Source organism: Microplitis mediator, chromosome 6, assembly GCF_029852145.1.
Source record: "Microplitis mediator isolate UGA2020A chromosome 6, iyMicMedi2.1, whole genome shotgun sequence".
NCBI classification, from domain to species: domain Eukaryota; kingdom Metazoa; phylum Arthropoda; class Insecta; order Hymenoptera; family Braconidae; genus Microplitis; species Microplitis mediator.
Window position 1 is genome coordinate 24,300,044 of NC_079974.1, and position 225,753 is coordinate 24,525,796.

The 225,753-nt window shown below is 34.2% G+C and overlaps 13 protein-coding genes, 3 long non-coding RNA genes and 1 other non-coding gene across 25 annotated transcripts; 9 read left to right on the forward strand and 8 right to left on the reverse strand.

Moving 5' to 3' along the window:
- The first annotated feature begins 27,201 nt into the window (after positions 1-27,201).
- LOC130669877 (protein PFC0760c-like) lies at positions 27,202-30,837 on the forward strand. Of its 2 annotated transcripts, XM_057473017.1 has the most exons (4): positions 27,202-27,649; positions 27,712-27,822; positions 27,900-29,977; positions 30,050-30,837. In XM_057473017.1, the coding sequence occupies exons 1-4, from the start codon at positions 27,560-27,562 to the stop codon at positions 30,549-30,551; spliced, it is 2,781 nt and encodes a 926-aa protein (XP_057329000.1). In that variant the 5' UTR covers positions 27,202-27,559; the 3' UTR covers positions 30,552-30,837. The 2 variants fall into 2 exon arrangements, with proteins under 2 accessions (XP_057329000.1, XP_057328999.1); XM_057473016.1 differs by having other exon boundaries at positions 27,204-27,649; positions 27,900-30,837.
- Positions 30,838-30,980: 143 nt separating this feature from the next.
- Positions 30,981-36,138, reverse strand: LOC130669881 (transmembrane protein 184B). 2 transcript variants are annotated; one of them, XM_057473021.1, is made up of 6 exons: positions 35,395-36,138; positions 34,578-34,806; positions 33,906-34,500; positions 33,607-33,848; positions 33,439-33,523; positions 30,981-32,045 (listed from the first exon to the last, which is right to left on the reverse strand). In XM_057473021.1, the coding sequence occupies exons 2-6, from the start codon at positions 34,776-34,778 to the stop codon at positions 31,870-31,872; spliced, it is 1,299 nt and encodes a 432-aa protein (XP_057329004.1). In that variant the 5' UTR covers positions 34,779-34,806; positions 35,395-36,138; the 3' UTR covers positions 30,981-31,869. The 2 variants fall into 2 exon arrangements, with proteins under 2 accessions (XP_057329004.1, XP_057329005.1); XM_057473022.1 differs by lacking the exon at positions 30,981-32,045 and adding an exon at positions 32,507-32,805 and having other exon boundaries at positions 35,395-36,115.
- LOC130669879 (uncharacterized) lies at positions 35,395-40,407 on the reverse strand. The gene is made up of 3 exons (XM_057473019.1): positions 40,210-40,407; positions 39,979-40,142; positions 35,395-39,901 (listed from the first exon to the last, which is right to left on the reverse strand). Exons 1-3 carry the CDS (start codon positions 40,299-40,301, stop codon positions 37,950-37,952), a joined length of 2,208 nt encoding a protein of 735 aa, XP_057329002.1. The 5' UTR covers positions 40,302-40,407; the 3' UTR covers positions 35,395-37,949.
- LOC130669882 (syntaxin-8) lies at positions 36,274-37,650 on the forward strand. The gene is made up of 5 exons (XM_057473023.1): positions 36,274-36,667; positions 36,752-36,946; positions 37,031-37,275; positions 37,333-37,425; positions 37,490-37,650. The coding sequence occupies exons 1-5, from the start codon at positions 36,633-36,635 to the stop codon at positions 37,648-37,650; spliced, it is 729 nt and encodes a 242-aa protein (XP_057329006.1). The 5' UTR covers positions 36,274-36,632.
- Positions 40,408-40,483: 76 nt separating the features above from the next.
- LOC130669880 (probable glutamate--tRNA ligase, mitochondrial) lies at positions 40,484-43,051 on the forward strand. The gene is made up of 6 exons (XM_057473020.1): positions 40,484-40,893; positions 40,952-41,814; positions 41,880-42,040; positions 42,116-42,270; positions 42,338-42,495; positions 42,576-43,051. The coding sequence occupies exons 1-6, from the start codon at positions 40,806-40,808 to the stop codon at positions 42,660-42,662; spliced, it is 1,512 nt and encodes a 503-aa protein (XP_057329003.1). The 5' UTR covers positions 40,484-40,805; the 3' UTR covers positions 42,663-43,051.
- A 121-nt stretch (positions 43,052-43,172) lies between these two features.
- Positions 43,173-51,562, reverse strand: LOC130669876 (diacylglycerol kinase eta). 3 transcript variants are annotated; one of them, XM_057473012.1, is made up of 13 exons: positions 51,409-51,562; positions 51,113-51,341; positions 50,899-51,029; positions 50,638-50,806; positions 50,251-50,353; positions 49,510-49,835; positions 48,678-49,424; positions 48,226-48,599; positions 46,610-48,129; positions 46,220-46,540; positions 46,056-46,151; positions 45,851-45,982; positions 43,173-45,044 (listed from the first exon to the last, which is right to left on the reverse strand). In XM_057473012.1, the coding sequence occupies exons 1-13, from the start codon at positions 51,560-51,562 to the stop codon at positions 44,745-44,747; spliced, it is 4,602 nt and encodes a 1,533-aa protein (XP_057328995.1). In that variant the 3' UTR covers positions 43,173-44,744. The 3 variants fall into 3 exon arrangements, with proteins under 3 accessions (XP_057328995.1, XP_057328996.1, XP_057328994.1); XM_057473013.1 differs by having other exon boundaries at positions 43,173-45,002; positions 46,610-48,138; XM_057473011.1 differs by having other exon boundaries at positions 46,610-48,138.
- A 185-nt stretch (positions 51,563-51,747) lies between these two features.
- Positions 51,748-60,216, forward strand: LOC130669883 (uncharacterized). 2 transcript variants are annotated; one of them, XR_008990276.1, is made up of 7 exons: positions 51,748-51,874; positions 53,397-53,732; positions 58,592-58,890; positions 58,978-59,168; positions 59,248-59,545; positions 59,627-60,044; positions 60,148-60,216. It is a non-coding gene; the product is annotated as an uncharacterized LOC130669883 (long non-coding RNA). The 2 variants fall into 2 exon arrangements; XR_008990275.1 differs by lacking the exons at positions 58,592-58,890; positions 58,978-59,168; positions 59,248-59,545; positions 59,627-60,044; positions 60,148-60,216 and adding an exon at positions 54,037-54,929.
- Trnat-cgu (transfer RNA threonine (anticodon CGU)) lies at positions 52,574-52,645 on the forward strand. Its single transcript has one exon. It is a non-coding gene; the product is annotated as a tRNA-Thr (tRNA).
- On the reverse strand, positions 54,989-58,535 carry LOC130669878 (gamma-tubulin complex component 3 homolog). The gene is made up of 5 exons (XM_057473018.1): positions 58,326-58,535; positions 58,090-58,256; positions 57,897-58,023; positions 56,413-57,824; positions 54,989-56,338 (listed from the first exon to the last, which is right to left on the reverse strand). The coding sequence occupies exons 1-5, from the start codon at positions 58,405-58,407 to the stop codon at positions 55,547-55,549; spliced, it is 2,580 nt and encodes an 859-aa protein (XP_057329001.1). The 5' UTR covers positions 58,408-58,535; the 3' UTR covers positions 54,989-55,546.
- Positions 60,217-63,064: 2,848 nt separating the features above from the next.
- LOC130669423 (neurogenic locus protein delta) lies at positions 63,065-79,798 on the reverse strand. The gene is made up of 6 exons (XM_057472330.1): positions 78,398-79,798; positions 77,343-77,645; positions 74,397-74,460; positions 71,975-72,226; positions 69,734-69,794; positions 63,065-67,825 (listed from the first exon to the last, which is right to left on the reverse strand). The coding sequence occupies exons 1-6, from the start codon at positions 78,455-78,457 to the stop codon at positions 65,743-65,745; spliced, it is 2,823 nt and encodes a 940-aa protein (XP_057328313.1). The 5' UTR covers positions 78,458-79,798; the 3' UTR covers positions 63,065-65,742.
- A 5,424-nt stretch (positions 79,799-85,222) lies between these two features.
- On the forward strand, positions 85,223-90,260 carry LOC130669517 (uncharacterized). Its single transcript, XR_008990208.1, has 3 exons — positions 85,223-85,958; positions 86,080-86,153; positions 88,849-90,260. It is a non-coding gene; the product is annotated as an uncharacterized LOC130669517 (long non-coding RNA).
- Positions 86,976-88,469, forward strand: LOC130669515 (uncharacterized). The gene is made up of 3 exons (XR_008990207.1): positions 86,976-87,265; positions 87,386-87,546; positions 87,778-88,469. It is a non-coding gene; the product is annotated as an uncharacterized LOC130669515 (long non-coding RNA).
- Positions 90,261-92,514: 2,254 nt separating the features above from the next.
- LOC130670594 (chromatin-remodeling ATPase INO80) lies at positions 92,515-101,735 on the reverse strand. 2 transcript variants are annotated; one of them, XM_057474004.1, is made up of 14 exons: positions 101,422-101,735; positions 101,001-101,283; positions 100,771-100,916; positions 100,563-100,708; positions 96,900-100,493; positions 96,701-96,828; positions 96,535-96,629; positions 96,061-96,133; positions 95,800-95,958; positions 95,630-95,732; positions 95,418-95,530; positions 94,940-95,308; positions 94,530-94,866; positions 92,515-93,196 (listed from the first exon to the last, which is right to left on the reverse strand). In XM_057474004.1, the coding sequence occupies exons 3-14, from the start codon at positions 100,902-100,904 to the stop codon at positions 92,727-92,729; spliced, it is 5,721 nt and encodes a 1,906-aa protein (XP_057329987.1). In that variant the 5' UTR covers positions 100,905-100,916; positions 101,001-101,283; positions 101,422-101,735; the 3' UTR covers positions 92,515-92,726. The 2 variants fall into 2 exon arrangements, with proteins under 2 accessions (XP_057329987.1, XP_057329988.1); XM_057474005.1 differs by having other exon boundaries at positions 101,001-101,326.
- A 216-nt stretch (positions 101,736-101,951) lies between these two features.
- On the forward strand, positions 101,952-103,686 carry LOC130670597 (N(G),N(G)-dimethylarginine dimethylaminohydrolase 1). Its single transcript, XM_057474010.1, has 5 exons — positions 101,952-102,697; positions 102,766-102,868; positions 102,926-103,023; positions 103,091-103,186; positions 103,253-103,686. Exons 1-5 carry the CDS (start codon positions 102,440-102,442, stop codon positions 103,505-103,507), a joined length of 810 nt encoding a protein of 269 aa, XP_057329993.1. The 5' UTR covers positions 101,952-102,439; the 3' UTR covers positions 103,508-103,686.
- LOC130670596 (probable malonyl-CoA-acyl carrier protein transacylase, mitochondrial) lies at positions 103,250-105,095 on the reverse strand. The gene has a single exon (XM_057474009.1). The coding sequence runs from the start codon at positions 104,983-104,985 to the stop codon at positions 103,753-103,755; it is 1,233 nt and encodes a 410-aa protein (XP_057329992.1). The 5' UTR covers positions 104,986-105,095; the 3' UTR covers positions 103,250-103,752.
- A 452-nt stretch (positions 105,096-105,547) lies between these two features.
- On the forward strand, positions 105,548-110,058 carry LOC130670595 (integrin beta-PS-like). 2 transcript variants are annotated; one of them, XM_057474007.1, is made up of 14 exons: positions 105,548-105,870; positions 105,934-106,135; positions 106,191-106,419; positions 106,497-106,605; positions 106,683-106,853; positions 107,189-107,455; positions 107,531-107,707; positions 107,825-107,953; positions 108,014-108,367; positions 108,674-108,889; positions 108,968-109,108; positions 109,185-109,523; positions 109,628-109,688; positions 109,798-110,058. In XM_057474007.1, the coding sequence occupies exons 1-14, from the start codon at positions 105,640-105,642 to the stop codon at positions 109,842-109,844; spliced, it is 2,673 nt and encodes an 890-aa protein (XP_057329990.1). In that variant the 5' UTR covers positions 105,548-105,639; the 3' UTR covers positions 109,845-110,058. The 2 variants fall into 2 exon arrangements, with proteins under 2 accessions (XP_057329990.1, XP_057329991.1); XM_057474008.1 differs by lacking the exon at positions 109,798-110,058 and having other exon boundaries at positions 105,549-105,870; positions 109,628-109,745.
- A 6,490-nt stretch (positions 110,059-116,548) lies between these two features.
- Positions 116,549-134,716, reverse strand: LOC130669825 (homeobox protein aristaless-like). 2 transcript variants are annotated; one of them, XM_057472924.1, is made up of 4 exons: positions 134,367-134,716; positions 121,730-122,240; positions 119,769-119,814; positions 116,549-117,315 (listed from the first exon to the last, which is right to left on the reverse strand). In XM_057472924.1, the coding sequence occupies exons 1-4, from the start codon at positions 134,605-134,607 to the stop codon at positions 116,593-116,595; spliced, it is 1,521 nt and encodes a 506-aa protein (XP_057328907.1). In that variant the 5' UTR covers positions 134,608-134,716; the 3' UTR covers positions 116,549-116,592. The 2 variants fall into 2 exon arrangements, with proteins under 2 accessions (XP_057328907.1, XP_057328908.1); XM_057472925.1 differs by lacking the exon at positions 134,367-134,716 and adding an exon at positions 128,216-128,911.
- Positions 134,717-225,753: the final 91,037 nt, after the last annotated feature.

Below are 225,753 nucleotides of genomic sequence, written 5' to 3' on the forward strand. Positions count from 1 at the left end.
GTGAGTCACCCCGTGAGAATCACCTACTTTGTGGCATGAATATTATCTTAAACTCGACAACACATAAAACTCGAATTTCCATAGTGATTTCGCGATTTTATTCCAAAGTACCAAGATTTCAAAAATAATGGTAAAGTTAAAGGTCTCCCCCATTTAAAATTGACTAAAAAATACATTTCTGTGAGTCACCCCGTGAGAATCACCTACTTTGTGGCATGAATATTATCTTAAACTCGACAACACATAAAACTCGAATTTCCATAGTAATTTCGCGATTTTATTCCAAAGTACCAAGATTTCAAAATTAATAGTAAAGTTGTAGGTCTCCTACATTCGAAATTGACTAAAAAATACATTTCTGTAAGTCACCCCGTGAGAATCACCTACTTTGTGGCATGAATATTATCTTAAACTCGACAACACATAAAACTCGAATTTCCATAGTAATTTCGCGATTTTATTCCAAAGTTCCAAGATTTCAAAAATAATGGTAAAGTTGTAGGTCTCCCCCATTTAAAATTGACTAAAAAATACATTTCTGTGAGTCACCCCGTGAGAATCACCTACTTTGTGGCATGAATATTATCTTAAACTCGACAACACATAAAACTCGAATTTCCATAGTGATTTCGCGATTTTATTCCAAAGTACCAAGATTTCAAAAATAATGGTAAAGTTGTAGGTCTCCCCCATTTAAAATTGACTAAAAAATACATTTCTGTGAGTCACCCCGTGAGAATCACCTACTTTGTGGCATGAATATTATCTTAAACTCGACAACACATAAAACTCGAATTTCCATAGTAATTTCGCGATTTTATTCCAAAGTACCAAGATTTCAAAATTAATAGTAAAGTTGTAGGTCTCCTACATTCGAAATTGACTAAAAAATACATTTCTGTAAGTCACCCCGTGAGAATCACCTACTTTGTGGCATGAATATTATCTTAAACTCGACAACACATAAAACTCGAATTTCCATAGTAATTTCGCGATTTTATTCCAAAGTACCAAGATTTCAAAAATAATGGTAAAGTTGTAGGTCTCCCCCATTTAAAATTGACTAAAAAATACATTTCTGTGAGTCACCCCGTGAGAATCACCTACTTTGTGGCATGAATATTATCTTAAACTCGACAACACATAAAACTCGAATTTCCATAGTGATTTCGCGATTTTATTCCAAAGTACCAAGATTTCAAAAATAATGGTAAAGTTAAAGGTCTCCCCCATTTAAAATTGACTAAAAAATACATTTCTGTGAGTCACCCCGTGAGAATCACCTACTTTGTGGCATGAATATTATCTTAAACTCGACAACACATAAAACTCGAATTTCCATAGTAATTTCGCGATTTTATTCCAAAGTACCAAGATTTCAAAATTAATAGTAAAGTTGTAGGTCTCCTACATTCGAAATTGACTAAAAAATACATTTCTGTAAGTCACCCCGTGAGAATCACCTACTTTGTGGCATGAATATTATCTTAAACTCGACAACACATAAAACTCGAATTTCCATAGTAATTTCGCGATTTTATTCCAAAGTTCCAAGATTTCAAAAATAATGGTAAAGTTGTAGGTCTCCCCCATTTAAAATTGACTAAAAAATACATTTCTGTGAGTCACCCCGTGAGAATCACCTACTTTGTGGCATGAATATTATCTTAAACTCGACAACACATAAAACTCGAATTTCCATAGTGATTTCGCGATTTTATTCCAAAGTACCAAGATTTCAAAAATAATGGTAAAGTTAAAGGTCTCCCCCATTTAAAATTGACTAAAAAATACATTTCTGTGAGTCACCCCGTGAGAATCACCTACTTTGTGGCATGAATATTATCTTAAACTCGACAACACATAAAACTCGAATTTCCATAGTAATTTCGCGATTTTATTCCAAAGTACCAAGATTTCAAAATTAATAGTAAAGTTGTAGGTCTCCTACATTCGAAATTGACTAAAAAATACATTTCTGTAAGTCACCCCGTGAGAATCACCTACTTTGTGGCATGAATATTATCTTAAACTCGACAACACATAAAACTCGAATTTCCATAGTAATTTCGCGATTTTATTCCAAAGTACCAAGATTTCAAAAATAATAGTAAAGTTGTAGGTCTCCTACATTCGAAATTGACTAAAAAATACATTTCTGTAAGTCACCCCGTGAGAATCACCTACTTTGTGGCATGAATATTATCTTAAACTCGACAACACATAAAACTCGAATTTCCATAGTAATTTCGCGATTTTATTCCAAAGTTCCAAGATTTCAAAAATAATGGTAAAGTTGTAGGTCTCCTCCATTCGAAATTGACTAAAAAATACATTTCTGTAAGTCACCCCGTGAGAATCACCTACTTTGTGGCATGAATATTATCTTAAACTCGACAACACATAAAACTCGAATTTCCATAGTAATTTCGCGATTTTATTCCAAAGTACCAAGATTTCAAAAATAATGGTAAAGTTGTAGGTCTCCTACATTCGAAATTGACTAAAAAATACATTTCTGTAAGTCACCCCGTGAGAATCACCTACTTTGTGGCATGAATATTATCTTAAACTCGACAACACATAAAACTCGAATTTCCATAGTAATTTCGCGATTTTATTCCAAAGTACCAAGATTTCAAAAATAATAGTAAAGTTGTAGGTCTCCTACATTCGAAATTGACTAAAAAATACATTTCTGTAAGTCACCCCGTGAGAATCACCTACTTTGTGGCATGAATATTATCTTAAACTCGACAACACATAAAACTCGAATTTCCATAGTAATTTCGCGATTTTATTCCAAAGTACCAAGATTTCAAAATTAATAGTAAAGTTGTAGGTCTCCTACATTCGAAATTGACTAAAAATTACATTTCTGTAAGTCACCCCGTGAGAATCACCTACTTTGTGGCATGAATATTATCTTAAACTCGACAACACATAAAACTCGAATTTCCATAGTAATTTCGCGATTTTATTCCAAAGTTCCAAGATTTCAAAAATAATGGTAAAGTTGTAGGTCTCCCCCATTTAAAATTGACTAAAAAATACATTTCTGTGAGTCACCCCGTGAGAATCACCTACTTTGTGGCATGAATATTATCTTAAACTCGACAACACATAAAACTCGAATTTCCATAGTGATTTCGCGATTTTATTCCAAAGTACCAAGATTTCAAAAATAATGGTAAAGTTGTAGGTCTCCCCCATTTAAAATTGACTAAAAAATACATTTCTGTGAGTCACCCCGTGAGAATCACCTACTTTGTGGCATGAATATTATCTTAAACTCGACAACACATAAAACTCGAATTTCCATAGTAATTTCGCGATTTTATTCCAAAGTACCAAGATTTCAAAATTAATAGTAAAGTTGTAGGTCTCCTACATTCGAAATTGACTAAAAAATACATTTCTGTAAGTCACCCCGTGAGAATCACCTACTTTGTGGCATGAATATTATCTTAAACTCGACAACACATAAAACTCGAATTTCCATAGTAATTTCGCGATTTTATTCCAAAGTACCAAGATTTCAAAAATAATGGTAAAGTTGTAGGTCTCCCCCATTTAAAATTGACTAAAAAATACATTTCTGTGAGTCACCCCGTGAGAATCACCTACTTTGTGGCATGAATATTATCTTAAACTCGACAACACATAAAACTCGAATTTCCATAGTGATTTCGCGATTTTATTCCAAAGTACCAAGATTTCAAAAATAATGGTAAAGTTAAAGGTCTCCCCCATTTAAAATTGACTAAAAAATACATTTCTGTGAGTCACCCCGTGAGAATCACCTACTTTGTGGCATGAATATTATCTTAAACTCGACAACACATAAAACTCGAATTTCCATAGTAATTTCGCGATTTTATTCCAAAGTACCAAGATTTCAAAATTAATAGTAAAGTTGTAGGTCTCCTACATTCGAAATTGACTAAAAAATACATTTCTGTAAGTCACCCCGTGAGAATCACCTACTTTGTGGCATGAATATTATCTTAAACTCGACAACACATAAAACTCGAATTTCCATAGTAATTTCGCGATTTTATTCCAAAGTACCAAGATTTCAAAAATAATAGTAAAGTTGTAGGTCTCCTACATTCGAAATTGACTAAAAAATACATTTCTGTAAGTCACCCCGTGAGAATCACCTACTTTGTGGCATGAATATTATCTTAAACTCGACAACACATAAAACTCGAATTTCCATAGTAATTTCGCGATTTTATTCCAAAGTTCCAAGATTTCAAAAATAATGGTAAAGTTGTAGGTCTCCTCCATTCGAAATTGACTAAAAAATACATTTCTGTAAGTCACCCCGTGAGAATCACCTACTTTGTGGCATGAATATTATCTTAAACTCGACAACACATAAAACTCGAATTTCCATAGTAATTTCGCGATTTTATTCCAAAGTACCAAGATTTCAAAAATAATGGTAAAGTTGTAGGTCTCCTACATTCGAAATTGACTAAAAAATACATTTCTGTAAGTCACCCCGTGAGAATCACCTACTTTGTGGCATGAATATTATCTTAAACTCGACAACACATAAAACTCGAATTTCCATAGTAATTTCGCGATTTTATTCCAAAGTACCAAGATTTCAAAATTAATAGTAAAGTTGTAGGTCTCCTACATTCGAAATTGACTAAAAATTACATTTCTGTGAGTCACCCCGTGAGAATCACCTACTTTGTGGCATGAATATTATCTTAAACTCGACAACACATAAAACTCGAATTTCCATAGTAATTTCGCGATTTTATTCCAAAGTTCCAAGATTTCAAAAATAATGGTAAAGTTGTAGGTCTCCCCCATTTAAAATTGACTAAAAAATACATTTCTGTGAGTCACCCCGTGAGAATCACCTACTTTGTGGCATGAATATTATCTTAAACTCGACAACACATAAAACTCGAATTTCCATAGTGATTTCGCGATTTTATTCCAAAGTACCAAGATTTCAAAAATAATGGTAAAGTTAAAGGTCTCCCCCATTTAAAATTGACTAAAAAATACATTTCTGTGAGTCACCCCGTGAGAATCACCTACTTTGTGGCATGAATATTATCTTAAACTCGACAACACATAAAACTCGAATTTCCATGGTGATTTCGCGATTTTATTCCAAAGTACCAAGATTTCAAAAATAATGGTAAAGTTAAAGGTCTCCCCCATTTAAAATTGACTAAAAAATACATTTCTGTGAGTCACCCCGTGAGAATCACCTACTTTGTGGCATGAATATTATCTTAAACTCGACAACACATAAAACTCGAATTTCCATAGTGATTTCGCGATTTTATTCCAAAGTACCAAGATTTCAAAAATAATGGTAAAGTTAAAGGTCTCCCCCATTTAAAATTGACTAAAAAATACATTTCTGTGAGTCACCCCGTGAGAATCACCTACTTTGTGGCATGAATATTATCTTAAACTCGACAACACATAAAACTCGAATTTCCATGGTGATTTCGCGATTTTATTCCAAAGTACCAAGATTTCAAAAATAATGGTAAAGTTGTAGGTCTCCCCCATTTAAAATTGACTAAAAAATACATTTCTGTGAGTCACCCCGTGAGAATCACCTACTTTGTGGCATGAATATTATCTTAAACTCGACAACACATAAAACTCGAATTTCCATAGTAATTTCGCGATTTTATTCCAAAGTACCAAGATTTCAAAAATAATAGTAAAGTTGTAGGTCTCCTCCATTCGAAATTGACTAAAAAATACATTTCTGTAAGTCACCCCGTGAGAATCACCTACTTTGTGGCATGAATATTATCTTAAACTCGACAACACATAAAACTCGAATTTCCATAGTAATTTCGCGATTTTATTCCAAAGTACCAAGATTTCGAAAATAATGGTAAAGTTGTAGGTCTCCTCCATTCGAAATTGACTAAAAAATACATTTCTGTAAGTCACCCCGTGAGAATCACCTACTTTGTGGCATGAATATTATCTTAAACTCGACAACACATAAAACTCGAATTTCCATAGTAATTTCGCGATTTTATTCCAAAGTACCAAGATTTCAAAAATAATAGTAAAGTTGTAGGTCTCCTACATTCGAAATTGACTAAAAAATACATTTCTGTAAGTCACCCCGTGAGAATCACCTACTTTGTGGCATGAATATTATCTTAAACTCGACAACACATAAAACTCGAATTTCCATAGTAATTTCGCGATTTTATTCCAAAGTTCCAAGATTTCAAAAATAATGGTAAAGTTGTAGGTCTCCCCCATTTGAAATTGACTAAAAAATACATTTCTGTAAGTCACCCCGTGAGAATCACCTACTTTGTGGCATGAATATTATCTTAAACTCGACAACACATAAAACTCGAATTTCCATAGTAATTTCGCGATTTTATTCCAAAGTACCAAGATTTCAAAAATAATAGTAAAGTTGTAGGTCTCCTACATTCGAAATTGACTAAAAAATACATTTCTGTAAGTCACCCCGTGAGAATCACCTACTTTGTGGCATGAATATTATCTTAAACTCGACAACACATAAAACTCGAATTTCCATAGTAATTTCGCGATTTTATTCCAAAGTACCAAGATTTCAAAAATAATAGTAAAGTTGTAGGTCTCCTACATTCGAAATTGACTAAAAAATACATTTCTGTAAGTCACCCCGTGAGAATCACCTACTTTGTGGCATGAATATTATCTTAAACTCGACAACACATAAAACTCGAATTTCCATAGTAATTTCGCGATTTTATTCCAAAGTACCAAGATTTCGAAAATAATGGTAAAGTTGTAGGTCTCCCCCATTTAAAATTGACTAAAAAATACATTTCTGTGAGTCACCCCGTGAGAATCACCTACTTTGCGGTATAAATATTATCTTAAACTCGACAACACATAAAACTCGAATTTCCATAGTGATTTCGCGATTTTATTCCAAAGTTCCAAGATTTCAAAAATAATGGTAAAGTTGTAGGTCTCCCCCATTTGAAATTGACTAAAAAATACATTTCTGTAAGTCACCCCGTGAGAATCACCTACTTTGTGGCATGAATATTATCTTAAACTCGACAACACATAAAACTCGAATTTCCATAGTGATTTCGCGATTTTATTCCAAAGTTCCAAGATTTCAAAAATAATGGTAAAGTTGTAGGTCTCCCCCATTTGAAATTGACTAAAAAATACATTTCTGTGAGTCACCCCGTAAGAATCACCTACTTTGTGGCATGAATATTATCTTAAACTCGACAACACATAAAACTCGAATTTCCATAGTAATTTCGCGATTTTATTCCAAAGTACCAAGATTTCGAAAATAATGGTAAAGTTGTAGGTCTCCCCCATTTAAAATTGACTAAAAAATACATTTCTGTGAGTCACCCCGTGAGAATCACCTACTTTGCGGTATAAATATTATCTTAAACTCGACAACACATAAAACTCGAATTTCCATAGTAATTTCGCGATTTTATTCCAAAGTACCAAGATTTCAAAAATAATAGTAAAGTTGTAGGTCTCCTACATTCGAAATTGACTAAAAAATACATTTCTGTAAGTCACCCCGTGAGAATCACCTACTTTGTGGCATGAATATTATCTTAAACTCGACAACACATAAAACTCGAATTTCCATAGTAATTTCGCGATTTTATTCCAAAGTTCCAAGATTTCAAAAATAATGGTAAAGTTGTAGGTCTCCTCCATTCGAAATTGACTAAAAAATACATTTCTGTAAGTCACCCCGTGAGAATCACCTACTTTGTGGCATGAATATTATCTTAAACTCGACAACACATAAAACTCGAATTTCCATAGTAATTTCGCGATTTTATTCCAAAGTACCAAGATTTCAAAAATAATGGTAAAGTTGTAGGTCTCCTACATTCGAAATTGACTAAAAAATACATTTCTGTAAGTCACCCCGTGAGAATCACCTACTTTGTGGCATGAATATTATCTTAAACTCGACAACACATAAAACTCGAATTTCCATAGTAATTTCGCGATTTTATTCCAAAGTACCAAGATTTCAAAAATAATAGTAAAGTTGTAGGTCTCCTACATTCGAAATTGACTAAAAAATACATTTCTGTAAGTCACCCCGTGAGAATCACCTACTTTGTGGCATGAATATTATCTTAAACTCGACAACACATAAAACTCGAATTTCCATAGTAATTTCGCGATTTTATTCCAAAGTACCAAGATTTCAAAAATAATAGTAAAGTTGTAGGTCTCCTACATTCGAAATTGACTAAAAAATACATTTCTGTAAGTCACCCCGTGAGAATCACCTACTTTGTGGCATGAATATTATCTTAAACTCGACAACACATAAAACTCGAATTTCCATAGTAATTTCGCGATTTTATTCCAAAGTTCCAAGATTTCAAAAATAATGGTAAAGTTGTAGGTCTCCTCCATTCGAAATTGACTAAAAAATACATTTCTGTAAGTCACCCCGTGAGAATCACCTACTTTGTGGCATGAATATTATCTTAAACTCGACAACACATAAAACTCGAATTTCCATAGTAATTTCGCGATTTTATTCCAAAGTACCAAGATTTCAAAAATAATAGTAAAGTTGTAGGTCTCCTACATTCGAAATTGACTAAAAAATACATTTCTGTAAGTCACCCCGTGAGAATCACCTACTTTGTGGCATGAATATTATCTTAAACTCGACAACACATAAAACTCGAATTTCCATAGTAATTTCGCGATTTTATTCCAAAGTACCAAGATTTCAAAAATAATAGTAAAGTTGTAGGTCTCCTACATTCGAAATTGACTAAAAAATACATTTCTGTAAGTCACCCCGTGAGAATCACCTACTTTGTGGCATGAATATTATCTTAAACTCGACAACACATAAAACTCGAATTTCCATAGTAATTTCGCGATTTTATTCCAAAGTACCAAGATTTCAAAAATAATAGTAAAGTTGTAGGTCTCCTACATTCGAAATTGACTAAAAAATACATTTCTGTAAGTCACCCCGTGAGAATCACCTACTTTGTGGCATGAATATTATCTTAAACTCGACAACACATAAAACTCGAATTTCCATAGTAATTTCGCGATTTTATTCCAAAGTACCAAGATTTCAAAATTAATAGTAAAGTTGTAGGTCTCCTACATTCGAAATTGACTAAAAATTACATTTCTGTGAGTCACCCCGTGAGAATCACCTACTTTGTGGCATGAATATTATCTTAAACTCGACAACACATAAAACTCGAATTTCCATAGTAATTTCGCGATTTTATTCCAAAGTTCCAAGATTTCAAAAATAATGGTAAAGTTGTAGGTCTCCCCCATTTAAAATTGACTAAAAAATACATTTCTGTGAGTCACCCCGTGAGAATCACCTACTTTGTGGCATGAATATTATCTTAAACTCGACAACACATAAAACTCGAATTTCCATAGTGATTTCGCGATTTTATTCCAAAGTACCAAGATTTCAAAAATAATGGTAAAGTTAAAGGTCTCCCCCATTTAAAATTGACTAAAAAATACATTTCTGTGAGTCACCCCGTGAGAATCACCTACTTTGTGGCATGAATATTATCTTAAACTCGACAACACATAAAACTCGAATTTCCATGGTGATTTCGCGATTTTATTCCAAAGTACCAAGATTTCAAAAATAATGGTAAAGTTAAAGGTCTCCCCCATTTAAAATTGACTAAAAAATACATTTCTGTGAGTCACCCCGTGAGAATCACCTACTTTGTGGCATGAATATTATCTTAAACTCGACAACACATAAAACTCGAATTTCCATAGTGATTTCGCGATTTTATTCCAAAGTACCAAGATTTCAAAAATAATGGTAAAGTTAAAGGTCTCCCCCATTTAAAATTGACTAAAAAATACATTTCTGTGAGTCACCCCGTGAGAATCACCTACTTTGTGGCATGAATATTATCTTAAACTCGACAACACATAAAACTCGAATTTCCATGGTGATTTCGCGATTTTATTCCAAAGTACCAAGATTTCAAAAATAATGGTAAAGTTGTAGGTCTCCCCCATTTAAAATTGACTAAAAAATACATTTCTGTGAGTCACCCCGTGAGAATCACCTACTTTGTGGCATGAATATTATCTTAAACTCGACAACACATAAAACTCGAATTTCCATAGTAATTTCGCGATTTTATTCCAAAGTACCAAGATTTCAAAATTAATAGTAAAGTTGTAGGTCTCCTCCATTCGAAATTGACTAAAAAATACATTTCTGTAAGTCACCCCGTGAGAATCACCTACTTTGTGGCATGAATATTATCTTAAACTCGACAACACATAAAACTCGAATTTCCATAGTAATTTCGCGATTTTATTCCAAAGTACCAAGATTTCAAAAATAATGGTAAAGTTGTAGGTCTCCCCCATTTAAAATTGACTAAAAAATACATTTCTGTGAGTCACCCCGTGAGAATCACCTACTTTGTGGCATGAATATTATCTTAAACTCGACAACACATAAAACTCGAATTTCCATAGTGATTTCGCGATTTTATTCCAAAGTACCAAGATTTCAAAAATAATGGTAAAGTTAAAGGTCTCCCCCATTTAAAATTGACTAAAAAATACATTTCTGTGAGTCACCCCGTGAGAATCACCTACTTTGTGGCATGAATATTATCTTAAACTCGACAACACATAAAACTCGAATTTCCATAGTAATTTCGCGATTTTATTCCAAAGTACCAAGATTTCAAAATTAATAGTAAAGTTGTAGGTCTCCTACATTCGAAATTGACTAAAAAATACATTTCTGTAAGTCACCCCGTGAGAATCACCTACTTTGTGGCATGAATATTATCTTAAACTCGACAACACATAAAACTCGAATTTCCATAGTAATTTCGCGATTTTATTCCAAAGTTCCAAGATTTCAAAAATAATGGTAAAGTTGTAGGTCTCCCCCATTTAAAATTGACTAAAAAATACATTTCTGTGAGTCACCCCGTGAGAATCACCTACTTTGTGGCATGAATATTATCTTAAACTCGACAACACATAAAACTCGAATTTCCATAGTGATTTCGCGATTTTATTCCAAAGTACCAAGATTTCAAAAATAATGGTAAAGTTGTAGGTCTCCCCCATTTAAAATTGACTAAAAAATACATTTCTGTGAGTCACCCCGTGAGAATCACCTACTTTGTGGCATGAATATTATCTTAAACTCGACAACACATAAAACTCGAATTTCCATAGTAATTTCGCGATTTTATTCCAAAGTACCAAGATTTCAAAATTAATAGTAAAGTTGTAGGTCTCCTACATTCGAAATTGACTGAAAAATACATTTCTGTAAGTCACCCCGTGAGAATCACCTACTTTGTGGCATGAATATTATCTTAAACTCGACAACACATAAAACTCGAATTTCCATAGTAATTTCGCGATTTTATTCCAAAGTACCAAGATTTCAAAAATAATGGTAAAGTTGTAGGTCTCCCCCATTTAAAATTGACTAAAAAATACATTTCTGTGAGTCACCCCGTGAGAATCACCTACTTTGTGGCATGAATATTATCTTAAACTCGACAACACATAAAACTCGAATTTCCATAGTGATTTCGCGATTTTATTCCAAAGTACCAAGATTTCAAAAATAATGGTAAAGTTAAAGGTCTCCCCCATTTAAAATTGACTAAAAAATACATTTCTGTGAGTCACCCCGTGAGAATCACCTACTTTGTGGCATGAATATTATCTTAAACTCGACAACACATAAAACTCGAATTTCCATAGTAATTTCGCGATTTTATTCCAAAGTACCAAGATTTCAAAATTAATAGTAAAGTTGTAGGTCTCCTACATTCGAAATTGACTAAAAAATACATTTCTGTAAGTCACCCCGTGAGAATCACCTACTTTGTGGCATGAATATTATCTTAAACTCGACAACACATAAAACTCGAATTTCCATAGTAATTTCGCGATTTTATTCCAAAGTTCCAAGATTTCAAAAATAATGGTAAAGTTGTAGGTCTCCTCCATTCGAAATTGACTAAAAAATACATTTCTGTAAGTCACCCCGTGAGAATCACCTACTTTGTGGCATGAATATTATCTTAAACTCGACAACACATAAAACTCGAATTTCCATAGTAATTTCGCGATTTTATTCCAAAGTACCAAGATTTCAAAAATAATAGTAAAGTTGTAGGTCTCCTACATTCGAAATTGACTAAAAAATACATTTCTGTAAGTCACCCCGTGAGAATCACCTACTTTGTGGCATGAATATTATCTTAAACTCGACAACACATAAAACTCGAATTTCCATAGTAATTTCGCGATTTTATTCCAAAGTTCCAAGATTTCAAAAATAATGGTAAAGTTGTAGGTCTCCTCCATTCGAAATTGACTAAAAAATACATTTCTGTAAGTCACCCCGTGAGAATCACCTACTTTGTGGCATGAATATTATCTTAAACTCGACAACACATAAAACTCGAATTTCCATAGTAATTTCGCGATTTTATTCCAAAGTACCAAGATTTCAAAAATAATGGTAAAGTTGTAGGTCTCCTACATTCGAAATTGACTAAAAAATACATTTCTGTAAGTCACCCCGTGAGAATCACCTACTTTGTGGCATGAATATTATCTTAAACTCGACAACACATAAAACTCGAATTTCCATAGTAATTTCGCGATTTTATTCCAAAGTACCAAGATTTCAAAAATAATAGTAAAGTTGTAGGTCTCCTACATTCGAAATTGACTAAAAAATACATTTCTGTAAGTCACCCCGTGAGAATCACCTACTTTGTGGCATGAATATTATCTTAAACTCGACAACACATAAAACTCGAATTTCCATAGTAATTTCGCGATTTTATTCCAAAGTACCAAGATTTCAAAATTAATAGTAAAGTTGTAGGTCTCCTACATTCGAAATTGACTAAAAATTACATTTCTGTAAGTCACCCCGTGAGAATCACCTACTTTGTGGCATGAATATTATCTTAAACTCGACAACACATAAAACTCGAATTTCCATAGTAATTTCGCGATTTTATTCCAAAGTTCCAAGATTTCAAAAATAATGGTAAAGTTGTAGGTCTCCCCCATTTAAAATTGACTAAAAAATACATTTCTGTGAGTCACCCCGTGAGAATCACCTACTTTGTGGCATGAATATTATCTTAAACTCGACAACACATAAAACTCGAATTTCCATAGTGATTTCGCGATTTTATTCCAAAGTACCAAGATTTCAAAAATAATGGTAAAGTTGTAGGTCTCCCCCATTTAAAATTGACTAAAAAATACATTTCTGTGAGTCACCCCGTGAGAATCACCTACTTTGTGGCATGAATATTATCTTAAACTCGACAACACATAAAACTCGAATTTCCATAGTAATTTCGCGATTTTATTCCAAAGTACCAAGATTTCAAAATTAATAGTAAAGTTGTAGGTCTCCTACATTCGAAATTGACTAAAAAATACATTTCTGTAAGTCACCCCGTGAGAATCACCTACTTTGTGGCATGAATATTATCTTAAACTCGACAACACATAAAACTCGAATTTCCATAGTAATTTCGCGATTTTATTCCAAAGTACCAAGATTTCAAAAATAATGGTAAAGTTGTAGGTCTCCCCCATTTAAAATTGACTAAAAAATACATTTCTGTGAGTCACCCCGTGAGAATCACCTACTTTGTGGCATGAATATTATCTTAAACTCGACAACACATAAAACTCGAATTTCCATAGTGATTTCGCGATTTTATTCCAAAGTACCAAGATTTCAAAAATAATGGTAAAGTTAAAGGTCTCCCCCATTTAAAATTGACTAAAAAATACATTTCTGTGAGTCACCCCGTGAGAATCACCTACTTTGTGGCATGAATATTATCTTAAACTCGACAACACATAAAACTCGAATTTCCATAGTAATTTCGCGATTTTATTCCAAAGTACCAAGATTTCAAAATTAATAGTAAAGTTGTAGGTCTCCTACATTCGAAATTGACTAAAAAATACATTTCTGTAAGTCACCCCGTGAGAATCACCTACTTTGTGGCATGAATATTATCTTAAACTCGACAACACATAAAACTCGAATTTCCATAGTAATTTCGCGATTTTATTCCAAAGTACCAAGATTTCAAAAATAATAGTAAAGTTGTAGGTCTCCTACATTCGAAATTGACTAAAAAATACATTTCTGTAAGTCACCCCGTGAGAATCACCTACTTTGTGGCATGAATATTATCTTAAACTCGACAACACATAAAACTCGAATTTCCATAGTAATTTCGCGATTTTATTCCAAAGTTCCAAGATTTCAAAAATAATGGTAAAGTTGTAGGTCTCCTCCATTCGAAATTGACTAAAAAATACATTTCTGTAAGTCACCCCGTGAGAATCACCTACTTTGTGGCATGAATATTATCTTAAACTCGACAACACATAAAACTCGAATTTCCATAGTAATTTCGCGATTTTATTCCAAAGTACCAAGATTTCAAAAATAATGGTAAAGTTGTAGGTCTCCTACATTCGAAATTGACTAAAAAATACATTTCTGTAAGTCACCCCGTGAGAATCACCTACTTTGTGGCATGAATATTATCTTAAACTCGACAACACATAAAACTCGAATTTCCATAGTAATTTCGCGATTTTATTCCAAAGTACCAAGATTTCAAAATTAATAGTAAAGTTGTAGGTCTCCTACATTCGAAATTGACTAAAAATTACATTTCTGTGAGTCACCCCGTGAGAATCACCTACTTTGTGGCATGAATATTATCTTAAACTCGACAACACATAAAACTCGAATTTCCATAGTAATTTCGCGATTTTATTCCAAAGTTCCAAGATTTCAAAAATAATGGTAAAGTTGTAGGTCTCCCCCATTTAAAATTGACTAAAAAATACATTTCTGTGAGTCACCCCGTGAGAATCACCTACTTTGTGGCATGAATATTATCTTAAACTCGACAACACATAAAACTCGAATTTCCATAGTGATTTCGCGATTTTATTCCAAAGTACCAAGATTTCAAAAATAATGGTAAAGTTAAAGGTCTCCCCCATTTAAAATTGACTAAAAAATACATTTCTGTGAGTCACCCCGTGAGAATCACCTACTTTGTGGCATGAATATTATCTTAAACTCGACAACACATAAAACTCGAATTTCCATGGTGATTTCGCGATTTTATTCCAAAGTACCAAGATTTCAAAAATAATGGTAAAGTTAAAGGTCTCCCCCATTTAAAATTGACTAAAAAATACATTTCTGTGAGTCACCCCGTGAGAATCACCTACTTTGTGGCATGAATATTATCTTAAACTCGACAACACATAAAACTCGAATTTCCATAGTGATTTCGCGATTTTATTCCAAAGTACCAAGATTTCAAAAATAATGGTAAAGTTAAAGGTCTCCCCCATTTAAAATTGACTAAAAAATACATTTCTGTGAGTCACCCCGTGAGAATCACCTACTTTGTGGCATGAATATTATCTTAAACTCGACAACACATAAAACTCGAATTTCCATGGTGATTTCGCGATTTTATTCCAAAGTACCAAGATTTCAAAAATAATGGTAAAGTTGTAGGTCTCCCCCATTTAAAATTGACTAAAAAATACATTTCTGTGAGTCACCCCGTGAGAATCACCTACTTTGTGGCATGAATATTATCTTAAACTCGACAACACATAAAACTCGAATTTCCATAGTAATTTCGCGATTTTATTCCAAAGTACCAAGATTTCAAAAATAATAGTAAAGTTGTAGGTCTCCTCCATTCGAAATTGACTAAAAAATACATTTCTGTAAGTCACCCCGTGAGAATCACCTACTTTGTGGCATGAATATTATCTTAAACTCGACAACACATAAAACTCGAATTTCCATAGTAATTTCGCGATTTTATTCCAAAGTACCAAGATTTCGAAAATAATGGTAAAGTTGTAGGTCTCCTCCATTCGAAATTGACTAAAAAATACATTTCTGTAAGTCACCCCGTGAGAATCACCTACTTTGTGGCATGAATATTATCTTAAACTCGACAACACATAAAACTCGAATTTCCATAGTAATTTCGCGATTTTATTCCAAAGTACCAAGATTTCAAAAATAATAGTAAAGTTGTAGGTCTCCTACATTCGAAATTGACTAAAAAATACATTTCTGTAAGTCACCCCGTGAGAATCACCTACTTTGTGGCATGAATATTATCTTAAACTCGACAACACATAAAACTCGAATTTCCATAGTAATTTCGCGATTTTATTCCAAAGTTCCAAGATTTCAAAAATAATGGTAAAGTTGTAGGTCTCCCCCATTTGAAATTGACTAAAAAATACATTTCTGTAAGTCACCCCGTGAGAATCACCTACTTTGTGGCATGAATATTATCTTAAACTCGACAACACATAAAACTCGAATTTCCATAGTAATTTCGCGATTTTATTCCAAAGTACCAAGATTTCAAAAATAATAGTAAAGTTGTAGGTCTCCTACATTCGAAATTGACTAAAAAATACATTTCTGTAAGTCACCCCGTGAGAATCACCTACTTTGTGGCATGAATATTATCTTAAACTCGACAACACATAAAACTCGAATTTCCATAGTAATTTCGCGATTTTATTCCAAAGTACCAAGATTTCAAAAATAATAGTAAAGTTGTAGGTCTCCTACATTCGAAATTGACTAAAAAATACATTTCTGTAAGTCACCCCGTGAGAATCACCTACTTTGTGGCATGAATATTATCTTAAACTCGACAACACATAAAACTCGAATTTCCATAGTAATTTCGCGATTTTATTCCAAAGTACCAAGATTTCGAAAATAATGGTAAAGTTGTAGGTCTCCCCCATTTAAAATTGACTAAAAAATACATTTCTGTGAGTCACCCCGTGAGAATCACCTACTTTGCGGTATAAATATTATCTTAAACTCGACAACACATAAAACTCGAATTTCCATAGTGATTTCGCGATTTTATTCCAAAGTTCCAAGATTTCAAAAATAATGGTAAAGTTGTAGGTCTCCCCCATTTGAAATTGACTAAAAAATACATTTCTGTAAGTCACCCCGTGAGAATCACCTACTTTGTGGCATGAATATTATCTTAAACTCGACAACACATAAAACTCGAATTTCCATAGTGATTTCGCGATTTTATTCCAAAGTTCCAAGATTTCAAAAATAATGGTAAAGTTGTAGGTCTCCCCCATTTGAAATTGACTAAAAAATACATTTCTGTGAGTCACCCCGTAAGAATCACCTACTTTGTGGCATGAATATTATCTTAAACTCGACAACACATAAAACTCGAATTTCCATAGTAATTTCGCGATTTTATTCCAAAGTACCAAGATTTCGAAAATAATGGTAAAGTTGTAGGTCTCCCCCATTTAAAATTGACTAAAAAATACATTTCTGTGAGTCACCCCGTGAGAATCACCTACTTTGCGGTATAAATATTATCTTAAACTCGACAACACATAAAACTCGAATTTCCATAGTAATTTCGCGATTTTATTCCAAAGTACCAAGATTTCAAAAATAATAGTAAAGTTGTAGGTCTCCTCCATTCGAAATTGACTAAAAAATACATTTCTGTAAGTCACCCCGTGAGAATCACCTACTTTGTGGCATGAATATTATCTTAAACTCGACAACACATAAAACTCGAATTTCCATAGTAATTTCGCGATTTAATTCCAAAGTACCAAGATTTCAAAAATAATAGTAAAGTTGTAGGTCTCCTACATTCGAAATTGACTAAAAAATACATTTCTGTAAGTCACCCCGTGAGAATCACTTACTTTGTGGCATGAATATTATCTCAAACTCGACAACACATAAAACTCGAATTTCCATAGTAATTTCGCGATTTTATTCCAAAGTACCAAGATTTCAAAAATAATAGTAAAGTTGTAGGTCTCCTACATTCGAAATTGACTAAAAAATACATTTCTGTGAGTCACCCCGTGAGAATCACCTACTTTGTGGCATGAATATTATCTTAAACGCGACAACACATAAAACTCCAATTTCCATAGTGATTTCGCGATTTTATTCCAAAGTTCCAAGATTTCAAAAATAATAGTAAAGTTGTAGGTCTCCTACATTCGAAATTGACTAAAAAATACATTTCTGTAAGTCACCCCGTGAGAATCACTTACTTTGTGGCATGAATATTATCTCAAACTCGACAACACATAAAACTCGAATTTCCATAGTAATTTCGCGATTTTATTCCAAAGTACCAAGATTTCAAAAATAATAGTAAAGTTGTAGGTCTCCTCCATTCGAAATTGACTAAAAAATACATTTCTGTAAGTCACCCCGTGAGAATCACTTACTTTGTGGCATGAATATTATCTCAAACTCGACAACACATAAAACTCGAATTTCCATAGTGATTTCGCGATTTTATTCCAAAGTTCCAAGATTTCAAAAATAATGGTAAAGCTGTAGGTCTCCCCCATTTGAAATTGACTAAAAAATACATTTCTGTGAGTCACCCCGTGAGAATCACCTACTTTGTGGTATAAATATTATCTTAAACTCGACAACACATAAAACTCGAATTTCCATAGTGATTTCGCGATTTTATTCCAAAGTTCCAAGATTTCAAAAATAATGGTAAAGCTGTAGGTCTCCCCCATTTGAAATTGACTAAAAAATACATTTCTGTGAGTCACCCCGTGAGAATCACCTACTTTGTGGTATGAATATTATCTTAAACTCGACAACACATAAAACTCGAATTTCCATAGTAATTTCGCGATTTTATTCCAAAGTACCAAGATTTCAAAAATAATAGTAAAGTTGTAGGTCTCCTCCATTCGAAATTGACTAAAAAATACATTTCTGTAAGTCACCCCGTGAGAATCACCTACTTTGTGGCATGAATATTATCTTAAACTCGACAACACATAAAACACGAATTTCCATAGTGATTACGCGATTTTATTCCAAAGTACCAAGATTTCAAAAATAATGGTAAAGTTGTAGGTCTCCCCCATTTAAAATTGACTAAAAAATACATTTCTGTGAGTCACCCCGTGAGAATCACCTACTTTGTGGCATGAATATTATCTTAAACTCGACAACACATAAAACTCGAATTTCCATAGTAATTTCGCGATTTTATTCCAAAGTACCAAGATTTCAAAAATAATAGTAAAGTTGTAGGTCTCCTCCATTCGAAATTGACTAAAAAATACATTTCTGTGAGTCACCCCGTGAGAATCACCTACTTTGTGGCATGAATATTATTTTAAACTCGACAACACATAAAACTCGAATTTCCATAGCGATTTCGCGATTTTATTCCAAAGTTCCAAGATTTCAAAAATAATGGTAAAGCTGTAGGTCTCCCCCATTTGAAATTGACTAAAAAATACATTTCTGTGAGTCACCCCGTGAGAATCACCTACTTTGTGGCATGAATATTATTTTAAACTCGACAACACATAAAACTCGAATTTCCATAGCGATTTCGCGATTTTATTCCAAAGTTCCAAGATTTCAAAAATAATGGTAAAGCTGTAGGTCTCCCGCATTTGAAATTGACTAAAAAATACATTTCTGTGAGTCACCCCGTGAGAATCACCTACTTTGTGGCATGAATATTATTTTAAACTCGACAACACATAAAACTCGAATTTCCATAGCGATTTCGCGATTTTATTCCAAAGTTCCAAGATTTCAAAAATAATGGTAAAGCTGTAGGTCTCCCCCATTTGAAATTGACTAAAAAATACATTTCTGTGAGTCACCCCGTGAGAATCACCTACTTTGTGGCATGAATATTATTTTAAACTCGACAACACATAAAACTCGAATTTCCATAGCGATTTCGCGATTTTATTCCAAAGTTCCAAGATTTCAAAAATAATGGTAAAGCTGTAGGTCTCCCGCATTTGAAATTGACTAAAAAATACATTTCTGTGAGTCACCCCGTGAGAATCACCTACTTTGTGGTATAAATATTATCTTAAACTCGACAACACATAAAACTCGAATTTCCATAGTGATTTCGCGATTTTATTCCAAAGTTCCAAGATTTCAAAAATAATGGTAAAGTTGTAGGTCTCCCCCATTTGAAATTGACTAAAAAATACATTTCTGTGAGTCACCCCGTGAGAATCACCTACTTTGTGGTATGAATATTATCTTAAACTCGACAACACATAAAACTCGAATTTCCATAGTGATTTCGCGATTTTATTCCAAAGTTCCAAGATTTCAATAATAATGGTAAAGTTGTAGGTCTCCCCCATTTGAAATTGACTAAAAATACATTTCTCTGAGTCACCTCGTGAGAATCACCTACTTTGTGGTATGAATATTATCTTAAACTCGACAACACATAAAACTCGAATTTCCATAGTGATTTCGCGATTTTATTCCAAAGTTCCAAGATTTCAATAATAATGGTAAAGTTGTAGGTCTCCCCCATTTGAAATTGACTAAAAATACATTTCTCTGAGTCACCTCGTGAGAATCACCTACTTTGTGGTATGAATATTATCTTAAACTCGACAACACATAAAACTCGAATTTCCATAGTGATTTCGCGATTTTATTCCAAAGTTCCAAGATTTCAATAATAATGGTAAAGTTGTAGGTCTCCCCCATTTGAAATTGACTAAAAATACATTTCTCTGAGTCACCTCGTGAGAATCACCTACTTTGTGGTATGAATATTATCTTAAACTCGACAACACATAAAACTCGAATTTCCATAGTGATTTCGCGATTTTATTCCAAAGTTCCAAGATTTCAATAATAATGGTAAAGTTGTAGGTCTCCCCCATTTGAAATTGACTAAAAATACATTTCTCTGAGTCACCTCGTGAGAATCACCTACTTTGTGGTATGAATATTATCTTAAACTCGACAACACATAAAACTCGAATTTCCATAGTGATTTCGCGATTTTATTCCAAAGTTCCAAGATTTCAATAATAATGGTAAAGTTGTAGGTCTCCCCCATTTGAAATTGACTAAAAATACATTTCTCTGAGTCACCTCGTGAGAATCACCTACTTTGTGGTATGAATATTATCTTAAACTCGACAACACATAAAACTCGAATTTCCATAGTGATTTCGCGATTTTATTCCAAAGTTCCAAGATTTCAATAATAATGGTAAAGTTGTAGGTCTCCCCCATTTGAAATTGACTAAAAATACATTTCTCTGAGTCACCTCGTGAGAATCACCTACTTTGTGGTATGAATATTATCTTAAACTCGACAACACATAAAACTCGAATTTCCATAGTAATTTCGCGATTTTATTCCAAAGTACCAAGATTTCAAAAATAATAGTAAAGTTGTAGGTCTCCTCCATTCGAAATTGACTAAAAAATACATTTCTGTGAGTCACCCCGTGAGAATCACCTACTTTGTGGCATGAATATTATTTTAAACTCGACAACACATAAAACTCGAATTTCCATAGCGATTTCGCGATTTTATTCCAAAGTTCCAAGATTTCAAAAATAATGGTAAAGCTGTAGGTCTCCCGCATTTGAAATTGACTAAAAAATACATTTCTGTGAGTCACCCCGTGAGAATCACCTACTTTGTGGCATGAATATTATTTTAAACTCGACAACACATAAAACTCGAATTTCCATAGCGATTTCGCGATTTTATTCCAAAGTTCCAAGATTTCAAAAATAATGGTAAAGCTGTAGGTCTCCCCCATTTGAAATTGACTAAAAATACATTTCTCTGAGTCACCCCGTGAGAATCACCTACTTTGTGGCATGAATATTATTTTAAACTCGACAACACATAAAACTCGAATTTCCATAGCGATTTCGCGATTTTATTCCAAAGTTCCAAGATTTCAAAAATAATGGTAAAGCTGTAGGTCTCCCGCATTTGAAATTGACTAAAAAATACATTTCTGTGAGTCACCCCGTGAGAATCACCTACTTTGTGGCATGAATATTATTTTAAACTCGACAACACATAAAACTCGAATTTCCATAGCGATTTCGCGATTTTATTCCAAAGTTCCAAGATTTCAAAAATAATGGTAAAGCTGTAGGTCTCCCCCATTTGAAATTGACTAAAAAATACATTTCTGTGAGTCACCCCGTGAGAATCACCTACTTTGTGGCATGAATATTATTTTAAACTCGACAACACATAAAACTCGAATTTCCATAGCGATTTCGCGATTTTATTCCAAAGTTCCAAGATTTCAAAAATAATGGTAAAGCTGTAGGTCTCCCGCATTTGAAATTGACTAAAAAATACATTTCTGTGAGTCACCCCGTGAGAATCACCTACTTTGTGGTATAAATATTATCTTAAACTCGACAACACATAAAACTCGAATTTCCATAGTGATTTCGCGATTTTATTCCAAAGTTCCAAGATTTCAAAAATAATGGTAAAGTTGTAGGTCTCCCCCATTTGAAATTGACTAAAAAATACATTTCTGTGAGTCACCCCGTGAGAATCACCTACTTTGTGGTATGAATATTATCTTAAACTCGACAACACATAAAACTCGAATTTCCATAGTGATTTCGCGATTTTATTCCAAAGTTCCAAGATTTCAATAATAATGGTAAAGTTGTAGGTCTCCCCCATTTGAAATTGACTAAAAATACATTTCTCTGAGTCACCTCGTGAGAATCACCTACTTTGTGGTATGAATATTATCTTAAACTCGACAACACATAAAACTCGAATTTCCATAGTGATTTCGCGATTTTATTCCAAAGTTCCAAGATTTCAATAATAATGGTAAAGTTGTAGGTCTCCCCCATTTGAAATTGACTAAAAATACATTTCTCTGAGTCACCTCGTGAGAATCACCTACTTTGTGGTATGAATATTATCTTAAACTCGACAACACATAAAACTCGAATTTCCATAGTAATTTCGCGATTTTATTCCAAAGTACCAAGATTTCAAAAATAATAGTAAAGTTGTAGGTCTCCTCCATTCGAAATTGACTAAAAAATACATTTCTGTGAGTCACCCCGTGAGAATCACCTACTTTGTGGCATGAATATTATTTTAAACTCGACAACACATAAAACTCGAATTTCCATAGCGATTTCGCGATTTTATTCCAAAGTTCCAAGATTTTAAAAATAATGGTAAAGCTGTAGGTCTCCCGCATTTGAAATTGACTAAAAAATACATTTCTGTGAGTCACCCCGTGAGAATCACCTACTTTGTGGCATGAATATTATTTTAAACTCGACAACACATAAAACTCGAATTTCCATAGCGATTTCGCGATTTTATTCCAAAGTTCCAAGATTTCAAAAATAATGGTAAAGCTGTAGGTCTCCCCCATTTGAAATTGACTAAAAAATACATTTCTGTGAGTCACCCCGTGAGAATCACCTACTTTGTGGCATGAATATTATTTTAAACTCGACAACACATAAAACTCGAATTTCCATAGCGATTTCGCGATTTTATTCCAAAGTTCCAAGATTTCAAAAATAATGGTAAAGCTGTAGGTCTCCCGCATTTGAAATTGACTAAAAAATACATTTCTGTGAGTCACCCCGTGAGAATCACCTACTTTGTGGCATGAATATTATTTTAAACTCGACAACACATAAAACTCGAATTTCCATAGCGATTTCGCGATTTTATTCCAAAGTTCCAAGATTTCAAAAATAATGGTAAAGCTGTAGGTCTCCCCCATTTGAAATTGACTAAAAAATACATTTCTGTGAGTCACCCCGTGAGAATCACCTACTTTGTGGCATGAATATTATTTTAAACTCGACAACACATAAAACTCGAATTTCCATAGCGATTTCGCGATTTTATTCCAAAGTTCCAAGATTTCAAAAATAATGGTAAAGCTGTAGGTCTCCCGCATTTGAAATTGACTAAAAAATACATTTCTGTGAGTCACCCCGTGAGAATCACCTACTTTGTGGTATAAATATTATCTTAAACTCGACAACACATAAAACTCGAATTTCCATAGTGATTTCGCGATTTTATTCCAAAGTTCCAAGATTTCAAAAATAATGGTAAAGTTGTAGGTCTCCCCCATTTGAAATTGACTAAAAAATACATTTCTGTGAGTCACCCCGTGAGAATCACCTACTTTGTGGTATGAATATTATCTTAAACTCGACAACACATAAAACTCGAATTTCCATAGTGATTTCGCGATTTTATTCCAAAGTTCCAAGATTTCAATAATAATGGTAAAGTTGTAGGTCTCCCCCATTTGAAATTGACTAAAAATACATTTCTCTGAGTCACCTCGTTAGAATTGCCTACTTTGTGGTATGAATATTATCTTAAACTCGACAACACATAAAACTCGAATTTCCATAGTAATTTCGCGATTTTATTCCAAAGTACCAAGATTTCAAAAATAATAGTAAAGTTGTAGGTCTCCTCCATTCGAAATTGACTAAAAAATACATTTCTGTGAGTCACCCCGTGAGAATCACCTACTTTGTGGCATGAATATTATTTTAAACTCGACAACACATAAAACTCGAATTTCCATAGCGATTTCGCGATTTTATTCCAAAGTTCCAAGATTTCAAAAATAATGGTAAAGCTGTAGGTCTCCCCCATTTGAAATTGACTAAAAAATACATTTCTGTGAGTCACCCCGTGAGAATCACCTACTTTGTGGCATGAATATTATTTTAAACTCGACAACACATAAAACTCGAATTTCCATAGCGATTTCGCGATTTTATTCCAAAGTTCCAAGATTTCAAAAATAATGGTAAAGCTGTAGGTCTCCCGCATTTGAAATTGACTAAAAAATACATTTCTGTGAGTCACCCCGTGAGAATCACCTACTTTGTGGCATGAATATTATTTTAAACTCGACAACACATAAAACTCGAATTTCCATAGCGATTTCGCGATTTTATTCCAAAGTTCCAAGATTTCAAAAATAATGGTAAAGCTGTAGGTCTCCCCCATTTGAAATTGACTAAAAAATACATTTCTGTGAGTCACCCCGTGAGAATCACCTACTTTGTGGCATGAATATTATTTTAAACTCGACAACACATAAAACTCGAATTTCCATAGCGATTTCGCGATTTTATTCCAAAGTTCCAAGATTTCAAAAATAATGGTAAAGCTGTAGGTCTCCCGCATTTGAAATTGACTAAAAAATACATTTCTGTGAGTCACCCCGTGAGAATCACCTACTTTGTGGTATAAATATTATCTTAAACTCGACAACACATAAAACTCGAATTTCCATAGTGATTTCGCGATTTTATTCCAAAGTTCCAAGATTTCAAAAATAATGGTAAAGTTGTAGGTCTCCCCCATTTGAAATTGACTAAAAAATACATTTCTGTGAGTCACCCCGTGAGAATCACCTACTTTGTGGTATGAATATTATCTTAAACTCGACAACACATAAAACTCGAATTTCCATAGTGATTTCGCGATTTTATTCCAAAGTTCCAAGATTTCAATAATAATGGTAAAGTTGTAGGTCTCCCCCATTTGAAATTGACTAAAAATACATTTCTCTGAGTCACCTCGTGAGAATCACCTACTTTGTGGTATGAATATTATCTTAAACTCGACAACACATAAAACTCGAATTTCCATAGTGATTTCGCGATTTTATTCCAAAGTTCCAAGATTTCAATAATAATGGTAAAGTTGTAGGTCTCCCCCATTTGAAATTGACTAAAAATACATTTCTCTGAGTCACCTCGTTAGAATTGCCTACTTTATGGCTTGAATCTTATTTAAAAAACTATTGTTTTAAACTGATCTCCAAAGTATTTTCTTATAAATCCTTTGCATCTCATATATTTAATACATAAAAAACAAAAATTGTCAAAATTAACAATAAATACTAAACCAAATAAATTTATAACTTGAGACTTATAAGTCTCATAAATGGTTCCAAGTTACATGTGCGAGTAAATCTATACAATCCAATGAAAAATGTAATCAATAAAACTTGAAAAAAATAAAAATATTAAATAAAATACAAGAATTAAGAAAAGTTATCAAATATATAGTACAATTATGTTGTCAAAATTATTAATTAAACAACTGTTATATCTATTGTTGTAAGTCAAGTCCTTCTTCATTGTCACATATATATTTTTTTATAATTTTCCTCAATTAAGCAGCGACAACAAATAAATCTATTATTTTATAATTTAATAGTCACAATCATTTATTTGAATATTATTTTTCACACTTGGTTGCATTTATATGATTTCAATTTAAATATTCGTCAATCAATGAGTTTATAGTGCTTCATTTGTTGTTGATTATATACCCTGATTAAAAATATTGATTGAAAAGAATTGAGAAGCGGTCACTCCATGCAAACTGTATATGTATATATACAAACGAAAAAATTGAAATCAATTGAAATTATTGAAAAGAATTTGAATTTCATCACTTTTAATTCTTTTCAATCAATATTTTTAAACAGGGATACGTGTGATATTTCAGCTCAATTAATTTTTGATGTTTTTATGAAATATCACTAGTTAATGTTAAATACTACCCACTTGATATTGAATAAATTTTTAATTTAATGAATAACATTTTATTTATGAAATTGTTTTTTCTTTTAATAACTTTTTTTTTTCATTTATTTCAGACCAATACATCATGAGAAATTATAAATAACTTATTAATTATAATTAATTCAAAAGCTTAACAAAAACGCTCTTGTAAAATTTTTTTTAAATCGTTTTCAAAGTAAAAATGATAAAAACATTTTATTTTTATTTTAAAAATTAATTTTTCTTTATTTAATATGTAAATATTTTTTAATTTTCTTCGTTATCGACTTTCCGAATAGTCTTATCTATGAATTACTTTATTTCCGACAATCTTTTTTATCTGTGGATATTGAGTAAAGATGACTTTGAATATAAAGGACTTTGAGTAAACATAATATAGATGAGATGTTTATAAAAATTTAGTGGAGTACAGTTGTCATTGAATATAGTTGTCGCTGAGTATCGATGTCGTCTTTGTGCTTGAGTAAAGAAATTTTGAGTATAGATGAGTATTTGCCATCCTCACTGGTCTCTTTCATTTTTAATTTTGTAGTTAACATTTTATACACAAGTATGTTTGTTTGAAAACGATCACTTTAATTATAAAAACGCGCGCTTGGTGGCGCTCAAATTCAAATGTCACCGAGTGCGATACGGCCACAAATAATTATTATTGTTATTGTCATCACAAAGCATAGAATCATAATAATAATATTAAAATTTATATGATTTATTATTTTTTGTTAATTTTAATTTTGATTTATATATATATCTTGATTGGATATTTATTACATATATTAATTATTAAGCTGCATAACCAACCGCGTGTTTATCAGACTTTTTTTTCGATTTAGGATACATTCACATTAGACCTCAGATTGCATACGTATTTTTTTTTTCTTAGTTATCAAACACAGATTTACTATAAAAAACAAGTGTAGTGAGTGTATGAATGTATATAAATAGTTGTTATTAATAACAGAAATTAGGTACAATGTTAAAAAAATGGCGAAAAACGCACTAAATGTTAATTTTTATCCAAATACTGTAAAGGATAATGATGGGATTTTACGAAAACTCCGATCTCGCAGCAAGGTAATGTCTTAAAAATAATTAATAATTATTATAATTTGATAATGCTCAAATTTAAATTGTAGATTGATATTAAGACAGTTGATGAATGGAGTAAACTGTTTATTAAGCTCAACACTGAGTCTAGACGGCTGGGTAATAACAAAATAACAAGTGATGTAAGACTTAATCACATCGTAAGTATATATATATAAAATGATTTTAAATAAACAGCAATATGTGAGTATTTATATATTTTATTTAAAATTAATAGGGTAATGAAGCAGTGATTTATGGATCTATTGAAGGATTTCCCTCGGGTTCTTGGTGGGGAATCCGTATGGATTGTGCTAGAGACAAAGTTCACACTTGCTTCGATAAAGACATTGATGAAGGAATATTTGGAGTTGCTTCAATATGCACATCCCATGTTAATAATACTAATGACGTTGATTTAGGAACTTATTTGACATTTACTGGTGGTAAATATAATTATGACAAGCCGAGTGATTCATTATTAAACAATTTCAACAATCACATACCTTTGAGATTAATAAGAAGCTACAATTTGGCAAATGAATTTGCTCCAAAAACGGGTTATCGGTATGATGGTTTATATATTGTGGCGTCCTGTTGGATTGGAATTAATGATAAAGATTCAAGTAAATATTACAAGTATGCCTTGGCTAGATTAAATCATCAAGAGCCACCACCCTGGGTATCACAGACAACACGTATTGTCACGCGACAGTCTTTATCACAAAAAATGAATTCAAAATCAGATTGTGAATCTTACAAGTGTCAGATGTACGGTTGTCAGACCCAGGAAAAAACTAAAAAATTAAATAAAACTTGTGAAATGGATATCAGTACAAATAAAATAATTAGTGGAAACCATAATAAAGTTAAAAGAGTCAGCACAGAATCACCATTACTGTCAAATGCTGCCTCGTCTATATATACTGCTTTAAAACCTCCGGCATATAAACTTCAAAATACGAATATTGCAATTAGAACAGAATTATATGACTCGTCACCTTATCATCCACAGCAAGATATTAAAAAACAAACACCGATGACTTATTGTCGAGTTTATAATAATACTAATAGCAAAACTGATAGTAAAAAATCATTTGACACAAAAGAATTGGAAATGGAATCACAAGAATCAAATAAAATTTTAAACGATAAAAATTGTACGATAAATAATTTATATGATTTAGATTCGACATTGCTTATTAATTCTGATGAAATTTGTAATGTCTCTAGAGCGAGCACTAGAGCCTCTGTGGGTTCGGAATCTTCTGAATTGTCGGATAAAAAAGTAGACCTTCAGAAAGCTGTAGTAGAAATAGAAGCGATGACACCTGAACAAATGTTGAATTTAATTATTAAAAAACGTTACAATCCTACGGGTAAATTATTAATAGCAAGTATTATTGGTCTCCCAGAAAATGATATTTTAAAAAGTTTAAATAAAAATAAAATTCGTGATAATTCTGGCAAATTACAATTAAATAAAATTAAAAATAATATAAAAATTCGTGAAAAAAAAATAAATTGTAATAATAATTTTCATGAAACAAGATCAACTTCAATTAAAAACCAGAATAAAGATACTATAAGTAAATTAAATAATCGTAATAAAAATACAGTTAAACATTTTAAAAAATCAAATGTAACAAGAAAACGAAAAAATGAATTGGCTAATTTAAATATTGATGGTAATTTTCGGGGACCGTCAGTTCAAACAAGAACTATGAGAAATAGACGACTAAGATGTCCAGCAATTATATTGAGCAAAAGAAAAGATTTGTCTGATTATATAACAACAAATTATTCACGTGTTGATTTAAGGAGAAAAACTAAACAGTTGATTACAGGTGCTGTCAAAAAACCACAAATTTCTAAAAATCGTCATCCAATGGCTAAAACAGTTAAACCACAGGTTAAAATTGATAATACAAATAAACAAAAAATAAATATCAATAAAAATAGTAAAATAATAAATACTGAATCGTCATTATTGAAACCACAAATGATTGATGCGTCAACGCAGTGCGTTACAACTAAAGATGCAATGACATTTGTCAATATGGAGACTCAGTTAAATCAGCCGCGTAAAAAAAATTGTAATGCTTTTGTAAAAATTGAGTTTATCAATCTAGAAGATGAGGAAGAAAATGATAATAACGTTAAATCAGAATTGTATGAAAACAATTCAAACCAAGATAATAATGATGATGATGATGATGACGACGATGATGATGATGATAATGATGATGATGATGACGATGATGGTGATGATGATGATGATGAAGAGTTAATAGAAACAGCTTATCGTAGTCAACTGCAAGTATCTAAAAAACCACAAATGTATTATAATAATAATAATTCATACAATAAATTAAATTTGTACAGCAGTGGTAGCATGGAGTCATCAGCATTCGTACCTGTTAATTTGTCCGACAGAGACATGAGAGTAGCGCGACTAAGATCGATTGGCTTCAAACCCATCGAACCAGTTATTGTAACTGCTAATACTAATAATACTGCACAATATTACAATAATTGTTATGCAAGTACTAGTTCTATACATGGACCAGTGGCAAATCGACAGGTTGATGAGCAATACAATAAGTATACAAGTGATGAAAATAATGTCGTTCAGTATATGGATAATCAACTACATTTTCAAGACATTGAGGCAGAGGAAGAAATTATTACAAGAAAATTAAATAAATTATCAAAAAAAAAATACTCAAAAAAAATACCTGATATTATTAATAAACCTAAAGACACTGAATTACTCAGTGGCAATAATTTAAATTGCAAAAAACTCAAGTACAGCTCATCGTCCGTTCAAGATGTAGATAAAGATTTAGATGAGGATGAGCAAGTTCCTTGGCATGGATGGCACAGATAATTTTTTAAGTCTTTATTTTTTTAAATATCTATATATATATATTATTTTTCGTATTTTGAATGGCATTGAGATAAAAATATTTATTTTGATGCTTACAGACTTATCTAACAGCTTCTTGTTATTATTATTATTATTATTATTAACTTTTGAATAAAAAATGAATAACAAATGCTTACCAACATATAATTATAATCGATAGGCCACCACCATTTATTTATGTAGCGATAAACGATTATTTTTATACCTTTTTTTTTTTTTTTCTTACATAATTAGCAAAATAAAAAGTTGGACTTAAAGATTTAGTAATAAATTTTTAAAATATTGAGTATTATAATATATATTGGTATATTTTTTTTCTTCATCAAACTTGGGTGCAGGAGCAGAAATATTTTTATAATTTATAATCTACGTTAACGGTATATACATATATATTTTTTTAATTTTTTTTGTTATTGGACTTGGACGATACACAATCAGGTTTATTTTGTTTATCAGAATATCTTGTACCGTCGCAATTTAATTAAATGTTATCTTTGTTTGTTAAATGTATTTTCAGTTGAATTTAAATTTTATTTTTACGAGTCTTTGAGGAAGAATTGGCATCTTTGTGGCGGTCCAATCAAATTGTATTTAAATTTTAAAATTTATAGAAAGCAAATTAATAAATATTAAAACTTTAGTTAATTATATAAACCTAAGTACTGTCTATACAATTTTATAAAACGGAAAAAGAAAAACAAACTGTAATATAATTTAAATTGAATCTTATACCCTAATGTATATAATTAATATATATTAAAATATGATTTGGTAAATGCTGAATTAAGTTTCATTTAAATTAATCAACACTAATAAAATAAGTTCATTTTTACTGTAACATAATTAAGGTATTAACATTAAAAAATAACTATAATCATTTAATTATAAATACTATAACTTCTTCAGCCTCACATTTATTTTATCCTAAATCCAACCAGTTTTTTAAAATTTTATTTTCATTGCCAGTAAAATAATTTCGGCTAAATCTTGATTATTTTTCTCACTTTTTTTTAACATATAAGACAAAAGACCCAATTATTCACCACTTTATTTTATTTTATTATTAACTTGATTAAAATTTCATCTATTTAAATATAATCTTTGGAATACATAAGTACAAAAAAAGAAAAAAAAAAAAAATGCAAGTTGATGACATTTTAAAAAACTGATAATTTTTTATAATGAATTGTATCTATTGTTGATATTAAACATTTTTTAGTATCAATAATTGGGACTTTTACCATAATTAAAATTTATTCAATAATAATAATAATAATTTCTACTGGAATTCATCGTCGCTACTCAACAGCATTGTTTTCTCATTGTAATTTTGTGATATAGTAGCAACACGTTGATGAGAAGTATTGCGTCTTTGTGGTGGTGGAACTGGCATATTTTGAGGATCATCTGGATCGAAGCTCGATACCCTCATACCTCGTTGATTTTTAGTACCACCTATTTTATTTTATATTTTATTATAAAATTATCCTTACTTTAATTAAATAACAGTTGCAATTTAATGACAATTATTATAATTTCTGTTAATAAAATAATTTAAATTATATATTTATAATCATGCATAATTAATGGCGATAAATTTATATAAAGCTATTATAAATTCATGCAGTAACATTATAAATATAAATATAAATAATAATAACAATAATTTTCACTTACTCCTATTTTATTAAATTAAAAAAAAAAATGTTAAATCTTAAATTTTACACATTGCACATTTCAGTTAATGCATGCTTTTATTAATTTAATGAATGATAAATATGACATGAAAATTATAATTATCATCTATCTATTTATTTAAAAAAATTTTATGTATAGTTGTCATTACAATTGTACTTGATTGATTATTAAATGCTTAAATACTATTGTACATTATTTTTTATAATCAGGACAAAGGATTAAAAAAAAATATATATCAAATAAATCCCTGATTAATTTAATAGAGAGTATAAAGTTTGTTTGTATCAATAATTATTCATTTAGCAAAAGAAAACGAGTATTTATTTAGTGCTCTTTATGAAAATTTAATAATTGATCTTAAAAAATAAACGATTGTTTTAGTATTGTTTATTATTATTATCATTATTATTATTTTTTTATCTTGAAAGTTGATATTGTCAGTGTTGATATTGAATTTAAAAAATATGTTTGGTTGATAATTCTCACAGCTTTTCGTACGGCAAGTTGGTATTGACGTCTGAAAAAAAGATTAAAAAAACAAAGCACTTGTCAAAGTTTGTTTTCTTTACGCTAATTTCTCAATTCTCAATAATAATTAATAATAATTATTATTATATTATTTAAGTGTACTCTTTCCACACCGACTAAATAAACCTTCACCTGATATTTTAAAAATTAACACAACTTTGCTTATTTTATATGATTATAATAATAAGTGTACAATAAATTAAGTTAAGTTAAATAAAAACAAAATACAAAAATATAAAATATAAAAGTGATTGAGTGTTAAAAATTTTCTACAATATAAATTATAAATGCACAGGCACAGGTCAATAAAACATTACACACATGCAGTATTTTTACGTCATTAACAAAAATCAATAAATAATAAAATAAATTGATAAAATAAAAAAAATTTCAAGGCTTTTTTATTAACTTGCTTTACATGCTGTATATTAGTATTCATGCTGTTATAAATTTATATTATTATTATTGTTGTTAAATAAACTAGCATTAAGTGATTGAAAGTTACTTAAAAAATACAATTTAATGCATTACATAAAAACAAAAAACAAAAATATTTATATATATATATGTATATAAGTATTTATTTACTTATTTTTTTAAATAAACAATGATTTGGACATACCAGAACTGTATTGTGTGTACTGTTGATATTGAGGATGAAAATTATGGATGGCGTCGGTCATTATGTCCTTGGGGTTCATCGTTTCCTAAGTGGATAAATTATAAATATTTATATTTATTATAAGCCAGAAAAATTTATTTATTAAAATTATATTAATTAAATAAACACCTTTAAACTACTGCTGATACTTTGCATAGTTACACTACGACCTCTAGAATCAGTAACACATCCAGCAGCATATATTTGATAAGGAAAAGCATAACGCAACGCTATTGCTGCAAAAAGCATTTCAATACAGATCAAAAAATTTTGATAGCCAGCTGATACTGTTCCAGCGCTGGTTGCGTGTCCCAAATTATCAATAACCGGTGAAATAACATTAGCTTTTTCCAATACGGCAAGTAAAACACCTATTAATTAAAATAAAATTTAAAAAACAATAAAATATTTATATTTATATATATTACCTTGCCAAAATGAAAAAAATATGACACTTTTGATAGTGCAGAATTTCAATACTGGTTCAAAAGGCGTCAGTAAATCTCGAGTAGCAAAATAAAATAGAAAGAGTCCATAGAGGGCTAATGAAACGCTGATGTTGTAAATGACAGTGATGTAAATATAACCACCGTCTGGAGACCAATCACCGTCTCTATAGTGGCCCAATGATTGTAATATTATTATGACAAATGCCATTACTGGTTTTACAAGACAAAACTGGAGTGTTGCTTGTTTGCAAAATCTAAGAAATCCAATGGTGTAGGTTTTTTCAACCAAACACCAGGTACCATAAAGACAATTTGAACGAATTGGTTTCCCTCGTATCTCGGACATAATATTGCCTTCACCTCCCAGGTACTCGTAGCATAATGACAAAAAATTGTAAATTACAAATGCTTCATAACAGTCACGGACTGTGAAAAAATAAACATAGTAACTCTCGTTGTTGAAAAACAATAGAGATATCCATGAATAAGTGGCATAAATTGGGACAATAAATAAAATACGGACAATCCACCGTTGCTCTGTTGGATTCGTATACCACCTCAGGTGTTGATAAATCTACAACAACAACAACAACAATAATAATAATATTTTATCTTTGAGTGTATAATAGTTGATCAAGATATATTATTTACCTGTTGGCAAGTAAGGAATAACGCCAGCCATACAAAGGCTCCAGAAATTCCCTGAGCAGCTCGGGTTTGCAAAAATATTGGAGTTGGTTCAATACCATCGTCATTGACAATTGTACTGTCAATTACTGTCGTTGAAGTGAGACTTTTTACAGCTGAAGAAACTGTCGATTCTACGCCACTCATTGTTGCATTACTCATCATAGTATATATATGTTTTTTTTTTTTTTAACTGAAAATAAAAATAACCATTTTAAGTATTTTATTATTGTTATCTCTAATACTTGGTACTTTAATAGTTATTTTTTCTTTTTAATGACAATAATATCATTATTTTTTGTTAACGGTATTTCCAAGAATCGCGATAAAACGCTTTAATGCCGTTGATCAACTCGCGTTTAAAAAATCAATATGCATATCACAACACGGGTTTAGACAGTTTTTTTTTCATAATCGGAACCACAACAAGTTGACCTTGAGATCATTTTAAATAAATTAAACATCATTTCACCATAACTATCATTAACATTAATAATAATCACACAAATAGAAATCAACACATAATAATAACAATAATAATAATAATAATTATAATAATAATAATAATATATGTGAGAGCTGCGCGCATAACGCAACTCCATGAAACGTCAAAATATTAAAACACAATTATATTTATATATAGATATTTATATGTACTGACCTGTACAGATATTATTATTATTATTATTATTATTAGTATTATTTAAATCCGGAAGACTTAAATACTCTGGATAATATATTTTATTTTAAATATTAAATAAAATAAAGATGTTGCTATGACCTTTCGTGTTCGTACAGTCAAGATGTTGATAATTTTGATGATGATGATTTGCTCTCTTAATTATTACAATATCTTGATAGACCACGATTAACGATTCGACCATAAAGCTTTCCTTTCTCCCGACATTTTAAAAACACTTTGTCGTTATTATCACACAAGTATTTACAATAACGTTGTAACTTGCAACGTATGGAGAGAAAAAAAAAAAAAAAAAAAAAAAGAATGATACTAGACACTACGAAATACGGAATAAACTAAAGATGGCTCAGCTAGACGGCTCAGTAAAATATTACTGATCTCAGCACCAGCAGCTCAATGATACATTCACAAACGTAAATGTATATAAGTACATTTACTAAATATATGGTATATACAGGATTGTATAATTCCAATAAAGATTCATATATAATCTATAGTACACAATGTCTATGTTGTTCCAATCCATCCACTTGTCAATCGTCAATCGTTTTAAAACTTGCTTTGGTCTTTTATTATTTTCTTCTTTCTCTTTTATTTTCACTACACTGTAAATCCACCTGTCTCTTGTCTTGAACACTAAACTACGTTGCTCTTTTATTATATTTTTTTTCACTCGTCTAGTTTTTTTGACATGCTCTTACGCACGCGTCTCTTTTCTCTTTATTCCACTTTATTCTTTAGACTGAGGCTAGATGCTGTTTGCTGTTGGTTGCTACAGTCATATTAATTTATTATGTATGTCCACTGCAGCAATTATTGTGATCCAATCTTCAATGCTAAACTTTTCCAATGCTTTTACAATTTTCACATAAATATATAATTTGTAAAACCTCGACACACACAGAAAATAAGTTTGTGTGATATATATACAAAGCGCGTGCGCAAATCAACTGTCGTCATACTGCTGACGGCTGATCATCATCATTTTTCTGGTGATTGTAGTTGTGACGATAATAAATACCTATAGTTTTACTTTGGTGATATATTTTTTAAATGATTTAATTAGTTTTTATAATTCCTTTGTTCTTGAAGCTTAAAATTTAAGAATTTAAAATATAAAAGACTATAGTTTGACCTATAAAAATAAATGGTGACTAATTGATTGATAAAGATAGTATTAATAAATATATAGGTATATCGCGGAGAGATAAGAGTTTATCAACAACTTTGATTGGTAGAAAAAGCTATTAAATTTTTGTACCACGTGCCATTAAAAGTTGTCATTTTTATATTTTGATTAAAACACAACCTCTGAAATAATGGCTTTGATTTATTTAGATGACAATGATCCTTGGTAATTGTTTTTTCTTTTATTTATTTTATGTAAAGATAATTATTATGTATTCAAATTTATAAGGTAATTTAAATTGTAAAACAGGATCACCGAGTACGATGTCTGTGAAAAACTTTATGATGATATTATGGAGCAGCTTAATCAGCGCCAAAGTAAACCAAAAGCTTCATTGGCATTTGCCAGTTTGTCCGCAAATGTTCGTATTCAAATGAACCAATACTCTGATCATATTTTACAGTTGAAGAAAAAAGTTGCTGAAGCTTTGAAGCTCAGACTTATGTATCCTTTTTATTTAAATAAAATAAAATTTATAACACTATATACATTTATTCCTTAATTATAATTATTATTATTTTTATTCAGAACTGTCGATGAAGCAGAAAGACGAACAAGACAAATAGAACAGTTGCAAAGTAATTATGTAAAAATAAAACGATTTTATGATTTAAAAATGAACCCAACAGGTTCTGAGAGACCAAGTTTGTTTGGTAATTCAAGTACTGCATTTGCTGACGGTGGTACTGTTGGATGGGATGACCAAAATGACCAATCAGACAGTAATGTCAACATCGCTGATCTCAAATCACAAAACCAAGCTGCTCTTTTGGGTAACATAATTTTATATTTTTATTTTAATTATCAATTAAATTAATTTAATATTTTAGAACAAGAACGAGGTCTAGATGAATTGTACAAAGTTATTACAAGACAAAAAACAATTGCTCAGACAATAAATACTGAAGTCGATCATCAAAATGGTAAATTCATTTTTTACTCAAGTAATGCAATAAATAAAAAAAAATGATTTTTTTTTTTTTCTAGAAATAATTGATGATCTAGCAGAGCATATGGAACAAACTGATGAAAGATTAATAGATGGAACAAGACAAATTCGATTTATTGACCGAAAAGACAGAACATGTGGCTATTGGGTAGTAATTATTTTATTATTTATTAGCATAATTTGTGTGGCTGTTGTATAAAATTAATTAAAGCCCTATAATTATATACATTTATATTTTTTTAAAATTAAATCATCTATTCATAAGTAATAAATTTAAAATTTAAACATTTAGCTCTAAACAAAATAAATTTAATTTAAAATATACATTTATTACGAGTCATAGTTATTACCTGATAATTTTAATTTTTCACCAACAAAAAATAGTAATGCATAATAGTTGATTAAATATATTACAACAATCAGTCAAGTATCACTTTTGTGTACTATGTATAAAAAAACAACAAAGAAAAGAAAAGAAAAAAAAAATGTATTTAATTTTTAAACATCAGATTGATTAAATTTATTATCTTTTAAACCTACATTGTAAAGTAATGCTTCGTAATTAGGATCTCTACCACGGAATAGTCTAAAGATTTGACTAGCATGAACACTACCACCTAAAGAAAGAAATGTGTCACGAAATCTTTCAGCTGTTTGTTTCTTTTGTTCTTCATCAGCATTTGTAATTTCTTGAAAGGCACTATATACATCTGCTGCTAGCATCTCTGACCAGAGATGGCTATAATAAGCAGCACCCCAATTATCCGTAAATATTGTACTCCAAGATGTTATGTGAGAATCCATTTTATCTAGAGGATAAACAAAGTGTTTTTTGTGTAATCGAGTAACTATTGGTACCCAAAAGTCTGGCAATTCATGTAATTCAAGGTCAAGTCTTCCATAATAAAGTTCTTTACATAATCTATAGCCAGACATGTGTCTTCTCATACGTTTAATACTTGAAACTTGTTCAGGAGGTATTGTCTCATTAGTTTTGTAATGACAAGAAATATTTTCTATTGTCTCGGGTTCATATAACCAGTTTACCATAAAATTACCGCTTATTCCAACCGCATCCCACTCAACATTTGATGTACCAGCTAACATACTGTAATTTACTCGAGTTAAAAGATGTTGAAGTGCTTGGCCCATTTGTTTAAAAAGATATTTAACATCATCAAATGTTAGTAGTGATGGTATATCATCATTAACTGGTGGTTTAAAATTAAATATAAGTGCTACCAATGGTTTTTTAGACGTCAAAGTACTTTTATTTTGAATAGGTACCATCCAGCATGCTGTTTCAGCTGATGCCATTTTACGGCCCCGTTCGTATGGATCAAAATAAAAATGGGCTATTGGTTCATCTGTTGAACCTTTTAAATCAATTATTTCAAAAAATTTAACATCTTTATGCCATACATCAGGTTTTTGACCTTCAATTATACGAATACTGAATAAATTTTCAATTAATTTAAATAGCCCATTGAGAACGTATGGAAGGGGAAAATAATTTTTTATAGTCTCATTATTATAATTTAATATAGTATTTGCATATTTTCTACTCCAATAATCAATATCCCAGGCTAATAGCTCTTTATTAAATCCTTGATCTTTTGCAAATTGAGATAATTCATTAAACTCTTGTTTTTGTGCTGGATATGCTGTTTCCAATAAATTATCCATAACACGATAAATATTATTTAAACTACCAGCAATTTTAGTTTCCATACTCAAGTGAGAATATGATTTATAACCAAGTACTTTAGCTTGTTCTATTTTATTATCACGTATATCTTCTAAAATAGAACTTGTTCTCAATCGTCTGTCTCCACGCATAGCTCCTCTTCCAACATACGCCTGCCAAACATTCCATCTGTGATCACGTTCTGGACAATATTTTAAAAATAAATCAACAATATGAGGCTGTAGTGTTATTTTCCATGGGCCTTTTTCCCAATCATCTGGATTAACAGCTGTTAATTTTAAAAAATCTTCAGGAAATTCTTTTAAAATATTTCGATCACTTATTGTCGTTCGAAAAACTGATGTTGCGAATCTTATTGCTCTATCAAAATCAGCTCTTTTAGTTGAAATTTTTGTAAGAGTATACATAAATCGATTTGTTTTATTTTTATCTAAATCTAAACCATTTAATTTACCCTCCAATGCATATTTTTTAACAATTCTTTTTTGTTCAACAGTAAGTTTGCTGTTTATTTCTTCATCAGTTGCTGCATTTTTCCAGGCTTTATACAATGAGTAACTCATGTAAGGCATCGTGTAAACTTTAGCCATATTATTATGAATCGATTCATAGTAGTGAGTTGGCATTAAACTTTGATTACCAAAGTACAATGTTTTGGCAATACTCCACGTTGTTTGAAGCCGAGAATTTGATATTTCCATTGGATTTATCACATCATTGACAATATCAACTTTATCTTTCACTAAAAATAAAATAAAATAAAGTTATTTATTAAGTTAATTTGTTTATTTAATTTAAAAGAAAGTAAAGAAAACCAACTCATAATACGCTGCTCGATTTGCTGAATGTCTTGTTCGTATGCAACAGTCTCTTTGCCAACGGCAGTAATAGCACGTTCAATTGAAAATTTATTAAATTCTGGAAATCCATCCTGTTTAAGTAATGGATCTTTTTCTGGTAAATCTTCTCCTATTTCTGGAAGACTAAATTTTAAATAAATTAAAAAGAAAATAAAAACAAGCCTTTAAAACTTAACCTATCTATACTTACAGTACTATGTATCCATTACGACGTACTACTACTTTATTTAAATATTTACTATTTAAAATTTTTATACGCTTGGCACAAAATGATATCGCCATTGTTTTAAATTTAATATATATTTATTTTTATTAAATTTACATTTACACTGTGTTTTAGATCGAAATTATCATGAACACGACATGAACCAGAGAGACAATTAGACAATATTATACATAGATTACAGAGATGGTGGTGGTATTCAATAATGATATACATATATATATATAATATTGATCTACTGATGATTAAATATATTCTACATATCAGCTGTTGGACATTTTGCATCGTAAAAAAATAAAACAATTATATTTATAAAATTACAAAGAAATTAAATTTTTTTTTATTAAATAAATTTAAAAATTGATTTATAGATTTGTTTTTATTTTATTGTTAGTACCGTAATTGTAACTTAGGGTCTAAAGAGATTTTTTATTGGTGGCAAGTTATATTATACATATATACAAGCGCCGCTGATAAATAAATATAATAAATAAGATAAAAATCTATCAACGGCGAGAACGCACGTGGTGTAAACATATGTACAAATTATTGTTATGTAGAATATGTTTAAAAGAGTAACTGTTGAATTAATCCAAAAACGATGGTACAAAAAACCATTGGTACGAGTAAGGTTTGCTCCAAGTCCTACAGGTAAATAAAAAAAAATAATAATGATAGATAATTTAATTATTGAATTATTTGTATGCAGGTGATCTTCACTTGGGTGGTTTAAGAACGGCTTTATATAATTATTTATTTTCTCGTAAACACAATGGTAATTTTTTATTACGCATTGAAGATACCGATCAGACAAGACTACAATCTGGAGCCATGGAGAATTTACGAAATAATTTAATATGGGCAGGAATAATTCCTGATGAAGATCCAGTGAGAGGTGGACCTACTGGTCCTTATGTTCAATCTAAACGTCTTGATATTTATAAAGAGTATGTAAAAAAATTATTAGACAATGGTTCGGCTTATCGTTGTTTTTGTACTGAACAAAGATTGAATTTATTGAGAAAGGAAGCACTTAAAGCTCGTTTAATACCAAAATACGACAATCGTTGTCGTTATCTTGATAAATCTGACGTTGATGAAAAATTAAAAAATGGATTAGATCACTGCATTAGATTTAAATTATCATCAGAATCTCAAGGCTTCAAAGATCTTATTTATGGAGATATAACACCTACTGCACAGCAGGAAGGTGATTTTATTATTATTAAAGCTGATGGTTATCCTACTTATCACTTTGCAAATGTCGTGGATGATTATCTTATGGAAATTTCTCATGTTTTACGTGGAGTAGAGTGGTTGGTATCTACACCAAAACACATTGAAATATATCAGGCTTTTGGTTGGACACCTCCTCATTTTGCTCATCTTCCTCTTATTCTTAATACCGATGGCTCAAAATTATCAAAAAGACAAGGAGATATAAAAGTTGATTTTTTTCGAGATCAAGGAATATTTCCTTTAGCTTTAATTAATTATATAACTCATGCTGGTGGTGGATTTCATAGAGATTCATCTATTTCGTGCTATAGTTATCAACAATTAATAAAACAGGTATTAATTATTAATTAAATACTTGTTTTTTTTTATCATTTATTTTTAATATTTTATTTTTTTAGTTTGATATCAATAAAATAAATACTAATTCATCAAAATTAAATAATAATACTTTGATGGAATTGAATAGATTAGAAATATGTAATTTACTTAACGATGAAAACAATACAAAGTTATTAGTAGACAAAGTAAGAAAATTAGTCGTTGAAAAATTTTCAGACAGGTATAGTAATTTTTATTATTATTTTTTATTCATTAAATTTTTAATTAATTGTTATCATTATAATTATAATAACAGAATAAATACCGGTGATTTGCAATTAGATCAAGATCATATTATTACAATATTAAATTGGGCACGAAATAGAATAAATACATTAAAAGATTTAGTTAATAAAGATTTATCATTTATATGGGTTCTTCCTCCACAAGTTGTCACTTTGGAAAATTCTAGTAAGTATAATTAACTTAATTATTTTTAAAAATAGATAATATATTTAATGATTTTTATATTTTCTAGAATTATTAAAAGATCTCAGTACAGAGCTTATGAAGATAGACAATAATGATTTTCATAGAAATAATTTGAAAATTTATTTAAAAAATTTTTCCACCAGCAATAACTTAGAGTTTCCAAAATTAATGAAAATATTGAGAAGTAGTCTAAGTGGACTTGAGGTAAATATTTAAAATCATCAAGTAACATAATCTTCAACTCTTTTTTTATTTAATTAATGTAAATATAATAAAACTTTTAGCTAGGTCCAAGTGTAGCGGAAATGATGGAAATTTTGGGCAAAGATAAAACCCTTTATCGTTTAAATAAGCATGCGAGTGATATATAATAAATACACTAATCATTTATATACTATATATACTTTTTCTTTTTTTTTTTTTTAAATAATAATTTTAAGTAATTGAATTAAATTAAATATACGTATACGTTGTTGTTGTTGAAAGTTTTAAGAAGTTGAATAAATAATAACATTTTCGAGAGCTAACTTATTACATATAATTAACAATATTTTAGCACAAAGTTTAGTTGTGTAATGTGTGCATGTATCGATACGACAATAAACATTACACAGAATAATTTTGTTATACATTAGATTAGTTATCACAGAATTTAAAAAGTATTGATAAGTTTCAGTCTAGTGTGTGTTTTATAGAATCAGAGGCTAAAAGTTGTAAAAATATTTTAGATTTTTTTTCTTTTTTTGGTTGAGATTTAAGTCGATTAAGCAGTTATAAAGTTAATATAGTATATTTAGTCATTTGTGACTATGAGACGTTTATATTTATATTATTCAACTTGTTCTTAATTAGTATTATTATTAGTTTATTCTTACATTAAATTTGTTTTTTTTTTTTTTTAAATTACAGTATTGCATTCATTATACTTTTATTCTTTTTATTTTTTAAAACTGTGTTGTTATACTTGAACACAGTTTTTGATGGAATTATTATAACTAAAAGATACATAACAATTTTAGTGCAATATATATATATATATATATCTATATCTTAATACTAGTTTTAAGTCTACGTGATAATTATAATTAACGTCATTTGAAATTTAATTAAAGTGTAATGTAAATATTTATTAACAATAAAAGTTTAAAATCAGATTAACGGCTTATTAAATCCGTAATAATAAATAACATGAACAAGATAATCAAGACATTGCTTATTTTATTAACTTTTTATTTTAATTAAGATAATAATAATAAGAATAAGAATAAAAGAGTCATACGCTCAGTCTGAAAAATTTAGTTAAATTTACTTTTATTTTTTATTTTTATTTACTTTTATCTTAGAAAAACATAACACTTAGAAAAATCAATAACAATTGATGATGATAATATTAATAATGTGAGTAAGGAAAAGGCAAGAGTAATATTAATCTTAAGGCTTGTATAAAGATGACCGACAAAATTTTATTTTGCAGGTAAAAAATTCACTTGGTCGGTGGTATATAACTTTACTTTTTTTCTTTTATATATATATGATAATAGAATATTTGGCTATTACTCAACGATTATTTTTAATTTTAGTAGTAAGAAGTACGGAGGCAATTAGAGAAGCTTAGAATATATTAGCATTTAAATATTCAATTTTTTTTTTAAACCAATACCACTGACAAAATAGTCAACTAGAGTCGAATATTTGTCGGTAAATTTATTTCATATTCAAAATTTGAATTCAATAAAAAAATGATTGAGAACAAATTAGTTAATTAATAAAAAGTAGTAAATTTAATTAGTGCTTCCCCGACTGTATTATTCCGTCTGTGACGAAAATAAGGACACTTGAAAATTACTAAACTATATTTACGATTAATCATTTTTAAGAACAAGTTGTTACTTATTTATTTTCATAATTGTGCAAGTTTAAGGATAAAATTAAAATAAAAAATATCTACTGTTTCAATTCGTTGTTTATTATTATCATTTATAATTTAAAAGTCTATATTTTTTAGATTTTTTAACGATAGATTACACTATTTTAATAATTGTTGATATTTATTAATAATGTGCTTGCACTATTATTGTAAAAAATTTTAAGTGGTCTCAAAGATTAAGTACTAATAATACCAACAGTATTGATTGTTATTTATATATAATACACCTTTAAGGAATTTATAAAAGAGGAAGCACAAAATTACCCATTTAGAAGACAATAACATTTATAAATAAATAGATAGATAGATATAGATTAAAATCGAACTATTAAATCAATTGACAATGAGATCATTAAAAGTATAGTATCAACACATTTAATCAAATTTAATAAGATCGAATAATACTGCTTTCTTTTTTTTATTAATAATAATAATAATAATTATTATTATTATTATTACTATTTGTAGGTTGTAAGTGCTTGTCATTAACGCACAGCCAATCAGCATTGTATAATTAAATAATATATTAATTATTAAGATCATTAATGGCTTGTAATATACGTTTAACGTGACCGATTTTAACGATACCAAGTTCTTTCAAGTCACGACGTGCGAGACTTAATAATTCTCGTCCTCGGATATCGTGTGAAATAAATTGCTCAGTATACTCGCCAAGTTGTAGATTCTCAAGCCAAGTGCAGACATCCTGGACTCCCCAGCTCGTCACTTGATCTCGTGCCAGATGACTGCTACTACTACTGTTGCTCGTACCCGATCGCCGGAACTTTAACCAAAATAAACCGCGATGACGATTCTTCTTATCGGCCTGCATATACATATATATAAATATATACATATATATTAATGATATTATTATTACTATTATTATAATTATTATTATTTTTATTATTATTATTACAACAGAAATGGTGTATTTTGATTTTGTTTAAATTGTTAGTGGTAAATTTCACAATACAACTAACATATATCATGCGAGTGTTGAAATATCGTAAATCATTCAAATACAAATGGATAATATTGTCAGTGCATATTTAATGCCGTACCATTACAGGATAACAATAAATTTTTTTAAATTAAATAACAATCATGCTACAATAATGGTACCTTTGGATTATTTATTTATAGTATTAGTTGGTCAGGGTATTATTATTTTTTAAAAATTATTTTATTAATATGATTGCTAGTTGAATCTATTCACTACAACTACATTATGATTTATATGAGCATATTACCAGTTTAATTCAATCGAGTACTCAGATAATCCAAATCATAGCACAGAATAATTTTAATCGATTAATAAAATTAATTATTCAATAAGATAACTATTTTTGTGTAAATACTCAACTCTTGTTAAAGTGATTTATGATAAAAGTAATACTATATTATAAAAATCCTCAATTTATTTTACAATTATTATTTTCGTATAAATATATTAATCATGCACTTGATGTTTATATAATAATAATATTACTACTTTTTTTTTTTTTTTTAATAATAATAAAATATATTCACTAACAATCTCATATTCTGGACATAAAAAGATTAAAAAGTTTGAATAAATATTACACGAGTGTTAATTATATAGATAATAAATAAAAAATGTAGGTTTACCTGATCATCTGCTGATGGGTTTTGAAGATATACTAGACCCGTACCTGCTTCATCGAATACACATTTCTTCAATTCTTGTTCCATTGCCGCCAGTGATTGGGATAACTTATTCTCCAAGTCTGAACGTATTCGCTATATAAAACAAAATAGATTATTATTTTTATTTTTTTATTATATAAAATAAAATTTAAAAAAAATTACTAACTAAAATTTGCCCCGAGTCACGAAGCAACTCGCATGATTCTTCATAAAGTTGTCTCGCACTGGATACCAGCTCCGTCACCAAAGGTCGTAAGCTCGGCTATTGGGGAAAAAAAAAAATAATAATAATAATAATAATCAGATTAATAAATAAATAAATAAAGGTACCCCTTGAATAATTTTTCCATCTGGATGAACTTTCTCCAAATTAACAGCGGTCCGATCTGCAATCTGATAAAGATCCGGTTCAAAACTTGGATGTGATATGGTGAGTAATTTAACCCATTTAACAAGCGTTGTAATAACTTCAATTAATCCAAGTAGAATATTTAATTCCTCTTCATATAATTGTATTGGTTTGCTATCACCCAGTGTGTAAGATCGGGACTGAACTATATTATTAGTTAACGAAGATGACGATTGAGATACGTTGGTAGATGTATTGTTACGTTGTTTCTCTTCCCATGTCCGCAGTGACGTTTCTAGAGCCTGTTTAAAATATAATAATTATTAACATATATATATCTTTATCTTATTTATTAAATACACTGTACGTACCCTATTTCGATAGAGCATTTGCATGCGATTTTTATGAATTATTCTAATGATTCCCGGTGGTTGGATCCAAGCTTCACCGTCAACCTGGATTGGCACCCCTTCATCACCCAATATATTTATTTGAATTGATTGACATTGGGCAATACGATGATGCTGTAAATTAATTAATCTAGAAGCAGCCATTTGTACTGAACCAAAAACTGCAACAACTTCCAATATACGATCGTCAAACGATGGAGCCAAAAATAAATCACCCTCTTTGGTACCTCCCCAAAAATTAGTACCTCCCATAAAACTTGGAATATTTAAAACAACAATACCCTGAAGTGAGGGTAAAGGTATACGTTGGCCATCACACTCAAGTTGAACTCGTTGTTCAAGATTTTTATAAGTTTTTTGTAACCACTGTTTTGATCCAAGTACTCCATACCACATATAATTTTTAGCACGTGATCTACATTTTTCAGGATGCTCTTCGCGTTTATGATGAAAATCAAGACTTATTTTAGCATCAATACCTATTCCAAAGTAATTATTCATTACACAACGTTCAAAATATCCCTCCATTAATGTTTCATCTGGATCCATTAATGGCGATACAGCTGCACAGAGTGCATCAGCATTTGCAAGTAATGCCTGGCTAATAAATCCAGCGCCTCCTCCGATATTTGGCCACGTTGGTAATCGTACCAGTGGATTTATTATTGGCAATTTTTTAATATCCTCTGATGTTTTATCAATTGACTTGGCCCGATCATGTCGTAAACTTATATTCGAACCTCCTAGCTTTGCTGCTGTTGCTGCCAGAGATCCAACTTCTGATGGTTTTATTAAACTACCACAGCTTATACGTCGTGTTGCTTGAGGTGAAAATCCAAGTTCCGGTAATAATTCTACACTCAATTTTTCCATACTACCTGTGTGACGTCTTAAACCAGATTTTTTTTTTTTTTTATTATCATCATCATAATTATCATTATTATCATCATCTTCTTCGTATGGGCTATCAATAGACATTGATGGACTTGGTGGATCAACAATTACATTTATTTCTTGAGGAAAATGAATTTTATTTTCATTTGATTTAATTGTATCAGCTGTTAGAGTAAAACAACAAACCGGATTCAATAAATCTGTTTTATTAATTTCTGTATTATCAAAAGTTATAACGGGTATTTGTGATTTGTTATTATATATTTTTTGTTTTTGAGAATTATCATCTTTTAAAAGAGTTGTGATATATCTAGATGGTCTTTTAAATGATTTTCGTGCAATATCACTTCCTTCAACAAATTGTGCCAAACTACAATATTTTTTTGGTTTATCACTTTGATCGGTTTCAATACACTCACGTACTGAATCATATTTTTCTCCAAGCATTGTACTAATTAAATCCTGGCCAAGTGAACTCAAATCATCAATCATACTTTCGGAATTTTGAATATCGGAATTTTCTGGTGAATCAATATGTCCTATTTCTGATAATTCTGATTGTTTTGTTGAATCAAGAATATCACTATCTGCATTACCTGAAAGGTGTTAGATAAATCATCCAAATAAAATTTATAAATAATAATAATAATAATAAATAATTAAATATTAAAAATAATAATTACCAATTTCACTTTCACTGTGTTTAATAGTATAACTTTTTGAATCCAAAGTCTCTGAAATAAGACTATCCGTACTGGCAATACTATTACTGCAGCTACTTTTAGATAGTTGATGAGTTTCTATATCATAATCTGATCGATGAACAAAAGCATTTGATATATTTATTATATCTGAATCTGGAGATATTAATGCATCCTGTATTGTAGTATCATCAGACTTTGAGCTTGTATCTAATGTTGTACTTGTTACAGTAACTTGTATATCTGTCGGAGTATCGACTTTACTTGTTGATGTTAATTCTGAAGATTTAAATTCATCCAAAACAGATATAGCTTTTATAACTGTTGCTTCATCATTACCAGAAAAACTGACAGATCTATTTAATGTAGAAATAACATATTATTAATTTAAATTAATATAAAATATAAAATATAAAATATATATATAATATTACTCTTTATTTATATTGTAACTATTTCTACGGCTATCAGCAAACCCATCAGGTGCAGGAAGTGTAAGTAATTCATCAACTTGTGAATCTCTTCTTAAATCAGGCATTGGACTTAGAGATGTTAAATTTGGAGTAGGGCTAGGACACGAAGAAATATCAAATGAACTTGTTGAGGAAACAACAATTGATTGTCCAATAGACGAATTACTCTCACATTGTTTCAATCCCTGAGAATTAATATGAGGATTGGTGTTTACCAGTTTATCATCATTTACATTCCATGAATTAGATGATCCTTGTTCATCATAATCTTTTGAATTAATAGCTAAATTAGATGATAATTTACTTGTTAATTTACCAGTTGAATTTTTTTGTTTATTAATAACTATTTCGGTTTGCTCAACAAGCTGTCTAATAGCTCGCTTCAAGCTATTTGCTCTTGCCATTACTGCATCTCTCTCAATAGGATTTTTATTTTTACGCAATTGTTTTAAATTTTTAATGTCTTTTTCTGGTTTTTCTAGTACTCCTTTTTCTAAATTTTTCATACACGATTGATTATCAGCAATTGTAAATTTAACATCATCGTTTACCATTTCCACTAAATTATCATGATAATCAAGTGTCTGCAATAACGAATCCAATTTTTCTTCAAGAACAACGCATTTGTTTTCAAGTATTTCATCACCAATATTAAAACTTGTTTCCAACATACGAGAAGCAAATTCTTTAATTGTTTCACAAAGTACTCTAAAAAATTATATATTAAAGCAGTTGATAATTAAATATATATAAAAAAAAAAAAAAACGTTTTTGTTATTTTTTGTTTTCTTACTTTGCACTAGATACAATAATTGTATTCTGATCAGCATGTAAAATATTTTTTATATGAAAAATAACATTATCTTCATACTGTTGAACCATTGAGAGATTTAAATTTAAATCGTTATTTTGATTTGAAGATAACTTTGAACATGATAATGATATACTACGTTCAAACGTCATAATACTCCAACGATCAAGCATTTTAGTTCCTGCTTTTTCGTATTTTTCCAATAATTGTGGTAAATGTGTATCGTCATCACAAGACGCACCCCATCCAAGTACACGAGCAAGATCATTTCCAGTTCCCAATGGTAACACTCCCACTTGGCATTGTTTCTAGTAATATAATAAATACAAATAATCATTATTTATTTTATAATAATATGATAAAAAATATTTGATGCATTGGATAAAATAATAATAAATAAACAAAAGCTTATATAATATTTTATAGTTTATCGAATTCAAAATATTAAGTTGCCAGATAAATGTCATGGTTAAAATAGCCGATTACTTAAATGAAAAATGGCTATTAGTGCAGATCATTAGAAATAAAATAGGTTTTTATAACATTAGAAACAGAGCAAGAGAACAGAAAATAGAGACTATTTTTAAAATAAGAAAAAAAAACACGAGTAGTAGTAATTAGTAAATAGAACATAACATTATACTGTGTATATTTATACGATAAAAGTACAAAAACGATAAAAACGATAAAAACGATCGTCGTGCATTTACTACAATTACTCACGTGCATTCCTAACCGATCGATCTCTGAAAGGACCCAACCGACAGACCCATCTCCACTGCACACCAGAATCCGGAAAGGGTCGAAATGTCGAAACAATCTAAGCCTGTTTTGTTTTACATATCAACTTGAACTTGTTTCTTTTTTTTCTTTTTTTATTTTATTTTATTTAATATACAAAATAAATTTTAATAATTTAATTAAAATAAATCTGTTTATTTGGTAAATTAAAATGATGGATTATTTGAACGCGTTTTAAATTTTTCCTACAAGCTGTTGGGTGATTGTATTTATATTTTATTATTCTGTCTCATGCATTATTAAATTGACTATGTAATAATTATTAAAGTGAATTGTTGATGACACTTAATTTAAAATAAAAATATTTACCCTGGTCCAGGTCCACCCTTTATAAGATCAAATACTTGGGCGGGATTCAATAACTGTTTAAATCTTTTGAGAAACTTAATGCCCTGATTATCACCAGATTTACTATTTACAAATACTAACAGTGGACTACATCCAACAGGTCTCACAGCTTCCCATGCTTCATCACTTCCTATTTATTTAATAACAAAAATAAAATTATATATCAATATTATTATTATTACCAGCAATAATACTAAAAATAAAAAATGAATTAATGATTACCTATACTATGCAATGCTATAGGAGGCACTACGCTTAATTTAGCAGGTCCAAGAGGACATACACAACTAATTAATGGTCTACATGCCGTATGAACTGTTACTCTACACCATAAGCATCTCCAATCTTGAAGTCTGTCAATTATTATTAATTTAATTATCGTATTTTCTTAAATAATATAGTATGTTAGGTAAAATTAAAAAAAAAAATATTTTACCGTAGTACAGAACCCGATGTTTTGTCACAGACAGCACATTTTGAAGAAACCGGCAAGTTTCCTTCCAACCACTGATGGGGCATCTGAATATTTCCATCTTGATCTTCGATAATATCTTTTCCAATAGATGATAGTGTAGTCCATTTGCAATTATTTATTGCTTTTTGACAACATCTTTTATGTACTTTGTATTTACATATTTCACAACTGAGACCATGAGACGTCACTCCTTAATTTAAAAAAAGAAGAAAATTATTATTTTAAATAATAAATAATAATAATAATAATAAAATTACCATATAGTGCATCTCGACAAACATTGCAGTATGTTGGCCTAGCATGACTGGTAGCATACCACTGGTGATCACCGCCGAGAAATTCACTGGCTCCAGGTTCACTGGCAGCTCTACAGTCACCAGCATTTCTCATACCGTTCAACCAGTCCTCCATCTAATCTCTCTCTTTTTTATTATTGCTTTCACTACTAAAAATACCAATAATCCAATTGGTGTCACTACCCTATAGTTTGAATAAATAAATAAATAATGTATCATTTAATTTTCACTTCTCCAGTCTCTATTGTTATTTTATCAGTATATTAACACATAAGACATAACCTTTTTTTAGCAATAAACTCCTCATATATTTTACATAAGTACAACATTATTTTTTATATTACTTATTATACATTGATATTGCTTGTGTACCGTGACTGCGGTTTTTTTCTTTCATGACATTTAAAACTTTTAATATTTTATCCAGGTAATCATTATTTTAGTATTACGTATTATCATATACAATATAAATATTTATATATATCACTAAATATTCAACATTTATTATTAGTTTTTTTTTTTTTTTTATGGTTTATCATGTGTATGCGTAAGAGTAAGAAGTAAAAAATAATAATATATCGCTGACATTGTCCGGTTTATAATAATATGACTAAATACATTTAGTATTTTTATATTTTAATGTGTTGTATGTGTAGAGTATCTTGATGCCATGGGCAGCCCGGGCAGTTATGTATTTATATGGTATATATCATAAATACACCCCATTTTTAAATTGATATTCTCTCTACTGTATTATATGTATGATTATGCATTAACTGCATAAAGTTTAATTTTATTATAATTTACGTTTTATACTTAATTATTATTGTAAATGTCAATATTGTTAAAAGACAGTAAGTTAAATTTTGAATGATTTTTTTTTTATGGACTAAATTAAACTCACAATTTGAATAATAATTGCAGTTAAAAATATAAAAATGTCAAACGTAGAGAAAATTTATTAATAGCGTGACCTTTATAAATTTTTTATTAAACAGTAACAACTAAATAAAGAACGTGTTCAAGTACAGTAAATAGAAAAAGTAAATAGAGAAATAAATAAAAAAAATAAAAAAGTATGAATTATATTATATGAAAGATGAAATTCACGAGAAACAACAAAGCAGCCTCTTTAGCTCAGTGGTAGAGCACTGGTCTCGTAAACCAGGGGTCGTGAGTTCAAACCTCACAGGAGGCATCAGCAATTTGTTTTTTTTTTTTTTTTTATTTTTTTTTTTCATCTTATCAACACATTGATAAATAAATATAAACATTTTTTTATTTTTTTATTAAAAATAGTTAAAATTATTACTCACCAGTTAATAGAGAGACTGTGTTAAACTTTTAATTGATATATTTCTTCATTTTTATTTAATGTTTTTTACTTATTTAGATAAAATATTTATGATTGTCAAAGGATTTATTTATTGCTTTATTTTATTTTTGATTGTTTAAATTATCAAGTAAATAACTATAAAACTGAAGAATAGATGCTGGTTCTTTGATGATAATCGTGTCATCTATCATTTGTCTTGTATTTATTGTGGTGTCAAAAAAATTCTATTCTTATCGCCTGTCTATGATTTATGTATCGTGACCCAAACTCGTGATTTCGTAAAAAAAAAAATCTACGACTACTCATTTGGGTCATGATTCGCCCGTGTTTGACCTAGACTCCCGCTCATCAAGTTCCTTCTTCTCGCTACCACGCACTCTCGTGACCCCGTAATAATAATAATAGTAACAATAATTAATTCACAAACTTTAAAAATTTTATTTTAAATAATTTGCCTATCAACTTTATACTAAATCATGTTTTTTTTTTTATCTATGAAAATAAAAAATAAAAATAACGTGACACCTGGTACACTACGGTAATTTAATAGACAAAAATAAAAAATGTATATCTAATAATAATTATTAAAAAAAAAATGATATTAATAATTTAGTTAATTAGGACTAAACTTGAGCTCTGGATTAACAACCATGACAATCATGGACAACCATGGACAACCAGCCTAAACTCTAGTGAATATGTCCATGTATGTAATGTGTAATATGTATCTGGGAGCAACCAGCAACGAGCGACTATTCGGATCGACTGTACACGTCCGACTACTCTAACTACTCGTACTACTCGTACTCAGTCGTGTATTGGGGAGATTGAGGAGATTGGGGATGAAACTCGGAGGAATCGAGCAACAACCAAGTAACGATGCTGAGCATGTCGAGCATGACGAGCATGACGAGCATGACGGGTATAAGCTGAGCAGAACCAAACAAAAGTGAGTACATAGAGAGTAAAGTAGAGAAGCTAACTCAAGATCCTCAAATTATACCTTTAGTATTCTCGATATTATCAATATGTTCAGCATGCTTGGTATATAGCTTTCAAACCATTACATATATTTCTTTCTCTGGTATCTCCCCTTGTTATCAGAGCCATCCACTCCCACTTTTACTCCCATCTAGCATCTATAAGCATCTCTTTGGTGTTTGCTCCTCCTCGCTCCTTCTCGCTCATTTTCGGTCACCCTCGTTTTCCTATTTTATTATTATTAATTTTTATTTATTTAATTTTTTTTTCAGGTCATCTAGTTTTTCTTTAAACTCCTTTCTTCTGTCTTGTTTACTATCATTGTCAATGATCTTATTTGTTAAATTTTACAACAAATTCGTAATTTTTGTAATATATGTTTAATTTTTTATCATTCTCTATATCATATTTTTTTTTCTTTTTATTTCATATGGTCATTTAAATTTTATTCATGTAGTGGATTTATGTTTTACCATTAAATTTTTATTATCATTTTATATAAAAAATAAAAAATATAATAAAATAAAATTTTTTTTTACGTAAAAAAACAACAACAACAACAAGAATATTAATTTGAGATAGTGATGAGCTGACCTGAGTAATTTTCTATAGATGCTGGACATGCGCAAGTATATTTTAATCGATAGGCCTACAAGTAGAAAAAAAAAATAATAATAAATAAAACACAACAGTATAATATAAAAAAATAAATAAATGAATGAATAAAAAGTAGGAAATGACGTTAAAGATATATTTTATATTCGTATATAGAACTCGATTGGCGCATAATAAATTAAGTACAAATGCATAGAGACTATACTAGACTATTTGTGTATTGTTTTAGTGATGATGTATGACAATCAGTTGATAAAACTATGAATAACGTCACACTGACAACCTTCAGCTACATTATGCATTACTGAACAAAAATTTATGCCTATTGTAAGCTTAAAACACAATTATTCCTTCTCAAAGTTATTATAACATATGCGTTTCATGGTCATCTGATATCATCAATTATAAATAATATATCTATACTATTTCTCTCATTTTTAAATAAATAAAGAAACATATTGTTGTTTTTTTTTTTTTTTTTTAATTAATGATTGTATATTTACAAAAACTATAATACTTAATCATTTACAGTTAGTTTTATATTTTTTAATCGGTCTTTTAATTTATTTAATAATAAAGTTATGGCATCATCAATAAAATAACAAAAAATATAAAATATCACCTTTTAATTTAATTCAGGTATATAGTTTAAAAAAATAATAATAATAAAAGTGTACAGGATTATTAACTGGCACAGCAACAAATTATTTTTTTCTTTCGCTTTCTTGGCTGATTCTTTTTTCCAAGTTTTTTGCTAATTGGAATTTTAAAAAGACTGTCGTTATATGAAACTGTTGAAGTTATTGTATCATAACTTGTATTACCGCGCCCTAGAAGATTATTATTATTATTATTATTATTATTATTATCATATTGTTGTTTATTCATGTCGATAATCATGAGGTTGTTATTTAAACCATGAGTATTTTTAATTTGTGATAGTCTTGTCAATGATAAATGAATTTGACAAATTAAATTTATAGGATTCGAATCCTTGGTGATTATAGAGGACACTTGAGGAAAGACGTAAAAGTTAAATTTACGTAGCGATTTATTAGTTATATTTATTTGAGCGTAGTAAGCTAATAATTGATTATAAAATAATATTTTTAGCTTTAGATGATTATTACAATGTAAAGTATTTAAATCGAATAAAAATTCAAAGTGTCACTTTGATGCTGAAAAACTTTTGTCGCCTTGTCGACGATGTTGATAGGTAAGAGGTGCTACAAGACTGCTGTCTTCACTTTTATAATGCTCATTAAAATCAAGCCTTACGCTGAGTAATTGAAGAGAAACATCTTCAGCAGAGGCAAGCATAAGAAGAAATTTTTTTACACGATCTTGATATGTTCGTGACAAAACTCTAAGTTGTCTTGAAAGTGTCGTAAGATATTTTGTAAAGGCATTCTGTCTTTCAGTACTTTCAGCGTCTATTGAGTTTGTTTTACCCCAACTTTTTGTTTTCTCACTTGTTATTTCAATAAATTTATTACTACTGACTCGAGCCTCATACTCTTGTGTTGCTCGGGCAAGAAATGTTTCCTCTAAATTTTCAAGATCCAATATCGGCCCATAAACAGAACGTAAATGATTCATAAGCTCCTGAGAATTTTCATCCAATAGTGTTCCATGTCTTACTGATTCAACAAAATTATTATGTGCAATAATAATGTCATCAAGTGATGCTGCTTGTCGTAAATTTTTAGCAAATACTTCCCATGAACATTCAATAACTTCAAATAAAAAATAATACTGCATTTGATGTACCAAATGTACCATACTACTTGTTATTAAATGAATATGCTTTTGAATTGGCAATATTTCAGGCATTTTTCTTAATATTTTTGCTGATGTTATTTGATGTTTCCATATTGTCGATAAAATTGATTCCATCCGTTTTGCTCGCCACAATGAAAAAAATATTGTTCTATAAGTCTGTCTGCATGGCTCCAATATCTAGAAAAATAAAAGAAAAAAAACAAACTGATTCATATAAATAATAATAATAATAATAATAATAATATTCTTACGGTTCCAATAGGTCCATCGACATTATAATCAAGAATAAATACATCCCAGCCAGTTTCTTTATCAGAAGGTGTCAATAATCTTACGTCAAGTCGCCGTTGAACATCAAGATCTTCAGCTTTGGTACATGTTGCCCGAATAGCTGTTTCTAATATTGATGATAAATTATGGGGATAGAGTGAATTTGCTGGTTTAGCTAATTCTGGTTCTATCAAGTGCATTAAATGCTGAATAAAATGACCCTGACCGAGCAAAAGATATCCTTTTATACCTTGTAAATGATCAATAAGTTGACACTGTTTTGTCAACATTTCAACTACTCTGGTTGAATTTTCTTTATAAGCAGCGTCCATCATCATCTGAAGTGGACCATCAGGATCCATATTAAAAAATGCTTCTACATTAGATTTATCTGTATTATCAATTAGCATATCAGCATGACGACTGTAAATAGCGGTCGAGTCTTTACATACTTGTCTTAAAAAATTAATACTTTTTCCGGTACCAAGAATTTTTTTAGCTTGTGATTTAGGAATAAATGTTGGTAACATATTGTCTCTTACATGATATTTTTCATGCCACATTCTATCACCCGTAACATCAGTTCTTGCTTCAATAAAAAATTCTTGAAAAGGATCATCTAACTCACCATCATTTATCCAACGAATCAACATATTATAAAGTGGTTCACAAACACTTGACAATATTCGATGTACTAATTTTTTAACTTTGGGATCACCATGATGACTAAATTCATATACTGCAGATGCTAAAGCTCCACCTTTTTCATTTTGGCATGCTCTGACAATTATTCCCAACCACTTGAAATTTTCAAGTGGATCAAATGCCCATAAATGAAGATGAGAAAGCGTCACTGTCTCACCACCATCAATTCCTCTCATACAATTACTACTACTACTATTACTACTATTATTATTATTATTATTACTATTACTATTACTATTACTACTATTATTACTGTTTGCTCTATTAACTTGCTCTTGTATTATAGCAATAAATCTATAATACTCAGATAATTCTTTATGAAAAGAAGCAACAAAGCTATCAGCAACTCTTCCCGCCCCAGCCATTGACATTCTTTCTAATCCTTTTCTTACAACATTATGTAAATAACCTAATTCACTTAATCTCAGTACACTTTGTTTATGTGATCTGTTTATTTCAACACTTGAGTCCAATTGAAATCCATAATTTGAATCTAATTTAAGAATTTTCCCTTCAATACCTTGAAACGAATAAATTAAATCTTGTACTAAAACATTTTCAGATATATTATGTTGATTAATAAATATCTTGCTCGAGTTATTTTCTTTTGTTGTTTTCTCGGGACAACTTGAATAATCTGGTGTATTTAATGATACTATCTGTGCTTGCGAGTTTGATTGTCTATCAACTACAACAACAACGATTATAATTAAATAATGTTATAATATTAATAATAATAATAATAATATAAAATAATTACCACTCGTAGAAGGTGCTAAAGAAAGTCCTAATCTCATGTCATGGAATGAAAACTTATCTTTAACTTGATTTGATTGATTGCTCATATTTAATAAAAATAACAATGTTCCTACTTTGTTTTTTAGTGACTAAAATGTATTTAAAATAATTATATTATAATATATAAAAAAAAAAAACAACATATATATATATACCTTATCTTTGATATCATTGTGAAGCTTGTCAAAATGATTACAGTCCCTGGATGACAACTTGCTTTTAATTTCATTGGCAATAGTAATTTCATCTTGACAAAATGACTCAACACCTTGAATAGATGACAATAGACCCAAAGAGTATCTCATTAACCGCCTTATAATTTCTGAAATTATTAGATAAATATTATTAAATTCATTATTATTAATAAGGATATAATAATTATAATCTTAACCTGGCTTTTGTTGCTGGCCGCATACTGAAATAATTAATTTTTGTACCAGATCAGCAACAGTTTCAGCTTCACTTACACTCATTTTAAATAATTCATTTAATTTAAAAACTTTAAACTAATTTATTGTTATTTAAATCAATTGCTACAAATTTTTCAAATTATATAAAATATTTTGATTTATTTATCGTTTAATAACACAACATAATATACATGTTTGATATACTTATGATATATATTTACTTGATGTTTTATTTTATTGTTGATAGGTAGATGTCACTGTGACACAATCCTGGTGATTTTTATATATGACCAGGAGCTTGTTGATTTTCCAGCAGACGGTATTATATTTTATATCATATATTATATCATTATATTTTGTAATTGTTGTTGTTGATGATATAATATTTAAATTATATGAAAATATATATATTTAAGAGCTGTACAAAATTTCATTTCTCAGAAATTTTATGGAGACAAAAGATTTAAAAAAAATTAAAAAAACTGACAACCGTACAATTAAAAAAAAATAATAATCTTTTAATCAGCAGAGTATTGCGTGCAAAAAGTATGAAAAATAAATTAGGGGATTGAATATAATAAAACAAAAAAAGTTAAGTTATAAATATATTTATATTTTGACATGCGATGGTAGGTCTGGACTAAAATTATTATCAATTAAAAATGATGTTCAGGAAGCGGGAACACTATTATGGGCGATGATGAACTAAAATTAACGGAGCTAGCAGGAATAAGTGTGTTGGGAATAATTTTTTTTGATGGTTGGACTCTTCCTCGAGACACTACGCACCAACAACTTTCCTTAATTTTAAATGTGCAATCGCCGTATGTTTATCTCAAGTTTATATCGCTCTGCTGCCTACCGGTTATTTAATTGTTCTTATTATTATCATTATTATTAAAGCTGAAGCTATGGCTATATGCTGAGTGAGGATCACCAATGCGCTTAAAACTTTTTAGTGAGCGGAAACGAATAATAATTCGTTGAGTCCCTCCTATCGACGAGTGTATCACACCCAAGACCCGAAACACCGCCTGAAACCTAGTTGTAATCATCATCATCATCATCATCATCATTATCAACATAAAAATATATACAATATAAACACGACAGTTGATAGTAAATTTATGTCTCTAACTGTATTATATATCTTAATTAAATTATGATCAAGATAGTTGATAAAAAATAAAAAAAAGACTAGGTAAAAATCCACCTTTTACTATATACGTTTTTTAAATTTAATTACATTAACTACTAATTGTAATAACTTACACAAGTTTAGAAAAAATAATTACAGTCTAACATTGTTACAATATTGAGTCGGAAAAAAAAAATGATTAGAGTCGAGGTTCTCCCACTGTCATGTTTGACGGTAAATTAAAGTTGAAGAAAAATCGAGCAACAATAGAGCACCCTCAGTGCTTTCATCGCGCCTAAGGTGTGCAATAACCAATGCTATGATTATGATTGCTATGGCCAGCTGAAGCATTGGAAATTTATTAAATCGGACGAGGCAGGTCTTGGCATTCGAGTGTTGAAATCCCGGGACTCGTACTAAATTTTATATGCGCAAATCAGCTGAACAAAAATCTACTTGTTACTTTTGAATGTCTTCAAACCCTTTTCCAAACCATTTGTTGGCCTCTATTAAAAAAAAATACTAAAAATTTTTTTGTACATATATATAAATAATATACAAGGTAATTTTCTTAATTAATTTAAATAATAATAATAAGCAATTACTATTTCTTGGACAGGTGAGTCATTTCTGTATCTAATTTTGGTTTTTTTATGACTTGCAAGGTCGGAGGTCTGGAAATAATTGTACCTCAAACTTTTGGCGCCGGGTAATATTAGAATCTGACAAAAAGCTTTTTGAGTATGTACATAATACATACATATTTATAAATTTAAATATGTATGTATCTGAGTGAGTATAAATAAAAAAATATTTATACTCAATTTGTTTTTTGGCGATCAAGTATATTAATAGTATATTTATTATAAACGTATTAGCAGCAATAAAATATGATTGACTATAAAACATAAAAATAATGTATACAAAGTGTTAAATAGAATAAAAAAAAAAGAGATATTATTAATTATGACTAAAGTGCGACGAGACGAGACGGTAAGTATATAGTATGTATATATAGATATATATATGGTCAATCTCTTAAAATATATGTTTGGTGGTTGTCTAAATCTCAAAACAGCTGTGTTTCACTGAATTCGCAAAGATATATAAAATGATGTCGATGTACTCCTAAATGCCAGCTTTGAGTTCTCATACTTAATATATACTGATATTTATTTTTCAGTACACGAAAAAAATACCAGTTATCAATCCTGTGATTAGAGACTCTGCTGGGTAAGTAATTCTAGAGCAAAACCGGGAGCTAAAAAAAAATAAAATTTAGAGGCCAACGGAAGATGAAAAGACTGCTAAAGAACAAAGACTTTGTTATTTTTTATTTTATTATTTCTATATGATTGCCTGAAGCCGATTCCACTAATATAATAATTGAGAGTGCGTGTGTATAGTATATAGATATATAATAGTCTCTGCCACCGATATAACAGACCATCAGAGAGAGGATGAGCAAAAGCAGAATAAAAAAAAAAAAATAAGGCAAAGGCATCAAGTAGCTAAGGCGTTAAGGGTAATATAGCACAGAATAGCACAAGGCCAACATTGCCGTGAGGGATTTTACTAAAAATCTAAACGGCGGAACACTCTTGATGTAGTTGGATCAGTTGGATCAGTTGGATGTAGCCTTAAGATCTGCTAGTACAATATATGTATACTATAGCTGACCGGTTGAATAAAATGAAAGGTAGGTAACCTGTTGGCTAATAATCTGAGTATGCTGTTAAATACTTTTATAACTAAAATCTGTAAAAATTTAAGATTTTAGCTAGTGTATATATATGTCATGATCCTTAATTAGTGTTGATTTAATAGGATGATACATCACAGACTGGTAATAATCAGAATTGAGCATGCAGAGGTCAAGTAAACCTGAAATTGCCTAAAACCTGACTCAAAGATGCACCCGGTATAGAGAGCGCCCCTGGCTTCTCTCTTGATCATCATTCTGACATATATTTATCAGTTGATGGATTCTGTACCTTGAAGCATTTTACTCATTTAAATTAGACATATATAAAATAACGACAGGAAATCTGAGACTCAAGATACAGAAATATGACAAGTGTTATGTCTTATGCCGTAAGCATGAGAATAATAATAACAAGTTACCCAGTAGCAACCATATAAATAATAATATATAACTAGTCTACATATACTTGATCTTTAATCTCCCAGTCACTCTTCCTTTCTCATCGAATCAGATTTTAATCTTTTATTCGTCATCAGGATACAATCTAATACATATAATATACGTAATAGTAAGTACGATTGTATTACAGTACGACTTATTAACGGCAAAAAGTATTTTTAATATTCTATTTATCATCAAAAGCTATAATATATATATATATAATGTATAAAAATTAAAGTCGAACTCGAACGCTGTGCTTAAGAGTCAAAAGGTCGTTTATCCGTACAGAGTGTAGATGATATGCGGTAGTATTTGCCGGTGTACACTTCGTACAGGTATATTATACATATATATTACTCTTATTACTCTTATACACAAGCGCAGCGGTTACAAATACCAGCAAAATAATCTTGAGAACGTCTCGAGAGAAATAAACGGAAAAAAATAATAAACGCGGAACCGAGTTAAGTGGTAATACGGAATATGGAATATGAAAAATTTTATTTTATATTAAATGCTTTTATTATGATATCTATAAACTCTTGGCCCAAACAGCTCTTATACATTTATCATATTAAATTTAAATAAAAAAAGTATTTTAAATAGTTGGAATAATAATTAATAATAAATGGGTTGGCAAAATAAGTGAGAGTCTGAGATGGTCTGCGACCTCAAAGGCCCGAATCATTGGAGAATGTCAGAGGTCGTGAATGCTCAGGGAGGTCGTAGATGCTCGTAGATGGTCACAGTATACCGACACGCCGCGTAACATCAATTATATTACTCATCTTATATATATTTATTATTTTTTATTGTTGATATACTGTATAGAATGTACAAGTACATGATGATGTAGATGTAAGTACAAGGGATAGCGGATGAATTGAGTAGGCAGAGGAGGATTCGTGGCACTCTGGCACTCTGGCACTCGGTCATTGGTGAATGTACCGTATACGGACCGTTTCTATCCTATCGTTCTGTGCTTAATATCCTTACTACTCACATTCTACTAAATAACTAATTTTACTATTAACCCTATCGACTATCTTTGACATTCATTTCCAGGAACTTGTGTGTCTAAATAAATCTATATAATATCATCAGATAATGTCATATATACTTTTTTTTTTTTTAATTTAAGATTTTTATTGTTACAAAAAAATACTTGCATATATCATTAGATCATAATAAATTTATAATAAACTTTAAGTTAATTTTCGCTAATTTCACTTACAATACGCGAATCAACTTGGAAGAGAAAGTTAAAAAAAAATAACAAGACATGATTAGTTTTAGCATAAATAATAATAAAAAATAAATGTTATTTAGTATCTGGGATTAGGACGATAACTTGGATTTAAAATAAAAAAATAAATAAATAAAAACAGTAATAAATGTTTTAAATTATATAATTATTAATCATTCACAGTTTTGTTTTAAATCTTATGACATTCTATATTGACAATTCAGTTATTTACACAATATGATAATTTTATATTAATAATAATAATATTACTATTGTATGATAATTAATTATAATGACAATTTGTTTTTAATAATTATTATTATTATTACAATGACAAATTAAGCAATTACAATATTATATTATAATATAATTAGTTATAAATATAAATTATACAGTTGTACTACAAATATACACATTTCCTGATTAATTTTAAGTTATTTTATACAAATTAATGTTTATAATCTAAAAAAAAGTCTTTACGGTAGATCAACGTTATTACGTTTTTTTATTTTTATTTTTATTTTTTAATTATTTATTTCGCATCTTCTCGTCAGATTCATTCACACATACTTACATATTTAACGTACATATTACGGACGTATCATACCATTATCGCAATTAATCAATTAAATTAAACATATATATATATATATACGAATTACGACTGAATGGAAAGAGGTAAATTTAAGTTTTTAAAAAATTACTTGCAAGTAACAAATAAATATGTACTCACAAATAGTATCACGGCACGCAGTTTGTTACAAGTTGTTTAAAAAATAACAAAATTCCAAGATGTCTTATACAATAATTACAATTACATACAATAGATTCAAAAGTCTAATAAGTACAAATAAAAAAAAATAAAAAAAAAAAAAAAATTCTATTTATTCGTATTTTAAAGTTCAAACTTTTTGGTTTTGCTGTATATTAAACAAATTGATCATCTGGGAATTTAAAGATTTTTTAAACTCGTCTCATAGCTCATTGCATTCATTTATTTCTTTCTCATTTTTTTTTTTTTTTGTTTTTTTTTTTCATCAACAAAAACAATATAGATTCTTTGTCTTCATTAGGTTTTAAATTTTAATTTATTATATTTATCGTCATATTTACTATTCGTATTATTATTATAAATAATAATATTGTTGTCAGCATTATCATCCATTCAGAAATCACATTTAATAAATAAATAATATCATGATCATATTATGTATAATATGGTTGCTTTAAACAAAATACAAATACAATACAATATGTATAAATGTCACATTATAGCAAGCTATACCGAGAGTGCTTTCTACAATTATTATTATCATTACTTTAGTTATTATAAATAATTCTATTTTTATTTTTTGTAAATTAATATAAAAAAAAACACTTTATATAATCAAGGAAAAATGAAATGAAAAAAAAAAAATAATAATAAATAAATAAAAGTTTTAAACAATCTCGATGTAGCAAATGCCAAATAATAAATGCCCTGTTGAAATTACATAATGTACATCCATTATTACATATATTATCATTTTTCTCAATCAGTATATGTATATATATTGTTGTGTTAATGAAATTGAAATTTAGTCAACTGAAAATAGTTAGCGGCAATAAGATTATTCCGAGTATGGCTCAACGTCCCCTAATATTCTAACAAGTTTTGAATTCTCACAGATGAAAGTTACATCTGAGATACTGAGAGAAGAAGAACAAGATAAAGATAAAGAAGAAGAAGAAGAAGAAGAAGGGGCTTTGCCGTCATTCTTCTTTCTCTATACACGAATTATTTTTGGAAACGACCAGACGTCTTTGCCGCCATCCAAAGTTCTTGAAAGTTAAATCACGAACGATGTTGGAGGCTAGAAAAAAAGTGTTTTAAAGTTGGCTGGAATCATCGCGCGTCTGTCGACTACAACAACATATCAACGGCATACACGCTTCCAACCAACTAGTCATAGTGAGTCTGCAAGCATTCATGCACTCGAAAATCTACCCGCGGATTCGATTATTTTCTTTTATCATTCTACCGCAGACGACAAATGTATAAATATAAATATATATTTTTATAATCAAAATTTACTTTTGTCACCAGCTGCAACTATTGCAGTAAACTCAAAATTTAAAACCCACAATATAAATATATATTTATCAAATGTCATGCCATATAGCTAGAGTCACAAATAAATAATCAATCTGAACAATTATTTTTTACAAAACACTAAATTTAAAATATTTACATAAATTATTTTGAATATACAAGTACATTCATTATTATTATTATTATAATTATTACTATTACCATTATCATCATAATATCACTCACGCAACGTAAATTACTGGAACAGTAATAATAATAATAATAATAATAATAATAATAATAATAATATCGACATTACGTGCAGTAACATCGATAAAGTTTATCAAGTTATAATATTATATTAATAATAACAATAATTGTAATAAATAATTAATTATGTACAAAATTATTATTGTTGTTGATAACTAAACGTTCTATCATATTCATATTAATATTATAAAATACGTAAGGTGGTATATTTAAATACGATGACGCTTGATAACTACCAACAAGACATCATTTCTCACTTATTTATTCTTTAATGTCACTAATTCTTAAATCTCATTCTTGCTATTATATGTGTATGTATACTTTTATCAAATAAACACATGATATAATCCAGTTATATCTTTCGCTGAGTTAGCGTGCTAAAAAAAATAATTATTTCAGAATGAGATCTACTACAGATTATTAATGACAGAAAAATAATAATAATAATAATTAAATTAAAAGTCTCTGTGATTTGGCCAAGTTTAACATTCAACACTTGGTTGTAGTAACTAAATATTTTAAGTCGACTAAACTTCGGTAGCGAGGGTTGCTGCAAGTGTCGCGTCATGTCTATAATGATCATCTATAACGTAAACACCGCAACTACTATCGGAAGCACCACCACAAACACCACCACCTCCACCTCCTCCTCCTCCACCACCATTACTACCAGCACTACTGACACTGTCTGTTATCGTTGGCCTCTTGAGTAATGCCGCTTCAGCGGCGTTGCAACAAGAGTCCGACGTACTACTTGAGAACATGGACGTCCTCTTACCCTCTAATACACCAACACTTACAACACTAATGTCTTTATCTTTTTGAAAGTGATGAGATGCACGATGAGCCGCTGCTTCAGTATTTAGTTGTTTAGGTGTCCTCGATCTGCCGGCATCTGAAGATATTATTTGTTCAGGTTTGTATCCACCACACGATATATCGAGGCCACTGTCTGTTTGAAATGACGAATCGAGATCATCTCGTGTGATATTTGCATTATTTACGGTTTTACTTGCTGTCCAAGTATTTTTAATCATGTGTGAATCACCAGCTCCAAGTGAACAAACACTGCTGCCACCACCATTTATACTAATTGAACTCCTTGAACTGTGTCCATTTGGTATTCCTCCAGGATTTATTCCTCCCATACCCAAAAGTCCTTGTTGATGTCCACCAATCATATTAACTCCCGAATTTGAATTACCACCAGAACGTTTACTTAAACTACTGTGTACAGCATTTCTTTCATTTTCAAGTCTTGCTTCTTCATCTGCTCGGGCTTGTTCTCTTTTTTGACGTCTTTTCATACACATAACAGCAAGTGCTGCAACTAATACAAATGCTGGTACTGCTGTAGATAATGTTGCTATTACAACAACGTGTTCAGTTGTTAATCCAGCGTCTCTAGCTTCTGCAGATGGTCTTGAAAGATTTCCAGACCAATAGCTTGCTCCTGAAGGTGGAGATATACCTGTACTTGCAATACCACTAGCTGCTCTATTATTATTGTTATTATTATTATGATTATTATTATTATTATCATTATTAATATTATGAATATTTAGAGATGTTGATGGTCGAGGTATAATAATACCATTATCTGGATCACTGCATGTATCACCACGCCATCCTTTTTTACAGCCACAGAAAAATCCATTAACTCGATTTTCGCATATTCCTCCATTACGACAAGGTGCACTTTTGCACTCATCAACATCAACACTACAATCTTTGCCAGTAAAACCAGGTTTACAAGCACATTTATAATCATTTGTACCAGAAATACATTTACCACCATTTGCGCATGGTTTTGCTAAACAATAATCGACTTTATCTTGGCATAAAAGTCCAACAAAACCTGGTACACATTGACACCGAAATCGATTAACCATATCAATGCAAGTACCACCGTTTAGGCATGGATCACCCTGACAATCATCAACATTTACTTGACAATTTTTACCCGTAAACCCAGTAGGACATGTACATTGATAATTATTTATCATATCAGTACAGGTTCCACCATTAACACAAGGATTTGGAGTACATTGATTTATTTTAGTATCGCAATCTGCACCAGTGTAACCCGATGGACATTTACACAAGTATCCTTTTGATGAATCGTCAATACAACTACCACCATGTTTACAGGGTGATTCTTTACATGACCGTAAACTTATTTCACAGTGTCGTCCACGCCATAACCCTGGACACGTGCACTGATAAGCTGTTGTTACTTTTTCAATAGATGGTAAATTTGATTTAGATAATGATGATCCAATACTAGTTCTTGTTGCATTGTTTACCATACTGCAAATTCCACCGTTTAGACATGGGTTTGAGTGACAGTCAGATAGTGATGTTTCACAGTCAGTCCCTGTGAATCCAGGCGCACAAGAGCAGGTGTAAGAACCTTGCCCGGTATTAAAGCAGGTGCCACCATTTAGACAAGGCTTATGATTTGTACAGTAGTTTAGATCTTGGTTACAGAATAATCCACCCCATCCTTCCTTGCAGTCGCACTTCCATGGCTGTTGGCAAGTACCATGCAGACAACCTGGATACCTTACACATTCATCACAATACGGACCATGCCATCCTGGACTACACCTGCAATATTTTTAAAATAACCATCGTCATAAATAAATATTTTTTTAAAATCATTATTATTATTTTTGGTCTCATTTAAATTTTATTTTTTGTTCTCTACACTATTTTTATTTTATTAATACAAAACGGATTTATATAATATAAGAAATCCAAGGAGAATAAGAGAGAAAAATAAAAGGTTTATATATTAGAATAAAAGGAAATTAAAGAACGGAAGGAAGAATGAAGGTGGATATAAAGGTAAACTATGGAAATGCGAGTAGTATAGTTAGTTGGCGGACAGTCGGACGGTCGGGCGGGTGATAACGGTGGGAGAGTAGAAAGAGGATGTAGTGGTCGGCCATTGCGGCAACCAAATCCACTATACCGATACTATACAAGTAGTCAAGCTAACTTTTAAATCAAGAGAGTAGTTGTAGTATAGTAGTTATAGTACCAAGATGAAAGACCAGAGGAAGTGAGAAGGAGGAGTACGAGAAGGAAAAAAAGAGGTAAAACAGCAGCAACAACAACAACAACAACGGCAGCAGCTACAGCAGCAATAGCAGCAGCAGCAGTCGGCTGGAGAAGGAGAGTGCAGAGTGATGCCAGACAAACACCGAATGGCGGGGATGAAAGACCAAGAGTAAAGAGGCAAGTTGAGTCGAGTCGAGTCGAGTCGAGTCGAGTCGCGGAAGAGAGGAGAGGGATGAGTAGTCTTGGAGTAGTGTTCCCACGGTTCGAGCCACAGCACAGCCGCTCAGTATGCGGGTCAAGGAAAGGTTACGGGCCCGTCACGCGGTTGTGTGAGTGCGCAAGCGCGTCCTACCCGGCACTCACATACGTTCAAGTCTCTACAAACACACACACATACACACACATACAGTATGTGTAAAATATAATACCAGCTAAACTTTATACTCGTCTAACAACAACGATGTGCAAGTTGAGGAGGAACTCGCTGAGCAAAGAATCTCGTATCTCGTGTAGAGTCTGCTTATGATACACCTTAACTAAACCGGACGCCAAACATCAAAATCTACATACATATTTAGGTATTTTATTATTTTATATTATAAGAGAAAAGTAAAAGAGATTGATAAAATTTAAGCGGTGGTAAAAATCATTGGCACCCTGCACATATAATATTAAATAATCATCATGACAATCAGTATTCAACTCTCACATACACAGTAGAGGATATCGCTTTGTCGCTGTCTCTTGTCTACGACAATATACTCCGAAATTTAAATCGTGACTCGTTTTCCGACGCAATTCTTTCACGTAATTCGAATAGAGACCAATCCCAATCCCAATCCCAATTTAAATCGTAAACACCAACCACCACCCAAGGATCAAAGTACATGTAAATGTATAGTATACCAACACAACCACTATATCAGCTCTCACGCTATCTGCCGCGGTACATTCTCAACTCTGTATAGTTGTATAGTATCACACACACATACATATTATAATATGAGCACACATTTATAAAGGTTAAACGAACGAACGAACGAACGAAGGAACGACGAATTTACGGCACGTAGGTACTTGTTTGCTTGTTCCGCGAAACACCAGGGGCTCGTCTTTACTTCCGCATTACTTAATTTTTCTTGGTCATTGTTTTAATCCTCCCTCTACTCTTTATCTTGTTTATTGTCCCAATGTGTCCATATTAACTTATTAGTGGCAATTAACCCCGCGCCCGGACACACTAATTAAATGATCGAGTTAACGCGAAACCTCGGCGGCATATCTCGACTTGTATCAACTCACACTCATCTAATAAACTTTTTTATTATTTTTTTTGCAATTTATGATGGCGCCTTTTTATATTATATATATATACCTTTGAATAAAAATTTTAAATAGACCAAAAAAAATATTTACATGTATTTTAATTCGTATATGTATCCATAAACTTACGTGCATTCGTTGGGCTGATTACAGTGTCCATATTGTTCGTTACATCCGGGCAGGCAGCGTGCTGTAATAACAAAAATTTAAAGATTATACGCATGTTCGGTCATTTAAATTTATTTATTTTAATTATCAGATATTATTATTATTTTTACTGTATAAGAGAAATCCATTAATGTAAAATAAATAATAAATCCAGTCCGGAAATATTTAAAGATTTAAATTTTATCGTATAGTGTATGTATGTGTGCTGAAGGGGCATTCTCTTGAAGAAGAAGAAGGAGGTTGGCTGTTAGCCATAAGCAGGCTATAAGGCAATAGCAATAAGTATTCACCAGCGTAACGTCTGGTAAAAGGATCCTACCATAGGTGAATATGTATGTATATAAAAAGCAAAAGATATTTTAACGGAGAATCACTGATGGAGAATGGACGACTGTACACTATACACTGTCAATTTTTCTTAATCAAGATACATACATACATATATACAATAACAAACACAAGTATAGTTGCAGAAGCAGGATTGGCAAAGTCCAGTCACGATAACATTTGATCTTAAATGGGGGTTGCTAAGCTGTAAGATGTACTTTACCGCTGGGTCATCGGTTCTCCTTGTCGTTTTACTTCCCGACCTTGGCCATACCAGTGACTTTATAAACATATATAGGAATTAAAGAATAAAGAGTAAAATAATATAATAGCATCAGACAAAGAACAAGACTAAGGACAAACTGGTGATAATAATTTTCTATAGATCCTGTCATCAACATACACACATGTACATAAGTTTATACAGAAAGTAAAACTCTTATTGTAAGTAACCAGCGGAAAATAGTTTGATTATTTTTTTCTTATATTATAAATTTGTTCTGTTACTCTCTTTCTGAGATCTGTGTCTCCTTGTCGTCGCCACACGGGCACAACCATACGGTTGTACCCGCGAATAAGCAACAAGGTATTTATAGTCTGTATGCTCCGCGGCGCATATATCTACGCCGAAAGGCTACGAAAGGAATGGCCGAATCCCAGGGATTCCTCGATCCTGATACGAGCCAGAGGAAACGCTTAGAGCCGCCGTGCCGTATATTCCGTATAGTCCGTATAGTGTATATACCCTCGACATTGCTTGTAAGAGACAAATAAAAAATAAAAAATAAAGAATCAAGAATTTACAACAAGAACCTCCATATTTCTTTATTCTTTCTTCATTCTTCCGCCCCCACGACCACATTTTTTTTTTTTTTTTTTTCATCTCAACTTTTATTATTGCCATTACTTTAAACATAAGTATTTTCAAATAAAGTTTCGCAGAACTAAAAATTGTCTTTTTTGTGTTTTTTTTCGAAAAGCCTGACACAATTGAATCACCAGGCGTCTAAGCGATTCACCATGCATGCCCCTAGTCATAGTTGTGTAACGGCTTTATCGATTTTAATTTTTCGTCCCTTGGAATACTTGCAGCTTTCTCTGTGCTAGCGAGCACTCCTGTTGTTGTTGTTGTTCTTGTATAGTCCAACTTATATATATATATAATAGAAATAAAATTGTGTGCATGTATAGTAAGTATCAAAAGACTCGTACAGTGCGGGACAAAAAACAAGACATTGTTGTAGTGGACACTGTATGTATTTAGTTTTGATTTTTTTTCTATTATATATTTTTTCCGTTTTTTTTTTTACCTGTTTTAGGACAAGTTTTGTGTGCAAAAGGCATAAGAAGGTCAAGAAGCATCAGGTATGTCGCGAGTCAATGTCCAAAGAAAAAAGGAAAACGTATAAAATTATTGTATGTATTAGTAGATGTATATGAGAGAAAAAGAAAAGTGGATGGCCAAGTCTCGCGCAGCTGTCGGTTAAAGCACCCAACGAGGTACCCGACGAGGCAGCTGTCGAGGGCAGCCCTGGGCCGCACTGCAGCTGCCTTGTCCTCTAACTCTCTATGCCTTCATTGCCACTACCATGTAACCCTCGATATATATGTATATGTATAAAAAATAGAGAGATAAAATTATAAAAGGCACCCCCAAAATATATAATTCACCCCTTTAACTTATTACATTGGAAAGACAAGGTATAACCAGAGTTTATTAGGTTTACTAATCATTATATATATTATTTATTTTATTATAACCGTTTTATGATATTTAAATAATTACTGAAGGTGGTTGTTACCGAGTAATCGTGATGGGAATTAATAAAAAAAAATAATAATAATAATAATAGATATATAATATGTAATACTAACGGGTGTTGCAGTAATCGCCCTTCCATCCGGACAGGCAAACTCGCTCGCCAATTGGACTACAGCTGTAATGTCCAAAGCTGTCGTCGCGTGGCCTACAGAGATTTTCACAGCCCTTGCCATAGTAGTGTGCACTGCAGGTCGCCCTGTATTCGTACACCATTCGCGCATGTGCGCTACTGTGCTCATCCTCGGTCCATTCTGTCCCGACGTCAAGCCATCGCTGGGTCGTCAACCTCGTTATGAGAACTTTTTCTGTAATAACAAAAATATATTATTTATTTATTTTTTATATCATCATAAATTTCAGTATATCCATATATACGATTATTTTGAAAATTCATAACTTTGAAATAAAACAAAATGATGAAAATTATTCAAGACTTTTGCACACCCAGTGACCAAGTGCATCGGCCCCATGGGCATCATCATCATCATCAGAAACAGCAGCAACATCAATACAGACACCGGACGTTCGTCCGCTATTGCTACTCTGCCGACGGTGTGCATCCGGTATAAAGAAAGTGCATGTGTGTATTTTTGTGTAAAGATAAGTAAGTAAACTGGGGTAATATAGGTAAATATGATATATCTGTAAAAGGGCCGGGTGTAATTTTTATAAATTTTCGTTTCCTACTTAAGATCTTTAATTCGTTGTTTATTTTTTGCAGATATTATAAAACTAGCCCGTTATTCACGTACCGTGAAAAGTAAAAGCTTGGTAATATATACCTTATGTACTGAAGATGTTCTTTGAGGATAAAAAATAAAATTTGAGTTGAGTAGTTTAGTCGAAATGGTCTGACGTTATTTAGGTGTAAAGGAAAAAGGAAAGGAAAAGGGAAAGGGAAAGGGAATAGTAGGAATAGTAGCTTGTCTTCTTCAGTGGTCCGAAAATAAGTGAAAGAGGGATGGATGGCGTGCTCAAAGATACTTAAAGTCATTTTCTCGTGTTGTAGTATATCTCGAACGCTATACGCGCGTCTTCCCAGAAGGCAAGTGGCAGTTTTGTATAGCCGGCTACTACTATATACCACTATACTACTCAAACTACTCATCTCCTTCTATATCTTTAGATTTGGGTTCAACTTCAGGTCCAGCTTCAGGTTCAGCTGTAGTTTCAGGTTTAGGTTTAGCTTTGACTTGTTGTTGTATATACGAATCTGGATAATCAAGCAGTAGTCTGATGGTTATAACTTATAACACTATACCCGCAACCACTCAAACTAGCGTCTGGACTACTTGATTCGCTCTCACGCCCCGCAACCGTAAATTCTTCTCTATCAACTTCCAATACCACTCTGTTGCTCCAATCATACACTCATTTTTTAAACCATTCAATTTATTTTTATAATCATTTTTTTTCTTATATAAAAAAAAATGTTTTTTTTTTTTAATTTACAGTTGACAATTAATTTTTACTGATGATACATTTAATATCTTTTATATATATTTTTGTTAACCAGAATATGTTTTCAAAAAATTCTTATATGTATATGTATATATATAGTCTTGTATTAATTCGAGCGATAAAATAAGAAAAAAATTTCGGGGTTGGCAGGTGTAGTAGGCGAGGCAGGTAGAAAATAACAAGAAGAATGAACGTTCTGGAGCCGAGAAGAGGGGGGCCACCGATTGTGAGAAAGGAAGCAGCATCCGAGCTGTATGCCCGGCAATAAAGCCAGCTCGTTTCGACCGGGAAATATTGCGTGTTGTATTTTTACGTCCGCTTTACTCTCTTATATTTATTCCATCTCTTCCACGGAATATAAAAGAGAAAACAAAACACAAAAAACAAAAAAATACATTTATAAAAAAATTTAAACTATTGGAACCGGATTTTTACGGAAGCTCTTGCTTTTGATAACAGCCCAATCACCATTTAAATTTTATAAATATCATTATGTCAAAATAAATCTATGAAAATGAATAATAATAATAATGTCATTGTTGTTATGCTTAAAGAGAGAGAGAAAAATTAAAAAAAAGTGGTTATTACAACAGTGTTAATGTTAATATTATATATAAGAATCATGTAGGATTTCGTATATATACACAAGTAAATATAAAGGGGTTTTGTGTTACCTACTCAGTGGTGGATATAATACTATAAGGTTACACAGGAAGGAAACACTAGTACAGTGTTTGCACCCACACGTTTTTGGTCTTGCTATATTCATTCACTGTTGTAACTTTTTTTTTTTTTCTTTCTTTCTTTCTTTCTTTCTTTCATTCATATATTTATTGTTGTTATATTTTAAATGAAGGTGTTGAGTTAAATAATTTATCATTAAACGAAAATCATGCTTTTAATTTTATTTTACTCAATAAACTAATTTTTCAGACTTTTAAAAATGAAATTATATTCATGTACGAGTTTAATATAAATGCAAAATAATTATAAGGAAAATATGTTTTAACTTACCGGAAGAATGATTAGTTGTATTATCCGTATCATGGTATGCCTCGACTATAAGAGAGAATGTTCCCTGCAAATAAAAATATAAATTTATTATTATTAAATATTCTTAACTTATATATATGTTTTAGTTTAATAATAAATTAGTGACTGATGTCAGCGACAGTGATATCGTTTAAAATAAAAAAAAACATGCAAACACGAAATTATTCTAGAGGTATAAATGTGCTCAGTAATAACAATAACACGCACATACACACAGCAGACGATAAATCATGACACAAAAGGGAGGGAAAAAGTGACGCGTGCTTGCGCCGGCACACACGTGTTACACCAAATTACGATACAATTTTTAAGGGGTTCAAAATATTAGTATAATAAAAAAAATTTCTTTACTGTATGTTACATTTAGTGTCATTATAGCTGTCTGTGGTAAATAATAATAATATACAACTAAATTAATTAATTTTTCGTATTAAATTATTAAAATATGTTTAGCGATATAGCAAAGTAGAGCTATACACATAACCCCGTTACTTTATTCGCTTTAATAATAAATTTGTACGTGCTACGGTGAGAACCAAGAAATATTTAAATAAATTAGTTTCGTGATATAATATTGCATATTGTATTTAGATATTAATCTACTGTGGAACATGCATGATAATTGTATAATAAAAATTTGCGAAAAAAAAAGCAAATATCTTATAAGAAAAATTTTTTTAATAGAGATAAATAAATAATATAAAAAATAATGTTTGTCAAGATTTAGTGGATAGGTATTTGTACACACACGCAGTTGCTGTTGTTATATCGGCGAGTGTGGTGGTTTCGTCGTGCGGAAAAAGTAGGTGGAGATAAATTACGGAGGAGACAAATGCCACCGTTATTACTGCGGAATCGGTATTGAGTTGAACAAAAAAAGTATTTCAACAAACTCTACCACTTGAGGGGAACAATGTGGGCTATATACTCTTTCCCTTTAAGTTTGTTAAACTTTCAGAATCATTGTATCTATATATATATGTACAGCACATATAAAATGATCTTTGTCTGACTCAGTGATGTATGACAAAGAAAGAGATAGAAAGTTGCAGCCAAGGTATCTTGGCGCGGACGGATAAAAGGCAGAGAGCAAGCAAGTAACAGAGTGAGTGAGTAAGAGAGTAAAAGAGAATGAATTTAAGGTAAGGTAGAGAAAGAGAGAGAATACGAGGAGGCGAGACGGGGCGAGACGGGGCGCAGCTCACTCGGGAGTCGGTTCCCACGAGTTGTGCTGCGGCAATCCGACATACCTCCACCAACACCAACACCATCACCATCACCACACACTTGTCTTGTTCTTCTTTCATGTCTCTCATCTCTTCTTTCACGCACACATATATATATATATATACATACAATACAGGAAAATTATCGGATGCAATCTCAACTATATCGTTAGTATGTATTTGTACTTATTAATCATCGCGGAACAGTCGCAAAAACAAGAACAAAAGACCAAATGGCTCATCAAATGTATTGCTGAGATGAAGGTGAAAACAGGTATAGGTAACACGGCGCCAGCTAATTCAATAGCTATATATTATTATTATTATTATAACTATTTTTATTCAGTAGGATATAAATCAATCAATAGATAATAACATTTGATTGAATTTTGTCATTTGATGTCTGTATCAACATTTCATTAAATATGTATAGATATTTACTATGTTATGCAGATAAATTTAAAATTAAAACAAATTCATAAAATATTTCAACAGTGTGACTATAAATATACTATAAATATACACCACCCATGCATGTACAGTATTTATACATTTATGCATGTACACGTGACTGCTTTTGGATGGTTACGTTACGTTTCATCTGCAGAAAGTTAAGTATAATTTATGCTAAACAATCTCTGTAAGCTATTTATCCCTTCTTTTCTCATTGTTCAACCGAAAATTTCTACTACCCTCGTTATTTTTATCTATCGTCAAAAGTTGTCATAATCTCATACTCAATTACTTCAAAAGTCCTGAATCTTATAATAATATCTATCATATTTTACACGATTTATTGAATTTAAAAATAAAAAATAATTATGTCATTATGCCCACAAATATTATTATTATTATTATTAGACTGCTATGCGCTAAAGAGCCAAGACAACAACTAACATTAACACTATATATATATATATATATATATAGTATGAGTAAATTTTAGATCGTGTTACTTCCAAGAATCCGAGTACTTTCTCATCCTCTTGGAGGTTGCTCTCGTATTCCTACTTAATTATTTTTATTTTCATCTATAATTTATCAGTAGAAAAGCACCGATATTATATCTATTGGTAAATACATAGTTAAAAAAAAAAAAAAGGTAACAACACACAAGACACGAAAGTTAAAAGGGATGCAGGATATATTAGCCAAGTCGATGTGTATGCTAGTGTAGACGCCATATGGGTTAGTAAATTAAACTAAAGTTTACATATAAAAGATAGCCGTCGAACCGATCAAGCAGATGGAAAGGGACAGGATGCCCAGTACTGCAGGTTAGAGTGAATCTCTTAAAAAAAAAAAATAAAAAAAAGAAAATAATAATAATAATAATAATAATAATAATATTAATGCTACTGGGACTATAGTATGCAGTATTTGTACAGATATGATAGGATAAAATAGGATAGAAATAGATGGTGATATGAGAATAAGGTACTCTCAGACCGTCTCTCTTCTTGTTGTATCTCCCTGGACAATACGACAACAATAGACCCAGAGCTTTTTAGTTGTATATTATTTTCTTTTATAACACCATCTGCTCTCTTTTTTTTTTTAAATATTTTTATACCATAAGAAGCACTTGATGAAAATGTATTTTAGCAGTAGTAGAGTTGTAGTAGCATAAAGTTTTTTTAAAAATAAATAAAAATAATAAAAATGTTAATGTCGGACATACCGGCCACGAAAAGTCGAATGGAAATCTGATGGGGTTGGTAAAACTTGGCATCGAGACATCAGGACTGAGATTTACGACATTGCCGCCCAATACAGGCGTCACGACGTCACCGTACGTGCATGGCGTCGTCGTGTCGATTTTTGCCTGGTATTGCTTCAGACATACCCTGAATCTCGTCTGGCATGTACCAATACATTCGTTATTCGTCGATGTGCTTCCTGAGCAGCATTTTCCAGTGTTATCCTTTCCATACTGATTGACAAATGATTTTAGTCTTAACTCAAACACCCCTGAAGCATGCACCTGAAAATTTTTAAATAATTATATCTTTAATATAATATTACAGTATTTATTTATAAAACATTTACATATGACATCATATGTAAACTAAAACGTGTACGATCTTGTTCTACTCTCATCCGCCTTCGTCATCTGTAGACATATATATATATATGCATGACGGTATGTATGTACATATATTATATTCATGTATAGATGTTATATTAAAGACTAAGAGAGAATCCTTAGGAATTTACACGACGGGAGTCTAACGATGTGACACGATTGGCGCACGTGCTATCTCCCCTATAAAATCATCTACATTTTATATATATATATATGTACGTATGTGCAATTTTTTTTATCCATCTCCCGCCGTGGTCATACATATGGAAAAATTAACATACGGACTAATTAAAAGTTAAAATATTATTTAAATAAAGCATGTGTAATGATGTAAAGCTAAAGTTGAGTTGATGAATTTTTTTAAAAGAATTTAATCTACAAGGAAATCAGTTAAGTAAATATTCATCGAATTGCTACTAATTTTATATACAACATGTATGGTATGGTATTATGTGTATTTAAAAATCAACACAAAATATTTCAACTTAATAGAATAACAATCGTAAAACTTGAACTTATGGTCTATTTCTGATGTCATGTTTGAATATTCACCGACAATTTAAAAACTAAAAAAATGAATGGTTCATGAAACTGCCCTATATAAATCTCAAGATTTAAAATAAGTTTATGTTAATAATAAATAAACTTACTGTAGGAGGTGACGGTAAAAGCACAACGGCGACCGTCCACATTAGCATCGTCGTCCACATGTTGTGTCAAAAGCTCTAATTAATAAGAGCTGTCTCCGATGTTTACGATCTTTACGATACTAACAATCACGTCGTCAACAACTTGCTGTTACCTACTTGAGGTAATTTTTTTAATTATTCTATGCACAGCCATAAGGGCCAACTGATATTATATCCAAACTCTTCCAAACAAAATATACAAATCAGCTGCACTTTTATTATTTATTTTTTTTTATTCACTTTTAGGCCACCGTTTACTTGTGAATATTTTAAATTAAACACAACTCAACACATTAACACTTTGTTGACTTGACGTATTCCATTAATCCATGCCCATAAACAATATCAATATGTTCCTCAATAAATTTTATTTATTTATTTCTTTATTCCAGCTCCTTTTTGATAATTCAAGTGGTTGTTAAAAATTACCCGTATTTTTAAAAATGTTAAATAAACAAAGTTACTGACTAATTAAACACTTGTTGCCACTTAAATTCACAGCTAAAATGCATTATAATTATAACAACAACAACAACAACAACCACAAAAATAGTAATAATAATTAGTATCAGTATTATAGTAATAATTTATCCAATAGTATTTATATTTTGTTTATCACTGATTAAAATGACATTAAAGCTCGAAAGAGAGTCAAGCATCGTTATTCGTTGACGATTAATCGCGCACTGGCACTGGCACTGGCACTGGCACACTCTGTTGGTTTCAACTGCCGCACTGCCAGACCGCCACACCGGTGTAACAAGATGACTCTTCCCCTATTTCCCCTATTTCCCCTATTACCCTGTTTCTCTCTCCCTTTATGCCTGGTAGTGGTAGTGGGGATACGCCAGTAACTTTAAAGAATCAAGGATTAACGAGAATCGAAAAGAGATTAGCAAATTATTTTATCGTATTCGCTTAAATACTTTTTTTTCCTTTAATTTTTTATTTATAATTATCTTTTTTTATTATTATTTTTCCCAAAAATATTTCGGAACTTGGCACTGGAATCGGAAAGTTGGATGCGAAAAAACACGAGCACTCAAAGTTTAGAGGAAAATTGTTTGTTGAATAACAGCCAGAATTCACTTGCCAAAAAAAACTTTATTTTTTTTTTATTCTTATTTATTTTTTTGGTGTTATCCAAACTATTTTCTTTCTTTTTCTTCTTTTTGGTCTTTAGTCTTTAATCTTGAAACTCTTTTCAGTTCCTCTAGCCCGATTGTTTCTCACTAACGCCACACTTTGTCAACACCAGGCACTAAAGTATCCTCTCTATCGAAAACACACACAACACTCAAGTTTAAACTCTGTTGATAAAAAATACAGTTGTTTTAAATTAATTTTTTTTTTTTTTTTAACCAATTGTTTAAAACTGTTTATTTCTAAATATTTTTATTTAAATAATATATTAATTTCCAATTATACACACAACTGACAACTAATGAATCACTTAATTATTTAAGAAAGTTATTAAAACACACACGTGTTAAATGATAAATATTGTTAAAAAAAAAATGAAGTAAAAAAAAGGCGCGTAAAAAGTTTAGTAAAGATTGATAAGTGAGAGCAACTGAGATCAACGGAGATCAACCCTCGACTGGAGGTATCAGACGAATGGCACCCCTACTTATAATGGTGGTCTCGGGCCCTGCAGGACACCAGTCTACTCCATATCCAAACAGTCAGTCGCTGTCAGTGAGCAAAAGAAAGAAGGACCGATAGTCGTTTACGCAAGTGAGAGAGTCAGCAGTACCAAGTGCAGAGTTTTGAGGGGTAGAAAGCTAACACATACACACGTAGACACGTAGACACATAGACATATACACATACTAGATTATAAACACACTGGGAGCCCAGTGCAGCAGCTTTGCCTGGTGGTATGCATCCAATGGTATAGTGAAGTGAGCAAGAAGAGGTGGAGCAGAAGCGCGGAGGTAAAGGGAATACAAATATAGAAGGGGAGATTCAAGGGAGGCGAGGCAGCTGCAGGCCGGCTGCACGCGTCAACCACCCTATCGCTGCCTATCGCTCGACCGACCACGTTCACTTGTATATAGAGTTTCACCTATACACACATATATATATATACATTATCTATGTAATGCGCGACGCGCGTGTGCATGAGCATCGCCGCGTAGCCAATATAATTTTGTCTTTCTTTTTTATGTCCAGAGTCTAGATCAAAATCAAAATTACTCAAAACCGTCTTTTAGTTGCATTAGATAATTTTCAGTTTTATCGACATGTTCTGTCCAGCCTTTGCCATCTTTTAAATTACGACTTTCATCTTTATAATGATCACAGTTTTATTTATTTCTATTTCTATATATATATATATATATCGATGATCGGCATTGTATGGATGACACCAGGCACGCGTCTCGTAATATCTCTCTAAATGACGTCACGTATTTTTGTTTACGTCTATATATCATACATAAACAAAATTTAGACTTAATAAGCAGATTATTAATTATAAATTATATAAATTAGCATCCTAATTTATCGTAATAAATTGGTACATACCAATAAGGTACATATACATACATTATACGCTACTCTGCTGGATTTTAATAATATTTAGACTTAAGCTTAGACTCAAGGTGAAGCAGTCTTGTTATTGTTTTTATTTTATCTTATGCAAAAGAAAAAAAATATTAATTCACAGGGACAAAAAGTGCTTCCGGTGGTGAGGTGGTTCAACAGGTCAGACCAACAAGACGGACATATGGAACCACTTCCGGCACACGTCTCTTATGTTTTCATAATATAAATATATATATGTATATAAATCATCGGTAAATACATTACATCTATATAAGAAAAAATCTAAATCTATTTAATGTAAGGTATTGTGTGCTAAGAGAGAGAGATATTGAATTATGTACGCAATATAGTTGTATGTAAGCAAGTACATACATAGAGTTTGATCGAGGTCAAGCACGAGACATGTAAGGACGTCACGCGACTTATGCTCTCTCTTTCATCGAGTCATCCATTCATGCTTTGCGTAAGTCTTTTTGTATCAACCACACACGACAAACTTACTACTGTTCTACATATACATACATATATATGCGAGAGCTTTCAATAGTCGCGCTCTTTTTCAAATTGTTGACCGAAATAAAATAATTTCAGTACATACATAATTAAACAATATGTAACAATAGTAAAAAAAAATAAAAAAGTTGTACGTGACAAAAAATTTGAACAGTAACTTAGGTTTTACATATTCATTTGTATTTGTACAATAAAATATAAATTTTAATGCCTGAATATACGTATGTATGTGTGTGTGTGTGTATAGTATATACGTGAGGTAGAATGATAGTTTGAGATTATTGAAAAGTTAATTTATTTACCAATATTTAAAATGAACCATTAGCCATCTATTGTAAACTATCGGTATGTATTTCATCAAGTTCAGGAATTAAATAAAAATATTCTGCAGTAACAATCGAGATTTTGAGATGTATAAACGTAAAAAGCAGTGGGGAGAACGTACGCGTGCCGCACGCGTCTTATTCCTACGAATAATAATAATATAATCAAGTTTTATTATCTTCCTTTTGTTTAGTAAATACATACAATTACCAAGTACGTTAACTAAAATAGTGTTTAAATAAAAAGAAAAAGAAAACAATTGTTTCAATTCATCGTCTTTTTAATTAATATTAATTAAATATATATGTATTAGGCGAATAAGATATGGTAGATGCATGTGAAAACAACTATTGCATTTTGTAAATTATACCAACATAAAGATCGAGTGCTGCAGCTGCTGTTTCTCTCTCCACGTTGTTATACTTATTGCCGCAAAAAATTACTTCCTCCGGAGCTTTTACTTACATGTATAAATTTTTATTGTACATATAATACATCCATTTATTGAGGTCGACTTTTTAAAATATTTTTTAACAATATTTTACTTAACTCCTTTACTATTTCCGTACACGTTGGCAAAGTATGAATGAAACACTTAACAGAATGTTTCATTATAAAAAAAAATTTTTTTAAATGAAGAAAAAACACCATTTGTGTATTAAAAATTTTTTAAAATAATTATTTTACTGGAATTTTTATAATTATTCATATCAATACAGATTTTTGGTAAAATGTGATGGCAGATGGTTAGATGCATTTTCCTATAATTTTATTGGTTAAGAAAAGCACTCTAAATATATTATATATGTAAAAAAGAAAAAAAAAAATTTGAAAAAAATAAAAGAAAGGGAGGGAAGGAAGAAATAAAAAAATGGGAAGGGTCTCCTTGAGTTTAGGCCGGCACCTCATGGTATCGTATGAGTTAAATCAGTGTGCTATGGCATATAGTGTTCTTTTTTAGTCGCGCGAGAATTTCATTTGTATGAGTATATCCGGAAGCACGAGAGGCGATACGAGGCGGATAATAAAGGAGAGGCGGAGAGGCGGAGAATCTGAGGCCCTTTGGCAACACGTGTGCAAGATGCAAAGGTGTACGTGGATATAATGACGGTGGAAGCCAAGACAGTAGGAGTAAGATGGAAAAAGAAGCAGAAGAAGTTGCAGTCGTAGTAGAATAACAAGGCAAAAGCATAGTGTATATGTATAGCTCAATATAGCGGAAGCGAAGGTGGTCGCAATCACCCCTTACACGGGCCACTTCCGCCTTCTTTCAAGAAGACTATATATATATATATATATATATATAGGTCCTTTTTTATTCTTCATCACATGCCGACACTTTTTATCATAATTTTCAAAATAACTCTATGTACATCATGTACTTAACTTTTAGTTGTTTATCCGTCACATGTGCTGTTTGCGGAGATGAATTTTGCTTCATCGATCCACCAACACAACAGTTGTTTAACTTAAAGAATATTTATGTTGGCTGTTTACAGCAGATACTCTTAGACAACTAAACTAGGGTGCAGTGCCAGTAGAGTGATTTATCGCTTTATTTATATCCTCAAGTATGTGCTTCTGTTGTCCAGGTAAGTGATTATTTCGTCACTGTTGATTATATATACATGCAAAGACATTTTTTCTTTTTTTTCTTTCATGATTATTATTATTATTATTATTATTTATTTTTTTGTATATAAAGAGAGGTATACATATTGGGGGAGCCAAAATTCTTCCCGGCACATGTTAATATTACGTATATTCTGTAAGGTCTCCTTTAGTCTAAATTTCTTTCCTCTAGTGATATATTAATGGACAAAGTGTAGAACTCTAGAGAATAGAAATCGAATGAGCAGTGAGAGAAACGTCATGTTCTACAGATGTGACGAGAGCGGTAAGGGACTACTCCATTCTGACGACATCCTGTTTTAAAAATTCAATGCCTTGGAGACTTGCTTATTATTAATTGTTCAAGTTCCTGTTCAAATAGTATATAGGATTATTAAATCCAAGGAAAAAACTAATCCAACACATATATATGTATTGTATCATTAACTTGTTTGTTTTATTAAATAACTATAAAAAATAAAATTGGTATCCATATATAAGTATTATATATATTTAGGTATACTTGAAATTATTTGATCCAATAATGATATGACTTGCACTACATGTGTGTTGATTATTTGCGATGGAGTTGGCATGTAGCATCGGCTACACAAGATCAGTCTTATATATATATATATATCCAACTAACAGACGAGAGGAAGAACAGCAGCCGTCTCTTTTTGGATAGCTCGCTCAGCTGCCGTAGCTTCCCACGCTACAAGCACACTTAATAAATCCTATATATATATATATATATATATATATAAATGTGTGTACTCATATGCTGTGGCTGCTGCACCTACCAACCGACCAGCCTACCTGACTCTGCTGGTAACCTATATGTGTACGTGTAGTGATATACACACTTATAAAAGCTACCCGGACCACTATATGCTTGATGCCTATACAAATGTCCAAAAAGAAGGACAATGCCAACTTTCATGCGGTCTTTCTATCTAGGCACATGCCACTCTACTTTACCGAGCAGGTGTTTCCATCTCCACTATTATTCCCAATTCCATCTACATATATAATTCAACAGTGTATGTATTAATATACTAATGTATACATAATGTCGATTATTTTTTTTTTTTATCATCAATATCATTTGAGTTTAGAACAATTTTTATCATCATCAGTACAAATGCCTGTGAACAACGAAAGCTATCATGAACGAAATCATGGAAGAAATCTAAACGTGAGCAATGTTAAATATGGAAGCAAGAGAGGAAGAAAAGAAAAAGATGAATAAAATGAATAAGAAGAAAAGAAGGGTTGATGCTTGGTTCCGCCATCAGTAGGGTGGTGTCTAAGATGTAGATGGAGGATCACAGCTGCTGTTCGGCGAGCAACCTTAGTCCACCGTACCATCTTTTTTATTTATGCTGTAGACTTTTGGGTTAGTCTTATTCTCCCACGCTCCTGGTTCACATATATATATCTTAACCTGTACTCTATATTTAACAGTAAAAGGGTAAAAGAATCGATTGAAAAAATGTATATACTATTTTTATACTGTGTACTGCAGATTACAAATATGTATTCATATTGATGATATAGTTTTTTATTGCAGAGAAAGACACTTTGACAATTAATAAAAAATAAAATATGGATGAATATTTAACTGTAAGGTTAAAGGTGAGACCAAAAATATTACGGTATGTATAGTATAGAAAATCATGAGCAGTTATAGTGGTGGAATTAAACTGGAGGTTGAATATGCGTATATGATATCACAACATAAGGAAGGACGACAGGGATAGAGCATAGCAGCATAGCAGCATATAGTGGGCCGATGATACACATATAGAGTTGATGGCAGCATAGAGAATTAAGGCCGAGCTATACATAAGGATAAATAAGGAGAGAGCTTGCCGGAAAGGTGCTGCAGACTGCAGATGGTGAAAATCTCAGGAATAAAGCAAGTAGGAGGGGCGCCCGAGTACGCACAAGTTTTTTTTCCCAAAGATCAAGGGGAGACACGGAAGGTGGCTAGCACCTGGTCATGGTGGTGGTTGCTGGCCCGATGCAACAGATGCCTACTCTTATTCCACTCTTCCTTCTCTTTATCCTCTTCTTAGCTCTTCTTCTTCTTCTTTTTCTTCTTCTTCTTCTTCAGTATTATTATTTTTTTTTACTATTTTGTATATGTATAAAAGTACGCGTGACATATAAATACTATTTTTGGCGCGTGGCCCGACTTGTCAAATTATTTAACGCTATCCACTATTCTACCGAAATTTTTTTTTCCATTCTAGTACAACCTGAACCAAATAATTTTTTTTTTTTTTCAAATTTTGGTATTTTAAAATAAATTTAAAAAATATTTAAACCACAAATAAAGCGGTGTATCATGAAAAATAAGAAACATAAGCCGCAAAAGCAATAACAGATTGTTTAGTTGGCCTTCTGCTACGGCTGCTGTTGCTGCTACTGCTGCTGCTGCTGATACAACTGACGCTCTTACATGTTCCAACATCTTCGTTTTACGTGGCGACTGACTCTTCTGTTCATCACATCACTGGTATGTAGATTACTTTGCTGATGTATTTCATAATTTTACATTTGGATATTCAAAATAAATACATATATAAACAATATATTAATAATAATAATAATAATAATAATAATAATAATATACACAGGCATATGTTATAAAAAAAAATCAGTGAAGAATCGTCGTCTTTACCTTCAGGACATGAGGACTCATCCTGGCAAGGTAAAGAAAAGAAAATAAAAGAAAACAAGACAAGGGAAGGTAAAAAGGAACAACAGCTGCGAGACACCCCAAAATGATGGAAGAACAACCTTTTGAATCATGACCTGGTCGCACTCTCTCTCGTTCTTTCTCTTCTTCTCTTACCATCTGTCTCATATGCCAGCAACAAAATTATTTCCACGTGGAAATATATATAATTTGCGCGCGATTTACTTTGCTGACTAATATTATTAATTATTTAAAACTTTAAGAAACAGTCTTATTTTATAAAAACTAATTTATTAGTTGTTTATTACTATTTTTTACATAAAATACTCAAGATATCTTATATACATTCTTACTTCCTTTTTCCTTTTATTATTTAAATGTATAAATGGTTTCTTAAAGAACAATATTTAATAATACGAGCAGATGTTTTGTGCCTGAATTTTTCTTTAATATATATATTAAGAGTACTTCTGGTATGTATATAAATGAAATATTTACTAAACTAAGTACATTTACCTACAGTATAATTAACTACAGTATACTAATATTTATTCAATAATAATAAAAAATCATATATGTAATAAACAGCATCTAATAATTTTTGTATAGTTTAAGAATTTTATTTTATGTAATATTTAAGTTTTTTGTCTTGAGTTAAAGCAGACTTTTCTTTTCGGTTCCAAAAATTAAAACTAAAATAAAATATTGTCAGCATAAGAATTTTATCACACGAGACTGAATATTATTCGTATTATGCATAAGCTTTTTCTCTTTATTATACTATACTATAATGCTACTCAATTTACTTATATATTTTACGTTGTCATACACCTGCCGTATGTAGGACCCGTTATCGTCCTCATTGAAACAATACAATTTCAACAAAAAAATATATATATATAAATAACTAATTTTAGTAAAGATAATAAATATATAATGATATTGTTGGCTTACTGCATATGATTTACTGGATAAAGTATGTATAGTGTCAGTCTAACTTTGTTAGAAAATCCACAAGTTTCATTTACTTTTACGGAAAGCTGTGAGCCAGATGGAGATGGAGATGAAGCCGAGCCATAAAAATAAGCATCCGTGCCAAGGTTTAAAAACATCTGGAATTTATTGTATGTACCTCTGAATACCTTTCGGTGCCTTATGTCCGCTGATAAATTTTTCTTATTATTTACTATACGTCTTGACGAAATTTACTACTGCTTATGTTTCATACAATAATTTTTTTGCAGATTACAAGGACAAATCGTAGGTAGACTCCTATAACCAATATGTTCAACATATGGAAGAGATTAACTATTGTAAGAAAATTTTCAGTAATAGAAAAAGAAAAAAGAAAAAAGAAAAAAAAATTTACCAAATAGAAAAACACATCATATATCATTTTATATTTGTACGTATATTTTTTCGTGATATAATAATATGTACACATATACAATGCATGTGTGTAAATAATAGTAGTAGGAGGTGGAGGTGGAGGAAGGAAGCAAATATATGCATGGTTGCACGCGTTTCTACACGAAATCTGATTCTTAAGATTTTTTTTTTTATTTTTTATTTTATTTTACAGTGTGTGTTGTATTTTATATGTTGTCTTGTATCATTAATCTGGATTATTTTATAGAAGACCTTAAGGCATGATTCAGTAAGGATTCGTACAGGATTCACAATATTTATTGTCAATTTAAAAAATAAATAAATAAAAATATACGTAGGATAAAAATATAATGTTTTTGAATAAAAGATGGATTGAAGAGAAATTGGCATCTGTAAAATTTATTTGGTGGGAGTTGATCCGTTCACAAAGGTGGCTGCAAGTGAGAAGAAGAATAAAAAAAAATATTTAATAAGAAACTGGAAAAGAACTGGAAGAGTCAGTGGTTCCTCCTTTTTATTTTTTCTTTCATTTCTCTATGCTATTTGTGCTATTCTGCTGGTTCTGTGGTAGTACCTACATAAAAACGATAAAAACGGAATATGGGAATGGGAACTGGAAACTGGGAACTGAGAACTGAGAACTGAGAACGAAGATATATGTATTTAGTGGAGGTAGTGGAGGTAGTGGATAAGCTGCTGCCAAGTAACGGCAGATGTTCCGAGCTTCCGAGCTCAGTTGTTGGCGCGTGCCCGCTGCCACTTGGCTGCAATGCCATCTGCCCCTTCTCTCTAGTCATTTCCAAACTTTTATTATTATTCTTATTATCTTTTCTTATTCTTACTCTTAACTATTATTTTCATCACTGCTCTTTTTATTTTTTTAGTTTATTTTCTAGCTATAAATACACAGTCTCCATTATATTATTTTAAACAATACAGTACAACCTATTAAGTAAATAATATATTATATATATTTATATTTATAATTGTTAAGTAAATTTTATTTAATTTATTTGATTTGATGATTAAATTTTTATAAATTATCTAAGCAGCTGTACTTGATGACTAAAATTTAATCTACATGACAGTTGGATGGAAATTAAATTAACTTGGCGACTTTCACTTTACCAAAAAAATTTATCAATAAAAAAAAAATATTTATACATAAATTTATGCACGAGTTTTTAATAATGATTTAAACCAATACATATAAAATATAATTTAATAACTAAAATAATTGTTGATAAAATGGAAATACTAATTCTGTATGGTAGTGTATGTAGATATAATGTATATGTAATGTGTTTTTTTTTTTCAGATGGTCGACTGGGTGGTGGACAAATGGTTGGCTACATGCACCAGTTTTGGTCACATCACACGACACCGTCTGGCGTTTAATGTGGACGAAATAAAATGCCACCTCGCCACCTGCTTCATCACCCAGCATCCACATCCACATCCACATCCACATCTACACATCACCTTGCAGTAACTGTTAGCCATCCTGATGTTTATTTATGCGAACACGTGTCCAGTATCTCTTATTACTGACATTTAATACAATTAAAAATTAATAATAGTATCGCATCATGCAGCCAATTTTTAAAAATATTTCAAATTATATTTTATTTATTGTTTATAAAAATTATACATATGCATATATATCGATATATCAATAATATACAACTATAGTTTTGAATAAAGCAACAGATGGTCGTGTAAGCTTGACAGTCTGACGGATGCTGCCGGCAGATCTGTTCCCTCACTATTCAAAATGTACATACTACCTACCGTCTATAGCATATATATACATATATACAAACGTATATTCCTAAGACATCATCATGATAATTATTTTCATTCCTTGTGTATATCAATGGCACGTGTTCGTCAAAAATACCAGTTACATTTTGTGTTGAAGAAATTTTTTATTTAATTTAAATAATTCCGTTGGTAAATTTAAAAAAAAAAAAATATTATAATTAAGTCTGAGACCCTTGATAGATCTTCTTTCTATATATAGATATATATCTATATAGACTTTGACCTCAACCTATGTCCACTTCCTTTAAAAATCCCCTCGTATCAACGTGTGTATGTGTATATCGGATCACCCGGGCGTCAAACTCGCGATCTCCAAGTAATCGAATCTCTGCACCTCCTGTAGAGGCACCTGCCAGCAACAAACACCCAAGAAAAGACAGCACTCGCACTCCCCATTTGCTTATTACTTGATAATTATTATTTAGATAAATGTTTGTTTATTTTTATCTTATTCTCTGAAAATAATTTTATCGCCAGGTGAGAAACTTATTTACTCATCATCAGTTTGCTCACCTTGCTTCCTCTCGAGAGTTTGCCAGCAACAATCTCAATGCAAATGTTTATTAAAACCAGCGACATAATCAGCTGATTTTATTATCATTATTAATAATAATCAATTTTTTATCTACTGAAAGGCTTAAATAGAAAAAGAAAAAAAATCATCACTCAAAGAAATAAATGAAATGAATAATAAACTGTCGATGATGGTCATATTACCCAAGTGAATTTTTATAAAATAATTTTAGAGTAAATCGGATAGGATATAGGATTTTTTGAGAGTAGAGACAACTCGGTTGCGATACGACGTTTAGCTGTCGATGTGCTCAAGATGCCAAGAGGAGGGACAGCTGCCGTACTTTTCATAACATCTGGCGGTATCCGATACTTATTGCCACGCGCCACTTGCCCCCATACGCTCAACTTGTGTCTTGTGTCTTCTCATCCTCAGCATCAGCATCAGCTTTAGCATCAGCTTTAGCATCAGCTTTAGAACAACCCGCTGAAGCTTTTCATTTTATTTTTTTTCATCTTAAACTCTTGAATCAACGCATTAGTTCCTCTTTTGATAACTTTATAAAAGTATTTTATTTTTTACTCCATTGATATTCAAATGAGTTATTATTTAAAACAATATATATTGAGATAATTAAAATATCGTTTTTATATTTTTAAAAATAAAAAAATAAAATTATTAACAGCCTGTCCTTGAAACGGCTGCGCTTGGTAGCTTTAGAGGCTTTATCAGGCTTTATACCAGGCTTTACTAACTCTCCTTATTCGCTTATTCCTCTATATTACTACTGTCCTCCCCAATCTTATTCAGTTAAAAGTTCTTGGCATCATCCGCTTTTACCGCCTTTACTTGTCGTTATTGTACAAGTAGAGGGCTGGTGTAAACGTAAACCCAACTTTTAAGTGTACATAAGTTAAGTATTACTACAGTCCCTACAGTTGTTGCTCGTGTAGTAGTTTTTTTTTTTTTTTATTTTTTTCTGTTATTGTTGTAGTAGTACGTAATACGTAACACAGTCAACACAGAATCAAACTGGCACCGATACGAAACCGAGACTGAGTCCGAGACCAAGACCGAGACCGAGACCGAGACGGAGACAAACACCAAGAAGAAGACGGTAAAGATACGACGGTAAATACGCTACGCGTAAGGAAGCGTAACGCCAAGTAAACTCCTTTAGTGTATTAGTGGATACACCATGAGTTGAGTCTCTGACTCGGTACTTCCGGTAAATATACAGGAAGTACGCTCAGTGCCTTCTTGGCCGACGCCGACTACTCCGACTACGCCGAGTACGCCGACACCAATGCCGATTCTAAGACTTTTCATTTTTTTGTTATACTTTTACTACTCTATTATCGATATTAAATATTATATACAAATTTAACTAAAATAACTTTAATCAAATTTAATCCACAAAAATTATATGTCCATTTTATAAATTTCATGCTTATTATATTTACTACAATTTTTATGTTATTCCTTATTTTATTAATAATTAATTAATTAGTTAAAATAAATAAATACAAGATTATAAACAATAATGATGACATATTATGTATACGTGAAATAAAATAAACGGTCACGGTAAAGTAACAGTTTACATCAAGTTTATTGCCACCTAAGGAGTTTACCGACCCCTTGGTTCGTCTTCTTTATTGTTTGCTATTATTAATCATAAATTACAAATTGTACTGGCCAACATACCGGACGCGCTAATAACTTATATATGCAAGTCTAGTAGGTCGTGAATAATAACTTTTAATAAATATCAAAACTTATAACTAAAACTAAAAAAACTAAAAGTTATTAAATTTTTTACGTTTATTACTGATGGTATTGAATGATTTTTTAAGATTATTTTTACAACGAGCAGGTGCACTTGTATACGCAGCAGTTCCGTAATCATTAAATATATATATATATATATATATATATATATTACTGCTATCCATGCTTGTTTTGTATTATTATTATTTAAAAAATGCTGGCGGTGAAAAAGATGGCATTGGCGGACGACCCGCATCCGCATATAAAATCGGTAGGGGTCGATTTCATTCGAGGACGATCAACATATAGATCGACCAAAAAAATAGTGATAAGAATGACCTCGAATTGTCATGGCTGTATTTACATGCACGTATACGATACAATCAATGAGTAAAATCGTATTTATCTGACTGGTAATTTCGATGCCAAACGTCTTCTGAATTTAACTGATACATAATATATATACTTGATCTGGCTCGCAGAGTGAAATTTTTTTTTTTTTTTTTTTTCTCATTTCTGAATCGACTTGTTTATTTTACACCTGCCACTAATGTCTTACGTCTACGTATTTTACAAGGACCAGTTTCATGTTAATACATATATTGTTATTCGCATAACGATATTTACAATTAATATATATAAATGTATAGATTTTTAAAAAAATTCTATTATTAAACTACTACTGGATTGATGCCAAAATATAATGAGGTCGGAGCTTTTGCGTTTATGCCTCTCGAAAAATAAAATATCATTAGTTAAATAAATAATCGATTTTTCGTATATTTATATGTAACCTATATTTACAAATAAGTAATTCATAGATATAATAAAATAAATATATAACTTTTTTATTAAAAAATAAAACATAAAAAAGAATTTTTTTTAAAGAAAAAATTAAATTTTTATTCATTATTACTTTTTTGAATATAACTTTTATCGAACCCAAATCAATAATCATAATTATAATATAATAAATTTCTTTGATCAACTGAATTACAAAACTATCACTAATCTAGTTTTAATATAAATTCCTATTTAATTAATTTTATACATAATATATGGACATATTGCTGTTAATTTATGATTAATTACGTTTGGTGATCTTGATTTACCGACTTTTGTTGAGTGTAAAATCCAAAAGGTCGTGATTCTGATGTGCAAGTCACCTTTGAAGATGTCGATGCTGATGTTATTGTTGACGTTGATGTCGATGTTGATACTGATGCTAAGGTTGCTGCTGCTAATGATGATGATGATGATGATGTCGTCAATGAAGATGTAATTAAATTCTTTGATGATTTATTTTGTACACTTGATAATTGATTATGACTTAAAGGTACAGGTAGTGGACGTTGAATTTTTTTGCTGTGATGATGTCCAGGTATTCTGTGTCCTTGATTACCAGGTCCAGCAGGTCGTAATCGTGGTCGTCCAGGTCCTCTACGTATTGATAATGAACCTCGTCCAGTTAATGTTTGGTTCACGGCTACTTCAGATCCCAGTGAATTTCCACTTATTATCAGTGAGCTATCACCCTCACAACTATTTCCATAAATTCCTGTAATTATTAATATTATTATTTGTAATTAAATAAAATATTAGTCAGAAAGTAAAGAATGGAATTGCAATAAGTGTGATAAATAAGATTCAGAAGCCACATGAATTACACACTTGAAAAAGTTAAAAGGAACGTATACAATAATAATAATAATTGCAGCTGCCTTTATCGCTATGCACCTGCGTTATCGACGAATACTCATATGTATATATATATATATATACGTTAACTTGGAACGTAACACGGGGCCCCCTGTCTTTAATTTCTTTTATACCTCATACTCCATATCCTTAACTCACCATCCGTCATTCGTTTATCTATCTACTCTAAACATCAAACTAAAACTAACATATTATTATTATTATTATTATTATTATTTAGCATTTTATCTAGCTAACTATGTTAACTGAAACTGACTGCTCGGTCTAGCATAACAAAAAAATAAGGTATATGATAATAAAAAATGAACCCCATGATCCGCTGAAAGATTAGTGACTCACAGAACGTTAGATTGGAGATGACAGTAAAGGGGAATGAAAATTATCATCACACAATACAAGTGTACTCAATACCTAGAGAAAAAAAAAATAATTCAAAGTATTGTGTGTCTGTGGTGAGGATAAACTAAGAAAGAATTGGCTTGGGGATAGTATATAGAATATAATTGAGTATGGGTTGTCAGCCACAAATATTTGTTACACTTGTGCAACGTAAAACTGCCTGTACACATGTGTTCACAAGGGATTTTTTAAGTTAACTGTACTCCTTTCTCTCTCTTTCTCTTTATATGTATATATATTTTTTTTTCTTGCTCCTACTACTGTTATTCTATCCCTTTAGGGTAAGGGAACTCTCAATTTTATCCCAACGATTTGCACACCCTCTAAGCTCCCATGAGAATTTTATTGTCAAGTGGCAAGTGTGTATATAACTGCAAAATGGGAAAGAGAAGATTAAATGCGCGAATAACATGATAAATCGATTTAAAAAAAAAGAGAGAGAAAATAAATGTTTCATCTACAGCATATATGATATGTGTAGGGTATTTGTACGGCTGAAAAGTCTAATTCTTATAAATAACCTTCCGTTGATCCTTGCAATTCAATAGAATAATAGTTTCTCTTTAATCCGATTAATCTGATCCTTTTAATACTTTTAGCTGTTTGGATACCACTCGGTTTTGTTCCTTATTCAAGTACTTTTATTTTGTTTTAACAATATTTCAATAAATTAATAATATATAGTTTTATCGGGATGAAAATTTATTAGATTATTATAAATTAAAGATTTTAAAATTTATTTCGAGTAAGGAGGAGAGCAAAATATAATATACCTTGTTGAGCAATAGTCTGATCTCCAGATGATGATTGGGGTAAAGATAATGAAGATTGTGAAATTCCAACAGCATTTGATGTTTTAACTGGCGGATGAAGTATAAATCCTCTACCTTTTCCACCAATAGATCCACCACGTCGAGAACCTCGAGGCCTACCACGTTTGCTGGTACCTCTCATTGACGACGGGCGAATTCTTATTCCACTCGAAGCTATACCGTAACTCAAATGATGACTAAACCGAGAAACTTTTTGAGGTGAATAACTATTTTTACTGGATCCCGATGTTGAATTATTGTCAACATCAACTACGAGATCTTCATTACTTGTTTCATCCTATAATAATATTTTATCATTTTTTTATGATTGTACTTGTAAAAAAAAACCATTAATTCATTAAAATAAAAACCTCAGATTTAACTGGACTAACAGTACTGTAATCTTCAATAGTGTCCGATGACTGCGACAAATCATTTGTTTTTGCTGTTGTCGATGTCGTGTGAATAGTGGCAGTAGCAATAGTAGTAGCAGTAGTAATAATAGGAATAGTAGTACCAGTATTATTACTAGTATTAGTAGCACTGGTTGTTGTTGTTGGTGTTGTTGCTGCTGCTGCTATTGTTGTTGTTGTTGCTGTTGTTGTCGTTGTTGTTGTAAGAGTAATAGTAGTAGTAGTAGTAGTCATAGAAGAATTGGGTAGCTTGTTGCTAGCATCTGCCGTGCTTAAAGTATCCACTTTTTCAATAGAATTACTCTCAAAACAGGTTTTTTTAGCATCCTAAAAATTGATAAAAAAAAAAAAAAAAAAAAAAACATCTTTATATAGGGATGGATAAGAGAGAAAGAGAACCATTAAATGGCCCACCCTGAAGGGCGTGAATTTTTACCTTGAACGGAAGCGCGGTTAACTTCCTCTTCCGGTCTCTCTCCTTATGATGTATACTTTGATCAATTCGAGAATCTTCAGTGTACTCTTTTCTCTCTCCGCTCCGTTGACTGTCTGGAAATACAATATGTGTATATTATAAACTGAACCGATAGATAATGTATGTAATGTTAAGCTTTTGATGATATTTAAATTAAAAGTCTTTATACTTACATTTAGCTTCAATCTCTTCATCATCCAACAATAAAGATACAACTTCTTTTGGTTTAAGAGTGTCTGGTTTAAAGTTGCCACCACTTATTACCATACGTTGAATCTTAAATATATTTAAAAATAATTATAAATGTAATATAATTAATTAAAAATATGAATAATTTATATACCTCGCTCTTCTCTCGAGCTCTCTGTAGTATTCGCTCTTCGATAGTTCCCTTACAAATAAGCCGATATACAGTAACTTGTTTTGTTTGACCTAATCGATGAGCTCTGTCCATAGCTTGTTGATCAACGGTTGGATTCCAATCGCTGTCATAAAAAATTACCTATTTGTGAATAATAATAATAATAATAGTAAATAATTATTTAAATAGCAAGAATAACTATATAGTAGCGTAAATAAAAATAATATGAAATTAAATACTTACTGTGTCTGCGGCTGTTAAATTTATTCCTAAACCACCAGCCCTTGTACTCAATAGAAAAACAAATATATCAGCCCTGAAACATAAATCCCCAGATTTAAATAGTTAATAATATAAAAAATATAAATATTATATTTATATGTAAATTAATTCGTCGGCAGTTGTAAGTATTCATTACTAGGGTAGTTTAAATATAGTAAAAAAAAAAAAAAAAATAATTAAATTAATTTATTTATATACTTTGATTGTAATTATTATAAATATCAATAGGTATAAATTTATAAATAAAACAATTGATGAAATTTGAATCAGCAGATATTTGAGTATTTAGTCTTGGTATAATAATTAATATGAATTGAATATAACTTGAGAGCAAGATATAACATTATATTACTTACTAATGTGGACAATTGAAACGAGTTAATTGTTTAATTACAATGAAATGAAGAGAAAATGAAACTTGTTTTATATTATTACCTTTTTTGAAAATCCGCAACCATATCACGACGATCTGATATTTTTGATGATCCATCCAATCGCATAAATGTGTGTTTACGATGATACATATATTCCTATTTATAATTTTATAATTTTATAATTTAATTATTTATTAATTATAAAAATATTATTAAATAAAACTTACTTCAAGTAGGTCAATCATTTTAGTCATTTGAGAATAAATAAGTACTCGATGACCCTGTTCCTTTAAGCGACGTAAAAGATTATCTAAAACTGTAAGTTTTCCTGCATCTGTTACCAAAGTTTGTTTGTCTGTAATATAAAATAAAATAAATAAATAAATAAAGAATAATAGTAATAATAATAATTATTATTATATATACCTGGAACGATGATATTGGACCAACCAGTGATAGGTGTACATGCAGATAAACCTCCCAATGGTTGATGAGAAAAGTATATTATTGACTCTTGTGAATGATGTATATTTTTTTGAGATATAAACGTTGTCTGAAAGGTATCAACATCAATGTTATTAAATTTAATGGCTTTTTCAAAACCATTACGAATAACATTTTGTCCAAAGGGCCCGCCAAAAGTCTCGTGTCTATTCCAAGCATAAGCAGCAGAACTACTGCTTACATATAATTTTTTCGGACTAGCTTTAACTTTTAAATTAGTATCACACAAAAAACGTGGAATATTTGTTGATTGATATTTTCTATTTATAGATGGCCGTTGATTATGTCGATGTTCTGGTAAAAGTATAAACTTTGATTCTTCAGATAACCCTTGTGATTTTATAACACTTTGAGTTGAACGGATTGAATTTAATTTAATTGAACTATTGGAAATGTGTTTGGTGCTTCTTAGTATCCGATGAGCCATTGTCTCGGGAATTGAATGGATCGAATGAGTAGTATGAGTATAAAAAGCTTCGCCTTGTAATATTTTTTTAGTAAAAACAATATCGGTTTTAATATTATTATTATCATCATCATTAGTTGATAATAATAATAATAATGGTGTTGTTATAATAATCAACATAATATTTTTAGATTGTTTAAAATTATTATCACTGTCATCGATCCACAAATCTTGCCAATATTTTTTTTTTTTTAAATCATATTCAATCAATGTTCCATGATAAAGTCTATATAGAATACCAAATATAAATATTCTATATATTTCAATAGGTGAAATATTTATAAACCGTGAAAATGAAAAAAAATTATCATTATTATGATATATAGATTTATTTATATAATCAGTGTTAAAAATGTTCAATTTATTATAAAATAAATGATTTTTTGATGATATTGAATTAGATAGCTCCTGTAAATTTTGATATATTAATTTTGGTATTTGATAATCATTAGATTTTATAAAAAAAGGTGATTTAGCATCTCTACGTTCAAAAAGTTCTGGATGATTGCAAACTTTACGAAATTGCATGACTAGATTCATAAGATTTGACGTAAAATTTTTATCATTTTGTAGGGGTAACGACAACGGTGGATTATCGCTATTGGTGGCACAGGCATTATTACTATTAGCATTATTGTTACTACTACTACTATTATTATTATTATTATTATTATTATTACTAATAATAGTATTGGCACTAGAACCAGCACCAGCACTAGCACTAGCACTAGCATCACTAGTGCTGTTATTGTTATTATTATTATTATTATTAAGACTATTTCCAGAATTAGTAGTAGTTCCTGAATTAGCAGAATTAGAACCAATAGTGTAATGTAACAAATCTTCAATACGTATTTTTTGTTTTAATGCAGAATAAAGTAATTTTTGTCGTGTTGTTAATGGACAATAAACCATTATTTCAATTTTATCAGATAATTCATTTTCAACATCCTTTTTAATTCTTCTCAACATAAATGGCTTTAAAATCATATGTAATCTAGATAAATGTTTTTCATCAATTCCTGTTTTATTTTCAGCATGATTTTCAATATCTTTTGAAAACCATTCGTTAAATTCATCATGTGAATCAAATAAAGTTGGCATTATAAAATGAAGAAGAGCCCAAAGTTCAGCCATACTATTTTGTATTGGTGTACCACTAAGTAATAATCTATTTCGACAACTAAATCCTAAAAGAAGTTTCCATCTCATACTACTTGTACTTTTAATAGCTTGTGCTTCATCTAAAATCATATATTGCCATTTTATTCTATTAAAATATTTATAATCAGTGATAACAAGTTGATAACTTGTTATTACAACATGAAATGAGGCATCTTTAGTATGTAAATCTTTAGTATCCCAAAATTGTCTTAATATTTTACGTTCCTGTGGATTACCCCAATAGGGTACAACTTTAAAATTAGGAACAAATCTAGCCATTTCTTGTTGCCAATTATGTAATGTTGATGCTGGTGATATTATAAGAAATGGACCCCATACTGAATAACGTTCAGCAACATGACACAAAAATGCTATTGATTGAACTGTTTTACCAAGGCCCATTTCATCAGCTAATATACCACTTATACCTTGATCATAAAGATTAGCAAGCCAATTCATACCTTTTAATTGATAACCCTTAAGATTACCTTTAAATATTGATGGTTGAGGATGTTCAAGATTTTCAGGTGTATCACTTAATCTTAATTCTTTATCAACAACTGATGATAAAGATGATAAAGACGATAATGTATTATTACTATTAATATTTACAGCAGCATCATCAAATTGTTTGGTACGTGCTCTTTCATAATTAAAAGCATCAGTTGCATTTTTTTTTGCTTTTTGTTTTATTAATTCGCTATCGTAATCATCAATACCAATTAATCGTGGATTTTTTTCTTCATCTAATTGATTTAATATACGTAATTGTTCTTCTGGTGATACTTTACCAAATTTTTTGGACATAAAATGAGCGTATAATTCTGTTTGTGTTATTAAAAAATTTAATTTTCTTTGTTGACGTTTAGCCTCTATTAATTCAACATCCATTTTACGTTGCTCTTCAGCTTCTTTTTCTAATCGCCTTCTAGTTTCTCTTTCAACTCTATCATAACGTTTCCAATATGATTGCATTTCTCTAGTTAATCGTTTTGCCCGCCACAATGTTTCTTTCATATTTTTTTGTGATTGCATGGCTTTTTGTCGCCAATATTTAATACAATTTTGTGATAATTTTTTACAATTTATCAACATTTCTTTATGATTATTTATTTTTGCTCTTTGAATTTTACCCAATTCTTTTTTAGACATCATTATCCAAATTTTTCGTCTTCTAATAGCCATCATTTCAGGACTTTTATTATTATGCTTTTTACGATTACGTGAACGTTGTTGATGACGTATTATTACTTGTAATTCAGCCTCATCAAGTTCATGATCTTGTTTTTTATTTTTAATTGATGATGTTGAAGTTGTTGTCATTGCAGTTGTAGCTGTTGTTGTTGTTGTTGTTTTAGCTATTGTTGATAATGTTTCAGATAATAATGTCATATTATTAGTATTATTATTTATTAATCCCCAATCATTATTATCTGGATAATCATGCTCATTACAAATATTTGTTGTTGTTGTTGTTGTTGTTGCTGTTGATGATGATGATTTATTATGATTATGATTAATATTTTTTTCTTTTTTAAATTTTGTTATTTTTTTATCTAATTTTTTTTCTTTTTTTTTTCTATTACCAACAATGAGCATTTGATGCTCTGGAAATCTATCACAACTTGATAACAAACCAGCACCATAATATTGATATTGTATATTTTCAGGTTTTTGATAAAATCGTCCTTGATATTTTTTTCTAAGTATATGAAATTTTAACATATCTTGAAAGTCTTGTTCTGTTATTGGTCCATCTGTATCTGATGATTCTGAAACTGATATACTTTCAGTATCTGATTCTGACAATAAAATATCTTGAAGCCATCTTCTTTCGTCACCAATTTTCGACATATTATACAGTCTCAATTTGTTCATTCTTTCTTCTGTTTAAAAAAGAAAAAGAAATAGATTAATAAGAATTATAATTATTACAGTTTAAAAATATATTATACCTTCTTTGTGGTTCAATGTATTATTTGCATAATTATCAGATCCATCTGAAGAATCTGAAGATACAGATTTGTCATCCTCGTCATCATCATCATAATTATCCTCATCATCATCGTCGTCATCATTGTCGTCGTTGTAATTCTCGTTACTAAATATAAAACATTATAATAATTAATATTTTTATCTCACTAATAAATATATTTAATTTACCGTAAATTATTTTGGAAAAGATGATTGACTTGAGATAAAAATGGTTGTACATTCAAACTTCTTTCCAGTCTCTGGAGATGTAACGGAATGGCCATCTGGACTTGTAATCCCGATGAACAATTTTGTTCATTCATTATTTAGTTAATCTATCAACATCAATTCGTTAAGGTTGACTTAACTATAATAATAGTATATAAAAGTGATTGAATAAAATATATATTTATACTCACTTGATTACCATTTATATTAAAACAATAACAAACTAAATGTTTTCAGCAATTTAGTAATCACTATTTAGGCATAATTGATCTTGATGATGGACATTGTGATAGAAGATAGTAAGATAAAAACGTACAAGCTTATAGAACAATTTTTAAAATAAAAAAGTATTTGAGAGCTACTCAAAGATTTGGAAAATTTATCGTACTGTAGCGTGCTGCGTGTTTCCCATTAAAACTATTAAATAAATTCGTCAGCTGGCCCACTGCTGCTGCTGCTGCCAGGCTGCCTTCTCTTGATGTTAAAAATATATAAATGTTGACCATTTTTGTTTTTACTAGATGGCGTTTTCATTTTTACATAGAGGAGAAAGAGAAAAAAAAACCTACTAACACTAGCATATATTATAGAATGTATTGTGTATGTACTCACATATATATATGATATTGTAGACCTATATCGACATTATCGACATGCTATTGCCGTGACATTAGACGACCATGCATTAATAGATATTATTTTTATTATTTTATTATCGAGAGCCTCCCGAGCTATCGGAATAATTCAAAATTTTCAGTACACATTTAATAATAATTTAGTATATTGTACACGACACCTACAACACTTATAAGCCCCTAAGTGGCCTGACTCCAAGTCTCTTTCCAGTTTATAAGCGAGATATGTAAATAATTAAATATAATTTATATATAATTTTCTCTTTTATCTACAAAATGCTTGATGTGTACATAGTTGTGAAGGTTGTGGAACTGACAGCACGGATCGCTGCTGTTGTTGTTGGTTCAAAAAGTTCAAAAATATACCAAAACTCTTAGTCAGAATAGATGGCACTATTGCTCAATATCCTCGAGATATCGAGATATTCGAGATATAGTAAGCGATAGGTTAATATCGATTATAGGTATATTACATATACACATATGTAGCTCATAAATGTTTTTATCAGACTTGAGACTGCTCTCTTTTTTTCACTACATAATATACTATATTTTTTTTTCTCTGCTCAATCATCTCAATGTCAATATAAATCTATATGTCATATTGATTAAATATTCTTGTTGTTCTATTCCCTGTGATCTGTGATTTGTAAAAGTTTTGTTCGCTTTGTTCAGTTCTATTGTTAACACATGAACACAAAACGAAACAAAAAATAATATTTTGAATTAATTAATGTATGTTAAATATAAGTTAAAAACTATATTGGATAAGTTCAGTTAATTAAAATTTTATATGAGATATTTAGTATTTATTAAGTTTATGTCAATAAATTAAATGCCAGTACATAAAATTATCTGCTACTTGAGTATAATTATTATTGCAATTAAAAAATAAAATAACTAATTTTAAATGTCATTATTAATAATAGTATAAAATAACAATATATTTATTATTGTAACACTGAATAAATTTTAAATAATATAAAAAAAAAAATATGCCGCTACATCGATATACACATGCTATATTATGTAGAATACCAAATTCAATAGAAAGTAAGGGCGAGGTCGTAGTTGAAGAAGCTAGAAATCAACATTCAGCACTTGCACAACTTTTACGAGAACTTGGAATAGATGTTGTTGAAATGCCTGCTGATGAATCTGCACCTTTATGCGGATTTGTTGAAGATATTGCAGTACTTTGTAATGGTATTGCATTGATTGCCCATCCTATTGATCTTACCCGAATTAAAGAGGTAAATAATTGTCATCAGTTATTCATTTTTAATATAATAATTGTTTTAATTTAAAATATAAATCACAGATTGAAACTATTAGAGCAGTATTAAAAAAAGAATTGGAAATTTCACTTATTGAAATTGCTGATACAAGTGCTCGATTGGATGGTGGAGACGTATTATTTACAGGTAAATATATATTGATATATTTTATGAATTTATAAAATTAATTTTATTTAAATTTAGGTCGAGAATATTTTGTTGGACTTGGTAAATTTACAAATGAAGCTGGAGCAAGAGCTGTTGCTGCTGCATTTCCAGAATATCCTTGTGTTCCAATTAAGGTAAATTTAATACATTGTTATTATTATTATTATTGATATATAATATAGGTTTTATTTAAATCAATAGGTTCCTGAAAATCATAGACTCAAAGGATTGGTAACTATGGCTGGTCCGGATGTTATGTGTGTTGGAGCTGGTAAAGAATCACAACAAGTATTGAAGGTATATATATATATATTATATAAAATAGTATTATTATTATAATTATTTTTGTATTTTATTGTATAGAGAATTGAAAGAGAAGCGACTTACACTTATCAAACTCTAACAGTCCCAGAAGATGCAGCTGCTAATGTTATTTATGTAAACGGTACTCTTATTCATCGTAGTGAAGATGAAATCCCATTATCATTTAAACTTTTTGCGGATAAAGTTGAATTTCCTACTCGAACACTCTATGCGTCTGAATTAGCTAAAGTCAGTTTAGGATTATCATCTTGTTGTTTATTAGTACGTAAACCAAGACATATTCGTAGTCTTTAAAAAAATATATTAACTAAATAATATTTATAATAATATCAATATTAGCTCAAATGATATATAAATATATCTCTATTTCTTTTTTATTAATCTTGATAATATTATTACCATTAGCAGTGTTAATTACATATATTATTAATTGTATAATTACTAATAATTATAATAAAACTATATATAGTTTAGATTATTAATAAAGAAAATAATTATTGCAATGAAAAAAATAAGTATATTTTTTATTAATACAATAATTACACTGTTGTACACGAATCAGCTGCTGTAAAATTATTTTTTTGTAAAATAGTTTTCATTGTTCCATCAGATCCCAAATCAAATGTACGTGGAAAAGTATTACCATGTGGTCTTTTATATACTGAATGTAATATTTGTTCCCATTTAACTGGTGAAATAATTTGTTTTGGTAATGATTTTCTTATTTGATTACTAGACTTATATGGTTCAGCTGTTATATTTGAATAAACAGTAACTCTTGGCTCTTGGATTTCAATTTCATTTAATGCTTTTATATAAGATTTTAATGCTGGTTTCATAAGAGGAGTGTGAAATGCACCAGATACTGACAAACGTTTTATTACATTTATTTTATAATTTTTATGATTATTTATTATATATTCAAGTGATTTTTCATGACCAGCTAATACTTTAGTTTGATTATATAAATAAATAGCTACTTGACATACAGGTAATGATATACCCATATTAATAGCCCAATCAGTAGCATCCTTGCAAGCTTTATTAATATTAACTCGTGATTTTGAAGTAACAGTTAACATTCCTTGATTTGGTTCTTTATCAGATGCATATTGCATTGCTGCACCTCGTATACCAGCTAATCTTATTCCATCTTCAATTGTTAATGCACCCGAAAATATTAATGCTGTCAATTCACCAACACTGTAACCCAAAGCAGCTTTACAATTATCAACAGCGGATGGTGTTTCTTCCCAAATTTTTTCTAATGCTGATAGTGATGTTAAAATTGTTGCTACTTGATTATATTCGGTTTTATTTAATTTATCTTGTGGTCCATTTAAACAAATATTTAATATATTATATCCTAATACTTGATTACTTATATCAAATAATTCTTTAACTCGAGGATAATGTAAATATTTTTTAATGGCTCCAACTTTTAATGTACCTTGTCCAGGAAACATAAATATTGTTGTATCTGTCGGATTTACTTTTATTTTATTTTTTTCATCATTATCACACAATAAAGCTATTTTTTCACCCGCTGAATTATAAGGTGTTGTTGACCAATCATCATTTGTTATTTCATTAAAATTTGCTGAATCTTTAATAAGATTTAATAAATTTTCATTTTCATTCTTTAATTTATTTTCATTATTATCGTTTGATAAATTTCTTATTTTTATTAAATTCCAATATTTATTTAAATTTAAATTACTTTTAGGTATTAATTGTTTATTCAAATTTATCACACAATTCCACATTATCATTTTTATTATTATGCTCAACTTATTTTTAATTCACTATATTTTACATTATTGTCGTTTATAACAACTAAAAAACAATGTACATTTATTATTATATATAATATATGTTGCACCAAAAATTACACACGTGGTTTTTTTACCAGAGGTACCATAGTAATACGCTTCTTATTCATTACAGCAGCGCCACCTATATCATCAAAAATATTATTGACTGTAGATAAATATTACTCTAGACAAATTATTCAAATGACTCATATATTTAAAATAATATATTATGCAATTTATTCTACAGTTAATAAAAACTATTAATAAATCATGCGTTTGTTATTATAATTTTTTACAGTAATAATAATGATAACAACAACTCAATAAATGGAAAAAACATAAAATAATATATATGTTACAAAACATATACATATTATTATATTTCAATTAGTTAAGAGAGGATAAAATATTATATATATAATAATAGACTGTCATTGAGATGATGACTCAATTGCGGTGGTGACTTATCGGCATATCTTTGGTATGCATCATTTCCGTTCAATATTATAATATATGAATAACAAATTTATATTTGCCGCCGCCGCAGTATCCTTTCAACACTCGATTCCGTGCGTTTTTTTAAAAATACTACCAAACATTTTGTTAAAAATAATGTATAACTATAAGTTTTTTAAAATTTATCGATTAATAATTTTTTTTTTTATTGTAAATCCTTTATATATTACACAATATATACCATCAATTATTGCGGTATCTGCAATAACATCAAAAATAAATACATTGGAACAGCAACAAGAGCGCATTGCTCAATTATGTGCAGCACAACAATCATGTTCTAGTTGTTTGCAAACTCCAACGTGTATTTGGTGTGCAGCTGTAATGGTAATATTTATTTATTTATATAAATATACATTTAAAATAATAATAATAATTATTATAATACAGGATAGAGAAAAAAATATTGAACCATCAGTACGTTGTATAACAAGGAGTAAATTTAATGAACATTGGTGTCCTGGTGATTCTTCACTAATTGTAAATGATACTTCAAGTATTATTATTGAAAAAGATATTCCACTTTCATCAGTAAAAAGTAAAGAACCAGTACAAATAAGGCCACAAAAAATAAAGCTTCGTTTAAGAAAAGGTATAAATTATACACATGTATATTTATAACATAAATATAAGTAAATTGTTTTTAGGTGAAGAGTATCGTTTTAAAATAAAATATACTCAAGCTGAAGATTATCCAGTAGATATGTACTATTTGATGGATCTTTCAGCATCCATGCAACCTTACAGACAACATCTTTCTGAGTTGGGTGCTAATCTTGCGAGTGTTATGAGAAATTTAACTAGTAATTTTCGTCTCGGGTTTGGTAGTTTTGTTGATAAAGTTACACTACCAATGACTGATACACAGCCTATTAAGTATGTTAAATATTCTCTACATAAATATATTGTCGTCATCTTTATTATTCCCTTGATTTTTCATTAAATTTTTTTAGATTAAAAAAACCATGTGATTTTATTGAAGATAATAAAAAAACTGACTGTGCATCACCCTATGGTTATAAACATCAAATGTCTTTGACAGAAGATTCAGATTCATTTCGGGTAAAAAATATTTAATTATTAACAACAATTGCATATTGTTTTTTATATTAAATATAAAATTTAATAATTATTTACAGAGTAATGTTAGAGCAGCGCCTATTTCGGGTAATCTTGATGGACCAGAGGGTGGATTGGATGCAATAATGCAATCAATTGTTTGTACAAAACGTATTGGTTGGCGACAAAAAGCTCGACATCTTCTTGTATTTTCATCAGATGCAAGTTTTCATTTAGCTGGTGATGGCAAAGTAAATAATTTATATATCTATTTTTTTTTTTTTTATATAATTATTATACGTAGTCATTTATTCGTAATAAATCATGTATTTACTATATATAGATTTTGTAATTACTGGAGGTTTTTTGAAACTTTTATTTTTTTTTTAAGTCTTTTATCATTTAATATGACAGACAGATGAGATTTTTTAATATAGTAGTTGTTTATAACTAAAGATAAATAGTTTATCACAATTTAATAAACCATCATAAACAACCAATTAATTAACCTAATACTAATACTTATATTAAATTTTTTTTTTTCATTTTAAATTTGTGTTTAAATCCATATCGTTTTTATTTTTAGCTAGCTGGAATTATTGAGCCCAATGATTGTCAATGTCATTTAGATAGTAAGGGCTTTTATTCTCATTCACTTTTACAAGACTATCCTTCAATATCTCAAATTAATAAAAAAGTCGGTCAACACAATATTCATATAATATTTGCTGTTCCAAGTACTAGAAATCATACATATCAATTATTAAGCCAAAGTATCAGTGGATCGGCGATTGGCCTCGTAGAAAAAAATGATACTGTCAATGTTATTAATTTAATTAAAAAAGAATATGAGGTAAATTTTTATGGATTATTATTATTATTTTATTTATTTATTTATGAATATATATTATAATTATTTTGACAATAGAAATTGGTAGAATCTGTAAAAATGACGGATAATGCACCAAAGCATATAAATGTTAAATATTTTTCAAAGTGTTTAAATAAAGTTGGTGATGATAATGATAACATTGAATTAAAACAACAATCAAAATGCCAAGGACTGCGTTTCGGTGATGTTGTTGAGTTTGAAATTGTAATTAAGGTATTAGTGAATTTTATTAATTATTTAAATAAGAAATAAAAAATTTAAATAATAATGAACAATAGAGGGGTGAATTTTTTAATTTTTAAACATTTTATTTAATTATTATTGTTATAGGCTATTGAGTGCCCATCAAGTAGTTTTAAACAAAATAAATTTGAAATAAAACCAGAGGGTTTAAATGAAAGTCTTATTATTGAGTATCAAGTAATCTGTACTTGTCCTTGTGATAAACCTGGTCATTCGGTAACTTTTTTACTATTTTTTAAAATTTAAATTTAATAATATAATATATTAAAAATTTAGGGATTCAAAGCAAAAGCTGAAGAATGTAATTTTAGTGGATCTCTCGTTTGCGGAGTGTGTTCATGTAATAATAATTTTTATGGTCAATATTGTGATTGTCACAATGATCGTAACATTGTTAATAAAGATAATAATAATAATAATAACAACAATGGCCAAGTATCAAATGAAAATAATAAAGTTATTATAAAAGAAGATTGTCGAACATCAGCCAATGACACTGTCAATTGTAGTGGTCATGGTACGTGCAAATGTGGCATTTGTGAATGCCACGTTCGTCCAAATCCACTAGAAAAATTCAGTGGCAAATACTGCGAGTGTAATAACTTTTCATGTAAACGCAATGGCCGTTTGGTATGTATATATATATATAGAGGATTATATTATATGCTGATGATTACGCATTTTTAAACATCAATTTTCTTATATTTTATATCTCATTCACTTGTTATTATCATCATCATCATCATCTTCATCATCATAACTATTATTATTTTATTCACGTTTGGTTTTGAATGTTGATGGTCATTGTCGTTGTTCTCATCATCAGCTCGTGGTCACTTTTTTCATTTTGGTTATATATACATCATCATTATCTTTATTATCTCGACTCTCATTTTCACACTTTATATATAATTATATATGTATATTTGTATATAGCTTTGCGGTGGTCATGGTGACTGTGTGTGTGGCACATGCGATTGCTATCCTGGATGGAGTGGTGAGAGCTGTGATTGCCATGATAACACTACTTGTTTTCCACCTGGAAAAAATACGAAAATTTGCAACGGTCATGGTGATTGCATTTGTGGAAGATGTCATTGCAAACTTGAAAATGATGTACTTTACTCTGGTTCTTACTGTCAAGATTGTCCAGTACATATATATATTTATAAATAATAATAACTATAATTTTATATAGTTAACTTAATTTAATTTAATTTTGCTTTATAGACTTGTCCTGGATTACATTGTGATAAATTGAAGGATTGTGTTGAGTGTCTTGTATATAATACCAACAGCTATGATCAAGTTGAAGATGACAGTTTAATAAATACCGGTTGTTATAATTATTGCCATGATGAAATAAATATTGTAAATTTTTATTCATATTAGTTTAAATTATTAAAAATCTTAATTATTTATATTATTATATTTTTTCTCTTTTAAGGAAAAAATTGATAAAGTACAAATTAATTCAACAGAACATGAAGCTGGTATACGAATGTGTCGTGTACCAACAAATGATAGTTGTACTTTTGTTTTCAAATATCAACTTGTGAGTAATCGAGGTGATATTTCACTATTTAAAATAACGGCACAAGAAATTAAAGATTGTCCAGGAGTATTATCACCAATCCCGGTTTTTGGTGTTGCTATTGGTGTAATTTTGAGTACCGTGATAGTAGGATTTTTAATTTTAATGATTTGGAAAATTCTCACAATTGTTCATGATCATCGCGAATTTGCTAAATTTGAAAAAGAACGAGCAATGGCTAAGTGGGAACGAGTAAGATTTTTTTATTTTTTATATTTACATTCAATATATCACAACAATTGTATATATAAATATAAATGATATACTTTTTTTCTTTTTTTTTGTTTATGTTATAGGGTGACAATCCACTATATAAGCAAGCAACTACAACTTTTTCAAATCCAACATTTGTTGAAAGTAAAAATAATTAATTATAAATATATATTATTGAATAAAATAAATTTATTGGATCAATAGTTTGTATTATAATTTGAGAGTTGTATATATATATATATTTATTTATTAGTGGTGTATGCCCATAAATCGATCTGTGTTTCATGTCATCTATTTTGAGATCAGGCCCATCATCCTTCGGGCAATCAACTAATTTTGCTTGGTCCCTGAATGAATGAATAACGCACGTCCTGAAATAATCCAGGTAAATAGAAGCAGACCCAGCGTTCTCTTTACTAATATATAAATCACTACGGCACGTCTGTTTCTTTACATTGCATCGATTTTTATTGATTATTTTATAGCTGTAAGTATTGTAAATCTTATTTTATTTTTTAAATTATAATACACAATAACAATAATAATCTTTAATATATGAAGATATAGACATAAAAATTTAATTATATAACATATATTTGTTATACAATTAATAGCAGTTTTAAATTGAATTAAGAGCATCTCATAATAATTTTTTAAAAAATGTCTTGCAAAGTGATACCATTTTCTTGAATGGTATTGTTTTTATTTTTTTAATGAAATATATATATAATAATGAATATTTTATTGAGCGGTTGATTCTGGGACGCAACGACGTTTAGACATTCGTCGACATTTTACCTCCTCTGCTGCGTCCTATATAATCTACGTTACCGGTACGTATAACCCTTATATATATATAATATTTTATATATACTTGGCTCGTTAGCGTGCGTTCGTAAATCAAACCGCAGGGGTGCAACCACTAATACCCGTAAGCGTTTGCACGTTGTTCTTCCCGAGAATCGCTTTCTCTGCTATCTCTGTATATTCATTCGCGCGCGCGTATACAGTAAACGTTTGGTATATCTCATCGATAATGAGTTTGTTAAATGGATTAATATTGTTCATGGCTCTTGCCCTTTGCAATATGGCGCAATCATTTAGATATATATTATTACAAACATCATCAAAATATATAATAATAATAATAATAATAATAATATTGATTGTGTTAGTGTGGTGATTACTGAATCTCCTTGGGATAATTAAAAAAATAAAAATAATGGCTGATGCAGAAATAAATTTATTTTTATTTTCTGTTAATTTGATGAGTAGATAAGTTTTGTTTTTAAGCCATCTCTCTGCTAGTACACGTATGATAATTAATTGACCCGGTAATGAGATGATTATTATTAATAATATTTAGTCAGGTTAAGTCAGTTCGACCTCGCGCGCGATGAGGAACCCGGGACTCGGGATCCAGGATGTTCGTTAATTGAATCTGCCAATCATCGTAATGAGCACCGTAGCACCGTATATATAGTATACTATAGCACCGTGTAGCACCGGACACACATGGCTTGCGAGAGATATCTCCACCAACGTCCCCCTTATATTATTGCTTTACTCACTTTCACGTACAACCATAACAATAATGATAATATAAATATATAATTACATACTTTTTATTAATTTTTCATTGTTTACCGTGAAAATTCATAATGCACAAATGTACTTAATAATTCGATAAAATATATATATACAACAACAAGTTTAATTTTTATGGTCAATATATATTTGAAAATTTATCAATTAAATTTAAAATTAAACTGAAATAATTTAGTTGCTTTTGAATAAATAATATTAAGTACAGCATATAGAAATAAATATTATATATGTGCGAGTAGTTTTGATGTTGCTGATGATCATTAAAAAATAAAAAATGTAAATATATTATTCTTTTATTACATATATGTATATATATGTATAGTTAAAATATTATTCTGGCTAAGATTTTTTAAACTCCCGCGCGTTACTCAAATAGACATCATCGACAAAGGAAGGCGTGGATACTGTAAATCAGAATATATATATATTCGACGAGGACCATAGCAGGTAACGTGAGTAGATTAATTATTATTGAGTTTCTACTCTACTCGTGAGGAATAATATGTATTTAAAGAGATGACCGGACGTATCTTGACACGCCTCCTTGCGACCAAAAAATATACAGTCCCGTCATGTCTTGGAATTCTAATTTAATTAAGACCGGTTATCATATAAAATAAATAAATAAATATACATAAATACATCTATGCATGCACACACACATACACACATACACATATAATCGAGATGATTAATTTAAAATGACGAATAAGATAGTCATTTTTTTTAATATATACTAAAGCGCGTGCCTTTACACATAAATGTACATATATATATATATGTATAGTTTTGCTGTAGCCACTACGCGTGAGATGATGAACGTACAAGAAAAGTTTACCTTTGGTATAATACCTAATAGCACTCCGCCCCCCTGCAGTGTCACTTTCAATAGGAATAACAACGTAATGGGCAGTTGACCATCGTCAACACTTGATTTTATGAGACAGACTCATCTCTTACGACGCGATTCTTTTTTAATATAATAATACGCACCCATACTTATATCATATAATTTAATAATACCATATATACCTATATAGATTTTTTTTTTTAAGTTATAACTGGCGCCTATAAAAATATTCTTGTTTCACTTCACCAAATCATATTATTTTATCACAAGTATATTAAATGAGAGCATTACAATGGTATATATATAGATGAAAACCATCTCATCACTTAATTACAAAATATTACATCGTTATTGATGTTATATTTTTTTTCATTATTACCATTGATATAATTTGAATAAAATACATAAATTCTCTTGTTTTATTTTATTTGTGGTCAGATCGAATTCTTGTTTTTATAATTATTCAACCATCTAGCACGAGAGTAGACTGATTATTATTATTTTTTAATACACTTGTATATATTATACAAGTCTACCATTTACGTACACATATGCAATTAATATACTTATGAGCTGTCAGCAAGGTTTTTGAAATATAGTTTTGCCCAACGACTTGATAATTAGTTTACTCCTCATTATCTTGTGTGGGACTTTGTGCATTATGACATCAGGTCTTCTGTAAATTAACAAATAAAATAAACCACAGATTTTAATTTTGATGGAATATTTTAATAAACAAAAAAGAAAAAAGTTGTATAGAATAAGAAAATTAATGTGGATCATAATTAAAAATATATTTAAAATTAACATAACATTTATGATTATTGTAATTAAAATTATAGATTGTAAAACGTGTAAATAAAAATTAAAGTATAATACATATATAAGAGCAGTTATGTGCGTGTGGTTTATTTGCTGATGTATATAAATAATGTATGAACGCACATGTGTATAGATGTGGAGGTACGTAAGAACGAAAAATCGACGAGGTTCGATGAAAGCCATATAAAAGGTTGGACCATTGCACGGAAGCCATCTCTGTTAATCATCGTATAATTACCACTCTAATTATCAGATATAGAGATATACGTAGTCGATGGGATGCTGGAACGCGTTAAAAACAAGTTTTTTTTTTCTTTAAATTCGTTTGATTAATCTTGAGAATAAGAGGGCGGAAAAGAATTAACAAAAAGTATTTTTCAGTATAATAGTAGTGGGGGTACAATATATATATATATATATATATATATATATATGCTGATGAGCGTATAGTATATATAGAAACGCGCGATGTGCTGAGGGTAGTTGAGGGCGTTACCCAGCATTCCATGGTAAATTAACTTAGCAGCCGCGTGGATTTCAAGGCGGAACCTTTTTTCTTCAGCGTCTCCGCCGCCAAATATTCATTTAAACAGGTAAATGCAATTTTGCCGTTTTACCTGATTGAGATAATGCCTCTCGATTAAATTTGTCTTTCTCTCTTTCTCTTACTCTTTCGCAATATTTTTTTATTTTATATTTTTTCGCTATCCACCGATTTATCTCTTCTCTTCCATTCTCTTATCCATGCACTTATTTTATATATATATATATATACGTTATAACCGAGACGGTAGCCAACGCGTGATTATCAAAAATTCAAAACCCATTCCCACTACAAATTCACCTCTTATTTTCTATCAACAGCAATATTGTGCAAAATAAACTCATATAGTTATATCATTAGAATATGTATATTAAACGCAGCAACATCATACCACCACTATAATATATATGTACACGAGTAGTTTTGATGATACTCAAATGATAATATAATGGAATAAGGTAAAAAGTGAAAAAGTGAAAAAGTGAAAAAGGTGATACGATGAAGAAAGAGTGTCGGGAACAAACAAGTTCGTGCCACGAACTTACCACACTAATCATTCTCTCACAGAGGGTCGTGGCGGTATGGGTACAAACCACAACATACCACAGTCTACCATGCTAAACGATCAAAAAGAGAAATGATAAAACAATAAAAATAACAAAAAATAACAACCTGGAACACCTGCACATGAATTGAAAACACAAATTTACTATATATATCATAATCATTCATTTTTTCGTTTAATTAATAATAATATATCTATATTGTGGACAGTATTCAGAAGATAAATAACGGGTATTATTATTATTACATATATAAATATATCTATAGTAAGTAGATATAATAATAAATCTACAGAAATCACAACTTTTCGATTTTCCCACACGAGGTGCAAACCACAGGCAATATGCTGCAACCACATCACAAGTAGTAGCCGAGCAGTTTTACATATACTCATCCGCGGATTAAATCAGATGTAATTCTATACACATATATAATTATTATTTATTTTTTAAGTAATTTTTATAAAAATTCCTTAATATATTTTAGGAAATATATATAAAAGAATTGTATCATCAGCAGTTGATACAGTTTTGTTAACGATGTTGTTATCCCGTCATCAAGTTGAATAAGTACAAGTGAGTAGTAGCTGTGGACTGTGATGGAGTGTGTAGCAGCATAATAAGTATAGTAGTGTGCAGATAAGTTTTTAGAGTAGAGGCGCGCGAGAAGAAGGGAAACGAGATTGTTACACGCGCAGGTGGACAAATTATCTCTGATTCTCTCGCCAAGGTCTTCCATCGAATACAGCTCTCATCCACATGCATTTTTATAATAGCATAGTGAATGTATACGTGTCTCGTAATAGTATATCTATATAGATATACACTTGTGTGAATAAACAGAGAGAAAGCAGTAAAAGGATGTGCTTATAAGTAGGATGAGAGAGAATAAGAAGGAAAATGATAGGTGAATACGGGAGGATACGGGAGGATACGGGAGGATACAGAGGTAGCTTGCTGGTGTAAATGCAATCAAGAAGGCCTCAATTAGACCGTCACGCTGTGCATTCTTCATCTTCGACGACGATGAGTCGAGACGATGAGACTCATCATAAATATATATATATATATCTCCTAACTCTATTTATATAGAATAGACTTATGATTTTAGCAAGCATATAACATTTAAGTGCAATGTTATATCTGATATAAATTTTAAATCAATTACCATATATTTATAGTTTATAAAAGATAACTTTTAAAATTATTTTTTTATTTTCAAGTATGTATCCATATAAAAAAAAAAAAACAATTAATTTTATTGCATCGATACATAAATCTAAATAATACTAATAAGTATACTTTGTGGCAAAAATATTTTCGGTACTACAAATTAAATAAAAAAAGTATAAACTTACATTAATTCACGTAATAGTCATTGCTCCTTATATATATATATATTTATCTAATACATACAATTGATAATATGTGTATAAAAAGTATTTCATCTGTTAAGATTTTAGGAGTAATTATTAATTAATTCGTAATTATTAATATGATTATACGGTTACACAACTTTATGTACAAAAATAAATATAAATTTTACAATCCGTGAAAATTTTTTAGTTTAACCAAATCATTATCAATATAATTGTTTTTTTCTGTTTACTAACATATTTTAGATAATATTATTATAAGTAAAATTACAAATACTGAAAATCTAATTGTTTTATGCAAGTGTTCTTTATATAAAACATTCCAGTCATTTTTCAAACATTTTTATATCTTTAATTATTTTACACATTTATATATATGAGTTAACACTAATCAAATTAACTGATATATGTAATATCAACTTTTATTTTTATTGACGAATGATTTTTTTAAAAAATAATTGTGTATAATAATAGTCGATAAATTATTTTCAAATTATAACTATTTTTCGTTTATATTTTTATCTGATATATGATATACCGTATTTATAGTCCGATACTCTAAACTGAAAAATTCTACAGAGTGTTTCAAAATTTATATTTATTTTTGTCATTATAAATTAATAATTGTGGCGGCAAGTTTAGTAAATTGAATTTATAATTAACACTATATAATAGTGATTTAACTCATTGTCAATTATTAATTATTAAGTATTTACACTGTAAAAATTGTACAGAGTGAACGTGGATTTTAAGTACAGAGAGAATACTAAACGTTTATTATTTATTTAATATCCTAAGAATAGAGTTTATTCTGAGGGTTAATTTAATTTATTATTATAAATTTAAAAAAAAACCCTGCACAGTGAAATACTCTATATACGACAAGTCAACATATTTTATATTTATAAAAATCATTTATTTTTGATATTGCATATTAAATTATCTTTATTAAACATATAAATTTGTTCCAACATTAAAATTACGTTATTATTAGAGTGGATATAAGAATTTAAATAAAATCGCTATCCATATTTACTTTGAAATTATGCCGCAGACAGAAAATTTCCTTTTACTTTTGTACAAAAATTTATTTATTTAATAACTCGTAATTTTTTACAGTGTACGTTTTATAATATTTTTTTTTTCGGACATATTATACCGTATAATAATGGCAATGCATAGCAGCATATAGAAAATCTCTTTTTATTTATCATATATATAAAGTCTTTATAATGTATATGTATAATATAATGAAAATGTTTTTTTTTTTTTTTTTTTTTTTTTTTCAGCTAATTAAATCACCATTTTTTCTCAACATTTCTAAATGTAATTCAAATTCTCGGGCTTTAAGTCTCAGAGATGCAATACTATTTGTTCGTCTATCAATATCTGCTGGTAAATTTTTGATAGTTTCAGTAGATAATAATGATTCGGTTGAGGATCTAGTTTCTGCATTAGAATTAGTTGCCGTTGTTGAAGATTGAGGAGTTGGCAATGTTATAGCTGATGCTGAAGGTACTATTGATAGTGCAGGTGAAGTTGAAGCAGCTGGAGATGAACCACATATAATTGATGGTGATGTTGTTGTTGTTGTTGTTGGCGAAGATGATCTATGCAATGAAATTTTTGGTTGTTGTGCGGCAGAAATATTTGCTAAAAGAGTTTGAAATGACGCAGCCGTCGCTGTATAAGATAGTCCTGGCATACTTTGTGGTGATATTAAAGGTGGAGGTCCACGATGATAAGAATGATTGCCACTACTAGGGCTGCCTACTCCATAACTAGAATTAAGAACAGGCCCATGTCCCAAAGGTGTGTAACGAAATGTCTCAAAAGGTTTACGCAAAGCGAATGTTCCTAGATGGGCAAATGGATGTGGAAGCGTTGGAGTAACAACAGTAGACGATGATTGTGTTGCAGTACCACTTAAATAAGGGTTATATGGATGTCCTTGTGGACCTACTTTTTCCTGTTTTCGCCACTTTGCTCGACGATTTTGAAACCATACCTATAAAAAATTTTATCATTTTTATTTTTTTGTCATTTACATACATTATACATATATATGCTGGTGATTTTCTCAATATTTTTAAATGTTGAAAAATTGGCTCTTTTATTTTATAGAATACAATATTATATATATAATTTATAACAAACAAAATCTATATGAATAAGTGAATAATCCAAATTTTTTGTCTATTTGATTTTTTTTGTCTATAAAACATACATAGAGCACAAGTTAACAAATAAGACCCTTTAATATTAAAATAAATAAATCAGTAGTACGACTATATAGGACGTAATCTGGCAGGCCACGTATTTCGTGACAGAACGCAGTAATGCGCGAAAGTTATAATATATATCTGTATATCTATATATCATATATTTTTTGCATACATCGTCAACAACATTTCAACTTATCCAATCATCTTGGCGAAGGACGCACTCGCGCGCCTGATGATGAAATCATGATTATACGGAAAATAAATGATTTATGTATATATATATATATTAAATAAAATTATTTTTATTCCTAAAAAAGTTTTCAACATTTAAAGAGTTAAAATTTTGATTAAAAATAAGGGTATATTGTCATTTTTTTAAATCTAAATATTGCTACAGGATTTCTCAATTCAAAAATAATACATCGAAAGTGTGAAAAAAAAAAAAAAAAACAAATATGAATAACTTTGAAAAGATTGGAGTCAAACATGAAAATTTAGTATGTTCAGCACGGTTTCAATTATTATTCATCAAACCCAATAATGATAGATAAAATTAAAAAGTTATGGCAAAAACTATGTGTACATATGTGTGATGATATATCGATAGATTTGAGTGGAAAAAAAATGTACAAAGGCTTATATATATATATTTATAGTTGATCGAAAGTAAGAGAAGGGAATAGATTATATAGAAAAAGAAGTAGTGGTCCCCTATGGAGAAGAGGATTGCCCCCCTCGGCAGGGAGCTAAACAATCTTTTGACTTAAAACAAAACGCGCCGACGTGCTCTGGTGAAACCCGGCCGTTTCCACCTTAATTGCGGCACATTAATTACTATAGCCGTCGGCATTCAAGACTTATTATCCATTCGATTTGTATGCTCTTCGATCGCCCAAGTAAAACTGTATGATCATTAATCCATCCAATCGATTTATTTTTTTGCTTATAATATTTACTTGCGGTACATTTTATTTATTTTTATTTTAATTATATACTTTTTACTCATGTGTTTATTATAATGATTATATATAAAAAATAAAACCAAATCATTAAATTCAAATAATTTTTAACACATACGTACATCTATGATTAATAACTCTGAATATAAATTTACTTAATTTGAAAGTGTAGATTTGGTAAAATTTCAAAAATAAATCCGGAAATAAATATTTTTTAAATTTAAAGAGAAATGAACTAGAAAAAAGTACAGGTATAATAAAGGTATAGGGGGAAAAATGCGACTCACGCGATATGTCGTGTTTCCGGGAATCGTCTTGGAACGATCATCATCAACTGCGCGCGCGTAGTTGTGGAAAAGAGGGGAATAAATCTTGAAAGAGGGTACCGCCGACAAACAACTCCTGGACATTCAGGTTTGGACCACACCGTAGGTCTACTTTTTTTTTTCCATTTTTTTAATATTTCGGTAGTTTATATTTTACGAAAATTTAATAAAATCTAGTCAACGCTCATTAATTTTTCGTAGTTTTTTTAGTAATAAATAGACCTAATAATACAAATAGAGATTTATTTATTATCAATTATATTATGAAATACTCAATCGATATTTTATTTACTTGTATATATTAATAGTTTATTACACTATAAAAAATCGGAAGTGAAAATATTATTTTTACTCCGACGCGTGTATACGGAGTGAAGTAAGTTTATATCTCAGCGGAATAATTTCGGAGTCAATAAGTTTTTATGTTTAAATAAATTTATATTCAATAAAAACAATGTTTAATGCAATATAAGAAACAAATGATTAATATATGGATATAAATTTAATTTTTCGTATCCCTGATTAAAAGAATAAACGATTTGCAATGATAAATTCCCATAATAAAGGCGATGCAAAAGTATTCAAAGTATTGAAAAGCATATTAAAAAGTATTTTAAAATTTTTTTTCTTAATCGTTTTAAATAGTTTTTTTAAATTAGGGATTTCACTTTTCATTATTTTTTTGTTTTTGTCTTTATTTATTAATACTATAAATGAAACTCTTCTCTATATAAAAATTAAGTTTACCCCGAGGAGGGTATTTAATAAAATAAAAAAATTCCTCACCGTATATTTAATTTGTTTTTACACTCAAAAAATTATTTACAGTTTATCAAGTGAAACTTGAACGTTTCATCTAATATTTCATAAAGTAAAGAATCTTGTTGATGATTTTACTAATATTTTTGACATTATGTTAACATATGCACAAATAGTAAAATTATCGCTTACTTGAATACGAGCTTCTGTAAGACCAATTTTGATAGCAAGTTCCTCTCTGAAAATTATAAAAAATCTTATTAGAGTGTGTATTGTATGGGTGTATGTATTAAATAGTTAAAAAACATCATAATTATAGAATAAAAAAAAAAAAAGAAATTCAACTTATAAGAATTTGACTGCGTGCTTATATACATATATATATATGTTTTTAGATTTAGATGCAACATAAAAATTATAAATTTTCACAGTAATAGCAGCGTGTTGTAAATGTGGCAAGTTGTATAATTATTTTCATTCACGAGAGAGAAGGCTGTAACCTCGATTCTTTTATAATACCTCAACTTTTTTTTTGCCAACTAACACTTAAAGCGCGCGCAAATGTCCTTCGTTATGAATATATATATAGTCATTTAGTTTCAAACGAAACTTTGAATTTAACAAGTTTTCAACATACATTAAAAAAATAAACTACTACTTAAAAAAATTTAATATTTACGATAAATTATCATAAGAAGAGTTTTTAATGCTATTACAATCTTTATCATAATATATATAATACATTACTATACTTATACAGACAAACATAATAATTAATAAGGTATTATTATTATTATCATTATCGTAAATAAAATGTATGTAATTCATCATTATAATTATCCTCAAAACAATTATTGATTTGTTTGTGATTACGTATATATATTTTAAATATAAAAAAAGTACTGAAAATATAAATTTATATATTATTTTTCGTATCAATATTTTACAAATTATAAAACAACAACAAAAAATAATAATATTGATAATAATACAAAAGAAAACGTAGCCCTTTGTTTGTAGTAATTTTATTTTATGACCGGAAAGGTTTAACCAACTTCCCGAGAAACGTTCGGTTGTATCCAGAGTAAGTTTCGAACATCCTTTTCAAAAGAAAATAAAAAAAAAAAAGATTATGAAGACAGTGAGGAACTTCAAGGGCGCGCGGGGCGGTTGAACTTAATAACGATAATTGTTTCCGCGATCCCGAAAGCGAGTCTTGTATACCTTGTCTGCTCCTTTTTTATACCCTCTCTCTTATTAATTGACGAATTTTTTAAATAATAAGTTATTTTTTGTTTAAACTCTTTCAGGCACAGTGTCTACGAAAATTATTTGCATAGACCTAAATTTTACAAAAATTTTAAATTCTTATATCATTTACTTTAAATGTAATAAATATGATTTTTATAAAAAAATATATTTTAAGAACACGAAAATAAGTTATACACACTAAGTTACGATGTAGTAGTTGTTACAAAGCACCTAATTATTCTTATCTTAATAAGATCTTTAGAAAGTCCACGTGTAGTGTGGATCAGAAGTCTTGATGCTTGCAGTGAAACCAGCAATTTTTTTTCTTTTTACAATATATACCAACATATAGATAAAAGACAAAATATAATTAAGTTAAATAAATATCAATAATGTATATTAATTATTGCTTATCAATACTGGCAACTATAAATTAATTACAACAACATTTTATCAATGAAAATAGTAAAATTTACAATGGCCACGAAAAACTTTAAATTCAATCATGTAAGAAATAATTTTAAATTCATATTATGTATACATAATTCATTGCACATTTAGTCTACAATTAACTTAAAAAATATATCAAGTATGTGAACAATATATCTGACATATTGTCTTTTATCAGCTTTAGATTTTAATATTCTGAACAAGATATAGAAGATTATGGGATTCCAAAAATAACTTTTAGTGACATTAATTTTATTAGCAAGAAAGATACGCAATTTATCCAATAAAACCAGACTGCTATAAAATCCAATTAGCGTGCTAAAAACTGTCTGTTGATCGTTATAAAAGGATTATGATCGACTTATATTAGTGTTGTGAAATAAAAAATAGTTTGTTAATAATTAGATATTTATATATAAAACATATTAAAATAATAAAATAAATTTGTCTACCTAGTGAAGACATCGGGATAATGAGTCCTGGAAAATGCTTTCTCTAGTTCTTCGAGTTGAAAACTTGTAAAAGTAGTTCTATATCTTCTTTGTTTTCTTTTAGGTGTAAAGTCATCAATTTCTGCATCACTTTCTGGGCTTGTAGGTGGTGCTGTACCAACAGTGGTAGTAGCAGCAGTCGTTGCAGTCGTAACAGTTGCAGCAGTAATAACAGCAGTAGTACCAGATGAACCAGTTTGGGGTTGATCAATGTCCTCATCTTCCATTCGATTTTCATCCGAGGTTAAAATTCCCATTTGATTTCCACTAAAATTTTGAGGTTGCTTTAATTTATCTAGCTCAAGTATTTTACACGGTGATGATGACTGTGGTACTGATGGTAATGATAGAGGTGATGACAACGAAGTCGATACAATTTTATTTTCAGAGTATTGATTTTTACTGCTGGGATCATTAGCATTCTTTAAAAAATAGTCCTGCGAGATAGAATCATGTCTCTTTTCTACGTTATCTGGAATTAATAAATACAGTTTTTTCTTTTTTTCATTTGTTTTGTCAATAATATAATGTATAATTATATTAATTTTTTATTTTAACAACAATAAGTATACATTATCGGAAGAACATTTAATTTTAATTTATTGTCCATTGCATTATAATAAAAAAATAGTATATTACACACCTAGGGCAGTAAAATAAGAAATGTCTCAGATCACCTGTAATTGTTGGCCGAGGTAAACAAACATGTGATCTGAGGCTTTCTTATTTACTGCCCAAGAAGTGTGTACTATTTTGCACACCTCAATCGCAAAAGCATTGAGTGTGCTTTACTGTCGCTCTCTCACTCTAGGCCCTTTCACTGGCTTTAAATCCTCTTTACTTTCTTTATTATAGTACACCAAAGTTGTTAATGATATATACCATTTTAAAGGAAATTTATTAAGGAACATTTTTCAATGCAATCCTTATTTTATTCATGATGTGATTAATTTTTAAAAAATGATTTAGTCCGAAGCCCTCAGTGCGTCAATTGTGGTGTTCGGACTCGTCTAAACACGATAACTTTCAAAAAACAAGACTTATCGAGTTAGTTTTTTTTTTATTATTATTGTATTTTTTATTACAAGAACCCTTTCCAAAACTACTATCTGAATCCTTTTTGTTTTGGTGTAATTAATAAAAAACGTGAAAACTGATTATTCGTGAAAAATTTAGCTGCTATTTTTACCGTTGTTATTATTTTTTTCATTGTTTCTCTCTATAAACTACTGGTGGCAGTACTAGCATATTAATATGTTTGAAAAAAAAGCGACATCTAAGACAAAAAGCAGGATATTTAAAAAAAAATATTAAACTGAAAATAATAAATAAAAAAATCAAATTGATAATTTGTAAGTTGAATAAAAGTTGATAATAAAAAAAATACATTAATATTATATAATAAAAGTAATGATTAAAAATAAATTGAGCGATTGAGGTGTGCACTTTTGGATTTTCCAATATTTTTTTCTCACCTCCAGGTGGAAAGCGTCAACTTTCGTCCCGCTGTGCAAAATCAAGTTGACGCTTTCCGCCTGGAGGTGAGAAATAGTATATTACACACCTAGGGAAGTAAAGTAAGAAATGTCTCAGATCACATGTAATTGTTGACCGAGGCTTTCTTATTTACTTCCCGAGGAGTGTATACTATTTTTCTCCTCGACGGAGGCGGAAAGCGGCAACCGTTTCGCACAGCGGGACGAAAGTTGCACTTTCCGCCCGGAGGTGAGAAAAAAACATTGTTTTCGTTTTAATATACTTAAATTTCACAGCAAAAAAATTAAATTTTAAGTCTTTTCAGCTCGTGGTAAGTCGCTTATATATGTATACAAAGCACACACACACACACACACATACGCTCGCCTGTATGTATAAATATATATACAGAGATGTTTGATGAATGATATGTAATTATATTTTTTTTTGCTTATGCGCTCAGTAATTGTTAATGATTGATGGTAATCATTATGTCCTTTTTAATCGCGTTAAGCTACAGCTAATGTACATACACGTGTCATATACACAGCCTGTACTAACACATACACTGACATATGTAGAAATATATATATATATATATTTATATAGTGAGACTTTACGTTACACAACGGAAAAATAACGTCCGCCCGTATGAGAACATGTGCAAGCCGGAAACATTTTCTTTATCCTTGTTGCGTCTACTTCACTTGCTCTTTATATCTCATTAAATATCAATTTACATAATTATTAATTATATATTAGGCTTTTAAAAAAACATCATAGAATTAGGTTACTATATTGGCAAATAGTAAGAAAATTATTATATTATATGTTCTGTAATATTGTAAAATATTTACTAAATGATCATTTTATTAGATACTTTTTGTAATTACATTTTTGTGTTGAAAATACTTATTATCATTCAACTTTGTTTGATTGAAATCTTTTTTTTTTTAATTTTTTTATTTCATTTCATTGTATAACTTTACGGCCGTTAATAGCATTTTGGGTATCCAGAATATCCAGATGTAGTAATGTGCACAGGTGCCTAGTCCAGGCAAGTCACATTCTCCTTGTTTTTTCATTTTGATTCTTAGAGATGTTTGCTTCATCATTTTGTCATGTGACCACAATCGTCGTATTCGTTGTTCTCAGAATAACACGCACTTATCTTGCACATGGTTTTTTTTTGTTTTTTTTTTGTTTTTATCTTGTTTTTATGACAACGAATCAAGATGACGAACAACACAACAATAATAATATACCTATAATAATGAAATCTCTGAGCAATTCATTCTAGCTTAAATTCCTATGTCTAATTCATTTAACATAACCTTTGCAGTCCACTGCTGCCGCTCTTTGTTCGTACCGCAAGCGACGAATCAATTCCATGTAAACACACTCAGGGTGGTCGTGTGGAACATGGATATATATAAAGATAAAAAAACAAATAGATTGATGTCTATTTAAGATCCATACTTAACAAAATGATGTCTAATCTATGTTTATAATAAATTATAAATAAAGTGTTTTAACACACTGATAAAAGTTTTTAACTCATTATCAAATATTTCATTTCATTGCTGAATTAGATTTTGTTAAATCTCCTTGATGATGCTTTATAATATTATTCAATTTATCAAAATTACTTTAAGTAATTTATATCAATATATATAGTAATAACTAGAATTTTTTAAAATACTATATATATATTTATTATATTGTTCATTTTTCGTATGTAAATTTTGACTGTCAAATCTACTATTTGAAAAATTTAGTATTATTATATATATAATTGCACTCTGCAATCGCAAAACCGTTGACTATGTGCTTTATCCCTTATAGGAATAAACAATAGGCCCAAGCTTGGTCGAGGCTTGGCGCAAGACTTATTAACTCTGGGGGAAGCTGGAAGTCCAAGCTAGGTCCAAGTTTGTTTAAGCATTGAAATGATAACACCGAGCCAAGCTTGAGTAACAGTGTTGTGCCAAGACTGCATTTAAGTATTGCCCCAATATCGAGAGCCAGTATTGTGCCAAGACTGTTGTTAAATAAGCACCTATACTTATTAAAAATAAATTAAACAAAAAAAAAAGAAAAAAATTAGTAAGCATGTGCGTGATGGTAACATATGGAAATAAATTTGTACACAGAGAAATCAGGTAGATTGATGAAACCAATTTTTTTTGCATTTGCTGGGTCTCGAACCTGGTCCTTCATGGCTGCTAGGCAAGTGTCTTATCCACTAGGCTGTTACGCTATTCACAGAAGCCAGAGGTTTTTAGGTACCATTTGTTATTTAGACTGGTAAACCAGGGCTTGTTACTTGAGTATTGGCTAAACCTTGTCCCAAGACTGACAAACCAAAGCTTGTTACTTGAGTAGTGGCTGAATCTTGGCCCAAGACTGGCGAACCGAGGCTCGTCACTTCAACGTTGGACGGATCTCGGACCAACTTTTGGAGGCCAAGTCTGGGTAGCCCAGTATTGTGCCAAGACCGGCCCCGTTGTCAATATTTTTTTTCCTACAAGGGATAGTACACCAAAGTTGTTTAAAGTATATACCATTTTCAAGGAAATTTATTAAGTAACATTTTTCAATGTTACATTTAGTTGATTCATAATGAAACTAATTTATAAAAAATTGAATTAGTCCGAATAAGCCTCCATGTGCGTCAGTTGTAGAGTTCGGACTTTGGAAAACACGATAACTTTAAAAAAAAAACGACTTGTCGACTTTATTTTTTTTTTTTTATTATCTTTGCATTTTTGGTCACCCTTTTGAAAATCACTAAATCCTTTTTGTTTAATTGTAATTAATAAAAACGTAAAAACTATTATTATTTACGATTAATTTCAGCTGTCATTATTATTATTCATTTTTTCCTCCGTTAAATACTGGAACAGCACTAGTGTGACAGTATAATTGAAAAATAAAAAGCGACATCTAAGAAAAAAAAGCGAAAAATTAAAAAGAATCTGTCTATCGGTTGACCCTGCGGACCAGCCCCAAAACTTCCCGCTGTTTTTGAGCTCCTTGAGCTCGAAAACATTGTTGTGGATACTTTTTATGCTATTGTTTTCGAAAAAAAAAAACGTTTTTTATCATTTTTTCTCCAACGATATCTCTCAAACGAATTGACTGATTGAGACGGTTGTGGCAATCGACGCGTTTTATTGAGTTCTAAAGCTGATCAGATTTTGGAATTGATTTATCGAGTAGTTTTTGAAAAATTTCGAAAAAACTAAAAAGAAAATTTTTTTAAAATTCCTTCGACAACGGTTTTTGTTGAACATATAAACCGATTTTGATGGCTGAGGTGGCATTCGACGCGGTTTACAAAGTTTGAGAGCTGATTAAATTTTGGAATCAATCCATCGAGCACATTACAAGTTATCCAAAACAAACAGATTTAAAAAAATTTTATTTTTGGAATATCTCCAAACTCACCTTACCGATCAAGCTCAATTTTTTACAGCTTGTAGGAATAAACAAGCCTTGTCGAATGCTACGTTGGAGATCAATATCGGTTTATCCTTCAAAAGTTACAGAATATTTACATACTTACGTACGTACACACATAAACACGTTCGGACATCATCTTGAAATTAGTCAGAATAACTCCCTCGAACGTTGAAACGTCGAGATCTGATCAAAACTCGGTTTTCAAAAGTCAGACCGAAACCACTAACTTGACTTTTTTTTTTTTAATTTTCAATTTTTTCAGCGGGAAGTCAAAAAAGTTTAAATAATAAAAATTAAACTGAAAGAAACATTCTAAAAATATAAAATTAAAAATAAAATTAATAAATTATAAGTTAAATATAATAATTAATAAGGCACCAAAATAATTAAAATAATAATATAATAAAAATAGTAATAAAAAAATCAAACATCAATCATTATCATGAGCGATTGAGGTGTGCGCTTTTGGATTTTCCAACAATTATTTTTACATATTAAAGTACATATTAAAGTACATACTCAATAAGAACCTTCTTTAAAATAATAACTATGCATTTGAATAAGTAAAAATATTAATTAATATCGTAGTGAAATTGAATTTGTCTCTCATATTAAATGCTTAATGATGTTCAATTATTACTGTAAGTATATTATTGTCGTAAATAAAGTTCTACTTTTAATATTTAAGCCAGTTGGAAATCACCCTTTCTCTCTCTCTCTTTCTATGTACATATCAATTATTTTAGTTTTTGCATTCAAATTATTATTAAAATTTTGACGGAATATATGATGGTTTACATAGGTAACTAAGATAGATAAGCAAATTTTGGTATTTAAGACACAATTATAATATATCTTCTGTTGATGGTAGATTTCATAATATATATATATATATATATACTTGATCGTGTAATGGTTTAAGAGGTAGGGGTTGTCATTAACTGGGAGCTCAGTCGAGATAACCACTACCTGCCACAGCGTGAGAGGCTAATTTCCTTGTTCCTCGGTTAGTTCATTTATTAAAATAATAAAGGTGCAAAACTCTATAGTGGGGGTGTAAGAATGGAGGTTTTATAGCGGATATTTTCGTATCTTTTAAATTTGAGTTTTAATATGTCAAATATTATTAAAAACATTAGTTCTCCTGTGTTCATATTAATATTCATCTAATATTGTTAATAAAAACTTTTAATTACATTAAAAACTTCAACAATACATAATGTATTTATGAGTAATAACGATAACTTAAAATATATATATGATTATATATATTACTAACATAGATCAAAAATTTATTCTCTATAAACATGAATAAGTGAAGACAAGTGAATATTAACTACTTCAGAGTGCAAATCGAACTACTAATTCCAAAAAGTGGTACAATTGGCACTCTGAATGAGTTAATATTCACTTTTATATATATCACTAATCCATGTTTAGATGTTAAAAAATTATTACATAATTTTTATTTAAAATAAAAAAAAATACACACATATAAACACCTACCTAATTCAGAAGTCATTAACTGATGATATTTTTGTTAAAAGTTATATATTATAATCCACATTTAGATTTTATTGTTCATATTATGAGCCGACGGCGCGTTTAGCAACGAAATTGAATGAAATGCATACATTTATTACAAACGTTTTATAACTATAAAATTATTGATAAGCATTCAATTCATTTTCGCCTAGATATAATTTAGTATTATACATATTTTTTTATATATAAATGTCCAATTCACATCAACGCGTTTTAAGTTTATTATAATTACACTAAAGTTGAATTATAAAATATACAGTTTTACAAACATATGTATTATACTTTACTTTATTTAATAATAGAGTATTAGTCAAAATTAACATTATTTAATAGAATTAAATGTTTTATATATGAATAAGCTTTTTTTCACAGATTGTAATATACTTTAATAAACTTTGATTTAACAGTAATTTGAAAATATTTGAAAGAAACTTGAAAGATAAATGTAGCCAAATAACATAATAGTAGAATGAAAAACACAAATAAGATGCACAATATGGAACTTTACAGACCGAGTATTTTTTTACGACTGCGCTTGTAGAGCAACTTGCCGCGTCTGCGTTCTAAAAGTACGATATTGCTCGTACACGTCAGATGGAACCTACTGCGGTGGAATTCTCCCTACTTCGTTGTCGTGACAGAGAGCTGCCCCTTTTCTCTCCTTTATTGCGCGATGAGGTTTTCGTTACTCCTTCGTGCGAGTAAAACATAACATAGTGTACCGCCCAAACAACTTGCACATAGCCAATAGTGTTTTGTGTTTCTTCGATCAATCTCCTCCCATTGAGATATATGCATATATATGTTTAATAATTTTAATAAATTAATATTTTTAACTCCATAGTATACAAGCCCTTAGTTAACTTGGATTTGATTTTTACTATTTTTCAACTTTGTCAGTTCTGACCTCCAAAGTTTTATTGTAAGCTAAAAATTCTCGCGTGTACATATAATTGGAGATTTTTGATCTTACTATTAATTCTGATATAGTTACAATTACTTGAGATTTTTCACTATTTTTTTTGTATACAAAAAAAAAAAAAAAAAAAATATAATATATTATATTAGGAAAAAGAACTTTAAAGTTTTACATGAAAAAAGTGTATATCCATGGTGCGCTCTTTTATTTTATGGATAAGATATATTTTTAAGTAATTTATAAAATTTGACGAAATCTTATATATATATATATGTATAAACTCGATTTTTTGTGGTTTTGTGCTGATACTTGTGAATGATATACAGAACGTTTTTTTTTTTCATTATTTTTTTTGTCCTATTCATGTTCTTTCTTCTCCACCCACATCCGCAAATCCAAATACTTAACTGCGCACGGCCGCCGTGGCCATTGTTGGTTTATCGATATTATCGATAATTTGACAATCAACCGTAGTTTTAGCAGAGACCAGAGAGTGCTATATTTATGCGCGCCGCGTGCCTATTACGACCACGTATTTTTATTTTATTTAACTGTATAAAATTATTTTCATTCTTTTATTCGCTGTCTTGAAACTGTTATTTATATATTATTTTTTTTTTACGTTTTATATTATTGGATACAATATTTATAAGTTTTATATTTTTTATTATATGTTTGCATGAATAATCATTATTACATTATATTTATACGCAGTTACAAATTTTTATCAAGTCAACACCATTCCGTGAATTTAACGAATATTTTTTGTTTAAAAAGCTTAAAATTTGTTTCAACTCAGATGTACTACTTAATTTGTTAAATTAAATTATCTAATTCTGATAGTAACGAATATAAACGAAAGAGAGAGAGAGAGAGAGAAAGAGAGAGATGGATTACATATATTATAGTCTTTAAATTTTGGCACAGAACCCGTATCTCTCTAAAAATGAATTAGTAAAATTAACTGCAAATCAGCGGGATAAGTCATTATACTTTTTCAGCTATTTATAAGTATACCATATTAATTTAACCAGTGGTATACTTATAGCTATAGTTGCCAGTGAATATTCATTAATTTTCAGTGAATTTCACTGATTCGTTTTTAGTGAGATCTTCGAGGAGTATATTTTTTAACATGATTATAATAAAAAGGGAGAGAGGGTGGATGACGGTTTGGAGCTAAACAGAAAATTCATAATAGTTTGAAGCATATGTCATACGTTAAAAAACTATTTGGACTTTGTTAAGTTCAATGGTTTTCTTCAATTAACTTTTAATCATGATTTAATATTACGTTTGGCTCTTTCGATTGAATTATATTGAGAATCATAGAAAATTGATTATTTTTTGATTCGCTTTGATCGGGTGGAAGGTAGAGTAAACTTTCAAGCTTTCAATTCCAAAGTAAATCGAATAGTATAATGTACTAAAATGTATTCAAAATTATACCAAATCTTCGACCTTATGGTCTTTTTTGACCATTCTTCAGTTTAAATAATATTATCGACAAAAAAATTGAAAAAATCACCGTTTTCAATATTTTTCTTAGATATTTCGTGTATAAATAAGACAATTTATAGATAAATTGAGAAAAATATAGATAGCCCGAACTGGGAATCGAACCCAGACCAATTCGGTAACGCGTATTAACGCTCTGATCTGAGTCAGAACTCATTTAAATCCTTACTTCGATCACTTATATTGATTTTTGCTTAAATATATTTTTTTTTATTGAACATAATTGTAAATAAATATTTAAAAAACGCTGAAAAAGTTTAACATAAAATGTAACTCTTTTGAGCTTGAAAAGTTCCTAACAAAACAGTCGCATGCGAAAACGTATTTGTACTGATGTTTTTAAGGTCTTTATGCTCAATACAGCGGGAAGTTTTCGGGCTGGCCCGCAGGACCAACCGTTGCCGAGATTTTTTTTTTCCGATAGATGCCGTTTACACATAAAACATCATTTTTTAATTTATAACTCATAATTTTTAAATGAATGGCTATTTTTCCAATTTAAGTTCTTAATATACATAATAGTATATACATCTAAATAACAAAAGTAACTTCCGAATTAACGAAATCTCCGATTGAAAAACTGGTATTTCAAAACCATCTCTGTCCACTCGCTTTCTGTCTCAATCACACCTGTTATTACCCAAAGAATAAAATGATCAAAGTATAATAAGTTGAACTTATTATAGTATGACTGCTATTAATAATAGTCAAAATAACTTTGTTCTAAAATAAACATTAATTCAGAAAATAAAAGAACAAATCAAGCCTAATTAATATTTTAGATGTACTTATTGAAAAGTTTATTTGGATTGCAAAAATCAAAAGGTTTATTCTGCCCCAAATTTTTGTACAACAGGCGGTAAATGCGTAAGCGATTATCTTTTAAGAAAAAAAAATCTCTATTAGGTTATATATGAGCGTATATGTGTTGTGGGTTAACTATTAGGGTTGTATCGTATAATGATATTATACATAAAATATTAATTACAAAGGTGAATAACCGCTTCCGAGGACATACACTAAAATGCACCACCATTTTACAAACGATTTTATCAAACCGGTAATTAAATATTTTATAAAACCCGAAATATCATTAATACCATGCACATGTAAATATATTATTGTCTAAGGTTTAAAATATTAACCATTTAATTAAAAAATTATTAAATAATGCAGGTTAATTAAGATAAAGAAATAAAAAAAAGGAAAAGTAATTACTACAGTACATATATATAATCGTTATTTTTCGTTGACGATTTAAAGACATTTAAATTTATTGGGTGTGTACAGTGTTGTCACTCGTAAATACATAGTAAATAAATGTTTTGGTTCTTATATGTATATCCGGTATGTTGGATAAAGATAATATTAAAGCAATGTGTATATCAAAAGCAATTAGACATTTCCTCATTTGTGGCTGCGTAGTGCGAGCAGGACTATATACTCTAAAACCGGAAATAAATGAGGAAAAAAAAACTTGTGTATGTGTATATATATAACACATTCTTATAATGATATTAATTTTTATAATAAAAAACAATAACAATACTAATGGATAAGATTTTTAATTTACATTTAAATATTATAACATATATTTATATATTTATTAGAGATGTGTGAATCGAATAAAGCTATTCTATTTGAATTTGGAAAATTTGGATTAATTTAAAAATTTTTGAATTTCTATCTAATGGAAACTTGATTTTTTTAAGTAATTAAAAGTGATTATTTTATTTCACAGATTCATATCCATATAAGTGGTCCAACAAAAATTTTCGTTATTAGATAATATAATAAATAAAATAATTTAAAGTCGTTGAAAAGTATGCAAATGTTTGAATTATTGTAAAGTTTTTGAAATATTCTGAAATTTACGGATAATTTGAAAATAAAAATTATTTGATTAAAAATTTGAATCGAATAATTGAATGTGATTCGCTACGATGTATTCGTATACGTTATAACTATTCGCACACCTCCAATATTTATATACATGATAATGTTGATATAGTTAATTGGACGGATAGTGTGTTGTGTTTTGTAATTAGTGATTAGCAATTACTTTTCTTTAAATGGATACTCTGTGTGTGCAGTGGCCAGCGATCGGCTGTCACGCACCGACGGAGCGATTAATGGGCCAATTGGCTAATATCATCGTCACGCAACAAAGTATTATACTGAACGCAGGGCGCTGTTCACAATCATATTATTTTAGAATCACATAGCATAAATATATATATATATATATATTGGTTTATGATAAGCTGATCATTATATCAGTGAATTATCAGAAATAAAGTGTATATATTATTTTATAGAAATAGTTTTAACGGATATTAGGTTTACAATAAAATAAAGTGTTAATTAAAATTAAGAAGAGAAAAAATAAACAAATTATTGAGAATAGACGAGTGCTTACGGTGAGCGCCTAATAAAACACAATTAGCGACTTGCTTGGGTCAGCCAATCAGCGCGAGCTCTAGCACGTATAATACAGGCGTAAAACCCCTGCTGCTGTCGAGATTATTTATGATCTGGTCATACCACATATTATTGGCAGCAGGATGATCGTATATATGTGTGTGTTTGTTTTTTTTATTGATTTTTATTCCTGCCACTTTTATCTTATAAGACTGGAAATTTTATTGTTCAACAGTCAATAATTTAATGTGCATTGCCTTGTAATCATCATTATCGTGAGTCATTATACAACAACAAATCTATTTCACAAGAAAATAATTAATAATTAATGATTTGCGGGCCTTATATTATATTTAAAAAAAAATTTAATTTTGTTAGAAGCATAATATATCAATGGAATAGAGAAACAGTAGTTCAATCGAGTTTAAATATATTATATAGGTTATTATTATTTCTATATAATTATATACAATTTATAAATATGGCCATTTTCCATATATAATTGTACATAATTAAATATAATTATACATTTTTTTTTTCACCCGGGCATAGTGAAAATATGTTAAACAATTTATAGTGAATGGTGTGTGTGGAATTACTTAATATCCTAAAAATTATTAGGGCCAGGTTTTTCGATCCTGTTTTTTTTTTTTTTTAATTGGGTTTAGATTATTTTTGCAAGTATATATATATATATAAAGAAGATTAATTATTCTGCATTGACGAAATGCTAAGTATTTAATTAACATATATGAAAAATACTTTTAAAGTTAATATATTTATTGTTATTACTGTAGTTACTCAATTACTTAACAATATCAAATAAAATCAATGGTGTTGATATGATAAAATTCTCTTTGATAATAGGTGCGTTTTAATTATCAAAGTTCATTATGTATAATATATCTTTATACAGATTTAATAAAGTAAGGAATATATAACAATCATTGAATATTTAGTATAAAAGTGATTCAGTCCGTTTTGGATTCATTATTTTAAATTAAATTTGATAATATTGAAGTGAAACACAAAAATTTTGGTAAAATGTTTGGACTTGCATTTATTATAATCTGATGTAATTAATAATTAATCAAATGAAATTTCTATAACGATTGGTATGAATATTAATACTTTATGAGCTTATACTATTAATTTTATAATAAAATAATAAATAATAGCAATAATAATAGTTTATTTATATATAAAAAGATAAAAAATAAATATTCTAAACAATGAACTAAGTAAAATGCAAACCTTCAGAATTGTTGTTATTTTTTGATGAATCGTCTACTGTTAACGCAAGTCTTTCCGTTATTGGATTATTTATGTTTTCGAGATCTACAATACTACGAATGCTAAAGACACTTTTGGCGACACGTTGTGTTGTTTTATTATTCCTTTGATCTATGTCGGTAACTAAATTAATTTGATCCACTGGCACAACTAGTTGTTGATGATTATGTCGAGTAGATGATGACGTCGTACTTAAGTCCATTTCGCAGCAGTTTTAAATGATTTATAACTCAAGACACAATTCAATAAATATATATATATACAAAATGTTAATACATGTGTTTCGTAATGTTATTTCATTTTGGAAGCATATAATATCAAATGAATTTATGAATCAAAATAATTTAATAATCATATATTAAGTATTATTTTTTATGTTATTAATACATATATTGTAATCATAGCATTATGCATTTTTGCATAACTTGGTAAAAATGTAAAACTAATGTAGATATATTTGAAATTTTCAATTTATGGATTGTTCAATAATAGTTGTATATACGAAAAAAAGAATATTTTATTATATGTAAATATAATATATATAATAATAATTATTACTTATAACAGTTATATGTATATAAATAAAAAAAAAACAATATAATTTAAAGATATATCAGATATGTACTATATAAAAATTATATTACGAATGACTTTGAAAAAAACAATGGTTTTTTAATAAACACAACATGAACCAAAAATACGACGCGAAAGATCAACGTACACAGCCCAAGTAATTAAATTATTATTGAAATACATAACAATAGTAATTTTATTATAAATATAAATCAACAAAAATGACGAAAAAAACTTTAAACTGATAAATAAGATATTAGGAACATACTAAGCTAGCGACTGAATATACGTATAAGTCGATAAGTAAAATAAGTGGTGTGCTATAGTGTTTTGCTTGCGCACGACTAACTAGATTCGCAAGAACGAGAGACAACAAGGTTGAGAGACCATTTATCTGATGATTATAGTTGTTATACCTGTATGCAGTACGTGTGAGTTGTAAAAGGAAAGGGAAGGACAAGTATAGCGAGTAAGCTAAGTACCGCCTTTTCGATGATAAACAAAATGGTGGAAGCTAAATGAGAATATTTATAAATGTAAAACTTTTTTTATTATACTTTTAAATATAACTATTGACATATTTATAATTATATTAAATGTAAGTAATTGTTCAAGTTGCTGTGTATTTATTGTATAGTATAAAGAGTATAAGAGGCTTGTTAGGCAATAATTTTAATAAATTTGATTTAAAATTGGAATTTTGGAGCGGATAATCAGTACAAAAGTATTTTATTCTATTGTTTAAATGTAACAACGTGTTGGATATAAAAATGAAGGTAATTTAGTGTACTTAATTTAATAAATTAAATATTAACCTTATTAATTTAATCGTGAGATTTTTTTTTTATCACAAATATCTAAATAAGACTGTAATATGAGCAAATACTTACAGACACACCTCATGTAATACCCTTTGAATCGAAAATTTGTGAGTTGCAGTCTTTGTCGGACTTTAACTTTGATTTTTCATAATAAAGCTCATAAATGTTTGTTGTCGACTGGAAACGGAAAATTCTTGATTTTCCACAACCGCAGACAAGGTCCTATTTAACCTACATTCATAAAAGTTAGACCCAGCCACACCACCAGCTATCAAATGAGACACCTTTTCCACTGAACGTGCTGAGCTTACCATCGTCGCTTACCTGAAGACAATGCACTCATATTTTAAGGAGTACGTTTTTACGTAAGCCTAGAAAATTGAATCACAAGAAATCAAGTTTAGACAATATTTTGTTGTTTAGAGGTATTTATGGTTTATCCACGTTTCCTGAAAAAGCAGCATGATTGACATCTATATGAAAAGTATAAAAGACAGACTATTAAAATTCGTGGCACACTAGTATACGTACAACGATTATGTACACAAAAAAAAAAAAAAATTAGTAAAAATACACGCAATTAAAGTCCGGCAAATTGCTTAACTGGGACATGTTGAGAGTAATGCACAACCTAAAACGCTTCGCGTTATGAGGCGTGCAAAATAGTCAGATTCTCATCAACAGCGCGCCTAGACCGAACATTAGTAAAGGATATGGAGTAAAACTTAAGAAATGAATAACAGATCCGTTTTTTTGACAATAAGTCTCTTGTAGTTTTTTAAGGTTTAAGGAGTAATTGTAAATAGTTAAGAGATAAATTTCAACGATTAACTGTTAATTATAGCAGGAAATTGAAATTATAATTTTAGTGATTTAAACGACATGAGTTATTGAACATAACTTAAATAGATATAAGTTAAACAACAATTATTGTCAAATAATTAATTTCCGTGTATAAAGTGTGTTGTGATAATTGGCAATCTTGTATATGTTTTAATTATATTTGCGCCTAATTTTAGGAGTCATTTTGAAAGTCAATAATGTTCTCATATGTGAGTGACATTTTAGTTGTTTTGTTCTTGATTATAAATTGAACTTTTGACATTTTGCAGATCAAATCAAGAATATAAAGATATTTACAAGTTCTTGGTTCTCGTGAAGCTTTCGCAAAGTGTATTTTCAACAAGAACTGTTGACAAAGATTGTAGTGAGTTATTCCCGAAATTCGCAAATTTATGGGCCACTCTTCATGAAAAGCAATAGACATCGTGGTCTGCCCGGCTGTGCCCGCATCTGCCCGTACCTGCCCGACGTCAATTACTCAAAAAGTAAATTAATCTTAGGACTTTTACGGGTTGTTCTTACTAGAGGACATCATAATAAACAAAAAACGTATATATTGTGATGGGTTATTACGAAAAGGAGCAAAGTTACGGAATATCTACTTATAACGCCGTTTTTAGTTCAGACCCATATCCGGATGAAATAGGATAAATTAAGAAAAATAAGGATGAGGCTGTTCATGACTTCCTATGAACTGTGGCCGGTAACTCTGCTCCTGTGGGAAAAAACTCAGCACAATAAGAACGTTTTTCGTTCATTATGATGTCCTCTAGACCTATCTCCACCCATGTCCGACCACCCTCATATGGGCCGGAACGCGAAAAAAAAATTTTTCTCAGGACTTTATGGGGCTTTCTCTACTAGAGGATATCATAATGAACAAAAAACGTTTGTATGATGATGAGTTATTCCCAACAGGAGCAAAGTTAGAGGCCACTCTATAGAAAATCATCGCTACCCATCTCCACCCATGTCCACCCATGTCCACCCATCCTCATATGGGCCTGAACTCGAAAAATAAATTTTTCTCAGGACTTTATGGGGCTTTCCCTACTAGAGGGAATCATAATGAACAAAAAACGTTTATATTATGATGAGTTATTCCCAACAGGAGCAAAGTTAGAGGCCACTCTATAGGAAATCATCGCTACCCATCTCCACCCATGTCCACCCATGTCCACCCTCCCTCATATCGGCCTGAACTTGAAAAATAAATTTTTCTCAGGACTTTATGGGGCTTTCCCTACTAGAGGATTTCATAATGAACAAAAAACGTTTATATGATGATGAGTTATTCCCAACAGGAGCAAAGTTAGAGGCCACGCTATATAAAATCATCGCTACCCATCTCCACCCATGTCCACCCTCCCTCATATGGGCCTGAACTCAAAAAATAAATTTTTCTCAGGACTTTATGGGGCTTTCCCTACTAGAGGATATCATAATGAACAAAAAACGTTTATATGATGATGAGTTATTCCCAACAGGAGCAAAGTTAGAGGCCACTCTATAGAAAATCATCGCTACCCATCTCCACCCATGTCCACCCATGTCCACCCATCCTCATATGGGCCTGAACTCGAAAAATAAATTTTTCTCAGGACTTTATGGGGCTTTCCCTACTAGAGGATATCATAATGAACAAAAAACGTTTATATTATGATGAGTTATTCCCAACAGGAGCAAAGTTAGAGGCCACTCTATAGGAAATCATCGCTACCCATCTCCACCCATGTCCACCCATGTCCACCCGTCCTCATATGGGCCTGAACTCGAAAAATAAATTTTTCTCAGGACTTTATGGGGCTTTCCCTACTAGAGGATATCATAATGAACAAAAAACGTTTATATTATGATGAGTTATTCCCAACAGGAGCAAAGTTAGAGGCCACTCTATAGGAAATCATCGCTACCCATCTCCACCCATGTCCACCCATGTCCACCCTCCCTCATATCGGCCTGAACTTGAAAAATAAATTTTTCTCAGGACTTTATGGGGCTTTCCCTACTAGAGGATATCATAATGAACAAAAAACGTTTATATTGTGATGGGTTATTACGAAAAGGAGCAAAGTTACGGAATATCTACTTATAACGCCGTTTTTAGTTCAGACCCATATCCGGATGAAATAGGATAAATTAAGAAAAATAAGGATGAGGCTGTTCATGACTTCCTATGAACTGTGGCCGGTAACTCTGCTCCTGTGGGAAAAAACTCAGCACAATAAGAACGTTTTTCGTTCATTATGATGTCCTCTAGACCTATCTCCACCCATGTCCGACCACCCTCATATGGGCCGGAACGCGAAAAAAAAATTTTTCTCAGGACTTTATGGGGCTTTCTCTACTAGAGGATATCATAATGAACAAAAAACGTTTGTATGATGATGAGTTATTCCCAACAGGAGCAAAGTTAGAGGCCACTCTATAGAAAATCATCGCTACCCATCTCCACCCATGTCCACCCTCCCTCATATGGGCCTGAACTCAAAAAATAAATTTTTCTCAGGACTTTATGGGGCTTTCCCTACTAGAGGATATCATAATGAACAAAAAACGTTTATATGATGATGAGTTATTCCCAACAGGAGCAAAGTTAGAGGCCACTCTATAGAAAATCATCGCTACCCATCTCCACCCATGTCCACCCATGTCCACCCATCCTCATATGGGCCTGAACTCGAAAAATAAATTTTTCTCAGGACTTTATGGGGCTTTCCCTACTAGAGGATATCATAATGAACAAAAAACGTTTATATTATGATGAGTTATTCCCAACAGGAGCAAAGTTAGAGGCCACTCTATAGGAAATCATCGCTACCCATCTCCACCCATGTCCACCCATGTCCACCCGTCCTCATATGGGCCTGAACTCGAAAAATAAATTTTTCTCAGGACTTTATGGGGCTTTCCCTACTAGAGGATATCATAATGAACAAAAAACGTTTATATTATGATGAGTTATTCCCAACAGGAGCAAAGTTAGAGGCCACTCTATAGGAAATCATCGCTACCCATCTCCACCCATGTCCACCCATGTCCACCCTCCCTCATATCGGCCTGAACTTGAAAAATAAATTTTTCTCAGGACTTTATGGGGCTTTCCCTACTAGAGGATATCATAATGAACAAAAAACGTTTATATTGTGATGGGTTATTACGAAAAGGAGCAAAGTTACGGAATATCTACTTATAACGCCGTTTTTAGTTCAGACCCATATCCGGATGAAATAGGATAAATTAAGAAAAATAAGGATGAGGCTGTTCATGACTTCCTATGAACTGTGGCCGGTAACTCTGCTCCTGTGGGAAAAAACTCAGCACAATAAGAACGTTTTTCGTTCATTATGATGTCCTCTAGACCTATCTCCACCCATGTCCGACCACCCTCATATGGGCCGGAACGCGAAAAAAAAATTTTTCTCAGGACTTTATGGGGCTTTCTCTACTAGAGGATATCATAATGAACAAAAAACGTTTGTATGATGATGAGTTATTCCCAACAGGAGCAAAGTTAGAGGCCACTCTATAGAAAATCATCGCTACCCATCTCCACCCATGTCCACCCGTCCTCATATGGGCCTGAACTCGAAAAATAAATTTTTCTCAGGACTTTATGGGGCTTTCCCTACTAGAGGATATCATAATGAACAAAAAACGTTTATATTATGATGAGTTATTCCCAACAGGAGCAAAGTTAGAGGCCACTCTATAGGAAATCATCGCTACCCATCTCCACCCATGTCCACCCATGTCCACCCTCCCTCATATCGGCCTGAACTTGAAAAATAAATTTTTCTCAGGACTTTATGGGGCTTTCCCTACTAGAGGATATCATAATGAACAAAAAACGTTTATATTGTGATGGGTTATTACGAAAAGGAGCAAAGTTACGGAATATCTACTTATAACGCCGTTTTTAGTTCAGACCCATATCCGGATGAAATAGGATAAATTAAGAAAAATAAGGATGAGGCTGTTCATGACTTCCTATGAACTGTGGCCGGTAACTCTGCTCCTGTGGGAAAAAACTCAGCACAATAAGAACGTTTTTCGTTCATTATGATGTCCTCTAGACCTATCTCCACCCATGTCCGACCACCCTCATATGGGCCGGAACGCGAAAAAAAAATTTTTCTCAGGACTTTATGGGGCTTTCTCTACTAGAGGATATCATAATGAACAAAAAACGTTTGTATGATGATGAGTTATTCCCAACAGGAGCAAAGTTAGAGGCCACTCTATAGGAAATCATCGCTACCCATCTCCACCCATGTCCACCCATGTCCACCCTCCCTCATATCGGCCTGAACTTGAAAAATAAATTTTTCTCAGGACTTTATGGGGCTTTCCCTACTAGAGGATTTCATAATGAACAAAAAACGTTTATATGATGATGAGTTATTCCCAACAGGAGCAAAGTTAGAGGCCACGCTATATAAAATCATCGCTACCCATCTCCACCCATGTCCACCCTCCCTCATATGGGCCTGAACTCAAAAAATAAATTTTTCTCAGGACTTTATGGGGCTTTCCCTACTAGGGGATATCATAATGAACAAAAAACGTTTATATGATGATGAGTTATTCCCAACAGGAGCAAAGTTAGAGGCCACTCTATAGAAAATCATCGCTACCCATCTCCACCCATGTCCACCCATGTCCACCCATCCTCATATGGGCCTGAACTCGAAAAATAAATTTTTCTCAGGACTTTATGGGGCTTTCCCTACTAGAGGATATCATAATGAACAAAAAACGTTTATATTATGATGAGTTATTCCCAACAGGAGCAAAGTTAGAGGCCACTCTATAGGAAATCATCGCTACCCATCTCCACCCATGTCCACCCATGTCCACCCGTCCTCATATGGGCCTGAACTCGAAAAATAAATTTTTCTCAGGACTTTATGGGGCTTTCCCTACTAGAGGATATCATAATGAACAAAAAACGTTTATATTATGATGAGTTATTCCCAACAGGAGCAAAGTTAGAGGCCACTCTATAGGAAATCATCGCTACCCATCTCCACCCATGTCCACCCATGTCCACCCTCCCTCATATCGGCCTGAACTTGAAAAATAAATTTTTCTCAGGACTTTATGGGGCTTTCCCTACTAGAGGATATCATAATGAACAAAAAACGTTTATATTGTGATGGGTTATTACGAAAAGGAGCAAAGTTACGGAATATCTACTTATAACGCCGTTTTTAGTTCAGACCCATATCCGGATGAAATAGGATAAATTAAGAAAAATAAGGATGAGGCTGTTCATGACTTCCTATGAACTGTGGCCGGTAACTCTGCTCCTGTGGGAAAAAACTCAGCACAATAAGAACGTTTTTCGTTCATTATGATGTCCTCTAGACCTATCTCCACCCATGTCCGACCACCCTCATATGGGCCGGAACGCGAAAAAAAAATTTTTCTCAGGACTTTATGGGGCTTTCTCTACTAGAGGATATCATAATGAACAAAAAACGTTTGTATGATGATGAGTTATTCCCAACAGGAGCAAAGTTAGAGGCCACTCTATAGAAAATCATCGCTACCCATCTCCACCCATGTCCACCCATGTCCACCCATCCTCATATGGGCCTGAACTCGAAAAATAAATTTTTCTCAGGACTTTATGGGGCTTTCCCTACTAGAGGGAATCATAATGAACAAAAAACGTTTATATTATGATGAGTTATTCCCAACAGGAGCAAAGTTAGAGGCCACTCTATAGGAAATCATCGCTACCCATCTCCACCCATGTCCACCCTCCCTCATATGGGCCTGAACTCAAAAAATAAATTTTTCTCAGGACTTTATGGGGCTTTCCCTACTAGAGGATATCATAATGAACAAAAAACGTTTATATGATGATGAGTTATTCCCAACAGGAGCAAAGTTAGAGGCCACTCTATAGAAAATCATCGCTACCCATCTCCACCCATGTCCACCCATGTCCACCCATCCTCATATGGGCCTGAACTCGAAAAATAAATTTTTCTCAGGACTTTATGGGGCTTTCCCTACTAGAGGATATCATAATGAACAAAAAACGTTTATATTATGATGAGTTATTCCCAACAGGAGCAAAGTTAGAGGCCACTCTATAGGAAATCATCGCTACCCATCTCCACCCATGTCCACCCATGTCCACCCGTCCTCATATGGGCCTGAACTCGAAAAATAAATTTTTCTCAGGACTTTATGGGGCTTTCCCTACTAGAGGATATCATAATGAACAAAAAACGTTTATATTATGATGAGTTATTCCCAACAGGAGCAAAGTTAGAGGCCACTCTATAGGAAATCATCGCTACCCATCTCCACCCATGTCCACCCATGTCCACCCTCCCTCATATCGGCCTGAACTTGAAAAATAAATTTTTCTCAGGACTTTATGGGGCTTTCCCTACTAGAGGATATCATAATGAACAAAAAACGTTTATATTATGATGAGTTATTCCCAACAGGAGCAAAGTTAGAGGCAGCTCTATAGAAAATCATCGCTACCCATGTCCACCCATCCTCATATAGGCCTGAACTCGAAAAATGAATTTTTCTCAGGACTTTATGGGGCTTTCACTACTAGAGGATATCATAATGAACAAAAAACGTTTATATTATGATGAGTTATTCCCAACAGGAGCAAAGTTAGAGGCCACTCTATAGAAAATCATCGCTACCCATCTCCACCCATGTCCACCCATGTCCACCCATCCTCATATGGGCCTGAACTCGAAAAATAAATTTTTCTCAGGACTTTATGGGGCTTTCCCTACTAGAGGATATCATAATGAACAAAAAACGTTTATATTATGATGAGTTATTCCCAACAGGAGCAAAGTTAGAGGCCACTCTATAGGAAATCATCGCTACCCATCTCCACCCATGTCCACCCATGTCCACCCATCCTCATATGGGCCTGAACTCGAAAAATAAATTTTTCTCAGGACTTTATGGGGCTTTCCCTACTAGAGGATATCATAATGAACAAAAAACGTTTATATTATGATGAGTTATTCCCAACAGGAGCAAAGTTAGAGGCAGCTCTATAGAAAATCATCGCTACCCATGTCCACCCATCCTCATATAGGCCTGAACTCGAAAAATGAATTTTTCTCAGGACTTTATGGGGCTTTCACTACTAGAGGATATCATAATGAACAAAAAACGTTTATATTATGATGAGTTATTCCCAACAGGAGCAAAGTTAGAGGCAGCTCTATAGAAAATCATCGCTACCCATGTCCACCCATCCTCATATAGGCCTGAACTCGAAAAATGAATTTTTCTCAGGACTTTATGGGGCTTTCACTACTAGAGGATATTATAATGAACAAAAAACGTTTATATTATGATGAGTTATTCCCAACAGGAGCAAAGTTAGAGGCAGCTCTATAGAAAATCATCGCTACCCATGTCCACCCATCCTCATATAGGCCTGAACTCGAAAAATGAATTTTTCTCAGGACTTTATGGGGCTTTCCCTACTAGAGGATATCATAATGAACAAAAAACGTTTATATTATGATGAGTTATTCCCAACAGGAGCAAAGTTAGAGGCCACTCTATAGGAAATCATCGCTACCCATCTCCACCCATGTCCACCCATGTCCACCCATCCTCATATGGGCCTGAACTCGAAAAATAAATTTTTCTCAGGACTTTATGGGGCTTTCCCTACTAGAGGATATCATAATGAACAAAAAACCTTTATATTATGATGAGTTATTCCCAACAGGAGCAAAGTTAGAGGCAGCTCTATAGAAAATCATCGCTACCCATGTCCACCCATCCTCATATAGGCCTGAACTCGAAAAATGAATTTTTCTCAGGACTTTATGGGGCTTTCCCTACTAGAGGATATCATAATGAACAAAAAACGTTTATATTATGATGAGTTATTCCCAACAGGAGCAAAGTTAGAGGCAGCTCTATAGAAAATCATCGCTACCCATGTCCACCCATCCTCATATAGGCCTGAACTCGAAAAATGAATTTTTCTCAGGACTTTATGGGGCTTTCCCTACTAGAGGATATCATAATGAACAAAAAACGTTTATATTATGATGAGTTATTCCCAACAGGAGCAAAGTTAGAGGCAGCTCTATAGAAAATCATCGCTACCCATGTCCACCCATCCTCATATAGGCCTGAACTCGAAAAATGAATTTTTCTCAGGACTTTATGGGGCTTTCACTACTAGAGGATATCATAATGAACAAAAAACGTTTATATTATGATGAGTTATTCCCAACAGGAGCAAAGTTAGAGGCCACTCTATAGGAAATCATCGCTACCCATCTCCACCCATGTCCACCCATGTCCACCCATCCTCATATGGGCCTGAACTCGAAAAATAAATTTTTCTCAGGACTTTATGGGGCTTTCCCTACTAGAGGATATCATAATGAACAAAAAACGTTTATATTATGATGAGTTATTCCCAACAGGAGCAAAGTTAGAGGCAGCTCTATAGAAAATCATCGCTACCCATGTCCACCCATCCTCATATAGGCCTGAACTCGAAAAATGAATTTTTCTCAGGACTTTATGGGGCTTTCACTACTAGAGGATATCATAATGAACAAAAAACGTTTATATTATGATGAGTTATTCCCAACAGGAGCAAAGTTAGAGGCAGCTCTATAGAAAATCATCGCTACCCATGTCCACCCATCCTCATATAGGCCTGAACTCGAAAAATGAATTTTTCTCAGGACTTTATGGGGCTTTCACTACTAGAGGATATCATAATGAACAAAAAACGTTTATATGATGATGAGTTATTCCCAACAGGAGCAAAGTTAGAGGCAGCTCTATAGAAAATCATCGCTACCCATGTCCACCCATCCTCATATAGGCCTGAACTCGAAAAATGAATTTTTCTCAGGACTTTATGGGGCTTTCCCTACTAGAGGATATCATAATGAACAAAAAACGTTTATATTATGATGAGTTATTCCCAACAGGAGCAAAGTTAGAGGCCACTCTATAGGAAATCATCGCTACCCATCTCCACCCATGTCCACCCATGTCCACCCATCCTCATATGGGCCTGAACTCGAAAAATAAATTTTTCTCAGGACTTTATGGGGCTTTCACTACTAGAGGATATCATAATGAACAAAAAACGTTTATATTATGATGAGTTATTCCCAACAGGAGCAAAGTTAGAGGCCACTCTATAGGAAATCATCGCTACCCATCTCCACCCATGTCCACCCATGTCCACCCATCCTCATATGGGCCTGAACTCGAAAAATAAATTTTTCTCAGGACTTTATGGGGCTTTCCCTACTAGAGGATATCATAATGAACAAAAAACGTTTATATTATGATGAGTTATTCCCAACAGGAGCAAAGTTAGAGGCAGCTCTATAGAAAATCATCGCTACCCATGTCCACCCATCCTCATATAGGCCTGAACTCGGAAAATGAATTTTTCTCAGGACTTTATGGGGCTTTCCCTACTAGAGGATATCATAATGAACAAAAAACGTTTATATTATGATGAGTTATTCCCAACAGGAGCAAAGTTAGAGGCAGCTCTATAGAAAATCATCGCTACCCATGTCCACCCATCCTCATATAGGCCTGAACTCGAAAAATGAATTTTTCTCAGGACTTTATGGGGCTTTCCCTACTAGAGGATATCATAATGAACAAAAAACGTTTATATTATGATGAGTTATTCCCAACAGGAGCAAAGTTAGAGGCAGCTCTATAGAAAATCATCGCTACCCATGTCCACCCATCCTCATATAGGCCTGAACTCGAAAAATGAATTTTTCTCAGGACTTTATGGGGCTTTCACTACTAGAGGATATCATAATGAACAAAAAACGTTTATATTATGATGAGTTATTCCCAACAGGAGCAAAGTTAGAGGCCACTCTATAGGAAATCATCGCTACCCATCTCCACCCATGTCCACCCATGTCCACCCATCCTCATATGGGCCTGAACTCGAAAAATAAATTTTTCTCAGGACTTTATGGGGCTTTCCCTACTAGAGGATATCATAATGAACAAAAAACGTTTATATTATGATGAGTTATTCCCAACAGGAGCAAAGTTAGAGGCAGCTCTATAGAAAATCATCGCTACCCATGTCCACCCATCCTCATATAGGCCTGAACTCGAAAAATGAATTTTTCTCAGGACTTTATGGGGCTTTCACTACTAGAGGATATCATAATGAACAAAAAACGTTTATATTATGATGAGTTATTCCCAACAGGAGCAAAGTTAGAGGCAGCTCTATAGAAAATCATCGCTACCCATGTCCACCCATCCTCATATAGGCCTGAACTCGAAAAATGAATTTTTCTCAGGACTTTATGGGGCTTTCCCTACTAGAGGATATCATAATGAACAAAAAACGTTTATATTATGATGAGTTATTCCCAACAGGAGCAAAGTTAGAGGCCACTCTATAGAAAATCATCGCTACCCATCTCCACCCATGTCCACCCATGTCCACCCATCCTCATATGGGCCTGAACTCGAAAAATAAATTTTTCTCAGGACTTTATGGGGCTTTCCCTACTAGAGGATTTCATAATGAACAAAAAACGTTTATATGATGATGAGTTATTCCCAACAGGAGCAAAGTTAGAGGCCACGCTATATAAAATCATCGCTACCCATCTCCACCCATGTCCACCCTCCCTCATATGGGCCTGAACTCAAAAAATAAATTTTTCTCAGGACTTTATGGGGCTTTCCCTACTAGAGGATATCATAATGAACAAAAAACGTTTATATGATGATGAGTTATTCCCAACAGGAGCAAAGTTAGAGGCAGCTCTATAGAAAATCATCGCTACCCATGTCCACCCATCCTCATATAGGCCTGAACTCGAAAAATGAATTTTTCTCAGGACTTTATGGGGCTTTCCCTACTAGAGGATATCATAATGAACAAAAAACGTTTATATTATGATGAGTTATTCCCAACAGGAGCAAAGTTAGAGGCCACTCTATAGGAAATCATCGCTACCCATCTCCACCCATGTCCACCCATGTCCACCCATCCTCATATGGGCCTGAACTCGAAAAATGAATTTTTCTCAGGACTTTATGGGGCTTTCACTACTAGAGGATATCATAATGAACAAAAAACGTTTATATTATGATGAGTTATTCCCAACAGGAGCAAAGTTAGAGGCCACTCTATAGGAAATCATCGCTACCCATCTCCACCCATGTCCACCCATGTCCACCCATCCTCATATGGGCCTGAACTCGAAAAATAAATTTTTCTCAGGACTTTATGGGGCTTTCCCTACTAGAGGATATCATAATGAACAAAAAACGTTTATATTATGATGAGTTATTCCCAACAGGAGCAAAGTTAGAGGCAGCTCTATAGAAAATCATCGCTACCCATGTCCACCCATCCTCATATAGGCCTGAACTCGGAAAATGAATTTTTCTCAGGACTTTATGGGGCTTTCCCTACTAGAGGATATCATAATGAACAAAAAACGTTTATATTATGATGAGTTATTCCCAACAGGAGCAAAGTTAGAGGCAGCTCTATAGAAAATCATCGCTACCCATGTCCACCCATCCTCATATAGGCCTGAACTCGAAAAATGAATTTTTCTCAGGACTTTATGGGGCTTTCCCTACTAGAGGATATCATAATGAACAAAAAACGTTTATATTATGATGAGTTATTCCCAACAGGAGCAAAGTTAGAGGCAGCTCTATAGAAAATCATCGCTACCCATGTCCACCCATCCTCATATAGGCCTGAACTCGAAAAATGAATTTTTCTCAGGACTTTATGGGGCTTTCACTACTAGAGGATATCATAATGAACAAAAAACGTTTATATTATGATGAGTTATTCCCAACAGGAGCAAAGTTAGAGGCCACTCTATAGGAAATCATCGCTACCCATCTCCACCCATGTCCACCCATGTCCACCCATCCTCATATGGGCCTGAACTCGAAAAATAAATTTTTCTCAGGACTTTATGGGGCTTTCCCTACTAGAGGATATCATAATGAACAAAAAACGTTTATATTATGATGAGTTATTCCCAACAGGAGCAAAGTTAGAGGCAGCTCTATAGAAAATCATCGCTACCCATGTCCACCCATCCTCATATAGGCCTGAACTCGAAAAATGAATTTTTCTCAGGACTTTATGGGGCTTTCACTACTAGAGGATATCATAATGAACAAAAAACGTTTATATTATGATGAGTTATTCCCAACAGGAGCAAAGTTAGAGGCAGCTCTATAGAAAATCATCGCTACCCATGTCCACCCATCCTCATATAGGCCTGAACTCGAAAAATGAATTTTTCTCAGGACTTTATGGGGCTTTCCCTACTAGAGGATATCATAATGAACAAAAAACGTTTATATTATGATGAGTTATTCCCAACAGGAGCAAAGTTAGAGGCCACTCTATAGAAAATCATCGCTACCCATCTCCACCCATGTCCACCCATGTCCACCCATCCTCATATGGGCCTGAACTCGAAAAATAAATTTTTCTCAGGACTTTATGGGGCTTTCCCTACTAGAGGATTTCATAATGAACAAAAAACGTTTATATGATGATGAGTTATTCCCAACAGGAGCAAAGTTAGAGGCCACGCTATATAAAATCATCGCTACCCATCTCCACCCATGTCCACCCTCCCTCATATGGGCCTGAACTCAAAAAATAAATTTTTCTCAGGACTTTATGGGGCTTTCCCTACTAGAGGATATCATAATGAACAAAAAACGTTTATATGATGATGAGTTATTCCCAACAGGAGCAAAGTTAGAGGCCACTCTATAGAAAATCATCGCTACCCATCTCCACCCATGTCCACCCATGTCCACCCATCCTCATATGGGCCTGAACTCGAAAAATAAATTTTTCTCAGGACTTTATGGGGCTTTCCCTACTAGAGGATATCATAATGAACAAAAAACGTTTATATTATGATGAGTTATTCCCAACAGGAGCAAAGTTAGAGGCCACTCTATAGGAAATCATCACTACCCATCTCCACCCATGTCCACCCATGTCCACCCGTCCTCATATGGGCCTGAACTCGAAAAATAAATTTTTCTCAGGACTTTATGGGGCTTTCCCTACTAGAGGATATCATAATGAACAAAAAACGTTTATATTATGATGAGTTATTCCCAACAGGAGCAAAGTTAGAGGCCACTCTATAGGAAATCATCGCTACCCATCTCCACCCATGTCCACCCATGTCCACCCTCCCTCATATCGGCCTGAACTCGAAAAATAAATTTTTCTCAGGACTTTATGGGGCCTTCCCTACTAGAGGATATCATAATGAACAAAAAACGTTTATATTATGATGAGTTATTCCCAACAGGAGCAAAGTTAAAGGCCACTATATAGAAAATAATCTACAGCCATCTCAACCCATCTCCACCCATGTCCACCATCCATCATATGGGCTTGAACTTGAAAAATAAATTTTTCTCAGGACTTTATGGGGCTTTCCCTACTAGAGGATATCATAATGAACAAAAAACGTTTATATGATGATGAGTTATTCCCAACAGGAGCAAAGTTAGAGGCCACTCTATAGAAAATCATCGCTACCCATCTCCACCCATGTCCACCCATGTCCACCCATCCTCATATGGGCTTGAACTTGAAAAATAAATTTTTCTCAGGACTTTCTGGAGCTTTCCCTACTAGAGGATATCATAATGAACAAAAAACGTTTATATTATGATGAGTTATTCCCAACAGGAGCAAAGTTAGTGGCCACTCTATAGAAAATCATCGCTACCCATCTCCACCCATGTCCACCCATGTCCACCCATCCTCATATGGGCTTGAACTTGAAAAATAAATTTTTCTCAGGACTTTCTGGGGCTTTCCCTACTAGAGGATATCATAATGAACAAAAAACGTTTATATGATGATGAGTTATTCCCAACAGGAGCAAAGTTAGAGGCCACTCTATAGAAAATCATCGCTACCCATCTCCACCCATGTCCACCCATGTCCACCCATCCTCATATGGGCTTGAACTTGAAAAATAAATTTTTCTCAGGACTTTCTGGGGCTTTCCCTACTAGAGGATATCATAATGAACAAAAAACGTTTATATTATGATGAGTTATTCCCAACAGGAGCAAAGTTAGAGGCCACTCTATAGAAAATCATCGCTACCCATCTCCACCCATGTCAACCCATGTCCACCCATCCTCATATGGGCTTGAACTTGAAAAATAAATTTTTCTCAGGACTTTCTGGGGCTTTCCCTACTAGAGGATATCATAATGAACAAAAAACGTTTATATTATGATGAGTTATTCCCAACAGGAGCAAAGTTAGAGGCCACTTTATAGAAAATCATCTCTACCCATCTCCACCCATGTCCACCCATGTCCACCCTCCCTCATATCGGCCTGAACTTGAAAAATAAATTTTTCTCAGGACTTTATGGGGCTTTCCTTACTAGAGGATATCATAATGAACAAAAAACGTTTATATTATGATGAGTTATTCCCAACAGGAGCAAAGTTAGAGGCCACTCTATAGGAAATCATCGCTACCCATCTCCACCCATGTCCACCCATGTCCACCCATCCTCATATGGGCCTGAACTCGAAAAATAAATTTTTCTCAGGACTTTATGGGGCCTTCCCTACTAGAGGATATCATAATGAACAAAAAACGTTTATATTATGATGAGTTATTCCCAACAGGAGCAAAGTTAAAGGCCACTATATAGAAAATAATCTACAGCCATCTCAACCCATCTCCACCCATGTCCACCATCCATCATATGGGCTTGAACTTGAAAAATAAATTTTTCTCAGGACTTTATGGGGCTTTCCCTACTAGAGGATATCATAATGAACGAAAAACGTTTATATTATGATGAGTTATTCCCAACAGGAGCAAAGTTAGAGGCCACTCTATAGGAAATCATCGCTACCCATCTCCACCCATGTCCACCCATGAACACCCATCCTCATATGGGCTTGAACTTGAAAAATAAATTTTTCTCAGGACTTTCTGGGGCTTTCCCTACTAGAGGATATCATAATGAACGAAAAACGTTTATATTATGATGAGTTATTCCCAACAGGAGCAAAGTTAGAGGCCACTCTATAGGAAATCATCGCTACCCATCTCCACCCATGTCCACCCATGAACACCCATCCTCATATGGGCTTGAACTTGAAAAATAAATTTTTCTCAGGACTTTCTGGGGCTTTCCCTACTAGAGGATATCATAATGAACGAAAAACGTTTATATTATGATGAGTTATTCCCAACAGGAGCAAAGTTAGAGGCCACTCTATAGGAAATCATCGCTACCCATCTCCACCCATGTCCACCCATGTCCACCCTCCCTCATATCGGCCTGAACTTGAAAAATAAATTTTTCTCAGGACTTTATGGGGCTTTCACTACTAGAGGATATCATAATGAACAAAAAACGTTTATATTATGATGAGTTATTCCCAACAGGAGCAAAGTTAGAGGCCACTCTATAGAAAATCATCGCTACCCATCTCCACCCATGTCCACCCATGTCCACCCATCCTCATATGGGCCTGAACTCGAAAAATAAATTTTTCTCAGGACTTTATGGGGCTTTCCCTACTAGAGGATATCATAATGAACAAAAAACGTTTATATTATGATGAGTTATTCCCAACAGGAGCAAAGTTAGAGGCCACTCTATAGGAAATCATCGCTACCCATCTCCACCCATGTCCACCCATGTCCACCCATCCTCATATGGGCCTGAACTCGAAAAATAAATTTTTCTCAGGACTTTATGGGGCTTTCCCTACTAGAGGATATCATAATGAACAAAAAACGTTTATATGATGATGAGTTATTCCCAACAGGAGCAAAGTTAGAGGCCACTCTATAGAAAATCATCGCTACCCATCTCCACCCATGTCCACCCATGAACACCCATCCTCATATGGGCTTGAACTTGAAAAATAAATTTTTCTCAGGACTTTCTGGGGCTTTCCCTACTAGAGGATATCATAATGAACGAAAAACGTTTGTATTATGATGAGTTATTCCCAACAGGAGCAAAGTTAGAGGCCACTCTATAGGAAATCATCGCTACCCATCTCCACCCATGTCCACCCATGTCCACCCTCCCTCATATCGGCCTGAACTTGAAAAATAAATTTTTCTCAGGACTTTATGGGGCTTTCACTACTAGAGGATATCATAATGAACAAAAAACGTTTATATTATGATGAGTTATTCCCAACAGGAGCAAAGTTAGAGGCCACTCTATAGAAAATCATCGCTACCCATCTCCACCCATGTCCACCCATGTCCACCCATCCTCATATGGGCCTGAACTCGAAAAATAAATTTTTCTCAGGACTTTATGGGGCCTTCACTACTAGAGGATATCATAATGAACAAAAAACGTTTATATTATGATGAGTTATTCCCAACAGGAGCAAAGTTAGAGGCCACTCTATAGAAAATCATCGCTACCCATCTCCACCCATGTCCACCCATGTCCACCCATCCTCATATGGGCCTGAACTCGAAAAATAAATTTTTCTCAGGACTTTATGGGGCTTTCCCTACTAGAGGATATCATAATGAACAAAAAACGTTTATATTATGATGAGTTATTCCCAACAGGAGCAAAGTTAGAGGCCACTCTATAGGAAATCATCGCTACCCATCTCCACCCATGTCCACCCATGTCCACCCATCCTCATATGGGCCTGAACTCGAAAAATAAATTTTTCTCAGGACTTTATGGGGCCTTCCCTACTAGAGGATATCATAATGAACAAAAAACGTTTATATTATGATGAGTTATTCCCAACAGGAGCAAAGTTAGAGGCCACTCTATAGGAAATCATCGCTACCCATCTCCACCCATGTCCACCCATGTACACCCATCCTCATATGGGCTTGAACTTGAAAAATAAATTTTTCTCAGGACTTTCTGGGGCTTTCCCTACTAGAGGATATCATAATGAACAAAAAACGTTTATATTATGATGAGTTATTCCCAACAGGAGCAAAGTTAGAGGCCACTCTATAGGAAATCATCGCTACCCATCTCCACCCATGTCCACCCGTCCTCATATGGGCCTGAACTCGAAAAATAAATTTTTCTCAGGACTTTATGGGGCTTTCCCTACTAGAGGATATCATAATGAACAAAAAACGTTTATATTATGATGAGTTATTCCCAACAGGAGCAAAGTTAGAGGCCACTCTATAGGAAATCATCGCTACCCATCTCCACCCATGTCCACCCTCCCTCATATCGGCCTGAACTTGAAAAATAAATTTTTCTCAGGACTTTATGGGGCTTTCCCTACTAGAGGATATCATAATGAACAAAAAACGTTTATATGATGATGAGTTATTCCCAACAGGAGCAAAGTTAGAGGCCACGCTATATAAAATCATCGCTACCCATCTCCACCCATGTCCACCCTCCCTCATATGGGCCTGAACTCAAAAAATAAATTTTTCTCAGGACTTTATGGGGCTTTCCCTACTAGAGGATATCATAATGAACAAAAAACGTTTATATGATGATGAGTTATTCCCAACAGGAGCAAAGTTAGAGGCCACTCTATAGAAAATCATCGCTACCCATCTCCACCCATGTCCACCCATGTCCACCCATCCTCATATGGGCCTGAACTCGAAAAATAAATTTTTCTCAGGACTTTATGGGGCTTTCCCTACTAGAGGATATCATAATGAACAAAAAACGTTTATATTATGATGAGTTATTCCCAACAGGAGCAAAGTTAGAGGCCACTCTATAGGAAATCATCGCTACCCATCTCCACCCATGTCCACCCATGTCCACCCGTCCTCATATGGGCCTGAACTCGAAAAATAAATTTTTCTCAGGACTTTAGGGGCTTTCCCTACTAGAGGATATCATAATGAACAAAAAACGTTTATATTATGATGAGTTATTCCCAACAGGAGCAAAGTTAGAGGCCACTCTATAGGGAATCATCGCTACCCATCTCCACCCATGTCCACCCATGTCCACCCTCCCTCATATCGGCCTGAACTTGAAAAATAAATTTTTCTCAGGACTTTATGGGGCTTTCCCTACTAGAGGATATCATAATGAACAAAAAACGTTTATATTATGATGAGTTATTCCCAACAGGAGCAAAGTTAGAGGCAGCTCTATAGAAAATCATCGCTACCCATGTCCACCCATCCTCATATAGGCCTGAACTCGAAAAATGAATTTTTCTCAGGACTTTATGGGGCTTTCACTACTAGAGGATATCATAATGAACAAAAAACGTTTATATTATGATGAGTTATTCCCAACAGGAGCAAAGTTAGAGGCCACTCTATAGAAAATCATCGCTACCCATCTCCACCCATGTCCACCCATGTCCACCCATCCTCATATGGGCCTGAACTCGAAAAATAAATTTTTCTCAGGACTTTATGGGGCTTTCCCTACTAGAGGATATCATAATGAACAAAAAACGTTTATATTATGATGAGTTATTCCCAACAGGAGCAAAGTTAGAGGCCACTCTATAGGAAATCATCGCTACCCATCTCCACCCATGTCCACCCATGTCCACCCATCCTCATATGGGCCTGAACTCGAAAAATAAATTTTTCTCAGGACTTTATGGGGCTTTCCCTACTAGAGGATATCATAATGAACAAAAAACGTTTATATTATGATGAGTTATTCCCAACAGGAGCAAAGTTAGAGGCAGCTCTATAGAAAATCATCGCTACCCATGTCCACCCATCCTCATATAGGCCTGAACTCGAAAAATGAATTTTTCTCAGGACTTTATGGGGCTTTCACTACTAGAGGATATCATAATGAACAAAAAACGTTTATATTATGATGAGTTATTCCCAACAGGAGCAAAGTTAGAGGCAGCTCTATAGAAAATCATCGCTACCCATGTCCACCCATCCTCATATAGGCCTGAACTCGAAAAATGAATTTTTCTCAGGACTTTATGGGGCTTTCACTACTAGAGGATATCATAATGAACAAAAAACGTTTATATTATGATGAGTTATTCCCAACAGGAGCAAAGTTAGAGGCCACTCTATAGGAAATCATCGCTACCCATCTCCACCCATGTCCACCCATGTCCACGCATCCTCATATGGGCCTGAACTCGAAAAATAAATTTTTCTCAGGACTTTATGGGGCTTTCCCTACTAGAGGATATCATAATGAACAAAAAACGTTTATATTATGATGAGTTATTCCCAACAGGAGCAAAGTTAGAGGCAGCTCTATAGAAAATCATCGCTACCCATGTCCACCCATCCTCATATAGGCCTGAACTCGAAAAATGAATTTTTCTCAGGACTTTATGGGGCTTTCCCTACTAGAGGATATCATAATGAACAAAAAACGTTTATATTATGATGAGTTATTCCCAACAGGAGCAAAGTTAGAGGCAGCTCTATAGAAAATCATCGCTACCCATGTCCACCCATCCTCATATAGGCCTGAACTCGAAAAATGAATTTTTCTCAGGACTTTATGGGGCTTTCCCTACTAGAGGATATCATAATGAACAAAAAACGTTTATATTATGATGAGTTATTCCCAACAGGAGCAAAGTTAGAGGCAGCTCTATAGAAAATCATCGCTACCCATGTCCACCCATCCTCATATAGGCCTGAACTCGAAAAATGAATTTTTCTCAGGACTTTATGGGGCTTTCACTACTAGAGGATATCATAATGAACAAAAAACGTTTATATTATGATGAGTTATTCCCAACAGGAGCAAAGTTAGAGGCCACTCTATAGGAAATCATCGCTACCCATCTCCACCCATGTCCACCCATGTCCACCCATCCTCATATGGGCCTGAACTCGAAAAATAAATTTTTCTCAGGACTTTATGGGGCTTTCCCTACTAGAGGATATCATAATGAACAAAAAACGTTTATATTATGATGAGTTATTCCCAACAGGAGCAAAGTTAGAGGCAGCTCTATAGAAAATCATCGCTACCCATGTCCACCCATCCTCATATAGGCCTGAACTCGAAAAATGAATTTTTCTCAGGACTTTATGGGGCTTTCACTACTAGAGGATATCATAATGAACAAAAAACGTTTATATTATGATGAGTTATTCCCAACAGGAGCAAAGTTAGAGGCAGCTCTATAGAAAATCATCGCTACCCATGTCCACCCATCCTCATATAGGCCTGAACTCGAAAAATGAATTTTTCTCAGGACTTTATGGGGCTTTCACTACTAGAGGATATCATAATGAACAAAAAACGTTTATATTATGATGAGTTATTCCCAACAGGAGCAAAGTTAGAGGCAGCTCTATAGAAAATCATCGCTACCCATGTCCACCCATCCTCATATAGGCCTGAACTCGAAAAATGAATTTTTCTCAGGACTTTATGGGGCTTTCCCTACTAGAGGATATCATAATGAACAAAAAACGTTTATATTATGATGAGTTATTCCCAACAGGAGCAAAGTTAGAGGCCACTCTATAGGAAATCATCGCTACCCATCTCCACCCATGTCCACCCATGTCCACCCATCCTCATATGGGCCTGAACTCGAAAAATAAATTTTTCTCAGGACTTTATGGGGCTTTCCCTACTAGAGGATATCATAATGAACAAAAAACGTTTATATTATGATGAGTTATTCCCAACAGGAGCAAAGTTAGAGGCAGCTCTATAGAAAATCATCGCTACCCATGTCCACCCATCCTCATATAGGCCTGAACTCGAAAAATGAATTTTTCTCAGGACTTTATGGGGCTTTCCCTACTAGAGGATATCATAATGAACAAAAAACGTTTATATTATGATGAGTTATTCCCAACAGGAGCAAAGTTAGAGGCAGCTCTATAGAAAATCATCGCTACCCATGTCCACCCATCCTCATATAGGCCTGAACTCGAAAAATGAATTTTTCTCAGGACTTTATGGGGCTTTCACTACTAGAGGATATCATAATGAACAAAAAACGTTTATATTATGATGAGTTATTCCCAACAGGAGCAAAGTTAGAGGCCACTCTATAGAAAATCATCGCTACCCATCTCCACCCATGTCCACCCATGTCCACCCATCCTCATATGGGCCTGAACTCGAAAAATAAATTTTTCTCAGGACTTTATGGGGCTTTCCCTACTAGAGGATTTCATAATGAACAAAAAACGTTTATATGATGATGAGTTATTCCCAACAGGAGCAAAGTTAGAGGCCACGCTATATAAAATCATCGCTACCCATCTCCACCCATGTCCACCCTCCCTCATATGGGCCTGAACTCAAAAAATAAATTTTTCTCAGGACTTTATGGGGCTTTCCCTACTAGAGGATATCATAATGAACAAAAAACGTTTATATGATGATGAGTTATTCCCAACAGGAGCAAAGTTAGAGGCCACTCTATAGAAAATCATCGCTACCCATCTCCACCCATGTCCACCCATGTCCACCCATCCTCATATGGGCCTGAACTCGAAAAATAAATTTTTCTCAGGACTTTATGGGGCTTTCCCTACTAGAGGATATCATAATGAACAAAAAACGTTTATATTATGATGAGTTATTCCCAACAGGAGCAAAGTTAGAGGCCACTCTATAGGAAATCATCGCTACCCATCTCCACCCATGTCCACCCATGTCCACCCGTCCTCATATGGGCCTGAACTCGAAAAATAAATTTTTCTCAGGACTTTATGGGGCTTTCCCTACTAGAGGATATCATAATGAACAAAAAACGTTTATATTATGATGAGTTATTCCCAACAGGAGCAAAGTTAGAGGCCACTCTATAGGAAATCATCGCTACCCATCTCCACTCATGTCCACCCATGTCCACCCTCCCTCATATCGGCCTGAACTTGAAAAATAAATTTTTCTCAGGACTTTATGGGGCTTTCCCTACTAGAGGATATCATAATGAACAAAAAACGTTTATATTATGATGAGTTATTCCCAACAGGAGCAAAGTTAGAGGCAGCTCTATAGAAAATCATCGCTACCCATGTCCACCCATCCTCATATAGGCCTGAACTCGAAAAATGAATTTTTCTCAGGACTTTATGGGGCTTTCACTACTAGAGGATATCATAATGAACAAAAAACGTTTATATTATGATGAGTTATTCCCAACAGGAGCAAAGTTAGAGGCCACTCTATAGAAAATCATCGCTACCCATCTCCACCCATGTCCACCCATGTCCACCCATCCTCATATGGGCCTGAACTCGAAAAATAAATTTTTCTCAGGACTTTATGGGGCTTTCCCTACTAGAGGATATCATAATGAACAAAAAACGTTTATATTATGATGAGTTATTCCCAACAGGAGCAAAGTTAGAGGCCACTCTATAGGAAATCATCGCTACCCATCTCCACCCATGTCCACCCATGTCCACCCATCCTCATATGGGCCTGAACTCGAAAAATAAATTTTTCTCAGGACTTTATGGGGCCTTCCCTACTAGAGGATATCATAATGAACAAAAAACGTTTATATTATGATGAGTTATTCCCAACAGGAGCAAAGTTAAAGGCCACTATATAGAAAATAATCTACAGCCATCTCAACCCATCTCCACCCATGTCCACCATCCATCATATGGGCTTGAACTTGAAAAATAAATTTTTCTCAGGACTTTATGGGGCTTTCCCTACTAGAGGATATCATAATGAACAAAAAACGTTTATATGATGATGAGTTATTCCCAACAGGAGCAAAGTTAGAGGCCACTCTATAGAAAATCATCGCTACCCATCTCCACCCATGTCCACCCATGTCCACCCATCCTCATATGGGCTTGAACTTGAAAAATAAATTTTTCTCAGGACTTTCTGGAGCTTTCCCTACTAGAGGATATCATAATGAACAAAAAACGTTTATATTATGATGAGTTATTCCCAACAGGAGCAAAGTTAGAGGCCACTCTATAGAAAATCATCGCTACCCATCTCCACCCATGTCCACCCATGTCCACCCATCCTCATATGGGCTTGAACTTGAAAAATAAATTTTTCTCAGGACTTTCTGGGGCTTTCCCTACTAGAGGATATCATAATGAACAAAAAACGTTTATATGATGATGAGTTATTCCCAACAGGAGCAAAGTTAGAGGCCACTCTATAGAAAATCATCGCTACCCATCTCCACCCATGTCCACCCATGTCCACCCATCCTCATATGGGCTTGAACTTGAAAAATAAATTTTTCTCAGGACTTTCTGGGGCTTTCCCTACTAGAGGATATCATAATGAACAAAAAACGTTTATATTATGATGAGTTATTCCCAACAGGAGCAAAGTTAGAGGCCACTCTATAGAAAATCATCGCTACCCATCTCCACCCATGTCCACCCATGTCCACCCATCCTCATATGGGCTTGAACTTGAAAAATAAATTTTTCTCAGGACTTTCTGGGGCTTTCCCTACTAGAGGATATCATAATGAACAAAAAACGTTTATATTATGATGAGTTATTCCCAACAGGAGCAAAGTTAGAGGCCACTCTATAGGAAATCATCGCTACCCATCTCCACCCATGTCCACCCATGTCCACCCATCCTCATATGGGCCTGAACTCGAAAAATAAATTTTTCTCAGGACTTTATGGGGCCTTCCCTACTAGAGGATATCATAATGAACAAAAAACGTTTATATTATGATGAGTTATTCCCAACAGGAGCAAAGTTAAAGGCCACTATATAGAAAATAATCTACAGCCATCTCAACCCATCTCCACCCATGTCCACCATCCATCATATGGGCTTGAACTTGAAAAATAAATTTTTCTCAGGACTTTATGGGGCTTTCCCTACTAGAGGATATCATAATGAACGAAAAACGTTTATATTATGATGAGTTATTCCCAACAGGAGCAAAGTTAGAGGCCACTCTATAGAAAATCATCGCTACCCATCTCCACCCATGTCCACCCATGAACACCCATCCTCATATGGGCTTGAACTTGAAAAATAAATTTTTCTCAGGACTTTCTGGGGCTTTCCCTACTAGAGGATATCATAATGAACGAAAAACGTTTATATTATGATGAGTTATTCCCAACAGGAGCAAAGTTAGAGGCCACTCTATAGAAAATCATCGCTACCCATCTCCACCCATGTCCACCCATGAACACCCATCCTCATATGGGCTTGAACTTGAAAAATAAATTTTTCTCAGGACTTTCTGGGGCTTTCCCTACTAGAGGATATCATAATGAACGAAAAACGTTTATATTATGATGAGTTATTCCCAACAGGAGCAAAGTTAGAGGCCACTCTATAGAAAATCATCGCTACCCATCTCCACCCATGTCCACCCATGAACACCCATCCTCATATGGGCTTGAACTTGAAAAATAAATTTTTCTCAGGACTTTCTGGGGCTTTCCCTACTAGAGGATATCATAATGAACAAAAAACGTTTATATGATGATGAGTTATTCCCAACAGGAGCAAAGTTAGAGGCCACTCTATAGAAAATCATCGCTACCCATCTCCACCCATGTCCACCCATGTACACCCATCCTCATATGGGCTTGAACTTGAAAAATAAATTTTTCTCAGGACTTTCTGGGGCTTTCCCTACTAGAGGATATCATAATGAACAAAAAACGTTTATATTATGATGAGTTATTCCCAACAGGAGCAAAGTTAGAGGCCACTCTATAGGAAATCATCGCTACCCATCTCCACCCATGTCCACCCGTCCTCATATGGGCCTGAACTCGAAAAATAAATTTTTCTCAGGACTTTATGGGGCTTTCCCTACTAGAGGATATCATAATGAACAAAAAACGTTTATATTATGATGAGTTATTCCCAACAGGAGCAAAGTTAGAGGCCAGTCTATAGGAAATCATCGCTACCCATCTCCACCCATGTCCACCCTCCCTCATATCGGCCTGAACTTGAAAAATAAATTTTTCTCAGGACTTTATGGGGCTTTCCCTACTAGAGGATATCATAATGAACAAAAAACGTTTATATGATGATGAGTTATTCCCAACAGGAGCAAAGTTAGAGGCCACGCTATATAAAATCATCGCTACCCATCTCCACCCATGTCCACCCTCCCTCATATGGGCCTGAACTCAAAAAATAAATTTTTCTCAGGACTTTATGGGGCTTTCCCTACTAGAGGATATCATAATGAACAAAAAACGTTTATATGATGATGAGTTATTCCCAACAGGAGCAAAGTTAGAGGCCACTCTATAGAAAATCATCGCTACCCATCTCCACCCATGTCCACCCATCCTCATATGGGCCTGAACTCGAAAAATAAATTTTTCTCAGGACTTTATGGGGCTTTCCCTACTAGAGGATATCATAATGAACAAAAAACGTTTATATTATGATGAGTTATTCCCAACAGGAGCAAAGTTAGAGGCCACTCTATAGGAAATCATCGCTACCCATCTCCACCCATGTCCACCCATGTCCACCCGTCCTCATATGGGCCTGAACTCGAAAAATAAATTTTTCTCAGGACTTTATGGGGCTTTCCCTACTAGAGGATATCATAATGAACAAAAAACGTTTATATTATGATGAGTTATTCCCAACAGGAGCAAAGTTAGAGGCCACTCTATAGGAAATCATCGCTACCCATCTCCACCCATGTCCACCCATGTCCACCCTCCCTCATATCGGCCTGAACTTGAAAAATAAATTTTTCTCAGGACTTTATGGGGCTTTCCCTACTAGAGGATATCATAATGAACAAAAAACGTTTATATTATGATGAGTTATTCCCAACAGGAGCAAAGTTAGAGGCAGCTCTATAGAAAATCATCGCTACCCATGTCCACCCATCCTCATATAGGCCTGAACTCGAAAAATGAATTTTTCTCAGGACTTTATGGGGCTTTCACTACTAGAGGATATCATAATGAACAAAAAACGTTCATATTATGATGAGTTATTCCCAACAGGAGCAAAGTTAGAGGCCACTCTATAGAAAATCATCGCTACCCATCTCCACCCATGTCCACCCATGTCCACCCATCCTCATATGGGCCTGAACTCGAAAAATAAATTTTTCTCAGGACTTTATGGGGCTTTCCCTACTAGAGGATATCATAATGGACAAAAAACGTTTATATTATGATGAGTTATTCCCAACAGGAGCAAAGTTAGAGGCCACTCTATAGGAAATCATCGCTACCCATCTCCACCCATGTCCACCCATGTCCACCCATCCTCATATGGGCCTGAACTCGAAAAATAAATTTTTCTCAGGACTTTATGGGGCCTTCCCTACTAGAGGATATCATAATGAACAAAAAACGTTTATATTATGATGAGTTATTCCCAACAGGAGCAAAGTTAAAGGCCACTATATAGAAAATAATCTACAGCCATCTCAACCCATCTCCACCCATGTCCACCATCCATCATATGGGCTTGAACTTGAAAAATAAATTTTTCTCAGGACTTTATGGGGCTTTCCCTACTAGAGGATATCATAATGAACAAAAAACGTTTATATGATGATGAGTTATTCCCAACAGGAGCAAAGTTAGAGGCCACTCTATAGAAAATCATCGCTACCCATCTCCACCCATGTCCACCCATGTCCACCCATCCTCATATGGGCTTGAACTTGAAAAATAAATTTTTCTCAGGACTTTCTGGGGCTTTCCCTACTAGAGGATATCATAATGAACAAAAAACGTTTATATGATGATGAGTTATTCCCAACAGGAGCAAAGTTAGAGGCCACTCTATAGAAAATCATCGCTACCCATCTCCACCCATGTCCACCCATGTCCACCCATCCTCATATGGGCTTGAACTTGAAAAATAAATTTTTCTCAGGACTTTCTGGGGCTTTCCCTACTAGAGGATATCATAATGAACAAAAAACGTTTATATTATGATGAGTTATTCCCAACAGGAGCAAAGTTAGAGGCCACTCTATAGAAAATCATCGCTACCCATCTCCACCCATGTCCACCCATGTCCACCCATCCTCATATGGGCTTGAACTTGAAAAATAAATTTTTCTCAGGACTTTCTGGGGCTTTCCCTACTAGAGGATATCATAATGAACAAAAAACGTTTATATTATGATGAGTTATTCCCAACAGGAGCAAAGTTAGAGGCCACTCTATAGAAAATCATCGCTACCCATCTCCACCCATGTCCACCCATGTCCACCCATCCTCATATGGGCTTGAACTTGAAAAATAAATTTTTCTCAGGACTTTCTGGGGCTTTCCCTACTAGAGGATATCATAATGAACAAAAAACGTTTATATTATGATGAGTTATTCCCAACAGGAGCAAAGTTAGAGGCCACTCTATAGAAAATCATCGCTACCCATCTCCACCCATGTCCACCCATGTCCACCCATCCTCATATGGGCTTGAACTTGAAAAATAAATTTTTCTCAGGACTTTCTGGGGCTTTCCCTACTAGAGGATATCATAATGAACAAAAAACTTTTATATTATGATGAGTTATTCCCAACAGGAGCAAAGTTAGAGGCCACTCTATAGGAAATCATCGCTACCCATCTCCACTTATGTCCACCCATGTCCACCCATCCTCATATGGGCCTGAACTCGAAAAATAAATTTTTCTCAGGACTTTATGGGGCCTTCCCTACTAGAGGATATCATAATGAACAAAAAACGTTTATATTATGATGAGTTATTCCCAACAGGAGCAAAGTTAAAGGCCACTATATAGAAAATAATCTACAGCCATCTCAATCCATCTCCACCCATGTCCACCATTCATCATATGGGCTTGAACTTGAAAAATAAATTTTTCTCAGGACTTTATGGGGCTTTCCCTACTAGAGGATATCATAATGAACAAAAAACGTTTATATGATGATGAGTTATTCCCCACAGGAGCAAAGTTAAAGGCCACTATATAGAAAATAATCTACAGCCATCTCAACCCATCTCCACCCATGTCCACCATCCATCATATGGGCTTGAACTTGAAAAATAAATTTTTCTCAGGACTTTATGGGGCTTTCCCTACTAGAGGATATCATAATGAACAAAAAACGTTTATATGATGATGAGTTATTCCCCACAGGAGCAAAGTTAGAGGCCACTCTATAGAAAATCATCGCTACCCATCTCCACCCATGTCCACCCATGTCCACCCATCCTCATATGGGCTTGAACTTGAAAAATAAATTTTTCTCAGGACTTTCTGGGGCTTTCCCTACTAGAGGATATCATAATGAACAAAAAACGTTTATATTATGATGAGTTATTCCCAACAGGAGCAAAGTAAGAGGCCACTCTATAGAAAATCATCGCTACCCATCTCCACCCATGTCCACCCATGTCCACCCATCCTCATATGGGCCTGAACTCGAAAAATAAATTTTTCTCAGGACTTTATGGGGCTTTCCCTACTAGAGGATATCATAATGAACAAAAAACGTTTATATGATGATGAGTTATTCCCAACAGGAGCAAAGTTAGAGGCCACTCTATAGAAAATCATCGCTACCCATCTCCACCCATGTCCACCCATGTCCACCCATCCTCATATGGGCTTGAACTTGAAAAATATATTTTTCTCAGGACTTTCTGGGGCTTTCCCTACTAGAGGATATCATAATGAACAAAAAACGTTTATATTATGATGAGTTATTCCCAACAGGAGCAAAGTTGAAGGCCACTCTATAGAAAATCATCGCTACCCATCTCCACCCATGTCCACCCATGTCCACCCATTCTCATATGGGCTTGAACTTGAAAAATATATTTTTCTCAGGACTTTCTGGGGCTTTCCCTACTAGAGGATATCATAATGAACAAAAAACGTTTATATTATGATGAGTTATTCTCAACAGGAGCAAAGTTAGAGGCCACTCTATAGAAAATCATCGCTACCCATCTCCACCCATGTCCACCCATGTCCACCCATCCTCATATGGGCCTGAACTCGAAAAATAAATTTTTCTCAGGACTTTATGGGGCTTTCCCTACTAGAGGATATCATAATGAACAAAAAACGTTTATATGATGATGAGTTATTCCCAACAGGAGCAAAGTTAGAGGCCACTCTATAGAAAATCATCGCTACCCATCTCCACCCATGTCCACCCATGTCCACCCATCCTCATATGGGCCTGAACTCGAAAAATAAATTTTTCTCAGGACTTTATGGGGCTTTCCCTACTAGAGGATATCATAATGAACAAAAAACGTTTATATTATGATGAGTTATCCCCAACAGGAGCAAAGTTGAAGGCCACTCTATAGAAAATCATCGCTACCCATCTCCACCCATGTCCACCCATGTCCACCCATCCTCATATGGGCCTGACCTCGAAAAATAAATTTTTCTCAGGACTTTATGGGGCTTTCCCTACTAGAGGATATCATAATGAACAAAAAACGTTTATATGATGATGAGTTATTCCCAACAGGAGCAAAGTTAGAGGCCACTCTATAGAAAATCATCGCTACCCATCTCCACCCATGTCCACCTATGTCCACCCATCCTCATATGGGCTTGAACTTGAAAAATAAATTTTTCTCAGGACTTTCTGGGGCTTTCCCTACTAGAGGATATCATAATGAACAAAAAACGTTTATATTATGATGAGTTATTCCCAACAGGAGCAAAGTTAGAGGCCACTCTATAGAAAATCATCGCTACCCATCTCCACCCATGTCCACCCATGTCCACCCATCCTCATATGGGCCTGAACTCGAAAAATAAATTTTTCTCAGGACTTTATGGGGCTTTCCCTACTAGAGGATATCATAATGAACAAAAAACGTTTATATGATGATGAGTTATTCCCAACAGGAGCAAAGTTAGAGGCCACTCTATAGAAAATCATCGCTACCCATCTCCACCCATGTCCACCCATGTCCACCCATCCTCATATGGGCCTGAACTCGAAAAATAAATTTTTCTCAGGACTTTATGGGGCTTTCCCTACTAGAGGATATCATAATGAACAAAAAACGTTTATATTATGATGAGTTATTCCCAACAGGAGCAAAGTTAGAGGCCACTCTATAGAAAATCATCGCTACCCATCTCCACCCATGTCCACCCATGTCCACCCATCCTCATATGGGCCTGAACTCGAAAAATAAATTTTTCTCAGGACTTTATGGGGCTTTCCCTACTAGAGGATATCATAATGAACAAAAAACGTTTATATGATGATGAGTTATTCCCAACAGGAGCAAAGTTAGAGGCCACTCTATAGAAAATCATCGCTACCCATCTCCACCCATGTCCACCCATGTCCACCCATCCTCATATGGGCTTGAACTTGAAAAATAAATTCTTCGCAGGACTTTATGGGGCCTTCCCTACTAGAGGATATCATAATGAACAAAAAACGTTTATATTATGATGAGTTATTCCCAACAGGAGCAAAGTTAGAGGCCACTCTATAGAAAATCATCGCTACCCATCTCCACCCATGTCCACCCATGTCCAACCATCCTCATATGGGCCTGAACTCGAAAAATAAATTTTTCTCAGGACTTTATGGGGCTTTCCCTACTAGAGGATATCATAATGAACAAAAAACGTTTATATGATGATGAGTTATTCCCAACAGGAGCAAAGTTAGAGGCCACTCTATAGAAAATCATCGCTACCCATCTCCACCCATGTCCACCCATGTCCACCCATCCTCATATGGGCTTGAACTTGAAAAATAAATTCTTCGCAGGACTTTATGGGGTTTTCCCTACTAGAGGATATCATAATGAACAAAAAACGTTTATATTATGATGAGTTATTCCCAACAGGAGCAAAGTTAGAGGCCACTCTATAGAAAATCATCGCTACCCATCTCCACCCATGTCCACCCATGTCCACCCATCCTCATATGGGCTTGAACTTGAAAAATAAATTCTTCGCAGGACTTTATGGGGCCTTCCCTACTAGAGGATATCATAATGAACAAAAAACGTTTATATTATGATGAGTTATTCCCAACAGGAGCAAAGTTAAAGGCCACTATATAGAAAATAATCTACAGCCATCTCCACCCATCTCCACCCATGTCCACCATCCATCATATGGGCTTGAACTTGAAAAATAAATTTTTCTCAGGACTTTATGGGGCTTTCCCTACTAGAGGATAACATAATGAACAAAAAACGTTTATATTATGATGAGTTATTCCCAACAGGAGCAAAGTTAGAGGCCACTCTATAGAAAATCATCGCTACCCATCTCCACCCATGTCCACCCATGTCCACCCATCCTCATATGGGCCTGAACTCGAAAAATAAATTTTTCTCAGGACTTTATGGGGCTTTCCCTACTAGAAGATATCATAATGAACGAAAAACGTTTATATGATGATGAGTTATTCCCAACAGGAGCAAAGTTAGAGGCCACTTTATAGGAAATCATCTCTACCCATCTCCACCCATGTCCACCCATGTCCACCCTCCCTCATATCGGCCTGAACTTGAAAAATAAATTTTTCTCAGGACTTTATGGGGCTTTCCCTACTAGAGGATATCATAATGAACAAAAAACGTTTATATGATGATGAGTTATTCCCAACAGGAGCAAAGTTAGAGGCCACGCTATATAAAATCATCGCTACCCATCTCCACCCATGTCCACCCTCCCTCATATGGGCCTGAACTCAAAAAATAAATTTTTCTCAGGACTTTATGGGGCTTTCCCTACTAGAGGATATCATAATGAACAAAAAACGTTTATATGATGATGAGTTATTCCCAACAGGAGCAAAGTTAGAGGCCACTCTATAGAAAATCATCGCTACCCATCTCCACCCATGTCCACCCATGTCCACCCATCCTCATATGGGCCTGAACTCGAAAAATAAATTTTTCTCAGGACTTTATGGGGCTTTCCCTACTAGAGGATATCATAATGAACAAAAAACGTTTATATTATGATGAGTTATTCCCAACAGGAGCAAAGTTAGAGGCCACTCTATAGGAAATCATCGCTACCCATCTCCACCCATGTCCACCCATGTCCACCCGTCCTCATATGGGCCTGAACTCGAAAAATAAATTTTTCTCAGGACTTTATGGGGCTTTCCCTACTAGAGGATATCATAATGAACAAAAAACGTTTATATTATGATGAGTTATTCCCAACAGGAGCAAAGTTAGAGGCCACTCTATAGGAAATCATCGCTACCCATCTCCACCCATGTCCACCCATGTCCACCCTCCCTCATATCGGCCTGAACTTGAAAAATAAATTTTTCTCAGGACTTTATGGGGCTTTCCCTACTAGAGGATATCATAATGAACAAAAAACGTTTATATTATGATGAGTTATTCCCAACAGGAGCAAAGTTAGAGGCAGCTCTATAGAAAATCATCGCTACCCATGTCCACCCATCCTCATATAGGCCTGAACTCGAAAAATGAATTTTTCTCAGGACTTTATGGGGCTTTCCCTACTAGAGGATATCATAATGAACAAAAAACGTTTATATTATGATGAGTTATTCCCAACAGGAGCAAAGTTAGAGGCAGCTCTATAGAAAATCATCGCTACCCATGTCCACCCATCCTCATATAGGCCTGAACTCGAAAAATGAATTTTTCTCAGGACTTTATGGGGCTTTCCCTACTAGAGGATATCATAATGAACAAAAAACGTTTATATTATGATGAGTTATTCCCAACAGGAGCAAAGTTAGAGGCCACTCTATAGAAAATCATCGCTACCCATCTCCACCCATGTCCACCCATGTCCACCCATCCTCATATGGGCCTGAACTCGAAAAATAAATTTTTCTCAGGACTTTATGGGGCTTTCCCTACTAGAGGATATCATAATGAACAAAAAACGTTTATATTATGATGAGTTATTCCCAACAGGAGCAAAGTTAGAGGCAGCTCTATAGAAAATCATCGCTACCCATGTCCACCCATCCTCATATAGGCCTGAACTCGAAAAATGAATTTTTCTCAGGACTTTATGGGGCTTTCCCTACTAGAGGATATCATAATGAACAAAAAACGTTTATATTATGATGAGTTATTCCCAACAGGAGCAAAGTTAGAGGCCACTCTATAGAAAATCATCGCTACCCATCTCCACCCATGTCCACCCATGTCCACCCATCCTCATATGGGCCTGAACTCGAAAAATAAATTTTTCTCAGGACTTTATGGGGCTTTCCCTACTAGAGGATATCATAATGAACAAAAAACGTTTATATTATGATGAGTTATTCCCAACAGGAGCAAAGTTAGAGGCCACTCTATAGGAAATCATCGCTACCCATCTCCACCCATGTCCACCCATGTCCACCCATCCTCATATGGGCCTGAACTCGAAAAATAAATTTTTCTCAGGACTTTATGGGGCCTTCCCTACTAGAGGATATCATAATGAACAAAAAACGTTTATATTATGATGAGTTATTCCCAACAGGAGCAAAGTTAGAGGCAGCTCTATAGAAAATCATCGCTACCCATGTCCACCCATCCTCATATAGGCCTGAACTCGAAAAATGAATTTTTCTCAGGACTTTATGGGGCTTTCCCTACTAGAGGATATCATAATGAACAAAAAACGTTTATATTATGATGAGTTATTCCCAACAGGAGCAAAGTTAGAGGCAGCTCTATAGAAAATCATCGCTACCCATGTCCACCCATCCTCATATAGGCCTGAACTCGAAAAATGAATTTTTCTCAGGACTTTATGGGGCTTTCCCTACTAGAGGATATCATAATGAACAAAAAACGTTTATATTATGATGAGTTATTCCCAACAGGAGCAAAGTTAGAGGCCACTCTATAGAAAATCATCGCTACCCATCTCCACCCATGTCCACCCATGTCCACCCATCCTCATATGGGCCTGAACTCGAAAAATAAATTTTTCTCAGGACTTTATGGGGCTTTCCCTACTAGAGGATATCATAATGAACAAAAAACGTTTATATTATGATGAGTTATTCCCAACAGGAGCAAAGTTAGAGGCAGCTCTATAGAAAATCATCGCTACCCATGTCCACCCATCCTCATATAGGCCTGAACTCGAAAAATGAATTTTTCTCAGGACTTTATGGGGCTTTCCCTACTAGAGGATATCATAATGAACAAAAAACGTTTATATTATGATGAGTTATTCCCAACAGGAGCAAAGTTAGAGGCCACTCTATAGAAAATCATCGCTACCCATCTCCACCCATGTCCACCCATGTCCACCCATCCTCATATGGGCCTGAACTCGAAAAATAAATTTTTCTCAGGACTTTATGGGGCTTTCCCTACTAGAGGATATCATAATGAACAAAAAACGTTTATATTATGATGAGTTATTCCCAACAGGAGCAAAGTTAGAGGCCACTCTATAGGAAATCATCGCTACCCATCTCCACCCATGTCCACCCATGTCCACCCATCCTCATATGGGCCTGAACTCGAAAAATAAATTTTTCTCAGGACTTTATGGGGCCTTCCCTACTAGAGGATATCATAATGAACAAAAAACGTTTATATTATGATGAGTTATTCCCAACAGGAGCAAAGTTAAAGGCCACTATATAGAAAATAATCTACAGCCATCTCAACCCATCTCCACCCATGTCCACCATCCATCATATGGGCTTGAACTTGAAAAATAAATTTTTCTCAGGACTTTATGGGGCTTTCCCTACTAGAGGATATCATAATGAACAAAAAACGTTTATATGATGATGAGTTATTCCCAACAGGAGCAAAGTTAGAGGCCACTCTATAGAAAATCATCGCTACCCATCTCCACCCATGTCCACCCATGTCCACCCATCCTCATATGGGCTTGAACTTGAAAAATAAATTTTTCTCAGGACTTTCTGGGGCTTTCCCTACTAGAGGATATCATAATGAACAAAAAACGTTTATATGATGATGAGTTATTCCCAACAGGAGCAAAGTTAGAGGCCACTCTATAGAAAATCATCGCTACCCATCTCCACCCATGTCCACCCATGTCCACCCATCCTCATATGGGCTTGAACTTGAAAAATAAATTTTTCTCAGGACTTTCTGGGGCTTTCCCTACTAGAGGATATCATAATGAACAAAAAACGTTTATATTATGATGAGTTATTCCCAACAGGAGCAAAGTTAGAGGCCACTCTATAGAAAATCATCGCTACCCATCTCCACCCATGTCCACCCATGTCCACCCATCCTCATATGGGCTTGAACTTGAAAAATAAATTTTTCTCAGGACTTTCTGGGGCTTTCCCTACTAGAGGATATCATAATGAACAAAAAACGTTCATATTATGATGAGTTATTCCCAACAGGAACAAAGTTAGAGGCCACTCTATAGAAAATCATCGCTACCCATCTCCACCCATGTCCACCCATGTCCACCCATCCTCATATGGGCTTGAACTTGAAAAATAAATTTTTCTCAGGACTTTCTGGGGCTTTCCCTACTAGAGGATATCATAATGAACAAAAAACGTTTATATTATGATGAGTTATTCCCAACAGGAGCAAAGTTAGAGGCCACTCTATAGAAAATCATCGCTACCCATCTCCACCCATGTCCACCCATGTCCACCCATCCTCATATGGGCTTGAACTTGAAAAATAAATTTTTCTCAGGACTTTCTGGGGCTTTCCCTACTAGAGGATATCATAATGAACAAAAAACGTTCATATGATGATGAGTTATTCCCAACAGGAGCAAAGTTAGAGGCCACTCTATAGAAAATCATCGCTACCCATCTCCACCCATGTCCACCCATGTCCACCCATCCTCATATGGGCTTGAACTTGAAAAATAAATTTTTCTCAGGACTTTCTGGGGCTTTCCCTACTAGAGGATATCATAATGAACAAAAAACGTTTATATTATGATGAGTTATTCCCAACAGGAGCAAAGTTAGAGGCCACTTTATAGAAAATCATCTCTACCCATCTCCACCCATGTCCACCCATGTCCACCCTCCCTCATATCGGCTTGAACTTGAAAAATATATTTTTCTCAGGACTTTCTGGGGCTTTCCCTACTAGAGGATATCATAATGAACAAAAAACGTTCATATGATGATGAGTTATTCCCAACAGGAGCAAAGTTAGAGGCCACTCTATAGAAAATCATCGCTACCCATCTCCACCCATGTCCACCCATGTCCACCCATCCTCATATGGGCTTGAACTTGAAAAATAAATTTTTCTCAGGACTTTCTGGGGCTTTCCCTACTAGAGGATATCATAATGAACAAAAAACGTTTATATTATGATGAGTTATTCCCAACAGGAGCAAAGTTAGAGGCCACTCTATAGAAAATCATCGCTACCCATCTCCACCCATGTCCACCCATGTCCACCCATCCTCATATGGGCTTGAACTTGAAAAATAAATTTTTCTCAGGACTTTCTGGGGCTTTCCCTACTAGAGGATATCATAATGAACAAAAAACGTTTATATTATGATGAGTTATTCCCAACAGGAGCAAAGTTAGAGGCCACTCTATAGGAAATCATCGCTACCCATCTCCACTTATGTCCACCCATGTCCACCCATCCTCATATGGGCCTGAACTCGAAAAATAAATTTTTCTCAGGACTTTATGGGGCCTTCCCTACTAGAGGATATCATAATGAACAAAAAACGTTTATATTATAATGAGTTATTCCCAACAGGAGCAAAGTTAAAGGCCACTATATAGAAAATAATCTACAGCCATCTCAACCCATCTCCACCCATGTCCACCATCCATCATATGGGCTTGAACTTGAAAAATAAATTTTTCTCAGGACTTTATGGGGCTTTCCCTACTAGAGGATATCATAATGAACAAAAAACGTTTATATGATGATGAGTTATTCCCCACAGGAGCAAAGTTAGAGGCCACTCTATAGAAAATCATCGCTACCCATCTCCACCCATGTCCACCCATGTCCACCCATCCTCATATGGGCTTGAACTTGAAAAATAAATTTTTCTCAGGACTTTCTGGGGCTTTCCCTACTAGAGGATATCATAATGAACAAAAAACGTTTATATTATGATGAGTTATTCCCAACAGGAGCAAAGTAAGAGGCCACTCTATAGAAAATCATCGCTATCCATCTCCACCCATGTCCACCCATGTCCACCCATCCTCATATGGGCCTGAACTCGAAAAATAAATTTTTCTCAGGACTTTATGGGGCTTTCCCTACTAGAGGATATCATAATGAACAAAAAACGTTTATATGATGATGAGTTATTCCCAACAGGAGCAAAGTTAGAGGCCACTCTATAGAAAATCATCGCTACCCATCTCCACCCATGTCCACCCATGTCCACCCATCCTCATATGGGCTTGAACTTGAAAAATATATTTTTCTCAGGACTTTCTGGGGCTTTCCCTACTAGAGGATATCATAATGAACAAAAAACGTTTATATTATGATGAGTTATTCCCAACAGGAGCAAAGTTGAAGGCCACTCTATAGAAAATCATCGCTACCCATCTCCACCCATGTCCACCCATGTCCACCCATTCTCATATGGGCTTGAACTTGAAAAATATATTTTTCTCAGGACTTTCTGGGGCTTTCCCTACTAGAGGATATCATAATGAACAAAAAACGTTTATATGATGATGAGTTATTCCCAACAGGAGCAAAGTTAGAGGCCACTCTATAGAAAATCATCGCTACCCATCTCCACCCATGTCCACCCATGTCCACCCATCCTCATATGGGCCTGAAGTCGAAAAATAAATTTTTCTCAGGACTTTATGGGGCTTTCCCTACTAGAGGATATCATAATGAACAAAAAACGTTTATATTATGATGAGTTATTCCCAACAGGAGCAAAGTTAGAGGCCATTCTATAGAGAATCATCTACAGCCATCTCCACCCATGTCCACCCATGTCCACCATCGCTCATATGGGCCTGAACTCGAAAAATAAATTTTTCTCAGGACTTTATGGGGCTTTCCCTACTAGAGGATATCATAATGAACAAAAAACGTTTATATTATGACGAGTTATTCCCAACAGGAGCAAAGTTAGAGGCCATTCTATAGAGAATCATCTACAGCCATCTCCACCCATGTCCACCCATGTCCACCATCCCTCAGATGGGCCTGAAGTCGAAAAATAAATTTTTCTCAGGACTTTATGGGGCTTTCCCTACTAGAGGATATCATAATGAACAAAAAACGTTTATATTATGATGAGTTATTCCCAACAGGAGCAAAGTTAGAGGCCATTCTATAGAGAATCATCTACAGCCATCTCCACCCATGTCCACCCATGTCCACCATCGCTCATATGGGCCTGAACTCGAAAAATAAAATTTTCTCAAGACTTTATGGGGCTTTCCCTACTAGAGGATATCATAATGAACAAAAAACGTTTATATTATGATGAGTTATTCCCAACAGGAGCAAAGTTAGAGGCCATTCTATGGAGAATCATCTACAGCCATCTCCACCCATGTCCACCCATGTCCACCATCCCTCAGATGGGCCTGAAGTCGAAAAATAAATTTTTCTCAGGACTTTATGGGGCTTTCCCTACTAGAGGATATCATAATGAACAAAAAACGTTTATATTATGATGAGTTATTCCCAACAGGAGCAAAGTTAGAGGCCATTCTATAGAGAATCATCTACAGCCATCTCCACCCATGTCCACCCATGTCCACCATCCCTCAGATGGGCCTGAAGTCGAAAAATAAATTTTTCTCAGGACTTTATGGGGCTTTCCCTACTAGAGGATATCATAACGAACAAAAAACGTTTATATTATGATGAGTTATTCCCAACAGGAGCAAAGTTAGAGGCCATTCTATGGAGAATCATCTACAGCCATCTCCACCCATGTCCACCCATGTCCACCATCCCTCAGATGGGCCTGAAGTCGAAAAATAAATTTTTCTCAGGACTTTATGGGGCTTTCCCTACTAGAGGATATCATAACGAACAAAAAACGTTTATATTATGATGAGTTATTCCCAACAGGAGCAAAGTTAGAGGCCATTCTATGGAGAATCATCTACAGCCATCTCCACCCATGTCCACCCATGTCCACCATCCCTCAGATGGGCCTGAAGTCGAAAAATAAATTTTTCTCAGGACTTTATGGGGCTTTCCCTACTAGAGGATATCATAACGAACAAAAAACGTTTATATTATGATGAGTTACTCCCAACAGGAGCAAAGTTAGAGGCCATTCTATGGAGAATCATCTACAGCCATCTCTACCCATGTCCACCCATGTCCACCATCCCTCAGATGGGCCTGAAGTCGAAAAATAAATTTTTCTCAGGACTTTATGGGGCTTTCCCTACTAGAGGATATCATAACGAACAAAAAACGTTTATATTATGATGAGTTACTCCCAACAGGAGCAAAGTTAGAGGCCATTCTATGGAGAATCATCTACAGCCATCTCCACCCATGTCCACCCATGTCCACCATCCCTCAGATGGGCCTGAAGTCGAAAAATAAATTTTTCTCAGGACTTTATGGGGCTTTCTCTACTAGAGGATATCATAATGAACAAAAAACGTTTATATTATGATGAGTTATTCCCAACAGGAGCAAAGTTAGAGGCCACTCTAGAGAAAATTATCTCTACCCATCTCCACCCATGTCCACCCATGTCCACCATCCCTCAGATGGGCCTGAAGTCGAAAAATAAATTTTTCTCAGGACTTTATGGGGCTTTCTCTACTAGAGGATATCATAACGAACAAAAAACGTTTATATTATGATGAGTTATTCCCAACAGGAGCAAAGTTAGAGGCCACTCTAGAGAAAATCATCTCTACCCATCTCCACCCATGTCCACCCATGTCCACCATCCCTCAGATGGGCCTGAAGTCGAAAAATAAATTTTTCTCAGGACTTTATGGGGCTTTCCCTACTAGAGGATATCATAATGAACAAAAAACGTTTATATTATGATGAGTTATTCCCAACAGGAGCAAAGTTAGAGGCCATTCTATGGAGAATCATCTACAGCCATCTCCACCCATGTCCACCCATGTCCACCATCCCTCAGATGGGCCTGAAGTCGAAAAATAAATTTTTCTCAGGACTTTATGGGGCTTTCCCTACTAGAGGATATCATAATGAACAAAAAACGTTTATATTATGATGAGTTATTCCCAACAGGAGCAAAGTTAGAGGCCATTCTATAGAGAATCATCTACAGCCATCTCCACCCATGTCCACCCATGTCCACCATCGCTCATATGGGCCTGAACTCGAAAAATAAAATTTTCTCAGGACTTTATGGGGCTTTCTCTACTAGAGGATATCATAATGAACAAAAAACGTTTATATTATGATGAGTTATTCCCAACAGGAGCAAAGTTAGAGGCCATTCTATGGAGAATCATCTCTACCCATCTCCACCCATGTCCACCCATGTCCACCATCCCTCAGATGGGCCTGAAGTCGAAAAATAAATTTTTCTCAGGACTTTATGGGGCTTTCCCTACTAGAGGATATCATAACGAACAAAAAACGTTTATATTATGATGAGTTATTCCCAACAGGAGCAAAGTTAGAGGCCATTCTATGGAGAATCATCTACAGCCATCTCCACCCATGTCCACCCATGTCCACCATCCCTCAGATGGGCCTGAAGTCGAAAAATAAATTTTTCTCAGGACTTTATGGGGCTTTTCCTACTAGAGGATATCATAATGAACAAAAAACGTTTATATTATGATGAGTTATTCCCAACAGGAGCAAAGTTAGAGGCCATTCTATAGAGAATCATCTACAGCCATCTCCACCCATGTCCACCCATGTCCACCATCCCTCAGATAGGCCTGAAGTCGAAAAATAAATTTTTCTCAGGACTTAATGGGGCTTTCCCTACTAGAGGATATCATAATGAACAAAAAACGTTTATATTATGATGAGTTATTCCCAACAGGAGCAAAGTTAGAGGCCATTCTATGCAGAATCATCTACAGCCATCTCCACCCATGTCCACTCATGTCCACCATCCCTCAGATGGGCCTGAAGTCGAAAAATAAATTTTTCTCAGGACTTTATGGGGCTTTCCCTACTAGAGGATATCATAATGAACAAAAAACGTTTATATTATGATGAGTTATTCCCAACAGGAGCAAAGTTAGAGGCCATTCTATGCAGAATCATCTACAGCCATCTCCACCCATGTCCACCCATGTCCACCATCCCTCAGATGGGCCTGAAGTCGAAAAATAAATTTTTCTCAGGACTTTATGGGGCTTTCCCTACTAGAGGATATCATAACGAACAGAAAACGTTTATATTATGATGAGTTATTCCCAACAGGAGCAAAGTTAGAGGCCATTCTATGGAGAATCATCTACAGCCATCTCCACCCATGTCCACCCATGTCCACCATCCCTCAGATGGGCCTGAAGTCGAAAAATAAATTTTTCTCAGGACTTTATGGGGCTTTCTCTACTAGAGGATATCATAATGAACAAAAAACGTTTATATTATGATGAGTTATTCCCAACAGGAGCAAAGTTAGAGGCCACTCTAGAGAAAATTATCTCTACCCATCTCCACCCATGTCCACCCATGTCCACCATCCCTCAGATGGGCCTGAAGTCGAAAAATAAATTTTTCTCAGGACTTTATGGGGCTTTCTCTACTAGAGGATATCATAACGAACAAAAAACGTTTATATTATGATGAGTTATTCCCAACAGGAGCAAAGTTAGAGGCCACTCTAGAGAAAATCATCTCTACCCATCTCCACCCATGTCCACCCATGTCCACCATCCCTCAGATGGGCCTGAAGTCGAAAAATAAATTTTTCTCAGGACTTTATGGGGCTTTCTCTACTAGAGGATATCATAATGAACAAAAAACGTTTATATTATGATGTGTTATTCCCAACAGGAGCAAAGTTAGAGGCCATTCTATGGAGAATCATCTACAGCCATCTCCACCCATGTCCACCCATGTCCACCATCCCTCAGATGGGCCTGAAGTCGAAAAATAAATTTTTCTCAGGACTTTATGGGGCTTTTCCTACTAGAGGATATCATAATGAACAAAAAACGTTTATATTATGATGAGTTATTCCCAACAGGAGCAAAGTTAGAGGCCATTCTATAGAGAATCATCTACAGCCATCTCCACCCATGTCCACCCATGTCCACCATCCCTCAGATAGGCCTGAAGTCGAAAAATAAATTTTTCTCAGGACTTAATGGGGCTTTCCCTACTAGAGGATATCATAATGAACAAAAAACGTTTATATTATGATGAGTTATTCCCAACAGGAGCAAAGTTAGAGGCCATTCTATGCAGAATCATCTACAGCCATCTCCACCCATGTCCACTCATGTCCGTCATCCCTCAGATGGGCCTGAAGTCGAAAAATAAATTTTTCTCAGGACTTTATGGGGCTTTCCCTACTAGAGGATATCATAATGAACAAAAAACGTTTATATTATGATGAGTTATTCCCAACAGGAGCAAAGTTAGAGGCCATTCTATGCAGAATCATCTACAGCCATCTCGACCCATGTCCACCCATGTCCACCATCCCTCAGATGGGCCTGAAGTCGAAAAATAAATTTTTCTCAGGACTTTATGGGGCTTTCCCTACTAGAGGATATCATAACGAACAGAAAACGTTTATATTATGATGAGTTATTCCCAACAGGAGCAAAGTTAGAGGCCATTCTATGGAGAATCATCTACAGCCATCTCCACCCATGTCCACCCATGTCCTCCATCCCTCAGATGGGCCTGAAGTCGAAAAATAAATTTTTCTCAGGACTTTATGGGGCTTTCTCTACTAGAGGATATCATAATGAACAAAAAACGTTTATATTATGATGAGTTATTCCCAACAGGAGCAAAGTTAGAGGCCACTCTAGAGAAAATTATCTCTACCCATCTCCACCCATGTCCACCCATGTCCACCATCCCTCAGATGGGCCTGAAGTCGAAAAATAAATTTTTCTCAGGACTTTATGGGGCTTTCTCTACTAGAGGATATCATAACGAACAAAAAACGTTTATATTATGATGAGTTATTCCCAACAGGAGCAAAGTTAGAGGCCACTCTAGAGAAAATCATCTCTACCCATCTCCACCCATGTCCACCCATGTCCACCATCCCTCAGATGGGCCTGAAGTCGAAAAATAAATTTTTCTCAGGACTTTATGGGGCTTTCTCTACTAGAGGATATCATAATGAACAAAAAACGTTTATATTATGATGTGTTATTCCCAACAGGAGCAAAGTTAGAGGCCATTCTATGGAGAATCATCTACAGCCATCTCCACCCATGTCCACCCATGTCCACCATCCCTCAGATGGGCCTGAAGTCGAAAAATAAATTTTTCTCAGGACTTTATGGGGCTTTCCCTACTAGAGGATATCATAATGAACAAAAAACGTTTATATTATGATGAGTTATTCCCAACAGGAGCAAAGTAAGAGGCCATTCTATGGAGAATCATCTACAGCCATCTCCACCCATGTCCACCCATGTCCACCATCCCTCAGATGGGCCTGAAGTCGAAAAATAAATTTTTCTCAGGACTTTATGGGGCTTTCCCTACTAGAGGATATCATAATGAACAAAAAACGTTTATATTATGATGAGTTATTCCCAACAGGAGCAAAGTTAGAGGCCATTCTATAGAGAATCATCTACAGCCATCTCCACCCATGTCCACCCATGTCCACCATCGCTCATATGGGCCTGAACTCGAAAAATAAAATTTTCTCAGGACTTTATGGGGCTTTCTCTACTAGAGGATATCATAATGAACAAAAAACGTTTATATTATGATGAGTTATTCCCAACAGGAGCAAAGTTAGAGGCCATTCTATGGAGAATCATCTCTACCCATCTCCACCCATGTCCACCCATGTCCACCATCCCTCAGATGGGCCTGAAGTCGAAAAATAAATTTTTCTCAGGACTTTATGGGGCTTTCCCTACTAGAGGATATCATAACGAACAAAAAACGTTTATATTATGATGAGTTATTCCCAACAGGAGCAAAGTTAGAGGCCATTCTATGGAGAATCATCTACAGCCATCTCCACCCATGTCCACCCATGTCCACCATCCCTCAGATGGGCCTGAAGTCGAAAAATAAATTTTTCTCAGGACTTTATGGGGCTTTTCCTACTAGAGGATATCATAATGAACAAAAAACGTTTATATTATGATGAGTTATTCCCAACAGGAGCAAAGTTAGAGGCCATTCTATAGAGAATCATCTACAGCCATCTCCACCCATGTCCACCCATGTCCACCATCCCTCAGATAGGCCTGAAGTCGAAAAATAAATTTTTCTCAGGACTTAATGGGGCTTTCCCTACTAGAGGATATCATAATGAACAAAAAACGTTTATATTATGATGAGTTATTCCCAACAGGAGCAAAGTTAGAGGCCATTCTATGCAGAATCATCTACAGCCATCTCCACCCATGTCCACTCATGTCCACCATCCCTCAGATGGGCCTGAAGTCGAAAAATAAATTTTTCTCAGGACTTTATGGGGCTTTCCCTACTAGAGGATATCATAATGAACAAAAAACGTTTATATTATGATGAGTTATTCCCAACAGGAGCAAAGTTAGAGGCCATTCTATGCAGAATCATCTACAGCCATCTCCACCCATGTCCACCCATGTCCACCATCCCTCAGATGGGCCTGAAGTCGAAAAATAAATTTTTCTCAGGACTTTATGGGGCTTTCCCTACTAGAGTATATCATAATGAACAAAAAACGTTTATATTATGATGAGTTATTCCCAACAGGAGCAAAGTTAGAGGCCATTCTATGCAGAATCATCTACAGCCATCTCCACCCATGTCCACTCATGTCCACCATCCCTCAGATGGGCCTGAAGTCGAAAAATAAATTTTTCTCAGGACTTTATGGGGCTTTCCCTACTAGAGGATATCATAATGAACAAAAAACGTTTATATTATGATGAGTTATTCCCAACAGGAGCAAAGTTAGAGGCCATTCTATGGAGAATCATCTACAGCCATCTCCACCCATGTCCACCCATGTCCACCATCCCTCAGATGGGCCTGAAGTCGAAAAATAAATTTTTCTCAGGACTTTATGGGGCTTTCCCTACTAGAGGATATCATAATGAACAAAAAACGTTTATATTATGATGAGTTATTCCCAACAGGAGCAAAGTTAGAGGCCACTCTAGAGAAAATCATCTCTACCCATCTCCACCCATGTCCACCCATGTCCACCATCCCTCAGATGGGCCTGAAGTCGAAAAATAAATTTTTCTCAGGACTTTATGGGGCTTTCCCTACTAGAGGATATCATAACGAACAAAAAACGTTTCTATTATGATGAGTTATTCCCAACAGGAGCAAAGTTAGAGGCCATTCTATGGAGAATCATCTACAGCCATCTCCACCCATGTCCACCCATGTCCACCATCCCTCAGATGGGCCTGAAGTCGAAAAATAAATTTTTCTCAGGACTTTATGGGGCTTTCCCTACTAGAGGATATCATAACGAACAAAAAACGTTTATATTATGATGAGTTATTCCCAACAGGAGCAAAGTTAGAGGCCACTCTAGAGAAAATCATCTCTACCCATCTCCACCCATGTCCACCCATGTCCACCATCCCTCAGATGGGCCTGAAGTCGAAAAATAAATTTTTCTCAGGACTTTATGGGGCTTTCTCTACTAGAGGATATCATAATGAACAAAAAACGTTTATATTATGATGTGTTATTCCCAACAGGAGCAAAGTTAGAGGCCATTCTATGGAGAATCATCTACAGCCATCTCCACCCATGTCCACCCATGTCCACCATCCCTCAGATGGGCCTGAAGTCGAAAAATAAATTTTTCTCAGGACTTTATGGGGCTTTCCCTACTAGAGGATATCATAATGAACAAAAAACGTTTATATTATGATGAGTTATTCCCAACAGGAGCAAAGTTAGAGGCCATTCTATGGAGAATCATCTACAGCCATCTCCACCCATGTCCACCCATGTCCACCATCGCTCATATGGGCCTGAAGTCGAAAAATAAATTTTTCTCAGGACTCTATGGGGCTTTCCCTACTAGAGGATATCATAATGAACAAAAAACGTTTATATTATGATGTGTTATTCCCAACAGGAGCAAAGTTAGAGGCCATTCTATGGAGAATCATCTACAGCCATCTCCACCCATGTCCACCCATGTCCACCATCCCTCAGATGGGCCTGAAGTCGAAAAATAAATTTTTCTCAGGACTTTATGGGGCTTTCTCTACTAGAGGATATCATAATGAACAAAAAACGTTTATATTATGATGTGTTATTCCCAACAGGAGCAAAGTTAGAGGCCATTCTATGGAGAATCATCTACAGCCATCTCCACCCATGTCCACCCATGTCCACCATCCCTCAGATGGGCCTGAAGTCGAAAAATAAATTTTTCTCAGGACTTTATGGGGCTTTCCCTACTAGAGGATATCATAATGAACAAAAAACGTTTATATTATGATGAGTTATTCCCAACAGGAGCAAAGTTAGAGGCCATTCTATGCAGAATCATCTACAGCCATCTCCACCCATGTCCACTCATGTCCGTCATCCCTCAGATGGGCCTGAAGTCGAAAAATAAATTTTTCTCAGGACTTTATGGGGCTTTCCCTACTAGAGGATATCATAATGAACAAAAAACGTTTATATTATGATGAGTTATTCCCAACAGGAGCAAAGTTAGAGGCCATTCTATGCAGAATCATCTACAGCCATCTCGACCCATGTCCACCCATGTCCACCATCCCTCAGATGGGCCTGAAGTCGAAAAATAAATTTTTCTCAGGACTTTATGGGGCTTTCCCTACTAGAGGATATCATAACGAACAGAAAACGTTTATATTATGATGAGTTATTCCCAACAGGAGCAAAGTTAGAGGCCATTCTATGGAGAATCATCTACAGCCATCTCCACCCATGTCCACCCATGTCCTCCATCCCTCAGATGGGCCTGAAGTCGAAAAATAAATTTTTCTCAGGACTTTATGGGGCTTTCTCTACTAGAGGATATCATAATGAACAAAAAACGTTTATATTATGATGAGTTATTCCCAACAGGAGCAAAGTTAGAGGCCACTCTAGAGAAAATTATCTCTACCCATCTCCACCCATGTCCACCCATGTCCACCATCCCTCAGATGGGCCTGAAGTCGAAAAATAAATTTTTCTCAGGACTTTATGGGGCTTTCTCTACTAGAGGATATCATAACGAACAAAAAACGTTTATATTATGATGAGTTATTCCCAACAGGAGCAAAGTTAGAGGCCACTCTAGAGAAAATCATCTCTACCCATCTCCACCCATGTCCACCCATGTCCACCATCCCTCAGATGGGCCTGAAGTCGAAAAATAAATTTTTCTCAGGACTTTATGGGGCTTTCTCTACTAGAGGATATCATAATGAACAAAAAACGTTTATATTATGATGTGTTATTCCCAACAGGAGCAAAGTTAGAGGCCATTCTATGGAGAATCATCTACAGCCATCTCCACCCATGTCCACCCATGTCCACCATCCCTCAGATGGGCCTGAAGTCGAAAAATAAATTTTTCTCAGGACTTTATGGGGCTTTCCCTACTAGAGGATATCATAATGAACAAAAAACGTTTATATTATGATGAGTTATTCCCAACAGGAGCAAAGTAAGAGGCCATTCTATGGAGAATCATCTACAGCCATCTCCACCCATGTCCACCCATGTCCACCATCCCTCAGATGGGCCTGAAGTCGAAAAATAAATTTTTCTCAGGACTTTATGGGGCTTTCCCTACTAGAGGATATCATAATGAACAAAAAACGTTTATATTATGATGAGTTATTCCCAACAGGAGCAAAGTTAGAGGCCATTCTATAGAGAATCATCTACAGCCATCTCCACCCATGTCCACCCATGTCCACCATCGCTCATATGGGCCTGAACTCGAAAAATAAAATTTTCTCAGGACTTTATGGGGCTTTCTCTACTAGAGGATATCATAATGAACAAAAAACGTTTATATTATGATGAGTTATTCCCAACAGGAGCAAAGTTAGAGGCCATTCTATGGAGAATCATCTCTACCCATCTCCACCCATGTCCACCCATGTCCACCATCCCTCAGATGGGCCTGAAGTCGAAAAATAAATTTTTCTCAGGACTTTATGGGGCTTTCCCTACTAGAGGATATCATAACGAACAAAAAACGTTTATATTATGATGAGTTATTCCCAACAGGAGCAAAGTTAGAGGCCATTCTATGGAGAATCATCTACAGCCATCTCCACCCATGTCCACCCATGTCCACCATCCCTCAGATGGGCCTGAAGTCGAAAAATAAATTTTTCTCAGGACTTTATGGGGCTTTTCCTACTAGAGGATATCATAATGAACAAAAAACGTTTATATTATGATGAGTTATTCCCAACAGGAGCAAAGTTAGAGGCCATTCTATAGAGAATCATCTACAGCCATCTCCACCCATGTCCACCCATGTCCACCATCCCTCAGATAGGCCTGAAGTCGAAAAATAAATTTTTCTCAGGACTTAATGGGGCTTTCCCTACTAGAGGATATCATAATGAACAAAAAACGTTTATATTATGATGAGTTATTCCCAACAGGAGCAAAGTTAGAGGCCATTCTATGCAGAATCATCTACAGCCATCTCCACCCATGTCCACTCATGTCCACCATCCCTCAGATGGGCCTGAAGTCGAAAAATAAATTTTTCTCAGGACTTTATGGGGCTTTCCCTACTAGAGGATATCATAATGAACAAAAAACGTTTATATTATGATGAGTTATTCCCAACAGGAGCAAAGTTAGAGGCCATTCTATGCAGAATCATCTACAGCCATCTCCACCCATGTCCACCCATGTCCACCATCCCTCAGATGGGCCTGAAGTCGAAAAATAAATTTTTCTCAGGACTTTATGGGGCTTTCCCTACTAGAGTATATCATAATGAACAAAAAACGTTTATATTATGATGAGTTATTCCCAACAGGAGCAAAGTTAGAGGCCATTCTATGCAGAATCATCTACAGCCATCTCCACCCATGTCCACTCATGTCCACCATCCCTCAGATGGGCCTGAAGTCGAAAAATAAATTTTTCTCAGGACTTTATGGGGCTTTCCCTACTAGAGGATATCATAATGAACAAAAAACGTTTATATTATGATGAGTTATTCCCAACAGGAGCAAAGTTAGAGGCCATTCTATGGAGAATCATCTACAGCCATCTCCACCCATGTCCACCCATGTCCACCATCCCTCAGATGGGCCTGAAGTCGAAAAATAAATTTTTCTCAGGACTTTATGGGGCTTTCCCTACTAGAGGATATCATAATGAACAAAAAACGTTTATATTATGATGAGTTATTCCCAACAGGAGCAAAGTTAGAGGCCACTCTAGAGAAAATCATCTCTACCCATCTCCACCCATGTCCACCCATGTCCACCATCCCTCAGATGGGCCTGAAGTCGAAAAATAAATTTTTCTCAGGACTTTATGGGGCTTTCCCTACTAGAGGATATCATAACGAACAAAAAACGTTTCTATTATGATGAGTTATTCCCAACAGGAGCAAAGTTAGAGGCCATTCTATGGAGAATCATCTACAGCCATCTCCACCCATGTCCACCCATGTCCACCATCCCTCAGATGGGCCTGAAGTCGAAAAATAAATTTTTCTCAGGACTTTATGGGGCTTTCCCTACTAGAGGATATCATAACGAACAAAAAACGTTTATATTATGATGAGTTATTCCCAACAGGAGCAAAGTTAGAGGCCACTCTAGAGAAAATCATCTCTACCCATCTCCACCCATGTCCACCCATGTCCACCATCCCTCAGATGGGCCTGAAGTCGAAAAATAAATTTTTCTCAGGACTTTATGGGGCTTTCTCTACTAGAGGATATCATAATGAACAAAAAACGTTTATATTATGATGTGTTATTCCCAACAGGAGCAAAGTTAGAGGCCATTCTATGGAGAATCATCTACAGCCATCTCCACCCATGTCCACCCATGTCCACCATCCCTCAGATGGGCCTGAAGTCGAAAAATAAATTTTTCTCAGGACTTTATGGGGCTTTCCCTACTAGAGGATATCATAATGAACAAAAAACGTTTATATTATGATGAGTTATTCCCAACAGGAGCAAAGTTAGAGGCCATTCTATGGAGAATCATCTACAGCCATCTCCACCCATGTCCACCCATGTCCACCATCGCTCATATGGGCCTGAAGTCGAAAAATAAATTTTTCTCAGGACTCTATGGGGCTTTCCCTACTAGAGGATATCATAATGAACAAAAAACGTTTATATTATGATGTGTTATTCCCAACAGGAGCAAAGTTAGAGGCCATTCTATGGAGAATCATCTACAGCCATCTCCACCCATGTCCACCCATGTCCACCATCCCTCAGATGGGCCTGAAGTCGAAAAATAAATTTTTCTCAGGACTTTATGGGGCTTTCTCTACTAGAGGATATCATAATGAACAAAAAACGTTTATATTATGATGTGTTATTCCCAACAGGAGCAAAGTTAGAGGCCATTCTATGGAGAATCATCTACAGCCATCTCCACCCATGTCCACCCATGTCCACCATCCCTCAGATGGGCCTGAAGTCGAAAAATAAATTTTTCTCAGGACTTTATGGGGCTTTCCCTACTAGAGGATATCATAATGAACAAAAAACGTTTATATTATGATGAGTTATTCCCAACAGGAGCAAAGTTAGAGGCCATTCTATGCAGAATCATCTACAGCCATCTCCACCCATGTCCACTCATGTCCACCATCCCTCAGATGGGCCTGAAGTCGAAAAATAAATTTTTCTCAGGACTTTATGGGGCTTTACCTACTAGAGGATATCATAATGAACAAAAAACGTTTATATTATGATGAGTTATTCCCAACAGGAGCAAAGTTAGAGGCCATTCTATGGAGAATCATCTACAGCCATCTCCACCCATGTCCACCATCCCTCAGATGGGCCTGAAGTCGAAAAATAAATTTTTCTCAGGACTTTATGGGGCTTTCCCTACTAGAGGATATCATAACGAACAAAAAACGTTTATATTATGATGAGTTATTCCCAACAGGAGCAAAGTTAGAGGCCACTCTAGAGAAAATCATCTCTACCCATCTCCACCCATGTCCACCCATGTCCACCATCCCTCAGATGGGCCTGAAGTCGAAAAATAAATTTTTCTCAGGACTTTATGGGGCTTTCTCTACTAGAGGATATCATAATGAACAAAAAACGTTTATATTATGATGTGTTATTCCCAACAGGAGCAAAGTTAGAGGCCATTCTATGGAGAATCATCTACAGCCATCTCCACCCATGTCCACCCATGTCCACCATCCCTCAGATGGGCCTGAAGTCGAAAAATAAATTTTTCTCAGGACTTTATGGGGCTTTCCCTACTAGAGGATATCATAATGAACAAAAAACGTTTATATTATGATGAGTTATTCCCAACAGGAGCAAAGTTAGAGGCCATTCTATGGAGAATCATCTACAGCCATCTCCACCCATGTCCACCCATGTCCACCATCGCTCATATGGGCCTGAAGTCGAAAAATAAATTTTTCTCAGGACTTTATGGGGCTTTCCCTACTAGAGGATATCATAATGAACAAAAAACGTTTATATTATGATGTGTTATTCCCAACAGGAGCAAAGTTAGAGGCCATTCTTTGGAGAATCATCTACAGCCATCTCCACCCATGTCCACCCATGTCCACCATCCCTCAGATGGGCCTGAAGTCGAAAAATAAATTTTTCTCAGGACTTTATGGGGCTTTCTCTACTAGAGGATATCATAATGAACAAAAAACGTTTATATTATGATGTGTTATTCCCAACAGGAGCAAAGTTAGAGGCCATTCTATGGAGAATCATCTACAGCCATCTCCACCCATGTCCACCCATGTCCACCATCCCTCAGATGGGCCTGAAGTCGAAAAATAAATTTTTCTCAGGACTTTATGGGGCTTTCCCTACTAGAGGATATCATAATGAACAAAAAACGTTTATATTATGATGAGTTATTCCCAACAGGAGCAAAGTTAGAGGCCATTCTATGCAGAATCATCTACAGCCATCTCCACCCATGTCCACTCATGTCCACCATCCCTCAGATGGGCCTGAAGTCGAAAAATAAATTTTTCTCAGGACTTTATGGGGCTTTACCTACTAGAGGATATCATAATGAACAAAAAACGTTTATATTATGATGAGTTATTCCCAACAGGAGCAAAGTTAGAGGCCATTCTATGGAGAATCATCTACAGCCATCTCCACCCATGTCCACCATCCCTCAGATGGGCCTGAAGTCGAAAAATAAATTTTTCTCAGGACTTTATGGGGCTTTCCCTACTAGAGGATATCATAACGAACAAAAAACGTTTATATTATGATGAGTTATTCCCAACAGGAGCAAAGTTAGAGGCCACTCTAGAGAAAATCATCTCTACCCATCTCCACCCATGTCCACCCATGTCCACCATCCCTCAGATGGGCCTGAAGTCGAAAAATAAATTTTTCTCAGGACTTTATGGGGCTTTCCCTACTAGAGGATATCATAACGAACAAAAAACGTTTCTATTATGATGAGTTATTCCCACCAGGAGCAAAGTTAGAGGCCATTCTATGGAGAATCATCTACAGCCATCTCCACCCATGTCCACCCATGTCCACCATCCCTCAGATGGGCCTGAAGTCGAAAAATAAATTTTTCTCAGGACTTTATGGGGCTTTCCCTACTAGAGGATATCATAACGAACAAAAAACGTTTATATTATGATGAGTTATTCCCAACAGGAGCAAAGTTAGAGGCCACTCTAGAGAAAATCATCTCTACCCATCTCCACCCATGTCCACCCATGTCCACCATCGCTCATATGGGCCTGAACTCGAAAAATAAAATTTTCTCAGGACTTTATGGGGCTTTCCCTACTAGAGGATATCATAATGAACAAAAAACGTTTATATTATGATGAGTTATTCCCAACAGGAGCAAAGTTAGAGGCCATTCTATGGAGAATCATCTCTACCCATCTCCACCCATGTCCACCCATGACCACCATCCCTCAGATGGGCCTGAAGTCGGAAAATAAATTTTTCTCAGGACTTTATGGGGCTTTCCCTACTAGAGGATATCATAATGAACAAAAAACGTTTATATTATGATGAGTTATTCCCAACAGGAGCAAAGTTAGAGGCCATTCTATAGAGAATCATCTACAGCCATCTCCACCCATGTCCACCCATGTCCACCATCCCTCAGATGGGCCTGAAGTCGAAAAATAAATTTTTCTCAGGACTTTATGGGGCTTTCCCTACTAGAGGATATCATAACGAACAAAAAACGTTTCTATTATGATGAGTTATTCCCACCAGGAGCAAAGTTAGAGGCCATTCTATGGAGAATCATCTACAGCCATCTCCACCCATGTCCACCCATGTCCACCATCCCTCAGATGGGCCTGAAGTCGAAAAATAAATTTTTCTCAGGACTTTATGGGGCTTTCCCTACTAGAGGATATCATAACGAACAAAAAACGTTTATATTATGATGAGTTATTCCCAACAGGAGCAAAGTTAGAGGCCACTCTAGAGAAAATCATCTCTACCCATCTCCACCCATGTCCACCCATGTCCACCATCCCTCAGATGGGCCTGAAGTCGAAAAATAAATTTTTCTCAGGACTTTATGGGGCTTTCCCTACTAGAGGATATCATAACGAACAAAAAACGTTTCTATTATGATGAGTTATTCCCACCAGGAGCAAAGTTAGAGGCCATTCTATGGAGAATCATCTACAGCCATCTCCACCCATGTCCACCCATGTCCACCATCCCTCAGATGGGCCTGAAGTCGAAAAATAAATTTTTCTCAGGACTTTATGGGGCTTTCCCTACTAGAGGATATCATAACGAACAAAAAACGTTTATATTATGATGAGTTATTCCCAACAGGAGCAAAGTTAGAGGCCACTCTAGAGAAAATCATCTCTACCCATCTCCACCCATGTCCACCCATGTCCACCATCGCTCATATGGGCCTGAACTCGAAAAATAAAATTTTCTCAGGACTTTATGGGGCTTTCCCTACTAGAGGATATCATAATGAACAAAAAACGTTTATATTATGATGAGTTATTCCCAACAGGAGCAAAGTTAGAGGCCATTCTATGGAGAATCATCTCTACCCATCTCCACCCATGTCCACCCATGACCACCATCCCTCAGATGGGCCTGAAGTCGGAAAATAAATTTTTCTCAGGACTTTATGGGGCTTTCCCTACTAGAGGATATCATAATGAACAAAAAACGTTTATATTATGATGAGTTATTCCCAACAGGAGCAAAGTTAGAGGCCACTCTATAGAAAATCATCGCTACCCATCTCCACCCATGTCCACCCATGTCCACCATCCCTCAGATGGGCCTGAAGTCGAAAAATAAATTTTTCTCAGGACTTTATGGGGCTTTCCCTACTAGAGGATATCATAATGAACAAAAAACGTTTATATTATGATGAGTTATTCCCAACAGGAGCAAAGTTAGAGGCCATTCTATGGAGAATCATCTACAGCCATCTCCACCCATGTCCACCCATGTCCACCATCCCTCAGATGGGCCTGAAGTCGAAAAATAAATTTTTCTCAGGACTTTATGGGGCTTTCCCTACTAGAGGATATCATAATGAACAAAAAACGTTTATATTATGATGAGTTATTCCCAACAGGAGCAAAGTTAGAGGCCATTCTATGGAGAATCATCTACAGCCATCTCCACCCATGTCCACCCATGTCCACCATCGCTCATATGGGCCTGAAGTCGAAAAATAAATTTTTCTCAGGACTTTATGGGGCTTTCCCTACTAGAGGATATCATAATGAACAAAAAACGTTTATATTATGATGTGTTATTCCCAACAGGAGCAAAGTTAGAGGCCATTCTATGGAGAATCATCTACAGCCATCTCCACCCATGTCCACCCATGTCCACCATCCCTCAGATGGGCCTGAAGTCGAAAAATAAATTTTTCTCAGGACTTTATGGGGCTTTCTCTACTAGAGGATATCATAATGAACAAAAAACGTTTATATTATGATGTGTTATTCCCAACAGGAGCAAAGTTAGAGGCCATTCTATGGAGAATCATCTACAGCCATCTCCACCCATGTCCACCCATGTCCACCATCCCTCAGATGGGCCTGAAGTCGAAAAATAAATTTTTCTCAGGACTTTATGGGGCTTTCCCTACTAGAGGATATCATAATGAACAAAAAACGTTTATATTATGATGAGTTATTCCCAACAGGAGCAAAGTTAGAGGCCATTCTATGCAGAATCATCTACAGCCATCTCCACCCATGTCCACTCATGTCCACCATCCCTCAGATGGGCCTGAAGTCGAAAAATAAATTTTTCTCAGGACTTTATGGGGCTTTACCTACTAGAGGATATCATAATGAACAAAAAACGTTTATATTATGATGAGTTATTCCCAACAGGAGCAAAGTTAGAGGCCATTCTATGGAGAATCATCAACAGCCATCTCCACCCATGTCCACCCATGTCCACCATCCCTCAGATGGGCCTGAAGTCGAAAAATAAATTTTTCTCAGGACTTTATGGGGCTTTCCCTACTAGAGGATATCATAACGAACAAAAAACGTTTATATTATGATGAGTTATTCCCAACAGGAGCAAAGTTAGAGGCCATTCTATGGAGAATCATCTACAGCCATCTCCACCCATGTCCACCCATGTCCACCATCCCTCAGATGGGCCTGAAGTCGAAAAATAAATTTTTCTCAGGACTTTATGGGGCTTTCCCTACTAGAGGATATCATAACGAACAAAAAACGTTTATATTATGATGAGTTATTCCCAACAGGAGCAAAGTTAGAGGCCATTCTATAGAGAATCATCTCTACCCATCTCCACCCATGTCCACCCATGTCCACCATCCCTCAGATGGGCCTGAAGTCAGAAAATAAATTTTTCTCAGGACTTTATGGGGCTTTCCCTACTAGAGGATATCATAATGAACAAAAAACGTTTATATTATAATGAGTTATTCCCAACAGGAGCAAAGTTAGAGGCCATTCTATGGAGAATCATCTACAGCCATCTCCACCCATGTCCACCCATGTCCACCATCCCTCAGATGGGCCTGAACTCGAAAAATAAAATTTTCTCAGGACTTTATGGGGCTTTCCCTACTAGAGGATATCATAATGAACAAAAAACGTTTATATTATAATGAGTTATTCCCAACAGGAGCAAAGTTAGAGGCCATTCTATGGAGAATCATCTACAGCCATCTCCACCCATGTCCACCCATGTCCACCATCCCTCAGATGGGCCTGAACTCGAAAAATAAAATTTTCTCAGGACTTTATGGGGCTTTCTCTACTAGAGGATATCATAATGAACAAAAAACGTTTATATTATGATGAGTTACTCCCAACAGGAGCAAAGTTAGAGGCCATTCTATAGAGAATCATCTACAGCCATCTCCACCCATGTCCACCCATGTCCACCATCCCTCAGATGGGCCTGAAGTCGGAAAATAAATTTTTCTCAGGACTTTATGGGGCTTTCCCTACTAGAGGATATGATAACGAACAAAAAACGTTTATATTATGATGAGTTATTCCCAACAGGAGCAAAGTTAGAGGCCATTCTATAGAGAATCATCTACAGCCATCTCCACCATCCCTCAGATGGGCCTGAAGTCGGAAAATAAATTTTTCTCAGGACTTTATGGGGCTTTCTCTACTAGAGGATATCATAACGAACAAAAAACGTTTATATTATGATGAGTTATTCCCAACAGGAGCAAAGTTAGAGGCCATTCTATGGAGAATCATCTACAGCCATCTCCACCCATGTCCACCCATGTCCACCATCCCTCAGATGGGCCTGAAGTCGAAAAATAAATTTTTCTCAGGACTTTATGGGGCTTTCCCTACTAGAGGATATCATAACGAACAAAAAACGTTTATATTATGATGAGTTATTCCCAACAGGAGCAAAGTTAGAGGCCATTCTATAGAGAATCATCTACAGCCATCTCCACCCATGTCCACCCATGTCCACCATCCCTCAGATGGGCCTGAAGTCGAAAAATAAATTTTTCTCAGGACTTTATGGGGCTTTCCCTACTAGAGGATATCATAACGAACAAAAAACGTTTATATTATGATGAGTTATTCCCAACAGGAGCAAAGTTAGAGGCCACTCTAGAGAAAATCATCTCTACCCATCTCCACCCATGTCCACCTATGTCCACCATCCCTCAGATGGGCCTGAAGTCGAAAAATAAATTTTTCTCAGGACTTTATGGGGCTTTCTCTACTAGAGGATATCATAATGAACAAAAAACGTTTATATTATGATGAGTTATTCCCAACAGGAGCAAAGTTAGAGGCCATTCTATGCAGAATCATCTACAGCCATCTCCACCCATGTCCACTCATGTCCACCATCCCTCAGATGGGCCTGAAGTCGAAAAATAAATTTTTCTCAGGACTTTATGGGGCTTTCCCTACTAGAGGATATCATAATGAACAAAAAACGTTTATATTATGATGAGTTATTCCCAACAGGAGCAAAGTTAGAGGCCATTCTATGGAGAATCATCTACAGCCATCTCCACCCATGTCCACCCATGTCCACCATCCCTCAGATGGGCCTGAAGTCGAAAAATAAATTTTTCTCAGGACTTTATGGGGCTTTCCCTACTAGAGGATATCACAATGAACAAAAAACGTTTATATTATGATGAGTTATTCCCAACAGGAGCAAAGTTAGAGGCCATTCTATGCAGAATCATCTACAGCCATCTCCACCCATGTCCACTCATGTCCACCATCCCTCAGATGGGCCTGAAGTCGAAAAATAAATTTTTCTCAGGACTTTATGGGGCTTTCCCTACTAGAGGATATCATAATGAACAAAAAACGTTTATATTATGATGAGTTATTCCCAACAGGAGCAAAGTTAGAGGCCATTCTATGCAGAATCATCTACAGCCATCTCCACCCATGTCCACCCATGTCCACCATCCCTCAGATGGGCCTGAAGTCGAAAAATAAATTTTTCTCAGGACTTTATGGGGCTTTCCCTACTAGAGGATATCATAATGAACAAAAAACGTTTATATTATGATGAGTTATTCCCAACAGGAGCAAAGTTAGAGGCCATTCTATGCAGAATCATCTACAGCCATCTCCACCCATGTCCACTCATGTCCACCATCCCTCAGATGGGCCTGAAGTCGAAAAATAAATTTTTCTCAGGACTTTATGGGGCTTTCCCTACTAGAGGATATCATAATGAACAAAAAACGTTTATATTATGATGAGTTATTCCCAACAGGAGCAAAGTTAGAGGCCATTCTATGGAGAATCATCTACAGCCATCTCCACCCATGTCCACCCATGTCCACCATCCCTCAGATGGGCCTGAAGTCGAAAAATAAATTTTTCTCAGGACTTTATGGGGCTTTCCCTACTAGAGGATATCATAATGAACAAAAAACGTTTATATTATGATGAGTTATTCCCAACAGGAGCAAAGTTAGAGGCCACTCTAGAGAAAATCATCTCTACCCATCTCCACCCATGTCCACCCATGTCCACCATCCCTCAGATGGGCCTGAAGTCGAAAAATAAATTTTTCTCAGGACTTTATGGGGCTTTCCGTACTAGAGGATATCATAACGAACAAAAAACGTCTCTATTATGATGAGTTATTCCCAACAGGAGCAAAGTTAGAGGCCATTCTATGGAGAATCATCTACAGCCATCTCCACCCATGTCCACCCATGTCCACCATCCCTCAGATGGGCCTGAAGTCGAAAAATAAATTTTTCTCAGGACTTTATGGGGCTTTCCCTACTAGAGGATATCATAATGAACAAAAAACGTCTATATTATGATGAGTTATTCCCAACAGGAGCAAAGTTAGAGGCCATTCTATAGAGAATCATCTCTACCCATCTCCACCCATGTCCACCCATGTCCACCATCCCTCAGATGGGCCTGAAGTCGAAAAATAAATTTTTCTCAGGACTTTATGGGGCTTTCCCTACTCGAGGATATCATAATGAACAAAAAACGTTTATATTATGATGAGTTATTCCCAACAGGAGCAAAGTTAGAGGCCATTCTATAGAGAATCATCTACAGCCATCTCCACCCATGTCCACCCATGTCCACCATCCCTCAGATGGGCCTGAAGTCGAAAAATAAATTTTTCTCAGGACTTTATGGGGCTTTCCCTACTAGAGGATATCATAATGAACAAAAAACGTCTATATTATGATGAGTTATTCCCAACAGGAGCAAAGTTAGAGGCCATTCTATAGAGAATCATCTCTACCCATCTCCACCCATGTCCACCCATGTCCACCATCCCTCAGATGGGCCTGAAGTCAGAAAATAAATTTTTCTCAGGACTTTATGGGGCTTTCTCTACTAGAGGATATCATAATGAACAAAGAACGTTTATATTATGATGAGTTATTCCCAACAGGAGCAAAGTTAGAGGCCATTCTATAGAGAATCATCTACAGCCATCTCCACCCATGTCCACCCATGTCCACCATCCCTCAGATGGGCCTGAACTCGAAAAATAAAATTTTCTCAGGACTTTATGGGGCTTTCTCTACTAGAGGATATCATAATGAACAAAAAACGTTTATATTATGATGAGTTATTCCCAACAGGAGCAAAGTTAGAGGCCACTCTAGAGAAAATCATCCCTACCCATCTCCACCCATGCCCACCCATGTCCACCATCCCTCAGATGGGCCTGAAGTCGAAAAATAAATTTTTCTCAGGACTTTATGGGGCTTTCCCTACTAGAGGATATCATAACGAACAAAAAACGTTTATATTATGATGAGTTATTCCAAACAGGAGCAAAGTTAGAGGCCATTCTATAGAGAATCATCTACAGCCATCTCCACCCATGTCCACCCATGTCCACCATCCCTCAGATGGGCCTGAAGTCGAAAAATAAATTTTTCTCAGGACTTTATGGGGCTTTCCCTACTAGAGGATATCATAATGAACAAAAAACGTTTATATTATAATGAGTTATTCCCAACAGGAGCAAAGTTAGAGGCCATTCTATGGAGAATCATCTACAGCCATCTCCACCCATGTCCACCCATGTCCACTATCCCTCAGATGGGCCTGAACTCGAAAAATAAAATTTTCTCAGGACTTTATGGGGCTTTCTCTACTAGAGGATATCATAATGAACAAAAAACGTTTATATTATGATGAGTTATTCCCAACAGGAGCAAAGTTAGAGGCCATTCTATAGAGAATCATCTACAGCCATCTCCACCCATGTCCACCCATGTCCACCATCCCTCAGATGGGCCTGAAGTCGGAAAATAAATTTTTCTCAGGACTTTATGGGGCTTTCCCTACTAGAGGATATCATAACGAACAAAAAACGTTTATATTATGATGAGTTATTCCCAACAGGAGCAAAGTTAGAGGCCATTCTATAGAGAATCATCTCTACCCATCTCCACCCATGTCCACCCATGTCCACCATCCCTCAGATGGGCCTGAAGTCGAAAAATAAATTTTTCTCAGGACTTTATGGGGCTTTCCCTACTAGAGGATATCATAACGAACAAAAAACGTTTATATTATGATGAGTTATTCCCAACAGGAGCAAAGTTAGAGGCCATTCTATAGAGAATCATCTACAGCCATCTCCACCCATGTCCACCCATGTCCACCATCCCTCAGATGGGCCTGAACTCGAAAAATAAAATTTTCTCAGGACTTTATGGGGCTTTCTCTACTAGAGGATATCATAATGAACAAAAAACGTTTATATTATGATGAGTTATTCCCAACAGGAGCAAAGTTAGAGGCCATTCTATAGAGAATCATCTACAGCCATCTCCACCCATGTCCACCCATGTCCACCATCCCTCAGATGGGCCTGAAGTCGGAAAATAAATTTTTCTCAGGACTTTATGGGGCTTTCCCTACTAGAGGATATCATAACGAACAAAAAACGTTTATATTATGATGAGTTATTCCCAACAGGAGCAAAGTTAGAGGCCATTCTATAGAGAATCATCTCTACCCATCTCCACCCATGTCCACCCATGTCCACCATCCCTCAGATGGGCCTGAAGTCGAAAAATAAATTTTTCTCAGGACTTTATGGGGCTTTCCCTACTAGAGGATATCATAACGAACAAAAAACGTTTATATTATGATGAGTTATTCCCAACAGGAGCAAAGTTAGAGGCCATTCTATAGAGAATCATCTACAGCCATCTCCACCCATGTCCACCCATGTCCACCATCCCTCAGATGGGCCTGAACTCGAAAAATAAAATTTTCTCAGGACTTTATGGGGCTTTCTCTACTAGAGGATATCATAATGAACAAAAAACGTTTATATTATGATGAGTGACTCCCAACAGGAGCAAAGTTAGAGGCCATTCTATAGAGAATCATCTCTACCCATCTCCACCCATGTCCACCCATGTCCACCATCCCTCAGATGGGCCTGAAGTCGAAAAATAAATTTTTCTCAGGACTTTATGGGGCTTTCCCTACTAGAGGATATCATAACGAACAAAAAACGTTTATATTATGATGAGTTATTCCCAACAGGAGCAAAGTTAGAGGCCATTCTATGGAGAATCATCTACAGCCATCTCCACCCATGTCCACCCATGTCCACCATCCCTCAGATGGGCCTGAAGTCGAAAAATAAATTTTTCTCAGGACTTTATGGGGCTTTCCCTACTAGAGGATATCATAATGAACAAAAAACGTTTATATTATGATGAGTTATTCCCAACAGGAGCAAAGTTAGAGGCCATTCTATGGAGAATCATCTACAGCCATCTCCACCCATGTCCACCCATGTCCACCATCCCTCAGATGGGCCTGAAGTCGAAAAATAAATTTTTCTCAGGACTTTATGGGGCTTTCCCTACTAGAGGATATCATAATGAACAAAAAACGTTTATATTATGATGAGTTATTCCCAACAGGAGCAAAGTTAGAGGCCATTCTATGGAGAATCATCTACAGCCATCTCCACCCATGTCCACCCATGTCCACCATCCCTCAGATGGGCCTGAAGTCGAAAAATAAATTTTTCTCAGGACTTTATGGGGCTTTCCCTACTAGAGGATATCATAATGAACAAAAAACGTTTATATTATGATGAGTTATTCCCAACAGGAGCAAAGTTAGAGGCCATTCTATGGAGAATCATCTACAGCCATCTCCACCCATGTCCACCCATGTCCACCATCCTTCAGATGGGCCTGAAGTCGAAAAATAAATTTTTCTCAGTAATTTATGGGGCTTTCCCTACTAGAGGATATCATAATGAACAAAAAACGTTTATATTATGATGAGTTATTCCCAACAGGAGCAAAGTTAGAGGCCATTCTATAGAGAATCATCTACAGCCATCTCCACCCATGTCCACCCATGTCCACCATCCCTCAGATGGGCCTGAAGTCGAAAAATAAATTTTTCTCAGGACTTTATGGGGCTTTCCCTACTAGAGGATATCATAACGAACAAAAAACGTTTATATTATGATGAGTTATTCCCAACAGGAGCAAAGTTAGAGGCCATTCTATAGAGAATCATCTCTACCCATCTTCACCCATGTCCACCCATGTCCACCATCCCTCAGATGGGCCTGAAGTCGAAAAATAAATTTTTCTCAGGACTTTATGGGGCTTTCCCTACTAGAGGATATCATAACGAACAAAAAACGTTTATATTATGATGAGTTATTCCCAACAGGAGCAAAGTTAGAGGCCATTCTATAGAGAATCATCTACAGCCATCTCCACCCATGTCCACCCATGTCCACCATCCCTCAGATGGGCCTGAACTCGAAAAATAAAATTTTCTCAGGACTTTATGGGGCTTTCTCTACTAGAGGATATCATAATGAACAAAAAACGTTTATATTATGATGAGTGACTCCCAACAGGAGCAAAGTTAGAGGCCATTCTATAGAGAATCATCTCTACCCATCTCCACCCATGTCCACCCATGTCCACCATCCCTCAGATGGGCCTGAAGTCGAAAAATAAATTTTTCTCAGGACTTTATGGGGCTTTCCCTACTAGAGGATATCATAACGAACAAAAAACGTTTATATTATGATGAGTTATTCCCAACAGGAGCAAAGTTAGAGGCCATTCTATGGAGAATCATCTACAGCCATCTCCACCCATGTCCACCCATGTCCACCATCCCTCAGATGGGCCTGAAGTCGAAAAATAAATTTTTCTCAGGACTTTATGGGGCTTTCCCTACTAGAGGATATCATAATGAACAAAAAACGTTTATATTATGATGAGTTATTCCCAACAGGAGCAAAGTTAGAGGCCATTCTATGGAGAATCATCTACAGCCATCTCCACCCATGTCCACCCATGTCCACCATCCCTCAGATGGGCCTGAAGTCGAAAAATAAATTTTTCTCAGGACTTTATGGGGCTTTCCCTACTAGAGGATATCATAATGAACAAAAAACGTTTATATTATGATGAGTTATTCCCAACAGGAGCAAAGTTAGAGGCCATTCTATGGAGAATCATCTACAGCCATCTCCACCCATGTCCACCCATGTCCACCATCCCTCAGATGGGCCTGAAGTCGAAAAATAAATTTTTCTCAGGACTTTATGGGGCTTTCCCTACTAGAGGATATCATAATGAACAAAAAACGTTTATATTATGATGAGTTATTCCCAACAGGAGCAAAGTTAGAGGCCATTCTATGGAGAATCATCTACAGCCATCTCCACCCATGTCCACCCATGTCCACCATCCTTCAGATGGGCCTGAAGTCGAAAAATAAATTTTTCTCAGGAATTTATGGGGCTTTCCCTACTAGAGGATATCATAATGAACAAAAAACGTTTATATTATGATGAGTTATTCCCAACAGGAGCAAAGTTAGAGGCCATTCTATAGAGAATCATCTACAGCCATCTCCACCCATGTCCACCCATGTCCACCATCCCTCAGATGGGCCTGAAGTCGAAAAATAAATTTTTCTCAGGACTTTATGGGGCTTTCCCTACTAGAGGATATCATAATGAACAAAAAACGTTTATATTATGATGAGTTATTCCCAACAGGAGCAAAGTTAGAGGCCATTCTATGGAGAATCATCTACAGCCATCTCCACCCATGTCCACCCATGTCCACCATCCCTCAGATGGGCCTGAAGTCGAAAAATAAATTTTTCTCAGGACTTTATGGGGCTTTCCCTACTAGAGGATATCATAATGAACAAAAAACGTTTATATTATGATGAGTTATTCCCAACAGGAGCAAAGTTAGAGGCCATTCTATAGAGAATCATCAACAGCCATCTCCACCCATGTCCACCCATGTCCACCATCGCTCATATGGGCCTGAACTCGAAAAATAAAATTTTCTCAAGACTTTATGGGGCTTTCCCTACTAGAGGATATCATAACGAACAAAAAACGTTTATATTATGATGAGTTATTCCCAACAGGAGCAAAGTTAGAGGCCATTCTATGGAGAATCATCTACAGCCATCTCCACCCATGTCCACCCATGTCCACCATCCCTCAGATGGGCCTGAAGTCGAAAAATAAATTTTTCTCAGGACTTTATGGGGCTTTCCCTACTAGAGGATATCATAACGAACAAAAAACGTTTATATTATGATGAGTTATTCCCAACAGGAGCAAAGTTAGAGGCCATTCTATGGAGAATCATCTACAGCCATCTCCACCCATGTCCACCCATGTCCACCATTCCTCAGATGGGCCTGAAGTCGAAAAATAAATTTTTCTCAGGTCTTTATGGGGCTTTCCCTACTAGAGGATATCATAACGAACAAAAAACGTTTATATTATGATGAGTTATTCCCAACAGGAGCAAAGTTAGAGGCCATTCTATGGAGAATCATCTACAGCCATCTCCACCCATGTCCACCCATGTCCACCATCCCTCAGATGGGCCTGAAGTCGAAAAATAAATTTTTCTCAGGACTTTATGGGGCTTTCCCTACTAGAGGATATCATAACGAACAAAAAACGTTTATATTATGATGAGTTATTCCCAACAGGAGCAAAGTTAGAGGCCATTCTATAGAGAATCATCTACAGCCATCTCCACCCATGTCCACCCATGTCCACCATCCCTCAGATGGGCCTGAAGTCGAAAAATAAATTTTTCTCAGGACTTTATGGGGCTTTCCCTACTAGAGGATATCATAACGAACAAAAAACGTTTATATTATGATGAGTTATTCCCAACAGGAGCAAAGTTAGAGGCCACTCTAGAGAAAATCATCTCTACCCATCTCCATCCATGTCCACCCATGTCCACCATCCCTCAGATGGGCCTGAAGTCGAAAAATAAATTTTTCTCAGGACTTTATGGGGCTTTCTCTACTAGAGGATATCACAATGAACAAAAAACGTTTATATTATGATGTGTTATTCCCAACAGGAGCAAAGTTAGAGGCCATTCTGTGGAGAATCATCTACAGCCATCTCCACCCATGTCCACCATCCCTCAGATGGGCCTGAAGTCGAAAAATAAATTTTTCTCAGGACTTTATGGGGCTTTCCCTACTAGAGGATATCATAATGAACAAAAAACGTTTATATTATGATGAGTTATTCCCAACAGGAGCAAAGTTAGAGGCCATTCTATGCAGAATCATCTACAGCCATCTCCACCCATGTCCACCATCCCTCAGATGGGCCTGAAGTCGAAAAATAAATTTTTCTCAGGACTTTATGGGGCTTTCCCTACTAGAGGATATCATAACGAACAAAAAACGTTTATATTATGATGAGTTATTCCCAACAGGAGCAAAGTTAGAGGCCACTCTAGAGAAAATCATCTCTACCCATCTCCATCCATGTCCACCCATGTCCACCATCCCTCAGATGGGCCTGAAGTCGAAAAATAAATTTTTCTCAGGACTTTATGGGGCTTTCCCTACTAGAGGATATCATAACGAACAAAAAACGTTTATATTATGATGAGTTATTCCCAACAGGAGCAAAGTTAGAGGCCACTCTAGAGAAAATCATCTCTACCCATCTCCACCCATGTCCACCCATGTCCACCATCCCTCAGATGGGCCTGAAGTCGAAAAATAAATTTTTCTCAGGACTTTATGGGGCTTTCCCTACTAGAGGATATCATAACGAACAAAAAACGTTTATATTATGATGAGTTATTCCCAACAGGAGCAAAGTTAGAGGCCATTCTATGCAGAATCATCTACAGCCATCTCCACCCATGTCCACCCATGTCCACCATCCCTCAGATGGGCCTGAAGTCGAAAAATAAATTTTTCTCAGGACTTTATGGGGCTTTCCCTACTAGAGGATATCATAACGAACAAAAAACGTTTATATTATGATGAGTTATTCCCAACAGGAGCAAAGTTAGAGGCCACTCTAGAGAAAATCATCTCTACCCATCTCCACCCATGTCCACCCATGTCCACCATCCCTCAGATGGGCCTGAAGTCGAAAAATAAATTTTTCTCAGGACTTTATGGGGCTTTCCCTACTAGAGGATATCATAATGAACAAAAAACGTTTATATTATGATGAGTTATTCCCAACAGGAGCAAAGTTAGAGGCCACTCTAGAGAAAATCATCTCTACCCATCTCCACCCATGTCCACCCATGTCCACCATCCCTCAGATGGGCCTGAAGTCGAAAAATAAATTTTTCTCAGGACTTTATGGGGCTTTCCCTACTAGAGGATATCATAACGAACAAAAAACGTTTCTATTATGATGAGTTATTCCCAACAGGAGCAAAGTTAGAGGCCATTCTATGGAGAATCATCTACAGCCATCTCCACCCATGTCCACCCATGTCCACCATCCCTCAGATGGGCCTGAAGTCGAAAAATAAATTTTTCTCAGGACTTTATGGGGCTTTCCCTACTAGAGGATATCATAACGAACAAAAAACGTTTATATTATGATGAGTTATTCCCAACAGGAGCAAAGTTAGAGGCCACTCTAGAGAAAATCATCTCTACCCATCTCCACCCATGTCCACCCATGTCCACCATCCCTCAGATGGGCCTGAAGTCGAAAAATAAATTTTTCTCAGGACTTTATGGGGCTTTCCCTACTAGAGGATATCATAATGAACAAAAAACGTTTATATTATAATGAGTTATTCCCAACAGGAGCAAAGTTAGAGGCCATTCTATGGAGAATCATCTACAGCCATCTCCACCCATGTCCACCCATGTCCACCATCCCTCAGATGGGCCTGAAGTCGAAAAATAAATTTTTCTCAGGACTTTATGGGGCTTTCCCTACTAGAGGATATCATAATGAACAAAAAACGTCTATATTATGATGAGTTATTCCCAACAGGAGCAAAGTTAGAGGCCATTCTATAGAGAATCATCTCTACCCATCTCCACCCATGTCCACCCATGTCCACCATCCCTCAGATGGGCCTGAAGTCAGAAAATAAATTTTTCTCAGGACTTTATGGGGCTTTCTCTACTAGAGGATATCATAATGAACAAAAAACGTTTATATTATGATGAGTTATTCCCAACAGGAGCAAAGTTAGAGGCCATTCTATAGAGAATCATCTACAGCCATCTCCACCCATGTCCACCCATGTCCACCATCCCTCAGATGGGCCTGAACTCGAAAAATAAAATTTTCTCAGGACTTTATGGGGCTTTCTCTACTAGAGGATATCATAATGAACAAAAAACGTTTATATTATGATGAGTTATTCCCAACAGGAGCAAAGTTAGAGGCCACTCTAGAGAAAATCATCTCTACCCATCTCCACCCATGCCCACCCATGTCCACCATCCCTCAGATGGGCCTGAAGTCGAAAAATAAATTTTTCTCAGGACTTTATGGGGCTTTCCCTACTAGAGGATATCATAACGAACAAAAAACGTTTATATTATGATGAGTTATTCCCAACAGGAGCAAAGTTAGAGGCCATTCTATAGAGAATCATCTACAGCCATCTCCACCCATGTCCACCCATGTCCACCATCCCTCAGATGGGCCTGAAGTCGAAAAATAAATTTTTCTCAGGACTTTATGGGGCTTTCCCTACTAGAGGATATCATAATGAACAAAAAACGTTTATATTATAATGAGTTATTCCCAACAGGAGCAAAGTTAGAGGCCATTCTATGAAGAATCATCTACAGCCATCTCCACCCATGTCCACCCATGTCCACCATCCCTCAGATGGGCCTGAACTCGAAAAATAAAATTTTCTCAGGACTTTATGGGGCTTTCTCTACTAGAGGATATCATAATGAACAAAAAACGTTTATATTATGATGAGTTACTCCCAACAGGAGCAAAGTTAGAGGCCATTCTATAGAGAATCATCTACAGCCATCTCCACCCATGTCCACCCATGTCCACCATCCCTCAGATGGGCCTGAAGTCGGAAAATAAATTTTTCTCAGGACTTTATGGGGCTTTCCCTACTAGAGGATATCATAACGAACAAAAAACGTTTATATTATGATGAGTTATTCCCAACAGGAGCAAAGTTAGAGGCCACTCTAGAGAAAATCATCTCTACCCATCTCCACCCATGTCCACCCATGTCCACCATCCCTCAGATGGGCCTGAAGTCGAAAAATAAATTTTTCTCAGGACTTTATGGGGCTTTCTCTACTAGAGGATATCATAATGAACAAAAAACGTTTATATTATGATGTGTTATTCCCAACAGGAGCAAAGTTAGAGGCCATTCTATGGAGAATCATCTACAGCCATCTCCACCCATGTCCACCCATGTCCACCATCCCTCAGATGGGCCTGAAGTCGAAAAATAAATTTTTCTCAGGACTTTATGGGGCTTTCCCTACTAGAGGATATCATAATGAACAAAAAACGTTTATATTATGATGAGTTATTCCCAACAGGAGCAAAGTCAGAGGCCATTCTATGCAGAATCATCTACAGCCATCTCCACCCATGTCCACTCATGTCCACCATCCCTCAGATGGGCCTGAAGTCGAAAAATAAATTTTTCTCAGGACTTTATGGGGCTTTCCCTACTAGAGGATATCATAATGAACAAAAAACGTTTATATTATGATGAGTTATTCCCAACAGGAGCAAAGTTAGAGGCCATTCTATGGAGAATCATCTACAGCCATCTCCACCCATGTCCACCCATGTCCACCATCCCTCAGATGGGCCTGAATTCGAAAAATAAATTTTTCTCAGGACTTTATGGGGCTTTCCCTACTAGAGGATATCATAACGAACAAAAAACGTTTATATTATGATGAGTTATTCCCAACAGGAGCAAAGTTAGAGGCCACTCTAGAGAAAATCATCTCTACCCATCTGCACCCATGTCCACCCATGTCCACCATCCCTCAGATGGGCCTGAAGTCGAAAAATAAATTTTTCTCAGGACTTTATGGGGCTTTCTCTACTAGAGGATATCATAATGAACAAAAAACGTTTATATTATGATGTGTTATTCCCAACAGGAGCAAAGTTAGAGGCCATTCTATGGAGAATCATCTACAGCCATCTCCACCCATGTCCACCCATGTCCACCATCCCTCAGATGGGCCTGAAGTCGAAAAATAAATTTTTCTCAGGACTTTATGGGGCTTTCCCTACTAGAGGATATCATAACGAACAAAAAACGTTTATATTATGATGAGTTATTCCCAACAGGAGCAAAGTTAGAGGCCATTCTATGGAGAATCATCTACAGCCATCTCCACCCATGTCCACCCATGTCCACCATCGCTCATATGGGCCTGAACTCGAAAAATAAAATTTTCTCAGGACTTTATGGGGCTTTCCCTACTAGAGGATATCATAATGAACAAAAAACGTTTATATTATGATGAGTTATTCCCAACAGGAGCAAAGTTAGAGGCCATTCTATGGAGAATCATCTCTACCCATCTCCACCCATGTCCACCCATGACCACCATCCCTCAGATGGGCCTGAAGTCGGAAAATAAATTTTTCTCAGGACTTTATGGGGCTTTCCCTACTAGAGGATATCATAATGAACAAAAAACGTTTATATTATGATGAGTTATTCCCAACAGGAGCAAAGTTAGAGGCCATTCTATAGAGAATCATCTACAGCCATCTCCACCCATGTCCACCCATGTCCACCATCGCTCATATGGTCCTGAACTCGAAAAATAAATTTTTCTCAGGACTTTATGGGGCTTTCCCTACTAGAGGATATCATAATGAACAAAAAACGTTTATATTATGATGAGTTATTCCCAACAGGAGCAAAGTTAGAGGCCATTCTATAGAGAATCATCTACAGCCATCTCCACCCATGTCCACCCATGTCCACCATCCCTCAGATGGGCCTGAAGTCGAAAAATAAATTTTTCTCAGGACTTTATGGGGCTTTCCCTACTAGAGGATATCATAATGAACAAAAAACGTTTATATTATGATGAGTTATTCCCAACAGGAGCAAAGTTAGAGGCCATTCTATAGAGAATCATCTACAGCCATCTCCACCCATGTCCACCCATGTCCACCATCCCTCAGATGGGCCTGAAGTCGAAAAATAAATTTTTCTCAGGATTTTATGGGGCTTTCCCTACTAGAGGATATCATAATGAACAAAAAACGTTTATATTATGATGAGTTATTCCCAACAGGAGCAAAGTTAGAGGCCATTCTATAGAGAATCATCTACAGCCATCTCCACCCATGTCCACCCATGTCCACCATCCCTCAGATGGGCCTGAAGTCGAAAAATAAATTTTTCTCAGGACTTTATGGGGCTTTCCCTACTAGAGGATATCATAATGAACAAAAAACGTTTATATTATGATGAGTTATTCCCAACAGGAGCAAAGTTAGAGGCCATTCTATAGAGAATCATCTCTACCCATCTCCACCCATGTCCACCCATGTCCACCATCGCTCATATGGTCCTGAACTCGAAAAATAAATTTTTCTCAGGACTTTATGGGGCTTTCCCTACTAGAGGATATCATAATGAACAAAAAACGTTTATATTATGATGAGTTATTCCCAACAGGAGCAAAGTTAGAGGCCATTCTATAGAGAATCATCTACAGCCATCTCCACCCATGTCCACCCATGTCCACCATCCCTCAGATGGGCCTGAAGTCGAAAAATAAATTTTTCTCAGGACTTTATGGGGCTTTCCCTACTAGAGGATATCATAATGAACAAAAAACGTTTATATTATGATGAGTTATTCCCAACAGGAGCAAAGTTAGAGGCCATTCTATAGAGAATCATCTACAGCCATCTCCACCCATGTCCACCCATGTCCACCATCCCTCAGATGGGCCTGAAGTCGAAAAATAAATTTTTCTCAGGACTTTATGGGGCTTTCCCTACTAGAGGATATCATAATGAACAAAAAACGTCTATATTATGATGAGTTATTCCCAACAGGAGCAAAGTTAGAGGCCATTCTATAGAGAATCATCTCTACCCATCTCCACCCATGTCCACCCATGTCCACCATCCCTCAGATGGGCCTGAAGTCAGAAAATAAATTTTTCTCAGGACTTTATGGGGCTTTCTCTACTAGAGGATATCATAATGAACAAAAAACGTTTATATTATGATGAGTTATTCCCAACAGGAGCAAAGTTAGAGGCCATTCTATAGAGAATCATCTACAGCCATCTCCACCCATGTCCACCCATGTCCACCATCCCTCAGATGGGCCTGAACTCGAAAAATAAAATTTTCTCAGGACTTTATGGGGCTTTCTCTACTAGAGGATATCATAATGAACAAAAAACGTTTATATTATGATGAGTTACTTCGGACAGGAGCAAAGTTAGAGGCCATTCTATAGAGAATCATCTACAGCCATCTCCACCCATGTCCACCCATGTCCACCATCCCTCAGATGGGCCTGAAGTCGGAAAATAAATTTTTCTCAGGACTTTATGGGGCTTTCCCTACTAGAGGATATCATAATGAACAAAAAACGTTTATATTATGATGAGTTATTCCCAACAGGAGCAAAGTTAGAGGCCATTCTATAGAGAATCATCTACAGCCATCTCCACCCATGTCCACCCATGTCCACCATCCCTCAGATGGGCCTGAAGTCGAAAAATAAATTTTTCTCAGGATTTTATGGGGCTTTCCCTACTAGAGGATATCATAATGAACAAAAAACGTTTATATTATGATGAGTTATTCCCAACAGGAGCAAAGTTAGAGGCCATTCTATAGAGAATCATCTACAGCCATCTCCACCCATGTCCACCCATGTCCACCATCCCTCAGATGGGCCTGAAGTCGAAAAATAAATTTTTCTCAGGACTTTATGGGGCTTTCCCTACTAGAGGATATCATAATGAACAAAAAACGTTTATATTATGATGAGTTATTCCCAACAGGAGCAAAGTTAGAGGCCATTCTATAGAGAATCATCTCTACCCATCTCCACCCATGTCCACCCATGTCCACCATCGCTCATATGGTCCTGAACTCGAAAAATAAATTTTTCTCAGGACTTTATGGGGCTTTCCCTACTAGAGGATATCATAATGAACAAAAAACGTTTATATTATGATGAGTTATTCCCAACAGGAGCAAAGTTAGAGGCCATTCTATAGAGAATCATCTACAGCCATCTCCACCCATGTCCACCCATGTCCACCATCCCTCAGATGGGCCTGAAGTCGAAAAATAAATTTTTCTCAGGACTTTATGGGGCTTTCCCTACTAGAGGATATCATAATGAACAAAAAACGTCTATATTATGATGAGTTATTCCCAACAGGAGCAAAGTTAGAGGCCATTCTATAGAGAATCATCTCTACCCATCTCCACCCATGTCCACCCATGTCCACCATCCCTCAGATGGGCCTGAAGTCAGAAAATAAATTTTTCTCAGGACTTTATGGGGCTTTCTCTACTAGAGGAGATCATAATGAACAAAAAACGTTTATATTATGATGAGTTATTCCCAACAGGAGCAAAGTTAGAGGCCATTCTATAGAGAATCATCTACAGCCATCTCCACCCATGTCCACCCATGTCCACCATCCCTCAGATGGGCCTGAACTCGAAAAATAAAATTTTCTCAGGACTTTATGGGGCTTTCTCTACTAGAGGATATCATAATGAACAAAAAACGTTTATATTATGATGAGTTATTCCCAACAGGAGCAAAGTTAGAGGCCACTCTAGAGAAAATCATCTCTACCCATCTCCACCCATGCCCACCCATGTCCACCATCCCTCAGATGGGCCTGAAGTCAGAAAATAAATTTTTCTCAGGACTTTATGGGGCTTTCTCTACTAGAGGATATCATAATGAACAAAAAACGTTTATATTATGATGAGTTATTCCCAACAGGAGCAAAGTTAGAGGCCATTCTATAGAGAATCATCTACAGCCATCTCCACCCATGTCCACCCATGTCCACCATCCCTCAGATGGGCCTGAAGTCGAAAAATAAATTTTTCTCAGGACTTTATGGGGCTTTACCTACTAGAGGATATCATAATGAACAAAAAACGTTTATATTATGATGAGTTACTCCCAACAGGAGCAAAGTTAGAGGCCATTCTATAGAGAATCATCTACAGCCATCTCCACCCATGTCCACCCATGTCCACCATCCCTCAGATGGGCCTGAAGTCGGAAAATAAATTTTTCTCAGGACTTTATGGGGCTTTCCCTACTAGAGGATATCATAACGAACAAAAAACGTTTATATTATGATGAGTTATTCCCAACAGGAGCAAAGTTAGAGGCCATTCTATAGAGAATCATCTACAGCCATCTCCACCCATGTCCACCCATGTCCACCATCCCTCAGATGGGCCTGAAGTCGAAAAATAAATTTTTCTCAGGACTTTATGGGGCTTTCCCTACTAGAGGATATCATAACGAACAAAAAACGTCTATATTATGATGAGTTATTCCCAACAGGAGCAAAGTTAGAGGCCATTCTATAGAGAATCATCTCTACCCATCTCCACCCATGTCCACCCATGTCCACCATCCCTCAGATGGGCCTGAAGTCGAAAAATAAATTTTTCTCAGGACTTTATGGGGCTTTCCCTACTAGAGGATATCATAATGAACAAAAAACGTTTATATTATAATGAGTTATTCCCAACAGGAGCAAAGTTAGAGGCCATTCTATGGAGAATCATCTACAGCCATCTCCACCCATGTCCACCCATGTCCACCATCCCTCAGATGGGCCTGAACTCGAAAAATAAAATTTTCTCAGGACTTTATGGGGCTTTCTCTACTAGAGGATATCATAATGAACAAAAAACGTTTATATTATGATGAGTTACTTCCAACAGGAGCAAAGTTAGAGGCCATTCTATAGAGAATCATCTACAGCCATCTCCACCCATGTCCACCCATGTCCACCATCCCTCAGATGGGCCTGAAGTCGGAAAATAAATTTTTCTCAGGACTTTATGGGGCTTTCCCTACTAGAGGATATCATAATGAACAAAAAACGTTTATATTATGATGAGTTATTCCCAACAGGAGCAAAGTTAGAGGCCACTCTAGAGAAAATCATCTCTACCCATCTCCACCCATGTCCACCCATGTCCACCATCCCTCAGATGGGCCTGAAGTCGGAAAATAAATTTTTCTCAGGACTTTATGGGGCTTTCCCTACTAGAGGATATCATAACGAACAAAAAACGTTTATATTATGATGAGTTATTCCCAACAGGAGCAAAGTTAGAGGCCATTCTATAGAGAATCATCTACAGCCATCTCCACCATCCCTCAGATGGGCCTGAAGTCGGAAAATAAATTTTTCTCAGGACTTTATGGGGCTTTCTCTACTAGAGGATATTATAATGAACAAAAAACGTTTATATTATGATGAGTTATTCCCAACAGGAGCAAAGTTAGAGGCCATTCTATGGAGAATCATCTACAGCCATCTCCACCCATGTCCACCCATGTCCACCATCCCTCAGATGGGCCTGAAGTCGAAAAATAAATTTTTCTCAGGACTTTATGGGGCTTTCTCTACTAGAGGATATCATAATGAACAAAAAACGTTTATATTATGATGTGTTATTCCCAACAGGAGCAAAGTTAGAGGCCATTCTATGGAGAATCATCTACAGCCATCTCCACCCATGTCCACCCATGTCCACCATCCCTCAGATGGGCCTGAAGTCGAAAAATAAATTTTTCTCAGGACTTTATGGGGCTTTCCCTACTAGAGGATATCATAACGAACAAAAAACGTTTATATTATGATGAGTTATTCCCAACAGGAGCAAAGTTAGAGGCCATTCTATGGAGAATCATCTACAGCCATCTCCACCCATGTCCACCCATGTCCACCATCGCTCATATGGGCCTGAACTCGAAAAATAAAATTTTCTCAGGACTTTATGGGGCTTTCCCTACTAGAGGATATCATAATGAACAAAAAACGTTTATATTATGATGAGTTATTCCCAACAGGAGCAAAGTTAGAGGCCATTCTATGGAGAATCATCTCTACCCATCTCCACCCATGTCCACCCATGACCACCATCCCTCAGATGGGCCTGAAGTCGGAAAATAAATTTTTCTCAGGACTTTATGGGGCTTTCCCTACTAGAGGATATCATAATGAACAAAAAACGTTTATATTATGATGAGTTATTCCCAACAGGAGCAAAGTTAGAGGCCATTCTATAGAGAATCATCTACAGCCATCTCCACCCATGTCCACCCATGTCCACCATCGCTCATATGGTCCTGAACTCGAAAAATAAATTTTTCTCAGGACTTTATGGGGCTTTCCCTACTAGAGGATATCATAATGAACAAAAAACGTTTATATTATGATGAGTTATTCCCAACAGGAGCAAAGTTAGAGGCCATTCTATAGAGAATCATCTACAGCCATCTCCACCCATGTCCACCCATGTCCACCATCCCTCAGATGGGCCTGAAGTCGAAAAATAAATTTTTCTCAGGACTTTATGGGGCTTTCCCTACTAGAGGATATCATAATGAACAAAAAACGTTTATATTATGATGAGTTATTCCCAACAGGAGCAAAGTTAGAGGCCATTCTATAGAGAATCATCTACAGCCATCTCCACCCATGTCCACCCATGTCCACCATCCCTCAGATGGGCCTGAAGTCGAAAAATAAATTTTTCTCAGGACTTTATGGGGCTTTCCCTACTAGAGGATATCATAATGAACAAAAAACGTTTATATTATGATGAGTTATTCCCAACAGGAGCAAAGTTAGAGGCCATTCTATAGAGAATCATCTACAGCCATCTCCACCCATGTCCACCCATGTCCACCATCCCTCAGATGGGCCTGAAGTCGAAAAATAAATTTTTCTCAGGACTTTATGGGGCTTTCCCTACTAGAGGATATCATAATGAACAAAAAACGTTTATATTATGATGAGTTATTCCCAACAGGCGCAAAGTTAGAGGCCATTCTATAGAGAATCATCTCTACCCATCTCCACCCATGTCCACCCATGTCCACCATCGCTCATATGGTCCTGAACTCGAAAAATAAATTTTTCTCAGGACTTTATGGGGCTTTCCCTACTAGAGGATATCATAATGAACAAAAAACGTTTATATTATGATGAGTTATTCCCAACAGGAGCAAAGTTAGAGGCCATTCTATAGAGAATCATCTACAGCCATCTCCACCCATGTCCACCCATGTCCACCATCCCTCAGATGGGCCTGAAGTCGAAAAATAAATTTTTCTCAGGACTTTATGGGGCTTTCCCTACTAGAGGATATCATAATGAACAAAAAACGTTTATATTATGATGAGTTATTCCCAACAGGAGCAAAGTTAGAGGCCATTCTATAGAGAATCATCTACAGCCATCTCCACCCATGTCCACCCATGTCCACCATCCCTCAGATGGGCCTGAAGTCGAAAAATAAATTTTTCTCAGGACTTTATGGGGCTTTCCCTACTAGAGGATATCATAATGAACAAAAAACGTCTATATTATGATGAGTTATTCCCAACAGGAGCAAAGTTAGAGGCCATTCTATAGAGAATCATCTCTACCCATCTCCACCCATGTCCACCCATGTCCACCATCCCTCAGATGGGCCTGAAGTCAGAAAATAAATTTTTCTCAGGACTTTATGGGGCTTTCTCTACTAGAGGATATCATAATGAACAAAAAACGTTTATATTATGATGAGTTATTCCCAACAGGAGCAAAGTTAGAGGCCATTCTATAGAGAATCATCTACAGCCATCTCCACCCATGTCCACCCATGTCCACCATCCCTCAGATGGGCCTGAACTCGAAAAATAAAATTTTCTCAGGACTTTATGGGGCTTTCTCTACTAGAGGATATCATAATGAACAAAAAACGTTTATATTATGATGAGTTACTCCCAACAGGAGCAAAGTTAGAGGCCATTCTATAGAGAATCATCTACAGCCATCTCCACCCATGTCCACCCATGTCCACCATCCCTCAGATGGGCCTGAAGTCGGAAAATAAATTTTTCTCAGGACTTTATGGGGCTTTCTCTACTAGAGGATATCATAATGAACAAAAAACGTTTATATTATGATGAGTTATTCCCAACAGGAGCAAAGTTAGAGGCCATTCTATAGAGAATCATCTACAGCCATCTCCACCCATGTCCACCCATGTCCACCATCCCTCAGATGGGCCTGAACTCGAAAAATAAAATTTTCTCAGGACTTTATGGGGCTTTCTCTACTAGAGGATATCATAATGAACAAAAAACGTTTATATTATGATGAGTTACTCCCAACAGGAGCAAAGTTAGAGGCCATTCTATAGAGAATCATCTACAGCCATCTCCACCCATGTCCACCCATGTCCACCATCCCTCAGATGGGCCTGAAGTCGGAAAATAAATTTTTCTCAGGACTTTATGGGGCTTTCCCTACTAGAGGATATCATAACGAACAAAAAACGTTTATATTATGATGAGTTATTCCCAACAGGAGCAAAGTTAGAGGCCATTCTATAGAGAATCATCTACAGCCATCTCCACCCATGTCCACCCATGTCCACCATCCCTCAGATGGGCCTGAAGTCGAAAAATAAATTTTTCTCAGGACTTTATGGGGCTTTCCCTACTAGAGGATATCATAACGAACAAAAAACGTCTATATTATGATGAGTTATTCCCAACAGGAGCAAAGTTAGAGGCCATTCTATAGAGAATCATCTCTACCCATCTCCACCCATGTCCACCCATGTCCACCATCCCTCAGATGGGCCTGAAGTCGAAAAATAAATTTTTCTCAGGACTTTATGGGGCTTTCCCTACTAGAGGATATCATAATGAACAAAAAACGTTTATATTATAATGAGTTATTCCCAACAGGAGCAAAGTTAGAGGCCATTCTATGGAGAATCATCTACAGCCATCTCCACCCATGTCCAGCCATGTCCACCATCCCTCAGATGGGCCTGAACTCGAAAAATAAAATTTTCTCAGGACTTTATGGGGCTTTCTCTACTAGAGGATATCATAATGAACAAAAAACGTTTATATTATGATGAGTTACTTCCAACAGGAGCAAAGTTAGAGGCCATTCTATAGAGAATCATCTACAGCCATCTCCACCCATGTCCACCCATGTCCACCATCCCTCAGATGGGCCTGAAGTCGGAAAATAAATTTTTCTCAGGACTTTATGGGGCTTTCCCTACTAGAGGATATCATAACGAACAAAAAACGTTTATATTATGATGAGTTATTCCCAACAGGAGCAAAGTTAGAGGCCATTCTATAGAGAATCATCTACAGCCATCTCCACCATCCCTCAGATGGGCCTGAAGTCGGAAAATAAATTTTTCTCAGGACTTTATGGGGCTTTCTCTACTAGAGGATATTATAATGAACAAAAAACGTTTATATTATGATGAGTTATTCCCAACAGGAGCAAAGTTAGAGGCCATTCTATGGAGAATCATCTACAGCCATCTCCACCCATGTCCACCCATGTCCACCATCCCTCAGATGGGCCTGAAGTCGAAAAATAAATTTTTCTCAGGACTTTATGGGGCTTTCCCTACTAGAGGATATCATAATGAACAAAAAACGTTTATATTATGATGAGTTATTCCCAACAGGAGCAAAGTTAGAGGCCATTCTATGGAGAATCATCTACAGCCATCTCCACCCATGTCCACCCATGTCCACCATCCCTCAGATGGGCCTGAAGTCGAAAAATAAATTTTTCTCAGGACTTTATGGGGCTTTCCCTACTAGAGGATATCATAATGAACAAAAAACGTTTATATTATGATGAGTTATTCCCAACAGGAGCAAAGTTAGAGGCCATTCTATGGAGAATCATCTACAGCCATCTCCACCCATGTCCACCCATGTCCACCATCCCTCAGATGGGCCTGAAGTCGAAAAATAAATTTTTCTCAGGACTTTATGGGGCTTTCCCTACTAGAGGATATCATAATGAACAAAAAACGTTTATATTATGATGAGTTATTCCCAACAGGAGCAAAGTCAGAGGCCATTCTATGCAGAATCATCTACAGCCATCTCCACCCATGTCCACTCATGTCCACCATCCCTCAGATGGGCCTGAAGTCGAAAAATAAATTTTTCTCAGGACTTTATGGGGCTTTCCCTACTAGAGGATATCATAATGAACAAAAAACGTTTATATTATGATGAGTTATTCCCAACAGGAGCAAAGTTAGAGGCCATTCTATGGAGAATCATCTACAGCCATCTCCACCCATGTCCACCCATGTCCACCATCCCTCAGATGGGCCTGAAGTCGAAAAATAAATTTTTCTCAGGACTTTATGGGGCTTTCCCTACTAGAGGATATCATAACGAACAAAAAACGTTTATATTATGATGAGTTATTCCCAACAGGAGCAAAGTTAGAGGCCACTCTAGAGAAAATCATCTCTACCCATCTCCACCCATGTCCACCCATGTCCACCATCCCTCAGATGGGCCTGAAGTCGAAAAATAAATTTTTCTCAGGACTTTATGGGGCTTTCCCTACTAGAGGATATCATAACGAACAAAAAACGTTTCTATTATGATGAGTTATTCCCAACAGGAGCAAAGTTAGAGGCCATTCTATGGAGAATCATCTACAGCCATCTCCACCCATGTCCACCCATGTCCACCATCCCTCAGATGGGCCTGAAGTCGAAAAATAAATTTTTCTCAGGACTTTATGGGGCTTTCCCTACTAGAGGATATCATAACGAACAAAAAACGTTTATATTATGATGAGTTATTCCCAACAGGAGCAAAGTTAGAGGCCACTCTAGAGAAAATCATCTCTACCCATCTGCACCCATGTCCACCCATGTCCACCATCCCTCAGATGGGCCTGAAGTCGAAAAATAAATTTTTCTCAGGACTTTATGGGGCTTTCTCTACTAGAGGATATCATAATGAACAAAAAACGTTTATATTATGATGTGTTATTCCCAACAGGAGCAAAGTTAGAGGCCATTCTATGGAGAATCATCTACAGCCATCTCCACCCATGTCCACCCATGTCCACCATCCCTCAGATGGGCCTGAAGTCGAAAAATAAATTTTTCTCAGGACTTTATGGGGCTTTCCCTACTAGAGGATATCATAATGAACAAAAAACGTTTATATTATGATGAGTTATTCCCAACAGGAGCAAAGTTAGAGGCCATTCTATGGAGAATCATCTACAGCCATCTCCACCCATGTCCACCCATGTCCACCATCGCTCATATGGGCCTGAACTCGAAAAATAAAATTTTCTCAGGACTTTATGGGGCTTTCCCTACTAGAGGATATCATAATGAACAAAAAACGTTTATATTATGATGAGTTATTCCCAACAGGAGCAAAGTTAGAGGCCATTCCATGGAGAATCATCTCTACCCATCTCCACCCATGTCCACCCATGACCACCATCCCTCAGATGGGCCTGAAGTCGGAAAATAAATTTTTCTCAGGACTTTATGGGGCTTTCCCTACTAGAGGATATCATAATGAACAAAAAACGTTTCTATTATGATGAGTTATTCCCAACAGGAGCAAAGTTAGAGGCCATTCTATAGAGAATCATCTACAGCCATCTCCACCCATGTCCACCCATGTCCACCATCGCTCATATGGTCCTGAACTCGAAAAATAAATTTTTCTCAGGACTTTATGGGGCTTTCCCTACTAGAGGATATCATAATGAACAAAAAACGTTTATATTATGATGAGTTATTCCCAACAGGAGCAAAGTTAGAGGCCATTCTATAGAGAATCATCTCTACCCATCTCCACCCATGTCCACCCATGTCCACCATCGCTCATATGGTCCTGAACTCGAAAAATAAATTTTTCTCAGGACTTTATGGGGCTTTCCCTACTAGAGGATATCATAATGAACAAAAAACGTTTATATTATGATGAGTTATTCCCAACAGGAGCAAAGTTAGAGGCCATTCTATAGAGAATCATCTACAGCCATCTCCACCCATGTCCACCCATGTCCACCATCCCTCAGATGGGCCTGAAGTCGAAAAATAAATTTTTCTCAGGACTTTATGGGGCTTTCCCTACTAGAGGATATCATAATGAACAAAAAACGTTTATATTATGATGAGTTATTCCCAACAGGAGCAAAGTTAGAGGCCATTCTATAGAGAATCATCTACAGCCATCTCCACCCATGTCCACCCATGTCCACCATCCCTCAGATGGGCCTGAAGTCGAAAAATAAATTTTTCTCAGGACTTTATGGGGCTTTCCCTACTAGAGGATATCATAATGAACAAAAAACGTCTATATTATGATGAGTTATTCCCAACAGGAGCAAAGTTAGAGGCCATTCTATAGAGAATCATCTCTACCCATCTCCACCCATGTCCACCCATGTCCACCATCCCTCAGATGGGCCTGAAGTCAGAAAATAAATTTTTCTCAGGACTTTATGGGGCTTTCTCTACTAGAGGATATCATAATGAACAAAAAACGTTTATATTATGATGAGTTATTCCCAACAGGAGCAAAGTTAGAGGCCATTCTATAGAGAATCATCTACAGCCATCTCCACCCATGTCCACCCATGTCCACCATCCCTCAGATGGGCCTGAACTCGAAAAATAAAATTTTCTCAGGACTTTATGGGGCTTTCTCTACTAGAGGATATCATAATGAACAAAAAACGTTTATATTATGATGAGTTATTCCCAACAGGAGCAAAGTTAGAGGCCACTCTAGAGAAAATCATCTCTACCCATCTCCACCCATGCCCACCCATGTCCACCATCCCTCAGATGGGCCTGAAGTCGAAAAATAAATTTTTCTCAGGACTTTATGGGGCTTTCCCTACTAGAGGATATCATAACGAACAAAAAACGTCTATATTATGATGAGTTATTCCCAACAGGAGCAAAGTTAGAGGCCATTCTATAGAGAATCATCTACAGCCATCTCCACCCATGTCCACCCATGTCCACCATCCCTCAGATGGGCCTGAAGTCGAAAAATAAATTTTTCTCAGGACTTTATGGGGCTTTACCTACTAGAGGATATCATAATGAACAAAAAACGTTTATATTATAATGAGTTATTCCCAACAGGAGCAAAGTTAGAGGCCATTCTATGGAGAATCATCTACAGCCATCTCCACCCATGTCCACCCATGTCCACCATCCCTCAGATGGGCCTGAACTCGAAAAATAAAATTTTCTCAGGACTTTATGGGGCTTTCTCTACTAGAGGATATCATAATGAACAAAAAACGTTAATATTATGATGAGTTACTCCCAACAGGAGCAAAGTTAGAGGCCATTCTATAGAGAATCATCTACAGCCATCTCCACCCATGTCCACCCATGTCCACCATCCCTCAGATGGGCCTGAAGTCGGAAAATAAATTTCTCTCAGGACTTTATGGGGCTTTCCCTACTAGAGGATATCATAACGAACAAAAAACGTTTATATTATGATGAGTTATTCCCAACAGGAGCAAAGTTAGAGGCCATTCTATAGAGAATCATCTACAGCCATCTCCACCCATGTCCACCCATGTCCACCATCCCTCAGATGGGCCTGAAGTCGAAAAATAAATTTTTCTCAGGACTTTATGGGGCTTTCCCTACTAGAGGATATCATAACGAACAAAAAACGTTTATATTATGATGAGTTATTCCCAACAGGAGCAAAGTTAGAGGCCATTCTATAGAGAATCATCTCTACCCATCTCCACCCATGTCCACCCATGTCCACCATCCCTCAGATGGGCCTGAAGTCGAAAAATAAATTTTTCTCAGGACTTTATGGGGCTTTCCCTTCTAGAGGATATCATAATGAACAAAAAACGTTTATATTATAATGAGTTATTCCCAACAGGAGCAAAGTTAGAGGCCATTCTATGGAGAATCATCTACAGCCATCTCCACCCATGTCCACCCATGTCCACCATCCCTCAGATGGGCCTGAACTCGAAAAATAAAATTTTCTCAGGACTTTATGGGGCTTTCTCTACTAGAGGATATCATAATGAACAAAAAACGTTTATATTATGATGAGTTACTCCCAACAGGAGCAAAGTTAGAGGCCATTCTATAGAGAATCATCTACAGCCATCTCCACCCATGTCCACCCATGTCCACCATCCCTCAGATGGGCCTGAAGTCGGAAAATAAATTTTTCTCAGGACTTTATGGGGCTTTCCCTACTAGAGGATATCATAACGAACAAAAAACGTTTATATTATGATGAGTTATTCCCAACAGGAGCAAAGTTAGAGGCCATTCTATAGAGAATCATCTACAGCCATCTCCACCCATGTCCACCCATGTCCACCATCCCTCAGATGGGCCTGAACTCGAAAAATAAAATTTTCTCAGGACTTTATGGGGCTTTCTCTACTAGAGGATATCATAATGAACAAAAAACGTTTATATTATGATGAGTTATTCCCAACAGGAGCAAAGTTAGAGGCCACTCTAGAGAAAATCATCTCTACCCATCTCCACCCATGCCCACCCATGTCCACCATCCCTCAGATGGGCCTGAAGTCGAAAAATAAATTTTTCTCAGGACTTTATGGGGCTTTCTCTACTAGAGGATATCATAATGAACAAAAAACGTTCATATTATGATGAGTGACTCCCAACAGGAGCAAAGTTAGAGGCCATTCTATAGAGAATCATCTACAGCCATCTCCACCCATGTCCACCCATGTCCACCATCCCTCAGATGGGCCTGAAGTCGGAAAATAAATTTTTCTCAGGACTTTATGGGGCTTTCCCTACTAGAGGATATCATAACGAACAAAAAACGTTTAAATTATGATGAGTTATTCCCAACAGGAGCAAAGTTAGAGGCCATTCTATAGAGAATCATCTACAGCCATCTCCACCATCCCTCAGATGGGCCTGAAGTCGGAAAATAAATTTTTCTCAGGACTTTATGGGGCTTTCTCTACTAGAGGATATTATAATGAACAAAAAACGTTTATATTATGATGTGTTATTCCCAACAGGAGCAAAGTTAGAGGCCATTCTATGGAGAATCATCTACAGCCATCTCCACCCATGTCCACCCATGTCCACCATCCCTCAGATGGGCCTGAAGTCGAAAAATAAATTTTTCTCAGGACTTTATGGGGCTTTCCCTACTAGAGGATATCATAACGAACAAAAAACGTTTATATTATGATGAGTTATTCCCAACAGGAGCAAAGTTAGAGGCCACTCTAGAGAAAATCATCTCTACCCATCTCCACCCATGTCCACCCATGTCCACCATCCCTCAGATGGGCCTGAAGTCGAAAAATAAATTTTTCTCAGGACTTTATGGGGCTTTCTCTACTAGAGGATATCATAATGAACAAAAAACGTTTATATTATGATGTGTTATTCCCAACAGGAGCAAAGTTAGAGGCCATTCTATGGAGAATCATCTACAGCCATCTCCACCCATGTCCACCCATGTCCACCATCCCTCAGATGGGCCTGAAGTCGAAAAATAAATTTTTCTCAGGACTTTATGGGGCTTTCTCTACTAGAGGATATCATAATGAACAAAAAACGTTTATATTATGATGTGTTATTCCCAACAGGAGCAAAGTTAGAGGCCACTCTAGAGAAAATCATCTCTACCCATCTCCACCCATGTCCACCCATGTCCACCATCCCTCAGATGGGCCTGAAGTCGAAAAATAAATTTTTCTCAGGACTTTATGGGGCTTTCCCTACTAGAGGATATCATAATGAACAAAAAACGTTTATATTATGATGAGTTATTCCCAACAGGAGCAAAGTTAGAGGCCATTCTATGCAGAATCATCTACAGCCATCTCCACCCATGTCCACTCATGTCCACCATCCCTCAGATGGGCCTGAAGTCGAAAAATAAATTTTTCTCAGGACTTTATGGGGCTTTCCCTACTAGAGGATATCATAATGAACAAAAAACGTTTATATTATGATGAGTTATTCCCAACAGGAGCAAAGTTAGAGGCCATTCTATGGAGAATCATCTACAGCCATCTCCACCCATGTCCACCCATGTCCACCATCCCTCAGATGGGCCTGAAGTCGAAAAATAAATTTTTCTCAGGACTTTATGGGGCTTTCCCTACTAGAGGATATCATAACAAACAAAAAACGTTTATATTATGATGAGTTATTCCCAACAGGAGCAAAGTTAGAGGCCATTCTATGGAGAATCATCTACAGCCATCTCCACCCATGTCCACCCATGTCCACCATCCCTCAGATGGGCCTGAAGTCGAAAAATAAATTTTTCTCAGGACTTTATGGGGCTTTCCCTACTAGAGGATATCATAATGAACAAAAAACGTTTATATTATGATGAGTTATTCCCAACAGGAGCAAAGTTAGAGGCCACTCTAGAGAAAATCATCTCTACCCATCTCCACCCATGTCCACCCATGTCCACCATCCCTCAGATGGGCCTGAAGTCGAAAAATAAATTTTTCTCAGGACTTTATGGGGCTTTCCCTACTAGAGGATATCATAACGAACAAAAAACGTTTCTATTATGATGAGTTATTCCCAACAGGAGCAAAGTTAGAGGCCATTCTATGGAGAATCATCTACAGCCATCTCCACCCATGTCCACCCATGTCCACCATCCCTCAGATGGGCCTGAAGTCGAAAAATAAATTTTTCTCAGGACTTTATGGGGCTTTCCCTACTAGAGGATATCATAATGAACAAAAAACGTTTATATTATGATGAGTTATTCCCAACAGGAGCAAAGTTAGAGGCCATTCTATAGAGAATCATCTACAGCCATCTCCACCCATGTCCACCCATGTCCACCATCCCTCAGATGGGCCTGAACTCGAAAAATAAATTTTTCTCAGGACTTTATGGGGCTTTCCCTACTAGAGGATATCATAATGAACAAAAAACGTTTATATTATGATGAGTTATTCCCAACAGGAGCAAAGTTAGAGGCCATTCTATAGAGAATCATCTACAGCCATCTCCACCCATGTCCACCCATGTCCACCATCCCTCAGATGGGCCTGAAGTCGAAAAATAAATTTTTCTCAGGACTTTATGGGGCTTTCCCTACTAGAGGATATCATAACGAACAAAAAACGTTTATATTATGATGAGTTATTCCCAACAGGAGCAAAGTTAGAGGCCACTCTAGAGAAAATCATCTCTACCCATCTCCACCCATGTCCACCCATGTCCACGATCCCTCAGATGGGCCTGAAGTCGAAAAATAAATTTTTCTCAGGACTTTATGGGGCTTTCTCTACTAGAGGATATCATAATGAACAAAAAACGTTTATATTATGATGTGTTATTCCCAACAGGAGCAAAGTTAGAGGCCATTCTATAGAGAATCATCTCTACCCATCTCCACCCATGTCCACCCATGTCCACCATCGCTCATATGGTCCTGAACTCGAAAAATAAATTTTTCTCAGGACTTTATGGGGCTTTCTCTACTAGAGGATATCATAATGAACAAAAAACGTTTATATTATGATGAGTTATTCCCAACAGGAGCAAAGTTAGAGGCCATTCTATAGAGAATCATCTACAGCCATCTCCACCCATGTCCACCCATGTCCACCATCCCTCAGATGGGCCTGAAGTCGAAAAATAAATTTTTCTCAGGACTTTATGGGGCTTTCCCTACTAGAGGATATCATAACGAACAAAAAACGTTTATATTATGATGAGTTATTCCCAACAGGAGCAAAGTTAGAGGCCATTCTATAGAGAATCATCTCTACCCATCTCCACCCATGTCCACCCATGTCCACCATCCCTCAGATGGGCCTGAAGTCGAAAAATAAATTTTTCTCAGGACTTTATGGGGCTTTCCCTACTAGAGGATATCATAATGAACAAAAAACGTTTATATTATAATGAGTTATTCCCAACAGGAGCAAAGTTAGAGGCCATTCTATGGAGAATCATCTACAGCCATCTCCACCCATGTCCACCCATGTCCACCATCCCTCAGATGGGCCTGAAGTCGAAAAATAAATTTTTCTCAGGACTTTATGGGGCTTTCCCTACTAGAGGATATCATAATGAACAAAAAACGTCTATATTATGATGAGTTATTCCCAACAGGAGCAAAGTTAGAGGCCATTCTATAGAGAATCATCTCTACCCATCTCCACCCATGTCCACCCATGTCCACCATCCCTCAGATGGGCCTGAAGTCAGAAAATAAATTTTTCTCAGGACTTTATGGGGCTTTCTCTACTAGAGGATATCATAATGAACAAAAAACGTTTATATTATGATGAGTTATTCCCAACAGGAGCAAAGTTAGAGGCCATTCTATAGAGAATCATCTACAGCCATCTCCACCCATGTCCACCCATGTCCACCATCCCTCAGATGGGCCTGAACTCGAAAAATAAAATTTTCTCAGGACTTTATGGGGCTTTCTCTACTAGAGGATATCATAATGAACAAAAAACGTTTATATTATGATGAGTTATTCCCAACAGGAGCAAAGTTAGAGGCCACTCTAGAGAAAATCATCTCTACCCATCTCCACCCATGCCCACCCATGTCCACCATCCCTCAGATGGGCCTGAAGTCGAAAAATAAATTTTTCTCAGGACTTTATGGGGCTTTCCCTACTAGAGGATATCATAACGAACAAAAAACGTTTATATTATGATGAGTTATTCCCAACAGGAGCAAAGTTAGAGGCCATTCTATAGAGAATCATCTACAGCCATCTCCACCCATGTCCACCCATGTCCACCATCCCTCAGATGGGCCTGAAGTCGAAAAATAAATTTTTCTCAGGACTTTATGGGGCTTTCCCTACTAGAGGATATCATAACGAACAAAAAACGTTTATATTATGATGAGTTATTCCCAACAGGAGCAAAGTTAGAGGCCATTCTATAGAGAATCATCTACAGCCATCTCCACCCATGTCCACCCATGTCCACCATCCCTCATATGGGCCTGAACTTGAAAAATGAATTTTTCTTAGGACTTTATGGGGCTTTCCCTACTAGAGGATATCATAATGAACAAAAAACATTTATATTATGATGAGTTATTCCCAACAGGAGCAAAGTTAGAGGCCATTCTATAGAAAATCATCTACAGCCATCTGTTCCTCTTGCCCTGTTTTACCGACTGCCAGTAACCCGTCGACTCTGTTTTACCATCAGTCGGTGAGTTTCTATAATAATTTTCCTAGTGTCTTAAAATACGCATGGGGCCGAAGGCCCCATGCTAGGGGGCGGACAGCGCTTAGTTTAGGCAGTGCTTCTTTAGTACTCGCCCTTATATAGGCCCGCTAAACTGCAAAGTTTCTCCGAAAATTTTCCTAGTGTCTTAAAATACGCATGGGGCCGAAGGCCCCATGCTAGGGGGCGGACAGCGCTTAGTTTAGGCAGCGTTTCTTTAGTACTTGCCCCTATATAGGCCCGCTTAACTACAAAGTTTTCACGAAAATTTTCCTAGTGTCTTAAAATACGCATGGGGCCGAAGGCCCCATGCTAGGGGGCGGACAGCGCTATAGTTTCGGCAGGGCTCCTGTAGATTCCTTACCC

Coding starts and splice junctions, on each gene's coding strand:
- LOC130669877 (XM_057473016.1), top strand. CDS start 27,560: ATGGCGAAAAACGCACTAAATGTTAATTTTTATCCAAATACTGTAAAG. Junction 27,650..27,711: donor AACTCCGATCTCGCAGCAAG/GTAATGTCTTAA, acceptor TTTAAATTGTAG/ATTGATATTAAGACAGTTGA. Junction 27,823..27,899: donor ATGTAAGACTTAATCACATC/GTAAGTATATAT, acceptor TAAAATTAATAG/GGTAATGAAGCAGTGATTTA.
- LOC130669881 (XM_057473021.1), bottom strand. CDS start 34,778: ATGATGAGTAATGCAACAATGAGTGGCGTAGAATCGACAGTTTCTTCA. Junction 33,849..33,905: donor ATTTTTTTCATTTTGGCAAG/GTAATATATATA, acceptor TTTAATTAATAG/GTGTTTTACTTGCCGTATTG. Junction 32,046..33,438: donor GTACACACAATACAGTTCTG/GTATGTCCAAAT, acceptor AAAATAAAATAG/GTGGTACTAAAAATCAACGA.
- LOC130669882 (XM_057473023.1), top strand. CDS start 36,633: ATGGCTTTGATTTATTTAGATGACAATGATCCTTG. Junction 36,947..37,030: donor GCTTTGAAGCTCAGACTTAT/GTATCCTTTTTA, acceptor ATTTTTATTCAG/AACTGTCGATGAAGCAGAAA. Junction 37,426..37,489: donor TGAAGTCGATCATCAAAATG/GTAAATTCATTT, acceptor TTTTTTTTCTAG/AAATAATTGATGATCTAGCA.
- LOC130669879 (XM_057473019.1), bottom strand. CDS start 40,301: ATGGCGATATCATTTTGTGCCAAGCGTATAAAAATTTTAAATAGTAAA. Junction 40,143..40,209: donor CGTAATGGATACATAGTACT/GTAAGTATAGAT, acceptor TTTAAAATTTAG/TCTTCCAGAAATAGGAGAAG. Junction 39,902..39,978: donor AATCGAGCAGCGTATTATGA/GTTGGTTTTCTT, acceptor TTTTATTTTTAG/TGAAAGATAAAGTTGATATT.
- LOC130669880 (XM_057473020.1), top strand. CDS start 40,806: ATGTTTAAAAGAGTAACTGTTGAATTAATCCAAAAACGATGGTACAAA. Junction 40,894..40,951: donor GTTTGCTCCAAGTCCTACAG/GTAAATAAAAAA, acceptor ATTTGTATGCAG/GTGATCTTCACTTGGGTGGT. Junction 42,496..42,575: donor GTAGTCTAAGTGGACTTGAG/GTAAATATTTAA, acceptor TAAAACTTTTAG/CTAGGTCCAAGTGTAGCGGA.
- LOC130669876 (XM_057473011.1), bottom strand. CDS start 51,562: ATGGAGGACTGGTTGAACGGTATGAGAAATGCTGGTGACTGTAGAGCT. Junction 48,600..48,677: donor AGTTACAATATAAATAAAGA/GTAATATTATAT, acceptor TACATTAAATAG/ATCTGTCAGTTTTTCTGGTA. Junction 46,541..46,609: donor AAATGCTCTATCGAAATAGG/GTACGTACAGTG, acceptor TATTTTAAACAG/GCTCTAGAAACGTCACTGCG.
- LOC130669878 (XM_057473018.1), bottom strand. CDS start 58,407: ATGAGTGTAAGTGAAGCTGAAACTGTTGCTGATCTGGTACAAAAATTA. Junction 58,257..58,325: donor CGGCCAGCAACAAAAGCCAG/GTTAAGATTATA, acceptor TAATAATTTCAG/AAATTATAAGGCGGTTAATG. Junction 56,339..56,412: donor TCGATGGACCTATTGGAACC/GTAAGAATATTA, acceptor TTATTTTTCTAG/ATATTGGAGCCATGCAGACA.
- LOC130669423 (XM_057472330.1), bottom strand. CDS start 78,457: ATGTGGACGACGATGCTAATGTGGACGGTCGCCGTTGTGCTTTTACCG. Junction 77,646..78,397: donor TTTTACCGTCACCTCCTACA/GTAAGTTTATTT, acceptor AAAAATTTTCAG/GTGCATGCTTCAGGGGTGTT. Junction 74,461..77,342: donor CATTCGACTTTTCGTGGCCG/GTATGTCCGACA, acceptor TTTTATTTGCAG/GGAACATTCTCTCTTATAGT.
- LOC130670594 (XM_057474004.1), bottom strand. CDS start 100,904: ATGAATGAACAAAATTGTTCATCGGGATTACAAGTCCAGATGGCCATT. Junction 100,709..100,770: donor CTTTTCCAAAATAATTTACG/GTAAATTAAATA, acceptor TTTTATATTTAG/TAACGAGAATTACAACGACG. Junction 95,531..95,629: donor TGAAGAGATTGAAGCTAAAT/GTAAGTATAAAG, acceptor TTGTATTTCCAG/ACAGTCAACGGAGCGGAGAG.
- LOC130670597 (XM_057474010.1), top strand. CDS start 102,440: ATGCCGCTACATCGATATACACATGCTATATTATGTAGAATACCAAAT. Junction 102,869..102,925: donor TGGAGACGTATTATTTACAG/GTAAATATATAT, acceptor ATTTAAATTTAG/GTCGAGAATATTTTGTTGGA. Junction 103,024..103,090: donor ATCCTTGTGTTCCAATTAAG/GTAAATTTAATA, acceptor TTAAATCAATAG/GTTCCTGAAAATCATAGACT.
- LOC130670596 (XM_057474009.1), bottom strand. CDS start 104,985: ATGATAATGTGGAATTGTGTGATAAATTTGAATAAACAATTAATACCT.
- LOC130670595 (XM_057474007.1), top strand. CDS start 105,640: ATGTATAACTATAAGTTTTTTAAAATTTATCGATTAATAATTTTTTTT. Junction 106,854..107,188: donor ATTTAGCTGGTGATGGCAAA/GTAAATAATTTA, acceptor TTTTATTTTTAG/CTAGCTGGAATTATTGAGCC. Junction 109,689..109,797: donor AAATCCAACATTTGTTGAAA/GTAAAAATAATT, acceptor TTTATTTATTAG/TGGTGTATGCCCATAAATCG.
- LOC130669825 (XM_057472924.1), bottom strand. CDS start 134,607: ATGGACTTAAGTACGACGTCATCATCTACTCGACATAATCATCAACAA. Junction 122,241..134,366: donor AAATAACAACAATTCTGAAG/GTTTGCATTTTA, acceptor TATTAATTCCAG/ATAACGTAGAAAAGAGACAT. Junction 119,815..121,729: donor TATCCCGATGTCTTCACTAG/GTAGACAAATTT, acceptor TATAATTTTCAG/AGAGGAACTTGCTATCAAAA.